The following is a 288358-nucleotide window of genomic DNA, read 5'->3' as shown; positions in this document are numbered from 1 at the left end:
GGTAGCAGAGTAAATTGAGGCAAATCTCTCGGGCTGTGGCAGTGGCAGTGGTTTTCTGCCCCGGACTACTTCGCGAACGTGAACTGCGGGAAAACTCCGACGACCTACCTGAGTGTTCCCCTCTACAGGTACAACAGCAGCGATGAATACTGGACGAGCCAAACCAATGAAATTAGAGAACAGGTAGACCGTTGGAATATGTTTTTTATCGCGAACTTATATTAAGTCATGCAAGAGATGTGTTGTTCCAGAGCAAATGTGGAAAGGCTGCACAGAGTGTTTGCGGTTTTCATCTGCGGTTCAACAAGGGAAAGGTGCAGCAGAACAAATTAGTTTGGAAGAGTGAAGGATGGGGTGGTGTGGGCCGGCGCATGTTAGTACGGCAACCATGAACGGAGCGTGATTGCTTTAAGGAAGTGGTGCGACACTAAGTTTCATTATATCATTTTTCACATGAGTACCTTTGCGAAGCGAAAAGGAAAACGCTAAAGATTTCTGAGATATAGTTTTGTCTATGGTGCAATACAGAGCCATACACAGCGGATGGCCAGGACAGGAAGTTATAAAACGCGTGAAACGCACGCAGGTGCCACCAGGGGGATAAACCTTCGTTTTTAAACTCCACGGCGGAACGCTCTCCTTGAAGACGTTTATGGAAGAACGAGGCCCTCTCGTATACCGTGAAGATCAAACTTTTTGATCTGCTAGAAGCCCGCAACCATAGAACACGTTTTCTTCCACTGCTGGGCGGTGGTTTTCTTCAGGGACGTGTTAAAGCGAACCCCGAAGAAAGGGTTACCGGTGGACCCCCAAGAGATCAGGTATCTGGCAATGAAGGTTGAAGACGGGGCTCCATATGACTTTATTATCTTGAATGCTCTCCACTGTGTATGGCGGCGTCGTATGGCAGGGTACCATTGCGATCCCGACGCCGGCCCTGCATGTATATATTTCAGAGAATGCATGTCTCTATTTATTAAAGTAAACAATATGCAAGAGCGTCTACCGGATTTGCTGTCGAGGCTCGAACCTCTGACCGCCATGAAGAAATTTTAAATTGGCAACGTCGGCCCTCTACGGGTGGATGGACATGTTTGTTGTACCTTTTTTTTTCCTTTTCCTTTTTTCCCCAGAGGCTTACATTCGTGGCATGTGTAAAATTTGTATGGGGGGTGGTATGTCGAAGGCTGGTAATAAATAAAAAAAGAAGTCATCCTATAGGAGTTAGTGCCTGCGTTGAGGCCGCGATATAACCGAAGTTCGAATCCTGGTCACGGCAATATTTTTATTTATTTTCTTTCATTTAAATGCGACTGTAAGGAATTCACCTCTCGCCGCTGGTCAGAAAGCTTACAGGAGTAACCAACCCGTTTTGCAGTGAGAACAGGCTGTGCTCATCCAATTTCTGTCCTTCGGTGTACCGTGATCGTGTAGTGGTTAGTGCCTTGCGTTGTCGCTACAATAAACCAGATTCTAGTCTTTATCACGGCAATATTTTTTATGCTCTTTCATATCAATTGCGCGTTTCAGGAACTGGCCTCTCTGCTCTCGTCACACAGGTTACAGGAGTAGCAAACCCGTCTCCCAGTGAGAACACGATGTGGTATTTGCTCCAATTCCCGTCCTTCGGTTTACCGTGATCGTGTAGTGGTTAGTAATTTGCGGTGTGGCTACAATAAACCAGGTTCGAGTCCTACATGGTTACGGCAATATTTTTTTATTTTCAATATTTAAATGCGAGTGTAACGAACCCGCCTCGGCTCTTGTCACGCGGCTTGTCACCCGGCTCTTGTAACCCGACTCGGCTCTTGTAGAGCTTACAGGGGTAACAAACCCGTTTCGCAGTGCGAACACGCTGCAGTATTTGTTCCACTTCCCGTCCATCCGTATGACGTGATCGTGTAGGGGTTAGCACCTTGGCGTTGTGGCTGTAATAACACAGTTTGCAATCCTCGTCACGGCAATATGTTTTTATTTTCTTTAATTTAAATGCAATGTAAAGAACTCGCCTCTCGGCGATCGTCAGAAAGCTTACAGGAGTAATCAACATGTTTCGTAGTGGGGACACCGCTGTGGTATTTCTTCCGATTCCCATCCTTCGGTGTGCCATGATCGTCATTCAGCTTCGGGCTCCTCAGCTAAACGGATCGCGGGATCATGGGCTCCAATGGAGCGGCATATGCGGCTGTTAGCCGCGTCAACAGGCTTTCGACGGAGGAACATAAGGATCACCAGATTATTTTGCCTCGACTACCTAGAGGACGTATTGTTTTAAATAGTTTTTTTTTCTTTTGCACGGCGACGGTCGTGTTCACCCGTTGCGTGTAAAACATTTTCGGAACGCGCTTCAAGCTGTTGGTATGCTCTCTGGCGTCGTCACCCTTGGAGCGTACCAGATTAACCATGTATGGGCGGTAACGATGAAGACAGCCGAGGCTGTGCAAAAGCTGGTGACACTCAAGGAGCTGCAGGTGAAGGGGCGTCGCTGCCTGGTTATCGACCCCAAGGAACAGCAGGTGAAGCTTCCTCTCCCCTCGCTTCTGCATGGGGTGGAAGACGACGACGTAAAGAACGCGCTGGCCTCTTTGGCAAAGTGACGGAAGTGACCGGCGAGTGCTGGTGAGTGGATGGCGTTGCCGACAAGGGCTCGACCACCCGAGCAGTGCTGCTACAGTTGAAGACCGAAATAAAAGTTCACGACCTGCCCCACCGGATCCGCGTCGCCGGCTAACTCGCGCTGGTGGCATTCCCAGAGCACCCCATGCAGTGCTGCGCTGCCGGGGCTCTGGCCGCGTTCGACGATAATTTAAGATTTCCCGTTGCTTCCGGTGCAGGCATTTCGGACACAACAACGCGGATTGTGTACGCTCTTACGCAGTAGCCGCGGGTTCGGCGGAGATCCAGCCGTCGGCATCGGACCATATGATGGACGTCACTGAGGCAGAGGAAGCGGCGAAGGAAGGTGAAAACGGCAACGTGATGGCCGAAATGAGCGGGACGACCAAGCCCACCGAAGAAGGACGGAATAATGCCCATCCCGCTAATGAACCAGCAACTACAATAGAGAGCGTTAGGGCGGCCCCGCAGGAAAATGAGAGCCGTAAGACGGCTACGGATGCTACAGAGGCAGCGGAAGGCGACCACGCGACCCCTGCTAGCGCAAGCGTCGAAGGCGTCTCGGCACAAGTCAAGAGGTCCCTGCAGCATGAGGGTATAGTCGACGGAAAAGCCGCCGGTGACTCTGAGGCACCGCCCGCTAAGACGCTTTCCTGAAGGCGCTCCACCCTCAAGCCTAAGCCGAACCTGGAGGCTGACCGCAGGCTTGCGGCGAAGCCGACCAAAGACGAACTCTTGCGACGTCCACTGGATGTCCACGGAAGCGTTTAGAGGTCAGCACCATGCTCCGGGCCTTCTTCCCTCCGGCTTACACCAGTAATGGCTACCGAACCGTCGCTTAGCCTCAGCGAGCTAAACGTTCGAGGCCAGGCCGCCAAAAGGAAACAGTCTGGTGTACTAGTGGACCACGACCTGGACGTTTTAGTCGTGCAAGAAACCAAGGTAGATGGCGAGAAGGAGACCGGGACGATGGTGCAAAGGTTGACGCATAACTACTATACGGTAGTGAGCCACACCTTAAGCCCGGGACATATGGAGCGGGAAACCGCTTTCCAGACGTCGAAATACGCCCGGAGGCGAACGCTCGTCCGCATGGTGTCCAAAAATTTGACTCCCGCCGGCTACCCGATCCGATCGGAAAGACGCCGCCCGGCGAAAATCGCCGTCGGAAGTAGCGGGAGCGCCTCGCGTGCTCACCAGGCATCGCGACGATCGATCTCCTTCCGACTTCCTGCAGCTGGTTGGTTTTGCGTGCGTTTAAATGTCGTAAAAAATCCCTTACGTGACCTGATCCTAGGATCCTAGGGACAGGATCGTCCAATGGTGGCGCCGAGCTATGGTGGCGCCGACTGACGCCGTGCCGTGTTCGTTCTCGGCGTGACACTTCTCTGGCCCACGCGAACCACGCGTTGTTCAACGTTGCTTATGGGATTGTGCTTGCGTAGCTTGTGCGTTGTTTGTAGGTTCTGTTTTACTTGGCGGAAAGCCGTTCGTAGTGGTGGTGCAGTACTGCGGCTTTGGCCTTGGTGAGCTCTCGCAGTACAGAATCTGCGTTGTTTGACCAATGGTTCCTTGAGAACCCTGCGGTGGTGACAATTGAAATGTCGAAGTGGCCTAGCGCCTCGGTAGCGAAGTTCTGCGAACAGCGATGTGGCCTCGCCGTATCCCACTTTTCTTAAAGGGATACGGACACAAAAATTGGTGGGTGGTTTTCTGCGTCAGAACAAAAGTTGAACTGTTAAAAATGACGAATACAACAAGCTGCTTAGAAAAAAAGAACGAGAAACACCTTTCTTTTGCGATTTCCTGTTGCGCCTTGCCTCCAAGCGGCCGCCGGGAGAAGCTCAAACTTGACGTCATGACACCCCCGCGTGCCCGCGCGCGCGCGGCCAAGGTCAGCCACAGCCGGCGCAGTCTTTCCGGAGTGTCGGTCCCTAGCAGCGTTTGTTTATCGCCGTCGGCTATGTTCGCACGTGGTCTGTCTGAAACATTATCCCCGTCAGCGCTCCATGCAGGTGGTGCATCTTACACGTGTGTTCGCACGGTCGTCGATCGGTATTGAAGCATTCTTCGTAGCGGAAGAAAATGCCCAGACATTACTGCGTCCACGGCTGTTATAACAGCATTATCGGTCGTGACACGCCGTCGCGCACGTCTCCCAGAGACAAGGTGCGTGAACTTTGCATACGTGCCTGTCAGCCACCACACCCAGCATGGAGACTTCTAAAAAATGGCTTCACTTGCGCGGACCACTTCGTCAACGATGCTTATGCGACCGGGCTAGCCCGGCTGTGCTCAAAAGCCTTGGCATGCCGCTCAAAAGGCTCCTGTTGAGGCAATGCAATTCAAAGAGCGGGTGCTTAGTGACGCATTCGTAACTGTTAGCTGTGTTCGCCAACTTTTGTTGTTCTTGCAACAGACCCTCTCTCTTTCTGTATGCATGTAGCCGCAGCGGTGACCGCAGGAGTGCCTGTTGAAAGAAGGGAAATTACCCTTTCATTGGCTGTGCAAGAACAGATATTATCGGCTTGTGACAGAAATTGTTTACCCTGCGGATGCATGTGTTTATCACAAAACAAAATAGTCATGTTGTGTGCACTCTCGCTGCGTCTAATATTGAACGACAGCATACGAGCGCTCTTTTAATTGATCAAATATACAAAACACAGCCAGTGAATGAACGCCAGACAACAGCATACATGTGTAGCAATCTGAAATGCGCAGCACATTTATCTACATTGCCGTTTCACACGTTGCTTTTCAAGCTCAAGCAAAAAATTACAGATTTTCATAGGTCTCTGCATAATCATGCGTCGGGTTTCATGACTTGGTTGTTCGCGCAGCATTTCCCTATTAAATGTCACAGCTAAAGACTTTCCTTTGTCTATGGCCACAGAATCTATGTAGCTAAGTGATCTGGTCGACGGGTCCCTAGCGCAGCCGCCCATCTCAACGAGTTCAACCAGTAAATGGCTTCTAATGGCGTGAATGTGAAAGTAGCCGTAAACACAGGGCTATGAAACGGCTGGAAAATTCTACACATGCCATGCCTCGTCGCGTAAAAACGAAGTGTGCAGCGATCGAAAGCCGACAGCGTAGGTAAGCACAAAGCGACGAGCTACGCTACCTACTATTTAGCCGTAATAGCTCCTTTTCTGCCTCAACGCGGGTCACGAAACTAGGCATTTTGCATCCTACGTAACATAATTTTAGGAACTGCTGCTGCTGCACTTCAAGTTTACTAGAAAAAGAAATTAACATTTTGCTGGCCCGGACTGCCTGACCGGCAGTCCGGGCCACCTGCTTTTCTTTGCCGCTTGACGCGGCAGGCTCGTAACCGTAAGCGATTATATTTCTTGCTAAGTTGGAACGGTCCTCATCTACAGACGTGTACTCATCGCTGGTAGAGGCACCAGAACCCGAATCCATGCTCGCGATTGCGGCGGCGGCGCACCTCGAATGACCGTGGCCGGCCGGCTGGCTATCCGACGGGGGTGTCGTGACGTCACGCCTTCCAACTCGCTTGGGCCGGGCGGCGTTGCGCGCGCTCACAAAAACGCTAAAAATAAAGCCATCCGCTGAAAAATGAGCGAAGTGACTACTTGTTTTCGGTGTACTCGCACACTGAGGACTCATTTTCTGTATTATCGTAAAATGTTCAGATTTTGTGTCCGTATCCCTTTAACGGACATCGATGGATGTGATGCTCGCTACAAGTCATGTAAATGCGACTGCGTCGACCTCCTACTGTTCACCGCTGAATGTGTGGTTGGTGTGCTGGTATTGAAACGAGTGGTGCAGCCGTGCAGCGCGCGGTGGTATAGGAGCAAAGTGGCTTAGGGGCTCCATCTGCCGTTCACAGACATGTACTCCCGTTTTGGTCTCATTAGCTGCTGTCGCGGGATTGTGGTGTGTCCCTTGCCTAGTATGAAGTTTACGATGCTAACACACAGTTTGTTCACGTTTTTCCGTGCTAGATGCCATTTGTATGACGACCGAGTTGAAAACGATTTATATGTCTGTGTTCTTTGTGTTTGTTGTAAATTACTTTTTTATCGTGGAGCTTCTGGCAGTCTTATTGCGCAAGCAGTACAAACGTAAATATATAAACATATTGCCGGGTGTCTGAAATTTTGAATTACCCATAATACCCTTTACAACTGATAAGTAGGCTACACGGCCTGTGTGTTACGGGCAGTTTTTCGTGCAACGCTCTTGCGTGTGGTAGACTGATGCATGGTGCTTGTTTATTTTAGTACTCGTGTAAAAACAATGTATATTTATTCACTAAATTAACTGTACTGCTTCTTCGCCACAGTACATTATAGTTACGCGGTGAAGTCCTTAAGTGTATTGCGGTGAAGCATATTAAAAGTGGGAGGGGGCTGCATTCACTCGGCATAATATGTCCCCTTAGGCGACCTGTTGTGCGCCTTGTGACAGAAAGCGGCGGGTGCGCGAGTGTTTAATTAAAGAACTCTTATTATGTACAGTGACAGTGGCCCCTTTCCAATTTTAGTATGCTTCACCGCAGTACATTCTTAGGCTTCACCGCGATACGTTGGAATATTGCGGGAAAGGTAATTTTAAAAAGTCCAATTATGCAACGTTTCTTTTGTAGCGTGCTACACCGCAATATAGAGGTGGGAATAAGCATCGTGCAGTAAAACATACTAAGAGTACAAAGTGCACAAAGGTTTACACTGCTCATTATTTTCAATTGTGATATAATATTGGAAGTGCATCTGTGCTTGTGGTAAAGCTTCACTGACAAATCTTTGTAGTAATATGTTTCACCACATCACAAATTTCTATTTCAGGGAAGCTTACTAAAGCACATTCGCCATTACGGAACGCGTTACCCACCTTCAATGCAGAAGCACAATGAGGATTCATGCCCATGCTTTTGCCTGGACTGCACGTGCTCTTTAAGAATTGATTCGTTGTTCATAAGTGCACTGGTACTTTGAACTGAAGAGCTGAAGTTGATATGGAAGCAACATTTGTATTAGGGGACAAGATGTTGCCAAGATGGTTGCAGCACAGCTTCTTTCTTTTTTTCTTCCAGGCACCTTTTCCACTAGAAGCTTCCATTGCAGTGTTCGAGCCTCTTTAAGCCAGCACATAGTGTATATAAAAATCAGACAGTAATGGGAAACAACACCTATGCACTTTGCCGTAAACTGTACACAGAACTTCATGCCTATCCACAGTAAAAAGATAAAGCACGACCAGACAACATAAAAGGTTGGGATGTGCTGCAGCAATACTGAGTGTTTAATGGTGCTTTATCTTTTCGTTTGAGTTTTCTATTTTTGTGCGTATTATTATGGATCCTCCACAGTAAGCACGCGAGTACGGAACTTGAGCTTGTTGGTTTCAGGTCTCATGGGTGTTACTAACAGAACAGTATTATAAACGAACAAGGGCTTGGAGGCATCCACTCAACTTGCTTGTCTCATGGGTCGCCCCGTAGGCTAGCCTCCAGGCCAACTAGAAAGGGAGCTTTGTTACAATCGCTTCTGAACTGTATTGCCACCAAACCAACAATGCTCTAAATGGCAACTTTTCGGCAGTAGAATGCGTGCAGCCAGCGAAGACTAAGGAGGAAGCATTCAGGATGTGCAAAGTGGGCCTTTTGAAGCTGGCATCATTGGTGAAGGGGCTTTGCCTGTGTGCCCTCTTTATGGATCCATAAACACGATTTCCTCTTTGAGAGTAATTGTTTCAGTGGTCTTTACACGGCAACACTGTTTGGTGTCTAGTAGCAGAGAAGCTTTTCTTTGCCCCCTGTCAATACTCTGTTCCCTCTCCAGTGCCCCTGTGACGTGCCTACTTTTTGGACGCAATGCATGCATGCATTTTAGCTTGTAAAGACGTCTATTACCCCTAAGCCTCAAGCAGGTCCTTATGACATCACGCAAGAAGACAGGAGAGTACGTGATGCACACTTACAAAACACTGTTGATATCAGTGAAACCAGATTAATGAAGCTGGTCTTTTTTTTTGTCCACTCCATCCTAGTCAGTTACAATGAGCAGTTCTTTGACGAACAGAAGGTATATGTAGTTAGTCATGCATGGGCTGTGCAATAAGACTTGTTGGGGTGTTATGACAGAGACCTGCTTGAGAACCTTAGCCCACTGTATATATGCAAAAGCTTTCTGATGTGTTGATTACTTCCTGTCCTTTATCACACATTGCCTGATGAAGCCAGCAACTGGGTCAACCAGATTTTCAACAGGCTTCCCATTAGTTTTCCCAGCGTCTCGGTTACCTGGGTGCTACTCATACATATATGTTTTCATCACCTTGTGCTACAGTTCAACCATGGCCACACCTGCTGAACATATAGAATGCGATCAACAAAGTGCTATACATCATTTTGCTCCAAACTCATGACATGTGTTACAAGGCCTTGAGGAACACCCTCATTTATTTACGCCCTCATCGTACTGTATTAAGCTTCACATGATAAGTGCAACGATTAACATCTGATCGTTTTCAGTGTTATTTCTGTCCAGCTTGCTGAAAGCTGCCCTGAGCGTTTCAAAAGCAAAACACCGCTGCCGGACAAGAACTGCATAAAGCAAGGGTCACTATAACCACATATGTCTCACAAAATGAAGGCCACTGAGTGTACAGCCGGTTTACTTCATATCCAACAAGCTTGGTTCTCCCTTTGCAGGTGAGTAAACTCAACTTGTTCCGACGATATGGCCTGTTACAAACTATGTGCTAGATGCTGTGTCTCCTGGAAAGCTGAAGATGTGTATGAGATCCTGAAACTCCTCAGCGGCTTCTACACTGGGCAAACAGGCTACTATAAAAACGACTGCCTTTACCAACATGATGATAACGTGAAACGGGCAGAAATTTGGCTATTCATTGGGCCCAGCTGCTGGTGCAAGCGACTCTTTCACCAGACGTGTGTTTATAAGCACAGGAGCTACACAAATGCAGATAAAAACAATGACATTTGGGAAGAGGTAGAGTTTAACTATATTCTGTACAAGCAGTGCTACCTGCAGCGATGGTACCTTATAGCCACAATTCATGGCTACACCAACATGCAAGGACACTATCCTTGAATTATTAACTTCTATTTATTATATTTATAGTGGTCATATATTGCAAGCAGATATCATACACATTGTGTGCAATATTGACACGTGTACTTATCTTTATGGGGCGACCACGTTTCGCCGCCTAACAAATGTTATCGCACAGCGCGGGACGTGCCTGCATGTATCCGAAGTTTCTGGCACGCCCAGCCGTCACCCAGCGCAGCTACCCAAGGAAGACAGACGTTTGGCGCGCTCCTGACCACCGCCCGCTGTGCTACCACTGCGGAGAAGCGGGTCACGTCTACCGACGATGCCCATACCGGGAGATGGGACAGCGAGGTTTCGCCGTCAACGCTCCAATCCCGCAGCAAGGTGAACGCCCTCGCGATATCGCTGACTACCTCGCCGCTACTCAGTGGAGCTCTCGACGAACGTCGCGTTTGCCATCACCAGGCCGCTTCGTGTCACCGCAGCGCCGACCATACACTGGCCCAGCCCGGGGCCGGTCAGCGAGCCCATATCACGAAAATTAAAGCAGCAACCGATGGAGGTGCGGTTGCTGTTCGTCCAACGTACAAAGATCCTCCGCCGCCGACGAAGACGCAGAAGAAACTACATCATGACACGCCGCCGTCCCGACGAAGTCTGGAAGCAAAGAATGCGACGACGAAAGATGACCTGACGACGTCGCATACCAGCCACAGGTCAACGCGACGCAGTCGTGATCCGACGCCAAGACCGAACTGTAATGCAAGACAAAGAACCACCGACCTCGACGTGCTTCTCGACGGCCACACAGTCACCGCCTTAGTCGACACATGGGCTGATTACTCCGCCATGAGTGCACACATCGCCGCCCATTTGAAGAAAGTTAGGACTACGTGGGAAGGCGCTCAAATTCGGACCGTTGGAGGACACCTCATAACGCCGAATGGTATATGCACGGCAAGATTTACCATTAAGTTCCGGACTTACCCTGTCACCTTCGTTATCCTCCAGCAGTCTTCACGAGACGTCATTCTCGGCATGGACTTCCTCAACCAGCACGGCGCAGTCATCGACCTGAAGTCGAAGTCAATAACACTGTCAGAAGACCATGCGATACCGCCGGAGAGCCTTCCTAGTCACCGCGCCTTGAGTGTGCTCGAAGATCAAGTGAGCATCCCGCCTCGCTCGAGCATTGTGATTTCGGTCGGCACCGGAACACCCGCTGACGTAGAAGGCGTCATCGAAGGCGACCAACGTCTACTGCTCGACCGTGAAATTTGCGTCGCAAGAGGGATCGCTCGACTGCACGGAGGAAAGACGAAGTGTTGCTGACAAACTTCAGCCAGGATTTCAAGCACACCAACAAGGGCACGACGATCGCATACATCGAGTAAATTCTGCAAAACAGCAATGCTTTTGTCCTCTCGGATCCTGCTGCATCCACCTCTACGACCGTAGTTCCAGACCCAGACTTCGACATAAATCTGTATCCCCGCGATTAAGCAACAACAGCTCAGAAGTCTACTTCGACGATACAAAGAGTGCTTTTCTGCGTCATCAAGGATTCGACGAACCCCAGTCGCAAAGCATCGCATAATAACCGAAGAGTGCACTCGACCTCTCCGCCAGAGCCCATACCGAGTTTCGACGCGAGAACGTGAAGCTATAAGGCACCAAGTCAACGAAATGCTGCGCAACGACATCATCCAGCCGTCCAAAAGCCAGTGGGCATCTCCTGTAGTCTTGGTGAAAAAATAAAGGACGGAACCCTACGTTTCTGCGTCGATTATCGTCGTCTGAACAAGATCACGAAGAAGGACGTATACCCCCTCCAACGGATAGACGACGCATTGGATCGGCTCTTCAACGCTAAATACCTCTCGTCGATGGACCTCAAGTCTGGCTATTGCCAAATAGAAGTCATCGAAAGAGATCGCGAAAAGACGGCCTTCATCACCCCGGACGGCCTCTACGAGTTCAAGGTCATGCCATTCGGACTGTATTCGGCACCTTCAACGTTCCAGCGCGTGATGGACACGGTGTTAGCAGGATTGAAGTGGCAGACCTGTCTCGTTTACTTGGATGACGTCGTCGTCTTCGCCGGAAATTTCGACGATCACCTTAGGCGGCTTGCAATAGTACTAGAGGCCATCAAGTCATCAGAGCTCACTCTGAAGCAAGAAAAGTGCCGCTTCGCTTACGATGAGCTTCTGTTCTTAGGCCACGTCATCAGCAAGTCTGGAGACCGCCCCGGCCCGCAGAAGACAGCTGTCATCGCAAAGTTCCCGCAGCCCATCGACAAGAAGGCAGTGCGTAGATTTCTTGGCATGTGTGCCTACTAAAGGCGATTTGTCAAGGAGTTTTCACACATCGCTGAGCCGCTGACACAGCTAACTAAATGTGATGTTGAGTTCGAGTGGGAAACGCCGCAGTCCAACGCATTTGAAGAACTCAAACGATGCATGCAGTCGCCGCCGGTACTTGCGCATTTCGACGAGCACGCCGATACAGAAATCCATACTGACGCCAGTAGCCTAGGCCTCGGTGCCGTTCTAGTCCAGAGGAGAAACGGAGTCGAACAGGTGATAGCTTATGCTAGCCGGTCGCTATCAAAAGCGGAAGGCAACTATTCTACGACCGAAAAGGAATGCCTCGCCATCGTTTGCGCTACAGCTAAATTTCGCCCTTATCTATATGGCAGGCCATCGAAAGTCGTCAGCGACCATCACGCGTTGTGTTGGCTAGCTAACTTAAAGGACCTTTCAGGATGGCTGGCGCAGTGGAGCCTCAAGTTGCAAGAATATGGCGTCACGGTAATATACAAGTCCGGAAGAAAATGCTCCGACTCCGACTGCTCATGACGTGCCCCCATCGATCCCCTGCCGCAATACGACGAGGACGACGACGCCTTCCTTGGGATAATAAGCGCGGAAGACTTCACTAAACAGCAACGAGCAGACCCGGAGCAAAAAGGCCTCGTTGAGAATTTGGAAGGGAACACCGACGTTGTCCCTAGGGCATTTAAACGCGGATTGTCTTCGTTCACCCTACAAAACAACCGGCTCGTGAAGAACTTCTACCAGTCCGCGCCGGCTACCTTCTTGTTGTTCCGTCGGTGCTGCGTCAAGAAGTACTGCACACCCTATATGACGATCCGACCACGGGGCACCTCGGCTTCTCCCGGACGCTATCGAGGATACAAGAAAGGTATAACTGGCCGCGCCTAACAGCCGACGTCCCCCGTTATGTCAAGACATGCCGAGACTGTCAGCGACGGAAGACACCACCCACAAGGCCAGCCGGATTACTACAACCGATCAAGCCTCCTTGCCGACCTTTTCAGCAGATCGGGATGTACTTGTTGGGGCCGTTTCCGACGTCAACATCCGGAAATAAGTGGATCGTCGTGGCGACGGACTACCTCACCGGCTTCGCTGAAACTAAAGCTCTGCCGAAAGGTAGCGCAGCCGAAGTGGCAAAATTTTTCGTCGCAAGCATCATGCAGCGACATGGCGCCCCAGAAATCCTCATCAGCGACAGAGGAACGGCCTTTACAGCGGAGCTCACCCAAGCCATTCTTCTGTATAGTCAGACAAGGCACAGGAGGACAACTGCCTACCACCGACAGAAGAATGGTCTTACGGAGCGCCTGAATACAACCCTCGCCGACATGCTAGCATTGTACGTCGACGTCGAACACAACACCTGGGATGCCATCCTGCCGTACGTAACCTTCGCTTACAACACGGCGGTGCAAGAAACAACACAGATCACGCCGTTTAAGCTGGTTTACCGCAGGAACCCGACGACGGCGCTCGACGCCATGCTGCCGCACGTCAATGAGGAGCAGAATGTTGACGTCGCTACCTATCTCCAACGCGCCGAAGAAGCCCGACAGCTCGCTCGCCTACGGATCAAGAACCAGCAGCGCACCGACATCCGACACTACAACCTCCGACAACGTTTCGCCGAGTACCAGCCCGGTGACCGTGTTTGGGTTTGGACCCTTATAGGCCGACGAGGACTCAGTGAGAAGCTACTGCGACGCTATTTCGGACCCTACAAGGTCATCCAACGTATTGGCGCACTGGACTATGAGGTCGTGCCAAACGGCATTTCGCATTCACAGCGGCGCCGCGCACGATCCGAAGTGGCCCACGTGATGCGCCTTAAACCCTTTTACGGACGCTGACGAACTTCCTTATTTTGTTGTTTTCTTTGCTACGGGTGCTTTTCTTCATTACTTTCGTTTGTATGCAGCATCGAGTCGATGCTTCTTAAGAGGGGGGTAATGACACGTGTACTTATCTTTATCGGGCGACCACGTTTCGCCGCCTAAGAAATGTTATCGCACAGCGCGGGACGCGCCTGCATATATCCGAGGTTTCTGGAAAGTTATCGATGCTTCTATCCGCTGTCTGTTGTCGCCGAACCTTTTGTTATGTGATTTCATCGCCTAACACGAATGGTGTAGAACTTTGTGCAAGGCACGCGGGTCCCAACGATTAGTCTGGAACATTCGGCGACTGCTGTATAAAAGCCAACTCGCTTGACCCGCTGATCAGATTTTTGATGATCACCGACCGTGTTCGCCGATCGCCGATATCGTTGTGCTGTATAGGCGCCCAAATCTTTAACTGGCGTGCGCGAGCGGCGACTTTTCCGTGCGTCAGCGCCGTATGACGGGGCGCGGCTGCAAAGAGTCTGAGGCGAAGTGCATACGGACAAAGCGCGCTCAGCTGGGCCCATCGTCTGCTAAGCTGTTTCCAGCCTCGCCCGGTCATACGGCGCTGACGCACGGAAAAGTCGCCGCTCGCGCACGCCAGTTAAAGATTTGGGCGCCTGTACGTGTAGCCTGTTTTGTGGGCACAGGTTCGCCCAATAAAAGTTAGTTTTGTCGTTCACAGTATTGCTACTGTGTTCTTCAACGTCACCACCACGTGACAATATCGCGAAAGGATGGCAATTATGATAGCCATTCCTAATCTGAAATGCAACAAAAGAGCAAATAAAGGCAACAAATTGTAATTCGAAATCACAGAGACAAAGAGTGCACAGGATAAGTGACAGACTTCCTTTTATTGAAGAAAAGAATACCACATGTGTCACATGCCACCAACAGCGGCTAGCAAACGTTCAAGCTTGAGTGAAAGAGGCATAACTTAACGAAATGTTACAATCACTCAAATGTAAAACGGCCTTGGACACAAAAAAAGACGATACCATATTGTGCAGAATAAAAGGGCGAGACTCCATCCAAGAATGCTCTACGACACCACATACCTGAGATGCTGTAAAAGATGTTACCATGCCCTCCCCATAAAAAAACAAAAGCAAAACACACAGAAAACACACCTTAAAAGGCAATGTGCAGAGTCTGAAACCAGGAAAACACAAGCCAAAAAAGCTTTCGCTAAGTGTTTCAATGATTAAAAGTGTCAAACTCTCTCGTCACTTTTTAATAACCCTGCACATGTGAAAAGGAAAGAAAGCCCAAAAGCAGTGCTGCAGTAAATGTCACCAAATAAATATACCTTGCTTACCACGGCTACCTCTGAGTTGTCTCACTTTGCCCAATAATTGAATATGAGCTTTTCTTGTTTAGAATGGTTTAGCAGATAGGGGAAAAATGGCCATGAGAGCACCAGGTGCATGCCTAGTCGATGCACAAAAAGTCACTGTTTTATCAATTTTCTTTTTTGTCTCTACTACTACTCACGAATATTTAAGCGCCTTAATAACACTGCTAACATCCTACTGCGAAACACAAAATTGTGCAAGTTGGACCATAAAGAAAACTGCAGTTTCACTCATATTGCGAAACAGTGATGAAATAGCTGGTGAAATATGCGCAGGAAGCTTGCTTCATGTGGGGTTGAGGTGGCCACTTGCCAATGCAAGTCAGTAATCTCCTTTAAGGAAGTAAAATAGGTATGAGTCTTGTTTATCTCCGGGAGTTGTGCCTCCCAGTGTTGAAGTGGAGAGACTCGGCTTTTCTTCCTCCTCTTTCACATTCGGAGTAGGCCACTGGTCCACCAAAACAACCCTTTAGCTTCTTGCTGCTGAATTCGTTTTGGTTTTATCAAATCTATGTTTGGGCTACCCATTGCTAGGTCACACGCTGTGCTTGAGGAAAATAAGACACGAAAAGCCCCGTCCAGTGAATCTGAGAGGCCAAGCACTAGAAGATTAATGACCCAATCACTGTCATTACATGTAAGAAAATTTAACATAGGATGAGTAGATTTTAATCAAGTGAAAGGAGGAGAGGTCAGTCTGGAGAGCGTGTCTCTAGCATGCTACTCCTCACTGGGGAAAGGGGAAGTGGCAAATACAGGACAAGGTAGGTGGCGGGTGATTATGTTAAGGTACAATGAGATACTATATACACGTTGTGCAATATGCGCATGCGCAGTGTAGACGCAATACACGTAAGAGTAATCTTGTCCACGCAAAAAGTAATCTTGTCACAAAAAGTTGTTTCGCAAACACTTTTCGCACTGACGGCACGTCTCACAGCTTCTAGAGGCGATCGCCTAAACCAATCTCACTTAAAAAGTTCAAAAGTGATCTTATGGCACGTGGGGCACAGTCAACACTCCTCCACGCGCCGAAGAGCTTTTCTTCTGAAAAGGGGCGGGAGTCCAAGCTGTCAACAGTAGATTTGAGTGTTCTTCGTTCGGCCGCATATTGAGGGCACACGCCAAGTACTTGAGCTATTGTCTCGAGAGTGTGACAGACGCTACATTCCGGGTCCCGAGCATGTCCAATCTTGTGAAGGTACCGGTGGGTGTATGCCACATCCAGCCGTAACCGATGAATGAGTGTTTCCTGGCTTCTCCGCAACCGAAGTGGAAGCCGGAATTGTAATCCAGCGTCAAGTCTATGGAGGCGCTCTTGTCGAGGTTCGGGGTTGTCCCAATGTCACGCCGTAGAAGTTTTAATGGAGGTATGGAGTGAGGCGTTAACGTCATACCGGGAAAAATTAATCTTTATAATGGTTCCGTCAGTGTGCGCCTTTTTTGCTTCTGCGTCAGCCTCTTCATTTCCAGCTATTCTACAATGGCCAGGAATCCGCTGCAGCATGATGGTATGTCCGGAATGAGACGCCTCAGCAAGCAGAGACATGATGTCGTAAACCAATGGACTATATGCGGTTCTGTCATTCATATAATTGTTGATGAGTTGTAGTGCTGGTTTTGAGTCACAAACACTGTCCACTTCTCGAGACTCTCGTGCAGTATGCAGCGAACTGCTTCTCGAGCTCCGGTCAACTCAGCTGCTGTAGACGACGTCCTGTGTCCCATCTTGAACCGTTGTGCGATCCCCATTCCTGGCACCGTGTAGGCCACCGCGGAAGAGGTCTGTGTCACAGAACCATCTGTAAAAACATGTTCGTAATATCCATGCATGTAAGCAATGTATGATAGCGCAAAATGCTTGAGCCCAGCAAGCGGCATTTTTTACTTCTTCGTTATTCCAAGGACTTAGAGTCTCACCGGTGGCTTTGCCATCGTCCAGAGTGGACCTTCGCGTATGTCATACGGTTCGAAGTCCGACGGCAATAAGCCTTGCTGTGACAACACGGCTCCTGAGTAGGCGGGCACAGGCCGTGCGCTTGTGACGTTCGTGAGTGGAAGATTCCTGTGTCTAGTCAGTAGCCTTAGATGCACTCGCAATGGCTCATGTTGCAGATAAACTCGAGCTGGGCACGAACGTGCCTCTGCAATAGTGCCCCAAGTAGACGCACGTCTTGCTAGTCCTAGGCAAATTCTCCGTGCGCGAGCCTGAGCACTTTCAAGTGTGCGTGCAGCAGTTGTACTAAGCCGAGAAAGTACAGGCGCACTGTAGCGGAAGTAACCAACAGAGCTGCAGAAAAGATGACTTAGATGGCCCCCATAATTTTCCAGACTTATGTCGAATGATCTGAGTGAAGCTGTCCAGCTTTTTTCTTAATCCAGAGAGGTGCATCAACCAAGATAAGTCACGGTGGATGATGACTCCGAGAAACTTGTAGTGGGTTACTGAAGGTATAATCTTCCCAGCAATCATAACGGGGTAACAGGCCATTGACTTCCGTGTAAATTCCATGGTTACACTTTTTTCCGGTGATAGCTGCAGTCCGCGACTGTTTAGGTATGTTGACGTTATTGACACGGCGCGCTGCAACTTCGTTTGCACTTGCAAGCGCGTTAAGCTCGTGGTCCATATACAGATGTCGTCTTCGTACACAGACTGAGACTGTGCCTGCGTGTTCTTCGACCAGTCCAATGAGAACGATATTAAATAAGGTTGGGCTCAACACACCTCCTTGAGGCACTCCGCGATAGACTGGGTGGTTCTTTGTTTCACCGTCTGGAGTTGTCATGAATATCGTTCTCTCTTAAAGATAGCTGGCTATCCACTGATGCATACGTCCCCCGACACCACATTCTTCTAGGGCATTTAAAATTGCATCATGTAGAACGTTGTCAAAAGCACCGTTAATATCTAGAAAGACAGCACCCGTTAATCGACGGCGAATTTTCTTATGTTCAACAGTTGTTACTAGGTCAATGACGCTGTCGATTGACGACCTACCCTTTCGGAAATCTGTCATTGCGACTGGATATATATTACGCTTCTCCAAAAATCGCTCCAGGCGCTTCAAAACCATGCGTTCCATGGTTTTACCTATGCAAATGGTAAGCGCCATAGGTCTGTAGGAAAGCATAGCATCGGGTGTCTTGCCTGGTTTCAATAATGCCACGATTCTGCTTGTCTTCCAGTGTGCGTGCACAGTTCACGAGAACGAAGAGAGATTGTATAAAGGCAGATGCTCGTCAGTCGCTTGAGGGCCTAGATGGCAAAAGGTAGAATAGGTAATGCCATCAGGACCAGGCGCACTTGAGTGTCTTGAAGAGGACTGCCTTCACAAGTGGGGAGTTGATGTGTCAGAACTTGAAGGCGTGGGCGCGAGCTCTATATACAGTAGGCAGACATTGAGCAGGTGTTAGCCAACCATGACACATGTTGGCTAGATCGTGCAATACAGGATCAGTATTCACCATGGCTCTACCTTCAGCAGAGTGGCTGAAATGTAGAACTGTGGACTGCCAATCTCTTGATCGTAAGTTCGAATTCTCGCAGCACACTGAGAACTTTATTTGCAATATTCTAGCAAGAAATTTGGGAATTCCAGTGACAACACCAGTAGACATAAGAACAACCAGGAGAGTTAGCCCATAGCAGCTATTGCTGTAACTTGCTGACACAAGCACAAGAGTTGAGACAGGCACACTTCTTGTCTTTGTTGTGCTAGTGCTCCACTGCTCTGTGCTACAGTTAATGATCTCAAGGAGCAAGAATGTTCAACGAGCAAGAAGCCCAGAAAAAATATTTCGCTGCACAGTTGTGTCTAGTTGCCTAATTTTGACTATGCAGCTTTATATAATCCTGTACACACTCGCCCGACGCACATGAGGGACATCCTGGAAAAAATGGGCTTTTGATATTGGTTTTTAGAAAAGTCATTTGTTTTGGCCTAACCGTATGTATACACAATGCACATACTTGCATTTGGTATACCTTATCGCCAACTGTTAAGTCACTTTCCTACCTCATCAGCGAATCACTCCTGCAAACAAGTGTGCTGGTCCGGGTTCCACCTGCATTTCCACTTGTGCAGTTGTTAAAAGTTCTTTGGCTGCTTACTGTAACTTCATATTTCAAACCTTTGGTTGCATAAGAGGCTTTGGCAACACTGGCAACCCTAATACTTGGGCAGGCTTCACGAAAGGCCACGAGTACCACCTCGTTGCAGACTAATCTGGGCATCCTTGGTTGAACAGCGACTAAGAACCCATATATCTTCCCTTAGAAGCAACTGGTATTGGCGATGCTTTGGCGCAGATAGAGGCTTTTGTCGCACATGTCAAGCTCAGGAAAGAAATCAATCTGGCACAGGTGTAAATAGTCTTGTCTTTTACAGCTGGCGGTTCAGCCTCGCAAGGCACATTCCTTCAACGAATTCGCACACTGTCAATATGACTAAGACTGATCCAAGGTTGGCTATCATGACAGGTTTCTTGCCTGGTTTCGGTAGAGGTGGCAGAGTCGCCCTGGCACTCTGGATAAAGGCCCTAGTTGCCCATGTTTGGTAAGTGTACTGCCCTTCTGGTTTTAATAGAATGTGTGGAAGTTGGGATAGTTGGTGTGATTTGTTAATTTGAGGTCTCTGGTGCCGGCTTCGCCAAGGTGGCATCATCTTAGCTGTAAGTCTTTGCATTTGCATTGTGGCTGACGTGCATTGAGCTCACCTCGACTGAGAATTCTGTGCTGAGGACAGCTAATTTGAATATGTCAAAGCCAAGTGAAGTCGCCTCGGCTAGGGTGCCTGGATTTGCGACATAGTTAAAGCAATGCCAAAACGGCTTCCTTTCACTGCCTTAGCCTGCAGCACACCACCACAACTTTCTGATGAAGAGGTGCGGTATAGAATAATGTTCAACTATATGTGCGGAGCACCTGTGCAAACAAGGATGGCTGTTTGATCCTGCTCAGTTTATGCCTTTCCTCACCATGCCCGAGGCTCTATAGCCGCTTGGAGTTAGCCTTTGTACCCTTCTATGTCAGGTGTTGTGCACCTGCTTTCCTGCAGCAGCAGGACTATGGGTTGGTCCTCTTACCAAGACAGCTGACCTAATTCGGTCGCACTAACGCTCAAGCTGCTGCTTCTGCTGCATACAGTCTGGATTACCGGCCACGTACAACGATTGAGGGAGGCTAGTAATAGAGTATTGTTGGGGTTGTGGATTTCGCAGTCTTTCAGAATGACAGTAAAAGAATCTTGAGCGAAGATTACTATGATTATTGAATGAGGATATGGAGGAGCTTGCCATGCTGGTCCATGTACACTGCCATCATCTGTTGTTGCTGCTGGTATTGCTACTGAATGTCAATAATCTGCTGTCGACTTAAGTTTAGCTAATTTGCCTTGTTCAATGAGAATATGTTCAAGATTGGCATACAGGAGTGATATGGCTTTGTCATTTCCTTATGCAGAATTCCACTCGAGGGAAAACAGCCCTCAGTGGACGGTAGCTGTTGACTGGTGCCGCCTCTTGTTTCGCGGCTCCTTGCTGTGTTTCACTTTCTTTTGGGCACTGAAGAAGCAGACTTGCAGGACTTATACCTGCTATGAGAACAGCTATGCTTCGGAGTGGCTGACTGCAGGTGCTGCCTGCTTTCCCCACCTCCTGTGGCTTTATCCTGCAGCTTGTGGTCCACTTCTTCTCATGGTGCTCATCTTCAATTGCAAGTACGAGAGAAGTTTGCTCCTTGTGCGGCTGCTCAATTGGACATAGCACGTCTCCTAAAGTCACTCTCAGCTCTTTGACTGATTCCGTCATCATTTCAGTGAGATGTCATTATGTACTGCAGTGGCCAGGTTTCTATTTTGATTATCTGGACACTGCTTGCGTATAGCACTTCATTCGTAGTGCAAAGGTCACAGAAGTGTTCTGCTTGTGTGAGCGGCTTGTTCTAGCTGCATCTAGCAGCAAGTCACTTGTTTGGTGTATTCACATTTGTGGGAGCTGGAATTCCACTGTGCAGTGATCAGCTACGCGGCCGCTGCTCCGTGTGCTTCGTCAGTTCTTTTTTGCGACAAGCTTTCCGGGGAATTTTGGGTTAGTGTGAAAACACATGTCAAGCCACAGTGGGGTAGTCTTCCGGTTCGTCTTCTGTACCCCACATTGTGCAAACGGGTGGGCGCATACATATGCCTTGCTTATAACTAGTCCGGTGGCATCTCAAGCACGGCAACATTTTGGGTTGATATTGCTACGGAACAGTGTTCACAATGACGAAAAGGCGAGCAGTGAGAAGACGACGACGACGATTAGAGGCTGTGATCCTGGCATATTCTCGAGAAAAGATGAGGAAGACGTCGATCACTAGATCAGCCTGTACGAACACGTCAGCCGCAATAACCGGTGGAACCCTACTATCATGCTCGCCAACGTAGTCGGTTACCTCGGTGGCAAACCTCGAGTTTCGCTTCGGACGCACGAAGATGAGCTCACCAGTTGGGATTCGATTAAGCAAAAGCTCCGAGACTTGTTTGGCAACCCATACGGTCACCAACTTGCCACGCAGAAGGCGTTATCCGGCCGCGTGCAGACGTCAACGGAGCCCTACGTCACGTACATTCAGGACGTCTTGGCTCAGTGCCGCAAAGTTGGCGCACACATGACAGTGTCCGACAAAGTCTCCCACATCCTCAAAGCCATTTCCGATGACGCCTTCAACTTGCTCGTTTTCAACAACGTGGCGACGGTGGATGCAGTTATAAAGGAGTGCCGCCGCCTGGAACTCGCTAAAAGCCGACGTATTGACCAGCAGTTTGCCCGTCTGCCCCAGTGACATCTTCCTGTGCCGACGCTCCTCGTCCCACCAACACCGTCGATGTTACCCGAATCATGCGGCATGAGATCGAGGCGGCCTATCCGGCTGCCTTCAACTCCAGCCCCTCCCGCGCACCAGCAGTCACGGTTTCCCTGATCCAGGCAGTTGTGCGCCAGGAATTCGCAAACATGGGTCTTTACACCATCTGCTCGGCCCATCGCCCTGATAACCACTCGGCTTCATCGATTTCACCCCGTCCGGCATATTCTTACCCACCACGTTTACGCAACCCATCTGAATGGCGCACTGCTGACGACAAGCCTATTTGTTTTCACTGCCGTCGAATCGGGCACATTTCTCGGCACTGTCGCAGTCGCTGGAGTTCCCCGACCCGGTCTACTTATACTAACTACTCTCGCCCCTCAGGTGGCCCTTCTCGTCCCTATGTCGCACGCTGTGATAATGCCGCCACTTATTCTCCTGTGCCGAACCGCCCCTATTCTCCTTCGCCCTCGCCGACACGACGACAATCTCGCTCTCTCCAGCCCCATCGCTCTTTTTCGCCGACTCCCTTCGGACGCCGCTCCCAGCCGGAAAACTAGACGATTCAGAGCCTCGAGGTGACGCTGCATTGCTGCCTACGCCGCCAAATCCTCAACTGACGTGGCCCACTCATCTGTACCTTCTTGAAGTGCAAGCCAACGGTGTTTCTGTATCTGCTCTTATAGACACTGGGGATGCATTTGTCGGTAATGAGCGCTAACCTTCGCAACCGCCTGACGAAAACAATCAAACCCACCACGACGCCTGTTGTCCGTGTCCCCGATGGCGGAACAGCCCCTGTAATTGATATGTGTGCCGCCCGCGTCTCCTTCGCCGATCGCTCCACTATCGTGCTATTTACAGTCATCGCCCACTGTCCCCACCACATCATCCTCGGCTTAGACTTCCTCTCCGCACACTTTGCTCTCATCAATTGTTCCGCCAGTACTATCCGCCTTGACCTGCCCGTTCTGGATCCCGCCGAACCACATCCCAGTCGCCTCAATCCGTCGACTTCGTTCATTTGCCACCTTCGGCGCTGACTTACGTTGACTTAGTGTCATACCCACCAGTGCCCGATGGTCACTACATCGCGGCTCCTATGCAAGACGTCCTACTTACACACGGGATCACAGTACCTCATACAGTTTTATCTATCACGGCGAATTGCGTGCGCCTGCCAGTGGTCAATTTTGGCTTGACGACACAAGTGCTGCCACGCGGGATGTCTCTGGCCCAGCTTAGCTCATTCGAGGATCACTCAGTAGCATCTATTGCAGTACACGACCATTCAGCTGATCCTCCTCTACCATCGCAGTCGGCAACTTGTACCATCGCCGACTTACAACAAATGATTGCGCCCGACATGCCGTCCGAGCAAGCTCGTGAGCTCTACCGTGTTTTGTTTTCCTACCACAATATTTTACTTTAACGACCGTCGTTTGGTCCAAACTACAGCTGTTAAACGTCGCATTAATACCGGCAATGCACCTCCTATTCATCGCCGCCCGTATCGAGTGTCACCGGCTGAGCGTCAAGTTATTCATGCAGAAGTTTGCAAAATGCTTGCCAAGAACATTATTGAACGGTCATGTAGTCCATGGGCGTCACCTGTAGTACTGGTAAAAAAGAAGGATGGCTCATGGCGCTTTTGCGTGGAGTATCGGCACCTAAACAGGGTTACCGAAAAGGACGTGTATCCGCTACCTCGGATTGATGACGCCCTTGACTGCCTCCACGGTGTTCGCTACTTCTTCTCTATTGACCTTCGCTCCGGCTACTGGCAGATTGCCGGGGACGATCTCGACCACGATAAGAATGCTTTTGTAACACCAGACGGTCTTTATCAATTCAAAGTGATGCCGTTTGGTCTATGTAACGCTCCTGCCACTTTTGAACGCATGATGGACTCCGTTCTTCATGGTTTCATATGGTCCACATGCCTATGCTACTTGCACGACGTTATAGTATTCTCCCCAACTTTCGCTACGCACCTCGAGCGCGTCTCAGCAGTCCTGGAAGTTTTTTGTCGAGCCGGTCGGCAACTCAACGCATCGAAGTGCCAATACGGTTGTCGTCAGATTACCGTCCTTGAGCATCTCGTTGACGCGAACGGAGTGCAACCGGACCCAGGAAAGATCCATGCTGTCACGCACTGCCCTGTTCCGAAGTGTGTCAAGGACGTGCGCAGCTCCATCGGCTTTTGTTCGTGCTGGCGCCGTTTCGTGAAAAATTTTGCCGCCATAGCACGACCACTAACCGAGCTTCTGAAAAAACACGCGCCTTTCCAATGGGGGGATAACGAGGCCTCTGCATTCTCGCATCTCATCGACCTCGCAACGCCTCCGGTTCTGGCCCATTTCTATCATTCTGCACCTACCGAAGTCCGTACTGATGCCAGTGGTCACGCGAGTCGCCCAGTACTGGCCCAACGCCAGCGTGGCAACGACCGTGTTGTCGTTTACGCCAGCAGGCTGCTCTCACCCTCGGAGCGCAACTATTCCATCACTGAGCGTGAGTGTCTGGCCCTAGTTTAGGCGGTTGCGAAGTTCCGCCCATATTTGTATGGCCGACCCTTTTCTGTTGTCACAGACCATCACGCGCTTTGCTGCTTATGCTCACTGAAAGATCCTGCAGGAAGACTTGGTCGCTGCGCCTTACGCCTCCAAGAATATTCGTATACTGTCACCTACAAATCTGCCCCACTACACAAGGACGCTGACTGCCTGTCTCGCTACCCCGTAAACGAGCCTGACGACGCCGATAGTAATACCGCCAACGGCATTTTCTCTGTGTTTGCATTCGCTAACATTGCCGATGAGCAGTACCGAGACCTATCGCTGCGAGCACTCATCGAGCGTCTGCGCTCTACACCTACCGATGCATCCGTACGCCGATATGTCCTGCAGGGCAGCGTTCTGTACCGCAGGAACTTCCTCCCTGACGGGTCTGATCTTGAAGTTTGAAGTTTATTACAATTTTGACAATAGAAGCTTGTCATGGCGCCGGAGCAAAAGGCGAGACTATATACACGCCTGACTAGGCCCCTGGCGCCACGAGCACAGCAGACAACAGTGCAAAAATGTGTACATATATACACATAATACACACATATATACATACTTATATATACATGTATATATATAAGAATGGCAAAATTATACATACAAGAAATCAATGCAATTCAATAAGTATAAATAAAGCAAATGAAGAAATAAAGTACGTACAGAAAGATACAGAAAGGGCAAAAGCCAAATGGGAACAAAAAAGCCTTGCAAAGCACGAAATTGCATATCAGTCGAAAAACAGAAAATCAATTACAAAAAACAGGTGTCAATTGTTGGAAAAATACCGTTTTTATTTCCTTCTGAATATTGAAATGGTTGAGGAATCTTGCGTGATATCAAATAAAGCATGCTCATCATTAAGTAAATTAGGAATCTGCCACTGTAAAAGCTGGTTGCCGTAGTTTGTTCTAGTTTTTACCTTTATAAAGTTCCTAGCTTTTAAGGTATAATTAGTTGTGGTATTAGTAGATATAGAAAAAATGTTCTCATGATTACTTATGAATTCTCAAAATGCTTTTTCGGATAACTTTTGTTTACATAGACTACTGACACTCAAAATACTGTCCTGGTGAAAGTACTGAGAGGTATGTTCGTACAACGATAGGTCATGAATAATACGAACGCACATTTTCTGCAGTCGGAATAGAGTTTACAAGTTAGCTTTAGAAGTGACGCCCAAGATAAGTAGACAATAGTGGAATCTAGAATGAATAGTGGAAAAGTATAACTGACGTTTAAGTTTTAAATGTAACAGCGTGCGATGCTTATTGAGCGTACCAAATAATTGTGCTATGCTACGTTTAACATAACTTACGTGACGCGTCCTCCGTAGATTTTCATGGAAGAGTACACCCAAGAACATGTACTGCGAAACCCTTTCAAGTGGTTGCGATTGAAATATTAAAGAAGATGCTAACGTAACTGGCTTGTTAATAGGAGTAAAAATATATTTCTTAAAATTTAGACTAAACTGATTAGCCCATAACCACACTGCAAGGGAATTTAACCAGTTGTTAATAAGAGGAATTACAATAGAGATGTTATCAGAGTAGACAAAAACGTTTGCATCGTCGGCACATAATTCAATATCGGGTGTTTCTGGTATTACCACGATATCATTGCTATAAAGCAGGAAAATCGTAGGACCTATAATAGAACCCTGCGGGGCGCCGTACCTAATGTCTGCTAAATCTGATTTTATGGTGTTGATTTCCACAAATTGGGAGCGGTGTGATAGATAGCTACGCAGTAAGTCTAAAGCAATGCATCTAATTCCATAAAAGGGCAATTTAGAAAAAAGTGTATCATGTTTAATTGAATCAAATGCTTTATTAAAGTCTAAAAATAAGCCTATTGTGTATTGTTGGTTTTCTGTATTGGCAACAATTTTATCACGTATTTCAAGTAACGCAGATGCAGTGGATTTACCCCTTTGAAAGCCATGTCGATTCGGGGATATAAGGTTACGCTTTTGCATGCGTGCTGTTATTCTAGAATTTAAGGCTTTTTCAATTATTTTAGAAAGAACTGGAGGTATGGATATCGGCCGGTAATTAGTGATGCAATCGGTTGCGCCACCTTTATGCAAGACGACGATCCTAGCAATTTTAATGTTATCCGGAAATGTGCCTGTAGAAAACACAATGTTATGTCACAAAGAACATTGCAGAATAAATCCCCGACTGATTTGATTGGTGCTACTTTAATACCGTCATAACCACAAGAAGAGCTGTTCTTTAAATTGCTAATAATGTGTGCTATTTCTGTAGGTGTAACAGGACGAAGATACATAGTATTTCGCAAACTTGTGGAAATATAGTCCTTCAAGTTGTTGCAAACGTCCGAGTCAAAGGAGCGAAAACACAAGAACTGCTGATTGAATACTTCAGCGAGGGATTTACCACTTAGCACTTTATCGCCATACGTAAGTTCCTGGGGAATGCTGTTTTTTGTGTGCCGCAATAGGTCCTTTAGAGTTCGCCAAGTTTTCTTAGGATGATAAAGAATGTCCGTAAATTTGCTAGCGTAGTAATCAACACGTGACTTTCTTATGTCGGCATTTAGCCTATTCCTGACCTTTTTATATTGCATAAAATTTCTGTGTCCTTATATTTCAGGAAGTTGCTGAAGGGCTTATCTTGTGCTTTCATTCTCTTGACTACGTCGTAGGTAACCCAGGGTTTTCTCGCTTTCTTAACCTTTCTAGCAGTTACGAAAGGAAAAGAACGTTCGTAAATTTCAATAATTTTCTCGAGAAAACTGTTGTACAAGAGTTTTGAATCAAATTTATTTTTATCTAAAATTTCATTCCAGTTTACTGATGCAATATTTTGACGGAAATTATCTGTTGGGCGCTTAGTTAACACCCGCGTAGTTTTTGTCGAGTGTTGTATGGTAAACTGTGGAAAGGTGCGCTTAGGAATGAAGCAAAACAAGGGTAAATGATCACTGATTGCACTTACAAGCACTCCCGCTTTCACGTCACTTTCATCATGATTAGTCAGACACAAATCAGTCAAGGTTTCACTGGATGCAGAGACGCGAGTAGGCAGAGCAATATTGTTTGAAAAGCCATATATTGATAACAGGTCGACAAATAATTAATTGATGTGTTACCAGATTGCAACAAATCAATGTTAAAGTCACCCAATATTACCACAGGGATTTTCAGGGACGACAGAGAATCAAGCAATGTTTCAAATCAACGGAGAAATTCAGCAAGAGACCCAGCGGGAGGCCATAAACAGCGCCAATTACGAAAGTTCTACATCTGACAAAAAGAACTTCGTAGTTGGACGACATAGCACAGTGTTCAGCCATTACTTCATAATGGACAGCGTTTTTTTATGTATAAGGCAACCGCACCCCCTTTCTTACTACACCTGCTCAAGCATTCAGGTCTGTAACCATTGATTTGGATTACATCTTGAGCGGTATTGTACCAGGTTTCCGTAAAGGCCAAAATATCAAACTCAAAACCTAAGGACATTAAGAATGTGTTTAATTGGCCCTCTTTGTTCCGTAAACTCTGCGCGTTTAAATGATAAAAGGAAAAGAACTTCGAGCGCTTACTTTCCTCAGAAGCAAAATCACGAAAAGAAACGGAATCAAGATAAGATTCAGAAAATGAAACCGCCATGGGAAAGAATAAAGCTTGTCAAACAATACCTGTAATATTAAACCATGTTCGCGAGGTCACTTTCTTGGCAAATTCGAATGACACTGCCACCGCTATTCTTTCGTGCAAAAACATGACCATTCTTTTGCCACACGAAACAGTACTTCATTTCTTTTCCCTTCGTTTGCGCTAGCCATAAAAGCCTTTTGTTCATCGCAGTTAGATTATCGAAAATTTGCAAATCTGGTGCTTTCTCCCGAAGACGTGAGCGACTTTGCACCCACTGTTCCTTCAACATGACAGATCGGAAGCGAGCTATCACCACAGGTTTTTTACCAGCACGGGGATGCAGTGATGAAGGGAATCAAGGTCAGAGTCTGATAGCTCAGGAAGCTCAAGCGTACGTGCCAGACAGTTCATCTTATCAAGAAGGTTTTCATTCTCTTCTTTTTGCATATCGTGAAACTCGATGTTTTGTCGGCGGCTGTACGGCTCCAATTCATTTAACTGAGCTTTCACTTCTAGGGCATTTGGAGAAGTTTCAGACTCTAAGTGTTCAACACGCTTCCTCAAGGCCGCAATTTCAGTACCCTGACTGCCAGTATTCTTAAGTATTAGGTCATACTTGTCAGAAAGCACTTGGATAGATGCCTCAATGCCACTGATGCCTCTGACGGCCTCGGACAAGGCGTCCACTTTGGCCACAAGTGGAAGAAGTGATAATACGTTTGCATTGAGTTGGTTCAGCTTGCATTCAAGTCTATGGCTTTCAGACAGATTGGATGAGGCACCGCCCCTTTTTTCATTTGTTTAATATGTTGCGCACTTCCAAAAATTTTTCAAGGAATCGCCTTGACTGCGAAAAGCAGACCCAGTAATTCCAGAACATTTACCAACATGGTATGAATATTTACAAATTGTACACACAAGGGGTATTTCTTCGGGCCGAATGTCTTCATTGCACACCAAACATTCACTCATAATAACAGTGGACAATGATTAACTAGAGACACAGCAGCAGCAGGGAACGCCAGAAGCTTAAGAGTGAGTTGAAAACAAAAATAACACCAACCTGCAACAGCGGCAAAACAAGTGCGCGAGAAGCGATGGTGCGTGCCGTCCACTGCCACTGCTGTGCCCGAAAAGCGAAGAATCCAGGATCCGTCTGTCCTTTTCACATTCGTCGTCCTCAGGTGTGTCACGTGGTAGCAGCTGAAATCGGGGCGGTGGTCTAAATTATCGCCACGATGACGTAACAGCTGGATTGATGGCCGCACGTTGTATTTCTGCAACAGTGGCAAAACAAGTGCGTGGGAAGCGATGCTGCGTGCAGTCCCCTGCCACTGCTGTGCCCGAAAAGTGAAGTCGTGCCAAAACATCTACGACAGACTGTGCTCTCTGAGATGCATGACGCACCCACTGCAGGATATCTTGGGGTAACACGCACGTATGACCGCGTCCGCCGCCGCTTCTATTGGCCTGGTCTTGCTCGCTCCGTGCGACGCTATGTTGCAGCCTGTGATCCCGGCCCGCGTCGAAAAACACCTCAGGTGCTACCTGCCAGTCATCTCCAGACGATCACCGTCCCTGTGGAACCGTTCTTTCATGTTGGCTTAGACCTCCTCGGTCCCTTTCCCACGTCATCCTCTGGGAACAAATGGGTAGCCGTCGCAACTGATTACACCGCCCGTTATGCCATCACGCGGGCTCTCGTTACCAGCTACGCCACTGACGTCGCGGACTTCCTCTTGCGCGACTTTGTTTTACTTCATGGCGTCCCGCGACAGCTGCTTACTGACCATGGTCGTAACTACCTCTCGAAAGTTATCGCCGACATTGTGCGTTCCTGCTCCACTAAACGCAAGCTGACCACCTCATACCATCCTCAAACCAATGGCCTGACAGAGCGGTTAAACCGTACTCTTACCGATATGTCCTCCAAGTACGTTGCCAAGGACCACCACGACTGCGACATTGCCCTTCCTTACGTCACATTTGCGTACAATTCTTCCCGGCACGACACCGCCACATTTTCTCCATTTTACCTACAGTACGGTTGCGAACCGACCGTGCCCCTTGACAAGGCACTTCCTCCTGCTGCGATCTCAACAAGCGAGTATGCGCGCGACGCCATCGCCCTCGCCGACCACGCACGCCAGCTTGCCCGTGCTCGACTGACTGCCTCGCAAACCACTCAGCAGTGTCGGTACAACGCCCACCACCGTGACGTACAGTTTTCGCCTGGTGCTCTCGTGCTCCTGTGGTCGCCCTCTCGTCACGTCGGACTTTCAGAAAAGCTCCTTTCGCGATACACAGAGCCCTACAGCGTGCGGCGCCAGGTGACGCCTGTGACATACGAAATTGCACCTCTGTGTTCAACCTCGTCCTCTGCTCTGGCATCAAGTCATGTCGAGCACATCAGTAGGCTCAAGGCCCACTACGCTGCTTCTGAGTCAGGCCTTTAGTCGCTCCGGGACGGCGCTTTTGCCACCGGGGGTAGTGCTACGGAAAAGGTTTTACAATGACGAAGAGGCGAGCAGTGAGAAGACCACGACGACGATTAGAGGCTAGCACAGGCTGTTGCCTGTTGGCTAAATGCGGCGTATTCCCTTGTAAATATAGTTGTATATAGCTTTTGGTCTGCGTCTTCCTACGTAACAATATCGTGACACAGCTGTCAGCCAGCTGCAGTGCTTCACATTACGATGACGCTTAGGCGTCAGTAAAATGAGCAGCAGTATTTGGCTTTCAAAGCAGCAAAGGCCGCGCCTTTGTCAATTGGTTGCTAGTATCGCGGTGTTTCCGAGTCCAGTGCTTCGACGAGCGATTCGGCCAATTCTACCTGTATATTATGCACAACACATCGAGACACGACTTTGATGGGCTGCTGGTACACACTGACTCAAGAGAATCATATATATCAAGTACGATCAAAGCTCTGCGCGTTGGCGGATGCAAATAGAACGTTGCCGGTTGTAAGTGGTTATGGTAACAGTGTTGGATGCTTAAGTAGGCCAGGTTGGGCGAAAACAATATTGTAGAGACTGTCAGAAAATATTGTCACGTGGTGGTGACGTTCAAGAACACAATAGCACTACTGTGAAAAGACAAAACTAACTTTTATTGGGAGAACCTGTGCCAACAAAAACAGGCTACACTTATAGCACAACGATAGCGGAGAACACGGTCGGCGATCGTCGAAAATCTGATCAGCGGGTCAAGTGCCTCGGCTTTTATACAGCAGTCGTCGAATGTTCCAGACCAATCGTTGGAACCGCCGTGCCTTCCACAAAGTTCTACACCATTCGCATCACGTGATGAAATCTGATAACACAATGTTCGGCGACAACAGACAGCTAGATAGAAGCATCGATAACTTTCCAGAAACTTCGGATACATGTAGGCGCGTCCCGCGCTGTGCGATAACATTTCTAAGGCGGCGAAACGTGGTCGCCCGATAAAGATAAGGACACGTGTCATTACCCCCCTCTGAAAAAGCATCGACTCGATGCTGCATACAAACGAAAGTAATGAAGAAAAGCACCCGTAGCACAAAAAACAACAAAATAAGGAAGTTCGTCAGCGTCCGTAAAAGGGTTTCAGACGCACAACGTGGGCCACTTCAGATCGTGCGCGGCGCCGCTGTGAATGCGAAATTCCGTCTGGCACGACCTCATGGCCCAGTGCGCCAATACGTCGAATGACCTTGTGGGTTCCGAAATAGCGGAGCAATAGTTTCTCACTCAGTCCTCGTCGGCGTATCGGGGACCAAACCCAAACACGGTCGCCGGGCTGGTACCCCGCGAAGCGTCGTCGGAGGTTGTAGTGTCGGCTGTCGGTCCTCTGTTGGTTCTTGATCCGTAGGTGGGCGAGCTGTCGGGCTTCTTCGGCGCGCTGGAGATAGCTAGCGACGTGAGCATTCTCTTCGTCAATGACGTGGGGCAGCATGGCGTCGAGCATCGTCGTCGGGTTCCTGCCGTAAACCAGCTTAAAAGGCGTGATCTCTGTTGTTTCTTGCACCGCCGTGTTGTAAGCGAAGGTTGCATACGGCAGGACCGCGTCCCACGTCTTGTGCTCGACGTCGACGTACATTGCTAGCACGTCGGCGAGGGTCTTGTTCAGGCGCTCCGTGAGACCATTCGTCTGCGGATGGTAGGCAGTTGTCCTCCTGTGGCTTGTCTGGCTGTACTGCAGAATGGCTTGGATGAGCTCTGCTGGAAAAGCCGTTTCTCTGTCGATGATGACGACTTCTGGGGCACCATGTCGCAGCACGATGTTCTCGACGAAAAATTTTGCCACTTCGGCTGCGCTGCCTTTCGGTAGAGGTTTAGTTTCAGCAAAGCAGGTGAGATAGTCCGTCGCACGACGATCCACCTATCCCCGGATGTTGACATCGGAAACGGCCCCAACAAATCCATCCCAATCTGCTGGAATGGTCGGCGAGGAGGTTCGACCGGCTGTAGTAACTCTGCTGGCCTTGTCGGTGGTGTCTTGCGTCACTGACAGTCTCGGAATGTCTTGACGTAACGGGCGACGTCGGCAGTCAGACGCGGCCAGTAATGCCTTTCCTGTATTCTCGACAGCGTCCGGGAGAATCCGAGGTGCCCAGCGATGGGATCGTCTTGTAGGGCGTGCAGTATATCCGGACGCAGCGCTGACGGCACAACAAGAAGGCAGCTGGCGCGGACTGGTGAGAAGTTCTTCTTCGCGAGCAGGTTGTTTTGTAGCGTGAACGATGATAACCCGCGCTTAAATGCCCTAGGGACAACGTAGGTGTTCCCTTCCAAATACTCGACGAGGCCTTTTTGCTCCGGGTCTGCTCGTTGCTGTTTAGTGAAGTCTTCCGCGCTTATTATCCCAAGGAATGCGTCGTCGTCCTCGTCGTCTTGCGGCAGGGGATCGATGGGGGCACGTGAAAAGCAGTCCGCGTAGGAGCGTTTTCTTCCGGACATCTATATTACAGTTACGCCATATTTTTACAGCTTGACGCTCCACCGCGCCAGCCGTCCTGAAGGGCCCTTTAAGTTAGCTAGCCAACACAACGCGTGATGGTCGCTGACGACTTTGAATGGCCTGCCATAGAGATAAGGGCGGAATTTAGCTGTAGCCCAAATGATGGCGAGGCATTCCTTTTCGGTTGGTGAATAATTGCTTTCCGCTTTTGACAGTGACCGGCTAGCATACGATATCACCCGTTCAATTCCTTCTTTCCTCTGGACTAGGACGGCACCGAGGCCTAGGCTACTGGCATCAGTGTGCTTTTCGGTATCGGCGTCCTGGTCGAAGTGTGCAAGTGCCGGCGGCCACTGCATTCGTCGCTTGAGTTCTTGAAATGCTTCGGCCTGCGGCGTTTCCCATTTGAACTCGACATCACATTTGGTTAGATGTATTAGCGACTCCGCGATGCATGAAAAGTCCTTGACAAAGCACCTATAGTAGGCACACATGCCAAGGAATCTGAGCACTGCCTTCTTGTCGGTTGGCTGTGGGAACATTGCGATGGCAGCTGTCTTCTGTGGGTCGGGGCGCACTCCAGATTTGCGGATGACGTGGCCTAGGAACAAAAGCTCATCGTAAGTGAAGCGGCACTTTTCCGGCTTCAGAGTGAGCCCTGATGACTTGATGACCTCTAACACTGTCGCAAGACGCCTAATGTGGTCGTCGAAATTTCCGGCGAAGACAACGACGTCATCCAAGTAAACAAGACACGTCTGCTACTTCAATCCTGCTAACACCGTGTCCATGACGCGCTGAAACGTTGCAGGCGCCGAGCACAGTACGAGTGACATTACCTTGAACTCGTAGAGGCCGTCTGGCGGGATGAAGGCGGTCTTTTCGCGATCTCTCTCGTCGCCTTCTATTGGCCAGTAGCCACACTTGAGGTCCATCGACAAGAAGTATTTAGCGTTGCAGAGCCGATCCAATGCGTCGTCTATCCGTGGAAGGGGGTACACATCCTTCTTCGTTATCTTTTTCAGTCGACGATAATCGACACAGAAGCGTAGGGTTCCGTCCTTTTTCTTCACCAGGACTACAGGAGAGGCCCACGGGCTTTTCGACGGCTGGATGATGTCATCGCGCAGCATTTCGTCGACTTGTTGCCTAATAGCTTCACGTTCTCGCGTCGAAGCTCGGTAAGGGCTCTGGCGGAATGGTCGAGCACACTCTTCGGTTATTATGCGACGCTTTGCAAATGGTGTTTGTCGAATCCTCGATGACGTCGAAAAGCAGTCTTTGTATCATCGGAGAAGACTTCTGATCTGTTACTGCTTGCTCATAGGAAGACTTGGATTCACGTCGAAGTCTGGTTCGGGGACGATGCTCATCGGGGTAGATGCGGCAGAATCCGAGAGGACAAAGGCATTGCTGGTTTCCACAATTTCCTCGATGTATGCGATTGTCGTGCCCTTGTTGATGTGCTTGAACTCGTGGCTGAAGTTGGTTAGCATAACTTCCACTTGCCCTCCATGGAGTCGAGCGATCCCTTTTGCGACGCAAATTTCACGGTCGAGCAGTAGATGTTGGTCGCCCTCGATGACGCCTTCTACGTCAGCGGGTGTTTCGGGGCCGACGGAAATAATGATGCTGGAGCGCGGCGGGATGCTCACTTGATCTTGGAGCACACTCAAGGCGTGGTGACTACAACAGCTCTCCGGCGGTATCGCTTAATCTTGCGACAGCGTTATCGATTTCGACTTCAGGTCGATGACTTCGCCATGTTGATTTAGGAAGTCCGTGCCGAGAATGACGTCTCGTGAAAACTGTTGGAGGATAACGAAGGTGGCCGGGTAAGTCCGGTCATGAATGGTAATTCTTGCCGTGCAGATTCCAGTTGGCGTGATGAGGTGTCCTCCAGCGGTCCGAATTTGAGCGCCTTTCCAAGCAGCCTTAACTTTCCTCAACTGTGCGACGATGGGTCAACTCATGACGGAGTAATCGCCTCCTGTGTCTACTAAGGCGGTGACTGCGTGGCCGTCGAGAAGCACGTCTAGGTCGGTGGTACTTTATCTTGCGTTACAGTTAGGTCTTGGCGTCGGATCACGGCTTGTGTCGCGCTTGCCTGTGGCTGGTATGGGACTTTGTCAGGTCGTCTTTCGTGGTCCTATTCTTTGCTTTCACACTTCATCGGGAAGGCGGCGTGTCGTTATGTCGTCGACGTAGTCTATTTGGCGTCTTCGTCGGCAGCGGAGGATCTTCGTCAGTTCCACGAACAGCAACAGCACCTCCATCGGTTGCTGCTTTTAGTTTTCCGGATATGGGCTGACAGACCGGCCCCGGGCTGGGCCAGTGTATCGTCGGCGCTGCGGCGACAGGTAGCGGCCTGGTGACGGCGAACGGGAAGGTCGTTGAGGGCTCCACTGTGTGGCGGCGAGGTAGTCGGCGATATCGCGAGGTCGTTCGCCAATCTGGGGTCGCGGCGCGTTAACGGCGAAACCTCGCAGTCCCATCTCCCGGTATGGGCATCGGCGGCACACATGGCCGGCTTCTCCGCAGTGGTAGCAGAGCGGGTGGTGGTCGGCGGCGCGCCAAACGTCAGTCTTCCTTGGAATGCCGCGTGGGTTGACAAGTTAGCTTGCTGGCGGCGGGGGTGATGGTGGACGACGGAACTGTGTCGTCACTGGGCCCGGCCGTGGGCGCCGAGGGGGAACGTGACGGCGGGCTACAGCGGCGTATGTCATCGCTTGCGGCGGAGGCTGCGGCGATTCAGTGGCTACTCCGAGTTGTTGTTGGAGCTCCTCACACGCGGCGTCGGCAATCGAAGTCACTTGAGGCTGTGATGACGGGAACAGCTTCTGTAGCTCCTCCCGCACGACCGCTCGGATAGTCTCGAGCAGGTCGTCGGTGGCCAGTGACTGAAATCCCGCGTAGCTTGTCCAGTTCAGGCGGCGGTCGAATTGCCGGTTTCGCATCTCGAGTGTCTTCTCGTTGCTGGTGGCCTCGCGAAGGAACTTGTCGACGGTCTTTGGTGGGCTTCGTACCATTCCGGCAAAAAGTTCCTCCTTCACACCACGCATGGGTAGGCTGATTTTCTTCTCCTCGGGCATTTCAGGGTCGACGTGGCTAAATAGACGGCTCATTTCTTCCTGATAGGTGGCAACGTTCTCGTTTGGTAGCTGCACTCGTGCGTCCAGCATAGCTTCGGGCTTTTCCTTGCGCACGACGTTTGTAAAGGTGCGCAGGAAGCCGCTACGGAACAGGTCCCACGTTGTCAAGGTGGACTCCCTGTTCTCAAAACACGTTCTGGCGGCGTCTTCTAAAGCGAAGTAGACATGCCGCAGCTTGTCGTCGGCCTCCCAGTTGTTTAATGTCGCAATTCATTCGTAGGTCTCCAGCCAGGATTCCGGGTCTTCAGTTGCTGCTCCATGGAAGGTCGGTGGGTCGCGAGGTTGTTGTAGGATAACGGGGGACGCTGGGGCAGCCATTGGGATTGTCTTGACCACGATCTTCTTGGTCGTCTCAGGTAGAACTCCGTGCTCTGGGGGCAATCCTTGCAGTCTGCGGCTAGAACGCTGGTCTTGGGCGATGTTGGTTCGGGCTTCGGGCTTCGGGCTTGGATCGCGGCTTTGCGGAGGCGTTCGGTACATGAACGCACAAGCACCTCCACCAGATGTCACGTGGTGGTGACGTTCAAGAACACAGTAGAAATACTGTCAAAAGACAAAACTAACTTTTATTGGGAGAACCTGTGCCCACAAAAACAGGCTGCACTTATAGCACAACGATAGCGGCGAACACGGTCGGTGATCGTCGAAAATCTAATCAGCGGGTCAAGCGCGTCGGCTTTTATGCAGCAGTCGTCAAATGTTCCAGACTAATCGTAGGGACGCGCGCGCCTTCCACAAAGTTCTACGCCATTCGCATCACGCGATGAAATCTCATAACACAAGGTTCGGCAACAACAGGCAGCCGGATAGAACCATCGATAACTTTCGAGAAACTTCGGATACATGCAGGCGCGTCCCGCGCTGTGCGATAACATTTCTTAGGCGGCGAAACGTGGTTTTCCGATAAAGATAAGTATACGTGTCAATATACTTGACATGGCCTGCCTGGCTCTGGGCAGCATAGAGAACACGTATTCTTCTAGCATTTGTTGTTCTTGTAGGCGTGGCGGACGCCCATATGCCTTTGTCTAACGCAGTTGGGTTGCATGTACACCAGCTGGCTTGAATACCATGCGGAACAATTTTCTCTTCATGCTCGGGAGGTTCATTTTCAGGTATGTTTTTGCTGCTATTTGAGACATCATGCGCCACTGTCACCCCCCTTCCACCAGAGGTTATACCGTTGACTTCCATTGACCTTGGCATAGTGCTTTCTGAACTCTAATTGTTTGATAAAATTCATGCGATATTCCACGCACGGATCACACGAAAGCCATCGTTTTCCACTCAATTCTAGACATCGTCCACGGCACTGAATGTGCGCAAAGCACATGGAAACCAAGATGGTGTACACAATTGACCTAGGATTAGAGTTACTATATTATTACACACCTGGCACTAGCACACTTGCACAGAAGTCTGCCATATTAGAACCACAACTATGAATGGAAATGGTAGGTTCCATTCCCCTGCACCACTTGAACCAGTTCATGAGGTGCTGCGCCTTGCCATTCGTTTCAGCGGTGCAGTGACGGCACCCGCTGAACCACGACATTTGTTTCAAAATGTGTAGGAAAGGTGCAGGGCTGGTTCATGATTTTGCTGCACCCCCTCCAATATCGGTGCTGAGCAGGTGCAGGCATACAGGTGCGAAGCAGCGGCGGCACAGCTCACGTAGCCCACGGGCTCAGGAACTGTTAAACTCCGCTTGCGCACGTCTGATGTATCTACGTGCACTTACGCCCCAGAAGCCGATCATCCCTGCAGTTCAGTGCCTCTTAAACTTACGCACTCCAAGTCAGACATAGCATAAAGCCTGCACCGCGTCTGCACCTTTGCTTTCGTTTCTAGTGCTTCGCTGGATCTGCGCCTCAGGAATCGAGCTGCATAATTTCTGAACTTCTCTTGAACCGCCGTGAACTGGTTCAGAGTAGTGTAGCCGAATCGAACAGACCAATAGCATGACCTATGTTTGCTGGAGCGAGAACCAGTGCAACATCAGTGACAGGTGCATGTTCAACCCACTTTATCTGGGACGTTTGAGGAGTACCTGATTATGAAATAAACACATTTGAATAATTGAACAATGGTAGATTGCTGCTGCACAATGAACAGAATAATTTTGTACGTGCCAGTGGTAGCTTTGCTTAGGATACCTTGCTGTAGGCAGTACAGTAAGGGTACCTAACAAAACACGTACGTGGCAGTCAGCAATCATTAATGAAAAAGAAAAAGCCTTTATCAAATATTGCGTACAAAAGACGGTTAAAATTTCAGAAGCATTTGTGTGTGCATCCGTACACATATAGAAGCTGTCATGCTGTGGCGATGCAGTGCACTGCACGCTGTTATCACCATATCTGTTTATCTGTGCGAGCATCTATATCAGCGCCTCAGTGGTGGCTCCTCCGCATTGCATGGGTTGGGCCACGTGACCGCACTGGGCAAATAAAGGACCGAGCGACGCCTGAAATACAGATATACACGTGCTACCTTTACAAAAAGTGACGCCCGATTTATTGCAGCCAATCAAAATGCGAGACAGGAAGCGGTGCTGTATGCGCTCGATTGTAAATCGTGTGATGTAAATATCCGGCTCGCAAACGGCGTCCGGCATCGCGGCAGGGCGCGGTGATTCTTGGTGGGCTGTGTGCAAGAGTTCATCTTTTTCGCTACAGTCTTCAACGAATGAAATGCGGCAACGCGACCGTGAGTCCTTAAATGGATTCTGTGCTGAATCTTAATGTACCGAGAATCACACATACATGGCTGCGCGATTAAGGTAAGAAGGGTTTCGATTCACGTGGAACTCGTTTGCTTTCACTTACTCGCCATCATACGTTTTGCCGCGGATAAACAGCGCCAACCATATCGTCTTTCATCCGCTGACGACTGTACGCAAATCTTGTACAGGGAGTCACTGAGCCATGATGGCCCCATTAAGGTAAAATGCCCCCAGATTCACGAGCACCTCGTGTACTTTAAGTTACTCTCTGTAGTACGTTTTGCAGCGTGATAATATGGGCTGCGGAGAAACAGCGTTCGCCATACAGTTTTTCACATGCCGACGATTGTAGGCACGTCAGCGGGTGCTCGGACCTTTGCTATATGACGTCCATGCTTTTACTCAAAATATAATAAGCGCCTGCCCGATAGCAGGCGGCACGGAAAATCGCCGCTGCGCTTAGCGGTTGGATGAACGTATGTTTGAGAGAAGGTAGTGATTAAACTAAAAGCCGGGGAAAGTGCGAGAAAACGCGTGCGATGGTGGACGTGGGTATACCCTGCGAAGGCATGAGCAGCATTCTCGAACGATCACTTTCAGAAGTTTACGGCACCTGCCACGTCGGCTGTCTACGGACAACAACGTTATTGGCAGAGAGGGAGGGAGAAGGGGCAAACCCAGGCTGACGGTAGTGGATTGTACTTTCACCATACGAATATGTTACGTACCAAAAAACCCCAGACTCAGTGGACTAAGTTACCTAGTGTATCTTTCGGTATGGGGTTTCTCCCCATTCATGGGGTAATAAAGTGATTCTGATGGGCACGCCTCCCTGCACGATCAATTTTATCACTGCACACATCTTTTTGCGCGACGGATATAGAACAAGACATAGTATCGGAAGTCCAGAGCAGCCCTGGGGTCGAGTGGACATGGAAAAGCTCAAGCGGGCAACAAAAAAAAATGGATTTGGCTTGATTCTTTGCACCTATCCCAGCATTGTGTAGGACCGGTGCTCTGTTTTCATCTTCCACTAGGTTTAGCATTATTTCGAATGCCTTCTGAGCGTACAAGAATGTCCTGCGGTTCGCTGCCATCCCACAAATACGCTGCTCTTATTTTCTGAGGTGGCCTAATCCTCTGCATTTAGCTGCTTTACTATTCGTTACAACATCAAATGATGACACTAGCTTGCTTGTGTTGCATACTTTTGTTTGCTATTTCTTATCACAGGTACTGAGGTAGGTTGTAAAGACATAAGAGCACTTTAAAGCACTATCGTCAGCTTCATTAGCTTTTTGTAATCTTTATAGGTAAACTGAGGCAAACATGTTAAAAACTTTTCACGCAGTTTTTACCTGTCTTCTTTGCCATATGTAGCACCATGCTGGGAAATTATTTTTTCACTGCGCTGCACTTTTCTGTTCGACTCTAGTCACTTGGAAAGTGGTGGCACTAGACAATTTTTCTACAACCCACAGATAGCGTTGAGATGCAAAATATGATAGACAAAATGAAGAGCACAGCCTCGGCCGGACACGACGGAATTCAACCGAAGCCGATCAAATATGTCTCAAGCGAAATAAGTGTCGCTCTAGCTTATATTCTTAATTTGTCAATCTCTTCAGGAATCTTTCCAGATGCGCTAAAAATCGCTCGCATAACACCGATCCATAAAGGTGGTGCGAAAGATCAAGTCTCAAATTACAGACCAATTTCGGTCTTAAATATATTTTCAAAATTTTCGAAAGCGTCGTGGTTGACAGGCTGTGGTCTTTCTTGACTAAACACAGTGTAATCTCAATGTACCAATATGGTTTCCAAAAGAATAAGTCAGCAGAGCAAGCCCTTCTAGATATAAAGGATAAAATAATTGAGAACATCGAAAAACAGAAGGTTACACTTGGCCTTTTTCTAGATTTGCGGAAGGCTTTCGACTCGATCGATCATAAAATATTATTCCATCAACTAGAACTCTGCGGAATACGCGGCGTCGCTAAAGATTTAATAAGAAGTTATCTAATGAATCGAAGCCAATTTGTTCAGATAAATTCTATTACCTCTGACATTTTGCCTATAAAACAGGGTGTACCTCAGGGCTCAAAACTTGGCCCACTATTGTTCTTAATTTATGTAAATGATATTGTACGAATACCCGACTCACCTGACCTGGCAATGTATGCCGATGATACCAACGTGTTGTTTACTTCAAGTGACACTTCTGAATTTTCTGTCAGTGTTAATGCGTATCTAAATCGCTTATCAGTTTGGTTGAGTGCAAATAGTCTTGAATGAAATACTGCAAAGCAACATACATTTTATTCAAGGCTCGTAACAAGAACATAACTAATGACATATACACTAATTACAATGGTACAACGATTAAACATGTCAAAGAACAAAAATTCTTAGGCGTTTGGTTTCACGAACATTTATCTTGGAGTTCGCATATAAGGATGCTATGCAATGACCTTTCTAAATCTGTCGGTATCATAAACAGGATAACCCAGCTGATTCCGCTTTGGCTCAAACAACAGTTATACAATACTCTCCTTTACGCTAAACTTTGCTACGGGGTCCTGGTTTGGGGTACAACTTCAAAAACAAACTACAACAAATTAATTCTTTAACAGAAACGAATCCTTCGTATATACGGCAATTACCATGGCCGTTTTGTAGACCTTCAAACAGCTCCATCATTTCAACGCTACTCCCTTCTACGAGCAGACAGAATATATTATAAGAAACTTCTGATGACCATACACAAAAATTATTCACCAAAATAGACAACGATGAAATACCTCGTTTTTCACTGCGACGGAATACCAGACACTTACCGAAAACAAAAACAAATTATGGTAAACAAACTTTCATATATCAGTCGACAGAAATAGTAAACAAGGTAGGAGAACTGTTAAACTTCAGGTCTTCAGAAAGCACCTACAAAAGACAGCTTGATGCATAATTACTCGCCGATGACATTGCTTTCACTAATTATTAACATTTTCATTTTATTGTATCTGTGTGTAGGCATGTATGACCTCAAAGAGTGTATAGTGATATAATTTGTGCTAATGTTTATGCGGCTTACTGGTTCTAACGAACAAATATTGTAATCATTTTTCTTACTGAAATTATGATCTCTTGTGCGAGATATATATGTACGTTATATGTGTATTCATTTGTACTAATTTTATCCGCTGTTGTAACCGTGGGGTCTGGGACCTCTGTCAGGCCTTCGTGCCTTTAGTCCCAGTCTCCACTCGCTCGGACGAGAAATAAAGTACATATGATGATGATGATGATAAAAATACCCTTGTGTTGTACTTGTGACACACAGCAGCTGTATGACATAGCACCATTATATAACACATTCCTATGAAGGCCTCAACACTTTTTATACAACACCAAAATAATAATGATGATAAAAACTAACCACAGCCATGACACAAACCTAATCAAACACACTCAAAGAATCCATTCAACAATGCTAGTCTGTGCCTTCCCATAGGGCTATCCTGGAACAGCGGCATCTCACCAATCTAGTGGCAGCAAATGTCACCTTCCGCTTCCCACCCTTGTCTAAGCTCTGCGTGACACAGGAGGCATGCTCACGTATGCTTTCGTCGCGTGGCCATGAAAGTGTACAATGAATACAGTGGAAATGCAACAGTATTTATTTTTATATTCTGTTATAAATGTGTACGGGAGTAGCACTATTATATGAACCTTCAAAACTGACGGCAGAAACAGAGTATGTCTTAGTAGATATGCTTACGGTGTGAATACTGGCGAAGTAAATTGACCATAATCACCCGGAGGATTTTGCTATGTTTAACATGCCATGCGCGCTGGTAACATGTCATGTTCCTGCTGCTTATCTGTCAGCTATAGACAAGGCCAGATGGGAAGTCCAGTGCTAGTCACGGTTGTCAGCAGTGCAAACTTCTCCAAGAAGTTTGCATTGCGCAATTTCATAAAGTATGATTGACACTTCCAAAATGATGCCACAATACAGAAAGCTTCCCCCTTCAACTGACTTCATTTCAAAATGGAAGAAAAAATTTGGCGTTAAGAAGTGTGAAATCGCCTTGGCGGTATGTGGAGGCACAACAGCACTGAAGAACGCTTTGTGTAAACGTACTATGCGTAAATTAACCGATCACAACTGAAATATTTGTATGCTGAAATATCGATCATATGGCGGCTTGGCTTGGGAAGCATGCGTCCCTGCTCGAAGTCTTCCGTCGTCGTTTTTCAGCTGCTTCTGCATCACTGACATTCACGTGTAACCTCGTGTTTCACCCATAATACAACGGATAACTTCCGAGGAAAAAATCGGCAGAACAAGAAATGCACAACAAGAAATGCAACTGCAAAGTACATAGTAATATCAAAAGCTCTTTACGATAGTTGTTCGACAATATTGTTGCTGCTTGATTGCCGACTGACAGCAAGTCTGTCCGTTAGAAAGGGAGCGTGAACGTCTTGGCATGCAGGTGACGTTTACAAGTTGATTAGATCAAAAGATAAGGTTTACCTATACGTAAACCTGCAGGTCATTTTTGTGATATAAGAACGTGGTCATCACTGTCTCTGAGTTGCCTCAAGAAATCAAATTGTTGCGTTTATGTTCAGAGACACGATGGAAAGAGAACCAAAGTTCTGTAGCTATATACATTACAATAGTTTTAGTTCATATCGTTTTGAGGATCATTAGCACGAAGCTACCGGACACAATATCCAGTATGAAGTAACAGCCGACACGCCACACTGTCAACTACTATTTTATTGACCTATGCCTGGCCGGTAATGCATATCATATTTCCTGGCGATATGTCCTAGACATTGTAGTGAAAGACAAGTACAGTGCATAACAGTAGCTTAAAAGAGGAAACATTCTTATTGGCTTTTTCTTCATCATGGCACCTTGGTTGGTAAACAGCCTCTTGAACATGTTTCAGAAGTATGTTTTCCTGGGCACTGCACACGTGGATCATGAGGATGACATCGAATAAAAATGGATTGGAGTGCCTAGTTCAGTTTATTCTAATCCTCTAAGAGAGAACTACACAGTCAGTGCATTCTATCAGTACTAAGCTGTAGCTGAGATTTGGCGGTAACAAACAAACTTAAAAACAAACAAGATCGTGCAATGCATAGTGGATTAGACTATGACAGTTTCAGCATTATGAGACAAGAATGGTACAGTACTTATTGGACGGCAAATGAGTGTAGGTAATACATTGGTTGAGACTAATGGAAGTGGAGTCGGACTGATATTCAATGGAAATTGGTCATTCAAAGCAAAGGGCACCTAATTGGCACTCTGAATTTAACGATGTCTGCCAAGAGGAGGGAAACGTGGTTGATGGAAGCAGAGGCCGTGCTAACATGGTACTATTAAGAAATCTGCTGCCATAGTATGGAGTCAATTTAGACAAGGCAGGATAGCTAGATATAACTGTTACCTTAAATATTCTTCCTACAAGCAACCCACTGTTTGTACAAAAATTACGAGTAACGTGGGTTTCCGGGTATGGAAAAGATATCACAAGTCCGTTATTTTTTATTCCTCTGAATATGTTTTTGGCTATGAAGTACCTTGCACCAACAGCTCCTTTCACAGCACGCTCATTCAGTGTTTCCAGCTTTCTTAAACAACTCTTTCTTTGCCACTTCCCCAGGGCACGGGGTTTATCGCTTTCTTGCGATGTATTTATGTGACAACTTGGGTCACTAGGTATATACACAGATAGACAACCTGCTGCTGATTATTTTAAGGCGTAGTATACAACTTCGGCAAAGGGTGTTTGCAACTGGGTATGTGCTCATTCTTGGCTAATCATCCAGAATGGATGCGCCACCGTGACACACGGTGCATGAAACCTTTATGCATTTAGATACGTATTTCTCTGTGCATACATCTGTCACTACTGGACCTACACATGCTTTATCACGTTGCCTAGCTGCAGACCAGCTCAAGATTGCCCGCCGTGAATTTAAGAGGAAGCTTTAGCTCGGGCCCAACTCTGACGCGGCCTATTCAAATACATGTAAAAAGGCAAAAACGTTTTTCTGAGATAACCCCTGGACTGATTTTAAAGAAATGTGTTGCATTTGAGAGAGCAAGTGAAATTCTAGTGACTGTTGGTCACGGAATTTCTATTTAGGCCCTGAATTTTGTTAAAAAGATTTTTAAAAATTCGAAAGTTTGAAAAAAATAGAAGCACGAAGTTTACAGATTCATAGCTCTGCATAAAAAACAGATATATCGGTTCTGTAAACGGGATGCATTAGACCCTTGAAAGCGGACAAATTCGATACATGATTTTATATCTTACTTGAATTTTTTATGTTGTTTACAAGGGTTCTGCAAAAGCTATATTTGCATATTACTAAATTTTTTTTACTTTCATGTGTAACATATCAGTTTTGTCCGCTTTAGATGTGCTATTATATGCAATTAACGGAATTGTATTATCAGTTTGCGTTGCTGAGTTACGGAGTTGTAAACTTGATAGTTTCGTTTTCTGAAAATTTTCGATCTTTGCCAATTTTTAATAAAAAATTTACAGCCTAAATCAAAAATCCGAAACAAACAGCCACTAGATTTTAGGTTTTTCCTTTAAATGCAAGAAACCTTTTCAAATTTGGTGCGGTGGTTGACGAGAAAAACGAATTCTGCTTTTACGAGTATTTAGATAGGAGGACCCGAGCTAAAGCTTCCTCTTAAGCACATGTTGGGACTGGGAATAGTGCATCCATTTTGCAGCCCTAGAGCATGTCTCTTGCGCGTGGTACCCAAGCTGGCGCTTGAACGAGACCTACCACTGTTTGATGCCACCGTCCCCAACCACTAGCGATTGCCCCACATTGAAGGCTTCAAACCAGCACTACCACGGTGCTCCTATCATCTACAAAAGATCCCCTCGGCAATATATTTCCCTTGACAAGTATCACATATCGCCTTCATCTTTGGCTCAGAGAGCTAACGGCTGCAGGCAATGATGCTCTGCTTATGTGGTGTGCTACTGCTCGAACCTCACCAACTCGGACAAGCTTTCTGTCATTTGGACTTCAACGCTGTGTTGATCTGCAGGTTTCATTGTGATAACCCTTAAAGTGCATTAAAGAGAGGGTGTATGGAGGAGGGCAACTGATTACATACTTTAACACAATTCCTTGCTATTTGTTTTGTGACTTTGCGCACACTTGCATGCATTTTCTTAACAATAAAATTCTACTTGCAGTCAATGTAGACATATGTTTATTCAAGCTGTTCCTTCCTTCCCCTAATTCAATAATAGCCAGTTTTAGGAGCTGCGAATCAAGCTGACTTCAGAAGACTGCTGATTTTTTAGGCACTTCTAGTAGCTTATTGCTTGTTAAATAATCTGTTTGGACATGACAAGCTTTGTGCTTAAAAAAATGAACTCTTTAAAGAAATCTTGGAGTAATATTAGGACAGGCAACTATACGTGAGTCATCACTGCTTTTGTCACAAAATGTGGCATTGAGCTAGGCAGATGCTGTCATGACAGCGAAGTGTTTAGGTTGTATGAGTATAGAAGAAACGAAATTGGAATTGTGAAGTTTAAAAGCGTATTGTTACAGCCTTTTTTTATACTGCTGACATTAGATAGCTTTGGATTAGTGGATGCAAGCAGCATGGCTAAACAAGCACCCTGTTTGGGTATTTCTGGCACCCATGTGGTTTGCATAACCAAGCAGCACACGAGTCGCTTGCGTCCTCTTATCCCGTACTATTATTTTCATTGTAAAGCAAACAATATCGCAGTACGTCTGATCAACCTGCAGCCTTATGCCAGAAGTTTTTAAGCACTTAAGGTGAGTCGGTTGAGTGTTTGAAGCACTTCATCACACCCTTGGCCACTAGACTTGTGCTTTCCAGTATTACTTGCTAATCAACTCTTGAGGTGATTACGCTGTTTTTCTGTGCTGTAAGATTCGTTTGACAGTCCTAATAAAATTGCGAAAGTGAAGGTGCGGGCTGTTGTATTGGCCATGTCAATCTAAAACAGTTCGGTCAGACACTCTCAAAGCATTTGGCAACTTTAATAAGCTTCACCGAACTACATATATGTATTGCGGTCGGGCCACTTAGCATGAGAAAATAAAAATACCGGCGAATAGAGAGTTCGAGAGCACCTGAGATTATAGTAAAGCGGGCGGCGCAGTATATTGAGGGTAACGGGGACATCAAAGCTGGAACTAGGGCTACCATACAACCTGTCACCGCAATACATTGTTTGCTTCATCGCATTACACTAATGTCTCGCAGTGAAGTCATTGCAGACGCACATACACATTCATTCGTCCCAACTCTATGCAGAAACCTGCGGCCCATTGCTAAATCCACGAGCACGAAAAACGGGCAGAGATACAGTTGAACATCATAGGGCACAGTATCCAGCTCCACCTCATTGTGTTTACTGCGCCCTTAGTACTAATAATCGTTAACATCTACTCTGCATTTTAGTTCGTGGAATTCTGGCAGACCAAGCGATGTCATTAAAGCTCCGTTTAGTGCACAGCACTACGCGATAAATTTCATAAAGCCTATGTTAAAAGCAAATCACATGAAGTGCTGAACACAACTGAAAACATGCACTCCCCATTTTCATGAAGGCGTGAACACTTGTCAGCAAACCCCACCGTAAGCATTATATTACTTACGTAACGTAAGTCGTGGCGAGGAACGCGTACAATATCTCCATCTACGACGCCCGTAAAGTAAAGGTGCATGCGCGATGTGATCACGCTGCCGAAACGGGCCAACACGGCGACGCTGCTGCACAGCGCCGGCTCGCAAATGGCATTGCGAACTGGGACGCTACGCCACTTGAATATTTCGGTCGTTGGCACCACTGAATTCTTCAGAAATACGGGTTTCACACCACCAGAGTTCACCGAGACCAAAAGCTCACATGCCACACCACGACTACTACATGACGTTTCGCCAACAAATACTCAACACACTGCGGAGACATCATACGACCAGCGGTCGTCGTGGGCCGCAGATTCAACGCCCCATATGCCACCACGGCACCACTTTGCGCCACCATCACGCCTTCTTAAAGTCGCCAAACAATCCTGTCCCTAAGCACCTAGGATCCGGTCAGGTGAGCGATTTTCGTACGACAGTTACACGCACGCGTTGGTTTTTGTGTATTTTTGGTTTTCCATCAGAGCGTCCGTCGTGTGGCCGCGCTGAAGCGACGGAATGCGGGCAAACGTTCGGGCTAGTTTGGCCGCGCACTTTAGGGCTCTCTGCGCGTGACATGGTCACGCAGAGGGTGGGCGATAACCCTCTTCAACGTGGCTATGGCTAAGCTGCCCCCCTTACTAGACCAGATACCCACCATCCGGCACGCTCTCTATGCCGACGACGTTACGATCTGGGCAACCCAGGGATCCGACGGGGCCATCCAGGATGCTCTCCAGGAAGCTGTACGTGTCGTGCAGAACTATGCAGCCACGGGAGGCCTTTCCTGTGCAGCTGAAAGTCCGAATTGCTCCTCGTGCACAGGCGGCGCCGCAGAACCGACAAATCCCCTAATATCTCCCTTTCTTACACGGCATCCCCATCCCTCAGGTAGCTAGACTCCGCATCTTGGGCCTCCACATTCAGTCGGATGGCAAAGCCTCACACACAACGCACCTTTTGGGTGAGCAGATAGCACAAGTCACACATATGATAAACCGCATTACTAATCGTAGAACCCTTGGCGAAAGACGTCCTCCACATAGTACAGGCTCTGATAATCAGCCGGCTCACATATCACCTCCCTTATCACAATCTCACCCTCACTCAAACTAAGAAGATGGACGCCCTTCTGCGGAAGGCAGTGAACGCGGCTCTTGGGCTGCCTCCACATGCTTCCACAAAACGGCTTCTTCAGCTTGGTATCCACAACACCGTAGGCGAACTTTTGGAGGCTCATCGCAATGGTCAGCTCCATCGTCTCAGACGCAGCCGTCAGGGCTGCGCTATACTTTCTCGCCTTGGCTACCCTGTCCCTGAGACACCCACACACGTCCCACAATATCGCCTCGCTCCTGCTCTACGCGCTAGCATACACGTAGCTCCAATTCCGCACAATATGCATCCCGAGTGACACGCCGGCCGTAGACACGCCCGAACTCAGGCCCTGGCACGCATTTTTGGAGACCGCACCACAATTACACCGGTTTTGTACACGGACGCAACCCGCTACCCAGAGGTGGGCCATGTGTTTAGCTGTAACTGACAATACAGACGCGCTTAGGGTGTGTGCCACAGTTCTAACAACGCACAGCTGCTCAGCAGAGGAAGGGGCAATAGCCTTGGCCATTGTCCATTCCTCGACCCTCTCCGCACAAGACACCCCAATCACCATAGTGACAGACTCGCAGGCTGCCTGCCGGGCCTTCGCGCAAGGACTCGTGACTGCACACACACATCCAATTCTCTCCTCTGTCCCCCCTCCCACGTTACACAGGGTGCGTATCGTCTGGACTCCTGGACACGCCTCTCTCCATGGTAATGAACGCGTTAATGCGGTAGCCCGACGTCTGACTGGCCGGGCACCATCGGAAGAGCTGTCCAACCCAGACGACGCACCGCCAGAGCCCCTACAGTACACTGAGACGCTCGAGTACTACCGACAAAGTCGCCATAACTATCCCCCTCCTCATCCTTCGCTTAATAGAGCAGATGCCGCTGTCTGGCGGCAACTGCAGACCAATTCATTTCCTTGTCTCCACATGCTACATATCTTTAATCCAACCAGGACCCTTCCTATTGTCCCCACTGTGGGGCCAAACCCACGGTGTATCACTCCATATGGGAATGCCCTAACCCTTCAGGTGTTCCTCCTATACCCAACCCTACCCTTTCCTCTTGGGAGTCTGCGCTGCTCAGCACAAGCCAGCAGGAACAGCAACGGCTGATCCAGCGGGCTCGCGAAGTCGCGCATGGCAATGGAGCCCTGGACTGAGGGCCCCACTCATCGAGGAAGTTTTCTACTCGCTTTACGAAATAAATGTTTATTCTCTCTCTCTCCCGCCACGTCTATTTGTCACAGGGCGATGTTCGTCGTGAGAGTCCGCTCCATATATCGCGGGCTTTAGGGACTTCGGCGGGGTATGTGTTGTTCGTGAGGCAGCTTCCCGTACTTGTCGTAGAGAGTTACTTCTGGTACACTTCCGGTCGGTTTGTCGTTTGTGATTTCAGCTATTGCGATGCACAATGGTGCGTGTAGTGCATTTATGCGCCTATTGCGGTGCAAGAAAGGGCAAATTTCTTTTTGAACTTGAAGCATCACTTCTCTGTGCTGAGCACAAGGTCGCGGGATCGAATCCCGGCCAGGGCGGCCGCATTTCGATGGGGGCGAAATGCGAAAACACCCGTGTACTTAGATTTAGGTGCACGTTAAAGAACCACAGGTGGTCGAAATTTCCGGAGTTCTCCACTACGGCATGCCTCATAATCAGAAAGTGGTTTTGGCACGTAAAACACCATAATTTCTTTATTTTGTTTCAGGGGATTCAATTATGCATTGAATATCGAAGGTAACTCTACGCGACGCGTAGTTTATGACAAAAGCAACGATATCATGGGTCAGATCATAGAAGAATTCGAATTAGAGGATAACGCTCAGTGTTTCGGGGATGACCGAGAAGCGAGGTACACTCACTTCCAGGGCACAAGTCATGCACGATTGGACCGTATCTCTCTATCATAAGACTTAGAAAAATGAAAGTGCTATGCAGTTACTGCCGCATCATTTTCTGGCCACTTCCTGGTAAAATGCAGGGTTGGCCGCAAAAACCAAACAAGACAGCGAAACGAATTCGTCTGGAAACTGTGGAAAATTAATGCTGATCTGCCACGGTATGAAACGTTTAACGAAACGGTAGTAAATGCTCGTAATTCTTTTGAAATAGCCGGTTCTATGAATTTTGGCGAGGAATGGGAGTATCTGAAGCAAACTACTAAAATGATATGAAGAGAAAGCCAGAGAAAATTATTTAAAACGATTGCTGGAATAATTTATGACGCTCGAATGCATGTGACCGGACGCTTATCATCAAGATATGCGCGCCGTTAAGAAGAAGCTCGAGGTGTTCGACGAAGAGCGCTATCGAGGGGCGCTCGTGCACGCGAGAGCAAAAAGACTAGCATGCGGGGAAGCGCCAACGAAAAGAGCACTGGAAATAGAAAATAGTGCTCCAGACGCAAGCAAGTTGAGGCCATCGAATATAACATGGTGGTAGTAATTGATATGAACAATATTGGGCGTGCCTTCTTTGAATATTTCCAAAAGTTTTTCGTATTCAGGTCCGTCAACATGCAAAGTTTCAAGCACTTATTTTTGCAGCGAATGCCGCAACTGTCAAGTGAAGTTAAAGAGACATTAGAACGGCCAATAACAGAACGAGAAGTTATGAAGGCTGTCGAAGACCTGAATCCTGGTAAGTCACCAGGTCCAAATGGTCTTTGTGTCGCTTGGTAAAAATCATTTAGAGAACACCTAGCTCCTATCTTACCCGCAGTTTTCAATGACACATACGAAATGAAAATATTTCTACCATCCTTTGTCCAGTCCCATACAGTACTAATACCGAAAACAGAAGACAGCGAAAACCTTAAACAAGTTTCCTCCTACAGACCTATAGCGCTTACTAATTCTGACTACAAAATATCGATAGGTCATATAGGTGCTGCCACGGCGAGTGCAGTCAGTTATTAAGGAAGTAGTCGGCCCACACCAGGCGTACGGCATTCGCGGCAGAACCATTTTTACTAACATTCATAAGATGAAGTGTGTGCTGGAGTGTTGTGGCGCCATGTGCGATGCAGTAGTGATCCTCCAGCTGGACTTGGAGAAAGCGTTTTATTGTGTTTCTAAGGAGATATTGCTCACCATCCTTGAACATAATTTTGATCACATGATTACTGAAGGGGTGACCATGGCGTACAGGAGCTGCTATACGAGACTTATAAATAATCAGACGTTGGAGGCCCCCATTAACGTGAAGCGCTCTGTCTGCCAGGGTTGTCAACTGAGTCCACTCCTGTTTCGTGTTTACTTAGAAACGCTATGTCAGGCCATCATCAAAAATGACGCCATTAAGGGGTTTCGTCTTCAAACCGCAGAGGTGAAGCTATTGGCATACGTGGACGATGTGGCTGCATGCTGTAAAGATAAGCAAAGTGTATTGCATACTGTTAGTGTCGTTAGAAGGTTTGGCACAGTCACTAATAGCTCCGTGAACTGGAAGAAATGTTTGGGGTTTTGGCATGGCGCATGGGCGTACACACCGGACCACTTTTCGAACGTAAACTGGCTCACGACGCCAGTTAAGTACATTGGCGCACCCCTTGTTGCCTACAAGGACAGTAGCGAGTACTGGAAGTAGAGGACAAAAGAGGTAAAAGAAAAAACGGACAGATGGAACGCCGGTCACTTGTCAATATTCGCAAGAGCTACAGCATGCAACAGGTTTCTCGCGACAAAGATCTCGTGTGTAATGCAGGTCCTACAGTGCTCTCGGATTAATGTGCAGAATCTGCACAGCGTGTTGGCTCTTCTGCCACCTGCCGTGGTTGATTAGTGGCTATGGTGCTGGGCTGCTAAGCACGAGGTCGCGGGATCGAATCCCGGCCACGGCAGCCGAGTTTCGATGGGGTTGAAATGCCAAAACACCCGTGTACTTAGGTTTAGGTGCACGTTAAAGAACCCCAAATGGTCCAAATTTCCGGAGTCCCCCACTATGGCGTCACTCATAGTCAGAAAGTGGATTTGCGCGTAAAATCCCACAATTTACATTTTTTTTTCGTGATAGGCATCAAGCTGGGAGCGATGCAGTCGAGATAATCTCTTCCGGCGTGTGAAGGATGGCGGTATGGTGTAGGCGCACCTCTTCTTGCGTCAATTAGTGCACAGGTTCTTCTTTTTTAGACGTACAAGTGACCCATTTCTGCGCACTGTGGACCGAATGAAGCTGTCAACAGCACTTCACGAATGTGGTGTAGGTACCGAAATAATTTCAGGATCAGTCCGCGGTTTCTTTCGGCAAATAGTCGATAGCGTTTCTTTTTTGCGTGCTCATTTTTCAAATGCATATTTGTGGAGTGCAAAATTGAAGAACTTATGTCGTGACTTGTGTGACAGTGTATTGCTTGTACCCATGTACAGAGCCGTGTACAGTGGAGGCCCAGGCCAAGACAGGCTGAAAGAGTGAAGAAGATCCCAGCTCCACCAGCCACGAAATCGTTCTTCTTTAGTTACATAAAGGTACTTTATTTACTTGTTAAAACCTTTCTGAAACAACGTAGGTTCTAGTTGCTATGGGAAACCCACTGCCTTATCTGCAAAAAAAAAACAGGAAAGCATAGATCATTTCTTCATCCACGAATGGGAAGGCGTCTTTTTCTGGGACGTCTTGCAAAGGACTTTACAAAAGCAGCTAGCGATAGATCACCGCGGAATTAGGTTTTGGCCAGTATATGACGACGAAGTTTTCCCGTACGACCTATCATGCTTACGGGCCTGGACTGTTTATGGCGCTCAAGAATGACGGGCTACCATTGCGACCCGGATGCCCACCCGGCGCGAGTGTACTTCCGTGAATAGAGGCAGCGGTATGTAGCAGTGCAGAAGTCGCAACAGCCTATCCCTGAGTGGCTGTCCAGGGTTGAACCCCTGACAGCACTCAAGGAGTTTTAATAAGACAATATCATGCCACAGTAGCGGAGGGCAAAGGATGTGTATATTTCTGTTCCTTTTCGGTTTTCGCATTCGTTTCTTTGGTGTTTTTTTGTCTTGTTGTATGTTACTCAAGGAATTCATGTTGTGATATGCCGAGGTCTGTCAATAAAGAAAAACGAAAGGTATGAGGAGAGGTTAGTACCTTGCGTTGTGGTTGCAATAAACCAGGTTCATACCCTCGTCATGGCAATATATTTTTCTTTATTTTCTTTCATTTATGTGCGGATGTAAGGAACTCGCCTGTGGGCTCTCGTCACACACCTCACAGGCGTAACCAGCCCGTTTCGCCGTAAGAACACGCTGTGGTGTTTCTTCTTACTCTCTTCCTTCTGTGTGTCCTGATCGTATGGGGGTTAGTACCTTGCGTTGTGGCTGCAGTAAACCAGGTTCGAATCCTCGTCAGGGCAATATTTTTTATTTTTTGAATATAAATGATAGTGTAAGGAAGTCACTTCTGGGCGCTCGTCACACACCTCACAGGCGTAACGAGCCATTCTACTTCCGACCACTAAGCGTGACGTACGGCGAATCATGAGCTCCAGTGGAGCGGCGACAGCGGTCTTTGTTGGCCGCGGTAACTGGTGGAACAGCGAAGATGACGCAGATTATCAGATTATTTTGCCTCCACTGCCAAAGGGACGCGTTGTGCAAAACACCATGTTTTTTTTTGCACGGCGACGTGCGAGCTATACCCTACAGAGTACAAGATTTCTGGGACGCTCTTGGCCCAACAGGATTGCTGACGGAGGTGCTGGCCTGGGGGCCTTCCAGATTAACCTCGTCTGGGCTGTCACCATGAACACCGCGGACGCCACGAAAAAGATGCAGCAAGTCAAGGAGCTGAAGTCAAAGGGGCAGCGCTGCATCGTGCTTGACCCTCAGGACCAGCAGGTGCGGCTGCGCCTTCATAGGTTAGTACATGGTGTGGCCGATGAGGATGTAAGAATGGCATTGGCGGCTTTCGGTAAAGCCGTACAGGTCACCCGAGATTGCGCTTTCAGGGTATCAACGACAAGGGGACGACTACCCGGTCCGTAATTGCTCAAGCTCAACAGTGGCGTGAAGGTGGAAGATATCCCGCACCAAATTAGGGTCGCGGATGAGCAGGCCCTAGTCGTCGTTCCTGGCAGGCCAATGCAGTGCTTGCGCTGTCAAGGCACTGGTCATGTGCGATGAGAGTGCAAGGTTTCCAGGGGCTCGAAATGTCGTCGGTTCGGACACGCCGAGGACCAGTGCGTACGTACATAGGCCTCTATGACTGGGCCAGCCGAAGGCAATGACACAGCAAGGTTGGTGGTGGATGCAGCCGAGGTCGAAGACACGGCGAAAGGTGCAGAAAGCCAGGCAACCCCATGTGCTGTATGCGGTGTGCTTGCACCTGATGAGGGCGCGGAGACACCACCGGAGAGGGAAAACGCTACTGAAGGAGTGGCAAAAGCGCCAGCAGAAGAGACCAAGGAAGAAAGCCAGAGCAGCCTAACGGAAGCCTGCGAGCAAATGGAGACAATTGAGGACCAGTCGGCGAAGAACAACCCTATGAGTAGCAATGTGGGAGCCTTGGCCAAACGGCCTCTTGAGAAGGCTGCTGACAGCAACACAGCAAACCAAGGAACTGGGGAAGACGGGCCGCCTTCGAAGACGCCAATGGGCTAGCGCAGCAGCTAATAGCCACGACCGAACACAGCTACTGTTGACAAGAAGTCCGAGAAGAAGCCACCACCACTCTCCGGTGATACTGGTCCACCGGCGGCTCCGGGGACGTCTAGCTGCGTGCTAGGCGCTAAAGGTAAACACCATGTTCCAGGCCAAATCTTTTCACTAGACCTAAATCATGGCTCCCAACCCATCGCTTAGATTGGCTACGCTAAACGTTCGAGGTCTGGCCGCCAAGCGAAAGCAGAACCAAGTGTGTAGGCTTTTTGTGGACTATGACCTCGACGTGTTAGCCGCGCACGAGACAAAAGTGGATGGTGACGAAGAGACCCGCAGCATGGTGCAGCGCTTTACGCCACGGTACTACGCGGTAGTGAGCCACGCCATTGGGGCGTCAAAGTGCTGCGTGCTGTTTCAGAAAATTATCCGGTATCACGGTGCAAGGTTTTTTTTTTTCATTTCCATCTGGCAGATTAGTTTTATGTGATTTTCTTTGCGTGGAATTGAATGGCATGCGGTAGGTATTTATGCACCAAACGCGTTGGAGGAACGGGCTTTGTTTTTTTCCAAGTTAAAAGAGCCTATGCCTTTTGAAAAGCAGATGGTGTTGTTAGGTGATTTTAATCGTGTTCTCAGTGCCCGAGATCAGTCTAATAGAGGATTAAGGAACGGTAAAAGTAGGGATGGTTTGCACGAGATAATTACTGAATGTGAATTAGCGGATGTGGCTTAATGTATGATAGGGACGCGAGATGTGCGTTCACGCACTTTCAAGGAAATAGCCATGCCCGCTTAGATCGTATTTATTTGTCGCTTCAAGCAATACCAATGTGTAATAGTCACAGTGTATATCATACTTCCTTCACTGATCATCGTCTAGTTAAATGTCACATAGGAAGGAAGAAAAAAGGCAGCTGCTTCTTTTGGGAGCTATGGAAAACGAATTCGAACTTAACTACTGACGAAAGTTTCCGTGAATATGTATCGGACTGCATCAAAAAAATTATAATGAGCGGCGAGGATGAATTGACAGATCGATGGCAAGAGTTTCAAGAGTGCACTAAAATGGGAGCCATCGATCTTTCCGTCGCAATATTGCATGTAACAAAAAGAAAGAAAAGGAACGGGAATAAACTTGGAAAAGCTGACCGAACTGGAGTGCCAAGAACCGGGAGCATACAAAAGCGATATGCGGAATATCAAGCAACTTGAACTGCATGACGGGGAACGCTATCGCGGAGCTATAGTTCGTGCTCCAGCCGAATCTCTTGGGATAGGGGGGGCGCCCACAAAAAGGACGCTCGGACTGGAAAAATAGCACACTCGACGTAATCGTATTGACGTGATCGAGGTGGTAAAGAAGTTACAGATATGACGGTACACTGTAAAATGATTTGCACCCTTAAATGTGAAAAAGGGTGTAAATGTGTCTATAACTCACACCCATAGGGTGTTCCTTGCCTAAATCACACCCTAGGGATGTTAGTTATAGACACATTTACACCCTTTTTCACTTGAAGGGTGTAAATTATTTTACAATGTATGGCACCTGAGTTCTTTGAACACTACGAAAATCTGTTTGCATTTAGGCAGGTGGACCTAGAACGCTTTAAGACGAACTTCTTGAAAAGCATGCCTCAACTGAGTGAAAAAAGAAAAGTTGCATTAGAATCGTCGATAACTGTTTTTGAAGCTTAACGCGCTATTGACAAGTTGAATCCTAGCAAATCACCCGGCCCTGGCGGGCTTTGCGCTGCGTGGTACAAATGGTTCAAAAGGGAATTGTCAGCAGTACTTGTAGCCCTTTTTAACCAAGCGTACGATGGTAAAGCGTTACCGCCATCTTTCGGTCAATCACCCACGGTGTTGATTCCGAAGACAGAGGATGTAGATAAGTTGAAAAGTGTAGCATTATATAGACCAATAGCACTAGCAAATGTCGACTACAAGATACTAATGAAAGTCTTAGCAGCTAGACTACAGTCGATCGTTAAAGACATAGTCGGCCGGAGCCAAACGTGCGAAATTAAGGGTCGCACTATAGCGACGAATGTTCACAAGATTCGCTCAGTTCTTGAATGTTGTGACTCTTTTGAAGCGTGTGTGGCCGTACTCCAGTTGGATCTGGAGAAGGCATTTGATTCCTTAGCACACTTTTTTGTTTGCAATATTGGAACACATTAATGTCGGATCCATCATTACGGATGGTGTAGATCTGGCTTATCACAACTGCTCCACCAGGCTAATTATTAGCAAGGAATTGGGGGCCCCCATCAAAGTGCATCGTTCCGTGCGTCAGGGCTGTCCCGTCAGTCCACTTTTGTTTTGTATATATATTGAAACCTTATGTTTGTCAATAATTGAAAATAATTCTATTCATGGTTTTTTGGCTACAATCTTCAGAGGTCAAACTTCTCGCATATGCCGATGACGTGGCGGTATGTTGTATTGACTATGAAGACATTGAAGAAACCATTCGAAGTGTTAAATTTTTAGTGACGTTACAGGAAGGCGAGTAAACTGGGGAAAGTGTCTGGGGTTTCGGAACGGCATGTGGCCGTGGACCCCGGACATTTTCGCCAATGTTGCATGGCATAAAACGCCTGTGAAGTACCTTGGCGCGCCCGTTGAGTCCTAAAAGAACAATAATGACTACTGACAGCAACAAGCAGAACTCTTACGCGAGAAGACGAATGCTTGGAGGGCGAATTATCTCTCCACGTTTGCGAAGGCAACCGTGTGTAACATGTTTTTTGTGGCTAAACTATGATATAGTTATACAGGTGACGCATTGTTCTAGGGTAAATGTGAAGGAACTGCATAGGGTTTTTGCGACCTTTGTGTGGGGATGTACGCGGGAAAGCTGCAGTCGCACAAAATTGTTCTGGAGTGGAAAGTGAGGGGGACTTGGACTGGCACACCTTTTTCTCAAACAATTAGTGAATAGATATTTTTTCTTTTTTCGTGAGGTCAGCGACCCATTTCAGCAAACGATGTGTCAGGCCCGATTAGGGCGACTGTTGCCTGAATATGTTATTAGCACGCAAATCCTGACGGGGACGGTACAAGGTTATTTTCGGGTAGTAGCGACTGTGCGATTTTTGAGTGTTCGTTTTTCTAACGATTATTTGTATTCTGTTAAAAAGAGGAAATTGTATAAAGACTTATGTGATATAGTGTTGCGAATCCCGTTGTACTGGGCGATATATAGTGCAGGCCAGGGTCAGAACGTACTCAAACGGGTTAAAAGAATGCAAGAAGCACCAAGTGCGAAAACGTTCTTTTTCAAGCTGCATACCGGAACTCTCCCTGTAAGAACCTTGCTAGAGGAACGTGGTTTTTATACGCCATGGGGGTTGCACTGCATCATTTGCAAAAAACCCCAAACGATCGACCATGTTTATCTTCACTGTTGGGAAGCGGTGTTCTCCTGGGATGTGTTGCAGAGATCAATCAAAAAATAATTACCACAAGACACGGATTGCATTAGGTACTTTGCGAAAGACAACGAAGAAGGAGTACCCTTCGATCTAATCGTGCTGGCAGGCCTGCACAGTATATTGCGCTAACGAATGGCTCGCTTCTACTGTGAACCGGATGGAAGACCAGCCAGGCAGTACTTTTGAGAGAGCATCGCACGGTTATTAGAAGTCGAAAAAACAAAAGAATCTCTTTTTTCCCTGGGTAGCCAGAGTAGAACCCTTAGTCACACTAAGGGAACTTTAAGTGACAACGCCAGCCACAACACGACTGATGGCATTTCGCTCAATGTATTGACAAATTCTATAGTAACCCCGTCTTGACTTTTGATGTGTTGTATGTGTACTGGTGTGGCAAAAGGGTAATAAAGAAAAACAATGTGTGCCGTGATTATTCTGCGTCCGGCTCCCGAGCTGAACGGATCGTAGGATCATGGGCTCTAATGGAACGTCATATGGGGCTGTTAGCCGCGGCAACAGGCTTCCGACGGAGGATGATAAGCAATACCAGATTAATTTGCCTCGGCTATCTACAGGACGCCTCGTTTTAAACACAGTTTTCTTGCACGGCGACGCTCGTGTTCGCCCGTTCCGTGTAGAAGATTTCCGGGACGCGCTTCAAGCTGTCGGTATGCTCTCTGGCGTCGTCGCCCTTGGAGCGTACCAGATCCAGCATGTATGGGCGGTAACGATGAAGACACCCGAGGCTGCTCAAAAGCTGGCGGCACTAAAGCAGCTGCAGGTGAAGGGGCATCGCTGCCTGGTCATCGACCCCAAGGAACAGGAGGTTAAGCTTCGTATCCACTGGCTTCTGCATGGGGTGGATGACGAAGATGTAAAAACCGCGCTGGCCTCTTTTTGCAAAGTAACCGAAGTGACCCGCGAGCGATGGCGAGTGGATGGCGCTTCCGACAAGGGTTCGACGACCCGAGCGGTGCTGCTGCAGCTGAAGGCTGGAATGAAAGTCGACCACCTGCTCCATCAAATCCGCGTCGCCGGCGAGCATGCGCTGGTGGTAGCCCCAGGCCGTCTCATGCAGTGCCTGCGCTTCCGGGGCTCTGGCAACGTTCGTCGTGAATGCAAGGTTCCCCGTTGCTCGCGGTGCAGGCTTTTTAGACACAACAACGCGGACTATGTGTGTTCATGCGCAGTAGCCGCGGGTTGGGCGGAGAGCTAGCCGTCGACGTTAGACCACGTGATGGACGTGACCGTGGCGGAGGAAGCGGCCGCCGGAGCTGAAAACGGCAAAGTGGCGGCAGAAAGCAGCGGGACGACCAAGCAGGCTGAAGCAGGACGGAATAGTATCCCTCCCCCCAAGGAACCAGCAGCTACAGTCGAGAGCGTGAGGACGGCCCCGCAAGAAAATGAGAGCCACCAGCCAGCTACGGATGCTACGCAGGCAGAGGCGGACGACAACGCGACCCCTGCTAGCGCCCGCGTCGAAGGCGTCTCGGCACCGGTCAAGAGATCCCTGCTGCAGGAGGAGAAAGTCGACGGAAAAGCCGGCGGTGACTCGGAGCCACCGCCCGCCAAGACGCATTCCGGAAGGCGCTCCACCCAGAAGCTTAAGCCGATGGATGGATGGATGGAAAAACTTTATTTTCGTCAGAACGCATGTGCGGACGATTCCGTGCTAGATGGCCATCAGCTCATGGCTGACGGCGACCTGGGTGGCCCACTCCACGGCCCTGGTCTGGACGACCGGGTCTGAGCTGGCCAACACGGCCTCCCACTGCTCGAGAGAAGGATCACGCATAATATCCGCCGGTGGCGGCGCTATGCTACAGCTCCATAATATGTGGTCATAGGTGGCCAGTTCCTGGCACCATTTGCATTCCGGCTGAACGTCCAGGTAGATTTTGTTGAACACGTGTGGGTTATAGAAAGATCTCGTCTGCAATCTTCGCCAGACGCTTTCCTGCGCCTTCACCAATTGCTTGTCCGGTGGAGGGTAAATTCTCCGCTCAAGTTTGTAATGGTTAGTAATGTCGTGAAAGGACACCAGCCCATCTCTCGTGGACCTCCCTGGAACGTCCGGCTGACCTGCTCGGCTGACGAAACCTCGAGCATTCATGTGAGCCGCCTCGTTCCCAGGGTTCCCAGAGTGGGCTGGTACCCAGACAATTTCCACCTCCGTAGTCCCTCGCCCCGTGGCCCGATCTAGTAATCCTGCCGCTGTGACAGAGATTCTGCCCCTCGCCAAATTTCGGATGGCTGTTTTAGAGTCGCTGAAAATCAGGTCAGCTTCAGTATTACCTATAGCTAGCGCTATCGCCGCCTCCTCTGCAGTTTCTGAGGAGCGGGTTTTGACTGACCCAGAGGTGACTAAGCGTCCCCGCCCGTCCACCACCGCAACTGCAAATGCGTCCTTGTTCTTATACTCGGCGACATCTACGTAGACTGACCCGTTGTACTTCCCGTACTTAGCATGTAAAGCTCTGGCTCTTGCCTTCCTACGGTTCTCGTGATGAATCGGATGCATATTTTTAGGTAAAGGTTTCATGTACAAGCCCTTGTGCATTTCTCGCTTCACCTGAATTTTCATGTCCCCAGCTGGAGGATCAACTCCAATGCCGATCCCTTCCAATATATCCCTCCCTACTTTCGTTTTGGAAAGTCTATTGAGTTGCATCGCCAAGTGTGCTTCCCGCAGTTCTTCCAAGGTGTTGTGCACCCCTAATCCCAGCAGCCTTTCGGTAGAAGTATTGTTAGGCAACCCAAGGGCCGCCTTATACGCCTGTCTAATCATAGCCTCCACCTTGCCTTTCTCCAGGTTCCGCTTAAGCCGAACCTGGAGGCTGACCGTAGGCCCACCGTGAAGCCAACCAAAGACGACCTCGTGCGACGGCCACCGGATGGCCACGGAGGCGTCAAGCGGTCAGCTAGACGTTAAGGTGAGCACCATGCTCCGGGCCTACCCCCCTCCGGGTTACATAAGTAATGGCTACCGACCCGTCGCTTAGCCTCAGCACGCTAAACTTTCGAGGTCTGGGCTCCAAAAGGAAACAGAATCAGGCCTACAGACTACTAGTGGACCACGACCTCGACGTTTTAGCAGTGCAAGAAACCAAGGTAGACGGATTGAAAGAAGTACCGTACTGCGATATGAAGAGAAGGCCAGAGAACAGGATTTAAAAACACTTCTGGAAAAATTGGCGACGTTGCAATGCATGCAACCGGGCGCTTATCAAGAAGATATGCGCGCTGTGAAGAAAAAGCTCGAAGTGTTAGACGAAGAGCGCTATCGAGGCGCGCTCGTGCGCGCAAGAGGAGGAAGAATAACATGCGGGGAAACGCCAACGAAAAGAGCACTGGGTCTAGAAAAAAGCACTCCAGACATAAGCAGATTGAGGCCACTGAATATGAAGGGGTGGTACTAACCGATAAATATAATATAGGGCATGCTTTCTTTGAACATTACCAAAGGCTTTTTGCATTCAAGCCTGGCAATATGCACGCTTTCAAGAATTTATTTTTGCAGCAATGCCACAGCTCTCGAGTGAAGCTAAAGAAACGTTAGAACGGCCAATTACAGAACATGAAGTGATGAAGGCCATCGAAGACCTGAACCCTGGCAAGTCACCAGGTCCGGACGGTCTTTGTGCCACTTGGTACAAATCGTGTCAAGGCCTCCTAGCTCCTATGTTAACCACAGTTTTCAATGAAGCATACGAACTGAAAGTATTTCCACCATCCTTTGGCCAGTCCCATACAGTGCTAATTCCGAAAACAGAAGAGACCGAAAAGCTCAAACAACATTCCTCCTACAGACCCATAGCGCTTACTAATTGTGACTACAAAATATTGATGAAGGTGCTGGCACGGCGGGTGCAGTCAGTTATTAAGCAAGTACTCGGCCCGCACCAGACGTGTGGCATTCGCGGAAGAACGATTTTTTCTAACATTCATAAGATGAAGTGTGTGCTGGAGTGTTGCGACGCCATGTGTGATGCAGTAGCGATCCTCCAGCTGGATTTGGAGAAAGCGTTTGATTGCGTTTCTCACGAGATATTGCTCACCATCCTTGAACACGTTCATTTTGGCCACATAATCACTGAGGGGGAGACCATGACGTACCGGAGCTGCTATACTAGACTTATAATTAAACAGACGTTGGGGGCCCCCAATTAACGTGAAGCTCTCCGTTCACCAGGGTTGTCCACTCAGCCCACTCCTGTTTTGTGTGTACATAGAAACGCTATGTCAGGCCATCATCTAAAATGAATACATTAAAGGATTTTGCCTCCAAACAGCAGAGGTGAAGTTATTGGCATATGCTGACGATGTGGCTGCATGTTGCAAAGATACGCAAAGTGTATTGAACGCTGTGAGTATCGTCACAGTTTGGTAACGCTACTAATAGCTTCGTGAGCTGGCAGAAATGTTTGGGGTTTTGGCATGGAGCATGGGCGTCCACACCGGACCACTTCTCGAACGTAACTTGGGTCACGACGCCAGTTAGGTACCTTGACGCACCCCTTGATGACTACAAGGAGAGTAGCGAGTACAGGAAGGAGTAGACAAAAGAGAGCTAAAAGAAAAAGCCGACCGATGGAACGCTGGTCACCTGTGAATATTTGCGAGAGCAACAGCGTGCAACATGTTTCTCGTGACAAAGGTCTGGTATGTAATGCAGATCCTACAGTGCTCTCGGATTAATGTGCAGAAACTGCAGCGCGTGTTCGCGGTATTCGTGTGGGCATCGAGCTGGGAGCGATGTAGCCGAGATAATCTCTTCCAGAGCGTAAAGGATGGTGGTGTGGGGATGGAGCACCTCTTCTTGCGTCAACTAGTAAACAGGTTCTTCTTTTTTCGAGATACAAACGAACCATTTCTACACACCGTTATCCAAATGAGGCTGTCAAGATCACTTGCCGAATTCGTTGTAGGCACCGAAATAATGCCAAAAGCAGTTTGTGGTTTCTTTAGGGAAATAATTCAGAGTGTTTCTTTTTTGCGTGTTCGTTTTTCAAGTGCATATTTGTGGAGTGTAAAACGGAAAAAAGTTATATTGTGTTATGTGATTTGTACGGGGCTGGTACCTATGTACAGAGCCCCGTACAGTGGAGGCCCCGGCCTAGACGTATTGAAAAGGGTGCAGAATATACCAGTTCAGCCAGCCACTAAATCTTTCTTCTTTAAATTACATACCGGTACTCTACCCGTTAAAATCTTTCTTGAACAACGTGGGTTCTACATACCATGGGGAACCCACTGCCTTATATGTCAAAAAACCGACAGCATAGATCATGTCTTCATCCACTGTTGGGAAGGGGTCTTGTTCTGGGACGTGTTGCAAAGGACTCTAAGAAAGGAGCTACCTATAGATCCCCGCGGAATCAGGTTTCTGCCACTATATCACAACGAAGGTTTTCCGTACAACCTGATCTTGCTTACGGTCCTCCATTTTTATGGCGCGCAAGAAGGGCGGGTTACCATAGTGACCCTGATGCCCAACCAGCGCGTCTGTACTGTGAATGCATGTAGCGGTATGTGGAAGTACCGAAGTTGCAACAGCCTGTTCCTGAGTGGCTGTCGAGGGTTGAACGCCTGACAGCACTAAAAGAATTTTAATCCGACAACGTCGTGCCGCAGTAGCGGACGGCAACGAATGTAAATATTACTGTTCTTTGTTCGGTTTCCGTATTCATTCCTTTTTTTCTTCTTTGGTTGTTGTGTATATCATTTAAGGAATTTGTGTTGTGACATGTCGAGGACTGGCAATAAAGACAAAAAAGAATGTGTGCCGTGATCATATGGGGGTTAGTACCTTGCGTTGTGGCTGCAATAAACCAGGTTCAAATCCTCGTCACGGCAATATTTTTTTTTATTTTTCTTAAATTTAAATGCGGGTGTAAAGATCTCACCGATGGGCGCTCGTCACACACCTCACAGGCGTAACCAGCCCGTTTCGCCGAGAGAACACGCAGTGGCGTTTCTTCCAATTCTCTCCCTTCTGTGTGACGTGCTCGTATGGGGGTTAGCACCTTGTGTTGTGGCTGCAAAAACCAGGTTAGAATCCTCGTCACAGCAATATTTCTTTATTTTCTTGAATATAAATGTGGGTGTAAGGAACTCGCCCCTGGGCGCTCGTCACACACCTCACAGGCGTAACCAACTTGTTTCGCCGTGAGAACACGCTGTGGTGTTTCTGTCGATTCTCTTCCTTCTGTGTGACGTGAGCGTACAGGGGTTAGTATCTTCTTTTGTGGCTGCAATAAACCAGGTTCGAATCCTCGTCACGGCAATATATTTTTTATTTTCTGGAATTTAAATGCGGGTGTAAGGAACTCGCCTCTGGGCGCTCGTCACACACCTCACAGGCGTAACCAACTCGATTCTGCATCCGGCAGCCGAGCTGTTTGAATCATAGGGTCATGGCGTCTTCCGGTGCAGCGACAGCGGCCAATTTCTGTCACGGATACAGGATTATAGAAGATGATAAGGAATATCCGTTCATTTTGCCTCAACTGCCGAAAGGACGAGTTACGATTAACAACGTATTTTTGCAAGGTGATGTGCGTGCGAGGCCATACAAGGTCGAAGATTTCAGGGACGCCCTACTGCCGACAGGCCTGCTGCCTGACGTGGTATGCATAGGGGCGTACCAGATAAACCACGTCTGGGCGGGGACCCTGAATGATACGACTGCGACGAATAGACTACCTTCACTTAAGGACCTCCAAGTGAAGGGACGACGGTGCGTCATCGTGGACCCGCAGGACCAGCAGGTGAAGCTTAGGCTTCACTGGCTGCTCTATGGTGTGGCCGACGAGGACGTCCGGACAGCGTTCTCAGCTTCCGGCAAGGTGGTGGAGGTGAGCCAGGAGCGGTTGCGAGTCGAAGGCATGGGAAACAAGACGTCGACCACCAGGACGGTGCTCCTCAAGCTAAAAAGCGGCGTCAAAGTTGAGGGCTTTCCTCATCAGGTCCGCGTCGGCGAAGAGCTGGCCTTGGTGGTCGTGCCCGGTCGACCCATGCAGTGCCTGCGCTGCCAAGGCAAGGGGCACGTCCGCCGAGACTGTAAGGTCCCGCGCTGTTCCAGGTGCAGACGTTTCGGCCACGTTTACGCTGACTGCGTCAAATCCTACGCCTCCGTGACAAGACCAGCAGCGAGTGACGTTGCTGCTGAACACGTCATGGACTTTGCCGAGACGGAGGACGCCGCCAAAGGAACCGTAGACTTGGTTTCGACAGTGACACTCCGAGGGTCATCTACTGCCGGTGCTGAAGGCACGGTGGCTGAGGCTGCCAAGAAGACGGGCAAACCGGTACAGGTCTTGCCTACAGTGAGCATTGCTACGGGAGGCGTTAACGAAGACGCACCCGATAACGACACGACGCCAATGCAGCAGGCCAAGGAAGTTAACGACGGTGAGCAGACTGTGACTCTCGGTGCCCCAGTCAAGCGCCCCCACGACGAGACCAAGGACAGGGATGGTTGTGTCACCAGCACCAGCGAGGGGCCGCCGACGGAAGCGCCTCTAGCAAGGCAGATGGGCTACAAGCCAAAGCCTAATGTGCCACCTAAAAAGAAGCCTGTGGGCACTGTGGCCTCGCCTAACGACACAAACAAGCCGGAAGGTCCCGGAGGCGGCTAGCCGAGGTCTAGACGTGAACGGCGTGTAACGACGTGCGAAACATCAAGGAAAAATTTGAACAGTTCGACAAGGAACGCTATCAAGCTGCCATCGTGCGAGCAGGAGCAGATGCACTAGCGGCAGGGGAGACGCCCACTAAAAGGGCGCTTGGCCTAGAGAAGGCGTACGGACGGCGTAACCACATCGATAGTTTTAATGAAAGGGACTGTCGTTGAAGACAGTCAGAACATTGGGCGCGTCATTTTCGAGTACTACCAGCCACTCTTTGCATATCAGGAAGCGAATGTAGAGGGTTTAAAGCGGATTTTATTAATCGCATGCCGCGAATATGTAATGATTTCAAAGAACGGTTAGAAGCCAAAATAACTGAGGGGGAAGTCGAAAAGGCAATTGAAGATTTGAACCCGGGAAAGTCGCCTGGACTTCATGGCCTCTGCGCTGCGTGGTATAAGGAGTTTAAGAAAGAATTGGCTCCATTGCTTGCAGATGTATTAAATGATGCATATAAGCAGAAATGTTTGCCCCCTTCCTTTGGAAAAACGCACACCATACTAACACCTAAGAGCGGTCAAATAGATAAACTAAAATAAGTGTCATTCTATAGGCCAATATCTCTAACAAATATTGATTACAAGATATTTATGAAGATTTTAGCTACCAGACTCCAAGGCGTCATAAAAGAAATAGTCAGAGACCATCAAATTTGTGGCAACAGAGGGCGAACTATTTTTCTAACATTCATAAGATGCGATGTGTTCTCGAGTGCTGTGACGTCACCGGAGGCGGCGTTGCAGCCCTTCAGCTCGATCTCGAGACAGCTTTCGATTGTGTCGCTCATGTTATTTTGTTTGCCATCTTGGATTACGTTAATGTCGGTTCCATCATCACTGAGGGCGTAGCCTTGGCGTACAAGAATTGCACAACCAGATTAATTGTTAATAAGTCACTGGGGGCCCCGATTAACATTATGCGTTCAGTGCGCCAAGGCTGTCCCCTCAGCCCATTTCTGTTTGCTATCTATATAGAGGCCATGTGTGCGGCAATCAAAATGACAAAATACGTGGTTTTAGATTGTCAGAGACAGAAGTGAAGCTACTGGCGTGTGCAGACGACGTTACAGTGTGTTGCATAGATAAATCAAGCGTAACCGAAGCAATATCTGTAGTAAAACATTTCTGCGAAGTTACGGGTAGCAGAGTGAATTGGTGGGGCAAATCTCTCGGACTGTGGCACGGGGACTGGCTTTCCACATCGGACTATTTCGCGAGTGTGAGCTGGGTGAAAACACCGACAAGGTATCTCGGTGTTCCCCTAGATAGTTACAATAGCAGTGATGAATATTGGAGGAACCAAACAAGTGACATGAAAGAAAAGGCAGACAAATGGAAAGGTACTAACCTGTCTGTTTTTGCAAGAGCGATAGTTTGTAACATCTTTTTAATCGCCAAGTTATAATATGTTATGCAAGCGTTGTATTGTTAGAGCAAATGTGCAAAGGCTGCAGAGTGTTTGCGGTTTTCATATGGGGATCAAATTGGGAAAGGTGCAGCAGAACAAATTTGTTCAGAAGAGTGAAAGACGGGGGTGTGGGATTGATCCATCTTTTTGTTCGACAACTGGTCAACCGAGTTTCATTTTTCCGCAATGTGCGCGATCCTTTTCTGCGCACCGTATGTCACTTCAGATTAATCGACGCATTGCCGGCACATGTTAGTACGGCAAGGATGAATGGAACACTTCGTGGCAATTTTAAGGAAGTGGTCGACAGTGTCCGTTTCCTTACTGTTCGTTTTTCAAATAATTACCTGTGTCAAGTGAAAAGGAAAACGCTGTATAAAGATGTGTGTGACATTGTTTAGCCAGTGCCGTTATACAGAGCCATATACAGTGGAAGGCAAGGACAGGACGTTCTTAAACGGGTGAAACGCATGCAGGTGCCACCAGGGGTAAAATCCCTTTTTTTAAGCTCCACACTGGAACCCTTTCCGTGAAGACGTTTATGCAAGAACGAGGCTGTCCCGTACCGTGGGGTTCTCACTGCTTGATCTGCAAGAAGCCCGAAACCATAGATCACGTGTTCTTGCACTGCTGGGCGGCAGTGTTCTTCTGGGACGTCTTGAAGCGAACCCTGAAGAAAGAATTACCTGTAAACGCCCAAGGGATCAGGTATCCGCCAATTAAGAATAAAGACGGGGCTCCGTATGACTTTATTATGTTGAATGCGCTCCACTGTATATGGCGGGCTCGTATGGCAGGGTACCACTGCGATCCCGACGCACGGCCGGTTCATATATACTTCAAAGAATGTATTTCGCGGTTTGTTGATAAATGGAAAATGCAAGAATGTGCACCGGATCGGCTATCGAGGCTCGAAGCTCTGACAGCCGTAAAGGAATTTTAATTTGACAACGCCGGTCCTATACGGACGGATGGCATAATTGTAATTCATTTTTCGTAGCTTTGCATTTATGACATGTGTAATACTTGTATATTCTGTGTTATGTCAAAGACCGGCATTAAATCAAATAAAGAAAAAAAAGCCCAGCCAACTCGTTTCGCCGTGACAACACGCTGTGGTATTTCTTTCAATTCTCTTCCTTCTGTGCGCCGTGAGCGTATGGGGATTAGTACCTTGTGTTGTGGCTGCAATAAACCAGGTTCGGATCCTCGTCACGGCAATATTCTTTATTTTCTTGAAATCAAATGTGGATGTAAGGAAATCACCTCTGGGCGCTCGTCACACACCTCACAGGCGTAACCAACTCGTTTCGCCGTGAGAACACGCTGTGGTGTTGGGATTCTACTTCCGGCTACCGTACAGTACGGTCGCAGAATGTCTTGCTCCGTTGGAGCGGTTGAAACTGCACAGCAAGGCCGTGGAATCAGGTTTACGGATACGACTACGCAGGAATATCAGCTTGTTTTGCCTCATCTGCTATCAGGTATGACGATTTCTAAGACAGTGTTTTTGCTCGGAGACTTAAAAGCAGGACCGTATCGTGTAGAACAATTTTGCGATGCGCTTGCCCGAGTACAGCTTATGCCGGAAGTGCTGGCCTTGGGGCCTATCAAATGAATCATGTGTGGCCGATAACCTTCAAGGATAAAGACGCAAAGAAAAAAAGTACTTTTACTCGAGGCATTCAGCGTCGAGGAGCACCGGTGCGTCGTTATTGACCTGTGCAAACAGGATGTGCGGATGAAGCTTCACTGGCTCCTGCACAGCACGCCCGACGACGAAGTTCGAACAGCTTTGGCGCCTTTTGGCAAAGTTATCGAAATTTCCAAATAGAAGTAACGTGTCTTAAGCTGTTACGAGAAGTTCTCTCACACACTTTTGGTGTCCTTGCGCCTGAAGTCCGGCGTGACGGTCGAAGACCTGCAACACCAGTTGCGCATAGGCGAAGACAATGCACTTGTGTTCGTAGCTGGTAGAGCGCCGCTCTACCTCCGGTGCCATGGCACCGGCCACATAGGGCGCGCGTGCCGGGTACCGCGCTGCGCTGCCTGCCGCCGCTATGGCCACGAGGGGAGTCAGTGTGTACGCAGCTATGCCGGCGTAACTGGAACAGGCGGAAGCGACGTTGTGCAAGAGCACCTTATGGACCAGGCTGACATTGAAGAAGCTTCTGTGGGAAGTGAGCATCAGGCGAGCAGGCAAGAGAACCCGCCTGTTGTGTCATCTGTAAAGGACAAAGAATTAAGAACGGAGGATGAAAAACAACAGCCGGCCACCCAAGCACACCCGAAACCACTCCCGAGATGGAAACAAATCTTGGAGGTGGCGCATCAACTTCGCAGAACGACTCAGAGAGCGAGGCACTCCGGAAAAGTGATAAAGAAAGTAAACCAGCAACAGCTGTTACCAAGAGACCTCATGAGAAGGTAGCTAGCGACGAGGATTGCTCCGACCCAACGAGCGCTGTGGGACCGCCGCCGCTGAAGTCAACGACCATTCGTAGGAGCAGCTTCAAGCCCAAGCCGACGGTCGCACCAGACCAGTTGCATGGGCCGCGAGTGCCTCCGCGCTAGCGGGGGTATTTTTTGTCTTCTTGTTCAATTGTATGTACGGGGACAATCATGTAGAGACTTTCGTCGAGTCGATTGTCTTCAAGGTAGAAGCCGGTATAATTATCAGTCTGTACGAATCCGCCTGCCGTGCACACTGACCAGTGCTGTAAGTCTCCCTCTTCTGTCATTGCGTAACGTATTAGGTATTGTGGAAAGAAAAAATTAAGACAATGTACCCAAATCTTTCTGCACTTTGTATTGCAACGTTGAATGCACGGGGATTGACAGCAAGAAGACGGCAACTGCAAGTTAGTCGCCTAATGCTTGAAAATGACAAGGATATTTTGGCTATTCAGGACACAAAAATCGAGAGTCAGGAAGCAACAGACCGGATGGTCGAAACCTTTAAAGCAAGATACAACGTTTGTGTGTGTCATGCTGCTGGCAAGTCCGGAGGGTGGGCCCTTTATTTTGCGCAATAGTATCGGAATATTAAAGGAAGCAGTCCTCACCAATGAAAATGGTCGGCTAGTCCTGTGTGATTTTTCTTTTAATGAAACTGAGTGGCGCCTTTTGTGCATCTACGCACCGAATAGAGAAAGGGAGCGCAAGGGTTTCTTTGAGTATGTTGAACTGTATTTGTCTTGTGAAAGGAAAGTTGTGCTTCTTGGTGATTTTAATTGTGTATGCTTGCCTGAGGACACAGTGAAAAATGTACCTATTCGAGTCGTAAGCGCTGATCTATTGAACACAATTACACAAGAAAAATTTATGTTTGATGTGGGGGATGTACTCCGTGGTAATTGTGTGCAGTATACGCATTTCCAAGGTGCGAGTCATGCCAGGTTAGATCGCGCATACATTTCAGCAAGCCTTATGCCATTATGCTTCCAATACATGGTAAAGCATGGAAGCTTCAGTGACCATAGCCTGGTCATGTTTGAAATAGGCACAAAACGAAAAATTTCACAGTCTAATTGGAATCTTTAGAAGCTTAATGAAAAGTTGTTACATGAAACTTTTATGAGGGCTGTGAACGAAAAAATTGAAGTTGTTAACTCTCATAAGTCTGGCAGCTTTGGTGAGTTGTGGGTACAACTTAAATTCGATGTTAATATTACCGCAATTGACAGAGTATGCGCACTGCGGCCCAAATATAAACAAGAAGAAAAATAACTGCGAAATACTCTGGACTATCTTTTAAATGCTGAAACCACAATACCTGTACTGTTCTCAAAAGAAATTAGAGAAGTTAAAAGAAACATGGAAGCCATGGAAGCTGAAAAATATAGAGGGGCCGTGATAAGAGAGCGGGCTGAACGGCTCTGGCTGGGGGAAACGCCAACCAAGCGTGCACTGGGAGACGAAAGATGCTACGGCGCAAAGAACGAAATCAAAAGAATTTGCTATCGTGATGAAGTCATTACAGATCAAAATGTGAGCCAGAAAGCATTTTTTGAACGATACACGGGTTTGTTGGGTGGTAACACACTTGTACACGAAGGCTTCTTTACAGAATTTATGCCACTAATGCCGAGGTTGGACGACGATGCGAAAAAGACACTGGAAGCTCCCATTAGTGTTAATGAAATCAAAACAGCAATAAAGTAGTTAAGTGTTGGAAAGTCTCCTGGGCCTGATGGCCTTGGCGCGTCATTCTACAAAGCTTTTAAACAGGAACTGGCTGAAATACTCTACCATGTTACTATTGAAGCGTATGACAGCAATGTAATGCCTCCATCTTTTAAAACTAGCCATTTTGTACTAATACCTAAAACAGACGACCCTTCGAAATTACTTTCAGTGGAAGCATATTGACCGATAAGTCTCGCAAATGTTGATTACAGGATATTCATGAAAGTGTTAGCTAAAGACTGCTGAGTGTAATAACAATGGTAGTTGGTAAACACCGAACATGTGGCATAAAGGGAAGGGCAAATTTTACGAATTTTCCTACAGCTAGAAGTGTACTGGAGTGCTGTGATATGGTATGCGGGCACGTTGCGATGGTACAGCTGGACCTTGAGAAAGCCTTTGATAGGGTAGCACACGAGGCGATCTTAAGGTTACTGGAATATACTAACGTTTGCAAGGTGGTCCTAGATGGGGTAAAACTGGCTTACACTGATTGTACTACCAACCTAATAATTAATAAAACTTTAAGTCATTGAATATCAGTCGTAACTGGTGTGAAGCAGGGAGATCCGATTCCAGCATTATTATTTGCAATGTTTTTAGATCCTTTTTGTCTTAAAGTGTGAAACAACCAAAATATACGAGCTTTCCGGTTCTTTACACTATAAATTAAAATCTTGTCTTACGCAGATGACATTGCAATTTTTTGTGGAGACAAAACAAGCTATATAGAAACCGTAAAAGATGCGAAAGAATTTTGTAGTTTTACTAGCAGTGCCATAAACTGCCATTCTCCGTGCCTAGGTTTCTGGCACGGAGAATGGGAAGATAGGCCAGAACACTATGAAAGCATAAAGTTCACAACTGTGCCATCCAGCTACCTTGGTGTTCCGCTTCAATATTATAAAGATGCAACGAGCCAGTGGGCAGCGCCAACTGGTAAAATGAAAGCACCGACATCCAAGTGGGGGGGGGGGGGGAAGCATGTCTATATATTCTACCGTGCGACGGTTTGTAACTTGTTTTTCGTAGCGAAAGTGTTTTATTTGTTACAAGTGTTGTGTATGTCACGGATTTGTGTGCAGAAACTGCACAGAATATTTGCTGGTTTTTTTGTGGGCATCTGGTTGGGAAAGGAGGAGTCGTATAAACTTGTTTCATGCCGTGGGGAATGGAGGTGTAGGTTTATCTCATTTGTTCTTGAAACAGGTCGTGTCGAGATTTGTGTTCTTCCGCGACCAAAAGGACGCGTTTTTGCGCAGTGTTATTCAAGAGCGATTGTGTGATGCATTGCATGATTTAATTGTTAGGTCACAGACGCTTCGTAATGTAGCTGTGAAAGGATTTATGAGTGAAGTTGTGGATAGTGTCTGTTTTCTCTGAGCGCATATTTGAGTAGATTATCTTTCAGATGTTTCCAGAAAAAGCTTTACAAGGACCTTATTTATGTCATGTGTCATACGCGAATTTATCGTTCAGAATATCATTTAGGACAAGAGCGGAATGTGCTGAAACGTGAGAAAAGGTTTCCCTGTGAAGGCTTCAACCAAAAATTTATTCTTTATGTTACATTGCGGCACACTCCCTGTCAAACCTTGGCTCCAGGAAAAAGGTATCTGTGCCCGGGAGCGTCAACTGCATCATTTGTAACAAGCCAGAGACAAGTAGCCCATTTTCTTGAATTGCTGGAATTCCATATTCTTACGTGACATCCTACAGAGAACTCTCAAAAAGATTTCCCATTAACGCCTTTCGGGATAACGTTCTGCCTTTTGAGCAAACAGAGATGGTGCCGTATGACCTAATAATATTGTTGTGCATGCACAGTCTCTGGAGGACGCGAATGGTGGTCAGAAATGCAGACCAAGTTGCACGACCAGCAAAAGAGTATTTTGTCGGAAATATTGTATATGTGCGTGACACATATAGGTCTTTATGCGAGCCCCCAGAGTGGGTATGGATCTTTGACCACCTCAGAACAACAAAATACCTTTGAGCAAGCTGTATATTGTGTAATACAGCCGGTGTTTTTATGGCCTTGCTTCATTGTGAATGTGGTTTTCCTTTGATTCAAAATTGTGAATTGAGCCATTCCATGTTCTTCGCATTGTATCGTTAACAGGCAATAAATAAATACAAAACACGCTGTGGTGTTTCTTCCAATTCTGTTCCTTCTGTGTGCCGTGATCGTATGGGGGTTAATACCTCGTGTTCTGGCTACAATCAAAGAGGTTCGATTCCTCGTCAGGGCAATATTCTTTATTTTCTTGAATTTAAATGCGGGTGTAAGGATCTCACCGCTGGAAGCTCGTCGCACTCCTCACAGGCGTCACCAACTCGTTTCGCCGTGAGAACACGCTCTGTTGTTCCTTCCAATTCTCTTCCTTCTGTGTGCCATGATCGTATGGGGGTTAGTACCTTGCACTGTGGCTGCAATAAACCAGGCTCACACTGCAAGCGAACACACTGTGTTCCCTTGTAGGCGATTTTGCTATGAACCGTGCTGCAAAGGCTACCGCAACGTAAGATTTTGTGAGCTGTGTGATGTGTTTGATCTATTCATCGCCAAACTTGGAAAAGTGCTGAAAATAACAGGTGCTACTCTACATACAACGTATTTATTTTTTGTCAAGCGTAGCATAGGCTTCTCGAAGTTGAAGTTTTTGGGTAAATTTAAGAAAAAAGTTCTGTAAACGATGAACGCATGACATTTCATTGCAATACAGATTTATACTGACATGCTAGCAATGGTACGTCGACGTCGAACACATGGCCTGGGATGCCATCCTGCCGTATGTAACCTTCTTTTACAACACGTTGGTGCAAGAAACAACACAGATCACCCCGATCAACCTGGTTAACGGCACGAACCCGACGAAGACTCTCGATGCCATGCTGCCGCACGTCACGGACGAAGAGAACCTTGACGTCGCTACCTATCTCCAGCGCGCCGAAGAAGCCCGACAGCTCACCCGCCTGCGAATCAAGAACCAGCAGCGTAGCGACAGCCGACACTACAACCTCCGACTACGCTACGTCGAGTACTAGCCCGGCGACCGCGTTTGGGTTTGGAGCCCGATACGTCGACGAGGACTCAGTGAAAAATTATTGCGACGCTATTTCTGCCCAGAAAGATCATCCGACGTATTGACAAATTGGACAGTGAGGTCGTGCCAGATGTCATTTCGCATTCACAGCGGCGCCACGCACGATCTGAAGTGGTCCACTTGGTGCGTCTTAAGCCCTTTTACGCACGCTGATGAGCTTCCTTATTTTGTTGTTTCTCTGCTACGAGTGTTCTTGTTTATTACTTTTCTTTGTTTGCAGCATCGGGTCAATGCTTTTTGAGAGAAGGCTATTGACACGTCTGCTAGTTTATCTTTTTCGGGTGACCACATGTCACCGCCTAACAAATGTTATCGCACAGCGCAGGATGCGCCCGCATGTAGCGGTAGTTTCTGGAATGTTATGGATGGTTCCATCTGATGTCTGTCACCGAGAAAGAGGATTCACGAGAAAGAAAGAGGATTCATGCATCTTTTATTAAAAATTGGAAAATGAGTGGGAACGAAGAGTAAACAGCAAAGACTGTATATTCCTATGCCAGTCGAGATGAGTTATGCAGTAAAAGTAGGGCAACCGAAATAATGAACCAGACGTAGACCCCACCTCTTGAAATTACCGAAAATTCTAACGAAAATGACACGTAGCAATCATACAACAGGATTGTAATGCAAGAACCGCCTCGCATTGGAGGAGATGTCACCATTCTCTTGAATGTTTCCATTACCGCTCAGCCAAATATTGAATGCTTTAGTTTTCAATGCCTGTATTCATCACCAAATATTGTGTCTAGATCTGTGTCAATAATATATTTGCGTTGCGGGCGCCTCAAAAAGCAACAGCAAATCCCTTCCTTGTTAGTTGATGAAGTCATGTTACATACTTGACTAGTAAAAACAGCTCCACAACAAACACTACTCCCACTAAATTGCCAATTTTTCTACCAGAAACTCACTAGGGCTTGCGCAAAAATTAGGTTGACTCTTCGCTGCAAGCCTTTTCGTTTTCGTAAGCTCCATGTTATAGCATATACATTTCGTGACTACATCTGGTTTCGCTCCCGTAACGGCCCCGCATAGATTATAAAGTACACTATCGTCGGGTTTCAAAGAATAAAGTGCCACTCAGAAAACTTTCACAGTGTATTTACAGTGTGAAAAGGTTGTCTGACACGAAAAATCAACCAAATGTAACTGGTAGATTTCCCTTGGGCCTTAATGGATTAATGCGAAGAATTATTTGCGAAGTTCGTGCGCTTCGAGTTTGTCTGTCTATCTATCAAGCATCCTACGCTGGTAGGGCTCGCGATGCCTGCCAACTTGAGTAGCCGGAAATGAGCTCGTGTGCGCGTTACTGGCGTGGTCGCGGCATGCTCGTAATTCTAGCTTCGTCATTAGACTGTCGCCTCAGATTCTCGCGTGCGCTGAGCCAGCTGGAGTGCGTAAGAAGATCCGGGCATTACGTTTGATGAACACCGCTTGGTGGTTGCCTCCGTACCGACAGCGATTCAAAAGTAAGTTTCTTACCCCGTGCACGCCCACCGGCTTTTGGGAAAAAACCTCTTGGAAGAGCGCATCTTCGTGGAGAAATGCGTCAGCCCTGACATTGCGTTCCTCGGAGGTTTACTTAAGCAGTCGAGGATGGCGTACGGCTGGGATTCTACGTACTTGGCGAAGAGGAAGGAGGACGTGTTCGCGTTGATCGAGCAGCTAGGCAAGCTCACGCTCTTTGTGACCCTCGGCGTGTCCGAGCTCCTCAGTGAGCGTCTGCTCGAAGTCACAGAAAGACAGAGTCCAAGAGCCGGTAGAGGCGCGGCGGGGTCGATGCCATATCCACTTGCCTGCAAAATGTTTCGCATAACTTCGAAACTGACAATAATTCCTCGATTCAGGAATTCCTCTTAACTTGCAGCTCATACTTGACTTGATATAAATGATGCCTATCGCGAACTTGCCGAAGGAAACTTAGCGTCTTGCGCATGTTCACATCAGGCGTCATATAAACAAAATCAAATATGGTATTGAAATTAAGTTGAATTTCTGAATGCGGGGGATAGTGCGATCTCCAAAATTCTTTCTTATTTCATCCAAATACAGGTGTAAGGAACGAGCCTCTCCGCGCTAGTCACACAGCTCATAGTAACGCAACTTGTCTCGCAATGAGAGCACGCGGTGCGATTTCTTCCGCCCCCCTATCCTTCGGTGTGCCGCGCTCGTATATTATTCAGTATACCTTCAGCTTGAAATTAACATCCTTCATTTATTCAGTTCAGGACGCACGTTGCAAATACTAAATTCAAGTCGAGCAGCAGTGAAGTTACGTTTTCTAAGCAGAAAATATAAAGACTAGCGCTACTTTCAAGATAATCGGCTTTAAGAAGAAGCTTCCGGAGCTTTTGTCTTAATAAATGGGAGGAGATAAGTAATTTGTCTCGGCATCTCCTCTAACAGTTTTGATGAGGTTTGTTGCAATAAATATTTTAAATTCTAGTGGATGTACCAAAGAGGCTTTTTTAGACCGACAATTTCTGCGTAGAATTGTTCATAGTTGAGAACATTGTAAAAAAAATGTTCTCACGTACAAAGTTTACGAACTTTGTGACTCAGTAATCAGTTACAGTATCATATATATTGTAAACACCAGATAGTATGACATCTAAAGCCTACGTGACTGATGAAACTTACATCGCTCTCAAATATACCACTGAGAAAAGGTTTATTGGCGGCTCCTCATGCGAAGGCACAGCGACCGGGAACGGCGAGCCAGCCCGAAGCACTGTCCAAAAGGACGCGAGCAATCAACAGCGCGAGCCGAGATGCGGCTATGCCGCGAGGCTCGTCTTCTTCTTCACAATCTACCCCCGGACAAAAAGAACCATCCTGGCGCCTTAAGAATAGGGAGGCAGAGGGTCGTGGTAGGGCTTGAGACGCGAGACGTGGACAATGTCACGTCCACGCCGGCGCAAGTCTTCAGGTGGGGACAGGGGCTCAATGAGAAAATTCACCGGGGATGTTTGCTCCAAGACTCGGTAAGGCCCTTCAAACTTTGGGACGAGTTTCGAGGAAAGCCCCGGCGCTTGGAAAGGGACCGACAACCACACAAGAACGCCTGGAGCGTAGGTGGTGTTCGGAAGCGTGTCGATGCGGTTTTCTTTCTGGCGCTACTGTTGCCCTGCCGTAAAGGAGCGCGCTAGCTGACGGCATTCTGCGGCTTGTCGGGCGACGTCGGACACAGGTAGACACTCGGAGGCGTCAGGACGGTATGGAAGGAGCGTGTCGATCGTATGCCTAGGCTCGCGGCCATGCAGGAGGAAGAAAGGTGAAAATCCCGTAGTGGCCTGGATCGCGGTGTTGCACGCGAACGTGATGAATGGAAGGATGCGGTCGCAGTTACCATGATCAGATGCCACGTACATAGAGAGCATATCACCAAGTGTGCGGTTAAATCGCTCTGTGAGCCCGTTAGTCTGTGGATGGTATGCCGGGCTTGTCCGATGAATAATATGGCATTCCGAAAGCAAACTTTCGACGACTTCTGAGAGGAAGGCGCGACCTCGATCGCTGAGGAGTTCTCGAGGTGCGCCGTGTCGAAGCACGAAGCGATGTAGGACGAAATAGGCTACATACCGCGCTGTAGCACTTGGTAAAGCAGCAGTTTCGGCGTAGCGTTTCAAATGGTCAACAGCAACTACGATCCACCGATTGCCGTCTGTCGTCATAGGAAGTGGGCCGTATAGGTCGATGCCGACGCGATCGAAGGGTGTGGCAGGGCACGGGAGCGGCTGCAAGGCACCAGACGGGCGTAAAGGCGGCGATTTGCGGCGTTGACAGTCAAGACAGCACCGAACAAACTTGTCTACAAAATTGTACATGCCGCGCCAGTAGTAGCGGTGGCGAATTCGTTCGTGCGTCTTGAAGACTCCGGCGTGGCCACACTGTGGATCGTTGTGGAAAGCGCCACATAGTTGAGCAAATATAACCACCAGCAGCAGCACATATAACCAGCGGCACATATAATAACCAGAAGCCACCGACGACCTTAAGGAGTGTAATTGCGTCGCTGCAGCAGCTGGTCACGAATGGCGAAATGAACTGCTTGACGTCGGAGGGTTCGGGATACAGGGATGGTCGATGATCCAGAAAGATAGTCGAAAAGAGAAGCTATCCACGGGTCACGACGTAGTCCGTTGGCAAAGGAGTCCATGTCGAAAGATGACACGGAATGTGCGGAAGTTGTTCCGCAGGCCGATTCTGGAGATAAAGGTGACCGAGACAAGGCGTCTGCGTCGGAGTGTGTGCGTCCACTGCGGTATACGACGCGAATATCGTACTCCTGGATGCGTAGTGCCCAACGGGCTAGGCGGCCAGTGGGATCTTTCAAGTTAGCGAGCCAACAAAGCGCGTGGTTATCTGTGACCAAGTCGAATGGGCGCCCGTACAGGTATGGTCGGAAATTGCCAAGTGCCCATACTAAAGCCAAGCACTCTTTTTTGGTCACGCTGTAATTGGCCTCTGGCTTCGTCAGCGTGCGACTCGCATAGGCGACTACGTATTCGGGGTAGCCGGGCTTTCGTTGCGCGAGGACGGCGCCGAGTCTGTCCCCGCTGGCATTTCTATGTGCTTCAGTTGCAGCTGACGGGTCGAAATGGCGAAGAATAGGCAGGGAGGTGAGAAGACGACGCAGCGTAGCAAAGGCGGAGTCACATGCAGGGGACCAGCAGGAGAGGGCGGCGCCACCGCGTAGAAGCTGAATCAATGGTGCCATGATCGATGCGAAATTCCGAACAAAGCGCCGGAAATATGAGCATAGGCCCACAAAGCTTCGAAGTTTTTTGATGGCCTGAGGCTTTGGAAACTCAGCGACAGGTCGGAGTTTTGCAGGATCGGGTAGAACGCCGTTCTTGGACACAACATGACCTAACATGGTAAGCTCTCGCGCGGCGAAGCGGCACTTCTTGATGTTGAGTTGAAGGCCAGCGTTCGTTAGAAAGGTCAAAACTTGTCTGAGGCGGAGTAGGTGAGTAGGGAAACCAGGCGAGAAAACCACGACGTCGTGGAGGTAACACAGACATATAGACCACTTAAGGCCACACAGCGTGTTGTCCATGAGTCGTTCAAAGGTGGTAGGGGCGTTACGAAGCCCGAAAGGCATCACCTTAAATTCATATAAGCCGTCAGACGTAAAGAATGCGGTTTTCTGGCGATCGGCCGCAGCCATCGGGACCTGCCAGTACCCTGAACACAAGGGACGAGAAGAATTCTGCACCCTGAAGACTGTCGAGGGCGTCGTCGATGCGCGGCAAAGGATAGACGTCTTTGCCCGTTACCTTATTTATCCGACGGTAGTCGACGCAAAAGCGAATACACCCGTCCTACTTGCGAACGAGAACTACAGGAGATGCCCAGGGACTGTGCGAAGGTTGAATAACATCACGGGGCAGCATATCTTCGACTTCGGTGGTAATGAAACGACGCTCTTCGGCAGGGACGCGGTACGGTCATTGATGTAACGGCTGATGTGAACCGGTGTCAATGTAGTGCTGCACTTCCGACGTGCGGCCCAGGTGAGGTTGTGAAACGTTGAATGAACTTTTAAATTTGTGCAGGAGATCAAGAAGGTCGGCGGGTTCGGCAGGTGTGAGGGTATCGGCGATGGCATTCGAGAACGCATCCCTGAACGTTTCCTCAAGCGCGGAAATCGAAGATGGTTGGCCAGAGTCGACATCAAAAGAGTCTCCGGGGATGTCAACCAAAGACGAAGAGTCGAGGAGTTCCACAAAGCCAAGGCATTCACCAGCGAGCAATGTAATAAGCGCGCAGAGGGGATTGTAAAAGTATATATTGCTGCTGCCGCCAGCCATATCAAGCGTCGCGAAGAGTAGCGGGAGAGATTTACGGCTCATGAATACGTCGGACGGTGTGAAGAGCACTGTTGCATCAGCGACGGCATCGCAAGAGACGGGTACGAGGGCGAAGGAGCCAGGTGGGATATCTGTGTCCTCGCACACGGCAAGTTTAGAAGGGCGGTCACAATCTTCGTCCAAGGGTGTGTCACAAGGGTAAAATTCAACTTCGGCGCGTGCGCAGTCGATCACGGCTTTATGACGGGATAAGAAGTCCCATCCGAGGATGACGACATGTGAGCAGGTGGCAAGAACAATATATTCGACGATGTAAACAATGCCGTGAATAAGCACACGTACAGTACAGGCTGCATGAGGAGTGACGTGCTGCGCGCTTGCCGTACGAAGCGACAGTCCAGAAGGCGGCGTGCTCACCTTGCACAAAGAACGGCACAGTTTGGCGGCTATCACAGAAACGGCTGCGCCGGTATCGACAAGAGGGAATGCAGGAATACCTTCTACACAAATTTGGACCATGTTGGTAGGAGAGGCGCGAGGACTTAGACAGTTCGAATGGGGCGCAGTTCTTGCCTCTTGAACTCCGACGTTCAGTTTTCCTGGTCAGGTGGTGCGGGTCGCCGACGCATTGGGGAGAGCGAGCGAGGGGATGGCGAGCGACGCGAAGGAAGTTCTGGGAGCTCAGCACGAGCGTACGGTTGGGGGGAAGGAGCGGCGTATTGCCGAAATGGCTGGCTGCCTTACTGGAGGGGCCGAGTGGCGTCGGGGAACACTTGAGGCCGACGGCGGCAGTATCGGGCGACGCGTCCGGGAGTGCAGCAAGAATAACACATGGGACGATTCTCGTGTGTCCTCCAAGGATTAGCTCGCGGTGCAGTCCAAGATGCAGCATGGCACGGGTTGGGACTAGGTCGCGAAAGACGCCGGTGGAGGCCTGCGTACTGCCTGCGCGTACGTAAGAGACGAGGCTACATGCAGGATTGGCTGTGCTTAGGTGAGAGGCGTGGCGACAGGCTGCACTGCCAGCGCAGAGTTGAGATTCGGTGCTGCAGGCGGCTGATGGTGTGCGGAAGGGACAACTTGAGCGATCTCTTCGAAAATAAGGGTGCGGAGTGTATTTGGAAGACGGGAGGTGGGCTCCTGAGTGAAGGGGATTAAAGAAAGTTGGCGGGCAACATCCTCACGCACGAAGTCCTGGACCCGCTGAAAGAATGAGGATGGGTCGTACATGCTGTCAAGGGTCGCCAACAAGTCGTCGCTTCCCAGAGCACGCCGAGTCGAAGCGCGTTGCTTCCTTAGCTCATCGTAACTTTGGCATAGGCTGAAGACTTCAGACAAAGTGCGCGGATTCCTGGCTAGGAGCATCTGGAATGCGCCGTCATCGATGCCTTTCAATATATGGCGAATTCGCTCAGCTTCGAGCATTGCGGCGTTGACTCGTTTACAAAGGTCCAAGACGTCTTCAATGTAGCTGGTGAACGTTTCTGCCGTCTGCTGTGCTCGGGCGCACAAGCGTTGTTCGGTTGCGAACAGCGGGTTGGCCGAACACTTCAGTGGAGGTTGTCTTGAAGGCTGACCATGTGGGTACGTCACTTTCGTGGTTGTGAAACCATAGTTGGGCAACACCAGCCAGATAAAAGATGACGTGGGTTAACTTGGCTGGATCATCCCACTTGTTGTACGCGCTCACCCGTTCATATGACGCAAACCAGTCGTCGACGTCTTCGCCGTCTGCACCGCTGAAGATCTTGGGGTCCCGTTGTCGTGGAACGCCGGTGCAGGTGACGGACTGTGACGTCGGCGCCGTTTGGGATGAGCTATCGGTCATAGCGGACGGTAGCGTTCTTGATCGCAGCTACAGGGTTTCAAGTGACGGGGTTTGAGTCGCAGCACCTCCACCAATTGAGAAGAGGTTTATTGACGGCTCCTAATGCGAAGGAACAGCGACCGGGAACGGCGAGCCAGCCCGAAGCACTGTCCAAAAGGACGCCAGCAATCAACAGCGCGAGCCGAGCTGCGCCGCGCGTTGGCGATGCGGCTATGCCGCGAGGCGCGTCTTCTTCTTCACACCACTAATGTTCGAGCACAACTTTTGCAAAATCCTCATAAAGATTTTAACAACTTTACGGAAGCTAGAATGAAATATATGAAGTTTTCTGCTTTATATGCTCTTACAAATCCACTTTGTATTCTGCGATACATGTATTTTGGTGCAGGTACGGATCTGTAAAGTTGATACCTTCAGTATTTTTCATGACCAATTTCTGAGAAATTGTCCAGAAATGCGCTAAGTCCTAGATCACAATTCTGTTTACTATAACTGTTAGAATTTTCTCAAGTGTAACATAGTTTGTTGGAGTTCATCCAGCATTTATCTCGTGAAAGCATTTCTGCGTTTCACTTGCATTTGAATGGGAAAATCGAACTTGGCCCTGAGCTGAAGCTTCTTTTCTTCGAATTGCGCTACAGACAACACTGGCGCTCCTGCTAACAGTCACAAAGGTGTGTGTCAAAAGTTCGGGCTCATCTTAAATGCCGTGTAATGGAGCCGCCTGAAAATGGAACTGTGGTGCCCTTATTTCATCCGTGCGTCTAGCACGGTGTCCGCAGCAGTCGCGCCATCGACGCCTCATCGGCTCGCGTCTCACTTTTCTTGACGAGCGTAGCTGCACCGCAGCGTTTCCCAGCTGGGATGCTGGCGCAAGTCATAGAGTTTCTCACTACATTACCTAGAGGGAAATCTGGCGCTGCTGCGCTGTGGTATGCATGGGAATGCCGGTATATTGTGACTTCGGATTGGCATCGTTCTCGTAGAGACAGGACACCTTGAAGACGCGCTTGGCAAGTACCGTACCGTCTGTCACAATGATTCATTTTCTACTAAAACAGCACGTGAAAAGCTGTTTTAGCTTCATTATTATGCGAAAACATGTTTTGTTTAACTATGAGAACTTGTTATTGTGTGTACGACTACATGTTACGTAAAAGGTATCAGCGGGCCGCTAAAGTTGGAGGACAGACGACAAGGGTCACGCTCGCTTTGAAACAGTTGGTCGTCTGTTCTTGCTTTTCTTCGCTTGGTCATGCATTGTGGGTGAGTAAAGATGTAATTTGCGTGAATGGAAACATTTTATGAAGATTTTACTTTGAGAACGCGTTATTTGCGTAGCCATATCCACGTTTTAGACGAAGCCTCTTACAACACCAGCCAACACGAGCCTCGCAGACACATATACCGTCATTCCCATGACGGCACGGTGCCTCCTTAAGAAACTCCCATAGACGGTGGCGCCAGATTACCCTCTAGGTGTTATAGTGAGAAACTCTATGGCGCAAGTGAAGCGAAGAGCGAACATCCGAGCCCTTAACAAACGTCTGCCAGCACGGACGCTATCGCGGAAAGGCCCCCGGCAGACACACGTGTGGCAGCCGCTGCCAGCGCCCTCTCCGCGACAACCTCCTCGCCCACAACTCCCGAGGGCCGCACGCCGCACCCGCCCGGCACTCGCCAGCCGCGTGCGATTGGGTCCGCCAGCCAGTTGAGTCGTGCACCGACGGAAGCACGCTCGTCAGCTTACGTCTGCTCCAACACGAAGCAGCCTCGCGGAGTCGAACAAGCGGGATCGTGGCCATGTCGCGTGCAGCGCTGCTGTTGGTGTGCGCCGCCGTCTGCTGGGCTAAGAGGGCCCCCATGGCGGGCAACTCTTTCCGCAACCCAAACGCGGCCGTCGAAGGTGAGTGCCGTCACGAACCACCTGCCACACCTCCACTTCGACTCCGGCTGGCGCGGGAGCCGCACTTTCGCAGTGCCCCACATAATCGGCCCCGCTTGAAGCTCCGCAATCTTTCTTTGTGGTCGCGTTTAGCGCTTCTCGTGCTTGTCAGTACGCAGCGAAAGCAATCTTGGCGTCGCATGTTTTCAGAATGTAGCGGTTCTTACTGGACCGTGTGAACAACCATGCATTACAAGAGCGCGCCACTTGGCGATTTCGATTTCGCTGTTTGAGACAGATTGATCCGGCTGGATTCGATGTTCCGAAGTTCACCACAGGTTCTATATTTCCGGCGTTATGGACCTGCGCTCTCTCGCTGGGAACGTATTCCGCACTCTCTGGAACTTTCCAGCAGGTTCGAGCTAAAAATAATTCGCATAGCGTTACGCATTTGCAAACATTGAAGGTGGCATTAAAAATGTTCGCCGAAAACTTTCCATAGTGATTCATGCCCCGAAAATATGTGCAGGTTACCACATAACTTTACGTCTACCAGAGCCGATACTTTTTCCCGCTCCTTCCGAGGTAATTTAACAAGTTTGTTTGATCCTGCGTCAAGTCCTGCGCAAGGACACCTTTTAGTTGCGAGACAGCGCCGATGCAAAGAGTGAAACTTCTCCAAGAAGTTTGCTTTGCGCAATTTCATAAAGTATGATTGACATTTCCAAAATGATTCCACAATACAGAAAGCTTCCCCCTTCAACTGACTTCATTTCAAAATGGAAGAAATAATTTGGCGTTAAGAAGTGTGAAATCGCCTTGGCGGTATGTGGAGGCACAACAGCACTGAAGAACGCTTTGTGCAAACGTACTATGTGTGAATTAACCGATCACAACTGAAATATTTGTATGCTGAAATATCGATCATATGGCGGCTTGGCTTGGGAAGCATGCGTCCCTGCTCGAAGTGTTCCGTCGTCGTTTTTCAGCTGCTTCTGCGTCGCTGACATTCACGTGTAACCTCGTGTTTCACCCATAATACAACGGATAACTTCCGAGGAAAAAATCGGCACAACAAGAAATGCAACTTTTCGGCACAACAAGAAATGCAACTGCAAAGTGCATAGTAATATCAAAAGCTCTTTACGATAGTTGTTCGATAATAATGTTGCCGCTTGATTGCCGACTGACAGCGAGTCTGTCCGTTAGAAAGGGAGCGTGAACGTGTTGGCATGCAGGTGACGTTTACAAGTTGATTAGATCAAAAGATAAGGTTTACCTATACGTAAACCTGCAGGTCATTTTTGTGATATAAGAACGTGGTCATCACTGTCTCTGAGTTGCCTCAAGAAATCAAATTGTTGCGTTTATGTTCAGAGACACGATGGAAAAAGAACCAAAGTTCTGTAGCTATATACACTACAATAGTTTTAGTTCATATCGTTTTGAGGATCATTATCACGAAGCTACCGGACACAATATCCAGTATGAAGTAACAGGCGACACGCCACACTGTCAACTACTATTTTATTGACCTATGCCTGGCCGGTAATGCATATCGTGTTTCCTGGCGTCATGTCCTAGACATTGTAGTGAAAGACAAGTACAGTGCATAACAGTAGCTTAAAGGAGGAAACATTCTATGGCAATCTTCAATGATGCAAGATCACAAGTGCGTCCAGATAACAAGGTGATTACAGTCCACGCTGATCACAGAGAGAATGATTCGCGATAATTTTTAATGTAGCAGTCTGTTACACAACATCTTTAGGCATCGGTAAATCACCAGGATGTTTAGCGTAGGGAAGCAATGAATGCTTGCTTTGAACATTTACTGAAGTAATGTTTCGGAAAAATGCACAGCCAGAAAATGCGGTGCTGTGTGGTAAGTCAAGTTGAATTATGTACATGTGAGCATTCGGTATCGGCAAACACCAGGGAAAGAGACAATAAAAAGAAACTCTGGGTCATTTACTACTGATGCCATTTACTTCTTCATATGAACGCTCAAGATTACTGTAGTTCCCGTTTTATCGTGGCTATAGCGTGTTGATTTTCACAAAGCAAAGCTCGCACTTCTGTAAAAAGTGCAGGTAAATCTGTGTCATTTCAAGGTGTCTACCAACCGGGAAAACCGGGAATTCTCAGGGATTTTGAGTAGTCTGGAAAAAGTCAGGGAAAAGTCAGGGAATTTGGGCTTCTATCAGGGAAAATTAGCGGCAATTTTATTGAAAGGGTCGAAAGTCGCGGTAATGCTGGCTCGAGCAACAGGCAGGAATCGTAATGAATCGACTTTGACGCCCTGTCATCGGCTGGAGGAGTTGCCAGTGTGCAGTCAACGGGCGACTTTCCGGATTCCCGGTAATTTGGACGGCTTCGCGGCACCGCCACGTACCCCATAGGGTCAACGCATCAGAACGTGTGAAATTTCGGACGCAAGAACTCTTCGCCGTCCGATTTTGCGGACGTTTTGCAGTGACCGCAGGTCCGAAACGGCAAGAATCAAAGGCACCACCGCGGCTATTTTGATTACTTCACCACCTCAAACCGGCACTCGTCGCACGCAGGTCCGCTGGCAGCCGTTGGCACCACTGCGGCAACGCTAGGCCTAGCTGCTTCGACGTTCGCTATGAAGCTTCTTGGCGTTGGGTGCCGAGTTTTTTATTAAAAGAATTAGCTGCTGTCAGCAATGGCACAGACTCCGCCTTTGGGGTCCTCGCGACTGGCTTAGAAACTTAGAAAACACGGTGCGTTGCATAGTGCCGGTTCCCGAAAGTCAACTTCGCCTCTGTACAGAAGTGTTGCATGGTGAAGCATATGCAAAAGTATTGCAGTGAAGCATAACAAGCGTGGGAAGGGGCTATTGGCACGGAAAACAGTATGTATTCCTTAATTATACACACGTGCACCCGGTATTTCCTGTCACAGTACGAGCGCCGATATGCCTAATATGTGTACCGACAGGCCTTCAGAGCGTTTTCGAACGTGCCTGTGGCGGTTTGAGCCCCTAAGGGCAGTAAATGACGCGCATTTATTATTTTTTCCAACTGGCCGATTTTTCGAACGTTTTCGCGACGCCTAGGGAGTTCTAAATATCGGCCGTGGACTGTGCAACTGACCAAGATGCTTCAAATGGTCCTTGGGGCGAACAAGTGGCAGAAGGAGGACAAGAACAGAAATGATGTACGCATTGAGGAATAAACGGGAAAGGAAGCTTGCTGCCGCCGTTTTGAAGGAGCTTGAGCTCAACAAACAAAGTTTTGGCTGATGCCGAGATGCAGGTGTCCCTCATCCAAACCAAAATAAACTCTTTAAAGCAGTGAAACACAACACTCAGGCGTCGCGCGCGGGCTGAGAGTATGTCAGGACAGTTGAGGTTGACTTACGAGCGGTTGAGAGAGAATCTCAATTGTGACAGAGTTCGGGCCTCATACCACTGAGCTTGCTATCAGTTGATAGAAATAGGTCATATTCGAATATATTTGCTTCCATGTGCACCTCCCTTTTATTCGTACTTGTGAATATCCGACTTCATTTGCAATTTTTTTCGAAGACACTTTATTTGCTGCGCATTTTACTAACCCCTGCCTTCTATTCTCTTTTTGAATAAACACTACTCCTTAGTCTTCAAATTGGATTAAGTCACTTTTTTATTTTTTTCATATGCTTACTCGAGAGTGACAGCATCAGGCGATATGGTTTCAGCCCGTCTTGACATAAAACACAATTCTGCATCACTCAGGAAAATGTGCCAAGGCACTCAGGGAAAACCTGGAAACTCAGGGAATTTGGAAATGTCAACTTGGTAGACACCCTGCCTGGCTGTTCTTTCGCAAAGGCTTGTTCTCGTGCCCACGCTTACAAAGGCATCGTATCCGTGTATGATTGTGGCACTGTACAGAAAGCATGACAGCAACTGAGAATCTCTATGCTTGCGTGAGCAACTAGCAGGAAAAACCAACAGAAGGCGAAAGAAGGATAGCTTTAGAGAAAGATTGATTTGTCATAATAGGTATTGCAAAGAGACATGCATGATGGCGAGAAAACACCTGCGGTGATTCGTTTCAAAGTGACCCGCGACGTGCCGCGACGCGACGTGTTGACAGTGGCGGATGCATTGCATGGGCAGAAAGTCGCCGATATACCAAGGACGTCAGGGCGGAGTGTTCGAGATTTTACGGCTTTTGGTAAGGTGCATGTTTGTGCTTCTTGTATTCCTATAGGAGGTTGTGGCCAAGTACTGCACCAGGGTGGCCAATCCTGCTCTGGTGAGGAAACGCGTCACCGGTTCTGGTCACCGGGATCAGGCCACACTCCAGGCCTGTTTATGCAATTTTTTTCAACACGCGGATTTTTTTTAATGCGGTGGAAAATTGCGCGGCACCGGGATTGGAACCACGGTCCTCTTGCACGCGAGGCTGATGTTTTACCTCTGCGCCATCGGGCGTAGAGGTATAATTGTATTTAGAGGTGGAGGTAACTTTGTATTTTGCAGAGGTATAAATTGTATTTAGTGCGTAGAGGTAATTTTGTATTTGCCCCTACACAGGAGCCTCTAAATCAATAAAGAAACTAAGTTATCTTCACTGTTTATTGATCTCGGTGCTCGAGTGTCTTCCTCTCGAAGGTTGTGTCCGATTCGTTTCTCCTACTTCATCCATGTCACCTCTAAATATAATTTTCGCGGAGCAACAATCAGTGGCCGTTTACATGACCTTGTAAAAATAAATGTAATACCTGTAAGGATCACTATTCCTACTAGTACTACTACAACTAATAATAATAATAATAATAATAATAATAATAATAATAATAATAATATTGTTACGTGGGAAGACGAAGAGGCGACGCTATATACTAGTATACTTACAGATCGATACACTAGACTTGGCCAAAAGGCAACAGCCCGCGCAAGCTGATAATCGTCGTCGCCGACTTCTCACCACTGGCCTATTCGTATTGTACATTGGGAATGCTGGTCCGCCGTGCCTCAGCAACTAAAGCGGGGCTCGGAAGCAGTGTAGTAGGGCTTGAGCCTAGTGACCTGCACAACATCACTGAATGCTAGAGTAGAGGGTGAGGTAGAATTGACTGGAGCAGTTTCATATGTACTTGCATCACCTGGCGCAGCACGCGGTAGGGGCCCGTGTATCGCGAAAGGAGCTTCTCTGAAAATCCGACTGGATGAGAGGGTGAACACAGGAGCACGAGCGCACCAGGTGAAAACTGTATGTCACGGTGGCGGGCTTTGTACAGACGCTGCTGAGTTGTTTTCGAGGCCGTCTGTCGAGTACGTGCAAGCTGGCGTGCATGGTCGGCCAAGGCTATGGAGTGTCGCGAATACTCGCTTGCTGGGGTCACAGCAGGAGTTAGTGCAGTATCAAGCGGCAATGTTAGTTCGCGACCATACAATAAAATGGAGAAAATCTCACGGTCTCTTGGCGAGAAAGTTGTAGTGTGGCGAAGAAGATCGACCGTCTAAAAAGCCCCGTTGCCATCGCGTGGCTCATACCCAGTTCGTTCACTGGCAGCGCCCTAGCTGCTGCTGCTGCGTTGGTCGCTGCTTCTCCAGGACCCGAATAAACCCCCTTTAGAATTGGTGGAGCTGCTGGGTACAGCAGGAATTCTGGAACTTCGCAACCGGACACTGCAGCCTGTCTTCATTATGCCGGAAGAAGGACCACCGCAACCACAGCCCGCTGCCCCGGTGACTACCGTGGTCTGCCCCGGCCCGTTGCGTCAACGCGACCCACCCATCTTCAGCGGTACCGAAGACCATGACGTAGAAGACTGGCTCGCTGACTACGACCGGGTGAGCATCCGCAACCATTGGGACGACACCAAAAAACTGAAATACGTATCGTTTTATTTGCGCGGGGTCGCCAGCGTGTGGCACCGCAACCATGAACGTGATCTCACGACGTGGACAGCCTTCAAAACTAACGTGACGGAAGTATTTGGGCGCCCCGCCGTTCGCAAGCTTCGCGCCGAGCAACGTTTGCGCAGTCGTGCGCAGCAGTGCGGGGAGACATTTACTAGTTATATAGAAGATGTCGACCTCTGCAACGGCGTCGACGTCACAATGGCTGATGCCGCGAAGATCCACCATATCTTAAAAGGCATTGAAGACGACGCCTTCCAGGTGCTGTTGGCGAAAAATCCGGCGACAGTCTCTGAACTCGTCAGTCTCTGCCAAAGCTTCGACGAACTCCGCAAACAACGCATAGCCACCCGCCAATCTCCTCCTCAGGCGACTTCAACGTCGAGCTTGGCTGTTTCCCCGAATAACACGTCGCTGCTGTTGCAGATCAAGGAGTTCGTCCGTGAAGAGGTGGCTCGTCAGCTTTCTCCGATTCCCCTTACACACGGCCAGTCGAATTCTCCGTTGGCGCCCGCTCTCCAATCTGTCACCAAGGAGCAGGTAGCCGACCACATTCCACCTTCTCTCCAGCAGGCTCCTGTTGCCGCTCGCCTGACGTACGCCGAAGTCGCTTTGAGGCCTGGGGCGCTATAACGTAAAACTATTCCAAACTTTTCTATTCCAATTCTGCTATCAGCCCTCCACGACTGGCAAAAAGCTTTTTTTCGACCACCCCCACTTCACCTGTCTATCACGCGACGTCACGAAAACCGCGATACCTCCCCATCTGATATGATGTGTAGACACTGATTATGGATGATTTGACGGAAAAAAGAAAAACAGTTATTTCTTATTCGACCCCTTTTCTCCATTAACCCTCGGCTATTAGTAAAAACTTTTCGGGCTGCACCCACCTCACCTGCCTGTCACGCGAAGTTACAAAACCGCAAGGACTCACCGCGTCAAAGTGACGTGTACGCGATAAAGATGGATTAATATGTCGAACAAAACTGAATTTTCTTCGGAATAGCCGCAGGCTGCCCCGTTCCGAAAGGAATAGAAGATGGCTGCCGCTGATCACTCAGACGCTGGCTACTCGCACCTGCCGGAGAGCATGGGTGTATTTGCGTATAATAAAACTTCTGGCGTGGCCGTGTAACGTTTTCGAGCACTTTCGGCACGTTTAACCCCTCATTCTGCCAACTCTTCTTTGCTGAGGGTCCGTTTTAGCGTCATTCTTGAGCTTCCGTTGCATGCCACCGCGATTTTCGACCAGCCACCGCAGGGTAAGTAAGGGAAAGCCGACCAATCATAGACGCCGGCACCACCCTCTTCATCCGGTTATCGACTTTCAGTGCAGTGGCTCGGCCCCATCGAATCCCTCTCCACTTGAGCGTTCTCCTCGCCTCTTGTCAGCCAATTAGATACGACAAGTCGCTCAGTGTAGGCAATGTTATTCGTTTTTCAAGCAAACAAAAGTGACCTCCTATGAACGAGGGGAGCGTTTCATTGGTCTGTTCAGACAACCCTGTGGATGACCGCCCGGTGTTTGCGTTGGTGCTTACGCAAATTTGACGTCAGGAGATTGGAATAGAAACATATTGGAATAGTTTTACGTTATAGGGCCCCTGCACCACACACCTACGGTCCCCTTCGCCCGCCTTTGCGCCCGCCTTTGCGCCCGCCTTTGCGCCCGCCTTTGCGCCCGCCCGTATCTGCTTCAGTCTGGCCGCTGGTGCAGTATGCACGACCACAAGGTCATTGGCGCACGGAAGACAATCGTCCGATTTGTGTTTATTGTGGCCGTGCTGGACACGTAGCACGTCACTGTCACCTGCTTACACCGAACGTCTCCAACAATGTGCGTCCATATCAGCTGCGTTTCCAACAACGCCGCAACTATTCTGGCACCTTTGAATCTCCTGCCGTCGAGACCGCATTCTCCTGTCGCCGTTCACCTTCTCCTCGCCGCCGCTCCCTTTCCCCCATGCACCGTCGGCGGAGCCCTCTGCGTCAGGAAAACTAAAAATCGCAGTTCAGGAGACGAGAACTGCGGTGTCTGCGAAATTTATAAGGCCTCACACTTCCCCGAAAAATGTTATTGAAGTCGCAATAGAAGGAACATTGACGCTAGCACTTGTCGACACCGGCGCTGCACTTTCAGCGATAGATGCCCGTATTTGCCGCAAGATAGGAAAAGTGACAACGCCGCTTTCTGGACTGTCCCTTCGGTCTGCGAACGCGCAGCACGTCGAGCCATCTGGCGCCTGCACCGCTCGTGTCGTCATTGAGGGGGTCCTCTATATTATAGAATTGATCGCGTTGCCATCATGTTCACACGACGTCATATTAGGTTGGGTCTTTCTCTCCACACATCATGCGATCATTGACTGTGCCCGCGCCGAAATCGAGCTGTTTCAGTTTTCGGGCGATATTATCACTGACCAGAGGCACTCTTGTCACAAAATCACCGTTTCTGAAGACACCGTTATACCTGCCTGGTCTTCCGTTCTTGTCAGTATCTCTTGTGACTCTGTAGATGACAGAACAGCACTCTTCGCTCCGTCTGGACTTTTAGTTCGCCGCCGTTCACTACCACTGCCGTTCGCCGTCCTCGAGTTCAAAACTGGCGCTTCTCTAATGTGCGTGTCAAACCCATCGGCCGAACCAATTACTTTACGCCGCCATGAAAGCCTTGGCAGAGTAGAACCCCTGGCCTCATCTTCAATATTTGACACGACGGACGACTCCGCTTATCTTGCCGCTCTCGAGGCATCGCCTCCTCAGTCACCGCCGCGTTCTTTTACGCCAGCTATTGCCGGTGACCTTACGTCGACGCAGCGCGATGAACTTCTTCACTTGCTCGAAGGCTTCTCTTCCTCCTTTGACTGCCAAGCAACATCCCTCGGCCGCACAACGGCTGTCTTGCACACTATCGACACTGGGAGCCATGCACACATTCGGCAGCGTCCCTACCGAGTATCGGCGACTGAAAGACGCGTTATCAATGACCAGGTGAACGATATGCTGAAACTCGGTGTCATCCAGCCTTCTAGCAGTCTCTGGGCATCACCAGTCGTCCTAGATAAAAAAAAAGACGGCACCATACGATTTTGCGTGGATTATCGAAGGCTTAACAAGATTACCCGGATGTATACCCGCTGCCACGTATCGACGACGCCCTTGACTGTTTGCAACGTGCGGAGTTTTTTCCTCTTTAGATCTCCGCTCTGGCTACTGGCAGGTGCCCATGGCTGACGCTGACTGTTCTAAAACTGCGTTTCTAACACCAAACGGCTTGTATGAATTCACTGTAATGCCGTTCGGTCTGTGCAACGCGCCCGCCACTTTTGAACGCATGATGGACGGCATCCTGCGCAGCCTGAAGTGGCACACTTGTCTCTGCTACCTCGACGACGTTGTAGTCATTTCCCCTGATTTTCCGACCCATCTTCGCCGTTTACATCAAGTTTTGACCTGTCTCCGGAATGCTGGGCTCCAGCTTAACTTAAAAAAGTGCCTATTTGCAGCTCGAAAATTGACTATATTAGGCCATGTTGTCTCCAAAGAAGGCATCCTTCCTGATCTTGCTAAACTTCGCGCCGTATCCGAATTACCGAAGCCCACTAACCTAAAAGCACTACGCAGCTTCATTGGCCTATGCTCCTATTTTCGACGTTTTGTTCGCAATTTCCCTACTGTGATCGCAGCACTAAACCAACTCCTACAAGGCGGCAATCAACTTTCTGCTTGGTCGGAAGCCTTCAATGATGCCTTTACGACTTTTCGTCGCCTACTCACATCTCCGCCGATCTTGCGCCATTTTGATCCAAGCGCACCTACAGAACTTCACACTGACGCCAGTGGTGTCGGCCTTGGTGCGGTGCTCTCACTGCGTCAGAACCCTAATGCCGAATACGTGGTCGCTTATGCCAGTCGTACACTCACAAAAACTGAGGCCAATTACTCCACCGCACCTCCCCAGCCGCTTCCCTGCCCAGCTCAGGCATTCGACCGTGTCGGCATTGATTTATACGGGCCTCTTCCAACTACTGGCTCCGGCAACCGATGGATTGTCGTCGCCGTAGATCATTTGACACGATATGCCGAAACCGCCGCCTTGCCTGCCGCATCAGCAAAAGACGTCGCCTGATTCATTCTGAACAACTTTGTTCTCCGCCATGGCACACCCCGGGAACTGCTGAGCGATCTGAGTCGCGTATTCCTTTCGGACGTCCTGCAGTCACTCCTATCTGAATGCCAAATTATTCACCGCACTACTACTGCTTATCATCCACAAACCAGTGGCTTAACAGAACGATTCAACAGAACTCTTGGTGACATGCTATCAATGTATGTTGCGTTTGACCACTCCACCTGGGATCTTGTACTTCCATTCGTCACATACGCCTATAACACTGCCTCTCAAACAACTACCGGATTCTCACCATTCCTTCTGCTTTACGGCCGCCATCCCTCCAGCACCATTGATACGGTTCTCCCGTACCGGCCGGACCCTGCTGAATGCTCACCTGTTTCTACGGTCGCTCAGTACGCCGAGAAATGTCGACAACTGGCCCGTTCTTTGACGTCTGCTCAACAGTGCCGCCAGAAAGAGCACCATGACCTAAGCCCACCCCCTCACCCCTTCCCTATAGACTCACTGGTGTTGCTTTCGGTACCGCCTGTTGCTGCCCCTGGCCTTTCGTCCAAGCTCCTCCCGAAGTATCACGGGCCCTACCGCGTGGTTGCGCAACCATCACCTGTTAATTACGTGGTCGAGCCCGTGTCACCATCTCGTCGATCTACGACGACGCATCTTAGATCTGCGTCGTCGGGGACGAGAGTCTGTCCAAACTGACCGGCTGAAGCCCATATTACGATCCCCTCACCTCTTCCTAGACCGCCAGGATGGCTACTCTTCAATTCCGGGGGTGATTGTGACGAAGAAGATCGGCAGGCTAAAAAGCCCCGTTGCCATCGCGTGGCTCATACCCAGTTCGTTCACTGGCTGCGCCCTAGCTGCTGCTGCCGCGTTGGTCACTGCTTCTCTAGGACTCAAATAAACCCCCTTTACAGTAGGCAATTGTGGCGTAAGGAAGGGCAATGTCTCAGTCGTGGTTGTTCTTCGAAACGTACATGGACAGCATTTCCGTGAAGGTACGGTTCAACCGTTTTGTCAGTCCATTGATTTGGGCATGGTACGATGGGGTCAGTTTGTGTTGAGTGGAGCGGGAACGCACAATGTCTGCGATATCTTTGCCCAAAGGCTTACGACCACGGTCTGTAAGCCGTTGTTGCAGGGCGCCATGAATCAAGATGATGGTATGCACGAGAAAGTCTGCAACGTCAGTGGCGAAACTGGTCGGGAGAGCCCGTGTGATGGCGTATTCTGCCGCGCAATCAGTTCCAACGGCTACCCATTTGTTGCCAGTGGATGACATAAGAAAGGGATCGAAGAGGCCTAGTCCTCTACGGAAGAACAGTTCCACACGGACGGTGATCGGCTGGGGATGACCGACAGGCAACACCTGAGGCGTTCTCCGACGCCGTGATCGCCGTGAAAGTGCAAAAGCTGTTTGCTCCGACCGGTGCGGCCGGATCGGTGCTGTCTTCAGCAGTTATTGCGTATGGGCCGCGAAAGGACTGTCGCTTGAAAGCCGACCGCGCCTCTACTCGCCATGTAAATAGTTGATGCAAGCCTTCGCTGTGATAGCATTCGCAATGCTAACGTGAAAATCCTGCGAGTTTGGTGACTCACAGCGCACAGCTATCGCTTTAAAATTGACTGTCCTTTAAATATTACACGCCTAACAAGTCGTAGCCAGTACCCCTCCCATGGCAACGAAGCTTCGTTGGATTTCGCTTTCATTCACAGAAGCAACGGCATAACCATACATTCATAGGATACACAACGCGACAAGTACCGCTTAGAAATTTTATATTATTTTCGGGACACATTGACACAAATAATAAAATTTTCATTTAAACATTAATCGCAACACAGGCCACGTCACATCGGCTCGTTAACTTGCACATAGTTTTCGCCAAATGTTTTCAAGCTATGAACGTGATGTACAGCACCAGTCACCAGAAAACCGCGGATAACAGGCTAATAAATCTACTCTCCTTGACAGCTGTTGCATTTAGACTTAAGCATACGCACTGAATAAACAAAGCGTGTGGGATAAAGAAAAATGTATACAATAGAAACGATGCGGCATGGGTCCCCCGCCTCGTCCCCCCAAGTGGCACCCCCGTCCCCCGTACTTCGGCCGGCTGCACGCCGCAGCCTGCTGGGTCATTGCTTGAAGCGTCTGATGCGTCACAGCGCGAGGCGAGGTTTTCCACCTTGCCAGAAACAAGTGTGGCTCCCGCTCATGCTAGGACTGTTATTTCGCATCTACTTAACTACTATCATTAACATCATCTAAGTTAGCACTATTATTATTGGTAGTAGTAGTAGTAGTAGCAGTAGAAGTAGAAGTAGTAGTAGTAGTAGTAGTAGTAGTAGTAGTAGTAGTAGTAGTAGTAGTAGTAGTAGTAGTAGTAGTGGTGGTGGTGGTGATGCAGCAGCACCAGCAGCTCCTTCACCGCAACGGCTTGAAACAAAGTGGCAGACTCTTCGAAGCATATACAGATGCACTATAAGAAGGAATTTGCAGCGGTACTCTGTTTCAATTATTCAACTAGAGGTTATGCGGCTCAAATGAATCCAAACGACAGCCGATTCATTCAAAGCACCAGTTGCTTTAATCCAAACAGTACGTACTTCAAGAACCTTAGAATTCCGAGGCAAGCGAAATTTTGTGTGTTCGGCTATGGCTACCACAGTAGCAATGTTATTGGCGATAATTCTTCACTTCCTTGAAGTTACGGGTTTTATAAACCCGACAGCATCATACTTGCAAAATCAATATCACTAGTCACTCCCGCTATTTGTGATTTTGCTTACCTAACTGCGTTTTATTGATACGTTTATCCTGCCTAGTGACGACGCGGAAAAGAGAGGCAATGATTGTAAAAAGTGATCCGTAATTACTTCTGACTAAGATTCCTTAGCCCAAAGCTCTCGTGGCTTGCAGGACCTGAATAAAGTTGCTTTCCTTCTTTTCTTCCTACTTCCTAATTGTCATAGTGGAATTACCCTTCAAATTACCTTTCATTTAATATCTATATAGTTAAGATTTTTTAGTAGTCGAGAACACTGAAGCGAGCATAATCACTAGTGATGACTAGTATTTCCACAGTGTCTGCTACATATTCAGAAAAAAGAACTTTAATGCAACTGATTTATGGAACTGACAATGAATAAATTAAGACTACCACTGCCCTACCACACAAAGTGATTCTGATAATTAGTGACTCAATCCTGCCATCTCGTAGTGTATGACCATGTTATGACTTTTCATTTGTATTCATGACGCTATGCTTTTTACAAAGCGCGAGCACATCGAGCGGACGGTATCACTAGTGATCACTGATGACTTGTAATATCAGTTAGCATTGGCAACCAAAATAATCGAGTAATCCATTTTAATTGATACCACTGACGGCGCGCACGAATTAAGGCTATCATTGTCATACTAAAGAAAGTGATTTGTGATCACTAATGACTAGACCAGCATACGGAGGGAGGCTTAGAGCATGTGCGAGTACGATGCAATTGCCGGATTAATTCTCACTGCTCTGCAATCGGCCTCTTAATAATCGCCCCATGCATTTTAAATTGGTCCACAAAAGTGTGCCAGCAAAAAATCCAGCCCCCGGAATTAAACTAGGCGTGACATATAGCGTGAAACCGTTGTCAGGATTAAGTGCATGCAGTTTGAGGAAAAGGAGGCATTGCTTAGCAATCGATTTTTCTTAAAATGCTTCCCTAGAGTTACACCGACCGCTTCTCCCCAGGGTCGGCTTCGCTTCAGTTGTCGATGTCCCACATTCCTGGGCTTGCTTAGCGATTTGAAATATCCGAAAAAGAAATTGTATTTCCGAATAGTTAAACCATAGCCACTGCGGGTTAAATCCGATGTCGACGCTGTTCCCCTGGTAGCCTTCAACGTTGGCCCCTTTTATCAACTTGTTCAGATTGTCAGGGTCACGCAGAGTGAACTTCGTGGTAGTTGTCACCTCGAAGAGGGCTCCTTTGTTTGTGCGTCACAGTCTATGTCGGGCCTAGGCGTCGCCTGGGCGCGCTCTGGTTGCAGGACTGCCTGGTGGGAAATGCCTAAGGAAAGCTCATCGCCGCACTGAGACGTAACAGTCACGGTGCTAGCGTCACGACGTGTGAAAGAAAAAAAAACGCGCAGAGAAGCACACGATAATTCTTTAAATAATATCAGATATAGTATAGGGGCACACTAAATTAAGGTCAGAACTCCTGCACATTGCTTAGGAACTCGTCCGCACGTCGTATGAAGCTCAACCTTGCTTCTTTTTCTTGGTGCCTTCTTAATTTCTAGAAATACTGTCGCTGTCATGATGAGTTGGTAATGATGGACTCCCCGCTGGGCAATTTTGTCGGCCTCTAACACTCGCCAACAGCTCGGTGGGGGTGCTGTTTCAGCCCTTCATGGCTTAGTACTAAATTTTACGTTGAACTCTGCAACTTGGCATGAACTTATTATAACGCTGAACAGCGCCTGGTGGCTTATACTGCGAGCTTGCGCCGTTGTTTCGGTTTCGTTTGCGCGGTGTGTACAGAGCGAAAAAGCCTCCATGCTTGAGTTTTTCTTTTTTTTTGGTGGGGAATATTAGGGCGTTCTGTTTTATTGGTTCCTGTTGTTGTAGCGGGAGTGAGGCTGAATTTATCGTTTCGCTTGCGTGAAGGTGTCAGTGACCTCGTCACGTTCATATACGTACGCCGCGAAAGGGGACCTGTTTGTGTAGACGGCGGCTCAATATCGTGCGCGCAAGGGAGGAAAGTTATGTACCAGATGCAGCCTTTATGTAACATGTTTATATATTGTTCTGTAGCGTAATGTGACCGCCGTGAGCAGTGTTTCTTTTTGTGTATATTCTCTTTATGTCACTTTGTATGCTACTGCCAAATAAGGGGGGCCGTTGCCGCCTTCTCCATGGCAGTCGTAGATACAAAGGGAACGATCCGGGTCACGGCATCAGCGAGGCTGCCGTCGGCCGAAGCAGCGGAAGAGATGGCCATAGCCCTCGCGGTACTCCACGAAGGTGCGGAGGATAACCTGATCATCAGCGACTCCAAATCAGCGATTCGGAATTACACCAAAGGTTGGGTGTCCGCGGATGTGGCACGCATGCTCAACGCCCGGGCCGGGGACTTCGGATCCGGCACGATTACAAACAAGTCCCTCAAGTGGTTCCCCGCGCACGTCGGGGAGCTTGGCAGTACCAACAACAGCCACGACAATGATGACACCAACCATGCTAACGGCCGCAGACGCAACGACACTCCACCCAACCACAACGAGCGCGCCCACCTCGTCGCGAGGCAGCTTACCCGCCGCGACGCGGTCACCCAGAGGGCAGCCGCTGCCGTTGTTGTGCGGGACCCCAGCGGAGGAGTGACGGCGACGGCGGCTGCCACCCCGTCTGGCGCGGCCGCTGTTGTTACCAATACAACACAAATCGCGGCGGACGGAGCTGGGGATCACGAGGACGCCGACTGCGCTGTCAAGGAGTTTCCGGCAACGTACCGGGAGGTGCTTGGTCACTACAGGAAAGAACGTAGAAAATATCCACAACCCCATGGGCGCCTAGACAGGTCCCAGGCGGTCGACCTGAGACGGTTGCAGACGGGCACTTTCACCAACCCCTACCACCTGCACCGCCTGTGGCCCGCGCTGCACCCGTCGCCCGGCTGCCCGTGGTGCGAGCACGAACGGGCCGATATGGCCCATGTGCTTTGGGAATGCCGACGCCACGTGGACCAAAGACAAAGAGGAAGGGGGAATACAACAGCAGAACCCTCTGAAGCGGGGCGCCTCGCTGAGAGATGGCAAGCCGCCCTCCTCAGCGAGGCACACAAAGACCAGGAGTGGGCCGTCCAGCGGGCCAGGGCCGTTGCCGAGGATCTCGAAAGATTTTCCTCGGGCGATGGAACTCTGGCAGCCTAGCCCCGGGCACCAACATCAACAACCGTTGGACAAATAAAGTTTATTCCTATCCTATCCTTGCTCTGTCAAGCTGTTGAAAGACAGCTTTTACTTCGGTCCCCCTGCATCATCATGTATGACGTGATGGTCGAAATAAACTTACTAGGAAGCGCGCCATCTTCCAAACGGAGTGGGGGGGGAGGGGAGGGTCGAGGGGATACGTTCTACTACGGCGCCTGCTGCGTATGGCGCAGCCGCGCGAGTCCCATCTTGCAAGCTATCTGCAATGCGGATGGCGTAGACGTCTCGGCACACCGAGGACCGATAGCTTCCTGCGCGCTACAGCACAAATCAGCTTGCACGTGACCCGAGCTCGCGAAGTGAAGCGTCACTGTAACTGCTTGCTTTCTTGATAACCTGCTTTTTCCAGAGACTACACTCAGGTTTAGAATGATATGAGAGATTTTAAAAAATGCCAGCTCACTCGGTAGTTTCAGAATTCATTGAAGCATTGCGGTGTCTGAATCAATGGTAGAGGGTTTGCTGTCTACAAACTTTAAGAAACCCTTTTTTTACTAACCCTAATGCCAGCAGACGTTATTGTTTCTTCTGTGCCTATCCCATGAGGCCACAGTCGAACGCACCTATCTACCATCCGGTCAACGGCAACTTGCTCTGCGAGATCGTCGCCACGTGTGTCGCAGTGTGCAGCAACGGTGCGCGAGAGCGCATGCGCGCGCCAGTTTTTTTCTTTTTTACGCCAGAGATGCGGGAATAAAATAAGCAAATGTGTGCAATTTGATAAACCGTTTCACAAAAGCTGCGTTTCTCATGAATTACAAGTTATGCCATCGGATCAGCATAGTTTCTTTTCCCTCAGATCACTTCTCCAACGAAAGGGTCGTAAGGCGACGGTGCCGAAAGATGGACATGCGTCTTGTTCGAGAACATTTCATGTTGCGTAGGCAGCACTCGCACGACCGGAGGTATATCGTAAAGAAAGCAATCTGATATACCATGCGAACGATGCATAGAACGGCCCCTGCTGAAACGAACTCGTCGTCGGACTATCTCTTCCGATATTAGCCAAGCACTTGGTTGCACACCGGTATACCGTTTTCGTTTGCCGAGATAAAGACACGCTCACTTCGGAAGAAAATAAGATAGCTGTAGGCTAAAGTGTAGCACACCTTTGTCCTGTCTGATAAGCAACCTTATTCGTCTCCACATATGGGTTCACTCTTGCCGTTCACGTGCTAGCGCAGCTTGACTTTCTTGCGCACACGCCTGCTGTAATTGGAGCGGTTTCTTCTTGTAAAATTGAAACGTTTCATTCTTGTGCAGCGAAAAATCGTGTGATTCCAAATGGAATCACTCGGCCTTGAAGGACTAAAGCGTACTTTTTTATTTGCTATTATCGCGCGTTCTTTATTTGTTTTGTCTTCGCATGGGGGGGGGGGAACAGAGGTTTGCCATTGAAGGTCGTGCTCAATGTCTCAAGAGTGCTAATACAGGCGTCAAATGCTTTGCACATGCCTCCGTACAAATGTGGTCTCAGAAATAGCACTGAAGGGCATAAAATTTCTGCATTCTACGTGCCATATTGACTGTCTGATTATTAGGCACGCCGTTGTGAGGAATCCGAAATAATTTTGACCACATGGGGTTCTTTAACGTGCACTTAAATCTAAGCCCACAAGCTTTATTGTATTTCGTCCCCCTCGAAATGCGACCATTATCGCCCGAATGGAACCCAGGACCTCGAGCTTTGCTCGACCACCTTTACTGCTGCGGAAAATGGCCGGTATAGAGAACAGATATTATGAATTGTTTCTACAGTGTAACCGCAATAAAAAGGTCTCCACGCTTTTATTTTATTTTTTCCCTCATTGCCTGTCCTGGCAATTAATGCCATATAAGTGTAATGCACAGAGAGAAAACACTCATTGCTGAAAATATGCGAGAAAGTTTAAAGATATTTTAATCTTTTGGAGGAGCTAAACGACCGTACGAAACCGGCTAAGCTGGCAGTGTTAATTATCTACGTTGTCCTAACTGCATTGTATTAGGACCTGAACATTCGTCTGTTTGAAAGATGAGTTTATTTCACGGGTATCTCCCTTTCTTCTAAGCACCGGTTATCCTTTGTTCTTTGTAATCTTCGAATATTTCCTTTTCTTTTTACATTTCTGTTGTATTTCCGTTTTTCTGTATCTTTGTGAAGGTCACAAATATTAACTGAAACTCGCTGTCGTCTGCAACGTAGACACTCGAGATACTGCCCAAGGACATTCGCAGAAAGGTCTCCCTTATCGCTGAGCACTTGAACGGGTGCCCCTTACGCTTAATATGCTCGTCGTGATAAGCGAAATAAGAATAGCGAAGCTTTGTAGTACTACATCTTCATACTTTGTATTTTCTTTTTGCCGATAAGATACAGGTGGAGAGATTGGCGCACAAGTAGGCCGCCGTCTACGTTTGGCTCCTGGATCTATGGTACATATAACATACATTGACGTTATCGCATTTGATTATTTATGCTTATTTATTTGTAGATACTGCAAGCCCAAAAAGGGATTTTATGAGGGTGATTTGATATAGTGAAAAAGTATTAGAAACGATTGGGAGGAGTAAAAAATAAAAATACCGAGTGGTCTACAGTCAATTGTCAATAAAGGTAATTTAGACTGGATTCTGGAGCATTGGCCAGGTACCTGCACCGAGATCGGTCCCTTCCATCGAAGCTTAGGCCTAGCGTATCCGCCGTGTCCGTCTACACGCTACAGCCCGTCTGGGCTCAGGAATCCAAAAGTCGAACAAGGATAAATTACTCTATATTGAAACTTTCGCATTGATGTTTTTAAATAAACCATTTACTGTGTCTGCAGTGTCAGCACAAGAAGCGTTGAGCGCCGATGTGACGCATCATAAACATATATATATGTGCTGTCGCCGAAAGCTGCCAGGGGGATATTCTGTAAGAGTCCACCTATAGTGGGCTGTTCATTTCGGCTGCAGTTGATTGGCCAAGACCTCTCGTCTCCTCCTTGCTCGTACAGCTGCAGTCAATCAGCAGAGGCCAAAAATGGACAGTCTACTAGGTGGACTCTTACACAATACCACCCCAGCAATAGTCTACGCTTTTCTGACGAAGATATGTGACTAGACAGACGTGTTGCTTTAAACGCATCATTGAACGAAGAAAACGCTACATGTCTCTTGCGCGAAGAACAAGAAACGGCTTTCAAAATCAGCAATAACAGTCCTCAAAGCGCCCCGGGTGAGCGGTTCATTTAAGACTTTTTTCGAGGCTGAAATACCGATCGGTAACGAAAATCTGTGTTCTGGCACTTGCAAGCGCACTATCGAATATGGGCAACAACATTTCCTTTGATACAAGCGGAAGTTTTAGTTCCGGGTCATAGCGCATTACTATGTCTGTGCGAGACGTTTCTCTATGAAACTGCGCCTGGATCTTGATGTGGCAGATTATCGCCACTTTATGGTGTGCTGGCGTGGCGTAGTGGTGATTCGAGTGCGGCTTGCGCGCAGGAAGGACGTGCAATGGCTCGCTCTGTGCGAAGTTTTTCGGCGGCTGCTGCTGGCCGCGGTGACAGTTTTTCTTCGGCACCGTCGGATTGTAGGATTTTGCTGCCAACACTTTCGTCAGGCGACAGTATGCAGTAGGGATTTATTTTGCACGGTGATCTGGCGAGAAGACCATATCGGCTGGAAGATTTTAGAGAGCCAATAGAAGAAGCGGGCATCATCAAGAACATCACGGGCATAGGAGCCTTCGAGATGCACAACACCTGGCTAGTCAAGTTGCGCACCAAGGCGGACAAGGATCCTCTGGTGAAAGCGGGTGAGCTTCAAGTCACGGGTGGCTTCTGCGCTGTCATTGACCCCAGCCAACAAGACGCCGCCGTGAAAGTACACTGGGTCGACATTGCTGTCCAAAATCAGAGCTTTCGGCAAGCGGTGATCAACTTTGGTGACCTCCTTGACGTTTTGAACGAGAGCTGGTCCGTCGCTGGCTTTGAACATGCGACGTCCACAACAAAGGTGGTGCGAATAAGACTTAGGGAAGGTGCTGAGCGTGATGACCTGCCCCATCATTTGAAGTTTTGAGGTGGCACCGTCCTTCTTGTGGCCCCGGGTCGATCGCCGCTATGTTGCCGCAGGCAAGGACACATACGCCGGAACTGTCAGACGCCGCGCTGAGGTGTGTGCCGGGTGTTTCGAAGAACACGTTATGCAAGAAGCTACGCTAGACTAACTCAAACGGTTCTCCGAACAGACGACGTCCAAGAGAACATAATGGACGCAGAGGAAGCCAAAGTACGTGACGTGTACCAGACGAAAGCGTGGCAGTTTGGCCGAGTTGGTGTGTCATGACTTTTAAGGCTTATAGCGCAGCTAGAAACGAGCAAAAAAGAGGCTGGGAAGGTTAACGAAAAGGAATGGAGAACAGAGTGAGCGCTAACTTCCAAATGATGGATTATTTCGTGACACACAGGGCTACTTATACACTCTGCGAACTATGTGGCATGAAGAGACAACACAAAGCTAAGCAACAAATCCGAAAGTGACCATGTGAAAAAAACATATTCAGACAGCTTGTGGCGGCAGTCTGAGATACGCCAATTCATTGCTTGATAACGATAATGAAGGTGAACTTACACATGCTTGGCCAACACCTATGATAGCTTTTGCTTCGATGATTTCTCTTGTAAGCTGATGATGACTACGGCCTAGAGAGACGCATTCTTATAAAATAGGTTCGCAACCACACGTTTTGCACTGCTGCGCAAGAAAACCCCCCCCACCCCCCAGCTGTAATACAATTCTTAGCACTGTAACCATGTTTTAGAAGGATGCGTCATTCTAGGCCGTAGTCATAATGAACTTACAAGAGAAATCATCGAGGCAAAGCCTATCATAGGTCTTGGCCATGCATGTGTAAGCTCACCTTCATTATTCACCAATAGCCATTCGCCAACAGGCAGCGGGTTCAACTCTAAGGATCCTAGATTGTACTGACGTCTGGAACAGTAGCTCCGCGTGGAGTGACGTGCTTTGCACTGGCTCTCTGTAGCCCACTATGACTGTCGAGATTGGCCTGCAGACGACAGCAGTTCGCATATGAGAGCAATATTTGCTCTCGTACTTATGTCGGTATATTAGGCTGCGAATCCGTACAAACGGCTGAACATTCATTTCGCTGATACACGGAGGCTAGCTTCTCTGAACAGGAATCTATATATAGAGTGTCCCGGCTAATGTTAGCCAAGTTGTGCAGGTGGGAAATAGTTAAAGATAGAGTACCAGATACGATCATAAAATCAACGTTGATTGGTCACCAGACCTCTCACAACCGGACACAGTAGGTTTTATATCTGTATATTCTTCTGTGTGTTCCATTATTGTCTTTCGTTGAACACCTTGGCTAATGTTATCCGGGACACACGGTATAGATGTGAACGTGCAGTGGGATATGTTTGCTGATCTTTTACGAATATTTTACATTAATTTGCAGCCAAAATGTAATAACTTCCTCTGTTTGTAACTTCATTTTCTTTGTTATATATGGAATTGTATACAAAATAGGGAGACAATCGATTTGGAATGTTGACAGATACTGCTTTTAACATGCCACTGAGAGATAAAATGTCATCACACAGGAAGAAATGTCTCATGTTCAGCAAAGGAAGCCCCTATAGAGAGTTTAAAAGAGACAACGAAGTTACGATATGGTCTGAGACACTTACGTGAACGGAGTCAGCAGAGGAGTCGCAAGTAATGCTGACTGACCACGCGGGACCTGTTTGCTGACGAGATAATACGCGCGTATTGAATCTTACGGTGAAAAGACGCAGCACGTTTTGTTACTAAATTTTATTAAGATAGCATTTGTGTGGACACTCCAGATGCATTTCTGCCGTCGCCGTGTGATTCCGTGTCATGTCCAAGGGCAATACAGTCGTCGCCGCGCGCCGTTTGCGGTATGTGCGAGTGAAAGCGCGCGAGGGTGAGCCGACGATCGTGGCATAATCTCGCGCACGCAAGCGAGGTAAGTGTGCAGGAAGCGCGCCGTCTTCCGTCACACACAAGGATCCGGGGTGAAGGTGGGGAGGGGGGTGCCTCTTACTCCGTACGGCCTAAGCCGCCCGCCCGCCGTGCCGTTGTATCTTGAAACCTACCCGCCGCGGTTGCTTAGTGGCTATGGTGTTAGGCTGCGAAGCACGAGTTCGCGGGATCGAATCCCAGCCACGGCGGCCGCATCGCGATGGTGGCGAAACGTGAAAACACGCTTGGGCACTTAGATTTAGGTGCACGTTAAGGAACCTCATGTGGCGGAAATTTCCGGGGTCCCCCACTACGGCGTGCCTCATAATCGGAAAGTGGTTTTGGCACGTAAAAACCCATAATTATTATTTTTAAACCACCTGCAACGGGGACAGAAACCAGCTGGCCGCGCGCTGTGTTTTCGCGGCTTAGCTCGCGTTGGATGCGACACGCAGCACGGAGGTCGAATCGCTCGCTGCTGCTGCCGCGCTTCCTCGCTCTAGCCTGACAGCGAGTTTCCGCAGTTATCGCGTGAGATATGTTCGTGTTTGCTTGTGCAGGCGTTCCAGCATGCTTCTCAATTTAGTGATAATGCCCATGCTTGCAAGTTTGTGCAGCCGATAAATCTACTATTTTCTTACATCGCATAGCTAGCTGTGCGCTAATTTGCTGTCGCAATCGAGGTTGAGTCTTTCAGGGGAAACTGCGATTTTTCTTAAACGTCAACTCCGAGGATTTGTTTTTACCATGTCAAGGTAATGACATGTTTAGGTTTGCGAGACCCCCCTTGTCATGCCCCTAATAGTAGAAGTGTTCCACAAATCCGAAAATATTTTTAAACAAGCAAGAAATTGCAAAAAACGAAACGAAACCTGATCGACCAGCCCAGCGAACACAATATGCGCACAATAGGGGAAAGCGCGCAATCCTTGCCGGTCTCGCCAGCGCGGAGAACGAAAGCGGTGAGCAGCAGACGCTCATTTGATTAGTGACCGCGCCGGACTGTTGGTCACTGTCTTCGGCTCAGCTTCACCAGCTATTTGGAGCAGTAAAACACGGATTGCTACAATTCCTAGGAATTCAAAAGCCTCGAATTGCCGTTCGCATTCAACCCGCCACCAGGGGAGCCAGCGCCCAGCGCAACACTTCGCGCTGCAGCAAGAAGAACAAGGGTAGGATTATCCGCTGATTTGATACGTGCTGCTTGCCATTTTATGTTCTTTACCACTTTTCAGGGAAGCGTGTCGCCTGCTCTCTAGATGTTGCGGAGCACTGTTTTCTGGAATGATATGTCCGTTTATGGAACGCATAATTTCCCGGAAGAACGCCACAGCGTGTGTAGAGCACTGACCGGTGCATTTAGTTACATCGGCATGATAAAGCAACCGCTCGGTATTCGCTTCAAATATATGTAAGCAACGCATCAGTGACGTCAGATCATGTCACAGCTTAGCAACGCACGCAGATATTGTGCACCAGGTGTAAGCTTTGTCGGATCACTCGCGGTGGTGTAATTGCAACCGGAAACTTTTGAAAACAGCGAGCTGGAGACTAGTTTATGTGTTATGCTGCCTACTTATCATTATTCGTGCTTCTTTCATGCACGCGCGATTCATGTGTTCTATAATGTAGCGTTGATTAAGACTTTGTGTGTATGCTCGTTCGTATACACAACGCATAGTTTTCTTGTCGAAACGCCAATGTCAGTACCGACACCGTTGATAGCTGAACGTCGCGGTTGTTTGAGCTGCTGTATCGAAGCTATAGGGGCCTCCGCTTATTGCCCATTTGAGATTAGATGCTAACTGTGCATCTTGGAAGCAAAATAATTAGTCAGAGTAACAATACATAAAATGCACTCACGGGCTTCGTCCCATAATTTATTTATTTTGTTTAAATTATCTGAATTTAGGGAAATCCCGGTGAGCACGACTGGCGGGCTTCGAGAACGACGATGTATTGATGTTGACAGTGCGCCGTGTTGTTGCTTCTCAATTTTTGTAAGTGTATTTACGAAAAGAAGGGGTTATTTAAAAGCCGTACGGTCAAAAGTGAACTACACAAGCAGATTTTTTAATCCAAATGGCTTAATTAGCTTCAGGCCACTCGATCAGATCTGTCCGCATGAACTCGGTGTCTATGGTTGGCTTAACCTCGGCTGAGCGCGATCGACATCAGAAACTGTACGTGCGGCTGGCGAGGGTGAAGTCCGTGCAGCCAACAGCACAACAGCACTTGCTACTACTCACTTGCCCGTCCACATATAACGTTAGTTCTCGCGACTGCAACTTCTTCTGCCGAACACGAGCACGATCGCCGGCTCCTCGACACTGTCATCTGCCATTGATTCCCAGCATGATCTGCATATGCTGGCCTTTACGTCATAACACAATGTGACCAGTAGCTGAAGAACAGGCAAGCGAGGTGGTTCGAAGGAATTAACAACATTCATTTGTAAAAAATTGGTGCAACTTTCGAACCTACTTTTTTTCAGGACGTGATGGAAGTGTGCAGAGGAACGCACCCAGCGAATTTTATTGACATTCATTGGCTTAAAAATATAGCTGGAGTTCCTTTAAGGACTCTGAATAAATTGCATAAAGCAGACAAGCATTGTACGTTGTGTATACAGAGTGTGTAGACTTCCTAAAAACAGAATGTGTTCGCTCCCGCTGAATGGTATCTGTTGTGCAGCTTTCGACGACCGCACCTTTGAATGACCATAGGCCAAGCAAGCCCAGTATCATGGTGAGATTCACATGTGTTTGTGGATCTACTGCGGGAAATTCCTTCTCTAGATGCCGTCTGTTAGCCTAGAACATGCGAGATACAAATGGCGAATGTCTTCGTCATCGTGACCGAAGCAGCGAGCCAGGTGTGACGCACATTTAGAGCGGCCAACGATGTGTTTTATATGCGTTGCACCAAGACGTAGTCGATGCAAGTGCTTGAATGCCAATTGTATGCTCAAAACCAGAGGGCATCCAATAAATCTATCTAATATGCAGTCGACCGACATCTTCAGCACCATCTAGACCCTCAGCTTCCATGACGTATCAAAACACTTCTAGACTGTCTTTGCCTCTGAACTCCGAATCGGGCATGTGACCTCTCCAACGTGTTTGCGCGATCACGACGGGGAGGATGTATTCAATTCAATTCAATTGTTCAATACTGCCTGCTACTCGCCTGCTCGCCTACTCCCTGCTCGCCTACTGCTCGCCTACTCCCGGCTCGCCTGCTCGCCTACTCGCCTGCTTGCCTGCCTGCTACTTCAATTCAATACTGCCTGCTACTTGACTTTCCCGAGAACACCTGCAATGACAGCACCTTGGTCAACAACTACGTTTAATTCACTCACATTGACCTTCTTTCACTTGCGAAGGTGTTAGCCCATGGCCAACAAAAGTGAATCACAAAGCTATGAAAGCTCTTCAAAGCTTCTTTGAAGACACCGGCATGTATGACGATTATTGGCGCTACTGTGTCGTGAACAATTGTAAATTCGCACATTTAAACATGTGTACACCTGACATTCGCGGACTTTGTTGCATATGACAACTTCTCAAGAGCAACTTTGACTATTTTGTGTGCAAGCTTATTTTTTACCCTTGTTGCGTACTCCAGAGTAGCGTACCGTACTGCTGCCGAGAAGTAGCGACGCCTGCCTATCGAAGCTCGACCGACATTACTTATTGGGTAGCGTGGCGTTGTCGGCGGGCAGCAGGCATCCGGTAGATCATGGCGACCAAGCAAGGGCGAGACGATTTGCTAGTGCGAAACTTGCACTGTTTATTCATAGGTAGTTGACAGAAAATAAGAAAAGCATAAAGTATGAAGTATCTAGTATCAAGTATGAAGTATATCAACAGTACATTTCGAAGCTCCTTAAATAGGCTCTCCACAAGTGTGGGCGGGATCTTGCTTCCGTCGATGACACGTGACAGGCACCGAGAGAGGGCCCCTCCTCCTGCAATACCGAGCACGGGAGGGAGAAGTCGATCCTCTTTTCGACGAATCCGGGGAGAAGGTCGGGTGAATAACCTCTCCGGCGCCGTGGGGTCCGGCCAAGAGAGGGTAAGGGGATGACGTAGTACCCACGGTGCCACCACCATGAGAGGGGAAGGGAATGACGTAGCACCCACGGTGCCACGACCATGAGAGGGGAAGGGGATGACGTATCGCCCTTGGCGTCCGCCCATCCCTAACAGCATCTCCGGCGGGGGAGGAAGATCCCGACGTGTAGGGGCCAGCAGCCGCTGTACGACGGATCGGCGTTTCGGTGTGAGGATTCCTCGTAGAGGTCACGAACCCTTCGTTCGTAGCAGTTAGATTCCTGGGAGTGGTCATCCGTCCTCGTGGCGCTCTTGTGACTTTTCTCCCTGGTCCGGTCCGGTGAAATTGGTCTTACAAGTAGGTCTCCGTCTCCTGCGTGGGCAAGCAACCACCCCAGAACAGTGCCGGACCCACAACCACACAGCAGCGAGCACAAGGCCACTCTCCCCCAAGACACAGCCGGCTTTTAACGAAAAAAGAAAACCCGCTACACCTTTCCCGTTTCCTACGCGCGTCCTCCCCCCCTCAACACTAAAACCAGCCATTTCTTGAAAGCGTTAGGACGCGGTTATTAAAATCAGCTAACAATCAGCTTCACTTCGGAAAACATATGAATGCACGAAACAAAAAATGCCACGGAAAGCCGGATGAGCATGAGGCTTTCGATACTCTAGGAGCAACGACTTAAACCGTCGGCATTGCCATTAAGCTCACCCTTCTTGTAGCGAATATCGAAGGTGTACTGTTGAAGAGCCAAGCTCCAGCGCAAAAGACGACCGTTTTTCGTAGACATGGACTGCAGCCACGTGAGGGGACAGTGATCAGTCTCTATGGTGAATCTTGAACCAGCAATATAGCAAGCTAGCTTCTGCACCGCCCAAACTACGCAGGCGCATTCCTTTTCTGATGCACTGTATGCTCCCTCTCGAACTGAAAGCTTTCTATTGGCGTACAGTAAAGGGTGTTCGTTCTCGTCATCTTTCTTTGGACAGAGCACCACCCCCATACCCCTGTCAATGGCATCACACTGAAGAATGAATGGCTTAGAGTAGTCGGGCGCATTCAACACTGGCTGACTCGTTAGTGCGTTCTTCAGCATACTAAAAGCCTTTTCTTTTGCGTCATCCCACTTTACCGTTTGTGGTTCTGTTTTTTTGAGAGCATCCGTTAAAGGACTCGCAATCTTGGAATACCGCGGAATATATCTTTGGTAATAACCCGCCAAGCCAAGGAATGATCTGATGTCCCGCTTGGTGCGTGGTTGCGGGAAGTTGTCTATCGCGGTCAGTTTAACCTCGGAAGGCCGGCGATGGCCTTGCCCTATTACATGACCTTTATAAGCTACCTCCGCGCGCCCTAATTGGCATTTGGGAGCCTTAACAGTTAAGTTTGCCCAGTTAAGTTTGACACAACATGGTTCGCAGCTGTTGAATATGGTCCGCCCATGATGAAGAAAAGATAGCTATGTCATCGATATAGGGAAGTGCAAAGTCCTCCATTCCTCGTAGCACCTGGTCTATAAGGCTAGAGAAGCAATATGGCGCATTCTTCAATCCAAAACTCAGGACTTTCGGACGAAAGGTTCCCATCGGGGAAATAAACGCTGCAAGCCTGCTTGCTCTCTCGGTCAACGAAACCTGCCAATACCCTCTGACTAAATCGAGCGTAGAAATGAATGTAGCACTGCTCACTTTCTCAAGCCTTTCCTCGATATGCGGTATTGGATAAGTCTGGTCCTTCGTGATTAAATTGAGCCTGCGGTAGTCGATACATGGCCGCGGCTCTTTTCCTGGGACCTCAACCAAGATAAGAGGCGAGGTATAATCACTCTCTCCTGGCTCAATTACACCTAGCTCTAACATCTTGTTTATTTCAGCGGTCATGACTTCACGTTGACGAGGCGAAACGCGATAAGCTTTCGAACGAACCGGGTCCGACGAGGTTAACTCGATATCGTGAACGATCGCAGTCGTCCTGCCCGGTGTGTCTGAAAATACGTCTTTAAATTCAAACACGAGTTCCCTCAGTTCGGCCCTCTGAATAGGATTCAACTCCGCCTGTTCTAACTTATCAATGGTCTCGTCAATGTCTTTAGTCTCCGTCACTGCTGGTAACTCTGGAAAGTCGACAGGCATTTCCTCAGGTTGGTTAAGGAACATGTTCACAATGGCTTCCCGCTGCCTGTAGGGTTTAAGTAGATTGCTATGGTACACTTGTGGTGTCCTTCATTTTCCCGGTACCATGATTACGTAGTTTGTTTCAGATAATTTCTGAATTATGTCAACCGGTCCTTCCCATTGAACTTCTAGTTTGTTTTTCAACGAGGGTTTCAGGATCATTACCTTTTCCCACTTCAAAGCGTCGCGTGCGAGCCGTCCTGTCATAGTTATGCTTAGCCTTGCTTTGTGCCTTACGCATTTCCTGCCCTGCTAATTCCTGAGAAGCGTGCAGACGGTCAAACAGTTCTAGCACGTATGCCAGAACCGAAGGATCGTCTGCCCGGCCTTTCCAAGCTTCTCGAAGAATGCGGAGAGGGGAGCGAAGGCAGCGTCCGTAAACGAGCTCTGAAGGTGAAAAACCTGTTGATTCGTGCGGTGCAGTTCAAAGCGCGAACATTGCTGCAGGCAAGCAACTCTCCCAATCGGTTCTATGCTCATAACAAAGGGCTCGCAAAAGCCGTTTCATGACTGAGTGGACTTTCTCTACCGCGTTTGACTGCGGGTTGTACACTGAGCTATGGATAATTTTAATACTGCACCTTTCCAGAAACTTCGAGGTCAGTGCGCTCGTAAGGGCGGATCCTTGATCTGACTGGATTTCTGCGGGAAACCCTACTCGCGCGAAGATAGATAAAAGCGCGTCGACGATCTCCGCCGAGCTTAGTTCTTTGAGAGGCCCGGCCTCGGCAAATATCGATGCGGGGCATAGTGCAGTAAGAATATGTCGATAGCCAAACTGCGTTGCAGGAAGTGGTCCCACTGTGTCTATTATGAGCCTGCGAAATGGCTCCGTGATAATGGCAACAAGTTTCATTGGCGCTTTAGCCTTATCTCCGGGCTTGCCTATGCGTTGACATGTGTCGCAGCTTTTTACAAATGCTTCTACTTCTCGAAAGCAGCCGGGCCAGTAAAATTCCTGCAATAAGCGGTCCTTTGTTTTACGAATGCCCAGATGCCCTGTCCAAAAGCCCCCGTGAACCAGGTGCAGGAGCTGCTCACGATAGGGATGCGGCACCACGAGTTGGTCGAATTTCACTCCCTTTCGACTGGTGTACTTTCCATAGAGGACGCCTGTCCTCTTTAGGAATTTCATGTTCTGTTTGGCTACACCTTCTTTAGCGTCAGGCCTTAGGTTACGCAGGGTGGAATCTTTTTCCTGCTCAGCAATCAATGTGGCAGGGCTTACATTCAATACCCTTTGCCTGCATTCTGCCTCGCGAGACATTTCAGGCTCTGCTGCTTTCCTGACTTCATCCTCAGCTGGTGTACCTTCCGCATCATCCCCTATAGGGCTGTTCTGTTCGGTACTGGTGGACGAATCCTCCTTCAAACCTGTTTCCTCCACTACTGGACCCTCATACACTGCCTTGGCCGCGAGCTCCCGTGCCTTGGAACGAGTTTAGGCTTGCAGTCCCTTCACTAAACCCGATTCCCCTGCGTCGTAGCAAATCCTCAGATTTGTTAGAAAACAAATGTGGATACTGAGGCGGGAGATGTGCCGAGACGGCAGCTTCAGTGTCTAGTACTCCAAAAGGTCCTTCGATACGAATCTTGGCCACAGGGAGACAAACACTGGAGGTTTCCACGGCTTGCCTTATCCAAGCACATTCTCCCGTGAACTGGCCTTCCTCAACGTACGACGGGTGCACTACGTCCATTGTGGCTGCTGAGTCGCGAAGCACCCTACACGGTTTGCCGTTTACCACGAGGTCTCGAATGTACGGTTCTAGCAATTTCAGGTTTTCCTCGTTACTAGTTAGTGACATCAACACTAACTTGGGATTTTTGGATCCCACAGAGGTATGCCACGTACTCCTCAGCGAGATTGGCCGCTCTCGTGACAGTGTCTACGCCTGGCCTATCCTGAACCCAATGCTTGATGTTTACTGGCAGCCGGCGGTAGAACTGTTGTAAGGCAACGCACTGCATTGTCTTTTCGGCGTCCCCGAGTGCACCCTCTTCTCTGAGCCATTCCTTCAGGTTTACCTCCAAGGTGTATGCAAAATCTGAATATGACTAACTTTTGATCTTCTCAACTTCCCTGAAATTTCGCCTGAATGCTTCAGCTGATAATCTATACTTTTTAAGCAGATGTGCTTTCACTTGATCGAAGTCCTCTGCTTCTTCTTTCCCCATGCGGGCGATAATATCAGCTACCTCACGTGGCAGTAACGTAAGCAAGCGTTGCGGCCACGTGTTTCTCGCGAATTTTGCCTTCTCAAACGTGCGCTCAAACTGTACCAGAAAAAGACCTATGTTCCTTCCTACTGTGTAGGGTGCCATCAAGTCTGTCATTCTGCGCTCGCTTTCACGTGCCTCTGTGCTAGGTCTTTCGCTATTTGTGCTTTCAGAAGCTCAATCTCTAGGCGCTTCATTTCGAGTGCGTCGCGTGCAACACGGTCGCGCTCTTCTTTGGCCTCTAGGCGCTTACGCTCTTCTTTTTCCTCAAGGCGCTTACGCTCTTCTTTTTCCTCAAGGCACTTACGCTCTTCCTCTCTCTCTTTAATGCTCTCTAGGCATTCCGTCAGTTCCTCGTCGTCTGCCCCGGTCGCTTCGATCGCCTCAATGCTCTCCGGCTTTCTCTTTGATTCGGCAATTTGGAGTCCCAACTCTTTGGCCAAGCTCAACAATTCCGGCTTCTTTAGTGCCTTCAAGTTCATGGCTGCCCTCAGGGCTGCTAAACTTTCACTTTATACAACCTTGACGTACTCAAACTTCCGTCAACGGATTAAAGAAAAATCACTGCTATGTACTTTTCAAAAAATACGTAAAAGCCAAGTGATATCTCAGTGAAGAAAAGCCGTGCACTCACCACATGCAGTCATGGTCCAGACACCTTCCTTCCGAACGTTATTGCCAGGACGAAGAGGCTACGATCTTGTAGTTGTCGTCCAAGTTGGGGTCTCCAGGGTTCCGTATCCCAATCGCTGCCAGCCAGTTTGTTGCGTACTCCAGGGTAGCGTACCGTACTGCTGCCGAGAAGTAGCGACGCCTGCCTATCGAAGCTCGACCGACATTACTTATTGGGTAGCGTGGCGTTGTCGGCGGGCTGCAGGCATCCGGTAGATCATGGCAACCAAGCAAGGGCGAGACGATTTGCTAGTGCGAAACTTGCACTGTTTATTCAAAGGTAGTTGAAAGAAAATAAGAAAAGCATGAAGTATGAAGTATCTAGTATCAAGTATGAAGTATATCAAAAGTACATTTCGGAGCCCCTAAATAGGCTCTCTACAAGTGTGGGCGGGATCTTGCTTCTGTCGATGACGCGTCACAGGCACCGAGAGAGGGCCCCTCCTCCTGCAATACCGAGCACGGGGGGGAGAAGTCGATACTCTTTTCGACGAATCCGGGGAGAAGGTCGGGTGAATGACCTCTCCGGCGCCGTGGGGTCCGGCCAAGAGAGGGTAAGGGGAAGACGTAGTACCCACGGTGCCACCACTATGAGAGGGGAAGGGAATGACGTAGCACCCACGGTGCCACGACCATGAGAGGGGAAGGGGCTGACGTAGCACCCACGGTGCCACGACCATGAGAGGGGAAGGGGATGACGTATCGTCCTTGGCGTCCGGCCATCCCTAACACCCTACAATGTAATTCAACCGAAAAGGGGTATATTCACCGCCAATAAACGTCGACAACTCCTCTGTTATATATATATATATATATATATATATATATATATATATATATATATATATATATATATATATATATATATATATATATATATATATATATAAATATAATGCAGTGATACTAAAAGTTAAACAGAGCAAGTACATAATTTTAACGGTTCAGAGCGGCGGACCGGTCTTCATCAGGGTTTGAAAGAAATTCTCACCTTCGCCAGAAAAGTAAGGCGTAAATGGTGATCGCAAATTAGTAGAAAGCTCTACGAAATAAATTTAGCACTTTTGTAGGCCTGATAAACCTGGAGCCATTGGTTTCGTAACTGAATTAACAAGCATGCTTTCAGTGCGCACAGGCAGACATGAACACGTCACGCTAGATGAGCGCGGACACTCGCTGTCAAAACGCTGGCGTGAGCAAGCGCGGCAGCATCAGCGAGCGAAGTGACCTTCGTGCTGTCTATTGCTTCAACGCAAACCTACCGGTGGGAACACAGCACGGACAAAGGTGTGAACTGCAGATCTGCACATCGCTTTCCAGCTACGGCGCGCGCGACCGCGCGCGGTTGCTGGCGCAGTATAAGCTGCCCCACCCCCTCCCTCCCTGCCGCGCTGCTTAACCGTATTCCTACCTTTCGCGTGCGATATTGAGCCGCGATTATCAGTTCCCCTTGGGCGCGGTCGCGAAATACGCAGTCGCTGCCGGATCATAACGCCGCCCCATGCCTCCCTCCCTTCAATCCTTCCACGGCCATTTGCTTACCACTTTCCTCCCTCGCGCGCGCCAGATTGAGCCGCGATCGACGGCTCTCCTCGCTTGCTTTCACTCGCACATACAGCATACGGCGAACGGCGATGGTTATCGATCTTGGATTTTATATGCAACATTACGGCGACGGGGACGCTGAGGGCAAAAATGCGCCTGAAGAGTCCGTATAATTGCCATGGCAATAAAAGGCATTGTCCGTTCCGGTGATTTTGGTGGTCCAGCATAGGCGCGGGAAAAGAAAAAATATTTTAAAAATATTTTTCTAGGGGTTGCAAAGCGAGTACGTCCTTGGTCTTTAAGCTTTAGGTTGAGCCTCCGTGCGTGACACCACGTTAGCTCGTGCGGATTCCTCGAAGCGACAATAAGTCATTCATGATGACCACTTCAGTGGCAGGTCGGAGGAAACAGGATTTATTAGTTTGCCTTAGTTTGCCACTCATCCGCTGAGGTGCACGTGGAGGAAACAGCAAGCGGCGACCAGCGTCTGAATTTTCGAGTATAGCGGATGTATCCGCGCTCACCTCTCACGGCGTACCCAGGAAGTACGTCAGCCGCCCCGGTCTCATTAATTTCTTTAGCCTACGTTCCAAATTTATGAGTGAAGAAAATTTATCTCTGCTCGCGTGGTAGCGCGGATGCGATGATTCCGGCCTCTGGTTTTTCCAATGATTTCGGTTGATTTCTTGCTTCTAAACCGAGTAAATTATGTGTTAATCGACGCACGAAGTTGTGAGGTCTTCACCAGTACCGGATTTTTCACGGTGGGGGACTTTTCTGACGTTTTACGAGTGTGTCAAGTTCCGACTACGCCGCGGTACAGCCAACCCTAGCGCGGTAGCTACGCCTAACCTCAGCGAGGCAGCGCGGGTAGGCCGGGGCCTAGCCGTGCGACCACGGACCAAGATGGAGCGCAGGATGGTGATCGTGGAGGGAGAAGTCATCTCTCAAGAAGAAGCAAGCAGCCCCGGCTGGATGACGGCATATGGCCGCAAGCACGCAAGGGGATGAGAGCGGCGACTACTACCCGCGAAGACAACCCAAGACGTGGCGAGTGAAAGGACAGAGGCCGCACTGCCGCCCCACCGAGCGCGTACCAGCACATCGTCGCCACCTCAAGTCTCCCTCGACTGCCGAGGGACACATATCGCATCATCGTTAAGCCGAGGGACGGCCTGAACGTGACCAAGGTTAGTCAAATACGTTTCGAGCAAGCCCAAGCCATGACGGTGGCCCTGGCTCCGGCCGAAATCGAAGAGGAGACCATTTGCCCCAAAGCTGCCCAAAATATCTATGTGGTGTGTACTCCTTACGAGAAAAATGAGTGCGCCTACGTAAAGGCACAGCAAGTCCGGCTAGGGGAAACACGTATCGGATCTCTGTGTACCCGGCTTCCCCCGACGACACGTGTGAAGGTGTAATACGGGGTGTCGACGTGGATATCGACGAGGCTCAACTCCGAGCAAGAATCGTGAACCGCCGCAACCCAGGAGCCGTCGAGGCCAAAAGAATCAAGAACACCACGGCTGTGGTAGTATTGTTCAAGGGTATGAAGGTGCCCAGTTATGTGTCTTGCGGCGCGAGAATGTTTCGCTGCACGCTATACAGGAGATACACGGAGGTTTGTTGCGGCTGCGGAGGTTTAGGACATCGTGCCGACGCTTGCCCTAATCCAAACAGCAAGTGGTGCCGCACGTGCGGACAGAAATCGCCAGCGGACGATGATCAGTGCATTCCAAAGTGTTCGCTATGCGAAGGTCCATATCCCTTTGCGGACAGAACATGCAAACACAAATTTCAAGTCCCCTATATTGTCAGAAGGAGAAGACGCCAATGCCATCGGCGCGCCGAGAATACGCAGGTGGCCCGAGGAATGCAGTCACGCGACTCCAGCGTATGTACCAGCGTCGCCAGCACCCTCGAAAGAGGTCGCTCCAGGACGCCATCTACGCGGCGGCGCGACGCCAAGCGGAGCCGCTCCCATTGCAAAGGGCGCTCGGCGTCTCGAGTCGCGAAGACGTCCAAACCCAGAAAGGTAACGCGGCCGGTATCGCCAGAGCATAGTGCACAGTGTGAAATTCAACTACTACGTCAGGAGGTCGCTAGTATCAAAGAAGAGCTATGCAATCAGATAGTTGCCCAGGCCATTCAAAGTAGGGTCGAGAGCGCGAAAGCGACGGATAATGCCGTGCAGAAGAGCACGCATGAACCCAAAGCCGAGGTCAGCAAAACCAAACGTAAGACTCCGGAAAATCAGGCAAGCATTAACCAGCTCGCGCAGCGCATAGGAGCACTTGAGAGTAAAGTAGGGGCTATAGAGAATAAAGTAGTAGCAGTTGAAAACAAGATGGTTATAAGGTCCAAGTCAAAGGTTCGTAGGCAAGCTGCAGCTAATGACTGTACTGGGACGGCCCCGAAGGGTCATCAAATCTAAACTAGCAAAATGGCGGGCACTCAAAAGGATCTAGTAATTTGGCAGTGGAACTGTGCTAGCTTTCAAAGGCGCAAGACTTCGCTGCAACAGTACATTACAGCTGAGGCCAAAAGGCCGCAAGTAATTTTGCTACAGGAGACACTGTGTGTTCCACCCACCCTCGCCGGGTACAAATCGGTGGCGGCAAAGGGGGAGTCCAAGAGAGGTAAAGCTACGCTAGTGAGCAAAAAGCTCGCATACGTTGAACATGACATTCAGTCATGTCGCAGCAGAATGGAGGCGCTTCTCGTTGAGGTTATCCCCAACAGCTGGCTTAAACAAAGCGCGTTCATCCTCAATGTTTACAGCCCACCATCCGATCAGAGACAGTCTTTCCACTCCCTGTTTATGAAGGCGGCTTCGCTCGCTAGAGAGTCACCGTTAGTAATAGCGGGAGACTTCAACGCCCCACACAACGCATGGGGGTACATCAGGCAGACGGCTAAGGGCACAAATCTAGCGCGGGCCGTCAATGACCACGCGCTAACAAACATCACCGATCCCCGTTTCCCTACGAGACTGGGCACGTCGGTGGCTAGAGACACAACCCCCGATCTCGCCCTAATCAGAAATGTAGAGCAAACAACCTGGGATAACAAGTAAGAAAACCTGGGCAGCAACCACTTCATCATTAGTGTTACCCTTCAGGTCAGAGCCCCCCAGGCCAGGGAATTTAAAGTGACGGACTGGGATGCTTTCCGTAAGCTCAGAAAGGAGGAAACGGGCGAATGTGCCAGCTTCAGCGAACTCGTAGAGACACTCAGAGCAGATGTTGAAAAGGCTACAAAAACTATTCAAACCAAGCTCGAGGTTTCCAAAATGGACCCGCACCTCGCACATTTCTTGGAAGCCTCTATATTGAGGCGATGGAAAACACAAAGGCTTAACCGGAGGTTGCGAAAGAGGGTTGCCGTACTTAACAGGGAGATTGAACAGTACTGCACCGAGTTAGCTAGGCTACAATGGGAGGAAATCTGTTCAGCTGTCGATGGGCGCATGCGCACAGGCGGAAAATGGAATCTCTTTAAACACATGCTATATTAGAATCAGAATCAGAATCGGTTTTATTGAGACCATTAGAAAGATTACAAGTTGTTAATATTCAGAAGAAGGTCACGAAGTCAAAGGCTGCAATGGGACCTCTTTTACAAAGTACACGTAATGAAACAAAAGTACAGCAGTTTCAACTAATTATTAACATAGAGAAATTACAGGTTTTATTATGAGTAGCATGATTGAAGAATTACATATGCATAAATGTCATGAAGAAAAGGCACTGTAACACAATCTCGTTGACAACTGATAAGGTAACTGTGTAGATGACGTTAAAATACAGTATAATTCGCTAACTCGAATGTATATGTAAGGCAGAGACAGAAACCTAATGGTATGGCAATGGAAAATAAAATGCAGGCACCCTGAAAGAATGCTTGTGAGTATGAACTAGGCATCAGTATTCCACAGAATGTACTCTTTTAGTTGTTTCTTAAATTCGTGAATTTTAAGTGTTCTTATATGTAATGGTAGTGTGTTCCAGAATGAGATAGATGAAAAATGGACGCTCAGCTTACCATAATTAGTATGTATTTAGTATAATTAGTATGTATAGCTTATGTACCTAGGCTATATTTAACGAGTTGCGTGACTGAAAAAATGTGATTAGTTCGTAGAAGGTATGAGGCGTTTTTGTTATATGGGCTAAATGTAATTATCCTAATAGCCTGATTCTGTAGGATTTGCAATGAGTTTAAATGGGTTACGTAAGTGTTTCCCAAACTCCCCAGCAAGTAACGCAGTATTTAATGTGGGAATGAATAAATTAAAAGTATAATGATAGTAATATTTGATGGTTAAATATGTTTCGTGCTTTCAGAAGTACCCTAATCCCGTAGGGAATGTTCAGTTTTACTTTGGTTGGGTGTTCAATAAATTTAAGATTTGTGTCTACATCTATGCCAAGATAATTACATGAAAAACTTGCAGGGTAGGACTTGCGCCCAGAAAAATAGGAGGAATGGAGTGAACTGTTCGTTGGTGCGAAGTGAACACAACAAATTTTGTTTTCGACGGGTTTATCTGTAGCTGGTTAGTATGGCACCACTCCAGCAGGCTGTGTAAATCGTAATTAAGGTTAGATACTAAGGTTGTCAGACATTTATCGGAGTTAATGATAGTAGTATCATTTGCATAAAGTATACATTTCGAAGAAGAGAGGCAGTTAGGCAGATCGTTGACGTATAATAAAAATAAAAGCGGACCCAATATGGAACCCTGGGGCACGCCAGTATTAGTGAACATGGTTTTAGAATTAACGCCTGAAATAGTACTACCTGCATTCTGTCTGTTAAGTAATTTTGTAGTAACAAGGGTGCCGGGCCGGTAATTCCGAATGATTCAAGCTTACGAAATAAGATGCGGTGGTTTATTTTCTAAAACGCTTTGTTTAAATCTACAAGTACTGACGTTGCATAATTGCCTTCATCGATAGCGAGATTTAGTTGATCGCTTAGAGCAACGAGAGCCAGTTCGGTCTAGCAAGCCGAGCTAAAGCCGCATTGGAATGGTGAGAGAATGTGAAATTTTGTAAGATAATTAGTTAAACGTTTTTCTATTAGCTTTTCGATTACCTTACTAAAGAAAGGTTATACACAGATGGGGCGATAATTGGAAATTAAAGAGCGGTCACCTTTCTTAAAAATTGGGGTGATCTTGCCTTGTTTTAGTTCTTGTGGGAAACTGCCTGATTTAAACATGAAGTTGATTATGTCTGCAAGGACATCACTTATTAAGGGTGCAATTAATTTTATATGGGAAGGGTAGAATTTATCGATGCCGGCGCCGGTTATTTTCATGTTGTTTATAATGTTCAGAACTTTTTTTGTTCAGAATTTAGTTTCCTCAAATTTCGTCTTATTGGGTGATTTTAATGCTCCCGGAATCGACTGGACGTCTCTCTCATTTTTTGATCATGGTAATGCATTAAACAGGAAATTTGTTGAATTATCGTTATCTCTTGGCTTAAAGCAGGTCGTTCACAGTCCCACCCGTGGTGACTCAGTACTGGATTTGATTTTTCTCAGCACTGATTTTGCCAAGACGGGTTACAAGTACGAAATAATTGATGGTATCTAGGATCACAACGCTGTTTTTCTATCTGTAAACCGGCCAATCCATAGCCAAAGTTTTACGCTGTCCACGTTTCGAGACTTTTCCAGAGCTGATGACGTCCGTATCACAGATGAACTATCCAATAATTTTGACGCATTTTTGGCACTTGGACTATCTAGTGACGTTGATGCGCTCGTGGCGTGCTTTGAAAGCATAGTCAAATCATGTATATATCGATTCGTTCCTTTGAAAATTAAGAAAAAAAACATTAACCTTCCTTGGATGAACCGAGAACTGCTGCACTTATCGGGACGTGCTGGTAGACTTCGCACTAAACGCTCGAATAATCTTGAGGCATGCGTTTTGTACGCTCAGGTAAAAAATTAACTTCACAAAAAAAGCACCTCGGCCAAAATTTCTTCTATCATGTTCAGTTGCCGAAACTGCTCAAGTCTAACCCCCGTAAATTCTGGTCTTTCAGATCTCCTGGATCTTCTTCTTCCACATCTTTTAAAATCAACAACAGTGTTGTTAACAATGCATTAGAGATTTCAGAAGCATTTAATACATATTTTCAGTCAGTATTCGCCTCGGATGATTCCAGTCGTTCAACATTTGCAACTAGCGATTCATATGCAATTGATGATATCAACATTAGCCTAGAAGGTGTTTTGAATCTCATACTAAACTTAGATACAAAAAAACCAGCCGGCCCTGATGGAATTCCGAATTCCTTTTTAGTACGATTCTCGCTATGGACATCTAAATATCTGTTTATTATATGTCAGAAGTCGCTTAATAGTGGCGTTGTGCCTTCTTCCTGGAAAATAGCTAAAGTACTACCTTTATATAAATCTGGTGACAGGCAGCTTTTATCTAACTATAGGCCTATTTCTTTAACTGCAACCTCATGTAAAATACTAGAACACATAATATATAAGCATATAATACTGTTCCTTGAAAATAATAACCTATTAAACAGCTTTCAGCACGGCTTCAGGCGCGGTTTTAGTACTGTAACACAACTTACGGAGTTCACTCATGACCTTTCCCATTACATCGACTTAGGTAATCAGATTGACACCATTTTCATTGACTTTAGCAAAGCTTTTGACACAGTACTACATTCTAAATTGCTTTTGAAACTCCATAATATTCTAAATAACCCTCAGTTAGTGCCTTGGATTTCCAGTTTCCTTTCTTTGCGTTCCCAATTCGTATGCTATGATTCTGCGGATTCGTCTGTAGTCGACGTCACCTCAGGAGTCCCACAGGGATCCGTACTTGGCCCTCTACTATTCTTATTGTTTATTAACGACCTTCCAGACCATGTTACTTCAAAAATACGCCTCTATGCAGATGATTGTGTTATGTACAGCCCAGTTGACTCACTTGCTGATCATCAGCGCCTTAAAGATTCCTTTGTTTCATTTTGTGACTGGTGTGCTACTTGGAAAATGAGCATAAATTTTGATAAAACTGTTGTAATGTCTTTTACTCACAGACACATGCCCGTATGTTATGATTATATATGCAACGGTGTACCACTAACACGAGTTTTTCAATACAAATATTTAGGCGTCATTTTTACACCCACTTTGTCTTGGTCTAAACATATAGATTACATTTGTAGTAAAGCGTTAAAAAAACTTGGTTACATCCGCCGGAAGTTGTCCGCTGCTCCGAGGGACACTAAATTAGTAGCATATAAAACACTGATTCGCCCAATTTTAGAATATGCTTCCTCCGTATGGAACCCATATAAACAATGTGAAATTAATTGTATTGAGTCTGTCCAGAGGAAGGCTATTCGTTTTCTTTACCATCGCTTCGACCGAGACTTTTCACCATCAGCTGCTCTTACGGAATTAAACCTCCAGTTTCTTTCTAGGCGGCGGCACATAGAATCTCTGAAGATTTTCTATTCTTATAAGAACTCTCTTTGTCACCTACCAGATCCCTCCCTTTTAATGCCAGCTTGCCCGACTTCAACTAGAGCTTATCATGCCTCTAATATCAGACCACTCCGTCCACGCACTAACACTTTCAAATACAGTTTTTTTCCTCGCATGATTGAACAGTGGAATTTGTTACCTGCCGAAGTTCGTTTGTTACCCATTTCTCAATTTTTAAATGCTATTGCTGATGTATAGTTCCTTCACATCTTTATATTTCTATGTTCTTGTTTCTGCATATCATAATCAGTTTTCCTCGCATGTACACCCACTCCTGCCATAGCCCTAACGGGCTGCAGTATGTATAAATAAATAAAAAAAATAAAAAAATAAGAACTTCCTGGGATGTAGTTGGAAATAAAAAGAAAGCATGTGGCAGGCGCTGGGGCACGGAATTGTCATGCGCAGGTGACTGTAGCTCGCTGCTAAAAAGGAAATCGGCAAACGCATCAGCTATATCCTTGACGGTCTTGTATACCATAGCCTGATAAGCAATTTCTTTTATAGCTTCGAAATTATTTGCCCTGTTTAAGAAGGAGTTAACAATTTGCCTTTTTTTTATGTTTCTACCGTATTCCAAAACTTTTCTTTCGGATCATGTTTTTTTAGCTTTCCACAATGTGGCAGAAAGCTGGTTAGAAAACTATTTGTACCGACTGGCTAAATTCTTGTTAAATGGTTGTCTTTTGTTTTTCTTATAAAGATTATCCTTTTTGCGCATTGAAGCTAAGCGCTTATCTGTTATCCATGGATATTGAGGCGACGCGTACTTCTTTTTGCATATAACTTGAACGGAATGACGATCAACACATGACTTAAGCATAGAGATAAACAGTGCAAATGCCTTTTGTGGATCATTTGTAGAAAAGATGGGGGACCAGACAAGGTTCGACACGGCGTCAATGAATGATTGTTTGTCTATTATAAACTTCGTGTACGGGATTTTTTCGGAGCCATGAGTATAGTGAAAGTTTAAAAATATAGGATAGTGAACAGTTATGTCGGTCCTTATAACACCTGCGTCTGGTGGGTATGCCAAATTCGGTAATGTATGGTCAATTAATGTACCTATGGGTTGGTTAGCACATCGTGTTGGTATCTTAATTAAACATTCATAACGAAAGCTGTTAAAACAATCAGAATAATGTAAAGCATCAGTAGACGTACTATCAGCGAGGTTAATGTTTATGTCGGCTATATTTATTACGTTTTTGTTAGCATCTGGTAGCAGTGCCATGACTTTATGGAGAGCAGTACAGAAATCTATTGCTGATGACGAGGGTACACGATGTATGCAACCAATTATTATGTGTTTGTTGCCTATGTTGAGGAAGCCATTTTTAAATTCAATCCAAACGTCTTCACAATTAGTTACATTAAATTCAACATCATTCCTTCAGTTCTAAGTAATATCTGAATAGATATACAGCGCTGCACCGCCATGGTTGCTGAGCGAGTATTCAGGAACAAAACTAGAAAAATAGAAAAGGTGTTTATCGTGGTCGCTCAACCAAGTTTCAGATACTCCGATGACTGAAAATGGGAAGGTGAATGAAGAAACAAGATCGGAGAATTCATCGAAGTGCTTGCGCAGGCTGCGCGCATTCAAGTGCAAGACAGATCGCTGATCATTTGAGAGTAGATTGCTTAACTGGTTGGCTGTTAGATAGGACGAAATCGTGAGACTTGCCTAGGTGACAGGCGTGGCGCAAAGGTGGATTAGAGTTATGTTATCACTGAAAGGTCGGATTCGGCTGCGATGCGAGAGACGCGGCTTTCAGTTGTTTTCCGGGGCCTTGATTTGACAGTTTTCTGTCCGCAGAAATCTCCAGTTCTTGGTTTTTTTCAGATCCAAGGCTTTGGAAAAGAGAGCTTTGTTTTGAATTGTTAAATGTTCATTAACGAAGACAGGGTTCTATTTTGCTGTTGCGAGGCCAATATTACTCAGGCATGCCTTCGTGACGAACTCAGCTTTCTTCGTTCTCGAGCAGAACCGAGCGATGATATTTTTATGTTCTGTTTTAGCAGGAACACGATGAACAACGTCGAGGTCAGTTGTCGTTACTGGACAACCAATTTTGTTGCCAATAGTTTGTATGACTGTCGCGCAGCCCTCTCTTTGTGTGCAAGGAATGCCCTTAATCTCGACGTTACTTAATCGAAAATATTGCTCCAGTTCGCCAACTTTCTTTGTGAAAGTGTTGTTGTTTGCTTGTAAAGCTTTGTTTTCGGCTTTTAGCTCTTTCTTTTCGGCACTCAGCTTTTCGACGGGTTTGCTTAGAAATTCCCCGCTAGCTTCCAAACTATCAGTTCTTTTCTTAAGTTGTACGACGTCTATGCCCGAATTGCTCGTCCTGAGCGGAAATTTCCCAAAATTGTCACCAAGAAGTTTTCGCTTACGTTTCCAAGCTTGGATTCCATGTCATCAATTCTTTTGGCGAGCTCCGCATTTGTAGGCATTGTTCGCCCACCAGACCCGGAAGGCCGCACGAGACGACGCAAGCTTGGCAGTACAAGTTAACACAAGTTCAGCAGCAATGTTTGGCAGCGGCTGCAGCAATATTAGAATCACAAATGACAACGATACATACGCATATGACTAACCTGCGGATGCAAAGAATGTTGGTCAGTGTGTGTTCCTGTTGCCACAACCGCTGCCAGAATAAGTGGCCGGCACTGCTGCGCCCCCTTTTATTCTCTTCTCACGGCGGGTTGGTGGCGCAAGGGCAACGCTGGCTCCGATAGCACCGAAGATGCTTGAACGGCGCAGCTGCTGTAGGCCGGAACACACGTGGAGGCACATAGCGGGACGTTGGTCACTGGGAGTGGAAGACGACACAAGCCTGCGGATGCAAAGAACGTTGGCCAGTGTGGGTTCCTGTTGCCACAACCGCTTCCAGAATCGATGACACGCAAACGAAAAGCAATCAAAGACAGACATTGTGCCGCCTCATTCACAGGCACAAACAAGAAGGAGGAAGCGAACAAACGCTCTTAGGCGAGGTAGCCAATAGATATCTCCCGCTAGGCGCAGCACACTCAGAGCGATATCCCAACATTGAATGTGACACGGTAAAGGATCTCGATGACCCTTCGCGGAGTCCGAAATCCGAGCAGTACTTCACAACTTAAACAGCAGGTCGGCCTCAGGTCCGGACGGCATCTCAGATAGTTAAGGAACCTGGATGATAGATCAATTGAGCCGCTAACGAAAGAGGTCAACAAGACTTGGGAGAATGGATGCGTCCCGGACGAGGGGAAAGCGGCATCGGTTGTGCTTATCCCGAAACCGGGCAAGCCCATAAACCTCGACAACCTAAGGCCGATATCGCTAACCTCTTGCGTAGGCAAGGTAGCGGAGCATGCGATCCTCCACAGGATATCGGATTACATAAATGCAACGAACTGTTCCCGCACAATATGGTCGGCTTCAGGCCCGGCCTTTCCACACAGGATGTAATGCTACTCCTTAGGAAGAACATTTTTATAACAGCACTAGGGATATTAGGGGCATCTTAGCCCTTGACCTGACCAAGGCCCTTGACACCGTATCTCATATATTTGCCCTGCAGGCCACGGCCAGCCTAGATCTGGGAGCAAGGTTTCAGGCATTTGTTAGATCATTCCTCATGAACAGAACAGCCACCATCAGGATTGCACAACTCAAGTCAGATGAGTTCGCATTAGGGGCCAGAGGCACTCCCCAAGGAGCAGTCATCTCCCCCTTACTATTCAACATAGTCATGAAGGGCTTATCGGAGAGGCTCAGACCACTTCCTAATATAAGCAACTCGCTATACGCGGACGATATCAAGATTTGGTGCCCGGGAGGATCACTCGCAGAAGTAGAGCACGCACTACAATGAGCCCTAGACGCAACGGAGTCCTACCTGGAAGACACAGGCCTCCAACTATCCCCAAGCAAATCTGAATTGTTACTGTACAGGCCGGCCAGGCAAGGTGTTAGGGGGCTCACCCCCCTTAACTGACTTCCCATATCCCTCTTTGCAAGAATCGGGCAGCCCATTCCTGAAGTCGAATCTATCCGAATCCAAGGATTACTGATTGACGCGCGTGGATGTAATGCCAAAACGCTCACGCGCATTACGGCCAAAACCGAGAGAATGCTGAGACTCGTTCCTAGAGCATCCAGACGAAAGGAGGGACTAGGTTAAGACAACCTCCTCAGGATCCATCACGCTTTCCTAATGAGCCACATCAACTATGTAGCCTCAGCCCGTAACTGGACCAAAACCGAAAAGAATAAGCTTAACATTCCCATGCGCAGGAGCATTAGAAAGGTACTGGGGTTACCAGTAACCACTTGCTCGGACAGGTTAAGCAAACTCGGTATGCACAACGAAATTGATGAAGTGATCGAAGTGCAGGTCACCGCTCAGGTAGTCAGGCTCTCGTCAACCAGGGCGGGGAGACGCACCCTAGACGGGGCCTGCATGGCTCCAAGAATTCTCAATGAACGGAAAAATCACCTTATCCAGGGAGGCACGGGCAACCTTTGTGGTCAGCCCATTCCCTCGGAATATGCACCCGCAATACAATGTAGGGAGGCGAAAAGCCCGAGCATGGGCAATTTTACAGAAGGCCAGCGAGAATCAAGATTCGACTGTCTTTGTCGACGCGGCTCAGTACGACAACGCGAACGTGCTAGAGCACGTTCGCGTTGGTAATAATTGATGGCAAAGGGGAATTACGCTCCTCGGCCTCGGTTAGGTTAGCTACGAGCGAAGTCGCGGAACAGGTCACCATAGCCCTGGCCATGACCGACCCCTCGCGCACCAACGTTTTCACCGACTCATGAGCTGCCATCAAAGCTTTCAAATCGGGTAACCTAGCCCAAGAGGCTGCCTCCATTCTGGAAAATAGAACAAACTATGGCACTCACTTCATCTCTTGGTTTCCCGCCCATATGGGTTCGGATGGTCATCAGAATATACCTAACCTCAATGAGTTTGCCCATGACCGTGCGCGAGATCTAACGCGCCGCGGCGGCATGGAGGCCTTATGGGGACAGGAAGATATCCAGCAGAAGGACCCGCTCCTTACTTTCCACCAGATAACGTCTTACTATCGGCTTAGTAGAAGGGCCTAACCTCTTCCTCACCCGAAGTTAGACAGGTCTCAGTCAGTTTCACTTAGAATGCTCCAGACGGGCTCATTTCCCTCGCTGGGCTTTCTCAGCCGTATCTACACAGGCGTAGATTCCAGCTGTCCGGACTGTAACGAGATTTATTGTTCCTTAGCGCCCATGCTCTGGCAATGCCCCGCGTTACCCAACTGCCCTCTATCCAGCGAAGCCGACTGGGAAGAGGCACTCCGGAGCCCATTGCTCCAGACACAACTAGAGGCAGTCCAGAGGGCCCAAGAAAGGGCTGAACATCACGGTATTCCTACCGCGACTTGGGGCGCGATAACGTAACTCTATTCCAAACAAAAAGTGTTCCAAACTCCGGACGTCAAAATGACGCGACAGTTTCTGCGTATGGGGGCGGGAACCAGCGACGTTTTTCAATCTGCCCAATCAGCAGCCTCCATCTTTGCCGTAAGCATGTTTTGCTTGTTTTTTATTTGCAAAGGGACCGTATAGCAAGTGACATTTAGATATGAACGTCTGATAAAAGAACAATTGCGTGTCGCTGAGAGTAAAAGTGTTTTGCAATCTTTTAACGCAAGAGAAGTTGAAGCGCGCTTGAAAGTAAACACAAATATTTTAATTTTTCGAGTCATAGCCACACATGTGCCAATTCCGCATCCAATCCATTTTGCTACGCACACTTAAGATGGCGGCTACGTGAAAACAGCTGATCGGTTCTGTGGGCCGCTCTTGGTGTATTTTTGTCCGTAACGCTGCCTGATTAGATGAAATCTCGGCGTACGAGGTACTTTCGCCCGAGAAGAATTCTGGAAGCTGTGAACATCATGAAGACTGTGAAAGCGTAGTGCTCGGTGAGTAAACACATCATTCTTTCTTGTGCTTAGTGAATGAGCAGTAGCATCTGAACATCTGCGGTGATCGCATGGTGTTCACTTTTGCTTTTATTCGCATAGGATACGGAAGAATCGATGAAGGTTGGAAGGCATCTCAACAGATAGCTGGTAAGTAAACATTTTCTATAAACGATCGCAACTATCTCCGAATGTAGGTCATGTTTTAAATCGAAGGTGGTCTGTAACAGAGGCTCATTTTTTTTTTCTCTGCGACACACTGCTGCGCAGTGGTACATTCCCCCGTGCGGGCGGTACAGATACTCCGCCAACAGCCGCTGGAGGATGCGGCCTGCAGGGCAGCCGCCGAGTATGCGCGGCAGGGGCAGGGGCAGCTGGCTGAGGCAGCGAACGCGGAGGCCGCCAGTTTCCATCAGCTGCTGCTGCAGCAAAATAGGCAGGTACGTACAACTTGGCCAGTTCATTTTTTAAAGAGGTGATTAGTGCGCATGGTAATGTACATTGCAACCATATTACACATCAGAGGCATCTGTAGTCATTTGGCTCATTGGTTCATGCACTTTAATGTACATTACAACCATCATATTACACATCAGAGGCATCTGTAGTCATTTGGCTCATTGGTTCATGCACGTTTATACATCTCCTTTGAGGTGTTCTTTAACACATAGCAACTTACAAAACATTTCCATGGTTGCATGTATCACCACAGCATGATCATCATTTGTTTAACAATTTAACTAGTCACGAATACTGTCTTCTGACAGGCAGAGGCAGCTTGGTAGGATTTGCTACGTTTCACATGTTTTAAAGATAACAGACCATATACGTTTGCACGGCCATTTCTCATGTCATATGTAAATGATCTCGCTGCCCTCAAGAGTAACCTTGCTGAACCTGTAGCACTTACAAACAGTGCGAATAAACGTTTACATTGCATAACCTGCAGCTGAAGCGAGTGAATTTGTTTCGCAGCATCATCAGCAGCTGGTGGAGGAGCTGAGGACGACCCGGGTGGTGCAGCAGCAGCTGGCAGCAGAGATGCGTGGTTTGAGAGAGGCCACCGGCCTCATCGCGACAACACTTCGCCAGCTCCTGGCTGCCCTGGCTCGCCTCCGCGAGCATCCTCAGCCATGAGGGACAGTCCCCCCCCCCCCCCCATATCATCCTTTAGTACTAATAGGTACAAGTGTTGCCCATCTTTCCGTTCAAATCACCGCTGCAGCATTTGGTGGTGGTGTTGCCCATACGTCCTCGAAAGCTGTTGTGCCGAGTTGTAGCCAGTCTTGTGAAATTATGTGCAGGTCATGTGCGACCATGGCAGCGAAAGCTGATAGTGCTGTGATGTCACTTGAAACACAAATGCGTGTTTTTTTTTTGTATGTAGCACTAAAGTATGATATGACTGTTTTTCCTACATTTCTGTACCTAATCATTTTTTTTCAAGGTAATTTCTTTTCATGTGTATTTTCACTTGCAGTGCAAGTTTGCCCAAGTGAGACGTTATAAATTATATGTAGAAGTTTTGCCATATTTCCGTTAGGTGTTGTTCACTTGTGTTTTGCTGTTACTGATATGTTTCAATGCGCACCGTTTTTCCAAGGAAGATATACACTATGCAATCACTTTTACAGCAACTTCGACATTGTCTCGCACCCATACAGGTGCACTTAACTACAATGCTGTGATAACTGGAAATGAATTTTCATGCCATATGTATGTCATGTTTGCAATGTCAGACATTTCGTGCCTACGCAATGCAAAGTAGCCGAATTGGAATTTTTTTAACACCAAGCGCCTGTTACTTGTGATAGTTATTGTGATATTTCAGGTGTCCTTACCTATGATAGCAGTACAATCTAGTCCCCATTGTAGTTTAGCACAGTTTGTGACATACATAATGGAGCCATCGATGTGGCCACTATTTTGACATTCGCTGCCAGGCTGCTCTTGCAGCCGTTATATGAAATACCGTTGAAGTGCCATACGTTTCCTCACTTGTCCTTCCTTAAAAGCATGTGATGGCTGTTTTATAGTGTGATCTTATTACGGCACTAGTCATTGAACTATTTCGTGCTACAAACACGCTGACTACATAATAGACAAGACATCTTTCTTGCTGTTAAGTTGCTGAATGAAGATAAATGGTTGTGTGCGAGTTCAAAAAAACATCATTATGCTCGTGTCATATTTATGCTGTTTAACATCTGCCAAGGCCCATTGGTAGTGTACTGGGTCCCATGTAGTGAACATCACACGGCTATTTTGGCGCCATGAAGTCATGCTCTGTGTGCTTGTCTGTCATTTGCTTTGATGAAAGATGGCATTGAAGATGGGTCACATGGTTTTATTTACAATGCAGATATAAATAAACAATTTTAAACAATGCAAGTGGCACTTGAAATGAATATTTACAATGTGTGTTCCTTCAATTTCAGAACTATTTACATATGTACACTCTCCCAAGGGAGAATAACGCGCTTGACATGCCAGGCGATTGTTTTCGGCATAACTTGGCCTTCTGTCAAGGAACTGTGCGGTGGCTGTGTGGCAAAATAGCGCAGGACCTACAAGGTGCGTGAGAACAGTACACATGGTGGAGCGAGAAGTGTTGTGCTTGGCAGCAGCCCAAATAGGAAGCGAGGAGACGAAGACCAGCCTCCCATGCACAGTGCAGATGGCGGTGACAGTGTCGGTGATGACAGAAGCAACAGCAGCAGCAGCAAATCATTTGGCAAACCCCAGCTGCCCAGAGAAGTGGCTACAACATTCTGCTGATGAACACAAAGTGTTCTATCCACAGGTACTAAATGAAAGGCTCTCATGTAGTGTCACAGTGGAATGATGCAATCATCTCCGGTAGTAACAGCTCACTGGCAGAGGACACGTGAAAGCGCTGGTTATGATTGAGCAGATTTGTTAAAAAAAACAGCAAGCTATCCACTAATTGCACACATTTCTTCACATTGGTTCCTGCTCTCTATTAGGTGTGTAGACAGCAGTAATAAACACCTGCCTGCAGTGTCAGGCACGTGTTTATTGCTGCTGTCGGTGCTGCTGTCGACGCAGCCGCCTTCGCACCCTTTTCAGGTAGTGCTGGTGCTGCTGCCGTGTCGCGCCAAATAAGCTAATAACACTATCCCGGGCAGCACAGCCTCTCAGGTACATCATGCGTGATGCCCTCACTCGGGGAACTCTCTGTGGGGAGGGGTTGCCACTTTCATCGTCACTGCTGCTGTTGCTGCTGTCATCACCATCATCATCCAACAACACGTCACCTTCATGAAGACACAAGTTGTGCAACACTGCACATGCTGCAACGATGTTGGCAGCGCGGTCTGGCTCGTAGTGGAGGGCGCGGTACCGCTGAAGGCAGCGGAAGCGGCTCTTCAGAAGCCCAATGCACCGCTCCACTACGGACCGCATGGCAGCATGTGCAGTGTTGTACCTGCCTTCTGCAGTGTGTATGGGAGGGTGGCCTGTGACTGGGGTCAGGAGCCATGGTTCCAGGGGGTAGCCGCTGTCACCTGCAGGATCATAAAACATGGTGGGAAATATGCACAAAGTTTAGTAGGCGAAGCATGGGTCATGTAAAATGCACCTACTACAGAAAGACTGTAATAAAGGAATATACAGGCTGAGCACCTGACGCATCTGTGATCACAGATAACAATAGCTGGGACATAGTAGCATCCCTATTTGCAGCAAGGCAGCTCTTTGTGTAGTCTTTATTCACAAATGACTGTCAGTGTAAAAAAGAATGTGACAACGCGTGCACTGTACACTCACATTAAAAATTAGCTTAAAGTACAACGCAGGTGTGTTGTCACTTTGTTTCGTGCAGATACCATTGGAAAATTTCTACATCTCGCCTATACTTAATAACCTGACTATGACATAAGGGGTTCGGGCTTCAATATTCTCCTACGGCGCGAGCACGCTTTGCTGCATGCTGCCAGAATTGCAACTGTACAAAATTTTCCCGCTGCTCACCGAGGAGGTGTTCGCCGGCCTTGGCAATATGCCCCTCCAGGAACCGACGACGCAACCACGTAGTTCTCCAGACGTGGGCGTCGTGGTCTGACCCCGGTCGCAGAGGGTCGACGGCGAGGATCCGCATGCCTGCGTCGCAGATCTGACGAGAGCGCGCACAGCAGATAAGCGACGCGTTGCTATGACGGGCAAATTAGACAAAAATTAAGATACTTACGAACATTGTGTTGAGGGCGTAGTAGCCTTTGCGGCACATGAATGCCGCCTTCTGCTCGCCCTTCGGTGCGATGATGGCTATAAGGCTGCCGTCCACGCATCCGATGACGCCGGGAATAGAGCCGCGTCGAAGGAACGCTTCCTTCACGGCCGCCTTCTCCTCCGACGTCCTCGGGAAATGGACCCACTCGTTGCGGGCCCCGGCGTGGACGATTGCCTCCGCCACGCGTCGCACACACTTGCTGACCGCAGGCTGGGTCACGCCGATCGTCTCCTCGCTCCCTACCGAGGCTTGAAAGCTGCCCGTTGCGAAGAATCGCAACGCGCACAACACTTGCCGCTCCACCGACAGCGCTGAAGTTCTCACGCCTCCGAGTTCCTCCGCCACTTCGTCGCACAGCCACCGCACAGTTTCTTTCTTTATTTCATTTCATTTCATTTATTATCACCTTGAAGGCCCGAAGGCATTACACAAGGGGGGGGGGGGCAATACAAACACGTGTAAGAGTGGTTTCTTGCAAAACACCGAAAAAAAGAAAAATAACACATCGCTGATTTTGTACGACTTTAAACAATCAAAGAAAAAATTCGAATTGAAAGAAGTAACACGGCAATACATTAGCAATAAAAGAAACAAAAGAAAAAGAGTAGGTGGAAGGGTTGACAAGGGTAGACTATTCCGATAGGTTTATGATGGGTTCATGAACGATGTACACTGGGAACAGAAAGTTATTCAAAGCGATTTGTTAGGTATTCACGAAATTTTTTGCGGTCAGTACAGGTAACGAAGTTGTCAGGGAGCGCATTCCAATAAACGATTGCATCAGGAAAGAAGGAAGTGGTCATGGCAGATGAGCGGCTGGGTAAACGTGCTATGGCAGAGCTGTGACTTATGCGAGAGGAAGTTCGTAATGGTGGTTTAAGAAGGTGGTGCCTTGAGCGTGGATTGTAAAAAAAAGAGTGCAGCAAGCAAAGACGTGATATGATGCGGCGAGACTTCAGTGTTGGCAGACCTATCGTTTGTTTCAAAGAAGTGACACTAGTGTACCGTGAATAATGTGAAGTGATGAAGCGGGCGGCTCGGTTTTGAACGGATTCCAATGATGCGGCTAGGTAATCTTGAGATGGATGCCAGACAGCAGAAGCAAATTCAAGTTGTGGACGGACAAATGTCAAGTATGCCAACTTCTTTACCTCTGGGGATGCCTTCTTTAGATTTCTTTGTAGATACCCGAGTGAGCGCGCAGCTTTGCGACGTATTGTTTCGATATGTGTTATCCAAGAGAGTGATGACGTCAAAATAAGACCCAGGTACTTGTAAGATGAAGTGGCGCTGATGTTGACAGAGCTAATGCGATAAGTGGACTGAAAAGGACTGCGTTTTCGGGTAAAAGACATAGATTTGCATTTCGATAAGTTGAGAGGCATGTGCCATTTTTCGCACCATGACGAGATGGCATCGAGGTCACGCTGCAGGCAAAGAACATCGTCAGAGGAGTTAACAGTGTTGTAAACTACGCAGTCGTCTGCGAAAAGTCGTAGTTTACAATGTATGCTAGTAGGCAAGTCGTTTACATAGATTAGAAATAATAAAGGGGACAGACAGGCGCCCTGAGGGACGCCCGAAGTCACATCGGTAAGAGGTGAGCGGTGATTGTTTGTGGAAGTGTATTGTGTGCGCCCGGATAGGAATTGTTCAATCCATTTCAGTAAGCTATTACAGATTCCAAGTCCAGATAGTTTTTGCAGTAGGAGCTCGTGAGGCACCTTGTCAAAAGCTTTTGAGTAATCTAAGAAAACGGCGTCGATCTGGAGGTTCCTGTCCATGATAAGCAGAATGTCGTGGGTGAATTCGGCGAGTTGGGAATCACACGATAAGTGTTTTCGGAAACCATGCTGAAATGGGTAGAAAAAATTTTTGCTTTCAAGGAATTTCATTAGGTTTGAGGCTATAATGTGTTCAAGTAATTTTGAGGAAATGCTTGTAAGGGAGATTGGGCGGTAATTGGTAAGGTTTGAGCGGTCACCTGATTTAAAGATGGGCAAGATATTAGCTTTCTTCCAGTCACCTGGACCGGCGAAAGTGCCGCCGAAACTGATCGTCTGGCATGTCAAACGCATCCTCGGGCTCTCTCCTCCCGCGCCCGGACTGACGAGCCGCCGCCGCCGCCGCCAACGCAATCACGAAGGCCGCCATTTTTTTCTATTCCAAACGGAACGGGGCACTCACCGGTTATTCCACGAATTTGCCGGGTTTGTTCGGCATAATTTAGCATAATGAGCGCGTAAACGTCACTTTGACGTGGCAGTTTTTGTGCATTCCTGACGTCGCTTGACAGGCAGGAAAAATGGGCGCGGCCTCAAAAAATTCGACCAATGAGCGAGCGCTGTCGGCCATTTTGGAATAGAAACAGAACGGAATAGTTTTACGTTATACCGACCTTGGACGCAGCCAGCGGCTTCCGCGGGTCCCCGATAGGGGCCCCTGCTGAAGCTCCTCAGGATCAAATAAAGTTCACTGTCTGTCTGTCTGTCTGTCTGTCTGTCTGTCTGTCTGTCTGTCTGTCTGTCTGTCTGTCTGTCTGTCTGTCTGTCTGTCTGTCTGTCTGTCTGTCTGTCTGTCTGTCTGTCTGTCTGTCTGTCTGTCTGTCTGTCTGTCTGTCTGTCTGTCTGTCTGTCTGTCTGTCTGTCTGTCTGTCTGTCTGTCTGTCTGTCTGTCTGTCTGTCTGTCTGTCTGTCTGTCTGTCTGTCTGTCTGTCTGTCTGTCTGTCTGTCTGTCTGTCTGTCTGTCTGTCTGTCTGTCTGTCTGTCTGTCTGTCTGTCTGTCTGTCTGTCTGTCTGTCTGTCTGTCTGTCTGTCTGTCTGTCTGTCTGTCTGTCTGTCTGTCTGTCTGTCTGTCTGTCTGTCTGTCTGTCTGTCTGTCTGTCTGTCTGTCTGTCTGTCTGTCTGTCTGTCTGTCTGTCTGTCTGTCTGTCTGTCTGTCTGTCTGTCTGTCTGTCTGTCTGTCTGTCTGTCTGTCTGTCTGTCTGTCTGTCTGTCTGTCTGTCTGTCTGTCTGTCTGTCTGTCTGTCTGTCTGTCTGTCTGTCTGTCTGTCTGTCTGTCTGTCTGTCTGTCTGTCTGTCTGTCTGTCTGTCTGTCTGTCTGTCTGTCTGTCTGTCTGTCTGTCTGTCTGTCTGTCTGTCTGTCTGTCTGTCTGTCTGTCTGTCTGTCTGTCTGTCTGTCTGTCTGTCTGTCTGTCTGTCTGTCTGTCTGTCTGTCTGTCTGTCTGTCTGTCTGTCTGTCTGTCTGTCTGTCTGTCTGTCTCTGTCTGTCTGTCTGTCTGTCTGTCTGTCTGTCTGTCTGTCTGTCTGTCTGTCTGTCTGTCTGTCTGTCTGTCTGTCTGTCTGTCTGTCTGTCTGTCTGTCTGTCTGTCTGTCTGTCTGTTCGCGTGCTGTTGGGCACGAGACTGCAAGAGTGCGACGCTCACGCGTTCAAAGCCGTCTGGAAGTCTAACGTGACTAAGGATGGTAGATTCGGGAGACTTATCACATGCGCGCTGTGGTTGCTGACGTGCAAGTGAAAAGGGGTCTCGTTTTTTCCTATATATTCCTGCCTACACACCTCGCATTGAATCTTGCGCATGACGTTACTGGAATCACAGCCAAGATTTTCGTTAATTTTGTATACGAAGACAGAGTTTGGTGCCTGAGCTATGTATGTGGTCATGTGACGACATGCCTGGCAACGAGATTTTCCACACGTTCGACAACCCTTGGGCGCTTTGGGTTTCCGTGTCCTCGTCCTCATCAACAAATCTCCAAAATTTTTGTTTGTTCTATATACTACATGAGGCGGCCCCCGCTCGATACTAGCGAATCGGCTCGTCTGTTTTATGATGGTAAAGTGGTGATCGAGAATGGCAGTGACCCGCGCAGCACCAGTGGTGTATGTGAGGACTAAGTCTGGACCTGATTAGGTACTGGTCCTGTTCATCACTTCTGCCACTGTATGTGCTCCATCTAAGCATTTATGTATGTATACATGGCGAGGGTTCACTTCGTCAAGCGTTCTCTCCTTTTACGGCAGCCATGCGGACGTACCCCATTTCTTTTAATCGTTTGAGCAGGCATCCTTAGCAGGTATCCTTAGTAAAAACTACGATAGACGCAAAGCAACGTGCACTGCGGTTTGAGGGTTTTCCCGGTTCGCCTATTTTCCAACACGTTTTATCAAGGCCGTGTTTCGATTTAGATGAAGGTAATTTGTTGTCTTCTTTTTTGTGTACCTGCAAAATGAGTATATATATTTTGCGTGATAGGCTGATGTTCTAGGCTTACGTTACGTGATAGGCTTCTGGGACCGTCATCCTGGGTTTATGCTTGACTACCCTCGAAGAAGCACGCGTTGTCTCAGGTACGTTGACGTAATATAACGTAACCATTACTATCGCTTTCCCTTCACCACCTTCCTCACTGAGGTGATGCTATACGCCTGAGTAGGGGCCCTCCGCAATTATTTTGACCACCTGGGGTTCCTTAGCATGCGCGCAAATCTAAGTGCGCCAACCTTTACGCATACCGTGCCAAAACGCGGCCGCCGCGACCGGGACCGAACCCGCGACGTCCAGCTCAGCAGCGCATCATCGCCATAGCCGCCGGGGTACCGCGGCGGATTATAGCAGTTTCGTGTATTGGCGTTATCTCGTATTGTTCGCTTCGCATCACATTTATTACTAGGAGAAAGTCGTCCTCTTCATTCTTACTTCAACAGCTTGATACTATAGGAAGCATATGCGCTTTCTTCCACGTCAATTGCTATAATAAGTATGCCTGTTCGATTTCCTTCGGGGCGATGTCTGTCTCCGCTGCTTAAAAATAGGAGCGTCTGTCCTGTGAACTCAACGTGCGGAAAACGCCGGCGAGGCCTCGCAGCTGGTGAAGCTTTGTGAGCGAACGTGGCAGACATGCAGACGCTCTGCGCACACAGCTGTGCACGTGCAGCCACTTCGCGCAGACGATGTTTTTCGACCTGAATTCTCATGACAATGCACATTTCCAAAAAAAAGTAAAGGTAGAATGGCTACGACTCCTTATGCTAGAAGAAGTGCCTGTCTGACCTTTAATTTCAGTGTGAGCATTTTTCTTTGAATTGCGTGGTGTGCACTACCGCGCATTATTGGTAAATAAATACGTGCTGTCCTTCTTCATGGGGCAGCTGCGCACGTGGCCTGTGGAATATATTCACAATTAGTCAATTATTGAGATATTTATTATCCTAATTGTTATTTTATTGTCAATTGTTGTTAAGAAGCCTCGCAAATGGGGCTTACAAAGTGCCTGAGACCCCGACGTGGTTCCACAGGTATAAGTTTGCTGATGAAATAATTCGCCCTTTTGATAGGTAATACATCATTATTATGTTATTATGTTCATAGTCTGTGGGCTGGTCTTTCTGTAGTGCGGCACATCTAGGCGTTTGCTCTCTTGAGGCTCTTTGGTACTGTGCTTGTGACAGTGAGCGTTTGTATTCTTCTGAAACTCAATGTGACCAGAGAGCGGTAACACAATGAGGCAGGCGCTGACTGCTTCAGACTCGTTGGAGTGAAGGGTGGAGACGGGGTAGCGACGATTACTTTCGCAAATGGCGTCAAATATAGGGCGAGCAGTTGCCAAGAATAGTCGCCGCCACGGGTCGCAGAAATTGTTATCTTAGAGCGTACGTAGCCGGGTAAACAGGAGACATTGCTGTTTGCTTACTATGGTGATAAAGAATAGAGATGAATCATGTACCTACGGGCACGAGGCGTTCTCTTTCCTTCTCTTTTTTTGCAGTCTTCGAACGCTGCCGTTCATCAGCGAGTCTTCCAGAAAAAAGCACGGCGTGTTTACATCGCTTTGTACTCTATCCGTATTCTAATCGAACGCATTGAGGCAACTGACAAGCGCGCCTTTTTTCCGGTCACGCGGAATTGTGTACATATACTGATACTGCCTCGCACAACGTGCCTCATGTCGAGCTCTTAGCGTTATTCTTACAGCCGGCATAAGAAAAGTACGATTGCTTGTGCTTCCTCTTTATCGCTCGTCCCTTTTTCTATTTGTTCTGTTGGCTCCAGGAACATCAACTGCTACTGAAATTACGCGTTCATACGTAACGTCACGGCTAGGCATGACGTGGAGAGAGAGAGAGAGAATAAACTTTATTCAAGAACCCCGGTCCAGGTTCGCCCGCTTTGTTCTAGTTGTGTGCCAAGCCGAGCGTCGTGATGAGCTCGATCATGGCACGTACGTAGTCGGAGGAAGAGTCCGCCAGCCACTCCTCAAGTGTCGTAGGTCTACGGGTGGGTGAGAGTTTGGCAAGGCTAGCCTGAATAGCGAGACGGCTCCCCGGACAATCCCACAGAATGTGAGCATTATCCGGGAAGCCGCCACATGCCTTGCAAGCAGGTTTACCAGGCAAACCTTGTATGCAGTGTTGGAAGTGTGGGGACAAGAGAGAGTGCGTCTGTGCACGCCTCCATAGTACCGTATCTCTTCGATTCATGTGTGTGTCCGCTTGTGGATACTTCATGAAATTGTTTAGTAAATCGTCAAGTTTTTCGCGCCTTTCCGCCCGGGCCAAGGCATATTGCTCATTCAGACTCAATGGGTCCGGCCACCACAGAGAAGGGCCCGGGAGATTTGCGCGGGATGTGGCATGTGCCACTTCGTTCCCTCTGATCCCTGTGTGACTCTGAATCCACTGAATCTGCACTCTAATGTTAGGGTGTGCTTTGAGGTGCGTTGTTAACCCTGAGTGTAGTGCCGCGGAAACGTTTCTGGCTGCGAGTGCCCTGCATGCAGCCTGGCTATCTGTTCGAATGAGCAGATTTCGTTCGTGTGGATTTGGCATGGTCGCGGCTTCCACGACAGCTGTAAGTTCCGCTTGATGTTGTGATGTAATATTGCAGTGTAGGCCCCATGATAAAGGTGTAGAGTCGGTTGCCACCCCTGTGCAGAAGCCTCGATTATTTGGAGAGGCATCCGTGTATAGGATCCAGTCTTCGGTGTCGTCCTGGAGGTGTAGTGCTCGAGTTTGTCGTCTTTCTGGTTGTGTGTCTGCCCCCATATTTTGATGTATTGGGTCGACGGTAATACGGTCTAGCGTATCCCACGGGGGATATTGTTGTTCCCTGTCTGGGCATTGTGGGACATCGTAGCCTAGATCACGCATAATTGCCCCTCCCTGTCTAGATAGCTTTAGGCGACTAAATTGAGGCTCTTGGTGGAGTTGTTTCAGCTCATCCAGTTTAGGCAGAACTGCCGTCTCATCGACTCGGTTGGATCGCGAATATGCAGGGGTGCCTAGAATAACTCTCGTTACCTGCCAGAGCATGGTTTCAAGTCTGCCTTCTTGTGTTTTGGTGACTTGTAAGTATGGATATTGGTACATTATTCGAGGTATAGCCAGGGCCATGGTGAGTCTTCTGAGTTGGTGCTATTTGATACCTCTCACCCTTTGTGTTGTTCTTCTAAGTAGCCTCTTGACTTCATGGAGCTGCCGAATTGTTTGCCGCACCCAATGGTCCGCCTTACCATTGTCCTGCAGCCAAAAGCCCAGGACCTTGATATGCGTTTTTCTCCGGACCATATCTTGGTTCACTTGTAGTGTTATTAGATTTCGTTCCTCTTCTGCCTGCGGTTCTCTTTGGTTGGTTACTACTATGTGCTCGCACTTGGCACTGGATAAGGCGAGGCCCCTTTCTTGAATGTATAGCGCCGTGACAATAATACCTATTTGCAGTGTCTCTTGAATTTCAGCTAGAGATCCTCTGCTGGCCCAGAGTGTAATATCGTCCGCATAAGTTGTAAAGTGAAGGTCTTCTACACGCCTCAAGAGAGTTGGCAGCTTGCTTAAAGCTAGCGAAAATTGTGTGGGTGAAAGTATCGAACCTTGGGGTACACCTCTTCTCAGGTACCTTTTTTCTGGCTCTTTTTCGCTTACCTTCACGGTAACCGTGCGGTTTGTAAGAAACCCTTTTACGTAGTTGTAAAGCTTTTGACCTAGTTGCATGGTTTGCAGTCCTTCGAGTATCGCTTGGCGGGTAACGTTATCAAATGCTCCTTTGAAATCCAACCCCACTACGGCTCTGAGTTGGCTGCTGCTCTGTGCTCTGTATATTTCTTGTATGGCCAGCATCGCATCCTGTGTGCACATGTGCTTTCGAAAACCAATGACTCGATGATTGACAGAAGTGGAACATTCCTGCTGCCATAGGAGTCGTGTTAGGGCCATTCGTTCCATAATCTTTCCCGGACATGATGTTAAAGAAATGGGTCGCAGGTGGCCAATGGCGCTTGCGGTCTTATTGGGCTTTGGTAATGGAATCACAGTAGCCATTTTCCAGGTCTCCGGTATGTCACCGCTTTCCCAAGCTTGGTTTATGATAGCCAGGAGCTGTTCCAGTTGTGTGGCATGACGTGGAGACGCAAAGGTCCGTCTAAACGCACAAAACGAGTTTGGCTTTGTTTGGCTCTCAGAGTTTGGAACAATGTCTTCCGCAAACCAACGCGACCGGTCCATTAGAGGTTCTCTTCGTGCCCATTGCGCATGTGGGGTTTCCTGGCTCAGTGGTCTTGCTGTGGTAATCTCATCGAGGAGTTTTTGACATCGGGCCGTGCATACGCAAAAACCCAGAAGTATGAAAGAACAAAAACGGAGTTTCTGTTCTGCGGCACACTAAGCCAGTTGGGCTCACTGTTTCTAAAACTACATATTCTGAAAATTCGTTTGCGGAACGGTAACGCAATTTCCCTTGACGCCGCTATTACGCTAATGTAGAACTAAACCTGTCTAGTGTGTCATAATGCGAGGGGACATGTCGGAGCTACCGCGTGACGAATCCACGATACCCGGCTCTTAAGCAGCACAGACACGTTAATTTATCGTCAAACCGGCAGGGTGCCATGTACTATCAGGACGGCAGTTCCGTTATGGCTCATACGAAACTCTGCGAAGAGATGCGCTGTCTGGTCTATGACAAATCACCAGGAACAAAGTGCTGTGCACAGCCTAGTAATGACTGGGCTGTGCAGAGTTATCATTGGGCTTATCGCATTTCATATCGCACGCTTCAGGTCGCGTTGTGTGCACATGACGCTATACCGATCCCAACGAAGAGATGCTCGAGCTTAACCCCCTTATTGAATATGACGATCCTTCAACAAAACCTCGCAATAAATATGTGGCGTCAGTTCCGTTTTTGTGAGCGGACATTGTTCGTTGCACGCGGACGCTGTTAACCAAACGCATCAACTGAAACAGCAGCTGCGCGCGCATACTGCTCCGCAGCAGCTCTCATTGCCGCCTCACAGTTGAAGGCAGTAATAAACTACCCGGCAGCTGTCAGACGGAAAAGTACCAGTTGAGAGTCATATTTCTCTCTGTTCTATTTGTTACCAAAGGGCCTCACATGACGGGTAAGTGGTGAAATAAGAAATAGTCGCTCAAGCATATATAAAACCTAATTTCAATGCCACTTGCAAACATCAAGTAAATTCGCAGTGTTAACTTTATTTTTACTCAGTTCTTTGGTAGAAAAACACGTTATGTCCGGTTCGTTCAAGTTATACTTCCCGGAATCATCTTTCTTACTTCCTACCTGTCTCGTCTTCCTAAATACATCAGTACAAACACTCTACCACTGTATTTTGTGCTTGTTTTTTTTTTTGGCTACACATGCATTCTGAATTCTAATTGACGTTAGTTTTTTATGCACGACATTCTTCTTGCGCGATTATTGTGTACAGGGCCAGTGTAGGTTTTTCTTGTGCTGGAGTGGAAAATAATACTTTAGGTAACCTATCTGAAAATTTCGGTTGTACGTTACTCGTTTTAAACTCCATTGTCTAAGCGCTGCATCGCATCCTTCACCGCGGAAACAAGCTGTCAAAACGCTGGAGTGAGTAAGCGCGGCGGCAGCAGCGAGCCAATGGACCTTCGTGCATCTCTCGCTTCAACGAGAACGAGTCGACGAAAGCACAGCGCGTACGAAGCTACCGGCTCTACGCGCACTCTGGAAAACAACGCAGATCTCTTTGAAGATGAGTGCCGCACTTTGGCCACGTCGCAGATCGCTTTCAAGACGCGATCAAAACGGCACCCGCCCGACTTCCCGCCCTAAGCAGGCGCCGTAAGCAGCAGCCGCCGGGGAAGAACGCCGCTGATCCGTCGCCGCACCCCCGTTCCTCGCGCGCGACAGGAGAGGACGCGCCTTCTGCCCGGCCTTCCTCGCTGGTGCACGCGAGATTGAGCCGCGTTCACCCTCGCGCGCTTCACTCGCACGTGCAGCATGCGGCGCGCGGCGACGATCTTATCGCCCTTAGACTTTATGCGGAACCTCGGGGCTACGCCGACGGCAGAAATGGGCCTGAAGTGTTCATATAGCTGCTATCACAACAAGAAGAAATTATTGGGTTTTACTGGCTAAAGCCACGATCTGATTATGAGCCACGACGTAGTGGGGGACTGCGGCTTAATTTTGACAACCTGGGGTTCTTTAATTTGCACCTAAATCCAAGTACACGGATGTTTTGGCATTTCGCCCCTGTGCAAATGCGGCCGCCGTGGTGGCTATTTGATCCTGCGACTTCGTACTTATGCAGCGCAACAGCAAAAACATTAAGGAAATATGGAGGGTATCAAGTACAAATGCTCTAGCGGAAGTGTACCGTGGCACAAAGCAGCTCTTGTGAACAAGACATCGCGCTTAGGAGCCGTGTTAAAGCACTTCCTAAGAGGGTTTGTTAGTAATATTTCTTATTATAAGGACATATTACCTGAAGTTGTAGCCAGTTTTTAAACTAGGCTGTACGGTTTTGCCTACAACTACGGGTAGCTAGCATATTGCTAAATGTATTCCGGGTGTTTTACATCACTTGAATGAAACCTAAAATTGATACGCACCTGATACGAATGAAGCCCAAGGCATATTTACGTTCTTATATTTTTTTTTACTGGTTGCGTTGAAAACGTTAAAAAAAAAATGAAAACAGAAACGGGAGTAAAAGGTATCGTCGGGCAAAATAACTTCCTTGTGTGTTACTTAGGATTCCCTGCATGTTTTTAAATATAACTTTTGCCATAGAACAAACACCTACAAATTACCTAATTACATTTCGGAAGGTGTATTGAGCAAGTCGGGACGTTTACAAACATTACTTCATTGGTATCATTCACCTAGTGAATGATACGAATGATACCACTGACTGGTACATCAGTCGCATGGTACACTAACCATTGGCCAAGTTACCACTCATCTATCGCTCGGATCATGTTGCGCGAAACACTTGATGTGTGTGTGTTCTCGAAATATTGCTGCCTGCCCGCTTCTTGCGCTGTGCTCTAAAGGCAGAACGCCGGACAATTACTTCAAACTCCACAGTCGTTAGGCAACTCAATACCTCCAGCCTTGCGCTTCAGCAACAATTTAGCTATTTCGACGCGCCACAGATCGTTGAAAAGCAGAGGGTGCCTATGCATGCTGTAGTACATTTTACGAGTGATCTTGGCAGCACGCGTTCGCCAATATGGGGGGCCGCGTGCACCGAAAAAAAAGAAGGCAGTCTAGGGAGGACGAGTCAACTGCGAGGGAAAGCGAAAAAGAAAACTACGCGGCCTGACCAGCCTAACATGACGAGACACCACCAGACAACAGAGCGTGGAAAGCTGCCCGTGCACTGTTTACGCTGGGAACTTAAATGTTGTAAAATATGTTCGGGTAATTTGTTGCGATAGGCTGTCCTTTTACTGGCCTAGCGTTGCTTGAATAGACTTCTTGGAACAGCAAGACGAGAACATTTGTTCGGCATTCGCAGTGCACCAGGAAGAAACGGCACACTATCGGATGGCCAGTGAAGCGTTCAGTGAGCCCATTCGACTGACATTTCGGTTGCTGCGTACCACGCGAGCAATAAACCTTGCGTGCCGCATTGTGACGGTATTTTTCCATGAGCAGAGAACCAGTGAGGACCTACAATGATAGCATGCAAAAATACCGGTCGACATTCGTTTCACGCTTTCTATTCCCAACGATTTCAGCCTTAGAGTACTGTCGGTCAGCCCCGTTCCTGTTTTCCCGCTGAGTACTCTGTAGGTACACGGCAATGCACCCAGTGGGCTAAATTGTATGCATCTTCGGCAATTCCCTTGAGTAGGTGTTCATCCTTGCCCTCGTCCGACGTACTTGCGTTCGCAATTCCGCAAAGCTTGAAGATTTCCTCAACGTAGGTTGGGCACGTCTCTCCCGGTAACTACACTCGTCGTGAGTGTGTCTACTCAGCGCTTTTCTTTTTCGAACACGAATCGCCAAAACATTTCTTTATCTCTTCGGCGAAGCTGTCCGAATTTGTGAGCGAGCCCTCGTTATTGATGATCCACATAGGGATAGTTCCGGCAGGGAAAAAGACAAAGTTAAGGGCTGCGCAGACGCGCTCCATTCATTCTAGCGGCTCACCATCTGGTAGTGTCTCAACCAGTCTTCGACGACATCATTCGCTTTGTCTGAGAATGTGCGTACTTCTCGTGTCAGCTTGCCTTAAACGAATGCTCTCTTCCGCGGTTCGAGCGCTAACGTCACCTCCGTCGGAATAACTCATGTCAGCGTCTCCCGGCGGTAGCCCGGCCAACCGTTTGCTGCTTCGAAGGGGTAGTATAGCTCGGTCGGCTAGTGTGAACAACCCAGCACCTCAACCGAAATTGTTACGGATGGGTTGGGTTTATTTACAAGATGATGGATTTTTAGCGTAGAGCAAGGCCAATAGACAGCGACCAGCCCCTCGCGCACACCTCTACTTTCTGTTCCTTCGGCTGTGTCGTGCAGCTTGACAATAATCTATGAATGCTACCTTTGGACCAATTGCTTAAAGTGAAAGCTCTGCATGGTTGTTATTGTGTTTGTGACAAAGACTTAACAGGCATGCGTGATTGCGCATCCCAGCCACACTGGCGTGATATTGCACACCGAAGAGGCTGAAAGCGAAGGATAAGCAATTTGGAAACATCAGACTCTAAACGGAATAGCTTTCCATGCTGATGATACGCGGCCGCTCTTCTGCAATCGGCTTAACGCCTTTGCGTCCTAGAATGTTACGGCTTCAGATTACAGGTCAAAGTTTTAGAGCGCAGCTCTTAATTGCCAGTTCCTGCGTCAAGCGTTGGCGGCAGCGACGGCGTAACCGAGTGAACGAGCACAACCGCCAAATATGAAAGACTGAACGCTGAGCGGCAGATCAAACACGCGAACTGCCAACGGCGGAGACAAATGAGAGCGGCCCCGTCAGGGACGTACGCGGGAAACTAGGTTCATGCGAACCTGCCCGACCGCTCGATGCGTACTCGTATCTGGTCTCAGCCGGAGCGCTCGTTTCGTACAATCGCCTGCTCGCTTCAGCTCTCGCTTGTTTGGTTTGCTTGGTTTTGTCTCGTTCGCGTTTGTTTCGAAGGTCACGGTTCGCGATTGTTTTCCAATATGGTTGTGTGCGCGACGCGAATTATGAAGTATTTTCTGGAAGCCAAACAGCACCAGCGATTACACTGGAACCTGCGACAAATCATATATAAGAGCCAACGCGTTTGACCCGCAGATATGATTTTCGACAATTAACGACACTGCTACATGACTCTTCCAAATTCTCTGCCTCAATATATCCCGAAATGCGAACACATAGAACTACGCTCAAATTTGGCATTAGGGAGTATCGTAATCGTCGGTGAAAATTTGACTGTCGTTGTGGCAGACGGCTTGAGCGTGTGGTATGTCGATACCGTCGCAGCGCTGTTAACCTTGAGCGATTAGATTGTCTTATCTGACCGGCTGCACGGTATGCCAGGGGGCTCGTGCAGGCGCATGAACGCGTGTGCCGTGGCATAATTGTCAGGGTGACCCTTGGCATGCAGGCATCATAGGTACGCCCACTCGTGACGCCAGACGTGCCATACAGTCGTTGGATCACGTGGCTGCTCACGTTAAACATTTTATCTCAGCTGGTGAGAGTGGACGAAGTGAGCGTATTTTGTGCCGACATAAAGCCTCCTGTAGAGCGTCGTAAAATTTGAGAGGAGATAGCGCTTTATTGTAGCCTCGTGTTCAATGATAGAGACCACCGCGGAAATGCTTTCTTCAGAGCGAAAGTGTCAGTTGCGTTAAGCAAGCAGAGATTAGCGGACACGAATGCTTTGACGACCCTAGCGGAAACCTCATCCTTAGGTCTGCAAGTGGAACTGATGAGTCTGCAATAGCTGCAGTTTTCGTTCAAGATAGGAGCCACGTAAGCCGCGTGTACTCATCGCGGTTGCGCAGAAAGCGTGTATATACGTAATTTTCTCTATACAACGAGCATGGAGCCTTGCTCCGCGGCACTAAATGCTGGGCACATATATTAGATCGCTTAGGGATAATCTTCAGGTGCCGAAAATTGCAGTCTTCCTCGCATCAAGCTAATACAGCACTTCGACGTCTCCTGAAATGACCATGCTCTGCGACTGTCTTATATTACAGTGCTATGAACGCTTAGGCCCGCGCATGCTGTGTTTCCACATTCAAGCATTACCTGTTTTTTGCGACTACCTGCGAATGAAAATGTTGGCCTGAAATCTCGGCTAAAATTGATAGAGATTGTAATAATTTTTTCGAATCTGGATGAGATGTTGGGCATGCAAAGGCTAATCTGTAGGCAAAGTTATGAGGGCGCTGGGAATCAGGTGCGTATTACAAAATTACCAAAGACCCGCCGTGGTGGCGTAGTGAACTTGCATTGCGATGCTTAGCCCGAGTGCGTGGGATCAAATCTCGGTGATGGTAGGCGCAATTCAATGGGGCGTGAAAGGCAAGAACGTCCACTTACCGTGCATTGGGTGCACGTTAGAGAACCCCAGATTGTCAAGATTAATGCCTCGTAATCATGTCGCGGTTTTGGCCCGTGGAACCCCACAGTTGTTTTTAATTACCAAATTTGTGTTACCTGCGCTTTGGAGCTCTGAAGAATAATCCACATTCAAAACTGTACCGTGTGAATCTAGATTCAAGAGTCGTGACAAAAGTTGCTGCAAAGAAACCGAGTCTCGAGGAAGACATTCTGTAGACATTTTGACTTCCTAGGTATGATTTGCTGGCACCATATATAGTTATCAAAGCTTTGCTCCACTGAGGCATGAGAGTTATCGCACTAACTACAATGTGGGTGCGTTCGTCTTGCCATGAGACATAAGAAGCGAGACGTGCATGCTACATCTAAGCGTAAACGATCAAGAAGCGTGTCGACCATGCGGTTTACTGTTTGGTTAAGTGAAAACCTCAAGAATAGGTCAACTCTCTGTAGGAGTGAAGACTTTGCGTGGGCATCGAACCACATATCATAGAAAAGTTTGTGCTGTGGAGTGCGAAGAGCATTCCTGACGTCTAATGCAAAAAAAATCACAAATGTCAGGGTGTGCTGCACTAACCACCTCGTTTCCCAAGATAGCGAGGTGGCTCGGTAGCTACTGAAAACAGGCCTAATGACCAGCAATAGAAGCAATGGTCAAGCTATTCATAATTTTATGTATTATTTAATCATCAACACAACAATATTTTTATCACACATAGGGCTCCCTTAGAGTCGGAATATGCCATCCAATGTCGACTGCTGTCACTTTCGACAATAAACCTTGCAGCTAGTGTTATTTCAAAATGTTCTGCTACTGTAGCCGATGTCTCGCCTGATAGTCTTTAACTTCTGTCTAATCGATACACACGAATAAGTAATGCTGCACTCTAGATGTCATTTGATGTAGATACTCCTGTGAATGCGATTGTGTAACTCTCCTGAAACCAGTGCAATTGATAAAGCGTGAAATCCTCTGCTTCTAGCTAATGCGTCGACGATCTGTTTTTTTTTTTAATTCTTGGGATGTTCATCGTCACAGAAGTCGTGATGAGCTGCCAAGGAGGATGGCTGATATCTTGACGGAGAAACTTCTTTTGTAGTGGAAGTGCCTCTTCATGAGGTCTTAAAGTGTCAGCAGTTCGCCCACTCCTTTATAGAAGTTGGTCACGAAGCTGGTGAGCACAATGTTTTCGATAAGCGAATGAAGCTTGCGTAGATTTCTTGAATGCGAAGAATTTGAATGGGCGATTTATTTGCTTCTGCTATCGCAAGACTACTGACGGTTGAACGCAGTAAAGCGAGGAAAATCCAAAAACAACGGCTATCATTGATTTGACTGCAATAAACCTTGCACGAATGCTAATGAATATGCGATGGCTTGCGTGCGAGAGCTATATGAGGCGCTAAAACGGATTGTATTGTGCGACGCAATTTCGTCCCGGGGATGAATCGCAAGTTATTCAATGTGCGATTTACACGCTTCTCAATGCTGAATATAAGAGCACCCCACGTTAGCGTTCGGTCCAGGGTGACTCCAAGAAAGCAATGTGTCCGCATGATAGGAAGTACATTCTCGTTAACTGAAAGGCTCAGCTTGTCGTGACGCCTCATTGTAAATGGTTATACTGCAGACTTTTCGGCGAAAACATCTGTACTACGCTTTGTTAGAAAGCGCACTGCGATATCTATTCCTTCCAGAAGCTGTTTTTGAACGTCAGAACAGTCGTAGCCCGACGACCACAGTGAGATTTCGTCTCATACGTTGATATATGCACTGACGTTGGCAGCAGGGTGGGTAATTTATGCATGACTACGTTCAAAAGTACTTGGCACGCTTCTTTTAGGCACCCCCCTTTCATCTAACTTGGTGTCCTGCTGCCATTCCTGGCCATCATGAGAACACCCCTGACTCAGAAAATATGAAATCCAACGAAACAGCTGTCCTCTTATTCCAACCGAAACTGTATAACCTGTACAATGCATGTACGTGGTTAACTTTGTTAAAAAGAGGACAGTTTGATGTCGAGGAAAGTTGACATTGTTATCCTGCCTTAAGTCTGTTCGTGCTCCACGTGAGTGACGAGGTCTAAAACAGTGCAAAATGTGGCCAATTGATGTTAGCGCTAAGTTTACGATGCATAAATACATATACATTGGCGCTTGATTCGGGTTTTCTCTATTCGGGTTGGGCGTGGAAGAGGATGCTTTTAAGCGTAGCAAAGAGTGACTGAAAATTTGCTAATCAAATTTCTTGGAGCCTGGTTGTTGCTTTCGTTTCTTTGCCGATCGTAGTATGGTGTCGGTGCCAGTACGATTACCGGAGCCGTGTGTTCTCGACTTTCGTGCATGTGTTCCAGATCTTGCAACGTCGCGTTCACTTATCCTTTAGTTAAAATTGTTGGAGTGAGTGTTGCTCGTTAAATAAATGGTTTCTCAATACGCTGCCTATTTCTACCACTTAGCGTAGTCTTTATTAATATTTCATTCTTTGCGGCAGGTTACGTCTAGCTTCTCCTGCCCCCCCCCCCTTTTTTTGACACTGATACGCCCCGTATACTGTGAACTGCATTTTCAATGCGTCTTGTGGGCTAGACTAGCTGTCAAAATTAACTTCTGCGTTTCGCTGATTTGTCTGCTAGGTCTTCGGAAAGAGCAAGAGGCTGTACGACAGGAGGCACTTGTTGGTCCTTCGTCTCTAAGTCTGTGTCTCGGCGCTTGCTTATCCGAGGGGTCCCAGACATCGCCGCTATCTTCGGCAGCGTCGTCGAGGTTTACATGACCTCCCGGCCTTCGCTCTAGTGTTAAGCGTATCACGGCTTGGTGCTTTATGCTTTCCTAAACATTCATGGGCAACGGACAGACTCCGAAGCACGCACGTTGAACTTGGATCTTGTTTCATTATTTCTTTTTTCTTTTCTTTTTGCCATCCCAACATGTTTTAAGCCTAAGTGAGGACAAAACGATTTTTAATGCCCGAGTGGTCCGAAGGCGTTGCACTGATATTTTGTCGATAACACAGCTTAGCCTCAAATGGGACTGTCGTTTTGACGGAGAAGCTGCACGAATTTCATCACTGTATCTCGTCATGCGGGCTAAGCCTCGGGAGATAAGTCGGTAAATTTTCAGCTGGCCACTTAATGGTTATCTCATCGTAACACATGTACGCTTAATTGTCAAACATACACATCAGTTCATCCGCGCTATACTGCGGGGGCCTTTATTGCAATAGAAATTGCATGGACACTGCAAGCGAACTGCCGCTGTCTTCCTTGGCGTCGCCACCGCCGTGAGGCCCCTTATAAAGTCCAAGTTCGACGCGATCATGGCCGCGCACTGTATGCTGCCGATACGAGGGAAACCACACGAGGATGAGCCGGGAAGCAAGGTGGCTTGGCGCGGCGGCGTCTTGCGCGCGCGAGAAAGTAGGTCACATGCGCGATGTACTTTCGCGTGGGCGGAACGAAAGGAACGGGGAGATGTGCGCGCGCTAGGAGGGGGCTGGAAAGGGTTGCGTGCGTCTCCGCTTCTACTCCGGCCGCGCGCGTCCTATCTTGGATTTATTCTGTGGTGCGTTCGCAGGCTAGCCTCCCCCCCTCTTCGAGATAGCTGATGGCTTCCCTCGCGCACATTTCGTTTTAAAGCGACAGGCAGCACGAATGACAATTCGCTCACCTCTGCTGCCACTGTTCACCACACCAGCGTTGTGACAGCGAGCGCGCGTGGTCACCGAGGAAGATGTGTTCACGTTTGCCTGTGCGGGCGTCGCGCTTGTTAATTTAGTTAGTAGGTAAATGTTTACAGCAATTCTTACGGCTGATCAAATTATAAACGTTCTTGTGTATGGCTAATAGTAATTAATAATTTGCTATCGCAATCAATGTCTCACCTTTCAGGCGAAACTGCGACTTTCTTTACACTGAACATAACCCGGAACCATCGTAGGGCAGTCAATATGAAAAAAAAAAAGTAATTGTCGGGATTTGCGTGCCCGAACCACGATATGATTATGAGGCACGCCGTATTTAGGGGCTAATGGATAATTTTCACTACCTAGGGTTCTTTAACGTGCGCCTAAATTTAAGCCCACGGGTTCTTTTTTTTTGCATTTCACTCCCATAAAAATGGGGCCACCTTGGCCTGAATTTGATCCCGTGACCTCGTATATAGCAGCGCAATTCGAAAGCCACTAAGCAAGCATGGCGGATAGGTCAGTCACTCAGAAGTTGCCTGTAAAGGATGTTTTAGCTCGGTAATAGCTCCAGCTTTCTGTTCCAATAAACCGGATCCCTTAGATGCTGCTTGAATGTAACTTGCTGGAATATCTATTTGGGACCCCGAATATATCACAAAAGTTTTCGAAAACGAGTCAGTTCATAAAGTGCACAGAATTATTAACTTTACAATTTACGAACTCTGTGCAAAGCATAGATATCACAATTCTGTAATCCCTTTCTGTCACAAAGCGCGAATACAACAACGTAATTTATTTTAGCTTGCAGAGAATTGTTCTATTGATTAAAAGTGTTCTGCAGAGCCCCTGTCTATAAATTATTTGTGTAACTCCATCAGCCGACAGTTATGAACTTTGTAGTATTTTGATCTGAATAGATTCAATATTATATCACAATGATGTATTTCTTTTTGGAAGCGCGGTAGCTGACACGCACAGAGAGACGTAAGAAACGAAACATGACTGGACAGCGTTTCGCTCACAACTTAAATTTCTGTTAGCATGCGTCCATCTATACAGCTTATTCCACATAACTTAAGCAAAAGTTTTAAATAAGACCGGCATTCCGGACGATAGTTGAACCGAATGCATAATGTTGGCACTGGCGTAGAGTTACTCAGGCTATATTTCTTATTTTTCCCTAACTAACGGTTAGCTATATTTAATTAATCAACATTTTATGTATTGGCTGCAGACCCCAAGTGTGATACGCAAAGTTGTTGAGCACCTTGAGAAACCTCTCACTAAATTATTTGCAACGCGGTATATCTCACGTGGTCCTTTTTTCTGCGTTCCAAAGAAAGCCCGCGAAATAAGAAAAAAACATACCACGTGACAGGTTGATTGCGGACTGTTATTGTGTTGCTCTCAAGCGTGCGATGCATGAACAAGGTCGGCTGCAGTGAAACTGGCCCTTGACAGGGCGTTATGCCTGGTGAAGGTATCCGCTGGTTTCCTGCACATCTGGGGGTATTGGACGGAGCTCGGAGAAACCTCAATGAGGTGGCAAATGAAGCAGCACGAGGACTTTCTAGCCGTGCACTTCAAGACCGAGCAACTTACACTTCACCCGGGGAACACAGGGATCGATTATTAACATATAACGAAATTACGAAGCATTATTATTTAAGCAGAAGGGAATACCCATTGCCACACGGTAAGCTTTGCAGAGCCCAAGCGGTCACATTACGTTTGCTACAGACAAGAACATACCCAAGTCCAGATTTTATTAACAGGATCTATCCTAAAAGGGACACTCAAACCAACTGTAATAAGTGCAATGGCATCATTACTCTTGACCACATGCTTTGGCAGTGCCCCGCGGTCTTCACAGACTGTGACAAGGAAGAAGAATGGTGGCGGCAAATGCTACACAGCGAATCACTCTCTGACCAATTACGGGCAGTCCAGAAGGCCCGCGATGTGGCTGAAGGGCTCGGCCTGACAGTCCCAACGTGGGAGCGGCCCGCGACAACCTATGGTTGACCTTCGGGACCAAATAAAGTTCTTCATACCATACCATACGAATAAGAACAGACGAAAGCAGCATTTTGATTCTGCTTGAAAGAAGGAACAGGCGAAGCGCGTGGGAAAGATTTAAGGCGATGACGGCTGCTACAATTTTGCCTTTGTACACAAATTACCTTGTAGTAGCTTCGAATTGAACGATGATGCTACAACTTTAAACCATAGGGCTCGAATAACAGCGGATAAATCACACGGGGACAAAACTAACTAATGGGGAAAAAAACCTCGGCTATATTCAGGGAAGATTACGCATGTCTTCTTCAGACGGTGACTCTTTTCGCACTGTCCCCGTCTGCTCTCCTTCTTACGCTTACTGTCTACCAGACGTTCTTTTTCGATCTTGCACCCCGCATGTGTGCATCGCTTCGTGGTCACAGTACTGGGTGGCCACGTCTGGCTTCACACTTGGGCACCGTGACTGGCGCATCAGTCCCTTAGAAAGTGCGCCCGCAGGCTGTTCCAGTTTACCGGGCGTAGATCCTGCCTTATGTGCCTCGCTTTTACCAATCCCAGTGAACTGCAATATATCCAGTGCTCCTCAGGCGCCCGTATCCCTGCGTGTTCTCCACAGCAACGCTATTTGACTGTGACCAACATTGAGCGGCAGATATTGCTTACTCCAATGAGGAAAGAGCGGATATGGTTTTTGCTCTAGGTGCGTCAAGTGGACATAGAAGGCGCGCAGTTGAGCTATTTCAACGCTGACATCCAGGTACGCGACCGAGCTCAATGGTTATTGTGCGCGCATATGAAACGCTGAGACAGACTGGTACTTTTACGAAGAAACGACATAAATCTTCAATCCTGGGCCGGGACGTGGAGACAGATATTCTGTCAAAGTTTTCTTCAGGCACATATGCAAGTGTTCGTAGTGTGGATGCTGAAGCTGGAGCGTCAGTCTTCAGTGTGGGGAGTACTTGAGAAGAGACAACTTCATCCGTACCCCTTGCAGCTGCACCAAATTTTGGAGCCCCGCGATTTCCAAAATCGAAAGGACTTTGCAAATTGGTTTACAATCAAGACGGAAGAGGACCCAGGCTTGTGAACAAAATAGTATGAACCGATGAACCTACCTTCTCACGTAATGCCCAAGTGAACATCCACAACGCTCACTAGTAGGGTGACAAAAACCCTCACTGGATTTTGAAGACACATCACCAATATCATTGGTCGGTTAATGTGTGCTGTGTAATTTACGGTGGCACTATCATTCGCCCCGTATTTTTTGATAACACGCTTACAGGCGATAGATGCGTCGACAACATCCGTGCTGGGGCGCTTGAGAAATTTCTTTGCGAAATTCCGTGAGCAAAGCCTGCAAATGGCTGCATGAAGTATTTCCGCAGCACTGGATTGGACGGCATGGGCCCATTGCTCGGCCCATGCCGGGCCTCCAGATTTAACTGCTCTCGATTTCTTTCTCTGGGGCTACGTCATATATCAGGTATACCGGACACCAACCACAACATCAGGGGAAAAATAAGACAAGTCCGCAATTTCCATCCCTGGTACCATGATCAAGAACGCCTCGGAAAATGTTTCTATGTAATGTCTTATCTGCATTGACGCAGATGTTGATCTCTTCGAAGAGGCATTATAATCAACGGGCGCTTTTTGTATTGAAGGTCACTGGAAAATCATTCCGGCCCTAACGCCGCCTCCCCGCTCATCCTCATTACACTCCGTCGGCAGCCCTTTTGCCCATTACGAGCATCAAAAAATAAAGTTATGTTCTTGTTCTCTTTCGTCTCCTGACCCGCTTTATCGCTTCGGCGCCGCTCGGCCAGCAGCACGCATTTGCGCCGCCATGCGATAAAAGCCGCATGCCCAGATACGTACAGCACACATAACCCCCTGTCGCGGGCCAGTCTCGCTGCAGCCGACCTTGTTCATCCATCGCGCGCTTGACAGCAGCACAATAACAGTGCACAAATCACCCCGTCACGTGCTATTTTTTTTCAGACTTCGCGGGCTTTCTTTGGAACGTGGAAGAAAGGACCACGTGAGATATATCATGTTGGAAACAACTTGAGAGGTTACTCAAGGTGCTTTACAAGTTTGCGTATCACACTTGGGGTCTGCAGCTAATACTTAAAACGTTGATTATGCATTAAACCTTATGCATCAAAACTAATACGTTAGTTAAGGGTAAAATAAAGAATAGCCTGAGTAAAGGTAGGCCGGTGCCAACATTATGCATTAGATTCAACTCGCATCCGGAGTGCCTTTCATTTTTGAAACTTTGGCTCACTTTATGTGGGACAACCTATATATATAACGCACTGAGAAGATGGACCAAATAGCCCATTTCGCGATTATGCCGAATTTTATAGAATTCTGTCATCTTTATTGACGCGATAAGGAACGCAAGCAAAATCATAGTTTTTCTAAATGAAGGATGAAATGAGAAACGTGCTAGAAATACACTGAATATATTACCGTTTTATTTAATGCTAGAAATCACATGACAGTGGCTCCAGTTCACTCCGAACCTCATAAAACAAAGTTATGCAGATGCAACCCACATGTTGTAACCTGAGAAGCAAAGCCGTCGTGATGCGTTTAAATAAATAAATAAATAAATAAATGCTACACAACCGACTATATAAGAATAATAATAACCTTTATTTTTTTCCATCAACGTGATGGGGGAGGTAAGGGAAGAAAAAGCTGAAACAGACAGCTTGACTAGGTCCCCCCCCCCCCCCCAAAGCAAGAAAGAAAACATTCCATAAAGGCAGACAGTTCAGCTATCGACAAGAAATAAAAACACTTTTGATTGTACAAAAATAATACCTATAACTACAAGCGTCTTTGTGGCGTATAAATATGCACATTCCCAAACATGGGAACATGTAACTGTAGTAATGACATTACGTTTTTAGGACACTGCTAGAAGACATATGTAAACATCATACACACAACAACGGCTTATTAACATCTGCATAATGGTATATCACGAACATTCATCACTAGATTTCACAATGAAGAAAGAAAGAGTTCAGGAAGCACGTCAGAAGACAAACAAATTTGATATACATACCAATTATACAAACGAGAACAATGTTCAGGGAAGTACAACTGAGGCAGAAAAGAACAATTTTAATTGCTGTATGTTCTAGTTGTATAGCGTGTCTGACAAAAATTTATAATTCTGGCAGTTTTCTTTTCATCATTTGCTGTCCATAGGTAGTTCTACACGTCTCTACGTTCCAAAGTTCCCTACTACGTGTATTGTATAAAGGAGCTTTCTTTGACAGAGAAGCTAAAGCTGAGAGAAAGTTTGTTTTCTTGCACACCCTATTTATATGTTAAACACACACGGTATGGATACATGTGAGTAATTTTCATAATTTCCAACTTTTCAAACAAAGGCAGAGATGGATGATCTCGAGGAACACCGAGAACATGTCGCAATATTCTTTCTTGCATTGTGTGAGGCTTGGACTGAACGCAGGAAGACTCGCATAGTAGGGTAACGGTTTAATGTGGGTTAAGGTTACATTTAACACACCGACTGATCACTCCAGCGGCAATGGCTTGACTGACTCGCCCATCGCGGGCAAACAGCAAAAACAAGCGAGGCTCCCGGAAACGGAAGCAGGACAAGGTAGGTGACGATGTCGCTGCGGCTACTTGTTGCGCCGGTCACGTTGCGCCATCTGTAGCAGCCCACACCAACTGGGCCAAGCACCGTCACGTCACTCACAATTGTAAGAATTTTACGTAAATTTGTAACAGCCGTAGTGCCCCAAACTAAATGTGCATAATCAATGTGAGAGTGAAATAATGTATTGTAAAGAATAACCTTGACCTCTCTATTAATGTACGTAGCTCCTACGACACTTGAAATCTTAGAAACAACTTGTTCCACGTGGTTTTCCCACGTTAAGTTCTCGTTGAACACAAGGCCAAGAGTTTTGAATGCGCGGAGTATTTCTATTTTGGAATCGCCTAACAAAACATCTGTATTTATAAAAACGCTCTTATTCCTCGGACGGAAAAGTATGGCTTTCGTCTTGGCCGTGTTTATTTTCTAACGCATTAGCACTTGACCACTCATTCAAACGCTATAGTGAGCTATTTGCTTCAGAAATTAAGTCATTCGGACATGCAGCTGAGAAAAGCATAGTCGTGTCATCGGCATAAATGATATGTTTAACGTTCGGATTAATACATATAATGTTATTCAAATAGATATTAAATAAAAGTGGTCCAAGGATACTTCCCTGAGGTACTCCTGATGTTATTGTTTTTTAACCGGAAGAGAAACCATTGAGGTAGACATACTGTTGTCGATTTTCTAAATAAGATGCTAAAAGTGCAGTGCATTACCACGGATCCCCTATATATCTTACTTTTTGAGTAAGATCGAATGTTTAAGAAAATCAAACGCTTTTGTGAAGTCTACAAAAACACCCAAGGCTACTTGTTTTTTCAAAGGCGTTTAAAATAAATTTTTTGTGCTCCAGCAAAGCCTGTTCCGTCGACCTGTGTTTACGGAAGCCAAATTGTGACTGGGAAAGTATACCGTATTTATAGCAGAAATTCATTATTTTGGCGTAAATTACTTTTTCCAGCCCTTTAGAAAAAACAGGGAGTATGGACACGGGTCTGTAGTTTCTGATGTCAGTCTTATCGCCTTTTTTTTTATAGAGCACAGTCACCCTAGCAACCTGCAACTGTTTTGGAAACACTCCCTGTAAAAAACACAGATTAAATATGTGCGTTATGCACGGTGAAAGTAGTTCTCTTACATGTTTGACAGGTGCAACTTTTATACCGTCTGCGTCGCTGCATTTATTGTTATTTAGTCCTCGGAACGCCGAAATAACATCAGGCTCTGTTATAGGACTAAAAAAAAGGGGATTCCTGGTTTTTAGTTCTGATATAATCGAGTGCTCCTTCAGTCGGACGTTCTACATTAATATGAACAAAGTATTTGTTAAATTCATCCCCTAAACGAGCGCATGTGATCTCTTCATTGTTACGCTCAATCTTTGTAACAAAGCTAAAGTTATTGTGGCGATTTACAACTGTATTTAGTTTTTCCCATATTTCGTTTGTCTTTCCTGCAGAACTCTGAAAGAAATTGCAAATGTAGTCATTTCTGGCAGCTCTGATCTCCTTCGTTAATTTATTGCCGAATACTTTAAACGTCTTTATTATATCTGGATTGCGTGTAGCCATGAATTTTGCATACAATTTATCTCTAATGTCAATCTGTCTGAGAAGTTCTTTTGTAATCCATGGCTTACGTATCCTCTTTGGCTTTGAAAAGACTTTTTTGGGAAAACATTTATTGTAGACATCTAAGGACAGACTCAGAAAGATATTAAATGCACTTTCCACATCTGTTTCGTTCAGCACAATACGCCAATCTACACCAGAAATTTGTAATTTGAAAATGTCCATATTCGTTAACGAAAAGTCCTGAAAGTATTGCTGTGTGGGTTTCGTTTTACGCATATGTTAGTCTAAACACATATATATACCGAAGTGATCCCTTATATGTGTGTACATAATTCCGGCCTTCATATTAGATGCATGCAAGTTGGTTACAAACATATCAAGCAACGAAGATGTGGGCGTAATTCTGGTAGGCTTAATAATTCCTTTCATACATCCATAGGCTCTAATTGCTCAAATTCCCGTTTAGCGTGCAGATCTCCAAGCATATTAATGTTAAAATCTCCGCCGATGATTACAGATTGTTTACTTTTGCAAATGAAAATAAGCTAAGAATCTAGAAATACCAAAAAGTTTTGCACATTTCCGCTCGGAGGCCGGTATACTAGGCTTAAAGGTTGTTTGTCGACCGTCAAACATAAAATTTTATAGTCTTCATGCACGCAAGAAAAATTCGGCACTTGGTCACAGACAAGATGTTCCTTCACCATCACTGCCACACCTCCTCCACGAGAGGTAGTTCGGTTCACCAAATAGGTGTTGTAGGAGGGTAAGCATAATGCATTAGCTTCTTCTGTGTACCAGGTCTCCGTAAGCATAATGATGTCAAAAGCAAAATCAAGGTTGCTGAACAAAATTTCGAACTGAGCGCATTTTTTCTTAGCTGACTGCATTGAGGTGAAACAGCTTAAGTGAACTGGCATATTCCAGACCACAAACATCTTTAAATTCGGATGGTGTAATGTAATCTTTGTATGAAGCCATAATAGGGAAAAGAAAAAAAAGAAACTTAAGTCTATTTAATCTTGGCTAAGTCCTCCTTGCATTTTACATGATCTACTGTTGTTCCATCTTTCTGGCGGACAAAAACTTTGCCGTTCCGATGCCAGGCGTATTTGAAATCGTGCCCTTTGGCCCATTGCCTGGTTACCTCAAGCAATACCCTGCTGTGTTTGGTCAAATTTTCCTGAATGTAGCAGCTCATTTTTGACTGGTTGAGTTCTGTTTTCTTTCGTAAAAACTGAGCCTTCAAATCCTGTCTTGTAAAATGTGCTATGATACCTGGTATCTTATCTTTAGGTGCTGGAAGTCTGTCGCTTTGCACAATGTTGTATTTAGTTATTTCTGGAATGTGAAGCTCCGCTGCCACTTCATTGATTTTTGACAATAAGTCTTCGTTTTCACTGACGGGTATGCCACGGAACTCGAGATTTAGTTTTCTGCTTTGCCATTCAAGGTTGTTTAGATATTGAGTTATCTGTCGTTTTTCAGTTGCGCGGTCTTGAAATTCATTTGATTCGACTCGTTTTTTTTTTAGCTGCGATATTTCTTTGTCATGATTGCGCATGTGTACCATAACTTCGTCATATTTGTCTGACATCACTTCCACTGCGTGCTCAATTTTTTCTGCTGTGTCCTTTAGTCTCATGAGGCTTTCTAGTTTTGCATGAATACCTTGAAGCACAATCGCTATGTCTGCATCTTGTTCTTTTATTGTTTTGTTGCTTTGGCTACCTCTCGGCTGAGCTATCTTACATGTTTGGCAAAGCCAACCCTTCCGCCATGCTTCGCTTTTTGATTTGTAAGTTGTTTCAGCTACCCCTGAGCAGTTACCGAAATGGTACATGAAGGAACATTCTCCGCAAACCAGCCCCTTTTCACAACTTACCTTACAACCCGGACATGCATCGTCGTCTGAAAGTGGCATGTTTGCAAGGAAAACACACCCACATAAAAAGAAAAGCAGGAATACTACAATGGCAGCAGCAGTGGCGACAAGAACAAGACGCAACTAAGTACAACCTACAGAAAACTGGTTCCAACTAACCTGCAATTTGCAGAACAGAGGTTTAGCGCTTGTCGACACGCCGCTACTACTGCCAAGAATGGTAGGACATCGCCTCCGGTGCTCTTCTTATACTCGGTAGCGTCCAATGCTGGGCGTCGCTTCTGTCGGTGCTGGCTTAACACGTGTCCCGGTTGAACATGACGATAGTGCAGCAGATAGCAGGCTTTTCCCAGTCCGATGATGCCGTCATTGGAAATCGGCGGTTTGCTCTGGTGTTCCGTAGTGTTTCAACGATGATCCGTAGATGCCTGAAATTTGCAGAACAGAGGTTTAGCGTTCGTCGACACGCCGCTACTGCTGCCAAGAATGGTAGGACATCGCCTCCGGTGCTCTTCTTATACTCGGTAGCGTCCAATGCTGGGCGTCGCTTCTGTCGGTGCTGGCTTAACACGTGTCCCGGTTGAACATGACGATAGTGCAGCAGATAGCAGGCTTTTCCCAGTCCGATGATGCCGTCATTGGAAATCGGCAGTTTGCTCTGGTGTTCCGTAGTGCTTCAACGATGCTCCGTAGATGCCTGCAATTTGCAGTACAGAGGTTTAGCGCTTGTCGACACGCCGCTACTGCTGCCAAGAATGCCAAGAATTATGCACAGAGTTTTGCATTATAGCGATTACCTGCCTGCCGGTGAAGACGCCAAGACGCAGAGACCCCTAGCACGTGACCCACGTGACAGCGCAGTATACTGTCTCGGGATTGGCCAATTTTCGCGTGACATAGTGCCCAGGGTCGGCGCAACGACTACAGTGGGCCGATCCGGGATATAGAGCAACAGGAAACTCCACTTTACATGACGAAGGAGCGACAACGAAGAAGCGCCAAACCATAGGAAGTTAGCTATAAATGTTTGCTTTATTAAAGGAATTGGGCTCTTTATGACATGTGTTTGTTGCAATGAGAATATATAGGTATCATTGGCTTTATCATAAATTCCGTCAAGAACAAGCCCATCAACCAGAACAGTTGTATGGGCTGTAAAGATCGTATTGCTGTCCTACGTGTGAACTATTCAGCAAGACGACAGCAATATCAATTCAAATGGGTCCTGACGTTTCAGTCGAAATGCGCTGCAGAAGCAATCGTCACCGACATCAGCAGAGGCGCTTATGGGAACAGCGATTGAAGCGCGACTAGGTGAGGAGAGAACAAGCATGGTTAAAGAATGTCCATTTTTAATTAAAAGACAACACAACTTGAATTTAGTCATAGAAAATAACATTTCTAACTAATTATATATAGGTGTGGTAGGGAAAGAAAATAATTCTGTCACTTTATAGTTAAAAATGAATACCTCTACTTAAGCGCCCGCTAATAAAGGGCGTTGACACCGGTGTCACTTTCAATCCATTGCCGCTCTTGTGTTAAGCAGAAGGGCGTGATCGTAACGGTGGTGGTGGTGGTGGTGGTGAAGCAGGCGGGGTTAGCCTGGCATACATGCCGGCAATTGTTCCGCCTGATCCTCCTTCGAGTTGAGATCAGGGGTGTGTCACCAGGCGTCGATGAGCCCCGTGTCTCGCAGGAAGGCTATCAGCAGTCGTTGCGCTCTCTTCCTGAATGCCGCGGGCCCTCCGGGGAAAACAACGTCTTCAAAGGTCCTGTGCGTGAGACCGCTTTTTTGTAGGTTGTCGACCATCGCTTTTCTTTCTGTGTCAAACTGCGAGCATAGCCAAATGAAATGTTCGATGTCGCCAATGTCACCACAGAAAACACAGAGTGGGCAAGCGCGAAGCCCAGTCTTGAATAAGCAAGCTGGGGTGTACGCGGAGTCGGTTCTGATGCGGTATAAAAGCGTCGCTTGTTCGCGTGTAAATCCATGAGTCACACAGGATTCGTGTGGATTCTTGTGCATCTCTCTAAACTGAAGGCGGATTGCACCCTTAGGGCTTCGAGAAGCTTTTGGAGCTTTCACTTTTGGGACACATGTCAGCGCTAGGCGTGCAAGGGCGTCAGCTTCCTCGTTTCCATCAATTCCTGCGTGTGATGGAATCCACTGAAACCTTATGTGAAATCCTTTGCTCGTTAGGCCGTCGATCAGTGCCAGAGACTGCCTTGTAAATTTCTCTAGAGGTAGGCCCCGATGTAATCTCTGTAATGCTGACTTGCAATCCGTCAGCACCACGACATCTCATGCAGAAAAGGCCCGTAGTTTCCGCAAAGCCGCGGCGATTGCGGCGCTTTCTACTATTGTAGAGGAAACTATGCGATCCAGTCGGCCAGACCATGACACATCAAGGGATAGTATGCAGAATGCCGCTGCACAGCTATCTGTTCGTGCGCACACCGAACCGTCTGTGTACACTTGTAGATGGCTTCGAAACACAGTGCTCAAGTGGTCCAGCACAATAAACTTTGCTTCGGCAGTTGAAATGGTGCGTTTCGTCGGTAGGGTGGGGTACAGTGAGGCTGCAGGTAACGTCCGGAAAAGACCATGGCGGGTCAAGGCGACTTCGTTTCATCATCATCATCATCAGCCTGGTTACGCCCACTGCAGGGCAAAGGTCTCTCCCATACTTCTCCAACAACCCCGGTCATGTACTAATTGTGGCCATGCCGTCCCTGCATACTTCTTAATCTCAACCGCCACCTAACTTTCTGCCGCCCCCTGCTACGCTTCCCTTCCCTTGGGATCCAGTCCGTAACCCTTAATGACCATCGGTTATCTTCCCTCCTCATTACATGTCCTGCCCATGCCCATTTCTTTTTCTTGATTTCAACTAAGATGTCATTAACTCGCGTTTGTTCCCTCACCCAATCTGCTCTTTTCTTATCCTTTAACGTTACACATATCATTCTTCTTTCCATAGCTCGTTGTGTCGTCCTCAATTTGAGTAGAACCCTTTTCGTAAGCCTCCAGGTTTCTGCCCCGTAGGTGAGTACTGGTAAGACACAGCTATTATATACTTTTCTCTTTAGGGATAACGGCAACCTGCTGTTCATGATTTGGGAATGCCTGCCAAACGCACTCCAGCCCATTCTTATTCTTCTGATTATTTCCGTCTCATGATCCGGATCCGCCGTCACTACCTGCCCTAAGTAGATGTATTCCCTTACGACTTCCAGTGCCTCGCTGCCTATTGTAAATTGCTGTTCTCTCCTGAGACTGTTAAGCATTACTTTAGTTTTCTGCATATTAATTTTTAGACCCACTCTTCTGCTTTGCCTCTCCAGGTCAGTGAGCATGCATTGCAATTGGTCCCCTGAGTTACTAAGCAAGGCAATATCATCAGCGAATCGCAAGTTACTAAGGTATTCTCCATTAACTTTTATCCCCAATTCTTCCCAATCCAGGTCTCTGAATACCTCCTGTAAACACGCTGTGAATAGCATTGGAGATATCGTGTCTCCCTGCCTGACGCCTTTCTTTATTGGGATTTTGTTGCTTGCTTTATGGAGGACTACGGTGGATGTGGAGCCACTATAGATATCTTCCAGTATTTTTACATATGGCTCATCTACACCCTGATTCCGTAATGCCTCCATGACTGCTGAGGTTTAGACTGAATCAAACGCTTTCTCGTAATCAATGAAAGCTATATATAACGGTTGCTTATATTCTGCACATTTCTCTATCACTTGATTGATAGTGTGAATATGGTCTATTGTTGAGTAGCCTTAACGGAATCCTGCCTGGTCCTTTGGTTGACAGAAGTCTAAGGTGTTCCTGATTCTATTTGCAATTACCTTAGTAAATACTTTGTAGGCAACAGACAGTAAGCTGATCGGTCTATAATTTTTCAAGTCTTTGGCGTCCCCTTTCTTATGGATTAGGATTATGTTAGCGTTCTTCCAAGATTCCGGTACGCTCGAGGTCATGAGGCATTGCGTATACAGGGTGGCCAGTTTCTCTAGAACAATCTGTCCACCATCCTTCAACAAATCTGCTGTTACCTGATCCTCCCCAGCTGCCTTCCCCCTTTGCATATCTCCTAAGGCTTTCTTTACTTCTTCCGGTGTTACCTTCGGGATTTCGAATTCCTCTAGACTATTTTCTCTTCCATTATCGTCGTGGGTGCCACTGGTACTGTATAAATCTCTATAGAACTCCTCAGCCACTTGAACTATCTCATCCATATTAGTAATGATATTGCCGGCTTTGTCTCTTAACGCATACATCTGATTCTTGCCAATTCCTAGTTTCTTCTTCACTGTTTTTAGGCTTCCTCCGTTCCTGAGAGCATGTTCAATTCTATCCATATTATACTTCCTTATGTCAGCTGTCTTACGCTTGTTGATTAACTTCGAAAGTTCTGCTAGTTCTATTCTAGCTGTAGGGTTAGATGCTTTCATACATTGGCGTTTCTTGATCAGATCTATTCCTAGTGCCTATGCCATATTCCCCCACTGCCTTGTCTCCAGCCTGCTTCTTGCCTACCTTGGCATTAAAGTCGCCCATTAGTATAGTGTATTTAGTTTTGACTCTACCCACCACAGATTCCACGTTTTCATAGAAGCTTTCGACTTCCTGGTCATCATGACTGGATGTAGGGGCGTAGACCTGTACAATCTTCATTTTGTACCTCTTATTAAGTTTCACAACAAGACCTGCCACCCTATCGTTAATGCTATAGAATTCCTGTATGTTACCAGCTATATTCTTATTAACCAGAAATCCGACTCCTAGTTCTCTTCTATCCGCTAAGCCCCGGTAGCACAGGACGTGCCCACTCTTTAGCACTGTATATGCTTCTTTTGGCCTCCTAACTTCACTGAGCCCTATTATATCCCATTCACTGCCCTCTTATTCCTGCAATAGCACTGCTAGACTCGCCTCACTAGATAACGTTCTAGCGTTAAACGTTGCCAGGTTCATATTCCAATGGCGGCCTGTCCGAAGCCAGTGATTTTTAGCACCCTCTGCTGCGTCGCAGGTCTGACCGCCGCCGTGGTCAGTTCCTTCGCAGCTGCTGGGGACTGAGGGCCGGGGTTTGATTGTTGTGTTCATAGGAGGTTGTGGCCAAGTACTGCACCAGGGTGACCAATCCTGCTCTGGTGAGGGAGTGCGGTACCGGTTCTGGTCACCGGGATCAGGCCACACTCCAGGCCTGTTTGTGCAATTTTATCAACACGCGGATTGTTTTTTTTAATCCGGTGGAAAATTGCCGGCACCGGGATTTGAACCACGGACCTCTTGCAGGCGAGGCGGGTGTTCTACCTCTACGCCACCGCTGCACCTTCGCTGCACCTGCGACTTCGTTTAGGCCAGTCCAATCCTAAAAATCAGAAGGTGTTCAGCGCCGCATGGAAATGTGAGCGAGTTCTTGCTTTTAGCCGCCGTAGAAGCGCCATGCCTGCGCGTGACTCACCCAGCCTTAATAGCTGCGTCAGCAAGGCCTGAGATGCCAAGAGGCGGAGTGGAAGAGACTCTGCCTCATTAGTGACTTTCTTGTTTGAAGCAGCCGTTGGAACTCCCATCGCCAAGCGAAATCCCTTTCTGTGCACTGCCTCCAAGCGCTCCAATTGACTCGATGACGGTGATATCAGAGGGAGCTGATAGAGAATACGGCTTGTTATCAGTGCAGCGTTCAAATTAAGCATGGATATAGGATTGTTTCGCCAACGTACACCTGCCAATCGACGAAGTGCGTTGATTCTTCGCACTGATGCAGCTACAACACTTTCGACCGCACCACGCCATAGTAGCTTTTTGTCGATGGTGACGCCCAGGAATCGAACATGAGTTGCACGAAGAATTGAATGCCCTCTGATATTCAGCGTCAGGCGTGTTGACTTGCGTCTCACTCCCGGGGAAAGCATGAAGGCTGATTTTTCTGCTGATAAAGATAGGCCAAGCGTCGATAAGTGGCGATCGATAGTAGAGATTGCGGCCTGGGCTATCCAGGCCAAACGTTTGTGTTGGTACCTCGAGATCCAAATGCAGATGTCATCTGCGTAGATGGACATTTTAACTGCCGCCCGACCTACTTTCAGGGCATCTGGAAGGCTGGCCATGGCAACGTTAAAAAGCAAGGGGGATAGGACACTTCCTTGTGGGACGCCGAGGGAAATTCGTCGCTTGTAACTCGTTATACTTCCGAGCTTAACTTGGACACATCGGTCACTGAGAAAGTCATGGACGAAACGAAGAGCATTTCCCGAGACGCCCATGGCTCGGAGTCCGTTGATGATGCCTGTATGAAGCACACAGTCGTATGCCTTGGCAACGTCCATAAAGATGACGAGTGTGTAAAGGCCGTCTACGCGATGGTGCTCGATGTGGCTTAGTAGATCCAAGACACTGTCCTGGGCACTCAACCGTGAACGAAATCCGCTCATACATGATGGCAGTCTATTTCCTTGCTCAAGATACCATGTTAACCTCGTACATATTAGTCTTTCCACCAACTTTGATACGCATGATGTTAGCGATACTTGCCAATATGAGGTGAGGTTTGCAGGATCCTTTCCGGACTTGAGCACTGGCACCACCCATGCTGTCTTCCACGCTTCTGGGATCTCTCCTGTGCTCCAGACGTGCTACGTCGAGTACCAGCCCGGCGACCGTGTTGGGGTTTCGACACCGATATGCCGACGAGGACGAGGTGAGGAATTATTGCGACGCTATTTCGGACCCTACAAGATCATCTGACGTATTGGCGCACTGGACTATGAGGTCGTGCCCGACGGCATTTCCATTCACAGCGGCGCCACGCACCATCTGAGGTGGTCCACTTGGTGCGTCTTAAGCCCTTTTACGCACGCTTATGAACTTCCGTATTTTGTTGTTTCTCTGCTACGGGTGTTCTTGTTTATTACTTTTGTTTGTTTGCAGCATCGGGTCGATGCCTTATAAAAGGGGGCTATTGACATGTGTACTTGTTTATCTTTATCGGGCGACCACATTTCACCGCCTAAGAAATGTTATCGCACAGCGCAGGATGCGCCCGCATGTAGCGGTAGTTTCTGGAATGTCAAATTAAATTATAGGGTTTAACGTGCCAAAACCACCTTCTGATTATGAGGCACGCCGTAGTGGAAGACTGGAAATTTCGACCACCTGGAATTCTATAACGTGCAGCTAAATCTATGCCCACGGGTGTTTTCGTATTTCGTCCCCATCCAAATGCGGAAAGAAGGGTGCCATCAGCACTCGGTGGTCTCCCTCCCAAGTACTGACCGAGCCCAATGCTGCTTAGCTTCGGGGATCGGACGAGAACCGGCGTATTCAGCATGGTATGGCTGATGGCATCTGGAATGTTATCGATGGTTCCATCCGATGCGTGTCACCGAACCTTGTGTAATCTGATTCCATGTATGCGCGAGGCGAATAGTGTAGAACATTGTGGAAGACACGCGGGTCCTAGCGATTATTCTGGAGCATTCGACGAATGATGTATAAAATCCGAAGCGCTTGACCCGCTGATCAGATTATCGACGATCGCGAGTGTGTTCGCCGCTATCTTTGTTCTTTCAGTGTAGCCTGTATTTGAGGGCACAAGTTCGCCGAACAAAACGCTAGTTTCGGTAATCGCAGTTTTGCTGCCTTCTTGACCGTCACTAGAACTTGGCAATATGTTTAGAATTACATCAACATTGCTATTATTCTTCCTGGTTCCTTGCTTGCTGCCGACAAAGATGACGATGATCTTTCCATCTCACTCAATAAAATAGCGAGCAGTGTTAGAGTAAATTTAGATAAATAGAAATCATCTAGACATCACATATGAGTAATATGTCAAAAGAAAGAGGATTCATGCATCCTTTATTAAAAATTGGAAAATGAGTGGGAAGGAACAGTAAACAGCAAAGACAACGTATATTCCTATGCCAGTCGAGATGAGTTAGGCAGTAAAAGTAGGGGAACCGAAATACTGAACCAGACGTAGACCCCGCCTCTTGAAATAACCGAAAATTCTAACGAAAATGACACCTACCCATCATACAACAGGATTGTAACGCAAGAACCGCCTGTCACTGCAGGAGATGTCATCATTCTCTTGAATGTTTCAGTTACCACTCAGCCAAATACTGAATGCTGTAGTTTTGAATGCCTGTATTCATCACGAATTATTGTGTATATTTTTGCGTCAATAATATACTTGCGTTGCGGGCGCCTCAGAAAGCAAAAGCAAAGCCCTTCCTTGTTAGTTGATGAAGTCATGTTACATACTTAACAAGTAAAAACAGCTCCATAACAAACACTATTTCCCACTAAATTGCTAATTTTGCTACCAGAAGCTCATGCGGGCTTGCGCAAAAATTAGGTTGAGTCTTCGCTGCAAACGTTTTTGTTTTCGGAAGCTCCATGTTATAGCATATACATTTCGTGACTACATCTGGTTTAGCTCCCGTAAAGGCACCGCATAGATTATAAAGTACACTATCGTCGCGTTTCAAAGAATAAAGTGCCACTCACAAAACTTTCACAGTGTATTTACAGTGTGAAAAGGTTGTCTGGCACGAAAAATCAACCAAATGTAACTGCTAGATTTTTCTTGGGCCTTAATGGGTTACTGCGAAGAATTATTTGCGAAGTTCGTTCGCTTCGAGTTTGTCTGTCTATCTATCAAGCATCCTACGCTGGTAGGGCTCGCGATGCCTGCCAACTTGAGTAGCCGGAAATGAGCTCGTGTGCGCGTTACTGGCGTGGTCGCGGCATGCTCGTCATTCTAGCTTCGTCATCAGACTGTCGCCTCAGATTCTCGCGTGCGCTGAGCCAGCTGGAGTGCGTAAGAAGATCCGGGCATTACGTTTGATGAACACCGCGTGGTCGTTGCCTCCGTACCGACAGCGATTCAAAAGTAAGTTTCTCACCCCGTGCACGCCCACCGGCTTTTGGGAAAAAACCTCTTGGAAGAGCGCATCTTCGTCGAGAAATGCGTCAACTCTGACATTGCGTTCCTCGGAGGTTTACTTGAGCAGTCGAGGATGGCGTACGGCTGGGATTCTACGTACTTGGCGAAGAGGAAGGAGGACATCTTCGCGTTGATCGAGCAGCTAGGCAAGCTCACGTTCTTTGTGACGCTCGGGGTGTCCGAGCTCCTCAGTGAGCGTCTCCTCGAAGTCACAGAGAGAGTCCAAGAGCCGGTAGAGGCGCGGCGGGGTCGATGCCATATCCACTTGTCTGCAAAATGTTTCGCAGAACTTCGACACTGACACTAATTCCCCGATTCAGGAATTCCTCTTAACTTGAAGCTCATGCTTGACCTGATATAAATGATGCCTATCGCGAACATGCCGAAGGAAACTTAGCGTCTTGCGCATGTTCACATCAGGCGTCATATAAACGAATTGTGGCCCTGAAAAAAGTTGAACACTGTTTTAAATCGCAGTAACTCGTCCCCAAAAACAAATAAAATTAACATCGGTGAAGTCGAGATATACGGTCGCGCCCTGGCAAATTTATTTAGTAACTATTTTGTACAGTGTGGTGATTATTTTCCAGTGTTGAATTTTCAAGATTCATGCCCCCTAGTAACCAATCTACATTCTTTCTTGAGGCCGTTAGCGAAGAACAAGTTCGGTCTGTTTTTATGTCTCTTCAAAACAGCTCTATTTGTGACGTTGAAGGTATGCAAATTCGACCTCTTAAACATATTATGGATCTTATCGCACCGATTCTCACCTATATGTTTAACCGTTGTTTCTCAAGTGCCGTTTTCCCACAAAGAATGGAGGAGGCTAAGGTTACGGTATTGTTCAAGAAAGGTGATCAAAATGACATCAAGAATTATCGCCCTAACTCAGTGTTGCCAATATTTTTAAAGGGCTTAGAAAAAAATTATTCATGAGCACCTTTAGTTTTTTTTTTTCAGAAATATGACCTTTTAACTCCAGCTCAATTTGGGTTTAGAAAGCATAGGTCTACGGAACTAGCCTTGATAGAACAAGAAGAGTTTATTTTATCACAGTTTTCAAGTAAGGTGGTTGTACTGGGCCTGTACATTTATTTCACGAAAGCATTTGACTGCATTATTCATTCCATTTTACTCAAAAAACTTGAATTGTATGGAGTGCGTGGCCATTGCTGGAATCTCATAAAATGTGACCTTTACTATCGGCGGCAGTATGTTCAAATAGGTGAGCACTGTTCCGACCAAAAACCGATTGCAAGAGGAGTGCCTCAAGGCAGCATTCTGGGACCTTTTCTTTTTAATATCTATATAAATGATCTGGTAAATACATGCGGTGAAGCCAAATATATATTGTACGCCGACGATGCCAGCATATTTTTTTCCGCTACAGATTGTGAGCAAATCAGCTGCATAGCAAATTCCGCTCTTGTAAACTTCTGGAATGGTCTGTAGCAAATCAGTTAGTGGTTAACACCAACAAAACTAAGGCTGTGCTATTTAGACCGAAATCAAAACAGGTAAATATGAACGTAGATCTTATCTACGGCACCAGAAAAATAGAAATATTAAGTAGTATTAAAATTCTTGGGGTCGCGTTTTCCCAAAATATGCTATGGGATATTCATGTAGATTCTGTATGCATGTAGGTTGTAGATTCTGTTTGTTCAAGTGTCGTTTGTATTTTATCCAGATGTAGGTCGATATTACCTTTCAGCATAAAAAAGCTAATATATTATTCTCTTTTTTACTCTCACCTCTCTTACTGCTTTTTAGTATGGGGATCTACCACAGTAACTAACTTAACAAAGGTGTACATCCTACAAAAAAAGATAATTAGACTTCTTTTTGATGTCCCCTACAATTCTCATACACATACCGTGTTCATTAAAGCAGATATAATGCCCGTCTGGAAATTGTTTAGCTATAGTCTAATTGTTGCCTTTAAGTGCGAATTAAAAGAAAATCGAAATTTCTTTCGTAACCTAGCCAAGCTAGAAATAAAGCCTACATCCTATACTATACGTCAGTCTGAATACTGGAAGGTGGTCACTCACCGTGCTAACTATACTATGGGTACACTATCGTATATTTTGCCTAAACTTCTTAATAATCTGAATAAATGTGGAATTGATTTAGGTCGCACTACAGTTCGCGAACTGCGCCACGTGATATGCCATGTCCTTGAAGAATTTTAATATTTGATTTCTTTGTGATATGTTAAATCGAATCAATTTTGCGCTTGTCTTTTGTTAGATTCCTGTATGTTTCATGTATGCTCCTGTACTGCCTTGTAGAGGGGACCGTGGGCTCTAGTCAAGCTGTTCAGCAGCTTTTACCCACGGCCCCTCCATCGTTCTGATGGAAATAAAGCTTATTATTATTATTATTATTATTATTATTATTATAAATCAAGTTGAATTTCTGAATGCGGGGGTTAGTGCGATCTCCAAAATTCTTTCTTATTTCATTTAAATACAGGTGTAAGGAACGAGCCTCTCCGCGCTAGTCACACAGCTCATAGTAACGCACTTGTCTCGCAATGAGAGCACGCGGTGCGATTTCTTCCGCCCCCCTATCCTTCGGTGTGCCGCGCTCGTATATTATTTAGTATACCTTCAGCTAGGAATTAATTCAGCTTGGAATCCTTCATTTATTCAGTTCAGGACACACGTTGCAAATACTAAATTCAAGTCGAGAAGCAGTGAAGTTACATTTTCTAAGCAGAAAATATAAAGACTAGCGCTACTTTCAAGATAATCGGCTTTAAGAAGAAGTTTAAGGCTATTAGCGCAGCTCAGGACGAGCAAAAAAGGAAAGAGGTAGGGGTAATCAAAGGGAGCGGAAAACAGGGTGAGCGCTGTTAATAGGTCTACGTATACCCCTACCTCTTTCCTTTTTTGCTTGTCCTGAGCTGCGCTAATAGCCTTAAACAGTTATGAAATACCAGCTCGCCCAAACTGCCACGCTTAAGAAGAAGCTTCCGGAGCTTTTGTCTTAATAAATGGGAGGAGATAAGTAAGTTGTCTCGGCATCTCCTGTAACAGTTTTGATGAGGTTTGTTGCAATAAATATCAACAAAATCAGTTACGGTATTATATATATTGTAAACACCAGATAGTATGACATATAAAGCCTACGTGACTGATGAAACTCACATCGCTCTCAAATATACCACTAATGTACGAGCAAAACTTTTTAAAGATCCTGATAAAGATTTTAACAACTTTACGGAAGCTGGAATAAAAAAATTGGAGGACGCTTAAGCTTCGCCTTCAAGAGTGGAACGCGACAACGTTCCCGTCGACCCGCCAAGGGGTGTAAGACAATGGGCTACGGGGCAGCCATCACTTACGAGGCGCCCCGCATCGGACGCGGCGAGCGTCGAGCAACGCAGCGTTCGGCGCAGCAACGAAACGTGCGCCTGAGCAAGCGGAACGAACCAAAGAACTCGGTGTCTCGGAGGGGGAAATGATGCACGCCAGCCAAACGTCGTGATCGGCACGGGCCGAGAGATAGACAGATAGTGATCTAAAGAAAGGAAGGACGCTTGATCCTGCAACCCGTGAGGGAGCAAGGCGAAGCGTCGTCAGGGGAGAGAGAGTCCCGGCCGCGACTCGCCTCGCACCGGTCCTCGCACAGCCCCAATGCGCGCGTGGCGCGCCATCTGTCGGGGCAGCGCCGTACATGAAGAGGAGGGGGTCTTCTGTGTTTGCCGCAAGATGGCTCTGCGTGTGCGGAAAGCGCAGAAGAAATGTAGCGGAAACGCACTTCGCTACTCGTGTAATTGCGACTTCTGTAAGTTACGTGTTCATAATTACCGATATACACCGCAGCATAACTTTCCACGGCTCGTTTCCAAGGCAACACCGCATTCACTAGAGGCGCGTTTGTACCGCTTTGAAGTATCGAACTCGTGGCTGAGTGGTAGCGTGTCCGTCTCACACTGCGAAGACCCTGGTTCGATTCCCACCCAGCTGATCTTGGAAGTTGCTTTTTATTGATGAAGCACCTGCCGTGATTTATCGCTCACGGCCAACGCCGCGGACGCCGACACCGACGACACCGGCTTTTCTGCGACACCAGCTCCTTAACGCTGTCGCGTTGATACATCAAGTTCTTCTGCTTTATATGCTCCTACAAGTGCACTTTGTATTCTGCGACACATGCTTATTTGGTGCATGTACGGATATGTAAAGTTGACGCCTTCAGTATTTTTCATGACCAATTTCTGCAAAACTTTCTCAAGTGTAACATAGTTTGTTGAAGTTCGTCCAGCATTTATCTCGTGAAAGCATTTCTGCGGTTCACATGCATATGGATGGGAAAATCGAAGTCGGCCCTGAGCTGAAGCTTCCTTTTCTTCGAATTGCGCTGCGGGCAACACTGGCACTCCTGCTAACAGTCACAAAACTGTGTGTCAACAGTTCGGGCTCATCTTAGATACCGTGTAATGGAGCCCCCTCAAAACGGAACTGTGGTGCCCTTATTTCATCCGGGCGTCTAGCTCGGAGTCCGCATCCGTCGCGCCATCGACGCTTCTTCGGCTCGGGTCTCACTTTTGCTGACGAGCGCGGCTGCACCGCAGCGTTCCTCAGCTGGGTGGCTGGCGCAAGTGAAGAGCGAACATTCGAGCCCTAAAACAAACGCTTGCCGGCGCGGCCGCTATCGCGGAAAGGCCCACGGCAGATACACGTGTCGCAACCGCTGCCAGCGCCCTCTCCGCGAGAACCTCCTCGCCCGCAACTCCCGAGGGCCGCACGCCGCACTCGGCCGGCACTCGCGAGCCGCGTGCGCTTCTGACCGGCAGGCGGTTGAGTCGCGCGTCGACGGAAGCACGAAGCAGCCTCGGGCGAGTCGAACAGGCAGGACCATGTCGCGCGCAGCGCTGCTGTTGGTGTACGCCGCCGTCTGCTGGGCGCACGAGGTCACCACGACGGACCACTCTTTCCGCAACCCAAACGCGGCTGTCGAAGGTGAGTGCCGTCACGAGGCACCTGCCGCGCCTCCACTTCGATTCCGGCTGGCGCGGCAGCCGCGCTTTCGCAGTGCCACACATAATCGGCCCCGCTCGAAGCTCCGCAATCTTTCTTTAGGGTCGCGTTTATCACTTCTAGTGCTTGTCACTAGAGAGCGAAACCAATCTTGGGCGGCTATTTTGTAGCGATGTCTTATGCCTTATTCTATGCTAGTCTTATCATCCACCACACACGGCCGCCTGATCCCGTTGATAATGTGGGCAGACCGTCGCTGTGCCACTGGCCAAGCGCGAAAAGTCTGAAAACGCATAGAATCGGAAAAGGCATCGCTACAAAATACCGGCCTTGGCGTCGCGTGTTTTGAGAATGTAGCGGCTCTTACAGGACCGTATGGACAACCATGCATTACATATTCGAAACAGAACAGCGCGGTTTTCACGAGGACAAGCAGGGAGAAACGACACGGACGAGCGTTGTGACAGCGCTCGTACGTCTTGTTTCTCCCTGCTTGTCCCTTGAAAACCGCGCTGTTCTGTTTCCAATATGTCTTACCTACTCGCCCAAACGTCTCTTAACATGCATTACAAGAGCGCGCCACTTGGCGATTCCGGGTTCGCTGTTTGATAGACTGATCCGGCTGGATTCGATATTCCGAAGTTCACCACAGGTTCTATATTTCTGGCGTTATGGACCAGCGTTAGATTGCTGGAAACGTATTCGGCACTCTCTGGAACTTCCCAGCAGGATCGAGAAAAAAATATTTCGCATAGCATAACGCATTTGCAAACATTGAACGCGGTATTAAACGTTTTCGCCGAGAACATTACGTAGTGATTCATGCCACGAAAATATGAGCAGGTTCCCACATAACAATACGTCTACCAGAGCCGATATTTTTTACCGCTTCTTCAGAGGTAATTTAACACGGTTGTTTGATCCTGCGTCAAGCCCTGCGCAAGGACACTTCTTAGTTGCGAGACAGCGCCGATGCAAAGAGTGGAACTTCTCCAAGAAGTTTCCGTTGCGCACTTTCATACAGTATGATTGACACTTCCAATATGATGCTGCAATACAAAAAGCTTCCCCCTTGAGCTGACTTCATTTCAAAATGGAAGAAAACATTTGGCGTTAAGAAGTGTGAAATCTCCGTGGCGGTATGTTGAGCCACAACAGCACTGAAGAACGCTTTGTGTAAACGTATTATGTGTGAATTAACCGATCACAACTGAAATATTTGTATGCTGAAATATCGATCATATGGCGGCTTGGGAAGCATTCGTCCCTGCTCGAAGTGTTCCGTCGTCGTTTTTCAGCTGCTTCTGCGTCACTGACATTCACGTGTAATCTCGTGTTTCACCCATAATACAACGGATAACTTCCGAGGAAAAAATAACGGCAGCTACTTTTCGGCACAACAAGAAATGCAACTGCAAAGTACATAGTAATATCAAAAGCTCTTTACGATAGTTGTTCGATAATATTGTTGCTGCTTGATTGCCCACTGACAGCAAGTCTGCCCGTTAGAAAGGGAGCGTGAGCGTGTTGGCATGGAGTTGACGTTTACAAGTTGATTAGATCAAAAGATAAGGTTTATCTATAGGTAAACCTCCAGGTCATTTTTGTGATACAAGAACGTGGTCATCACTGTCTCTGAGTTGCCTCAGGAAATCAAATTGTTGCGTTTATGTTCAGAGACACGATAGAAAGAGAACCAAAGTTCTCTAGCTACATACATCACAATAATTTTAGTTCATATCGTTTTGCGGATCATTAGCACGAAGCGACCGGACACAACATCCAGTATGAAGTAACAGGCGACACGCCACACTGTCAACTACTTTTTATGCGTTGCATATTGCAATCACTCAGTTCAGCCCTTGGGCGCGGCCGGGCAGCCACCATTGACCTTTAGCGCAACCACGTGACGTGACGTCACGACAGCCGGAGGCAAAGCTGGGCCCCAACTCGCGCGGTCGCGCGCGGCCGCAGCCACCGCCTGACTCCCGCTCCTCCCGCTAGGGGCGCTGCGCCGGCAAGTGACGTCACGGAGGAAAAGCTGGGCCCCAACTGGCGCGGTCGCGAGCGGCCGCAGCCACCACCTGACGCGCAATATGCAACGCATTCTTGGCTTAACCAAGCTTAGCTTGGCCATCTTTTTTATTGACCTATGCCTGGCCGGTAATGCATTTCATATTTCCTGGCGTCATGCACTAGACATTGTAGTGAAAGACAAGTACAGTGCACAACAGTAGCTTAAAAGAGAAAACATTCTATGACAATCTTCAATGATGCAAGATCACAAGTGCGTCCAGATAACCAGGCGATTACAGTCCACGCTGATCATCGAGAGAAAGATTCGCGATAATTTTTAATGTAGCAGTCTTTACACAATATTTTTAGGCATCGGTAAATCACCCGGATGTTTAGCGTAGAGAAGCAATGAATTCTTGGTTTGTACATTTATTGGAGTAATGTTTCGGAAAAATGCACAGCCAGCTAATGCGGCGCTGTGGGGTAAGTCTAGCTGAATTATGTACATGTGAGCATTCGGTATCGGCAAACATCAGGGAAAGGGACAATAAAAAGAAACTCGGGTTCATTTACTACTGATGCCATTTACTTCTTCATATGAGCGCTTAAGTTTACTGTTCGCGTTTTATCGTGGCTATAGTGTGTTGATTTTCACAAAGCAAAGCTCGTACTTCTATAGAAAGTGCAGGTAAATCTGTGTCCTGGCTGTTCTTTCGCAAAGGCTTGTTCTCGTGCCCACGCTTACAAAGGCATCGTATCCGTGTATGATTGTGACACTGTACAGAAAGCATGACAGCAACTGAGAATCTCTATGCTTGCGTGAGTAACTAGCAGAAAAAACCAACAGAAGGCGAAAGAAGGATAGCTTTAGAGAAAGATTGATTTGTCGTAATAGGTATTGCAAAGAGACATGCATGACGGCCAGGAAACACTTGCGGCGATTCGTTTCAAAGTGACGCGTCGATCCCGCGACGTGCGGCCAGCGTACACGAGCGGGTTGATGTAGTGGTACTAATAACACGGTCCACAGTTGGGTCTCGGCAGGCCGCTGTGTTGAAGTAGCGTGTAACTGTGTGTAGTCGCCCGCACAGCAGGACACAATAATATTTTATCACCGAAAACCCTCTACAAAGCAAACAGGCCCTCTACCACTATGGCGCGTAAATGAGACCATAAGGCCCCACTCTCAGTAACACAAGTTAAACACGTAAGCTTTTTAATGCCTGAATAAATGTCAGTTGTTTATTTGGTTGACATTTCTGTAAACTAAATATCTTCAACACGGACCACACGTTTCACGCACTATACTATGGCTGCGTCCGCGATACAGCCTAAACGAGTGTTTTAGGTTTAAGCTAGTCTTGTGGGCATGTCATAAGATCCTGTACGCACTATTTAACGAACTATTCTTCTGGTGCCATTTGCATTTTTCTGGGGGGGGAGGGGTCGCAGCTAATACTCTCAAACCTGAGAAGTAGCAACCTCACAATAGCTCTCCGCGATCTTTGCCAATGTTAAGATACTTCAGAACAAAATTTATAGAGGCCAGACTTATGGGGCAGATGGTGCACTGTACTCTCCGCCAATATGCGACGTGAGCAATGAGCGCAAAACGCTCAAGGGTATACTGACATAACAGGAAGGTCAAATCGCGTCATAACGTTAGGTCGCATCGCGTTTGGACTGAGAAGACTGTGAACGAAAAGGGCCAGAGCAATGCATTGTACTTGTGCCAGCAGTTGAGCTCCTTTTATTCGTGCTCGTCAGAAACATCTAACCAATAGCCATTCTCGATGTCGGACGTAATGTCTGTGCATGTATCGTTATGAGACGCCATTTTAGGGAAGGCAAACAGGAACGTTTATGCAACCTGGCATGAAGGTTGTCCTGTTATCAAATTCATCTCGAGGATTTAATAGTACACAACGCTTGAAAGAGGGGGCTTTTCTTTGGTGACAGTGGCGGATCCATTGTATAGGCAGAAAGTCGCCGATATACCAAGGACATCTGGGCGCAGTGTTCGAGATTTTATTGCTTTTGGTAAGGTGCATGTTTGTGCTTTATAAGTATTGTACAAACATTCTTTTGCCAATACACACACGCAGAATATAGTTCTGTACGTGTGTTGCTTACACTGTTTAATACATTTGGCGAAATAAAATACGTATTTGCAATCTTTATGTTGATAGGTCCCCAATATTAAGGCCTATGTCAAGCATGTCATACAGGACTGGCTACAACCAAAAGTGTTGGAATAATGAGATGTTTGTATGGAATGAAATACAAATATTCGAGAAAAATTATCAATGAACATCGAAACAAATATCGAAAATTGCCACGTTTCTAAAGCAACAAGATAAGGTGAAGTTAAAGCGGAGTTCGTTTGGTAAAAAAAAAAGTCACTCTTATATACTATCCCTTATGCGTGTACTGTTTACAGTTAGCTGGGCAACTGGACAGCTTGCAAATGATCAACTCTTCCGAATTATCTATGGTGGTATGTCTAATAATGTAATAAAATAAAGGGATAGAAATCATCCACGATAGCTGTCTAGGTATGCCATTAGCCAAAACACCTCCGGAATGAGGCATCTTATGCAGACGGCATCCATTCTCGCGCTTCCGTTCGGACACGCTGCGCCTTCTGGCCCTTGAAATCCGCGCATACAGAGTAGCACATTCCCACGTGAACGGCCCACCTTTTAGACTGCATTGCCTTCGGGGTCGGCGCACATTGTTAGACTCTGCTATCTCCGGGATCGACCTACATTTTTGGTAGTATAGGTGGATAGCTAGATAGCCGGACAGAGAATTGGTCTGGCAGTGCCAACAGAGAATTGTATAACAAAGGAACAGCATGCATCATGATGCACGTACAGTGCTGTGCTCTCGCCATAGTGAAGAAGCTCCTTGCTAGAACACCGGTCATAGTTTTATAATGATGAAAACACGGGAATACTAGCCTAATAATGTATGGAAAGGAATTCGTGCAAAGTCGAACGCCTTTATACCAATGTGCTTTGGTATCTCCGATATCATTCGTTATACAGGATACTTCGTTGTAAAGGCCGCACCGCTCGCAACAGAACATAATGTAATGTAATGTAATGTATAACTGTGACTTCGTTATACCGGTAATTTTGGTGTGTAGGCGCTCGTTTGTATGTGCTAAGCGAGTTCAATGACTGGAAAGCATTGAGCACAAGGCATCTGCGCTGTGCTCTCGCTCATGAACTGAATGTCTCCATGCAACAACCGCAGCTGTATGCGTCATCAGAATCATCGGAACAGCCCTCACGTTCATTGCTTTGTCTTCGCCGAGGTTCTAATTGGTGTCTGTATGTCTTATATATGCAGAAAGAAACTGATATTCAACTTCGAATAGAGAACTCTCCCATCGAATACAAATTGAATCTCGCCAGAAGAGAATCGGATGCAATATCAAGAAATTTTCAAATAGTTTTTGAATGATGAACGTCCGTCTTCTCCATTCATATAAAGCGATTCTCACATGCTACAGTGTATTCACAGCATTAGCAACATTCTGTCATTAGATGGCGATTGATGAGGCGTTTATTAAAAGCAGAAGTGGAGAACTAGGAAGCAACTCGGCGAAACTCAGCCCTTCATTCGCATAATCAGAAGTAACTGATGAGTGCGAGTTACCGTTGTTTATGCGGGAAAGTGTCCCTCCCTGAGCGTTGTAGCCTGTTCCACTACAAAATTCCTGTTTTTGTCTTGTAAGACAGCAGGGACGAAATTTAATCGAACTTTTGCTACAATTTTATACTTCATCGAGTACAGCAACCCCAGCAATTCTGGACATCGCCTTTAGTTTACCGCTTTTACACCGCATGACGTATGGACCTCCACAATTCAGAATTCGCGCGATAACGCACGCAGTGTACCGAACGAAACAGAATATAGGTGATAAAATCAAGGAAGCTTTCCGCAGCGAGCGCTGATTGAGAATCGTTGGTCTGATAACTACGGCGTGTAAAAGACGAATGTCAGGCTGGTCGACTGTGAGTCAGCAGTTTTGTCGCAATTGGTAGGCGTCCGAGAGGTTCGGTCGCGCTTCGGAAAGGTGGGTGCAGAGTCTTAAGAAAGCGACCTTCCTTCCCCTCCCCCCTCCCTTAATTCCATGCCTCGTGCAAATTTGACTGGTCGGATTGTCGTGCGGCGTCCCCGGCGGTTGCATAAAAAAAAAAAGCTAGAACGCCCTTTTGTCCCTGCAGTGCTCGTAATCTGAAAAGCTGTTTTTCAAAGAATAATGCAAGCTTGCTAAATGGTGGTGAGCGCATGTTTCAGGATATGGCAGACGCTGGCTTGACGTCCTTAATTTCAGTTTGCCTCGGTTTAGGAGTCCGTTTACGCTTTTGAGTGTAGGCACCTGGTCGCGTCATGATTGGCTGCCAATTTCCTTTTTTTTTTCTTTCTTTTTGAATATGTAACTTGTACAATCCGAGTAGCTTTTCTTAGGGTTATGTAAGCGAAGAGAGTAAAGGCAGAAATCCTTCTTTTAACTGTTCAGTGTTGAAATAGTTGCTTCACTAAATGGCTTCTCGTAAGGCGCATTAGTTTGAGCAACCTGGAATAGTTCAGTTATTTTCGCAAACTCGCAATAAAAGAAGACGTCCAGTTTCCTCTGTCTTTATATAGACGGAACACTATACCGCGCCCTCGAGTCTTCGCTAAGCATTTGTGAAACTGTAATGAAACGGAAATTAGGCTGGTGTACTGAGCCAACCTAAAACTTGCCATATCAACCGCGTGTACTGAATGGGTATACGGTGGGCTGCTTTGTATGAGGTCGTGGATTGAAACCCACCAATTACGATTGTCCTTTAAAAAATCTGCAGGCAAGTGTACCTTCAGGTTGCAATGAACGTTAACAACCCTAGATCAAAATTATTCATGCTTCGACTACAGCATCCCCCGTTTCCCTCTGTGCATATTCGGTTCGTTAAAATAAGTCAATAACTATTTTTCTCCGGGCAATATAGAAGTGAAGCAATATTTTCTCGCGCTTTGTGTGTGTGCTTTAGCCGTCTCACACCCTGCGATATCCACAGCATGATTAGTTACTTAACACGGCTGTAGGTGATGTCGTTTACCATGACGCTCCTCGGCAGCATGAATGAACAAGCATGAATGGAAACTTTTAGAGTTATCATTTTTAGTAAAGAATGCGTGGGGAACCATTGAAATACAAGCTGCATGCGTTGTCAGTTACACAAGAAAAAGGTTGAACTGGTGTCGCTAACTTAACCTGGGCTTAGGGCATGAGAGGCTATAGGCTACGCGAAATCCAACTAAATAGTTATTCAGTCAGCTAAGACACGCCTTTCATCCATCTGTTTCTAGCCCCGTTTTCCGAAACCGAAGAGACGCCTCTGTTAACGTAGAAAATAATATAAAGTTGCAAGAGAGCCTAGCGCAGCTCAGCTAAACTTTCGGATATATAAGCAAGATGATTTTCTTTCTCACCGCATTGTGTTTTGCTTTGTTTTTCTAAAGTTATCCTACACATTCTTTTCGTTTGCAATGAGCTACACATTCGCAATAGTAATGAACTTCTAAAAACACTAAACAGGGCCACACACCTGAACGCTTTCCACTGCGATTTTCAGTAGGCCTACGTATCTGTGGCATTTTTCGCAATGTTGTAGAAGTGTCTGTGCAGGACCTACGACCGAGACAAGAGCTCCTTGTGGTTTCGGAAACCCGATGCGTAGGAATAAATTCAGCCATCTAGAAGCCACATGGGACAGCGAATTTATAAAACGCATTTAATAATCTTAGCGTAAGCAGTAAGCGTTCGTTTGCGGGCTCGTTGAGCGTTATGCCTATGTGGCTTCTGCAACCTGCGCTGCCGCCCTTCTATTACGTGTTCGCCGCAACACAGGAGCCTCTAAATCAATAAAAAACTAAGTTCGCTGTTTATTGATTTCGGTGCTCGAGTGTCTTCCTCTCGGAGGTTGTGTCCGATTCGTTTCTGCTACTTCATCCGTGTCACTTCTAAATACAGTTTTCGCTGAGCAACAATAATCTTTTCCATGACCGTGTAAAAATGTAAGTAATACCTCTAATGATCACTATTCGTACTATCATGACTACAACTAATAATAATAATAATAATAATAATAATATTGTTACGTGGGAACATGCAGAGGCGACGCGAGGGGGCTGGAAAGGGTAGGGTTGCGTGCGTCTCCGCTTCTACTCCGGCCGCGCGCGTCCTATCTTGGATTTATTCTGTGGTGTGTTCGAAGGCTAGCCCCCCCCCCCCCCCCTCTTCGAGATAGCTGATGGCTTCTCTCGCGCACATTTCGTTTTAAAGCGACAGGCAGCACGAATTCGCTCACCTCTGCTGCCACTGTTCACCACACCAGCGTTGTGACAGCGAGCGCGCGTGGTCACCGAGGAAGATGTGTTCACGTTTGCCTGTGCGCGCGTCGCGCTTGCTAATTTAGTTAGTAGGTAAATGTTTACAGCAATTTTTACGGCTGATAAAATTATAAACGTTCTTGTGTATGGCTAATAGTAATTAATAATTTCCTATCGCAATCAATGTCTCACCTTTCAGGCGAAACTGCGACTTTTTTATACTGAAGATAACCCGGCACCATCGTAGGGCAGTCAATATGAAAAAAAAGTAATTGTGGGGATTTACGTGCCCGAACCACGATATGACTATGAGGCACGCCGTATTTCGCCTTTGTGCACAAGTGACCTTGTAGTTGTTTCGAATTGCGCGATGATGATACAACTTTAACCCTGGGGTGTTGACAGCGGTATCAAGGGTGTTGACACCGGTATCAGTTTCAATCCAATGCAGCTCTTATGCAGAAAGGCGAGCTCGTAACGCTCACCTGCTACAATACGCCCACTTTACATGCTGTGTTATTTTGTTCGTCAACGTTTATCTGAGTTCTGGTTACGTTGTGCTTCCGAGCTGTGTTTCATCGTTGGTGGCGTCTTCGGTCAAAAGTACCGAGTTACAACTGCCAAATAATGTTTCACTTAGCTGCCTTCGTGCAATTGCGCTGACCGACGGGCTTGGCGTCCGAAGATGCGAACAGCACACATCAACAAAGCCTTTCTTCGCCCCTAAAAAAATATCCTCCCTTTATGGGTTTGATTGTGCGACAGCCGTAAGCTCACGTTTCGCTGCATCGCTTTAGGCGACGAAAGCTCAAAACGGCCATTGCGTTGAACTGCGGGACATCCGAGAACCCTGCACTAATAGCAGGCCACCAGATGAAATTTCACACGTTTGCCAACTAAAGTCACGTCACTGCCTTTTTTTTTATGGATATGGTGTGACTTAATTTTTTGTTCCAGCGTAAGTCTTCCCTTGCCACACAGACGGCGCTTTAACTGAACCGCCAACATGGCTAGTTGCTCAAAAGCAATTGTAGAGAGGGTGAAAGACGATAAAAGAGTAGCGGTAGGGACCAGCCCAGGGCGGGCAATGGGTTCTGTCACGGAGCGAGTAAAAGAAAAGCTCGCGGAAAATGCCCATGTGCGCAACCTTGTCATAGTAGAAGGCGGGCTAAATGACGTCCTGAACAGGAAAGGGACAGGACTAGCCCAGCGCTTGGCGAAGGGGGTGCACGACTTGCGCGAACTATCCCCTCAGGTGCAGATCGTCGTGCGCACGGTGCCGGAGGTGCCTGTACGTGAAAGTCACGTACAAAGGGCCGTAATGACTGCTAATGAGGCAATATGGAAAATGAGCTGAGAGAAAGGCTTCGAGGTGGTCGAAGTAAACAGGGAAGTGAGAAGGTGTGGTGGTTTTAAACGAGACGGGATCCACTTCAATTACAGGCTGGCACAAGAAGTGGGCTGGCGAATTGGTGGTCGCGCTGTTCCTTTCTTAGGGAGCCCGCGGGCGCTCAGGAGGCCACAGTAATGAAGAAGGTCCCCTAGGGGAACCTCAGAAGAGTATCGCCGTCGATAGCAAGAAAAGGAAGAAAGCAAGAAAGAGAGCTCGCCATGCAATAGGCTACATAAACATGCTGGGCGTTCCAAGAAAGGAACAGTGGGCTCAGATTGAGGAGCAGTTAAATAGAGAACAACTAGGGGTGTATGCGGTTACAGAAACGCACATTATAGACTCAGAAGAGCCGCCAGTTATTGAGAATTATTTTTGGGAAGGGTACAACAGAACTAAGTCGGAAAGAAAGGGAGTGGGTGTCGGAATGCTCATCCATCAGGGAGCCAATGGAAAAGAGTAAATTCAAAATGTCAAGAGCATCTTTGGTTATCAGGTACAATGAGTGGGGAAAAAACTTGGCTAAGCGTTACGTATTTCTGGACCGGAAATAATTGCACAGAGAACAATAAAGAGTTAGTGGAATGCATAAGCGCTGATATTAAGGGTTTCGGAAATGGTGCTGAAATTGTCCTATTAGGTGACATGAATGCCCACATACAGGATTTAGATGGCTATACCGACAATAACGGGAAGTCAATGCTAGACCTTTGCGGGCAACATAACCTCGTGATCGTGAATACAGGGCCTAAGTGTGAAGGACAGATCACGGGGGCAGTGGGAAACCGGCAATCGACCATTGATTAGTGTTTGATGACAGAAGGAATTCGTAATAAGTTGAGAGAAATGGTCATTGATGAGGAAGAGTATAGCAGCATAGGGAGTCAACATAAATGCGTCATTTTAAAAATGGGATATGTAGTTGGGAAAGAGAGCAAGGAGCGCAAAATGGCCAGTCCAAATTTGAAGACTGAACAAATAGCAAATATAGTCACTTGAGTCGAGGAAGAATTTGGCAAATGGCCAAGTAAAGAGTGGGAATATGGTGAGCTTCTAGGCGTAATAACGACAGGAATACGGAGAGAGAAACAACATGATCGTTGGAAAGGAACAAAGAAACCGAAATTCTAGTGGAACAGGGAGATACGAGAAGCGATCGCAGAACGACAGAAAGCATCTCGAGAGCACAGGCAGGCGGCAAAGAAGGCGCATTTGCCGCAGGATGAAGTAACGAGTAAATGGGAAATATACCGAGAGGAAAAGTTTATGGTTCAAATATTGGTGCAAGCAAAATTAAAAGGTGAAAGTGAACGTTGGTTGTCAAAAATGCATGGAAAAAGAAGGCTACACCTAGAATATTTGTGAACCACATAAAATTATTGGGCAGGAAGTCAACAACAATACAACAACATATCCTAGACGAAGATGAAAACAGACTGGAAGGAGAAGCGGCAACAAATTACATCCGAAAAATAACAGCCCAATCTTTCCAAGGCAATCACGAGGTTGTATTCGAAGAAAAAGCATGAAAGAGACACAAGTGGAAAAGGAGCTCGTGCTGCCAAATTTCAACTGGAAGAAAGCGGAAGAGAAAATTCCTAAGCGCACAGCCACAGGGCTAGACAAGGTTCCCGTTAGGCTGATTGATGAACTAGGCCCAAAAAGTAAGGAAGCTCTGGTGAAACCAGTGGAACAAACATTAAGAGATAGACGAATTCCAGACGGTTGGCGACGAAGTACAATGAATTTAATTTATAAAGGCAAGGGGGAGAAAGATAGAATTTACTTGTATAGACCGTTGACCGTTACATCGGTAATATACAGGCTAGCAATGCAGGCAATTAAATTAAAGCTTCAAGCTTGGGCAGAGAATAATTGCATTTTGGGAGAACTTCAGAATGGCTTCAGAATAGGTAGGCGTTTAGATGATAACTTTTCTTACTCAGTGTATTGCAATATCAAAAGTTGAAAGCAGACCGTTGTATGTGGCCTTTTTAGACATTACAGGAGCCTATGACAACGTGACCGCAACATTTTGTGGGCTATTCTGAAAGGGGAAGGCTTAAGTGACGATTGTCTACAGCTTTTGAGAGAGATTTACCTAAAAACACCGTTTGCATTGAATGGGAAGTAATGAGAAGCGAGGAGAAAGTTCATATCAACAAGGGACTGAGGCAGGGGTGCCCTTTATCCTCGTTGCTGTTTATGATGTACATGGTGAGGATGGAGAGAGCGATAGAAGAAAGTAATATCGGGTTTAATCTCTCATACAAACAGGTGGGTGCAGTAGCAGAGCAGCAGCTCCCAGGTTTATTTTATGCGGCTGACATTGTGTTTAGCTAGTGATTAGCAACGTCTGCCTAATATCTGTGCAGAGGAAGGCAACAATTCAGGTTTGAAATTTAGTGTTAGAAAATCAGGTGTTATGGTATTCAATGAAAACAGTGAACAGACAGTGTAGATACAGGGCCAGGAAATACCTCGGGTAACAGAATATAAATACCTTGGTAAATGGATAAACGAGGGCAATAGATATATGGAAACACAGGAAAAAACAATAACAGTGAAGAGGAAGAGAAATGCAGCCATAATGGGAAGCACGGAGCGCTATGGGGATACAATAAGTACGGGGTCCTCCGAGGTATGTGGATAGGTGTAATGGTTCCAGGACTTACTTACGGAAATGCAGTTGTTTGCTTTAAATCAGGGGTGCAATCAGGACTCGACGGGAACCAAAGGTCAGTGGGTCACCTCGCATTGGGCGCTCACGGAAGGACTACAAATGAAGCTGTGCAAGGTGATATTGGCTGGACTAGTTTTGAAGTTAGGGAAGCTCGCAGTAAAATTGAGTATGAAGAACGCCTGAGGAATATGGAAGAAAGTAAATGGGCCGGGAGAGTGTTCAGGTATGTGTACAGGAGAAACAATGATTCACAATGGAGGAAAAGAACTAGGAAGCTTGCCAGCAAGTGTGTGGCCTGTAGGGTGGGCAACACAGCAACAAAGACGGTCAAGCGGAAAGTCGGAGAGGCTGAAATAATCTCATGGGTGGCGGCAATGGAAAGGAAACCTGCCATGAGTAACTACTTAAGAGGAAAAAACGAAATCAGGAAAGAAACCATTTATGATAACTCAGAGGGAACCTCATGACTTTTCGAAGCGAGATCGGGATGCCTTAGAACATGCACCTATAAAGCGAGATATAAGAAGGAAGAAGAAAAATGTACTTGCAGCGGTAAAGCGAGGGAGACTATGGAGCATGTTTTATTACAATGTGAAGACGTCTACCAAGCCGTCGATTTAGGCACCACTGGCCTCCTTGAAGCCCTTGGGTTCAGCGGGAGCAGTGAAAAAGTAAACATGTCCGGCAATAGGCATTAGTAAGAGGCCATAGGAGGATTGGTGGACGAAAAGTAGGGAAACGACAAAAAACGGAGACATACAAAAGCACAGTTAACAATAGGGGATCAGAAAATTTGGGGGTGGGAGTTCATAGTGTTTAGTTTTTTATTGTTTAACTTAGGTAGGACATTAGGCAGTATAATAGCAAGAGCTTGGTGGCGCAACCCACCGCCCCTTTCCAAAGGGGACGGTCATAACTTCCATCCATCCAACGAAACGCCATGTTCTGAGCGTATAAGATGCTATGTAGGCTTCGCTACCAGGTGTATTTACCTTGACTATACTGCAGCACGCAGCCACAGTCAGGGAAGTCCGGGATGGTCCGCAAAGAAACCGTCGCTTCATTAAACCATAACTACGCAGGATTCTGAAAAAAACAAAAACGACGAAGTGTCTTTAGTGCGAAGTTTTATGCTAAAACATACTTTGACCAAATTTGACGGAAAGGTTAACCTGTCTTTTTTCGTTTTTTTTATGCTTACGTGCCTACTAGAAGATTAGATAAAGCGGTTGTGATTCGTGACTCAAGGTAATAAAATAGCACAGCATCCCAGACAGCGTTGCCGGTATACCAGCACTTGAGCTTGAGGACGTGCGTTGCATGGAGTTCAAAGTAACAAAGTCGTGCAGGCTGTACCGGGGAATCACAGAATATTCCAAGGTACAAAACTATACTTTTGTGCAGGAATGGTTCATATTATCGATGGCTATATGCGGTGCGTGTGAAATTTAGCCCGTGCGAAACGTTGAGTAATGTCGCGACACTATTCAAGGTGTGCACAGGCTGAAGTGTACAACTTCTGGGCAGAGAAGTGCCCTCCACCGTTCGCCGGTGCACGCGAGCACCTGTAGAACCTGCTACGCAGGGACACTAAACCAAATATCTAGTTAATGGGACGATCGCTGACGGTATTTCAGTGATTGCCGAACTAGATCACCGGGTCTCTAGGAATGCCTTGATATAGCGCTCATACCAGCGACGTGCCTCGTATAAGGGTCAGCTGTGGAGTTGCGTAACCTTAGTGTTCTACATACATTCGTTGCGGAATTGTGATAAGTCTGTGTTGCGTGAATGATCCATGCGAATTGGAAGCTGTCAGATTGTGCCCGTCTCGTTCGGCGTAATTAATATTTGCACAAAAAGACAAACTTCAGAATTAAGGTTCGCTAAACGCACATATCGGCGTGCGCCATGGTGTCACACACACCGGTCTACCTGTACGCGAGGCTAGCCATTCATTTGTTCAGAGAAAATTAGTTTTGAACGCTAGGCGTTGTCGCCGGTTGCAGAACGCTTCCAGATAGCGCGATGCATAAAGAAAGTCGAAATTGACCTAGAGTATCATAAATAGGCTGGTATAATATCAATAAAAACGAGGGAAACAGGATGGACCTGGTACGTTTAGTAAATGAACGTCACGGCGCCGTTTCCATGGAATCTGTTTCCCGGAGAGCTAAAATGCTGTGTTTGCTGTTTTAAACAAAAATGAATAAGTTTTGGAAAAGGAGAGCGAAGCAACCCTTATGTCTTGCAATTGAATATATCAAAACGTGTCGCTGATCTAAGTCAATGGTCTAATTGTAAGAAAATCGATGCGTTATCCTAAATTATTTTACAAGTATTTTTCAATCAATCATCTCGACATATTAGAAGTAGGTAAACAGACTAGGCAACACGCTGCGTTTTAAAGAGACTATGATCTGCTGACTACACCTCAAGTGTAAAAAGTGTTCGTTGAAGAAAATTTGTCTTTCCGCAATGCACGTTTGTTATTGTTTGCACAGAGTTCCCGCTTACCTCAAAACCACGTTACCTTCGAGCTCACAACCGCAAAAAGCAAGCTCTTTCTTTTATAAGGGCGTTGCAAAAATTCTTTTCCGGAGTGCTATAGTGATTCCAAATGGACTCTACAGCCTTTGGTCAATGGTGCTCCTTGCAGTGACTGATGGAAAGCCTAATCCACGGGCTAGCCCGTGCTTTGTCCACAGTAGAGGGCATAAGATGTACCATCTGCGCATATTGCTACACGACACTCACCACAAACGCCGACCTTACTCTGTGTCCACTAAAGATTGTCTGGTGTTCGCCTTTTTCTCTAGGTGATTCGCTGTTAAAAAGCTTTCTCTGAACAGGCGCCTGTCCAGTCTTCTTAGTTTATTTGCGTTTAAGGAATTATTTTTGACAGTAAAGAAGGACAGGATAAATGTTCTTTCTTGCATAGGAACAGCTGAGCTTTATAAAACAGGCACAGCGTATTTTGTAGCGAAAGTTGTTTGCATTTGCTACTTCCGATCGACGCCATTAAATAATTGTACGTATGTTTGGGATATCTGCTGTTATGTTTAATTTCCCAGCAGTACTTGCTGTTGGGCTAACTGGCCCATGTCAAATAGCGAGAGGGTCCTCTCTTTATGTCCTCCTATCTCTGTGATCTTATTTGTGGTGCTAAATTTATTACTATTGGAATTTATCATGTTCGCTAATTTCATATACCGATTATTGCTCCGAAGCAGCGCTGTCTAGCGACTTCTCCGCAGAGCTGCGAGAAGATGTTAATCTTGAAATATTGCGGACAACGAACACAGACCGCGGAATCTCAATGTGAGCTCCTTCGTATTGGGCCATCCTTGCAATATCGGCACACTCCCATTGGTAGATAATCTTTTGTGGCGAGGTCCGTACTGAAACGCAATATCCATATCCAACATCTTCTTTCAACGTCTCGAGTTATTTCGAACATTATACTCTGACCTTGCATTCTAGGCAGCTACAGGCGCTCATTCGCTCTCCATATGCATGATCCATTTTCTTGCTTGTTTCCTCGTAGATGAAGTTGACACCTTCAAAAGAGCGTGCGTGAAGTTTCAATATCATTCAAAAATGTCCACGCGAGAGTTTGTGGTGATTTTAGCGAATTCGCGGGACGAAAATGCAGAAGTTAAGAATCCACCAACACAGCAGCTGTGACTATACACAATGCACCAGCTTGTGAACACATTAATCAGCATCAGGCGGCAATGTACATTACAATTTGAAAAGCATAAACCGGGTCAGGATTTACGTTTTACAAAGCGTCTTTTATTGCGATAGCAATTATATGGACACCGCAAGCGCATTTTTACCGTTGGCGTCGCCGGAGTCGTGAGGCTCCGCATAAAGCAGATCAAGTTCTCGCCTCGCGCCGCATGATGTATGTGCGAGTGAAAGCGTGCGAGGGGTCGGTCGCGGTTCAATCGCGCGCATGCAAGGGTGGAATGCCAGAAGCTGGCAAGTTTGCCTTTCTGTATAGATGCAAAATGCGCCATCCGTCGTTGCTTACACGCACCGCAAAGACACGCGAACAGACAGCACGGCCGGCGAGCGCGGTGCTTATACAAAAACGCGAGGTCGCCCGCCATCACTCGCGTTTGTTTGCCTGCCTGCCTCGTTACTCGCGTAAAACACGGGGCAGCACGGCGTCACACTGGCCGCCTTGGCAACACCGTACTAAAGCCACATACGCATGCAGCGTGCACCTTGGAGCGGGAAGCGAACGCGCAAGGCTACAGCTCGAACAAGGTGGCGATGAGCAGGCACCCGGCTCTTATTGTCGCGCATGCGCTGTGGAAGCGTATCTCGACCCAGCGGCTAACGTTAGACGGCGCTGCCTTGCTCCGCAGAGCTCCGGCGCCTACTAGACAAGGCTGCGTGGTGGTGCAACCCACCGCCCCGTTCGAAAGGGTACGCTCATTACATCCATTCATCCATCCATCCATGCTAACCTCTGTACATAGGGACGAAATAGCGTTTCGACCAGCGGGTGCTTTGGATTCCTAAACGTATTTGAAACGACAGAGTTTAATCCCCTGCATCAAAACGTCCGTAGGCTACTGTTCATGCTGTACGTTCCATTTAGTTTGATATAACATGAACCTATAGCTCAGAGTCTTGGGCGACTTTTTGGTATTGACGTGCGAGTTATCGTGTCTGGGTCAACATGAAGAGAAACAGCGGAAATAAAGATAAAGAGAGCTGGGACAATGTTTAAACAGACTTTTCAGCATAGGTAACCTAATTTTTAATGAGCGTGGCAGACTGCTGCACGGAGCTTATTCGCCGACTGCATGTCCCACAAGTGTCACATTTAGCATTTGTTTTAGCAGTATTCGTTCGTGCTCTGCAAGTGTCTACTTCCGACACGTTCACATATACTTTGATCCGCGTGTGTTATTTCAGTTTCACGCTCATTATATGTTGAAACAGCATCATAATCTCCATGCTGTTTCACAAAGATCAAATTAGGGCAGAAACTGCCCTTGAGGGAATTGTTACGTAGTGCGCAACAATCTCTGCAATGGTTACCTATGAAACATATACTCTACCGTTGAAACCAAGACCGATGTATTTTAAGAGATAAGCAACTACACAGAATACACGGGCACTATGACGGCATTCCCAGTAAGGTCGTTTTTGCCGCTCTTACCTCCAATCATGTTTATGGCAAATTAATGTTCTTGTGGTGGTGCTTTTCTCTCATAATTTGGCCGCTGAGACGCTCCTCTGCGTTCGGCCGTGTCCTCTTCAGAAGCTTCTCCCTGTTGCTGATGCATTTCTCTGGTTGCTTGCGTTTGTCGCGCGTACCTTGGCAGCGCAAGCTCTCGCCTGCATTCTTACTGCGCATCGGCAAGGTCAATGCAAAACGTGTCAAGCATCTCAACGCGCTAGCCTGCCCGCGAGAAAATCATAAGGTCGTTCTATGCCGCTTGTCAATGTATGCCTCTGTGGCTTAATGCCTTCAATACCGGGCTTCTGCACTGGACATCGTGTGTTCGAATCTTGCCGCCGGACAAGTTTAATGGTGTTCATTTAATTATCTATTAAACAGTACTTTGTCTAAAATGACGAGTTCAGAAAGTCGCGAATCCGCTTGAAGGCAGAAGGACGAAGCACAGGCAAATATATGTACCAATTCTCTATGCCAACCACCAATTCCATACTGGTTGAAAAAAACATAGCGTTAGAGGCTTATCCACCTACAAGTGGGTGACCGTAAGCATAAGTGTTTGTATTCGCAGAAGTGTTTGTATTCGCACAAACTCACCTATTCAAGCCTGGTTGGTGCTACGGGTCTTAAGGGGCAAGATATTACTCCTGGCACCTAGCCAAAACGTCTACGCATTTGAAAGAAAATTATTACGATGTCATGCAACTGTGACAATCAGCGAACGCGAAGTTTCGATGGCCAGGAAGGGGAAAGTAAGCGGAACGACAGTGCATTTTTACCGCAAATTTCACTTCCCATATCTCGTAAATGGTGTGGTCCACACAATTTTCAAGTGCATATGACTCGCAGTCTCACCTGCTAGAATTTGTAAATTGCAACATGTGCCATAAGGTAACTAGTAAAAAACCTAGTTAATGAACTTTTTGATAATTAGTCGGTTATGCATTTCGATTTTCTGTGCAAGTATAGTACACCTTTTCAAGTAGACCGGCTCATGTACTAAAGGTGTGCTCTCTGCCACAGGAAATATTTGGAAATGTTTATAGTGTTCACTGAAAAACCCTGTATATATCGGTCATGTCAAGGTCACATAAACGGCCAGACGGAAACTTACATATAGACAGCAAAGGATCGAGAAGATGCGAAGAAAGCTATCGCTCTAAATATTCGGATCCAGCACGCATGCTGCAACCTATGTGAAGGGAAGCCTTCGAGAATGCGATGCGTACATTTCTTTGTTTTCATCCTATGCAACCATTGATTTCCATAAAGGTCTATGTTATTTCACCGCATAGTACCAAAGTTTAATCTCATACAAGCTTTACGTTCATGCACTACACTATTCAGCATCTCTGCTTAAATGTAGGCACTAGTTCATTTGCACGCACGCTATCAGCTCAGCGATGTCACAAGCATGAAGACTGCGTTTGATGTTGGTGACCCCGCAGGGGCGTGTGCGTCAGCAGGCGTTTGGTGTGTTGCGACACCACGTACCCGAACACACGAGGGTTGGGCCCTCCCGCGTCTAACCGTGCGCGGCTTAGCCGTGTCCGGGGAAAAGGGCATCCTGGGGGTTGAGCCAATGCCGGGTGTTTTGACCTTTACGGCACCTCGGTGGCGGCAACACACACCTTTGGCCTCGGCTTCACGTAGACGGCACCCCCGGACTGACGCACGCGGGGGAAATCGGTAGTTGCCTTTTCCTGTCTCTCTCTCCCTCTAATCTTCGTCTTTCTCTCACTTTCCACATTTCCTGTCTCCTTCTAATTTCTTTATTACTTCAGAGCTTCCTGGCAGCAAGGGTTAACCTTGTGTGAGTAGCCAACCTTGGTTATGTCATATTTGGTTATAGTGGCGACGTACAGCTGGCGTTTGCAGGCTCTGTTCTTCAGGCCCTGCAGCGTACCCTTGTTGGACTGCATGGTGGGTGGCTAGCGTTGCTGCCGAAAACTACACGTCTACACATGGCTACTTCCTTCCCTCCACTACCTGATCGCCCTCAGAAAAGAGGGCGCACCGAAGATGTTTTCCAATTTTTCGGACGCGAAGTCCACACCTTCCCCCGTTTCCCCCGTTTTCATGTAGCACACTCTGAAAACCCAGGCAAGCTAGTTCGAACCGTCTCACCATTGTTTCGAAGTCGTTAACTGAAATTTTTGGTCCAGGGTATAAGACGTCGAAGATGGCAAGCGGTGATCTCCTCTTGGAGCTCCGCGATCAGAAGCAGTATGAGAAACTGCCAAAACTAGTGTCATTTGGGGAAACCCAAGTAATCGTAACCCCCCACCGTACTATGAATACCACCCGTGGCGTAGTCTCAGATGATGATCTTTTGGGGTTAACTGAAGCGGAACTCTTGGAGGGCTTCAGTGAACAGAATGTGATCAATGTTAAAAGAATTAAGATGAGGCGAGATGGCAAAGAAATCCGAACGAAGCACTTGATAATTACCTTCGGTTCAAGTATCCTGCCCGAGTCAATCGAGGCAGGGTATATTAAGCTCCGCGTTAGGCCATATGTGCCAAACCCCCTGAGATGTTTCAAATGCCAACGTTTCGGCCACAGCTCGCAGAGCTGCCGAGGCCGCCAAACCTGTGCGAAATGCAGTGCCCACGAACACACCTCTGAAGCTTGTGATAACTCTTTCCATTGTGTAAACTGTGAAGGCGAGCACGCCGCGTACTCGCGGTCGTGCCCATCCTGGAAAAAAGAAAAGGAAATTGTAACAGTTAAAGTAAAGGAAAACATATCGTTCAAAGAGGCACGCAGGCGGGTAGTATACCTGCCAAAGAAAAGCTTTGCCGAAGTGGCGCGTCAGGGGGCAGCGTCCCAACGGCCTCCGGCGGCTGTCCGACCCACAAGCAGTGAGTCTGCAGTCACGCCATCTGCCCCCACGGTGGTTACAGCTAGCGCTACTCCTCCAACCGAGCAGAAGGGACCATCGACCCCAAACGTCGGCATAGCCGAGGCTGCCCCAACCTCCCCGGCCCCTTCCAGCGCTGGCAACAGCCGGCGCAGCAAAAACCTTCAGGGGGCCCCATCGACCTCCGGGCTGGTGGGCGCAGGGGTCTTGTCCTCCAAGGCGGGACTCTCTCTGAAAACTTCTCGTTCGCAAGGGCACGTGTCCGGAGCCTCACTAGAGGCAATGGACACTACACCTGTCCTCAAGGCGCACCAAACGCCTAAGGAGCGGCGAGGCTCCAGAAAGGGCAAACGCTCCAGAAAGGGCAAAACCCCGGTTACAGGGCCTCGAAAGAGCTCTGTAATTTAAGGCTTCACTTCCGTTTCCGTACACACAGTACCAACTTACATTTAAAATGGATACACAAATTATTCAGTGGAATGTCAGAGGTCTTCTTAGGAATCTCGATGATGTGCAAGAACTCATCCACAAACACAATCCAGAAGTGCTGTGTTTACAGGAAACAAACTCATCACTATTTGTTCGCTTTACATACCCCCACATTACAAATTAAGCGAACTTGAATTTCAGCCCTTCATAGATGAATTGCTAGAACATTATGTTGTTCTTGGCGATTTCAATGCACACAGCAGCTTGTGGGGAGACTCTCGTATCGATTCGCGAAGTCGTCTCGTTGAACAGTTCTTTTTTTATTCTGGAGCGTGCCTTCTCAATAAGAAAGAAGCCACTCTCTTGCAAACAGAACCTTTTCGTCAATAGATCTTAGCATAGTTTCCGCGTCTATACTGCCCGAGATCGAATGGGAAGTTACGAGCAATCCTTACGGGAGCGATCACTTCCCCGTACTGCTAAGAACATCTAAAGAAAATGAATTTCCTCCACAAGCTCCTAGGAGGAAGATAGATACAGCCGACTGGGAGAAATTTCGAGCTCTCACTAGCATCTCATGGGCTGATATGTCTTTTTCGAAATTGATGCTGCTCTGGAGTATTTTACAGCGTTCATAATAGATGCCGCATCTCAATGCATATCTGAAGCAAGTGGCTTGGCATGCAGACGGCGTGTCCCGTGGTGAAACGACGAATGTAGGATCGCTCGTAAGAAACAGAACAAAGTGTGGGGGCTGTTACGCGCTTCCCCCACTGCAGAGAATCTTATCAACATTAAGAAAGTAAAGTCCCAAGGCAGGAGAATTCGCAGGCAGGCCAGAAGAGAAAGTTGGCAGAACTTTTGTCGAGTATTAACTCGTTTACAGATGAGGCCAAACTCCGGAACAGGGTTAATAGGATAAGAGGGCGACAAACATACTGCCTCCCTTTGGTAAACACACAAGGCGATACACTGCAAGATCAGGCAGACTCACTTGCGGAGCACTTTCAGAGCGTATAAAGTTCAAACCATTGATCGCAGTCTTTTCTCAAATATAAACAAAGAGAAGAACGTAAGCCATAAACAAGAAAAAGTCGAGAGAACGAGCCTTACAACCGTCCTTTTAGTATTGCCGAATTGAGAGCTGCCTTGAGCGCATGCAAGAGCTCCGCACCAGGATGTGATAGAATCATGTATGAAATGCTCAAAAACTTACACAATGATACACAAGTTACACTACTCACGCTTTTCAACACCATCTGCGATGCAGGGTACCTTCCAACCGCATGGAAGGAAGCCATCGTGGTTCCTGTTTTGACACAAGGCAAAGACCCTTCCTCAGTGGCAAGTTACCGCCCGATAGCCCTCACAAGTTGCATTTGTAAGGTGTTTGAAAAAATGATAAATCGGCGGCTCATTCATTTCCTTGAACAGAGAAAAATGCTTGATCCTTATCACTGCGGCTTCCGAGAAGGGCGCTCCACAACCGATCATCTCGTACGTGTTGAAGGGAATATCCGGGACGCATTTATACATAAACAGTTCTTCCTATCGATATTTCTCGATATGGAAAAGGCGTATGACACAACGTGGCGTTACGGAATCTTAATAGACCTGTCAGAAATTGGCATCCACGGTAATATGCTTAACCTAATAGAAAGCTATCTGTCCAATCGTACCTTCCGGGTAAAAGTCGGCAATGCACTCTCACGTCCTCTTACGCAAAAAACGGGTGTACCCCAAGGAGGCGTGCTCAGCTGCACGCTCTTTATCGTGAAGATGAACACGCTTCTTGCTGCATTACCACCGGCCATCTTTTAATCTGTCTACGTGGACGACATTCAAATAGCTTTCAAATCTTGCAACCTCGCAGTCTGCGAGAGACAGGTACAGCATGGCCTGAACAAAATGTCAATGTGGGCACACAGGAATAGATTTAAGATCAATCCTAACAAAAGCTCTTGTGTTCTTTTTACAAGAAAGAGAGGACTTATCCTAGATCCTTGCATAGAACTGCGTGGAACAGATACCTGTAAACAAAGAACACAAATTTCTAGGTGTTATACTTGACTACAGACTCACTTTCGTCCCCCACATTAAACATCTTAAAGAAAAATGTCTAAAAACAATGAACATAATGAAACTTCTATCCCAGACTACATGGGGTAGTGACAGGAAGTGTTTAATGAATCTCTGTAAAAGCCTCATTCGATCACGACTAGACTATGGTGCCGTGATTTATCACTCTGCCGCCCGAGCGCACTAAAGATGCTAAAAATCCGACTGGCCATTTGCGCTTTCAGAACGAGTCCCATACAAAGTTTATATGTAGAATCAAATGAATGGTCACTTCATCTGCAAAGAACATACATCAGCCAAACATATTTTCTGAAAGTCCACTCTAATCCTCAACATCCGTGTTTTAATACCGTTAACGAGATGACATATGCTACACTCTTTCGTAATCGTCCCTCCGTAAGATAGCCTTTCTCGCTGCGTGTGAGGGAGCTTAGTCATGAAATGCATGTCCCACTCCTCGAGCTTCACCTAATGCGTCCAGCCAAGCAGCTACCTCCTTGGGAGTGGCAGCTGATACAATGCGATATATCTTTCATGCAAGTTACAAAGCACGTTTCAGAAATTGAAATCCAAATGCATTTCCGGGAACTCCAGCACAAACACTCCTGCACGGAGTTCTACACAGACGCATCCAAGACACACGACGGGGTGTCCTATGCAGCCGTCGGTCCATCTTTCTCGGAATCCGACGCACTGCATCCGGAAACTAGAATCTTTACGGCTGAGGCCTACGGACTGCTGTCGACCGTAAAGCATATAAATAAATCAAAAATCCAGAAATCAGTTATATATACGGACTCCCTCAGTGTTGTGAAGGCCTTGATGTCTTCCTGTAACCACAAAAATCCAGTAATTAATAAACTCTACTCCGTACTGTGTAAAGCATATATATCCAACCAACATGTGATTGTATTCTGGGTGCCTGGACATAGGGGCATCGAGGGAAACGTTCTAGCGGACCAGATGGCCACATCAATTTCATTGCATGCACTACTGCTTCGGTCCCTGTCACACACCTGAAGCCTTTCTTAAGAAGAAAAGTGCGAAACCACTGGCAACGTATGTGGGACGCAGAAGTAGATAACAAACTGCACGTGATAAAGCCACAGTTAGGTTCTTGGCCGTCCGTAACGAAATCACGGCGAACAGATGTCCTATTCTGTCGCCTCAGAATAGGACACACATTTGGCACGCATAACTTTTTACTCACTGGAAATGATCCTCCAACCTGCGGTAGATGCGGGGAGAGGCTGACTGTCCTCCACGTCCTCTTGGAGTGTCGGGCAGCCGAATATGAGAGGAGACATTTTTCCCTAGCATACCGGCAGCACATCCCCCTACATCCCGTAATGCTACTCGGCCCAGAACCTTTACTTGACACCAACGCAGTCCTAAGTTTTCTGAAAGATGTTGTATTGCATGTTGTTAGCCCCACATGTTCGTAGCGGGTCCTCTATTCAGAGGATGCCGCTGTGATAGCTCTTTCGTATAGCACATGCCTCTAGGCCCTTGTGTTTCATGGGCTCTGGCGAGGTAGCAGTGCTCCAAGTAATTTTACTATCTTATATATTTTCTATTTTGCATCATTCTTCCGCGATGGATTTTAATGTTCATAGTATTCGTCATTAGTCATCGCCATAATTTTACAGGACGTAGATTTTACGCTCTTTACAGTGATTATTTTAGGCCCCTTTATAGCCAAGTCACATCTTCCCAGAACTCATCATTCCACAGCAAAATCACTAACACTGTCTTGGTGCTCTTTGGCCATATCTGGCCCTTGCGCCACTAAACCACACACATTCATTCATTCATTCATTCATTCATTCATTCATTCATTCATTCATTCATTCATTCATTCATTCATTCATTCATTTTGGTGAAGATGACGTCTAAAGAAGGAGATATTTGGGCAGGCAAAGAAAACTTTGCTCTAAAACACGTGTGCTATACGACGACTGCGTTGTCATTTCCCGTTTTTGAAGGCCTCCGCATCGTGCGGCGTTTCTGCATTTTCATTTCGGGAAATAAAGGTAAAATGCTTATAAAAGCATGCCTACCAGCACTCCGGAAACATTTCGTAATGTTTGCCCAATTTCGGCTCGCTCTACAATTTCACTAATTTTCCCTCATGTTTCATAAAAAAATGCATTGTTTTAGAAAAAATATTCAAGACTTTCATGAATGGCGTGACGCAATATTAAAAAAAAACATTACAAAATGAAATGTGGTATTACGCCGCGTTCTTGAGGTAGTGGAAGACGCCGCATACTAGTGGGGTACTTGCGAGCCTATTGAGTATAGTTCTTGAAGCAGTCAAAATCGGCAACAGCAATGTTACTGACAGTCACTGTGATCTAAACCCAATGTGCTGCTTGTCAGTCTCTGCTCTTCCCAAGTTTCCCGCTGCTTGGGGTGTTGTGTCTGAAGTTTAATCAGTATTAAAGCGCGTACTTTATGGTGGCAGAAAGAGGGAATGTGCTCGGGACAGAGTCCTTTAAAATGCGTGCCATATTACGTGATATTATACGAAGTTTAAATCTCGCAGGTTGGCAGGTATGACAGTTTAATTTGTATGCTAAGAGTAAACTTATGCCTTTACTTACGTTGTTTCGACTGCTATTGCACCGCAATAAGTGCGTAAAAAATTCGTTCAGCTGTCCTGCGATTCCGGGCGTTTTTTTTTTTTTTTCTATTGTGAGCGCGTTTGCCCTGACATTCGCGATCCTTGAAGATTGAATTGGAAATTGCCTTTTTTACTTTATTAAAGCAGTACAATGCCAGCAAGCTTCACAAGAAAGGAGGAGCGGGCTTGTGAATCCGGTCTCACAGACTTTGCGTGCGTTCTACTATGTGCTCTTCAACAATATTCAATAAATTACAAAAAAAAAACATATTAACTATTACTCGGTAGCACTGAAAAAACTTCGAAGTGATGTTGCCGTGCACTTAACTGCGAGAGCTGCTTAAAAAATGCCGAAATTATAGGCGTGTACTAAGATACAATGAACACGAAAAAGCAAGTTTTCGTGCGCCATAATCGCAGAACACAGTTGTGGACCTGCTGTTTTCATGAAGGAGCTTGACTTGGATTTCTCGGTAGGAATGGTACGTGCCCACAATGCACCATTTGCAAAGTATCAAAAAGGGTTTGTAATGAGCAGTAAGTGTCGTCTAGGCAGCAATAAGAAAAGGCCGGGAGAGAAGAATCTGAGAAAATAGGAAAGTGACAGAGGGAAAAATTTCGCGGGATCGAATCCCGGCCACGGCGGCCGCATTTCGATGGTGGCGAAATGCGAAAACACTCGTGTACTTAGATTTAGGTGCACGTTAAAGCACCCCAGGTAGTCGAAATTTCCGGAGTCCTCCACTACGGCGTGCCTCATAATCAGAAAGTGGTTTTGGCACGTAAAACCCCATAATTATTACAGAGGAAAAAATTAATTTAGCAAAGCCTTGAAGCGATCAACTCGCTGTCAGGGTAAGCATTCTCATGAAGGCGTTTAAATGGCGAGGCAGCGAGGTAAAAGAAAAAGGACATAGTCTTCTTTCTCCAATGACTAGTGGACACTTCAAGGTACATTTAGTCAACAGAAATACACTTTCACTTTGTGTTGCAAATATTAAAATGGAATTCTCAAGCCTACCAACGGTGCAATTACCCCTTCTCGCTGGTCAGCAATTCACCGATATGACACCGTAACGCATCATAGGCTGCCCGTCACGTCAATAGGCTATGTGAGCTGCCTCTTAATGAACGAAAGAAGTGCTGCAACTGGGAAGTCTTCTTTTTCTTTTTCCTAGTATCCCCTATGGGTTTCCTTTGTCGCTTGTGCTTCCTCCACGTCGCGGGCTTTCGCAGAGCTTGCCAACTGACTCTACATTCTACTCAGGTCAAGTTACTTCGCTGTTACGAGCATCGAAAGACTATTTGTATGCCTGTAATTACTTTCTAGCTCCGTGCACGATATCCGCTTCCTACTACTCAATGATATTGCTCTGTAGCTGAGTGAAGAGTGAAAAATAAGTGATGTATGCCGAGGAACAAGTAGCCCCACCGTTTAATCATTTTGTTTTGTGTACAGGCATACGACGGCTTCGAAAAGGTCTCCCAAATAATCAAAGATGAATACAACATTGTACCTTTCAAAAATTGTAGATTTTACCACAGCTGGAGAATCTCAAATTCTCAATAAATTACAAATACTATTTGAATTGAAGACATTACAGAGGATAAAAAATAGGCATGTTCGTTTATTTATTTATTTTTTATCCATTTATATAGAAATGCCTCACAAGCCCCTAGAGTGGTATTGAGTGGGCGGAGCATGTGGTACAGTTCACTTACACTTCAAGACGACTGCTCTACAAAACATCGGCAAGAAAACAATCATGCAATCGAAAAAAGTGGCATCACAAACCATGGAAATAAAAAGAAAGGAAAACCGCAAAACAAGCAACAGCGATAGACATCAGGGGATAAAAATGCAGGAAGAAAATAAAATTAAAGGTAAATTCAGACAGAAACCGTCTCAGTATGACTGTGGACGACAGTGCAATCATCAGTGAAGGAACGTAGGAATGCATCGTGTTTCCACCACTGAAACGCACCCTCGTGTGTTCAACGCAGCCAGGACTTTCGCACTTCCGTTTATCGGCATTTTCTTTGAAACGGGGCCGTGACAAATAGTCGCCTAGCCTGCTTGAGTTCTTCAGGTACGCTATACATGGTTTTCATTTTAGCATTTTGGTACATCTCCATAGTTATTTTTCTCATTCTCAAAACTTGTCTCTCTCTACCTTGTACCACTACCTATATCTTTAACGGATCTGATCGTAGCAGTCTATTCCTTTCTTTTTTTTTCGACGGATACCGTAAACATCTTTTGTTTATCTCGAACGCCGACCGGCTGATGTTTCCGTCCACTTTAAATCGAAAAGCTTCGTGGGTTGTTTACGTCCCCTACAGGTCACACTTGGTCATGGCGCTTCGCATCCCATTAGGATGTGCATAGTGGCCTCCGGATGCTTTGCTGCAGTCGACACAAGCCTCATCACGTTTCAAATCGTTGCTCTGGTATGTTTTTTGTCCTTTGGCAACTATCTCGATGCTCAAATAGGAAGGAACTGCCCTTTGCATTGTCCTACATTTTCTCTTTCATTTTTTCTTCGAGTCGTAATTCTCCATGGTATTTTTTGATTTCACTCTTTGCTCCCTTCAGGACAAGATGTGCCATCTGACGGCAGTGTCACCAAATCCGCGCGTGACGCATGTCTGAATATGGTGATGATGATGATGATGATGATGATGATGATGATTTCTCTTTATTGGCGCAAGGGCCATCAGTGGCCAAAGAGTATTCAAACAACAGTCTCTGAGCATATATATATATATATATATATATATATATATATATATATATATATATATATATATATATATATATATATATAATAGACTCGGTGTCAATTCCGCCTAGCAACGCATATACTTAAAGTAATTTTTGTCATTGAAAAGTCGCACATATTCAGTGACATAAACCCCGACGCCAAAGTCGTGACAGACATCTTTTGGAGAGTGGTACGTAACCAGTGCATTGGAGGGGCAGCAGACGAAAGAGTAATGTTTTTGTGCATGGAAATAGAGACATCTTGCGTAGCCGAGGACGCACGCCATGCCTTGACAAACCACAGAATGGATAGGGGTAAAGGGCTCGCAAGAAAATCAATTATACTTAAACGTTTGCATAGTTTTTCTTGATACTGTATAGATATTTAGCAGATAGCAGAACCAAAAGGATGTATACACTGATATATACTTCTTACATAACCCCTAAAAACAGACACGCTCATTCACAAGATAACTTTTGTGAATGATCATAGTATTGGATATGAAACATCACTGAAAAAAAGAAGAAACCAACGAAATATTTGTCGCACAAACAGTTTCTCGAGACGAAGTCTGCCATTTTCCTTAAAAATGCGCATTGAGCTCTTGCCTCGGAAAACTTGGCTACATAAAAGAACTATAGTTTTCTATATTCTGTAAACTGTCACTTTTGTGATGCGCTAACCTGAAATTAAGAAACATTGCTTTGTAGCTTGTAAAGATGTAATATTGTTCTTAGAGTGTGTTTCAATATACTCTTCAGCAAGTCCTTATTTTGAATCAATATACCATTCGATAATTGATTGCACCCCATGATGATTACATGCGATTTGATCTGTCTTTCCCGTTTAGACTGCATAGTTAATAGAACACACGCATCTTGGGCCGAAATGCTGAGCCCATTGTTCATTCTACGTTGAAGTTTGCTTAAATTATTGGTCAGTTGAAGGACATATAGGACGTAAGAGAATTTTAAGTGGACTGGTATCACATTTTGATCAGTTGCCTACGAAAATTAAAGATTACTTCTTGGGTTTCGCGTGCCGCGATGCGATCACCAATTACCTTTGACCAAGTTGATGCTGTCATTGTCATTCTTCTAAGTGCAAAATTCTTTGGTTTTTCTGTGTTAAAAGATCTGCACATTGTACTTTATAGGTGTTTTTGAGGCCATAAATGTGTTATGTGTTAGCTCATGCGCATACAGCTCTCGCATGCAGTGTTACACATAATGGACTACCATGTAACAAAAAAGACATTTGTGAAGCAACTCTCTGAATCATATGGCTGTTGTGCTCGAGGAGCCGGTGTGACGCGAGTTTAATGCTGCCCAGAACCATATGAATCTTCGAGCATTTCTTTTTTGTTGAAGCTTGACCTTGACCTTTTTGTCGGGGCTTGACCTTTCTATTATACGGGGTATATCGTGCTCCTGATTCTCAATTAACATTTCTCGAAAGCTTATATGACCACTTGTTAACGAAGCGTGAAAACAATGTGATTATTACGCGCGATTTCAATCTACCAGGCCTGGATTGTAGCAGTTTAGCTTACGGGAGCTTAGCCTCTGGTGATGTAATTATGGACACCATGTTAGCTGTAAACCTTAACCAAATTGTGCGTGATTGTACCCGTAAAAATGCTGTCTTAGATGTGTTCTTTGTCAGTGAATTGATCTCTAATGGTGAACTCAGGGTTTAGCCTGGTATTTCTGATCACCGTTTGCTTTTTTTTTTCTTGTCGTACTAATTGTGTTGATAGTACTCGTAATTTGTCTGTTGCCTACGTGCATGATTTTAACCGCGCCTACGACGCTTCTATTATTGATTATTTGGATGATGTACTGCTGCGTACTAATGAGGGTGATGTACACAGCTTATGGGAGCGCCTCAAGGAAGGCATATTATCTTCTATCACACATTTTGTGCCTCAACGGAGAGTGAGAAATAAGCGTCGGAACCCTTGGGTGAGTCGTGACATTATTCATTTGAAGCGGAGACTTCAGCGTCTTAGGCGACATTATTCTACGCCTCAGTATTTGCAGAACTTACACATGAATTAGCACAGAAACTGTTCATCTCGAAATCCCATTATTTTAAGGTTACTCTTCCTTCATTAATAAAAACAGATCCCTGCAAGTTTTGGAATTACGTTGGTCATCAAAAAGAGGTCGTAAGAGAAATTAAAAGTGATGATAGGAACCTCGTCACCAATGAGAAGGAAATAGCTCAGGTTTTTAATGGATACTTTCAAACTGTTTTGGAAGAAGACGTGTCTTTCAGGCAGAACGCCGAGTCTTCCAGCTCTACTCATTTTGTGAATTTCTTGGACTCTGCCTTGAACTACTGTTTCCTCCTTAACTGCGATGGAGGTGCAGTCTCACGCGCGTCCGCCGGACTCGGCAGTGCCCGCGACGGCTGCCTCCAGGAAGCGCAACGGCACCGAGAGCGACACTGACAGCGACGACACGATGCAGTACTATGTCAGCGGTGAAGATTCTTGTGACGACACCTTCGAGCTGGTGCGGAGTCGTAAAGCAAAGTGAAGATTTCTCAGCGCATCATCAAATTCGAGTGAGTCCACCGTGAGATCTTCGCGCAATACCGAGGAGCTCACCATCCTGTTCGCGCCAGTTCTCGCCACTGACAACCTGAGAAGCCTCAACAGGCAAGCCGTGTCTTCACATCTAGAGGCGCTAGTTCCGAATGAAATCAAATACATCAGAGTGAACACCCGTAAGAACGTCCTAGCGATTGACGTAGAACACGCAGCTGCGTTGGATTCTTTGCGCAATGTCACGGAACTTGACGGGATGAAAGTCCGCCCTCATATTCCGCTGGGCAAACAAGTCAGTACTGGCGTAATTTACGATGTTCACGAGACTATTGTCGCCTCCGATCTTTCGATCTTAATCAAGCCGGCTACCGAAAACACCATCATCACAAACGCGTTTCGCCTCGGCACGTCACGGTGTGTTAAGATCATATTTAAGGGCGAATCCCTACCATCGCATGTAAAAGTGGGCCACTTTCGACACGCAGTTCGCCCGTTTATACCAAAACCGCAGCAGTGTTGGAAATGCATGAAGTTTGGACATGTGAGTAGTGTGTGCAAGAACACTACCGTCCGTTCTCGCTGCACTGGGCCCCACACCACTAACACGTGCGAGGCCAATGTGCTGAAGTGCACAAACTGTAGCGGCCCTCACGATGCATCCTCGAAGGAATGCCCTTTGATACGAAAGGAAATGGCAATATTGAAAAAAATGGTTAGAGACCATTCGTCTCACCGAGAAGCAGCAGCATCTATTAAGCGACGACGATCACGTCGCCGACGTCGATCAAGAACCTCCAAAGCCTCTGCAGAACGCCAGCCGCGTACATTACCACCCGCTCTTCCGCTCCGGCCAAACGCAGTCAGCTCAAAGACACAGGTGCATCGAACAGCACGGTTGCCGACGCTTGGCCTGCACTCCCGCGGCTACATGCCCCTACTGAGCGAAATCATAGCTCTACAGCAAGGGATACCTCATCGGTTCCTGATAAATTGTCAGACCAGGATCAACAAGTTGTTGTCATGATAAGCTCTCTGATGAGTGCTATTCGTGTTCTTCTGGACAACCTACAGACACCAACAGCTTGAAGTGCGTTGCAGGGGCTGGATGCCATCAATCCGGTTCTTCAGAGCCTTCAGAAGTCCAGTGCTTGAGGGCTTCTACAGCAGAACCATAGCTCATCGACATCAACAGCGATCGTTCCGGGATGATGTCAGAAGTGCCTCCATATTCCAATGGAATGCGAGAGGCCTGAAGTCACGTATTTCGGAGTTGCGGCAGTTCGTGTTTGACAACCACTTTCCTATACTGGTTATCTGTGAACCGAACTTATCAGCCTCCATAAGACTATCAGGATATGAACCTTTTGTTTCAACCACGTGTGTCCGTAGCAGTAAGTTTGTGGTTTACATGCGCAAAGACCTTACGTATTTTTCCCAACCCGTAGCTCCACATGACGGTAACCAATACGTCTGTGTTACTGTGAAAAAGAAGAGGCTGTCTTTTACTCTTATTGGCGTCTACCTATCCCCAACCAGTCAGTTTGATAGCAAAAGACTAGAAGGTATTATGACTGCTACTCCCGGTCCTTGGATAATAACGGGATTTCAACGCTCACCACCATATATGGGGAAGCTCCAGGATAAACTCGAGGGGCAGGTCACTAATATCATTTGCATCAGGACACAACTTATGTTTTCTAAACGACGGAAGCCCGACATTTCTGCGAGGAACAACGTACAGCAGCTGCCTTGACTTGTCTTTTGTGTCACGTTGCCTGACTTCGAGCGTGCAGTGGTTCACCGATATTGAAACCCCTGGAAGTGATCACATTCCGACCTATGTGAGAATCGATGGACTAGACGCCGCATTACCGGTTGTATCTCGCCACATCGACTGGTCAGTCTTTCAAGCTCGGGTAGAAGACACATGCAGGAAACGTATCGCACGCAAATTAGAAGAAATAATTGCTGACGCAATGCAAGATTGCACGCGTTGTTTCACACATTCATCAAAGCGTACAGAGAATGACATTGAGTTGGAAAGGCTTCGTGCACTTCGTCGCCGAGCTGAAAGGAGGTACAGGCGCACGAAGTCAATTCTTGACCTCAGAGAAGCTCGGCGCATGCAAAAGAAGATAAAGCGGCGAATGGATAAGCTTTTTATCGGATTTCTACGCTATAGTTCTCCCGTGCTTGCTAAAACAAGCAAGTCAAATCTTCGAGAACTTCAGAGCGTGCAAGCACAGGCACTACCTGTTTGCCTAGGCCTTCCGCGGAGCGCCTCAACAGCAGGAACCATTATAATGGCTCAAGACCATCCGATCACGACTTACATCAGCACCGACTCGCTTAGGGCCCATGTTCGTCATATTTCACGGATTCAATCAAGCTTTCTTGCCTGTCTGCCAGAACGACGACCACAGGCATCCTTCTCGAACAAGGTCAGCAAGCATCGTGCCTCCCTACCATCGGGGTTCACACCATCAGCACGTTCAACCTCAGCTTTGTGGTGTTTAAAACAACCTCAAGTGCGTCTTACGGTTCCAGGGATGAGAAAGAAGAACCACCTGCCTACCTTGGCCTTGAAGCAAGCAGCTCTGGATTGTTTGCACACTTTCTACTTTGACCGAGTCCACATATATACGGATGGCTCTTCCACCCAGACCAGCTCTACCGGGGCAGTGGTTATACCATCACGATCACTAAGCATCCGATACAAGATTTCTCACTTGACAACATCGACCTGTTCGGAGCTTGTTGCCCTCCAAGGTGCCGTTGATTATATTAACAACCAACCGGCTAATTGGTGGGCAATATTCTGTGATTCAAAGGCGGCGTTACAATGTCTTCTGTCATCTCTTCGTCGCGGGTCCTGTGAACAACTCGTATCGGAGATACGAGTAATGCACCATCTCATCACATGATTGCGAAAGGGCACGACGTCGTGTTTCAGTGGCTGCCTGGCCATTGCGGTATCTCCGGCAACGACCTCGCTGACGAAGCTGCTAAGAAAGCACACGATGGAGCAACCCTTGTTTCTATACCTTTATCGCGTACTGACGCAGCCCAACACTTAGGCAAGCTAGCGCACCGTATGACATTGGAGAAGTGGCACACACCTGATTTCACTCAACACCGATTGCATTCCCTCGATCCATCTATGCAACTGCGGCTGTTACTAGGGCTTCCGCGTAATGAGGAAACAATACTGTGCCGCTTACGCTTGGGCGTTGCATTCACGAATGCATGCACGTTTTTAATTGGAATGGCTGATAGCGCCGAGTGCAATGCCTGCGGTGTCGAAGAAACTATAGACCATCTACTGTGCTACTGCCCATCATTTGAAACTGAAAGACAAGATCTCTGCACAGCTCTCAGCCAGTTAGATAGAAAACCGTTCACCTTGAACAAGATCTTGGGACCATAGCCTCGCATATCGCAGCTACAAAAGGCCACAAAAGCGCTGCTGCGATTTTTGAAAGATACAGGATTGAGTCAGCGTCTGTGATCCGGACTGAGTGACTGAACGATATCCCCGGTGGACTTTCTCTTCTTTCTTTAATCTTTCCGTCCCCGTTTCCCTTTCCCCAGTGTAGGGTAGCCAACCGGGCTCAGTCCTGGTTAACCTCCCTACCTTTCATTTATCATTTGCTCTCTCTCTTCAAACTGTTTTAGGGGGCCTTTCAGATATGGTTTTTGATGCATCGAAACGATCCATTGATCCTGGGTTTTTGTCTTTGTTTCGTAAAATAAATATTCGGAGAAGCCATGGTCTCGGCGGCATTCCAAGTGCTTTTTTGAAGCGTTATACGGACTAGATCTCGCAGCACCTTGCTAAAGTTTTCACTTTATCTCCACAAACCAGTGAGTTGCGTAAGGATTGGTGGAAGGCTCGTGTTGTACCGATCCATAAAAAAGGGGATAAGTTACTTGTGACTAATTACCGACCGGTATCAATTATTTCTACGTCCTGCAAACTCCTAGAGCACATCGTGGCCCGCTTTATAAATGACTTTTTAAAGGAAAAGGACATCCTATCACCTTTTCAGCATTGATTCAGGAAGGGCATGTCAACCACTACTGAACTAATTACGACGGTTCATTACTTTCTCAGCGTACTGGATAACTCTGGACAGATCGATGTTCTTTTTCTGGATATGGCGAAGGCTTTTGACAAGGTACCGCATTCAAAACTTCATTATAAATTGCAGTTGATTTGTCTTCCGCTGTACCTTGTAGAATGTGTCAGAGCATGCCAAAGTGGTAGAATGCAATCTGTTGATGTGAATAGCGCCCTTTCTGAATCGCTAGCTGTTACTTCCGGTGTTCCTCAATGCAGTGTGTTAGGATCTTTGCTGTATTTAATATATATAATTGATTTAGTATATGTAATTCCACGGTCAGTGTCAGTAAGATTGTTTGCAGATGACTGCGTTGTATAAAAGAAATAGCATCAATAGAAGACCATCAATTGCTCCAACAATCTTTGCTTAAAATATGCCACTGGTGTGAAGAAAGGAATATGGATTTAAACATTGATAAGGGTGTGCTTCTCCGAGTTACGCGAAAAAGAAATGCTAGCTATTACCAATATTGCCTCCACAAGTCACATTAGCGAGGTCTCACAAACTAAATATCTAGGAATAACTCTAAACAAACGATTAACCTGGGGCACTCATATATGGGGGCATGGGGCGCTCTGTTTCTTGAGACGAAAATTAAAACATACTCCTAGCCATATTAAGCTCTTGGCTTATAAAACTTTCATCAGCTCCAAACTTGAATACTTCTCCGTAATTTGGGACCCTCACAATAAGACACCTATCAATTATAGCTCGTTCAGAGAAAGGCAGTACGTTCCATTTTTCATAAATACAGAAGGTCAGACTCTCCAACACAGCTTATGAAGGACAATAATATCCCGTTGCTTAGTAGACGTAGAAAACAATCGCCTTTCTTTCCTTCATAAAATTTTGGCAGGAAAGCTTAGCATTGCTCCCCCCTCATTCCTCAGGCGCTCCACTACCCGAATGACCCGGAATTATAGCGAACACTCATTACAGCCTATATTTGCTAAAACAAACTCATTTAAGCAGTTTCTTCCCTCAAACAATAGCTGATTGGAACGCGCTTCCTGAATCGGTTTGTGGCTCTCCTGACGTGGAACAGGTCCTTCAAACTTTGTTTCTTGATTAGAGAGAAAACAATTGTCTTATGAGAAATTTCAATGTTCGTTGCTTTCGTTTCTGCTCTGTCATCATTTTTTATTCTGTTGTATGTCACATGCAATGTAATTTTTTTTTTGCATGTACGTGCTGGTATGATTTGTTTTCATGCCCCTCCTGCTTGGGCCAATATGGCCTGCAGTATTGTGAAATAAGATAAAATAAAGAGCGGCACATATCCAGGTACACAAGTTTGCGTGAAAGGGGGTTAATACACATAAACACACCGGAGACTGGTTGAGGTTTCTAAATAATGCTAGATAAGAAAGAGAGAGAGAGATAAGGAAGGCAGGGATGTTAACCAATCAACAGCCTCGTTGGCTACTCAGCGCATGAGGAAAATAAGGGGAAGAGAGAGAGAAGGGAGAGAGAGGCTATAGGAGACATGCACAGACAGTCATTGAGTCAAAGCCGCTCGTGCAAACAAGCGTTCTCAGAACGCACAAAAGTGCCTTTACTACCTTCTGAGCTGATGATAGGTGGGGACGGTGCTCTAGTACTGTCTGTTTATTTATTTATTTATTTATTTATTGGTACCTCAAATACCCCATTTGGGGTTTTACATGAGGGGTGGGCATATTTACATAATATTTTCAATAAATGCCTTGAACGATGAATGACTGGAGTGGTGCACCGCTTCAGAAGGTAGATGATTCCAGTCTTTCGCTGTTTGAATGAAGAAAGAGTTAAGATGAGCGGAGGTGCGAGCTGGAGGGGGATAAACAGCCTTTGAATGGCCATGACGGGATGAAGTGCGATGCGCAGGCGTGATGTCGGTCTGATGAAGTAGTGAGTGATAAAATTTGTAGAAGAGGCACATTCTTGCTGTTTTGCGGCGCTGCTCGAGGGTTGGAAGTTTCAGAGATGATTTAAGTTTAGTAACGCTAGTGTGGTAAGAGTAGTCAGAATGAATGAACCTTGCTGCACGATTCTGTATGGATTCTAGTGCTGTTGCCAGGTTAGATTGGTGTGGGTCCCATACTGAGCATGCGTATTCTAGTTTGGGTCGAACGATTGTTAAGTATGCGAGTAGTTTTACTGAGTGCGGGACAAGACGTAGATTACGGCGCAGGTAGCTTAGTACACGATTCGCATCATTGCTAATGTTGCAAATGTGTGAGGACCAACTGAGGTTATTGGACAAGTTAACGCCTAGGTATTTATATGAAGTCACAGCACATATTTCCGAACCGGCGATAGTGTAATTAGCTGACATAAATGATTGGCGACGATGGAAAGTAAGTAGTGATGTTTTTTTGACGTTGAGGGACATTAGCCAATTGTTACACCAAGTTTCAATGACGTTAAGGTCGGACTGGAGGGCGCGAGAATCAGCGTCGTTAGTAATAGGACGATAGATTACACAGTCATCAGCAAATAAACGAATTTTGGAAGAACAGCCTATAGGTAAGTCGTTAATGTATATTAAGAAGAGTAGTGGTCCCAGGACTGTGCCTTGTGGCACGCCAGAGATAACGGGTGATAAGGTAGACGAGCATTGGTTAGCGTAAACGAACTGTTGACGGTTAGTGAGAAAGTTGCGTATCCATTGGAGAACACGAGGGTTAAGATTAAGACATGATAGTTTTAGCACGTGCACGTGCGTTCACTCAGAGGACGATCATCTAGTTTCCTCAATGTGTTAGACAAAGACTGTATTTGTGCTTGAAATTGAGGATAGTGGCACAATAACTGGTCAATGTTCTCCTCATCTCCGCAAACATCACATGCAGGACTAGCAACCATTCCAATTAGGACTGAGTAAGCTTTCGTGAAGGCAACTTTCAGTCACAACCGACACAGAAGAGACGCTTCGCGTCGGTGCAGTCCGGCCGGAGGTCTGAGTTGCAGCGAAGGGTTTAGTCTGCGCAGGCTGGTGCGCCTTGTATGAGTGGTATTCCATTCTGCTAAGGAGAGTGTGCGTGCTAGAATGCGAAGTTGTGTCGCAGCGTCGGTCTTTGAGAGAGGAATGGGGACGCAGCCGTCTCGTTTGTTTAACGTCCGAGCTAATTGCAATGCAAAAAACGACATGAACGCATCAGGTACTTAGCGCACGAAAACAACCATAGCGTTTCGATCCGCCCGTCGCCAATATCTTTGTGCAGCTGACAAGAATCACTGGTACCAGGAGGGAGCCAAGGGCATCGGCGAGCGGCTGGCGCGTCAGCCCAACGTAGGCCGTGCCCGCAACGTCGTGCTCTTCCTGGGCGACGGCATGGGCATCCCGACGGTGACCGCGGCGCGCATCTACAAGGGCCAGCGGCTGCACAAGCAGAGTGGCGAGGAGCAGCAGCTCTCGTGGGACCAGTTCCCGCACGTGTCCCTCTCGAAGACCTACGGCCTGGACGTGCAGACCTCGGACTCCGCGAACACCGCCACCGCCTACCTCTGCGGCGTCAAGGCCAATGTTGAAACACTCGGCGTGGACTCGCGCGTCAAGGTGCGGATACATTTTCCGGAGACGAATCTGCAGCATAGCGACTGTAGCATGCAATGTTGGCTGGCTACGAAAAAAACGAAAACAAAACAAAGTTTATTCTGACGCAATCCGAGCGCACGAAGTGCAAACACGTAGACGAAGACTTCTTCAACATTTTATGTTAGCACGTGCGTAAACGTTACATGAATGGTCGTCTGTCAGTCATGGCACGTTCATCCAAGCTCACGAATAATCTGTGAGTTTGTTTTTCCTTCCCAACGTTGATATGCCTTTAAGTTGGCCTCAAGAACATGTCTGTTTTTTTAGAGATGTGCTCGGAGAAATTTCGTCCAAGAGCGAAAAAGAAAGAATTACGAGGAACTGCGAATAATGAACGTCCTAAGGACCGTCGGCTTTTCGCGTGCTGCAGTTTGAAAGGTTTCAGCCTGACTTAGTTTCCTTGGCGGGCCAGTGTTTAAAGGCTGCCTTTGGTAAAAGACGCGCAAAGCCCATTGATGGGTTATTCAAGCTATAGTTTCAGTATCCGCTAATCTGACATCAGAAACGCTAAGCTACATTGAAAGATATGGCGTGTAAACATTCATCGTAGGTGTGTTAAGCTTCGTTCCCCCTTTTTCAGTGTCTTTTCCTATGTATATTGTTGCTCATTGAGCCCGAAGCGTTTGCACACACGGCTGCCCAAATATAAAGGTGTCTCCTTCTAGAAGTTGCATCACCTAATTCCACTCGTCGCGACTTTTCTTTTTTTTTCGCGGAAGTGCGTAAGCACAAGTTAGCGCAAACTAACAATGCCGGCTGCTCACTGACACGTGACAAAATCGAGCCCTGCGTGCTCGCTGGCGCGCGTCCTCCGCAGAGCGGCGTCTGCCACAACGACACCAGCACGCACCTGCCGAGCATCATGCAGTGGGCGCAGGAGGCCGGCATGTGGACGGGCATCGTGACCACGTCCAAGGTGACGCACGCCACGCCCGCCGGAAGCTACGCGCACTCGGGCCACCGCGACTGGGAAGCCGCAGTGGCCGAAGGATGCGACGCCGAGGACATTGCCTACCAGCTCGTTCATCGCAACCCCGGCGCCGGCTTCAAGGTAGGAGCGTGCTTTCACGCGTCGCCAGACTCGTCGCGGTAGTGGATGCACCATTCCCAGAGCTACTGTAACGATGCAGTAGAACGGCTTGGTTGGTAGAGATTCATTCGGAACCAAAAAAAAAAAAGAACGCAGCCGGAAAAAACGCAATAGAACAGGTGGATGCAGCTCCATGTCCGCCTCTTAGTATCTTCGATTTTTGTGTGCTGTTTTATTATTTTTCGTGCTACTACGTGAACACGCGAGAAGTATGTTTTTTTTATGGACGTTAGAATACACCCTAACGAGGAACAAAAAGTGATCTGAAGCTGTAAAATAATTAGAGAATTATCAATTTTTTCTTTTCGCGACAAAAAAACTTAAGAAATATTCCAGAAAATTAACGATAAGCTCCATTTGTTTAGTAATTACACCGCCGCAAGACGACGCCAGCGACGTAAAAGTGTCGTCTGGACATTTTGGGTATTTTAGATGAATACTTCAAAAACCCTGCAACGCGAAGGGCTTGATTGAATTCTCACATAGCTAAACTCCTTGGTAGAAACGCACTTATTAAGCGCCTTACAGGCGCCGTTAAAATTCGTGAAATCGCTGGGGGATGTTGCGAGAATTGTCAACTTCGCTTGCGTTAAGATTGACTCATTCACAGTCACACAAGTTTACCGTTCCATGAATCCAGCCTGTTATATTTTTAGGTAATTCCATCCTCCATATATCTGTCTCTTTAGAAGTGCCCTTTTTTTGTATTTTTCTTTATTTCTGCACGAATAGGACGGCACTTCCTGTATTTCTCTAGAGCAAGGGTCCGAATCAATATAGACAGTCTTGATAACAATCCACAGCAGTCACAGCAGAAAGTAAAGGAGATAAAGTCATGTAGTTGCGGCTACGCCAGGGCCTGAAACACGTATCTTAATTTAAAGAAAAATAATGTTTTAGAACATTGATGCATAGTAACGTTAGGCTTCCCGAATCACCTTAGCATGTGAGACATGTCGATGTGTTGTTCCGATGAGTTTGTAGCTCACGTTAAGTGATACAGTGCTTACGAGGCTTTATCAGAAACAACACTTACAAAGCAGTATATTGAGTTTCAAGGCGTTATTTCGTCCACTTTTCATGCTTCTATATGCTCAGTTTGCGTAAAGGTAATGTCGTTATTTCATAACTATTAGTGATTTGCGCTGTGTTGAAAACGTGTTGCATGGTTTCCCTTTCTTTTTCTATTTCGCAATTTTCATGAATTTCTGTAAAACTAGTAACGAGCTTTAAATATCAGGTTCCTCCACTCACTAGGTTCGAGCTTTCTCTCTTATGTGGAATAAGCCTAATTGAGATTGTACAGTGGATGCGGAAATGAGCAATAACACCGTTCCCATTTCTTTAGATTGGAGCTGCAGAGCTACAGCTTGCTCGTAAAGACAGGGACAGCGCAAACACACAAAGTGCGTGAAGGGAGGTGGACAGGCTCAAGCACGTGTGTCTATCGGCCTTCTCCTATCCTGTTTGTTTGCTCTGCTACCGCATTCAGGAGAGAACCCCAAGCACCCGCCGTGGTGGCCTAGTGGCCTCGGCCTTGCGCTGCTAAGTCCGAAAGCGCGGGATCAAGTACCGGCCACGGCGGCCGCGTTTCCATGGGGGCGAAAAAAAAGAAATACTACCCGTGTACCGGCATTGGGTACTTGCTAAAGAAACCCAGGAGGTCACAATTAATCCGTAGTCCGCCACTACTACGTGCCTCGAAATCATATCGTCGCTCTGGCACGTAAAACCAAACAATTAGCCGCAAACAACATAGCCCTATTCGCTGCATTCTAACAGTACGACGAGGGTCTATGCGGACTGCACGTTCACCTAGATGAAACATAGCAAAGCATGTTATGGCGCAATTGACGAGGAACAGTCTACAGTGAGAACACAACCGGAAAGAGCGTCACTCGCGCTTATTCAGATCAGGCACGATCACCCAAAGCGCAGGTGCCAGCGTGACGCGAACACTCTTGGCCGTCGCAGTCGGACCGCGGAGATAAAGTTGCGAATGTGCAGGTACGAATTTGTTCTGTGCTGCGCAAAACAACACGCGTATCGTTGATCATTGTAACAATTAACAAATAACAGAAAACGAAGCGGACGTGCACATTCGTCCGTACAACTTGAAAGATGGTTTAGCTGCGGCAGCAAACGGCTCAAGTTCGAAACGGGCCAACTGTAAAGGGGGCAATAACAGTTGTGCCGCCACGTGGACCGCCGAGGCCCACGCGAACATTAAATAGGCGTGTCACGAGTGTGGGTACCATTCCTGAGTTTTCGCCAAGTCCATGCAACCTTGCCTCTTGTGTAGCCGCTTTCAACAGAGTGTTTCAGCATGACACGGTGTGCGCGAGCACGCAAAAAAACCATCCTATAGCTTTGTGCGTTCTTCGTATCACGCGATGGCTTGTCACAGAACGTGCAGTCGCCTGCGGCACAATAACGTCCTGCTCAACGCATCATTCGAAAACAGCTGTCATTGGGCAAAGTAAAATAAAAAATATACATAACAGAGAGCATATTGTCACGCGTTCGCGCCGACGTCACATTGGTTAGAGGAAGTATATGGTGGGCCCCGGCATAAAACGTTTTCGCGTTAAAAGCCTTTGCCTAACACTACAAGGAAACGCCATCGTAGAGGCAGTTCCACCACAGAAAGAAAACTCACGCGCACACACACAGTGTAGTACTCCGGATTAATTTAGCTATGCGGGCTTCCAATGTGCACCTAAATCTAAGTCACCAGCGTTCTTGCTCGCCTCCTCCATCGCAATGCGATAGTAGTGACAGGGAATCGATCCCGCGATTTCGTGCTCAGCAACCTATCGCCACTCAGCTGCTGCGGCGGGAAGCAAACGATCGTGAGACACGGAACACCGATCGCCTGACAGGTCTTCATCGATGAGTGACCCTTTGCGAAAGGTGCCCTTCATAAGACCCACATTTTCAGGCATTTCCAAGCGCACTACGCAACGGCAGCGGAACTTTTTCAACGAACGGCATGACTATGCCATTTCCAACCTACTCGTTCGCAAGCTTACACATCAAACAAGACGCGTCTGGATGCCGCAGCTGCTGCTAGGTTCAGAAGGTGTGTGGGGCACGAACCGGATTTCCCTCGAATGCACATCCGAGTCACTGGAGCGACCCTATAAGTCAGCACGCACGCACGTTCCACAATCGGAAAAGCTTAACCACTGCTATTTGCATTTATGCATCGCCTGCTGTTGTATGCGCACTCGTTCTGCGGATAGTTGCGTCGGGATGACTTCCGGCTTTTGCTAAACGTCTGTAGTGGGCTAGTACTGGGCGTGACGTCGAAGGTTGGCTGCACTCACTGAGGTGTTAGTGAATTGCTCCTAAAGACAGCGCCAACGCAGACACACAAATTTTGTGAATGTAGGCAGATAAACGCAAGCACCTTTGTCTATTTGCCTTCTCCTCTCCTGTTTGTTTACACCTGCAACCGTAGGAGATATCAAGATGCGACAGCGCGGTGTGCCGTGCAGTTGTTGCTCTTGCTTTCGATAACACTTGCAATGCTTGGAAATTAGTTGTCCCTTTATTTGCGTAGCCCAGGCAAGGACCACGCTTGCTCGTCTAGTCACCATCCCGCACGCGCACTGCCCTCCGGTTTCTCCGCTCGCGCCATTATCTCGGCACGGCAGCTGCCGCCATCGTTATAGGCCGCGCGATAGCCTGTTAAGTCAGTGGTTCCGGGTTCTATTTTTTACTTCGGCAGCCGTTGTCAGACTGAACGCCGCTCGCAACAGCCGCGTCACACCAGGGAGGAGCTTTGCGCCGATTCTAACTCTTTTGCACGTGGAAACCTGCGAACGACAATTAATATTTGGAGTCGGATATCTAGGAGCCTAGAAACGCTAGAATTCTTGAAACTGATGCTGTGTAGAAACACGACTGCCTCTAATTTTCAATACAAACATACCCAGTTACTGTTGTCAAGAAAATGTCTATTATTCAATTTTATTTAACTGAATGGGCTGCTGACAGCGGTATATATTACCTCACTTTGTGTCCCCCTAGTCGCATAACGTATTCGCACAGGTGGTCGCCGGGCGCCTTCCAGTGCCTAATTTTAAGAAAACCAGAATGCTTAATCTTGAACACATGGTATATTTGACCTCTGTTAAAATGTCTCTAACCTTTGTGCATTACCTGACAGCGTATGTTCTTGCAAAGGCCGAAGATAGCGTATTATGCGAAGACATTACTCCGTTCTCAGATAGCATATTTGTGAAAAAAGAACGCCCTGCGGGGAAAGCATTATTATCAGCGGTCGCAAAGACAAACGTAGAGAGGGAGTTGCAAAACTTATCAAGGAGCAATATTTTCGGAGTGCTCAGCACTAGGCCTGTTTTACTATTTTTCTGCTCAGCGGTAAAGCAGATAACATAGAGATGAATATGAAATGATTGTGCTTGTGCGCTTCATAGAAGAATGGCAGTTGCAGATGGTCTTCGTGTTTCTTCCAGCGCATAATTTTAAGAAAACCAGAAAGCTTAATTTTGAGCACCCTAGTATGTCGACTTCGTATCTGATGCTGTCGTAGCGAAAGAAGCCAACTGTGCCATTCTCCTACACTTTCGAAAGCGTGGCAGGGAAAGACAATTGTATAGTTAGCGCTGTTGTGTTTATCTTCTCTTCGTTGTTTGTGTTTTCTCGCCTATTCTTGGAAAAGGATTCATGACGACCCACTCGTTCGCTACATAGCGAAGCTCTTCGGCCTAGTTTAGGCGCATTGAGGCGCACTTATATGATCGCGCTAGACGCAGCACAAAATTGCAGCCAGTTCGGACTGAGCTTAAGCTATAAATCAGTCGAAGCAACGCTTGCACGAACAGTTTTCGATAATGAGACAAAACCCACTAATTCTAGTGGGCCAGTTGATTTCCCATGCTCATGTGCTCCATGGGACCTGCGGGTAAGAGGTTGCTCCGTATCCGCCGCCTTGGCCGTGTGAGGCGCTAGGTAAAACACACCAAGGTAAAATGCACGCAAATATCCACGAAAGTGGACGACTGGAAGGCGTCACGCTAGATTTCTTTTTTTGACATAATGGAATGACGTGTTGCGCGCAAATACGGCGCCGGCTACTGTTTGGCTCTATAACGCGTGGTGAAAAACAAGATAGTGTTGCGCTGTCACATACAAGCCGAAGTAACATGTCGACATTCGAAATAAACTGCCGATCAAGCCATCACATGATACAGCAATGTTTTGAAGAAGCACTCAGGCAAGAAATGGGAACAGCGATAATATCACGTGTACAAATAAAGTACGCTCTTAAACACGAGACTATTTGTAATGAGTATTAAACGAAACCCAGTACACTTAAACAGAATAAATTCAACACAATATCCAGACGCAAGCTGCAAGCTCTGCAAACACGAACACGCAGACATGGCTAAGCGCTCTGACTAGCTCAGAACTACACGACCAAGTATGGGCTATCCAGCGGGCCCGGGCAGCGGTGGAAAGGCTATGCCGCAGCACACAATGCCCGAGTGGCCTGAGTCCGGGCTGGCAACCTCGCAGCTCCTTTTTCCATTAAATTTTTTTCCGTCCGTCCGCGTGACAATGTGGCTTTAAGTATTGAAGTACCGCGCGCTTAATGAGCAACACATAGGCTCGGTCTCCACGTGGGGCGTGGTAGTTTTTTCGTCTACTTTCTTTTCCCTTTACCTTACTGCTTCTCCATTCCAACTGAACAAAGCGACTAACTTCCTGAGTGTTTACTGTCCGTGACTGCATCGTGTCTAAGAAGGAGTTCGAGCCCGTCGGACCTCTCTAGTGTGCTCGGTCCTCCACTGGTCATTAATTACCTGTGGTATCGGAAACACCATTCGTTACGATTACTTAAGGCTGATCACTGTATTGGGGAACTTCAGGCTCCAGCTATTTGGCATACTTCCATCAAAAACGTAGTCACGACGGGTTGTACAGGCACATCGCCGTGGTGCTTGACAAGGAAACGCGTGACAAATGCTCAGTCGCCGTGAAGCGTCGTCCCTAGCACTGGCCACTCGAGCGGTAAAAATAGAACGAGAACTGTCGCCCTGTACGCAGAGATCAGACAATGGCGCTGTTTTACGAGCGCCGGTTGTGTGCACGCGATGAGAACTCTGGCGAGAGTGATGCGTCCGCAGTGAAAAAGGCGGCGCTCGTCACCGCTGCCACGTGTGCACCACGCTTTTGCACTGCGCGGATTTGCGTTTATGTAAGCGCAATATATTGAAATCTGTACATTTAATTGGGACGGCAGTCAGGAATTAACAGGGCAATGACACACACCTGTTGAGCCTAGGCGTATTAGCGGTGCAGTGTCATCATGGGGTCTTCGAGCCGTGGCTTTTCGAGTGTGCTTTGCGGGGAATGCGTACGATCTCGCGGAGCTGCTTTATTCGTCGATCCCGTGTACTTCGCACACCTTTTTTTTTCGGTGCGTTCACGGGTGCTGATTACCGACCCGACTATTCCGCAGGAGACCAGATTAGAGAACAGGCAAATTTTGTTCGCAGCCTAGGAGTGGACGCAATTAAAGCAGCGTGTAAAAGGTGTAGGCGCACCGTCGAAAAGTACAATGTGCGAATTCGTCTCGGACAACACGCCCAGACCGTGATGTCTGTTTTTCTTTAAATGCGTATTCAAAAATTTGCAGCCACCTGTGCAGCCAGACACAACAAAGCGCTGTCACTGCGACGGTAACTTCCCAGGAGTTTTTTTTTTTTTTTACATTGATGGGTGGCATTCATTGCGTTGACGCGTAAGCAGTTCAGCACTGTGGAACAGTCTTAGACAAAGTAACATAAACAACGTAAGTTACACACTGGCGAAGAAATATGGCACACGATGCAAGGCTCTAGATGAAATCTCAAGGGTTTTTCATAGCGTCTTTTGCGAAGTTTATCACAATTTGGTCACTCCTGCCTACCACTGTTATTTTCATATAACCCACATATCGCGGGATTTTCAACACAGTCGCCATTCGATGTCTTGGTGGGACAAGCAGCACATTTAACACTGCATTCCTTACGTCGGCGAGGCCTTAAATGGTCTCTCAGAGCAATCTTTCTTGGAACGTTGCGGCACAATAACACTTCGACAGTTATGCAGTTAATACACATGCAATTTTATTAGAAGCTCTTTAGAGATTTTTCTTTTCGTTGTATTTTTCATTATTTTAGTATTTGAGACGACTGTTCAAATGGTGCTAAATGACCGTACTCGTTGGTTCTCGCGTAACAATATCTTACAAGATTTTCCGACGAAGAAGCTTCCCGCGTTTATTTTTTATTGCTTCCGCTTTATGGTGCGGCCCAGAAACGTGAAATAACTGACAATGACAATACTAACTGCAAGACGTTAGCGACTTCTCTTCTCAGAAAATTTGCATAATGTTGCAAGTGGTATAACACGAAATTATGGATACTATTGCGTATTGCTTAAGGAACTTTATGTTTATAAAACTACACTTCTACGTTGTTCTCTCTCTAAGAGAGAGAGAGAGAGGCTAGAATGAATCTTGGAGAGGCTTGCCTGGTGACACGTCTAGCATGCTTTGCGTTGCTTAAGGATGAGAGACAGCACACTGTGTGTGTAGCCGCGGTTATGGATTATGTCGTCCCTTTCGCCCTAAGACGCACTCGTTTTGAGGCCTACGGCCCCGTCCCACGCTAGGTACAATGCCCTATCGCTTTTTGATGTAGGCGCTATGCAAAAGAGTTAATTTATGCTTCTTCGAATAACGCTATGACGGTCTTCTATCATCACGGCTTGAAAACTCAGCAGGAACACCATCTTCCGTGAGATTTTTTAGGCGAATCAGCTAGGTTTAACGCCATCACCGTACACGTTGTTTATTCACTTTCCGAACGGCGAGTATCGCAAGAAGCGGCGTCACGTTATTGTGTGCGCATTGACGCCACTTCCCGAGTGGTGCACGCGTGGCGTATCGCCTTCCACATCGCGTGCGTGGCGCTTGCGGCGAACTGACCGTGACACTGACGTAAGGCAGTCCGCGCGGCCGGAGTGTGCCAAAGGAAAGCGGTTCTCGCACTCCTCTCTTTCTCTCTCCACACTTCCCCGTTTTTCCTTGTGTCGAGGTCGCCCGCAACACCGTCGCGCCTCTCTGCCCTCCGCGTGAAAGGTGAGTGGATGTGGGCCAGAGAAAACGAAGCGAAGGCAACGAAAAGAGATGTTTTTGGAGAAAGAAGGATGCGCAATGAGGGACCTCCCTGGTGCGACTCTCTCTGCGAAGCGGCGCGTGCTGGTCGACATGCAGCTTTCAAACAGGCACGTCAGCTCCGCTGTTTTGAAGAGCCAGCGTGTGCGCTGGCGGAATTGAGTGTGTGCCCTTCAACGTGGCCGTCGAAGCACGCACTGTCGTAAACATGAGCTCTGGGAGCGTGCGTGGGAGGCATGGCCTCGTCTGCTGCTCGGCTAGGAGCTATTCTCTGGTCGTATGAGCGGCACCCAATGTTTGCTTACTACGAAGGGAGTTAACGTAGCGCGCGTCAGCATCCGCGTCAGAACAACCTGATTTACGGATGATAATTTCTGCGTTCTGAATTAGTATGCGAAATTAGAACTCGGGTCTCCTTCTTTTATCAGCGGTGTTTAAAAACGAGTATTTGCATGTAAGCTGCAAGAGCATAAAATGCAACAGGTATTAAACGAAATGACCTAATCCTAATTATACACGTTAGCAACAAACTTTCCTTTCATCAAAGTTTTTTGTTTTGACAACGAAAACTAAGTATCGAGTGCTAATAAATTACAATAATGTATTGGTTCTGAGCCACATAGTCTGGTTTATTAATCCGAAAACTAAGGAAATCAGCATAGGTGGATGAGTCAGGCAGACGCGGAGAGTTCAGACTTTTCTAACTTTCTGCAAGAACATGACAAAGTTAACCAACGTGACAAAAAATTAACTTTCATGAGGACCACCATCTCGACGAAACGCTTTTGGCCCAAGCCAAGTGTATCAAAAATACAACGGTGGCAAAAATGAATATTGTGCTTTTTGAGAGTTTCGGTCTTGTCTATCGCGTGACATCTTCTTTCTTCTTGCAATAAAGGAAAAATAGGCGTTGTTGCTTTCGTGTCACGAGGTGACGAACCACCAGGCGATACTGTTGCACACGGTAGCCGGTCGAGTGTTGAAAGTGCAGCGAAAGGTCGGGAATAAAACGCGCGCGTTTTGATCGTCTACCGACATTGGAAGGATTCGCGTGGCAGGACTATGAATCATTTATTAGTAGTAAAAGCGGGTGTTCCACACGTCAGCTTGTGACGTTTTTGTCCCCCACCATAGAAGCATGACATCCGTTCCAAGCCGCCTGTTGCCCTCATGTCGTGCCATCGTATTAGTCACCCGGTGTTTAAAGCGCACGTGCCGGGTAAGCTGCGATCGTAAATGTTGGCTAGAGTGAGGGCAATATTCCAAGCACTGCGCGGTCGCGACTGCTGAATTCACTCCTTTGGCACGACGACATAACTAAACACTTTTGAAGGGCGCTACGCGTATTGAACGCCAACAGCGAATTGTAGGCATCACATCCGTGTGCGCTAGGCATCACATCCCTTTAACTGGTGTCTCATGAACACTCTATAGAAAGCTCCATACGAACATTGCACTCACATCATCTTTAAACTTCCTTTTTTAGTACCTTGAGCATTTTATACGCATTGAACGCGCAACACTGCTTTTTCATATCGCTTTTGGTGTTGTACGCTCCTGTGACGCTACGACAGCTTGGCCCCGATTCAACCACCTCAGAAATTCCCGAGCCCAGCGTCGTGGGTCACTTGGAGAATTCGATAAGTAAACTACGGACCCATCAATATTGCAAGTGGAATTACCGAGGGGAGACGTAACATCTACTTGAGAGCACTCCCCTTTGGGAGTGATGTAACTCGGAAGTTCGCGATGAGGATCATTACTAAAAAAATATCACTTTCGAGATCGCTGCTGATGTATACGGAGTGCTTTCTGAAATCGCGCGGTCAGCTGTATAGTACTTAGGTGTAACAGGGGCTGAAGCAGAAATAGGGTTTGTACAGCTGTGAGAGATCAGAGGACGCACGGTTCTCCGCGAATTGGTGTCGCTGTAATTTATGTCAGTGCTAAAATCATCTATGAGAACGATAACAGGAAATCCGTTGAAGCCTACAAAAAAGTTAGGTACACTTTTTTTACCGTGAATGTTTGAACGACGCTGCGTCGCATCTCTAAACGCGTCTAAGTTCCTGCAGTTATGTCACGTGGGATTTGACATATTCTATCCAGAGAGACTAACGTTACTGAGTGGCAGTATTACTTCGTAGTACTGGTGTTCAAGAAGCTATCTTTTTAATTGTCATACTAAACATAAATACTAGCTTTATATAGCATATAGAATATGAAATATATACTTTCTTGCTTGTTAAGTATAATAAAGAAAGAAGCGGATCGGAAAAAGGTGCAAGAAATCTGACTTTTGCTGTTGCTGCACGTATAGGTACTTATAAGTTTGTTCATTTGGACAGCTCCGCCGTTTCATGTTGGCTTACAACGAGCCCATCAAGCAATTAGCCCACATCATCAGTCAGCATTTTTCTACAGCCGGCAAGCTCCAAGAAATTGTAGTAGCTCCGTATGTTCGGACATAACCATGTACAAAATAATTTGATAAACCCTCGAATGAAACACATTCCTATTCTGCATTGAACTGTTCTATTCCTATTGAAAATTTGGAATATTTGCGCGTCCCACCCCTAAGTTCAAGCCATGCTTTGCGGATTCTGTCGTCGACGTGCAGTACAGCTAACACTGCATTTCTTCTGCACCACCGCCCGGAACAACCAAAAAGATGCGCCCCCCATTCACTGATCCGCGTTTGTGAGGCCTGCTAACAAGAAAGAGGATAAACAATTTATATTTGCTTCCCTGAATAATATGCTGTAAATTACAAAATTGCTTTACACAAGTTTAAGCCCAACAGGATCGTGTGTGCTCAACTGTACTTGCATTTATTATTATAAAAATAAATGTAAGGCTACAACTTTTACGATGTAGGCCGTCTTTATTGAGTACGGCAATATTAAGGGAAAGCAATAGGACGCTCAGTCATTTTCTGTCATCATCCGCCTGGTTACGCCCACTGCAGGGCAAAGGCCTCTCCCATACTTCTCAAACTACCCCGGTCATGTAATAATTGCGGCGATGTTGTCCCTGCAAACTTCTTAATCTCATCCGCCCACCTAACATTCTGCCGCCCCCTGTTACGCTTCCCTTCCCACGGAATCCAGTCCGTAACCCTTAATGATCATCGGTTATCTTCCCTCCTCATTACATGTCCTTCCCATGCCCATTTCTTTTTCTTCGTTTCAACTAAGATGTCATTAACTCGCGTTTGTTCCCTCACCCAATCCTCTCTTTTCTTATCCCTTAACGTTACACCTATCATTGTTCTTTCCATAGCTCGTTGCGTCGCCTTCGGTTTAAGTAGAACCCTTTTCGTAAGCCTTCAGGTTTCTGCCCCGTACGTGAGTAATGGTAAGACACAGCTGCTGTACACTTTTCTCTTCAGGGATAATGGCAACCTGCTGTTCATGACCTCAGAATGCCTGCTAAATGCACCCCAGCCCATTCTCATTCTTCTGATTATTTCAGTCTCATGATCCCCATTCGCGGTCACTGCCTGCCCTAAGTAGATGTATTCCCTTACCACTTCCAGTGCCTCGCTACCTATCGTAAACTGCTGTTCTCTTCAGAGTCTGTTAACATTACTTTAGTTTTCTGCAGATTAATTTTTAGACCCAGCCTTCTGCTTTGTCTCTCCATGTCAGCGACGAACATGGCGGTCGCATTTCGATGGGGGCGAAATGCGAAAACACCTGTGTACTTATATTTAGGTACATGTTAAGGAACTGCAGGTGGTCGAAATTTCCAGAGTCCCCCACTATGGCGTGCCTCATAAGAAAGTGGTTTTGGTACGTAAAACCCCATAATTTAATTTCTCTTTCTCCAGGTCAGTGAGCATGCATGGCAATTGGTCCCCTGAGTTACCAAGCAAGGCAATATCATCAGCAAATCGGAAGTTTCTAAGGTATTCTACATTAACTCTTACCCCCAATTCTTCCCAATCCAGGTCTCTGAATACCTCCTGTAAACACACTGTGAATAGCATTGGAAAGATCGTATCTCCCTGCCTCACGCCTTTCTTTATTGGGATTTTGTTGCTTTCTTTATGGAGGACTACGGTGGCTGTGGAGCCGCTTCAGATGTCTTTCAGTATTTTTACATACGGCTCGTCTACACCCCGATTCTGCAATGCGTGCGTGACTGCTGAGGTTTCGACTGAATCAAACGCTTTCTCGTAATCAATGGAAGCTATATATAAGGGTTGGTTATATTCCGCACATTTCTTCATCACCTGATTGATAGAGAAATTTTCTATACTCTCTGATAAAACTGTCTGCTGTTTACTGCACGAACCAGCTTCATTTGCGTGCTGTGGGATCTTGTCGCAAAACACACACAAAAAAGCAGACCTTAATAAAATGGGAATCGCTGCTGAAGTAATGGTTTAAATAGCTAAAAAATCCGCTGTGGTTGCTTAGTGGCTATGGTGGTGGGTTGCCAAGCACGAGGTCGCGGGATTGAATCCTGGTCGCGATGGCCGCATTTCGATGGGGGCGAAATGCGAAAACTGTGTACTTAGATTTAGGTGCAGGTTAACGAACCCCAGGTGGTCAAAATTTCCGGAGTCCCTCAATATGGCGTGTCTTCGTGGTACCGTAACTCGCGGCTACGAACGTTCTGAGCACTGTACGCGATTTAAGTTCGACTAAACATACTCACGTCCATACTCCGTTCAAAAGAAACAGCGTGTTAGCAGTGTGGGCCAAATTCGCCACATGTGAAATCGGTCGTTCTTTCGAATGTAAGCAAGCGTACATGCACTAAATTTAGCGGTGCATTCTATCGGTGACCTAAACTCTGCAGCGCTTGTTATGCAGTGCACTTGTGTAATTTCAAATGCGCCACTATGTCTCCGAGCCTGACATCCAGAAACTGGCTTCAAAACAGGAAGCTGACTATGGTCCTGTTCACTGAGCGTATCCAGCTTTTCTGGGCACGATGGTTTAGTTCGCGTGAGTTCCACCACGTGGCGTACTGACCTGAAACTTTTCAAACTTCCCGCCCAGACGATGACAACAAAACAAAAATAAAATACTTAAGAGCTATCTCTGTGCATTGAACTTCGCCACAATGCTTGTCCCGCCGGCATTATCAGTGTTCTTGATAAAGCGCAGCCGCTCTTCGGTTGGAAATGACTTATCTTTCCAAGAGCGTTTAGTCCCGACGAGCGATAATTGATTCTGCGCTTTTGATACGGTTCTTTCTTTTTCTTCTTTCCTTTTGATGCTACGGAGTAAACAAACTAGGGTAAGCGTCAGAATTCCTCCGTGGCAGCCTTTCTTCAGTCGGCACACATTCCTAACGACCGAACATCGCTCAGCGTCTACGAGAGACGCCATCATGGATGGCTTTTGCTTTTGACCTATCGATTTCGTTAAGGTGCCACAATCATTTCCATAGCGACATTGCTATCCGCGCAGGGGCGTCTTCGGCAGCAGGCGTTTGGTGTATTGTGACACCACGTACCCAAGCACACGAGAGTTAGACCCGCCCGCGTGTAGCCGTGTGCGGCTTTGCTGTGTCTCGAGAAAGGGGGATCCTGGAGGTTTAGCTGATGCTGGGTGTTTGGACCTTTAAGGCCCCGGCGGAGGCAACGCACCCCTTTGGCCTCGGCTTCTCATAGACGGCACTGACCCACCTGGAGGAAATCGGCAGTCGCCTTTTCCTGTCCCCCTCTTCAATCTTTTGCTTTCTCTCTTGCTGTTTCTTCTTTCCTGTCATCTTATCACTTCTTCTCACTTCCGTATTCTAGGCAGCAAGGGTTAACCTGGCGTAGTTATCTAACCTAGCGTATTTTATATGAGTTTATAGCGGCGATGCATGGCTGGCGTATGCAGGTATTCTCCCGACCTTGCAGCCTCCCCTTGTTGGGCTCTGTGGTGGGTGGTCGCCATCGCCGCCGAATTTTCAAACGTTGTATGGTAAACGCTTTTCCACCACTGCCTGATCGCTCCATGAGGAGGGGGCGCACGGATGAACCATTCAGCTTTCCTTTTTTTTTTTTTGCAACCGAAAGAGTCCTTTCCGAAATACCACGTTGTTTAGTCAACACGAAACTAAGACAGTTCGAATAATATCACCGTTTCTTGTAGCAAAATATTTCACTGAACCAATAGGCGCATGTTATAAAGTAACAAAGGTTGGAAGCGGCGATCTTCTCGAAGCTAGCGTCAAGCGACAATGGGACAGGCTCTCGAGACTTGTAGCGTTTGGGGACATTCCCGTCTCAGTTGGCCCACAGAGGACGATGAATACAGTACGCGGGGTCATATCGGAAGATGACCTTCTCGAACTTAGTGAAAGTGAATTACTAGAAAGATGGCAAGAACAGAACGTTGTCAAGGTGCAAAAGATTAAAATAAGACGAGATGACAAAGAAATACCAACTAGGCATATAATTACAACTTTTAGAACCAGCATTCTTCCTGAATCAGTCGAGAACGGTTACTGCAAGTTACGTGTCAGACCATACATTCCAAAGCCGCGTCGATGTTTTAAGTGTCAGCGTTTTGGGCACGGGCCACAAACCTGCAGAGGGCGTGCTACTTGTGCCAAGTGCAGCTCCATTGAACACTCTTCTGATGTTTGCAGTTCGGCAACCCACTGTGCCAACTGTGAAGGAGACCACCCTGCTTACTCGCGATCCTGCCCGTCGTGAAAAAAACGAAAAACAAATAATAGAACTCAAGGTGAAACTAAATCTGACTTTCCCAGAGGCACGCAAGCGTTTCTATTCCAACAATCAGTCCAGTCCTTCCTACACCGGTGTGGCGCACCGGGGGGCTGCACCACATCATGCGGCGGCCGCCCAAGTCACACACAGAGTGACGGCGGTCACGCCATCAGCCCCCCTGACTGGAACAGCCAGCGCTGTTCCGGCCCCCGCAAAGGAGGGCCAGCAGACCTTCGGGCCTGTTGGACCCAGGGCCACTGCCCGTGCAGATCGGCCCAACATTCCCACGAAAATGCCCGCTGCGTGGGCAGTATCCACCGCCTCAGACGAAGTGACGGATACGAGCACAACTTCGGCGTCTCAGGCGCCCAAGGAATGGCGTAGCTCCCTCGAGCGCGCCAGGAAGAAATCAAAGTCCCGTACCACGGGGCCTGGAAAGGTCTCGTGAGCTAATCTGATCTACATCTCTTAGACACACAGCACAAAACACATACATTTTGGATACACAGACAATACAATGGAGTGTCAGGTGTTTACTCCACAACCTAGACGACATTAAGGAACTCCTAAATAAGTGCAATCCAAAGGTGATGTGTGTCCAAGAAACGCATCTTAATCCTTCACGCACGAACTTTCTCCGGCAGTATGCCATTTACCGAAAAGACCACAACGACGCCCTTGCCTCGTCTGGTGGTGTGGCAACAATTGTAGATAAGGGTGTTGCTTGCCGGCAATTACAGCTTAAAACGCCCCTAGAGGCAGTTGCAGTCCGTGCGATACTGTTTAATCAACTGGTAACAATTTCCTCACTATACATCCCCCCGAACTAGCATCTTTCAAAAACAGAATTTCAAACCTTTATTAATAAACTGCCGGAACCTTACATCGTCGTAGGAGATGTTAATGCACACAACGCCCCTTTGAAGGTTGTCGTTGTGATGCCAGGGAACACTTAGTAGAAAGCTTCCTCTTCACTACAGGTGCATGTTTACTTAATAATAAAGAGCCTACATTATATAGCGTGGCAAACAAAACATTTTCATCGATTGATTTAAGCATTGCATCTGGTACGCTCGTACCGTATCTAGAGCAGAACATGCCTAAAATACATATGGGAGCGACCATTTTCCTATTATCATAAAATCAACAAAATGTGATAAATGCTCTCCATGCGTCCCCCCACCGGAATGTCGAGACAGCCGACTGGAACCGTTATAAAGAACTCACCCGCATGACCTGGGAAGACATGTCTACACTTCCTACTGGTGATGCAGTGGCATATCTGACAGCTTTTATTCTTCATGCGACGTCGCTATGTGTTCCTGAATCAGATGGATCGCCTTCCAAACGACGTGTTCCCTGGTGGAATGCGGAATGTAAGGAAGCTCTTAGAAACCAAAATAAGGCTTGGAGTCACCTTCGCGGATCTCCAACTGCCGACTATCTGATCAAGTTCAAGAAAATAAAGTCACTAGGTAGAAGAACACGCCACCGTGCTAAACGGGAAAGTTTGGAAAAGTACATCAGTAGCATCAATTCATTTACAGATGAACGGAAAGCCTGGAATAGGGTGAACAAAATAAAAGGCCGCGAAACCCATCCTCTACCACACACAAGTGTGGTAGAGGATGTCTCCTTGTGTATCCTTGTGTGTAAACACACAAGGAGACACTGTTGAGGACCAAGCTGATTTTTTAGGGGCACATTTTCAGTACATTGTCAGTTCATCCTATTGCTTTGATACATTCCTAAGATATCAGCGACAAGCGGAACGACAGCCTCTGCATCACAAAGGAAATAAAAATGAACCTTACAATTGACCATTAAACACGGTCGAATTTCGGGCTGCACTGATCTGTTGCAATAAATCGGCTCCTGGAGACGATCGAATGGCTTATGCGATGATCGAATACCTACATGCCGAAACACGCAAGACACTAATATCACTTTCTAATGCCATATTCTCTGCCAGTTACATTCCATCTGCCTGGAAGCAAGCAGTCTTAATTCATATTCTCAAAGAGGGCAAGGATCCGACTTCGGCCAGCAGCTACAGGCCTATAGCCCTGACAAGCTACCTATGAAAACTCTTTGAGAAAATGGTAAACAGACGCCTAATTCATTACCTTTAAAGCAACAATATACTAGACCCCTTGCAGTGTGGTTTTAGGGAGGGTAGATCTACGACAGATCACCTTGTCTGCATGGAGGCGAATATACGAGATGCCTTCGTGCACAAGCAGCTTTTATTGGCGGTATTTTTAGATATGGAGAAGGCATACGACACAACTTGGCGTTATGGAATTCTTCGTGATCTGGCTGGTATAGGTGTCAGAGGCAATCTCTTGAACCTTCTTGAACCTAATTCAAAGCTACCTCTCTAATCGTACGTTCCGTGTGATGGTTGGTAAAGTGCTATCTTGTCCATTTACACAGGAAAGAGGTGTGCCACACGGTGGTGTGCTGCGGTGCACCCTATTCATCGTAAAAATAAATTCCCTCTGTAGGGTCATACCACGAATAATATTTTATTCAGTGTATGTGGATGACGTACCGATATGATTTAAATAATGCAATATTTCTATCTGTGAGTGACTTGTACAGCTTGGCCTAAACAAAATATCTAAGGGGATGGATTTAAGTTAAACCCCCCAAAAAGTACCTGCGTTCTATTCTCTAAAAATAGAGGTATATTTCCTGACCCTTGCTGTACATCTTAGTGGACAGCCGCTATCTGTCAGCCACGAGCATAAATTTTTAGGAATCATCTTAGACTCGAGACTAACATTTGTCTCTCACCTTAGGTATCTGAGAGCGAGATGTCTGAAGACAATGAATTTACTGAAGCTCTTGTCCCGCACATCTTGGTGAAGTGACAGGAGATTACTTTTGAGCCTCTGCAAAAGCCTTATAGGTCCCGCCTCGACTATAGAGCTATAGTATACAGATCTGCTGCGCCTAGTGCTTTGAAATGCTAGATCTCATTCACCACTTCAGTATATGCCTGGCTAGAGGCGCTTTTAGGACAAGTCCCATAGAAAGCCTGTATTTGGATTGTAATGAATGGTCATTACATCTACAAATGATATATAACTTTTTCCTATGCTCTCAAGGTTAAATCAGACATACAGCATCAATGTCACTCATCTATTCGTGACGTGTCTACTGCCCGGCTATTTCGTAGCAGCCATTAGGGCTCCGTTGAACCTTCGTTTGACAGCACTGGCAGAAGAAACAGGCGTTGTAGTGCCTGAGAATGTCCTAATGGCACCCACTCGGCTGCTGCCACCGTGAGAATGGCAGGCCACTGAATGCGTCATCTCTTTCGTAGAAATATCTAAGAGGGCTCCGGAAGTACATATGCAATTCCATTTTCGCGAACTTCAGGAGAAGTACTCCTGTACAGAATACTACACAGATGCTTCCAAGTCCTCTAATGCAGTTTCCTACGCAGCTCTGGGACCTTCATTATCAGTATCCGGGGCACAAAATCCATACAAAAGTATCTTAATAAGCGAAGCTTTCTGTGTTGTTTGCTTTGATTCATGATAGTTAGCGGTAATGCTGACTGCAAATGTATAATTTCTTCAAAGTATAGTGCAATGCGAGAGCATTGAGTTGATGGCAAACGCCACCTTGCGTGCACTGCTGATATTTGTCAGCGTAGTACACAACATACAGCGAACCGTGTTGGCTTCAGGTGTTCTTGTGCGCCATTGTTTATAACTTATGAGAGGGTTGAGCATTGACATTATTTCACATGGCACATCGCATCGTGGAAGACTTGTTTGCAGAATTATGCGGCTCTACCTGCAAAAGCACAATCGGATTATGAGGCACGTTGTAGTGGCGTACTCCGGATTAACTTTCATACACTGATGTTCTTTAACGTGCTCCAAAATAAAAGTGCATGACCGTTTTCGTATTTCGGTCCCGTCAAAATCCGGCTCCCGCCACGGAGGTCGAACCCGCGACCTCGAGCAATGCCACAGCCATCAAGCTACCGAGGCGGGCACATAAGTGCTGATATGACGTGCGACCACTTCAATAGTGCTTCACTAGGGGATTAATTACGGCATTGCGTCTGCTCGCCGTGCGTCAGTTGTGCACTTGACAAATTTGCATGACGTTTATATTTGAGAAATAGAAGAAACGTACAGTACAGTGCCTTCAGTTTCCCTGCAACCGCTGTCGTGTCTACAGTAGTAGAGTTTCGTTATCTTCTCTCATCGCCTTTTCCCTGTCCCATCCTTCCCCTCCTGTATGAGAACTGCGTGCGAAGAATGGCAAGGCGAGAATACACTCGTTTCTCTAATACCTCGCTTCTACTCATTTTCTGCCTCTTCTCCCTGCCCCATCTCTACCATACTATCTACCGCTCTCCAGGGCTCGCATGTTGGATATAGGTAAGCGCTGCAGTTTCTGCAATGCTTTTGCGGGGGGGTCACGGATAATTACAGCTATCAAGAGGTTACATAATATGACGACACCCAGGGAGCTCCAGAGAGCACTGTCCACATGTGACGTGATGGAAAAGTCCAAACGAGTTTGTTGCGCCGTCTTTCCTATCTTCCACGCTCCTTCCACGTATATGCACGCTCTGAACCTCCCTCCAACACGGCGTGCAAGACAGCAACAGCACCAGTGGAAAAGTTGGAGGAAAAAGACAAGAAAGCTTCACTTAAAAGAAGTCTGTATTTGTTGGCGTACAGTGGCGTGTTGTCGTGGCGTCATCGCGTCCTTTGCGGGATTTCTAAGCTGCGAGAGCCAAATGTCCGAATTGTCCACGATACTTTCTGCCTTCAGGAACAACGTTATCCTGTTGCCAAGACGCTAATGGTCTATCCAGTTTACAACAGACCTGCAACAGACCTCCACAGCTATAGTGTGCAGGTACTTCAAGAGTATAACTTGTTTTGGAATTATAATCGCTAATAATGTTGTATTCTTGCTAACATTGTCATATGTAAACTACACAGAATGCTCAGGCACCCTCTTATGAAACTCTTTTAATTTTCGCCGGATTACGCCCGCCATTGCGATGCAAATAAATGTAACCGGAAGTCATCTTCTCAGAAATAAACGCTACATGAAACGCTGACGCCATGCTGAACAATTGAATTAGCGCCGTAGTGCTCGATCTTTTGATGCCCCTATTAGCAAGCTTATCGTGTTTTTTTTGCGTTTCTATTATTTTGTTTTTTTGGGGGGGTTGTGATCGGGGTACCGTAGAAACGTCCCTCGGACGTCTCTGATGTGCTCGTTTTTATTCTCAAACGCCCACCGTAAGCTTTCATCGCCGCAACTCCATGATCTCCTGGTGGCAGGCCACAATGGAGTGTCGCGCAAGTATGGCCGGGCTCATTAACTTAGGTTGGCATATACTATTTTGTGCATCATACTTCACCACATTCATTTTTCAAACTATGTCAGAGCTCGAAAAGGACATCGAACTCACTTGTCCCCTTTCCTCTGTATTTCCGCAAAGTGTATCCATCGCTCTGTTTACCAAATACGCCCAACGGTAGGTTACCACTGAAGCCTTTCTGGCGACCTTAGCAACTGAAGTCGGAGGCTTTCTTCAACACGGCGTTGACATGCAGTATGGCTATCGACAAGTAATTTTTTCGGCCTACGCTCACCGCTTTCTCTCCAGTTTCAACTCTTACGTTACGTGCTCGTGCTAGACACAACACAAAGACGCAACGACCTCAGTGATGTATCAATTACACGCTAGTTCACATGCTGTCCACGTACATTTCCGCTGATCACCGGGATAGGAGCGTGACCCTGTCTTTGGTGACATCATCGATATACAGCCTCGTTCCACAAAACCGCTCCTTATTTATAACTCTTTTTGTCGACAGGAACATACTGTATTTCCTTTGAATATACTTTCGGCTTAGGGTGTGACCTTGCGAGCCCGCTTATTCTGTTACGCTGACCGTTGTCCTCAGGCGGCCGCCTCATTCTGAGCTTGGTCGTCACCAGAGAGAGCAGGAGGCTGTCTCCACAAACAAGCCACCGGGATTCGAGTTCATGTATTTCCAGCATTCTGCATTTGGGAGCTACCGTTGCGCTTCCCATCCCCTCAGCACGTTCGGTTTATCTGCCTTCCCACTTGTCGTTTTCATCACAGACGCAGGCAGAACGGACGCAGAAATGAAAAAAAAAGTAAATATTGTTTGAGTTGCTAGGTGACACTTAGCCTTGACTTTGGCTGGCTATTTTCATTGGAGTGTATGTAGGCTTGCGGCCGCGTGAAGGTCGTCGCCTTAGCTTTATTGGAAATTTGCTTTCACTAAAGGGGGGGGGGGGGGACTCTTTCGGTTAAAACTGAAACGATGGACAAAAATGTGACCTACCTTTGTATTTTTTTCTTGTTTTCTGGGTTTAAATCAACGCCGCTCGTTCCTAACTTTAAAGCAGCAACAGCTCCATCATCAGAGACTTGAACGCTCATTTAGAGATATAGTGATTTTTTTTTTCAAGAAATCCGTTACCATATTTTGAGGTCATCTCGCTGCCAATACGGGCCGGCACCACGTATCGACAAAAGGGCATCGCACTGCCGATGCAGGCGGCAGGTTACTAAATGATAAAAATAGAAAACATGACTGTTTTTCAGTTCTCGACAATATTATACACATAACACAAGGCTCCCGCCGCCATGACACATTTTTTTCCTCAACAGCGACACACAACGGCGGACTGATATACTTACTAAAGGGGCTTAATTTTATCTTTCATCGCGGAACAGCAAGTGCGGGGAGCGCCACGCGTATACCGCGGCAACTTACTGTAGCCGCGCTCTTTTTCCTCTAGCAAAATATCCGCCGGCAGCTTCACGATCTCCCGTAGGCGGTGGCTGGGACTGGCAATCCAGAAGTTGAAGTATATAACCTTCTTGCATAGAAATGACAGCATGGTTCATAATAGATTGTTGGCTTGGATATGTTTGGCACGAGGCTCAAGACGGCACGCTTTCCTCTAATGACTTAGTGGTTATGGACTTAGTGGTCGTCTCAGTGGTCGCGGGATCGAATGCCGGCCACGGCGGCCGCATTTCGATGGGGGCGAAATGCGAAAACCCCCGTGTACTTAGATTTAGGTGCACGCTAAAGAACTCCAGATAGTCCAAATTTCCGGAGTCCCCCACTACGGCGTGCCTCATAATCAGAAATTGGTTTTGGCACGTATAACCCCGTAATTATTTTTTTTCTTCTAACGCGTTATGTTTGCGTTCGCGCCTTTGTCTTGAAGGACGCGCGCAGTAACATGCTGCAAATGTGCTTGCGTTGAGCATATGTAAGGCGAGAAACGCTGTTGTAAACTGTCTGCTCTCTAACTTGTGCAGTAAACCAATGCTTATGGTTTACCCGCAAGAGTCACGAGTATGGCCACCGATGGTGTATACGAGAAGGAGGAAATGATTCTGGCTCCTCTTGCTGCGAAAAGTCACAGTTCGTCATGTTTTCGCAGAATATTCGCCCCTTCACGACGCTGCTTAGAGCTGAGTGAATTTTTGACTGGAATAGTTTACTGCTAATAAGCTAGTGCGTCAGTGAACAACGGATAGCTTGCGATACGGTATCAGTACGTTCTTCTTGATGCAGATAGATTAACGGACTCCATGGTAGCGTCAATCGTTTCGTCGGTGATAGGGAAGCGAACGACTGAAGCACAGGTTGCAAATAACGGAGGCACAACTGTATCCCTGTACACACAAATCACTTTTGTGATTCAGGGGCTTTCATAAATGCAGCCGAAAAGCTCGTACATACACTACTTTCTCCCCTTCTGCAGTCGGCAGTGGCACCACATAGTTTAAAAAAAAACAGGGCCCAGGATTACGTTATGCGGGAAACGAAGCAGAACAGGAAACTCTGCGTTAAATATTTGACCGCCAAGGTGACGTCCATATTGCACACCTAGAGATCATGCAAAAACTCCCCACTCATTCCTCGAAACGTATCGGTATGGTCTCAGCGAAACATCACTTTTCGTCGTAGGAGGCTTTTAAATACAAGACTCATCGCTGAAGCAGTCTCTCCCGTGTCCGCTCAGGCCATTGTTGAATCTCCGTCAGTTAGTACAGGTACCATATTTTAAAACATTCATATGGGTGGAGGTATTTCTGTCGACATCGAAGATTGTCCTGCGACCTCACCTCTAACGGCCGCGCTGACTAGTTTTCCGGAGGTGGCGACGGGTAGCGACGCCGCGGAGACAGTGACCGGCTAGTGACAGGTGCTAGTGAGGAACACTTCCTGGGTATGTGCGTGAAGGCGAGTATGTTTCAGCAAGTACATTGTGGTACCGCCTAGACATCGTCGAGCGGTCGAACCTCGGTGGTTGGCGGCGATTGCAGTCCCTGGAAGTGTGACCTAAATAGCCGCAGCTTTAACGCACGGGTAAACGACGATCGATGAACTGCTCCTCGAAGCGCTCAGCAGTGGGGGGTCGTGTAGTAAGGTAATTTGGCCGACCGTGCCGCATAGGAGGAGCGTTCGCACTACGTGCAAACCTGCCGGGGCAAAGGCGTTCTCCATGCCGTTCATCGGGCGGCATGGAGGGCGAACGCTCCTCCATGCCACGAAACACACGGTGTTCCAAGCGCCGTCTGTTGCGGGGAATATTCAGAAGGTGTTTGGATGACGCTGCACGCAAGCACTTCGGTTCGCAACAGTTCTTCGCGCACGATCTGCCGTATAGTAGACGAAAGGTCGGCGGACGGGCTCTGATAGCGCTGGCAACGGTTGTCACATTTGCCAGTCGTCCAAATTTTGGCGCATTGGGTTTGTCTTCAGCGTCTCAAATGTACGGCATTGACGTACGACATCTGAGACGGAATCAACGTTTTCCCTGCGTACATGGAAATTGTGGATATCTTCTGCAATTCGTTTGGGATGTCCGACTTGGACTTCCTCAGACATCTATGAATTGAATATTTTGCACGATTTGAGGATCTCCTCTATCTCATCTGCAAGTTTCTCCAGGAGCTTGAGCTCTTTGAACTAGTGTACGCTCCGCGCGCTTCTGTTTGGCATAGGAGTCGCCGAAATACTTAATTTCCTCAATGAAGCGCTCCCATCTTGTTTCGGAGTCTTCCTGATTTTAACCACCTAAACTCTTTGTCTCACTCAGGAACAGTACGACATATTCAAGCTGAGTGACAGAGTCCCAACGGTTTCAGCGGCTCACCCTGGCGTAGTGCATCAGCCACTCGTCGACATCTGCGCCCGCTTTTCCTGCGAACAAGCGTGGTTCCATGTTTTTCTGTACAGGTACAACCGGCATTGATCCATGAGCCGGTATTCCTGGCGCCGGTTTTTGTCCACCTCTGACCTGAGACAAGGTGGTAGTTTCGGTGAAGTTCTATAAGTTGTGACTGCGTGGTACCTTGTGTCCTACCCCGTGTCTCCAAAACTTTGTTACGCTCACGAAAGGCGTTTATTAAGAGGTCCAGCAGAGTTAGTCGCGACTGCGTTGAGCAGCTGATAGCCTATCGAGATTCAGCTAGCGAGCCACACGTCATCTCCTCCTTTTCGCCTGTCTTGGATGCCCCACATCCTGTGCAGGCGTTAACCAGGCACAGACGTGAGAGTGTCACAATATATGTGATTTTGACGATCTTTGCGACAGTCAAGGGGACGATGTCGGAATCACGACTCCTTGATCTAGAAAGGTTTTGCTTCCTCGCGAATTCAGTGTATTGGCTGGGGCAAGATGTTTTTCAACGGCTTGAAACAAACGCGTGGTAATTAGATTGGCCCATGGTTCCCAGTGCTATTCTTGCCCCCCGGTTGGTGCACTAGAAGCACTCTAGTGTGGGAGTGGGGGAGGCTATTGTATAGCAACCGCTTTTTGCTGGGATACTGAGGTTTCAAATACAACTTTTCTGCGGAGGGGACTACCCATTGCCCATGTCAGCAGATAAGGCGTTTACATGCCATTTGATAAGGTTAGCGGATCTTTTAAAGCGAAGCTTTCGATGCCTCACCGATTCGTCCCTGAGCGCCGACAACACACTGTAGGAAAGCCAACTTCCACATTTGCGTAGAACACTACAGTTTACGTTCGCCGCACCGCACCAGCGTGGTCTGGCCGGCTTGTGAATGCTTGATAACGGCGCGAATCGACGAGTTCAGCAAGAGCAGCGCATGGGCACAAAGTTCACCGGTAGCGCAAGTTGCGTCTGCTAGGCATAACACTTCCCCTGTCGGGAATAACTGAGTTTTCCTGCTTATCGAAGACAGCAAGTGCGCATGAACACGGGCTCTTATTACGATTTGAAAAAAAAAACAAAGCCCCTTTCTTAAAGAAAGGAGGTGGAACGCCACGCTACTCAGACGACCTGTATATACTTGCTTCGTGTTACGCCGTCACGCAATGAATTTCCGGCCATGGCTAGGTCGCGGGTGCAGCGCATGGCAGGAGAAAAGGCTGCCGTACGCGAACGTAAGCGCGAGCGCGATGCTGCCCGTAAGTCCGATGCCGTGTAGCGGCAGCGGCATGTAGAAACCATGTGGGAGACGCTTGGGCATTCGAGGTGCCTGCTGGTCCTGTGATCGTCAGCGTGTGCATCAGAACGAACACGGCTCCTTGTGACACGGAAACGTTCCTGGCAGAAACGATGAAGACCTTAAATCGACGTAGTACGCCGATTCTCGTGGGCGGTGACTATAACATCCATGTGGCGAAAGAACACGGCAAATGGATCGAGAGTTGCGTGCTAGATCGCTACTCGTTGAAAGTGAACACGCTGCACAGACCCACGAAGCAACACCATTCCTGCATTGATCTCACCTTTGCAAGCAGGCTGTGTCACGTTACGATGGTATAGCCTCTCACTGCCCAACACAGCGATCACAAGGCAATACTGTGCAAGTGTAGAGTCGCCCGTGAAAGTGTGAGTCGGTACATGTAATCAACGGCTACATGATCTAAAATAAAGGTATGAAATTTAACGAAATGTGTCTCGTTAAACTTCAATTTTCAAAAAATACAATCCTAAACAAGCAATCAAATCGAATATGCATAACCACGGGTCGCTCAGGATTTCTTAGGTTCGTTGCGTGGTCGTTGGCTTTGCACTTTGATTCAGTTTGCATGGGAGGATAGCTTCGCATTCAACCATCTTTGTTTAAGAATTTTTGTTGTCTAAGATTAGTCATAGTAGTGCCCACTACCCTTTGTCTCCGCGTTAGGCCTTGTCTTATATTGATCAAACCGTTGATTAAACCTTTGTGAGGTGCTTGTAACACGTTTAGCCTGCGCTCGCTAGGTCTACCGATACTGATGTACTGCTACGTAGAAATCAATGAGCAATCAAAGAATTAAATTAGGAGCCAATAAATTACGCTTTTCCATCGATGGGTCGCAAGTGGTGTTGGCAGCGTGCAGATGTTCCGCATCACCTGGGCTGGGGTTACATACATGGCTCTGGGTAACCTCGTTCAATAGCCCGCTGTTACGGTTTCGTTCAGGGAGCAAGCCTAATTTCAAGAGTGAGAGACGCCTTCTACTGCAATAAGGAAGGAAGAGTGACAAGCACGGCACCAATCATCCATTTAAAGACAAAAATTCACGCAGAAGCTCCCCTGGGAGTTGTCTAGGTATGCATAACCAACCTGCCACTTGCTCATCTCCACTCCATGCAGTCCTGTCATTATCAATGTTATGACACTTGACCCGACAAGTATAAAGCTTTTCAGCCGTAATTAGTCATTATCAACCTTATCGGCCTAGATCCGGCCATTATCAGCCCTCATCGATTGTAATAAACCTAATCATCTCGATCGGACCCTTATCCATTATCGGTCGGTATCTATCTTAGTGCAATCAATCTGATGCTTATCAACCCTTACCTGCCCTTATAAACCTTGCCAGACATGATCTGACCCTTATTTATTATCGGCCCTCACCAACCTCATCGGACTTGATCCGACCCTGATCATCCGTTATCGGTGCTTATTAACATTGTCAGAATCGATCCGATCATTACAAGCCCTTATCGCTCTTTAGCACCTTATCTATCCACGTCGAACCACTATCAACCGTGATGAGACTCTGTAACCCCTCCTCACTCCGTACCGTGCTTATCAAGTCATTGACTGCTTGTCTGTCTGTGCTGCGCAACGTAAAGCCCATGAGCCCCCATAGATCGGTGGCATTTTGGCCGGTGAAGGAAGGCCAGAACGAAGACGCATCCCGCCACCACCGAAACGCAATGGGGATGTAGCGTGTTTGGCATCAATTTTCGCAAAATCTGTATTTTTCTGATGTATACAATCTACCATGTCGGTTGTACATGTTGTTCTAGAGATGGCTTTTATTCCGCCACCACCAAATAATTCAACAAAGCCTTCATGGAAACAATGTTTGTACATCAATTTTTTATAGGGATTTCTCTTATGTCACGGCAGGCTTCCTCTTTGGGTAGGCATAGAAATGCGTATACGCATTTTATAACAACAATTACAAGCGCACAAAGCATTGGGCACACTAGAAGAAATAGATAAGCGTCTCTACAAAGCGTTCGTATTGCCCACGGTATAAAATATATACTCTATGTAGTACGAGGGCGAATCACAAAGTCTTTGCCCCTATTTTTTTCTTTTTTAGCCGAAGTACGGCTGTAAATACGAAGTCAACATATCCGTTCCCAGCGGTCGACCTTTCTTGGATCGGCCCGGCCTTATCTGCCGGTAACGCCGCGGCACGGCGCTGCTATCAGTTGTTGAAGACAACGGTTGGGCTTCACACGTCCACGGCGTAAGAGCAACGAAGTGTGATTCGTTTTCTATGGAGCAAAGGACAAATGCCCATCGAAATCCACAGGGAATTACAGCGCACTTACGGGGGATAGTGTCTCGCTTTGAGTAGTGTGAAGTGATGGTGTCGTCAGTCTGTCGTGAAGCCAAGACAGCCGTCCGACGGTGGTTCCGCAGTCAGCCGGACGAATTCTACCACATGGGCAATTCAAATGTAGTGCTGCGATGAGACAAAGGTCTGAACCAGTGTGGGGGCTACGTGGAAAAAATAGTGTAAGATACGTAGAATAGTACGTATATTTGTAACTACCTGCATGTACCTTATTTTGGCTAATAAAAAGTAGTGGCAAATACTTTCTGATTAGCCCTCGTATATATCTTACACTTTGGTGCCTCCAACGCTAACTCGCAGTTTGGCGTTCCACGAAGCTGACGTCACTGCGCCACTCCATGATTTGCACGAGATAAGACGGCAGGCGAGCTCCGGTAGACGTTTGTTCGTCGGCTGGGTGACGACAGTGGAATACGTGTATTTTAAAGGTCATCTCGTGCGTCGGCTCTCCACTGGCTCCCTCCTACAGTTCTTGGCGTCCCGAGCGTTGACGTCCCACCCAAGCTAACGCGTCTTCCTTGCTCCGCTTCTCAGCCCCGTCTGCCCCTGCTGACGTGTGCTGCTGTTTTTCTTCTCCACTGCACGTGCGGCACCGGCCACCTCGTGGTTCCACGCTCGAGCGCGTGTACTGCCACGTGCAAGGCTCGCTCCCGCAAATACGGTGTTCGACGGGATCCAGTTCTAGGCGTCTAATTGGCGTTAACGCACCGTGGTAGAGTGCATCTCATCACACCCATCATTCTCTTCTGGATGTGTGCAATAATCCATGGCGAGATGGAGTGGTTCCTCCTCCACGGATTTCAAGCCGCTTCGTCCGGTTGCTCAAAACACTCAAATCACTCTTTGACGCGGCATCTTATCGTCTCATTGCACTGGTCAGTTGTCTACGAAAGGTGATGGAGAGATGGTGCTGGTCCGTCTGGAGTGACATCAACATTACGCCGTATGTCTTAACGCTATGACAGGCTTCCGACGCGGACATTCTTTAGACAGCGTTACTGACCTCGTCTTGTCCATCAAACATAAAAAAGCCTAAGGAGATTGTCAGAGGCGCTCTTCCCGGGCGATAAAGGCGCTCTAACAACGTAACATATCCAGCCATCATATGCACCTTGGGCGACGTCGGCCCAGGTGGTCTTGTTATTGGTGAACATTCCGCTACTTGAAGGGCAGGTAACTAACTATTTGTGCAAACATAGGATGCTGCGACATCACAGGATATGAAGTAGTGTGGAGTACCAGAAGGCGGTGTCTTGGAGCCCCAAGCTAGTTCAGCTCGCGCTCATCAATCTGGTAGATTTCTTTCCGCAATCCGTTTATATTTCTATCTAGGACACCATATATATACATTTGGGCATCATGAGTGGCGCATCCCCAAGTGCGCTCACAACTCCAAAAAGTAGCCACATTATCTTCGAACACGGGTCTGCAGTTGTCTACGGAGAAGTCCCCTATGGCCGCTTTCACGCGCAAAGCAGTGAGACCGTATGCCGTCGGACAAATGAACAGCCACCCACTTCGATGAAGACGCACCGCACTTAAGCCAGCAAAGACACCAAAAGACGACATAGGGGAAATTACTTGTACTTACCAATTGAATTAAATAAATGATAAATTGATGGAAATGAAAGTGGATGAAAAACAACTGCCCGCATTATTTTTTAATTCAATTATTAAGTGCAAGTCATTTCCCCTCTGTTTTTCTTGGTGTCCTTGTTTTTTGGCTGAAACGCTATCACGACTTGTCCTTGAGCCCACAAGTCTCCAACCAGAAATGGAAAAGCTAGTCATAGCCACTAATGTCCTCTCTTTTCTCGCCGGAAAGTCTGGGGTGCGTCTGTGATAGCGATGCTGTAACTCTCGAACACACTGTTCCTGGGTCTTCTACGCTATAGCTTGCCTGTATTGGATGGGACTGGTAGGACCAACTTCCATGCCCTTCAGTCTGTACAAGGCACGCCGGAGCTCTGCGAATATGTATTGGCCTTCCCATGTGTGCATCCACGGCGACACCAGTAGCCATCGCGCATGACTACCCCATCAATACGTACATTCAAGTCGACGCTTTAAAGATGCACATCAGGCCCTTCACCCGGCCCCCCACCGCATGATCTCGCCTCCATTTCTGCCTCTAGACCGCTTTCAGTTTTTAGCAGAATCATTGCTGCCAAATGCATAAATCGTCGAATTTCAAGCCTGCAGCACGACGATCCCTAGGTCTGTAGCAGATGTCATCCGTCGCCCTAAAAAAAAGCATATTTTTATTCCTGCATGAGAAGCACAGTGAACACCTCCACGTTCCCATAGAGGGTTCCGTTTCCTTCAAAAGATCAGCTGGAGCTGCGGTAATTGCTGTGAGGTCTCTCATCGTCCAATTCAAGACGTCTCAATTACATCATCGATGGCTACACAACTCACAGCTAGCCGTACTGCAAGGCAGCTCTCCAATGTCAGCTGTGCCCGTTCAATCACGGACTAGCGAGGAGCTATTCGGACATTCTTCCTACCTAGGCATCCATGTAGGTATCCATGTATCCATCTAGGTATCCATGTCAGGGATCGCCCCTCTAAAGCTTGCGACGCTGAATTCAGACGCTGTGAAGTGCTGAAGAAACACAATGACCAGCTGGTTCGGCAGATGATTGAGGCAGCCGAGATTACCAGACTTCGGGACCAATGCGTTAGCACGCCGTCCGTGCTACTGGCAAAAAAAATGAACTTGAGGTTTTGAAAGTACAACCACTTTCTTGAGTGAAAAAAAGAAAAGAGTGCATGTTTCACATGATGTGGGATCACGTGACTGCGACACGTGTGGGCAATTGTATAATAAGCCGTGTTTCTTTAAAATGAACGTTGTTGAAAGTCAGCGCTGGTGGTGTCGTCTTCTCGTCTCGTGTCTCGTCTACGTTTTGCGCTGTTAACACCAGGATGGAAAACCAACAAGCTCAAACTGCTATTCTATCGGACATTTTGCTACATTACAATCACGCAAGGGGCACAACATCGCTTATCCTTCATTGAATACCTGGTCACAGCGGAATCTCTGGTAACGACAGTGATGATGACGCTCCCCGATCAGCCCACGGCAATGTACATTGTACACCAGTGCAATTGTCGAGAGCAGACCCAGCCTCTAGGTTTCAGTCTATCACGTGCAAGCTCACACTGACACTGTGGAACGCAAGTGGATTTACCAGCGCAAGTCTTCACAGATTGGATCGACGTTTGCAATTCTGTTTTTCCGCAGGGAAACCACGAGCAAAAGCAACACTTCCGTTGTGCCTGTGTCTCGGTGTGGCATTGACGTATGCATATTCCTTTCGCAATGCAGGAACCGACAGCTCCGCTTGCGACACCTGCAGTTGGGAGGAGGCCATAAATCACCTCCTCTGTGATTGTCCCCGTTACAGTGTGGAAAAAAAGTGGTCGCGACGGCACTCGAAAAGCTGGACAATCGCCTCTTAACGGAGGAAAAAGTCATAGGACAGCGGCCTAGACAGATTTCGGCACTCAAGACCTTAAATGCATTGCTCATATTCCTAAAAAGTTGTGAACTGTGCAACTGACTTTGAAAGTTGTGCGTTTCATCGCGTTATTGTGTATCTTCTCTCTTTATTTTTGTTTCCTTCTGTCACCTTTATTCCTTGTACCCATTTCCCCAGCAAAGTGAATCCAGTCGGTGCTTAGACTGAATAACATTCCTGCCTTTCTCTGCCTATTTTTTCTCCTCCCTCTTTCTGGCTTATGTGTCGCACAAATACAGCGATCTACTCTTTTCTAAGGCACAAGCTGAGACTTCTACGAAGCAAATATCTTCTCCGTAAGACGTTCGGTTGTCGAATCGCAGGAATGTGGTTGTCTCCGCGTAAACTTCGTCTTTCATAGATATTTTGTGCCATTTCTTGTCTTGTGCGACACCGATTTGCAGCTGGGAAGATGACGAGAGGAGGCTGAAATAGGGTGCACAACGAATTGCTGTCTTTATGTTGTCTACATTGCAGTTCTCTCCGCTGACTGGAACGAGTGTCACTCTTTGGTGAATAAGAGCAATGCGCGACGAGTTCAGTGATTAGTCAGGTGTAATGCTATTCAAAGCAGTGGTGTAGTTATGAATTCTTTTCGGGGGGGGCGGGGGTTCTTGACTGGTTTGAGTCCCTGAATCAAAGATGGGAATGAAAAAAAGCGAATGCAAGTAGAAAAGCCGACAGCGCGAAGAATAATTAAATGAGTACCTTTGTAGAGAAGATGCAGACAAGATGCGCACAAAAAGAAACACATGACTCGAGGTCATCAAGGATGGTGAGCTGAAGCCGACAGATGAATAAACAGCGGCATAATTTGGTGAATTGATGGCCCGCCTAATGTCTATTCTTCAATGGTTCAGGGTATTACGTGCATATGACATTATTCAGCCTGCATCGGGCTCTTTCTGTCTCTCTCACGCTGTGCAGTGAAATATGACACGCCAACACGCACAAGATTCCCGCAGTATTCTTTTTATGAAACCGCATCGACTGCCCTAAAATCCGCAGAGATCGTTTTCTTGAGATTCCCTGCAACATTCTTGGTGAGCTTTCCGCGCTATTATCTTTCCCTTATCAGGTGATCCTTGGTGGTGGAAGGAAGATGTTCCGCGCCACCCAGGACGAGGAAGGCAAAGATGGCGTGCGCAAGGATGGCAAAGACCTGATCAAAGAATGGCAGGAGGCAAGGTCCAAGATGGGCAACGCCAGCTACGTGTGGAACCGGCAGCAGCTGCTCTCTGTCATGCCTGGAAAGACTGATTTCCTGCTCGGTGAGTACTGAGAACATACGTGACTCAGGCTTTTCTTAATTTTTTTTTTGCTATCTAAGCAGTTAAAGCATAAGATAACCTCATTCGAGAACCATAGTTATTAAAGCGGCTGTAAATAGGAATACAAGTTTAGGCTATATCAGTAAATCCTATTTAAGCGATACTAAAACAGACATTACCGCCCCAGGGCCATGTTTAAATAGGATATACTGCGTATAAGATTTGCGTATTACGGCGTATAGGAATAGGATTTGCGTCTTTAATAGGATTAAAGACGCAAATCCGAAATATAGGTGGTGAAGCTCCCCTTAAGAGGAAGCTTTAGCTCAGAGACGATTGCGACTTCCCTATTCAAATAGATGTAAAAAACAGAAATGCTCTTGAAGCAACCACGGGACCAATTTTGATTGCATTTGTTGCACTTGAGAAAGAAAATTAAATTCTAGCAATTATAGCAGAAGCTTGGTTTAAGACCCACAATCTTTGATAAAAAGTGCCGAAAGTTCGAACGGTACAGGAGGGCGAAGTTTATTAGTACTATTAACTCGGGCACTAAAAACAAATATCGCTCTCCTAGCCAAGCGGGAAATGTGATATAAGAATATGCAGTTGAGGTGAAATTTATAAAAGGTTGAGAAGGGTGTTTCAAAGGACCCAGTCAGTCCATTGAAAAGTTTAGAAGGGTGTATGATCAGGTGCAGTTTACATAATCGTGATATCGCTTTTTATTTCGTTTCTGAGTTTAGAGAATTGTGAACTGCATACTAGAGTACTTCTTTATAATTTTTCAGAAATAAAAACAAATATCCCCTAAATTGAAAATTCACTTCTTACAGGTATAATTTCCTTGCCCTTTTGAATGCCACACAATGTTAAAGATTAAGTGCAGTGGTTACTGAGAAGAACAATTTCTCTGTTCCCATGTTCTCAGCTAGAACTCGCCGAGCTAAAGTTTTCCTTTAAGTTCTGGCCCGAGGGCGCGCTGTCTCTCAATGAATTTTGACAGTGTTCGCGCCTGATTAACACTTTATCGGCATCGGAGAAGGAATGCGTTTACATCAAAACAGTCTGCATGCTCGAATTAGTTCGAAATTTGTGACAGCGCACTGATCTGCAGCCGGTCAAGTTTCCGAGCAACAAAAAAAAAGTTTGGACATAATTTTTTCGCCTACTAACCAACCTCTTTTTTCTTCGATTGAATGCAATTGTTCCTAGAATTAGCGTTCTTCTTTGGCGTATCTTAAATGTGTACTTCATAAACTCGTTGTAAGCCGCGCGACTCCGCGGCATTTGTGTCGAGGTGATCGAGCGACCTTATTATTTAACAGGGGGCAATGCAAGGACGGCTATGGACAAGTTGTCTAGCCATTGCTAAAGCGCCTAGTGCAGTAGGCGCAGAAGTCGCTGTTAAGCAGGTGCAGCGCACACAGCTTTTCTTGTCACTCCAAACCGTAACTATGCCAGAACAGAAACAGATCAGTTCCACGCAGCGACGTACCTAAAGACACTATACTGAGGATTCGGAGAGCAAGGATGCATTAATGCTGTTCTAAGGGGGAAAAAAAAGTAACAGCTCTGCGCGGCACAGTGACATCGTAAGCTGGAGCAGCGGCTCCATAGCCTCTCCACTTTCGACAGCACGCGCCGCGGGGTCTTCTCGGCGAAGCCTCTTCGCGTCGTTTTCACGAGAACGAACCCAACTGCCCGCTGCCCGTCAAGCTGCGACTTGTGCTGCTGCCTGCACAGCTGAGCCCGACGTTCTCTCGTTGCAGCCGCGCGCGTAGCATTACGATTCGGTTCTTCAGAAGCCTTTCGTACCTTTCGAGGAGGCGACATAACGCGTACCAAGTGGGGCACGTGTCACATTCCTTTACATGCACGATGCGAAGGAACTGCTACATGTCTTGGCAGCTGGTGGAATACAACGCTACTGCAAGCAAATATCGCGTGTATCGACGCCACGCGGCGCGCGCCTCACATCGCGGGGCAATTGGCAGGACACGACGCTGTTGCTGATGGTGATGCTTTATTGGCATCACCTACGAAACGGGCGGTAACAGTCATCTAACCTGCTTATTTATTCAGGTATCTTATACATATTTTCTATACAAGAATACTTGCATATACCCCTATTGATTTTTTTCTCGAAGCTTCTCTATCCGCGTTGCATCGCGAGCTATGTAACTGTTACATGGCGTGCCACCTGGCACAATAACATGCAACTGAAAGACGAAGTCCACATGTACCGACGCTATGTGTCGAGCATCTCACACCGAGTGACTCCTCACGTGGTAGGACGGAGGTATAGGACTTCTTTCCGCGGGAGATAACGAGCTCAGGGGTAGAGTAGCTGACTCCCGCGCAGGGGGCCCTGGTTCAATGCCGACGGCAACTGCGTATTTTTATCATTCCTGGCGATAGCTGCGACCGACACCGGTGGCGGCAGACATCACCAACTGAAACGGCTATTGCAATGAGCCCATAAGGCCTTACACTAAAAAAAAAATATCAGCAACGTAACAACCGAATCGGATCGGCCATAGATTCATATTAGAAAGTTCGGCCATGTGTTTTCCATGCCGCTCATTATGTCCCTTAGCAGCACGTACGCCTGGTGGACTAATACTACCCACTAGCCTCTCAAAACACCGCTCATCACTATGAGTACTACACAGTCCACGATTTGAATCCCATCCTCTGGCAGTGCATCTACTGCCGGTCTTTAGGTGTCGGACAAAATTGTTGCATTGCGCATGGCTCTCAAGTTCACCACAATTATCTAAGTAGGGCTTTTGCAACACCCTTGCAAACATTGTTAATAATTCATATAAAATACAAATAAATGTATCACATTTGTGCGCTTTTGATGTTCTGACAAACGCAGTTGACAGTATTGCGATATTTGTTATTGGTACACCGTTACGGATTTGTAAACTTCGTGCTGGTTTTTATTTATTTTTTTGTCTGATGGATTTCCGGCAATTTTTGTGAAATCAATCCGTCCCAAAATAAATCAATATTGTACTTGAAACATTCACTAGAATTCAGCTTTCCTTCTGAAATGCAACACATTTCATTGCTAGCGGTCAAGGGTGTGTCTCAGAAAAGCATTTCTGTATATTAAATGTATTTGTATAGGCGCCATTGCAGTTGGGCCCGAGCTAAACTTCTCTCTTAAGTATATTGATGTTCACGCTTAAGTTGCTGCACGTGCTCCTGCTGACGATAGTGGGATGACGTCCGTGGAATGACATGACGGCATGATGACGCCAGCATAAGGACGATAAAATGACGACTTTAACAGCGTTATATAAGCTAAGAATCCCTGGATCCGGACAGGCCGCCATTAGAATCTGAACCTGGCAACGTTTAACGTTAGAACATTGTTGAGTGAGGCGAGTCTAGCAGTGCTGTTAGAGGAATTAGAGAGGGCAGTAAATGGGATATAATAGGGCTGAGTGAAGTTAGGAGGCCAAAACAAGCATGTACAGTGCTAAAAAGCGGGCAAGTCCTGTGCTACCGGTGCTTAGCGGAGAGACGAGAACCAGGAGTCGGATTCCTGATTAATAAGAATATAGCTGGTAACATACGGGAATTCTATGGCATTAAAAAAACGGTGGCAGGACTTGATGTGAAACTTAATAAGAGGTACAAAATGAAGGTCGTACAGGTCTACGCCCCTACATCCAGTCATGATGACCAGGAAGTCGAAAGCTTCTATGAAGACGTGGAATCTGTGGTGGGTAGAGTCAAAACTAAATACACTATACTAATGGGCGACTTTAATGCCAAGGTAGGCAAGAAGCAGGCTGGAGACAAGGCAGTGGGGGAATATGGCATAGGCTCTAGGAATAGCACGGGAGAGTTATTAGTAGAGTTTGCGGAACAGAATAATATGCGGATAATGAATACCTTCTTCCGCAAGCGGGATAGCCGAAAGTGGACGTGGACGAGCCAGAACGGCGAGACTAGAAATGAAATAGACTTCATACTCTGCGCTAACCCTGGCATCATACAATATGTGGACGTGCTCAGCAAGGTGTGATGCAGTGACCATAGGATGGTAAGAACTCAAATTAGCCTAGACCTGAGGAGGGAACGGAAGAAACTGGTACTTAAGAAGCCGATCAATGAGTTAGCGGTAAGAGGGAAAATAGAGGAATTCCAGATCACGCTACAGAACAGGTATTCGGCTTTAACTCAGGAAGAGGACCTTTGCGTTGACGCAATGAACGACAATCTTGTGGGCATCATTAAGTAGTTTGCAATAGAAGTCGGTGGTAACTCCGTGAGACAGGATACCAATAAGCTATCGCAGGAGACGAAAGATCTGATCAAGAAACGCCAATGTATGAAAGCCTCTAACCCTACAGCTGGAATAGAACTGGCAGAACTTTCCAAGTTAATCAACAAGCGTAAGACAGCTGACATAAGGAAGTATAATATGGATAGAATCGAACATGCTCTCAGGAACGGAGGAAGCCTAAAAGCAGTGAAGAAGGAACTAGGAATTGGCAAGACTTAGATGTATGCGTTAAGGGAGAAACCCGGCAAAATTATTACTAATATGGATGAAATAGTTCAAGTGGCTGAGGAGTTCTATAGAGATTTATACAGTACCAGTCGCACCCACGACGATAATGGAAGAGAGAATAGTATAGAAGAATTCGAAATCCCACAAGTAACGCCGGAAGAAGTAAAGAAAGCCTTGGGAGAAATGCAAATGGGAAAGGATGCTGGGGAGCATCAGCTAACAGCAGATTTGTTGAAAGATGGTGGGCAGATTGTTCTTGAGAAACTGGCCACCCTGTATACACAATGCCTCATGACCTCGAGCGTACCGGAATATTGGAAGAACGCTAACATAATCCTAATCCATAAGAAAGGGGACGCTAATGACTTGAAAAATTATAGACCGATAAGCTTACTGTTAGTTGCCTACAAACTATTTACTAAGGTAATCGGAAATAGAATCAGGAACACTTTAGACTTCTGTCAACCAAAGCACCAGTGATGATTTCGGAAAGGCTACTCAACAACAGACCATATTCACACTATCAATCAGGTGATAGAGAAATGTGCGGAATATAACCAAACCTTATATATAGCTTTCATTGATTACGAGAAGGCGTTTGATTCTGTCGAAACCTCATTGAGACCTGGATTGGGAAGAATTGGGGATAAGAGTTAATGGAGAATACCTTAGTAACTTGTGATTCGGTGATGATATTGACTTGCTTAGTAACTCCGGGGACCAATTGCAATGCATGCTCACTGACCTGGAGAGTCAAAGCAGAAGAGTGGGTCTAAAATTAATCTGCAGAAAACTAAAGTAATATTTAACAGCCTCGGAAGAGATCAGCAATTTACAATAGGTAGCGAGGCACTGCAAGTGGTAAGAGAATACATCTATTTCGGGCAGGTAGTGACCGCGGATCCGGATCATGAGACGGAAATAATCAGAAGAATAAGAATGGGCTGGGGTGCTTATGGTAGGCATCCTCAAATCATGAACAGCAGGTTGCCATTATCCCTCAAGAGAAAAGTGTATACTAGCTGTGTCTTACCAGTACTCTCCTACGGGCAGAAACCTGGAGGCTTACGAAAAGGGTTCTACTTAAATTGAGGACGACGCAACGAGCTATGGGAAGAAGAATGATGGGTGTAACGTTAAGGGATAAGAAAAGAGCAGATTGGGTGAGGGAAGAAACGCGAGTTAATGACATCTTACTTGAAATCAAGAAAAAGAAATGGGCATGGGCAGGACATGTAATGAGGGAAGATAACCGATGGCCATTAATGGTTACGGACTGGATTCCAAGGGAAGGGAAGCGTAACAGGGGGCGGCAGAAAGTTAGGTGGGCGGATGAGATTAAGAGGTTTTCAGGGACGACATGGCCACATTTAGTACATGACCGGGTTAGTTGAAGTATGGGAGAGGCCTGTGCCCTGCAGTGGGCGTAACCATGCTGCTGCTGATGATGATAGAAGCCGGTTTTTTATACGAGCATTAGGAGAGCACACACACACACACACACACACACACACACACACACATATATATATATATATATATATATATATATATTTATGGCTAGCACAACATATTTCACTGACGCTGCGCCTGGTGATCAGCCGAAACGTCAGTGAAATATGCTGTGCTAGTTCAACGTACGTCGTACTCTTTTTCTTCACACACACACACACACAAACACACCGATATATACATATATAATCTGCACCGTAGAAGCGACCTGTCCCAAAAATTCGTGCAGTGAGCTTCAAAAATAATTTCACGAGCTTTGCGATAACTAAATGTAACCTCAAGATACTTCGCATGAGACAGATACATTGGTTCCACCTCTTAATTTTTATGCTCCTGGAAGCATCTTAGAACGTCCCTTTTTTTGTTTAGCGCTTCAGCAGAGATGTCGCTTCCCTCAGATTGTCGTCACAACGTCAAAATGCGAGCTCAGGGACTCAGTCTGCATTTGGTGAACACCCCTCCCTCCCTCCTTCCCTCCCCCCTCCCCCCGAATAAGAAAACACACAGTCGGCTAAATACGGCGACTGCGGAGCGTGTTCCAGCATAGAGTGCTATGACTGTAGAGTGCACAAGGGCACTATCGTGGTGCAGAATCCAGCGCCCATCTTTGGACAAATTCGGTCGCTGGCTGCGAGCAAGATTTTCATGGCCTTTCAAGATGCTCGAGGTGCTCCACGTAGGAAGCTACACTAACAATTTAACATTACATTAACTTGGACAGTAGCAGATTAACAATCTGACCATCACGAACAAGGCTGTGATGCATAGTTTCATGACAGTCAATCAAGAAAAGGCAATAAACCTGATTTTAATTTTAGCTTTGTTCCGCGCATTAGGCATTGGTTCATATTTTTCCACTTCTTGCTTTGGGACTTCATCTTCTGACGTCATATTCCTTAATCTAGCTTTCGTCACCGGTGACAATCCTATACAAGATATTGTCACTGCAGTGGGGAGTATTTCCGATCAATGGAACATTCTTTTAGTCGCAACTTGTTCTGACGAATTAACAGATTCGCCACCATGTTGGCACAAACCTTCCTCATTTCAAAAGTTTCATTCGAAATATGATGAAAGGACGTTTTCTCACCAGCCGAAGTCCTGCTATTATCAAAGAGTTATTCGCTGGTAATTGAGTATAATGAAATGCACATGATCAATGTTTTCACGTTCGCACGAGGTGGAGGGGTGGCCTGGTCTTGCAACGTTCTTTGTTTTGTCACCGCCATCCCGAAAACGCTGAACACACTTGAATACTACGCTTCACTTTAGTGCATCCTTTAGATAAGCGTTTTCGAAAATTTGATAAATATCGGCACCATTGTTTCCAAATTTCACAAGAAAATTTATACAGATTCTTTGTTCCATCTGTCCATGAATCTGCATTTTGACATACTAAATATATCTTGCACAAAAAGTAGGCGCATAAAATTCTGCCTTGTTATTCAGCAGTCTAGCTCGTACTAGAAGTCAACCGGGTCCTTTTAGTGGCGAGAGAGTGACGGCGTTGCACCGTCTCCCATTTCAAGCATGAAGTGATTTTAGCTCCTGTTGACGGCGACCTTCAAGTAACCTTGAACCAAAAGCCAGAGCCATTATGCGGGCAAAGCAAGGCCGTATCGGCTACTAGTCAAAACTTAAGAAAATGCGGTCTCCGGCCCCCAACCCTTTGTACAGAACCGCTCTGCATGCGCTAGTTACTGGCCAAACAAGTTACAAAAACTAGGGCGGTTGCTTGAAATAGATGGTAATTCATGGGAAATTGACGTACTGCGCGAAGGATAATGGCTGCCAGAGACGACAAACACTGCGCTGTGTTGTTGTCTCTCGCAGTCCTTGTCCTTCGCGCTGTACGTCGTTTTTTACCATAAGTTACAGAATATTGCTTCGAAGTTCTTACTGTGCTTCTTCACAATATCACTCAATATGTAACTTCTAGTACGACGAAGTCTTTTCCAATAGCGACGTTCAAAAGGTACACTTGATGGTCATCTTTTGGTGCTGAGACGGGGTTCCGTGGTGAAGGCCAGCAGTCCGTGAATTCTGCGGCCTGAGGAAGCCGGCAGCGTCCGGCGCGCCGCGTATAGCTGTTTGGTCGAGACGACACTTGCAATGACATTCAAAGCAAGTTCATGTGCTGGGGTGTGGCGTCGTTTGGTAGGTTGTGCGGTTGGGAAGAAGCACTATAGCAATATTATGATTGTGGCTAGTATCATCTCCAACCAATATACTTTGCCGGTAGCTATGTCATGCTTACATCTACTCTCGTTTACAGGAGAGCCATTACTTTTTTTCTGACTCACTGCATAAACTTTTGGGACAGACTTTGTTTACATCCACAAGTACATCCAGCCCAGCGCAATGCGTTGGGCAGATAACTGGCGGACCATTAGAAAATGGGTGCCAAGGGAAGGGTAGCGCAGTGGAGGACGGCAGAAAATTAGGTGGAGTGATGAAATTAGGAAATTTGCAGACGCAAGTTGGAATCAGCTAGCGCAAGACTGGGGTAATTTGAGATCGAAGGGAGAGGACTTCGTCCTGCCAGTGGACATAAAATAGGCTGGTGACGATGATTTCTCCTATTGCTGTTGACTTGTGGAGCTCGTTGTGGTTTCCACTGTGAAAACGTTCAGGGTGCGTCCAAGACAAACTTGACGTCTGCCTTTCTTCGGGCAGGGATCTTCGACAACGACCACGTGCCCTACGTGATCGAGCGCAGCAACCCGGATACCACAAAGCCCACCCTACCGGAGATGACCAGAGTCGCTGTGGAGATCCTTAAGAAAGCGCCCAAGGGATTTGTGCTGCTCGTCGAAGGTAAGCAAACGATATGTGCAGGCCACATTCCAAGGTCTTCCCTTCGCCATTCCGGGAGTGGTCTCGTTAATTGTCTGCACGCTGCACATAAGTAAATCTACGGCGCCACGCTTTCGGGGAACTTTTCCTTCCTAATACTAGTTCTCTAGTTCTCTAGAAGCTCTTGATTTGGACAATCGCGACGGTGACATCCACCTTCATACTTGGATCTTTAGTTGTGTTTAAAAGACACGGTGCAGCTAACATAGCGTGTGGGTTGTCTTTCTTATTTCAGTCCTTGTCTTTCTTACGCTACTTAGGATCTCAGTACGATAGACCAGATAGCACGAATTACTGCCATTTACCATATATCCCATTGCGTTCCCACACTAAGGAGTACCTAGATTGTGGGCAGACATGTCGGATTCTTGAATTGAACCGATGAAATGTATTAATATGTGCTCCCTCCGACCTTGTAGAAAAGAAATAAAGCTGGAGGTAACGACAACTACAGCAAAGGTGTTTTTTTATTGAACAAACAGCGTCTTTTTCAGGCGAACCAAAAACAGGTTACCTCTTTCTGTGCTGCAAATCACTCTAATAACGAGCGACACTTCAAAACAAGAAAAATAAATGCCTGGTATAGTAGGTATGGAACGAGATCTTTCTTCCTTCCCGTATTACCCGAACAGGAGCGCGAATCGACATGGCGCACCACAAAAGCAAGGGTGGTTCAGCCCTGGAAGAAGCCTTGGAGTTCGACCAGGCCGTTCAGGAGACGCGCAACACGCTCAAAACGGACGAGTCTCTTCTGGTGGTGACTGCGGACCACTCGCATACTTTCACCATGGGTGGATACCCGAAGAGAGGCACCAACATCCTAGGTGAGTGCATGCCGGGCGCGGTTTTTGAGCCCCTGAGCAGCTCCCACAAAAGGGTCGCGTACGAAAACTCCTTCGGGGATTTTCTTTGCCCCGAATTCAGCACAACGTTTTCTCAGTCAATCACGTTTGCCATAACTTAGAACTCTGGAGTGATTGAAGCAGTTCATAGAAAAGCGAGAAAAAGGATCGAACATTTCAATTTTGAATTTCTATAATTTGACTGATCGATTTATTCATTTATTAATTCATTCATTCAATCATGGATTCTAGGTATCTCGAGTCCCAAATTAAAAGGAGGACTGTGAGAGACACAGTAGTGGAATCCTCCAGATTAATTTGGATCACCTGGGTTTCCTTATCGTGGACCTCAATCAGGGCACACGAGCGTTGTGCATTTCGCCTCCATCATGATGTGGCGGTCATTGCAGGAAATTAGAATCGAACCCGCTCCCTCGTACCCCTCAGGTGAACGCCATAGCCGCTCAGCCACCGCATTGGGTTTCCCAGAGTGAATAACAATCACGAAATTTCAGAGTGACTGACAAATGAAGATTAACGTTTTCGTAGACAAACTGGTAACTAATTGCTAGGGCATAAGGGCACTAGCGCTGCGAGAAACGCAGCAAGAAAGTGATGTAACCATTTCCTGTAGCACCTCTTCTTATTTGGAAGCTTGAAACAATCAGAGCGGATGTATGGGTGATTGAGATTGTGCACAGCCAGGTAAATGAAAGCTGCACTCGCTCTACGTGCTATAACCAAATATGCTGGCTACATCAGATGGAGAGCTGTGCCATTGCTAACCTTAATAAATATCTGCTGCCTCTCAGACGGTAGCTGGGGAACACAAAAAAAAGACGTATAAAGTGCTCAGGATTGAAAGCTTGCTATAGGTTGCAGGCATAAACGGTGATGCCAACAGTGCTACGTCTCGGCACACCGCGCACCACGAATCGCGTACGTCTTCCCAGCTTGATGAAACAACGGACAAAAACCACGTGTACACTCGGAAAGCATCTGCTACACTTGCAACTAACACTAACGTGGCTGACTTATCCGGTGCGAGAAAACAGGAGTGGCAGCGGAACCTTCCGCACTCGCCGCTTGCAGTGTACCAAGGAGACTCGGGCAATGTTGGAAGGATCTCGCATGACACGCCCGGTGGCGCTAATAGTGCTTGCGATTGCCGTGCCCCGCACGCTAAAGAAAGGTTTCCCCTTCTCCCCAAACATCCTGGCGCTTGCACGGTACGCGATGTTTGCCGCGTGTGTGACCGTCATGGGGCACGAGGCCTCCCCCATCCCTGCTTACATAAATATTCCCCTACGGCGGGGAAATCGTGCGAAGGAAGGCGTTGACGAAGCGTCCTGGCAGATGCGATGGAAAACTGCAGCAAGAACTAGTGCTTTCTACGCCGGTATGCAGCGCAGTCCTCTGGGTGCCGTCAAGATGCGGTAGCTGTCGCAGTGTCTGACGATGACGGGGATGCGCGCGCCTTGCGATGAAGGCCCGCGCCGCAAGGTCCACTCTGAAACAGCTGGCTAGGACGTACAGCGAAGGGGCGGTCGCGTCAGCAAGAGCAACTTTGCACCGACGAATTGTCGTGGAAGTATGATGGTGGATCTTCCGTGTTGCGGCTTCCGCGTGCTGCTGTCGGACTGGGAACGGGGCTCTCCGCTGCAGTTTGAAACTGCGACAGCAGGTAGGGACGCAGGCAACGACAGCAATAGGAAGTACGGTTGGCTCAACTTTTGCGAAATTGCTGGAATGCACTTCGTGACGCCGCGGCAGCCTCTATTGTGTTAGCAGTAAAGGTCGGCACGGCGTTTGCCGCTTGGTGCGATGCCGAACAACACGTCTACCGCATACATTGTAAACGGAAAGAACTCTCAGGTGGGAGTACCATGCTTGTCCTCTAGGGAGGAGTTTACTATGCTGCGTATGATCAGAGTAGAATTTTTATTTCGTGCGAGCGGAATTTTTCCGTGGAACCGTGGGAGTTCTTTTTATTTTTAACTTGGCACTGCACGAAGTTTTTTCGAGGTGCAACGGGAGTGTAAAAAGAGGTATCACGTTCCTTTGCGTGATGCTTTTTATATGCAGAGGCTACTGTTCAAATTTCGAGATACAGGCACAACACCGCGTCTAATTCAACGAAGTAAGTCAATGAAAGCACAAAAATCATGACATACCTAAACGTTTCAGAAACGCTCAATGCAGAACCTTGAAAGACATCCAACGTACACGCGACACACAAGAAGCAACGCTGCCAGTATTTATAACCACGATACTCTGTGCCTCGAAACTGCCTAGCGAAGAGCTGTGCTGCTTTCAGAATTACGACTCACATGCTCGCTTATACGAGACCTGCCTGTCTGAAATCAACAGAAGACCTTAATCAACACAAAACTGTTAATTGAAAATAGTGGGGAAAGAAGTTAATGGCGTAATTTTTCAAAATTAGCATGCGATTCCGTGAGTGCTGAAGCGACTTCGCACGCTTTCGGCGTTCGCCGCCAGAAGGTAGTGCGTTAGTTACCGTAAGCAATAAAAATGCAAGCGCGTGTGCTTCCTGGAAAAATCAACTTTGTGCGAGATAGCGGTAGCGTAGCAAAAATTTATTACCTGTGAGCATGGACTCGCAGCAGCTGACGTAACACCGAAAAGTGCGCAGTCATATATTTTCTAGACCGCAATATACTTGCTCAGCGTCCACGCATTCTCTCTGTTGTGAAAAGGAGCTACATAGCTGATCTGTCGAGTTAATCTGGAGCCAGCAGGCAGGCTTCTAAATCAGTGTCTACGATAGAGCATAATGTTAATTCAGTATGGGAAGCAACGACGTGACCAAAACCAACATGCACTGTAAGGTCGCTCTGATTGTTCGGGTTCTTAAGTGTCACGAATCGGCCACGTGCTTTGTGCATAGAGAGGGGGTTCACTTGCCCCCGTGTCAGCCGGGCGACAGTTGCTGTGTTATGTGGGGTCACAGGCACCGCGCGGTGTTGAGTGACGCGTCGCGGCAGGTGCCAGGTGGGCGAGTGCAGATTCCGGGAAGTCGGCATTGTGCGCACGGTGTTGGCAGTCCGCCGACGGTCACACGAGTCCACACAGACCAGCCTTGAAAGGGACCGCTGTACAAGGTATTGTGAGTGTGGCTCCCGAGTGCCTGACTAATTGGAGGCGCCGCCGAGGTTAAGAAGGGCTTAGCAACTCTGACCCCGTTCCGCAGCAGTGAGCATGGACCTAATCTTCTACGCGTCCGGAACGCAATCGCCAGCCTTGTTGTTGGGTGCGACTGCCTGTGTGGTGTCGAAGGCCAGCTTACAGTGCACGCTGCAGGAATGCGGGGCACACGTAAAGAGTGCGTTCGGACGACGGCGTCTTGGAAACACGCACTCGAAGAACTTTGTCTTGTAGACAATAACTCTGAAGTACAAGGAGGGCCATCAGTCTCCCACGCGGACAAACTTTGAGTACGGCCGCACTACGTGGTATCGATGCCCCTGCTTCCGAGACATTTGCGGCCTAGACGCCGTTGGGATTTGAAACGGTCTAGCGATAACTTGTTCGGGCCTGGCGTGTTTTGCTGACCCCGTCACTAACTACGGAGAAATGAGAGGGCATCGGAGTTTTAGGGAAGAAGGAAAATAGCTTTGTTTTCCAATATGTTTATTTTGAAGAGTAAGCCCATCCCTGTGGGTTGTGGCTTAACAAACTTTTGAATCTGATTGGCAACTCAACCTGTGGGACGGGCCAACGGCCCTACCGCCTTTTTTTTTCTTTGTGTAATTGGGCTATAAAAATCGGGACGACATGCTGTCCCTCAGACTTGGCTGAAATCAGGATTACTGATAGATCAGTGAGGCTCCGTACCATGTACGTTAGACTTGGCTGAAATCAGGATTGCTGATAGATCAGTGAGGCTCCGTGCTATGTACGTTAAAACGAGTCTGGGCTCTAACAGTCATTGAGACAGTCGAAGAGTGAGACTTTGTTTCTCAATTGTTCAACTTTGTAATGTATTTGTTTTACCTGCCATGTATATAGAAAAGTTTGCGTATAAATATTTCTTGTACATCTGATCTGCATCGCTTCCTGTCTGCGTTTGATCAACAACTACCGATCATCGTCCGAGAAGCTTCAAGTTCCAACGGTGAAGCGAGGACGGAGAACGAACGAAACTTTACTGGCGCAGCACGACAGGATCGGCAAGCCCCACAACGAGCAGCGAGCCAGGCGCAAGGCATCAGAGGGCCACCAGCGAATTCCGCAAGGCTTGCAATTCATCTGGACAAGGACGTCAGGCGGCGCCCCCAGCAGCAACGGGTGAGCGGGATTCCTTGCGTTTTGTCTAGGTTGGCATGGCTGTTGTTCAGTGAGGTTAATGGTGTTCACGCGCAGAACAGCAAATGTGATTGAGGCTAACGTAAACATTGATACTGCATCTGAACAAACAGAGGGTCAGAGACGGCAGGAGCTGCAACGCGTCGGAGAGACCGAGTCTGAGACGTCGGATACTGAAATGGATAGTGAGGCGCAAGGCGCTGCGCAGGCTCCGAGCACGATGGATCCAGAAGCCATGGCGGTGAGACGCCTGGAGCTGGAGCTGGAAAAGGTGCGCCTACAGCTAGAGTGCGAGCGCATTGCTCTACGGAGAGTGGAGCTTGAGCAGTCGGGCAGGCCGCCTTCGGTGTCGGAAGGAAGCGATCGGCGCGGTACCATCACGGATGGAATAGCACAATGTGCTAAAGTGCTTAAGGCATACCGGTTGCCGTGTGACGCTGACGTTCCGATATGGTTTGATGAGGTCGAAAAGTTGTTTGCATCTTTTCAAGTACCAGCACATAGCCGTGTACATTTGATCATGCCTGCGCTGGCCGAGCGGGTTCGTTATCTGTTGCGTGGCCTCAATGACGAGGAATGTACAGATTATGAGACTGTAAAGAAGGCGGTATTAGATGAACTTAAGCTCACGCCAGCTAAATACTTGGAGAGGTTTGAAAAGGCATCTAAACGAAAGGAGGAAACTTGGGCTCAGTTCGCGTCTCGCGGGAGAACTTATTTGGCCTATTACCTTCAATCTCGATATGCAAACACCAAAGAAGCTATGACGGAGCTTATGGTCGCTGACCGTATGAAAGCCAGTCTAAGCTCAGAAGCCCTTGAATATGTTCTTTTGCGGGAGGGTGAAGATTGGTTTAAGCCAGTGGAGGTGGCGAAAGTGCTCGAGACTTTCGAGCAAGCTAAAGGGAAAGGACGAGCAACTAAGCCAGCCGCAACAGCCTCACTGCTGCAGCACTCAAAACTAGCTAGCCCGCAGAGGACAAACTTAAAATGCCACGTGTGTCATGTACAGGGTCACCTAGCCAGAGACTGCCCAAAAGCTTCAAATAAAGAACAGCAGGGGAAGGCGCCGACTGTGCAAAAACAAAGGGTACAGAAGGTTGCTGTTGTAAGTGAAGAACCTCCACCAGAGCAAGAAAGGGTGCTAAGCGCTAGAGTGCAAGTCGTAGCTCAAAATTCTAGTTCAGGGAGGTCAAAGCTGGACCTTATCCCTATCATGTGCGGGAATATAGCAACAGAAGCTGTGTTGGACACAGGTAGTGAGATAACGGTCGTCCGTAAAAGTATGTTGCCGGTCGTTTTACAGGAGCCATCGGGAACAGTAAGGCTCGAGTCGGCATTCGGAAAGACCATTCGAGCTAACCTAGCTACGCTGCCCGTAGGCATGCATCGCCCGGGGGCTGTGATACAACCGCAGAGGATCGATCTGGTGTGCGCAGTTACAGACGAACTTGCAAAGGGGGTTGACTGCCTGCTGTCAAAGGAAGATTGGGAACTACTACAGGCGCAGGAAAAAGAGGAGTTTGCACGAGAAAATATTCCGCGAGTAGCCAGTTCCGTTGGGGTCCGATCAGTCGAAATGGTCGATAACACTGAGCCGGACTGCGGTCTAAGTTTCGAAGAAACGACAGATGAAATCCCTAAATTGCAAGAGAATAGTCTCATACAAGAAGTCACTGGGGTGCACAGTCAGCGGGAGGAATTTCGAGCTGCTCAGCTTGCCGATGAAAGCCAGAAAAAGGCCTGGTATGATGCGAGAAACGGCAAAGCTGGCATGCTCGTGTCAGACGGACTTTTGTACCATTGGGATTCCTTAGCGGGAGTCAGACAGCTGGTCCTACCAGAAGAAAGACGCAATGAGGTAGTGCCGCTCCGATCCCTGACAGCGAGGGCCACATGCGAGGCTTTACGGAAAATTTTCAGTTTTACTGGAGTGCCGGAAACGATCTATTCAGACCAAGGTACTAACTTTAAATCTCAACTGACACAGTTAATGTTAGAAAAACTGGGCTGTTCACCCAGGTTCTCCACTGCCGAACACCCTGAGGGCAACGGAGTGGTTGAGAGATGGAACAGAGTCCTCAAAAATATGTTGTATCATGTAATGGAACGGGACCGAAGAAAGTGGGATAAGCTGATGCCATTTGTTCTGTGGGCGTATCGCGAGGTGCCGCATGATACCACCGGGGTGGCGCCGTTCAGGCCATTGTACGGTAGAAACCCAAATGGGTCCCTATCAATGTTGCAGCAAACTTGGACGGGTGAAATTGCGGTCCCCTCGACTCTGAGAGAGAACTACGCCGATGCGGGGAGCCCGCTTACAGCTTTGACAAGGCGAGGGGTTCCTAATTCAATTCCATGGTTGGAAGATGCGCAGTGCGCGTTCGAAAGTCAAAAGTTAACTCTCTGTCTGGCTGTCGCCATGAACACTCCTGAGCCTCATCAGCCGTACTGGCTATTCACTGATGCGTCGGCGACGGCGGCCGGTGCCTGTTTAGCTCAAATGTCAGCGGACGGAAAAGAAAAGCCGATCGCTTTTGCTAGCCATCGCTTTCACCCGACACAGGCGCGCTGGTCGACTATAGAGAGAGAAGCCTTTGCTATTATTTGGGCACTTAAGAAATTTGACTACTGGCTTTTCGGAGCAGTGGTGAATGTTGTCTCTGATCATAACCCATTGCCATATTTGACAACCAGCACCCCGCAAGGGGCCAAGTTAGCGAGATGGGCGCTTTCACTACAGCGCTACAATGTAACGGTGCGTCACCGGAAAGGAACATGTAACGCCAATGCTGATGCATTGTCAAGGCTCTCGAATCGTTCATGGGAGCCAATCGAGTAAACAGCAGAAAAGAAAGGATAGACAGAAACAGCCATGCCAGCTAGGACAGGCGTGAATGTTCCCGTTCACCCGAAGGAAGTGTGCGTGGGACAGTTCAGCCTTGATGGAACTTTCTGTGGTTGTTGTCGTCCATGTGTGTGAGGGTTATAAGACTGTGGACATACTATGTATATAACCTGCATATGTTACTTTGATGCTGTTGTGCCGTGCAGTGCGTCGGAGTGTTCCTGTACATACATGAGTGTTTCTTTTGCATGCTCACTGTCATGAATGTGTTGAGCTTTCGCCCTTTTCTTTTATGGCTGTGAGAAAATTGATTTTCTTTTTTCGTGGTCCTTTTAGTTCATTTTCCTGTTCCTTACGGGCTCCGCAGCACCCGTGTTGGGCAGCGTATGTCAATTTTCTTTGACGGAACCTTCAGAGCCTAAATTTTACGATACAGCGCCCTTTGGCTCTTGTTGTATAGCTGGGCACATTGTGAGCCCAGTATACTCTTTAGGAGGCACGTGTAAGGTCGCTCTGATTGTTCGGGTTCTTAAGTGTCACGAATCGGCCACGTGCTTTGTGCATAGAGAGGGGGTTCACTTGCCCCCGTGTCAGCCGGGCGACAGTTGCTGTGTTATGTGGGGTCACAGGCACCGCGCGGTGTTGAGTGACGCGTCGCGGCAGGTGCCAGGTGGGCGAGTGCAGATTCCGGGAAGTCGGCATTGTGCGCACGGTGTTGGCAGTCCGCCGACGGTCACACGAGTCCACACAGACCAGCCTTGAAAGGGACCGCTGTACAAGGTATTGTGAGTGTGGCTCCCGAGTGCCTGACTAATTGGAGGCGCCGCCGAGGTTAAGAAGGGCTTAGCAACTCTGACCCCGTTCCGCAGCAGTGAGCATGGACCTAATCTTCTACGCGTCCGGAACGCAATCGCCAGCCTTGTTGTTGGGTGCGACTGCCTGTGTGGTGTCGAAGGCCAGCTTACAGTGCACGCTGCAGGAATGCGGGGCACACGTAAAGAGTGCGTTCGGACGACGGCGTCTTGGAAACACGCACTCGAAGAACTTTGTCTTGTAGACAATAACTCTGAAGTACAAGGAGGGCCATCAGTCTCCCACGCGGACAAACTTTGAGTACGGCCGCACTACGTGGTATCGATGCCCCTGCTTCCGAGACATTTGCGGCCTAGACGCCGTTGGGATTTGAAACGGTCTAGCGATAACTTGTTCGGGCCTGGCGTGTTTTGCTGACCCCGTCACTAACTACGGAGAAATGAGAGGGCATCGGAGTTTTAGGGAAGAAGGAAAATAGCTTTGTTTTCCAATATGTTTATTTTGAAGAGTAAGCCCATCCCTGTGGGTTGTGGCTTAACAAACTTTTGAATCTGATTGGCAACTCAACCTGTGGGACGGGCCAACGGCCCTACCGCCTTTTTTTTTCTTTGTGTAATTGGGCTATAAAAATCGGGACGACATGCTGTCCCTCAGACTTGGCTGAAATCAGGATTACTGATAGATCAGTGAGGCTCCGTACCATGTACGTTAGACTTGGCTGAAATCAGGATTGCTGATAGATCAGTGAGGCTCCGTGCTATGTACGTTAAAACGAGTCTGGGCTCTAACAGTCATTGAGACAGTCGAAGAGTGAGACTTTGTTTCTCAATTGTTCAACTTTGTAATGTATTTGTTTTACCTGCCATGTATATAGAAAAGTTTGCGTATAAATATTTCTTGTACATCTGATCTGCATCGCTTCCTGTCTGCGTTTGATCAACAACTACCGATCATCGTCCGAGAAGCTTCAAGTTCCAACGGTGAAGCGAGGACGGAGAACGAACGAAACTTTACTTGCACCATAACAATGCAATTGACATCGCTCAGTAAGGATCATTATTTAGAGTACGCATACTTATGTCCAACCGTTTTTATTGGGCTAGGATGTCCGTACACAGATACAAAGAAACAGTTGCTGCTTGCACTCCTATTTCTCACACTGGCAACATAGCAACGCAACGAACTGAAGTATGCCATTCTTGTGCAATTAGCACGGACGTCGTCGCGCGTGAAGTGGCTGCTGTTGCCATCGCTACGCGGTCCTTTCAAACATTACACCGGACGTTGTCAGCATGTGCCCAGAAGGACATAAAAGTCGCATTGCGCGTATTAAAAAATACAAGGCATGGTCACGCACCACGAAAACATAGTGAGAAACCTATGCCTACATCACGAGTCAATGAGCAGTTTCGAGGTATACCTAAACCTTTTTCCGCACTTGAAAACGTGGCTCTTGCGTTCATCGTTGTTAGCAGAGTGATCACAGCTTACTTGAAGTTGAGACACAGTGAGCTTCATGCACGCCTATAACACTTTCTGGAAGGAAATACGGGGAACAAATTGACAAAAAGCTGTCGCGGAACGCCTCTTCACAGATGTCAACGAGCCGTCAGCCGTGAGCAGGGCCGACTCCGCCGAACGCAGCCGGTCGCTGGCGCTGCGCACAGCCTTATGGGAAGCGCCACGTGAATAACCTGTTTCGGCGGGAGTTTTTTAAAACTGCCTGTGCGGACTTCTCACCAGACTTCGAAGCGGAGTAAATTCGCGTCATGTCGCCTTAAATCTCCCGAAGCTTGCCAACGGAGTGAAACGAGGGAAGACCGATGTGTTGCTCCCGTACATCGGAGTAAATATTCGAGAAAAAGTAGATTTTAGGGCACACCACCTATTAAAAACACCTAGGTGGGTTTCCTTTCGTTTACGGTGTATGTTTATGTGACAACGAAAAATGACTAAGTTGGTTTGAACAAAATAGGCTTACCGATGCTAAATAAGAAGGCGTGGTCGTCTTCTAACATGCGACCGGTAGCTATTTAGCATATTGCAATTAGCACATGAATTTATGTTTAACCCAAGTTAGATTTGTATTAAGGACTCGAAGTATTAGGGCTGCTATGTGAATGTATACTATGCGCTGAGCTAACGGCATTGTTCTACAGATTTGTTTCAGTTTTCTATGGTTATAAGATAAGGCTAACGCAAGCGAGCTCTGAACAGTGGAGAATTCGGTTAAGGCACACATCTTTTGAACAGTGGTATTTATTTATTTATTTATTTACCTATTTATTTGTTTATTTATTTATAACGAATAGGAAAGTCGGCAACTGTCCCAATACCTCAACCTTGTGGAGAAACAGTGGTCTTGCGGGCGCGGCACTGTGAGCGCGCAGACAAATGTACAGTGCACATTTGTTTGAAGCATGAAATCACGTATGTCAAATTATGAGATTTAATGTCCCAAAGCACCACTCGCGCATAGAGGGACACCATAGTGTGGTAGTTCGGATTCAGTTTCACTGCTAGGTGTTTTTTAACTCTTTGTTTTTCTACGTGCAGGAGCACTTTTTTTTTTTTTTTTTTTTTTTGCCTTACGCTCTTATTCGAACGCGACCGCTGCAAACTGGAATCGAACCGCCGCTGAGAATACGCGGTGGGCCCTGAGGCAAGAAATAGCTCGTATAGACTTACTCTGTATGCTACCCTTAGTAACTTTACGCTCCAAGTTCCCTAGATAAGTTCTTAGGCTGTAGTTGCTGGAAGCACCATCTCGCTTACACTGAACCAATGTACGGTGAAAAGTGGGCATCACTAAAGTCAGTTTGTGCTGAAGCATGTGACGTAATGGTAGCATGCTTGAAAAACTGCAAATTAGCGCTGCATGTGTCGTATGACTACAAAAATTTGCTAATCCTCTCAGCTTGATTTCGTATGTTGCCGATGTAGTATTTACGTGGAATGTGTGTTTCGTCAAATTGAGCGCAATATTGTAAGAAGCAATGTATAAATATATAATGAAGTAGTTGTGTGTGGCTGGAAATAGAAGCCTGTTAAAATTAGTACCGTTGATCTAAAAGCAATCTTCTTCGACATCATGTCAGCAGGTGTGTTAAACTTATAGCGGCAGTTAATCTGACAACGACAAACACTGGCTAAAGAAATGAGAAAAAGCATGAGTTCGGAAAACAGGTTGCGGTGCCAGGTGGATGACGCATTTATGTGTGTGATAAGCGTACACTCGGTTTTAGACTTGCCGATGTGAACTTCTTTACCTTGTTTCACCGAACATAGTTTGGTAAGGTCAAAAATTAGTTGACTTACTAATGTTTTAATCGATTGAGTTGAATAAGTGACCTACTATTGACAGAAGAAACTGTAGAAAGTGCCGTTTTCCGTTTTCTTACGATATATATATATATATATATATATATATATATATATATATATATATATATATATATATATATATATATATATATATATATATATATATATATATATATATATATATTGCGTCCTTAACACGCCGTGGAAAAGTCCCTTATTGTCGGGACATTTTTTGTATCCCCTCTTGATATCTTCCTTTGTTACTGTAGAAGCAAGGTACACATAGTCGCCGACATGCAGCATTTCATTCAATTCCCTCAGTCAGTCGCTGCGCCATGTTGGTAGCTTGCCTATCTTCGCATTTGCTATATTTTGTGGCTTCGCTCTTTAGTAACGAAGTCCTAAAGAAACTCTGTACTAGCCTAACCACTGCTCCTTTATATATTGCGTTCTGCAGGTATTGCTGGATATTCAGACGTCGACCAGCTGCCGTTCACTGTCCTCACCTATGGAAACGGCCCCGGTTTCGCTCTTCCCAAAGAAAACTTCACAAACGAAGAAGTTGGTAAGCAGCTCTTCTCACGCACCCTTTCCGACCATTCTTTGTTGTTTCTTTCTGTTCATTCGACGCTCCTGAATTTCTCTCCGATTCGCACACACATTCACTTGTGCAACACATTTATTGAGCTGTGCGCACTTAAGCATATGTGCGGATGTACATCGGCTGCCAATTAACTGCTTTATTCAAAGAAAAACTTTTGAATATATCAGCATTGTTACTTTCGTCTTCTTTACTCTCTAACATCTCTACCATAAGCCGGTTCAGAAATCGCCGTATGTGGTCGTATTTGCAAAGTTTTCTGTTGGTATGTGTTCATTGCCCTTGGCCGGCCACCTTCGCTAATAATAGGTCCAACATCAGGACGGGTTGCAATCGTTCTTGGAAACAATTCTAGCGCGAGACATTTTTTGTGAATACGGGCCCAGATCTTCGTGCTTTCATCTTGCGTGAGTATATTCAGCATGTAGTGTCATCGACTGTGTCGTACAGCTTGACCTGTTGATGTCAACTCTTACAAGTTCACTTTATCTTACTCAAAGCTGGTTAAAACGGAAAGATGAAACAAGGAGCGCGATGGACATGCAGGGTCATAATGTGCGCGAATTTGATATCTGCACTTCGAAGCTGTGTCACCGAGACGTGCAGTGGTATGGGAAACGAAAAATAGCTGTCGTATTAAGGCAAACAAAGGGACACCTAGACACGCAACTAAGGTGTTGTGGCACATTACTTTCTCTTGTAAAATTACGCTGCGTTGCTTTTTCACTAGTAAATGAAGAGGCCGACATCGCGCCTTATTTTTCTTCCGAATATTGACAATTTTTGTAGGCGAAAATCATGGGCAGCAGCAAAAAGAGAAAAAAAAGACATAAAGCTTACTGCCGGAAATGTTACGCTGCCGGCCTAAGCAACTGCTGCGACAAGCAAAAAATGCACATACGTCTTTGTATTTTATTGTCGTAGAGAAAAATTATGCTGGGCAAACAGCTTATTTCAGAAATTAGTGTGAACATTCACCGAAAAAACCTAGAGTACTCGCACTTATTTTCATTTATTTTGCAAACAAATTACTTTAAAATTCTTGTGGGGAGATTGCCTGAGGCAATTATGTTTGGAACTTTTGAAGAGTTTGTCTCTTGTGGGTCTGTATATCGTGAGAAGGCCTCTTTTAGCTACAGAATTTCAAAAAGTTACCCAACTGGCTCCTCTTCAGGATGACATGCTTTCGTGACACGCGAAGGAATAGCTAATTTCTCACTTGAGTGCATATGTAGAAAATGTTCAAGTGTACGGACACGACGGAGAGAAAGTAGGTCAAGACCGCTTAAGCAGGAGTTGGTGTAGTTTAAATTGCTACACTATACGTATAATTAAGGAAATAAGATGTTACAAGAGAGGCACGGGAAGTAAATCAGGTCCACAAGCCAGCATCGTTTTCGCAACCTATCTTAAAAGCCTGTTCTACATGGAGGAATCAAAGCAACGCAGCATTTAGTGCAGCTGTTATTTGTGGCAAAAGTCTTAAAGTTTTCTCCGCGTTGTACCGTAGGCAGCTATAAACCAGGTACGTGATTGTCTCATCATGACCACAGGTGTATTAGATATGATTACCACGGAAACAAGACTAAAGATAGCTGAATAAGGCCTACTTATCGCTCACGCATGCCTCTCATAAAGACAGCGCGAAGTACGAGACATTGTATAAGCCCTGAGAGTTTGTTTGCGAACGCGTAACTGCTGTGTAAGTCAGGCGTCGTTGAACGTGTGCTTTTCTTCCCGAAAACGTACGTGGGAGACGTGCCCAATGTGCGACTACGACTCATGAAGCAAACACTAGAACTTACATCTGTACACTAGAGCGCAACCTTAGCGTATCGGCCACTGTCGCACTGGTCGATCAAGCGACTTTGTCGGTGCGGTCATGCACACAGACGACGCATTCTCGTGGCGGCCATTGTTAGACTAACTTAAGTCTGGTCGACTGCGCACTGGAGAGTTTCTGTTTCCCCTTAGCATGCCGCTGAACTTTACTGAATCGAAAATGCAAGTGGAGTGGACACCCAGCAGTTTGGAAAATGGTCCACACAGCAGAAACGCCTCACGGGGCCCTCCCACCTTGCAGATAAGCTGGGCCGCAGATCAGTACGATTAATCTGCGTTAGAATTTTGTACGATTTCGGGGGATACCTCGGAGTCTAAACCCGTCCATCTCTCAGGCAGCCCCAGAGCATGTAAAGATGCGCCTCTCTCGAACTCGTCGACAAGGTGTTTCTAATTTCAATTGAGTAGATGTCCTCAGAATGACTAGCGTACGTGCATGGCTCGTGGAGTTAACAGAACGATCCGTGTTAGACACGCACCACTAAGGTTCTGACCACACAACGGAGTCGCAACGTCTCCGATCCTCATCCAAATTACGAGTCCCTCATTATATCCCAATAGCATGAACACAGCAGTTTCTCTGAATTGCTACAGCAACGGGATACTGGCGAAGAGAGCCCACTACACAGGCGCGCGGAACGTTAAGAGTGCTTACCACAAAAAATGTACCTATAGTAAGCACAGGAAATGAAAGCGAATGCCTAAGAGTGAATATTTTGTCACGAGTGGTCGAGAAAGGGGGCAATGCTGTTGACGTTCTCTCTCCCCCGTGGTGCAGCGAAGCCCGACTACGTGCAGCGGTCGGCCTTCCCGCTCAAGGAGGAGACCCACGGCGGCGAGGACGTGGCGGTGTACGCCACGGGGCCCTGGGCGCACCTCTACACCGGCGTTCACGACCAGTCGTACATCCCGCACGTGATGGCGCACGCTGCCTGCATTGGCCGCTTTACGGGCGACAAGTGTGCCACGCCCGACGAGACCACGGGTGCCGGCGCCGCCGCGATCCCGGCGGCTCAGCTGGTCGCCGTGATTGCCTCGGCACTCACCGCCCTCCTGCTGCGGTGACCCGACTGCTGTCTCCGCCCTGACGACGTGCATGTTTTTTGGCTACCTCTGGCAGTCACACATTTGGAGCGTATGCTGCCAGAACGAGGGAACAAAACGAGGTTGGTCGGCCGCGCATTATCCCGTGCACGTTATGGCCGGCATTGTGCGACTGAATTGTTGGATTCTTGACTTATTATTGCGGAAAGTTTAAACAATGCTACTTAAATGTTAATGTTACGGTAAAGCTGAGAACAGCGAGATGGCATCGACGATGTATTTGGCGTTCGTAAGGCATTTTTGCGGACGCTTACTACGTGCGGCTAAAAGGAAGGGAAAGAAAGGTGTCCGTAATACGCGATATTCTAGTATTTCGAACGTGTAAGCCTGCGTCGGCGGTGCTAACGATGAACTTATAAAGAAAGGCCGTAATTTTTTCTTTTTTTGCTTGAAACGCCTCAGGACTTCAATAAAGTTCTTGACTGACTGACTTAGGCGGAGTGATGTCCTCAGTCTCACCCGGTCTAACTTTACACAAAAGCAAAGGCTCGAACATTTTGCAGAGATTTTTTCTACTGGGAACAATTTCCTTATTTTCCAGCGCCTTCGCGTCCTGCCGGTCAGTATCAAGAATTCGTAGCGCAAGCTTTCACATATGTTTCATTCCTGCCATTAGCGTGCTCAATCTACCCGCGTTTAGAAAACACGAACTACGAACTTTACACGTTGCGAAATCGGGCGAGTTGGTAATCTATTCTTAGTCGCGAAAGCGCGTTACTTACGGGACTTAGACGAAGAACCATGTAAAGCAAACGCGGCACTGTTTGTCTTGCAGGTTTCTTCGTCTAAGTTACTACCAGCTATGAGCTCCTGTGTATGATCCTTGGAATAAAGATGCGGTTCAAATGCACATGTCGCGTGTTACACGCAGCCAATGGCCGCTTTGGTCGCAGTACAGTTACAATACGACGAAAAATAAAACATGCAGCATGAGAAAATTTTTTCAGGACACGCGGCATGTAGAGGTATCATCGTTTTTACTGGCACTATGCGGTTCACTTCGATTACTATGAATAAGTAAAGCACCAAAAACTGTATTCTCTTCGAGCTGCTTACTTAAGCGATACAGCATGAATATGAATTGAAAATAAAGTGGGACCCACACTTCTAGAAGCGCCTAGCAAAGTGGCCATGCGCTAAGGCCCTTGAGGCATAGAGCGTTAGGCAACCGCGAACAAATCCTTTCAGCATCGGCTTGCACGTTCTAGTCTTCAATGTGCATTCATGGCGATCGTGAGAAAGCTTATTATTCTTACGAACGTCTCGATATGAATGAAGTGGATCCTAGCATCTCGCTTGGGATAGCGTGGAGGATTGTGCTGTCAATGGGAATTTCCGGAAAATATTGCCCTGCTTTCTGAGCATTGTTGGAGTGGCCTGTTATCATTGTGAACGTTTTTGTGTAATGGTCTGATCGGCTGTTGTTGTTGCTGAATGGCGGTGGAAGTGTGCGAGCTGTGAGGAACATTATGAGGAATATGTATTGCCTTCCGTTTGTCGTCAGTTATGTTCACTGTATTGTGTGCGAATGAGAATGAAGCATGTATTTCTTTAAAGATAGCATTACTCATAGAGCTGGGCAGTGTGTGTTTGGCACATGTTTACTGTTTTTTACATGGCGACAGTAAGGGAGGCTGGCATTCAGCTTGGATTCTCGTGTGCAGCTCACCGATATGTTTGTTTACTGGAGGACTTACGAGCACATGTTCAACCTGCATGCACTTTTCTGGTGTGCTTCAACACGGATATTTGAATGCTTGCATACCGCATAGTAGTGCCTACTCCAGATCCAAATAACATTTCAGCGTGCCTTCTTTTCTGCAGGGATGTCTTTGCACATATACCAACTGCATACAATACAGAGAACCAGTTCTTGCATTACATGAGGCTGCCCCGTTTACAAATGTCATGCAGTCAATTATTCTTTTAATTTTTTAGCTCAAGCAGATTCCTAGTCGGAAAAACTTTTTTTAGATTCGTATATGTTGGAGACTACAATAGGACCAAGATAGTTAAAAGCAGCCAAAACACTTATAATCTGGCTTTTGGCTCAGTACTTAAGTACACTTAATGTGCCTTGGCAAATGAAGCAGTCGATTCTCTAGGTATTTGCAGAAGTTGCTGCGAAATCATAGTCTAGTAGCTTGAGCGTACAGAAACATTCTTTGTAATTATCTTTTATTATTCTAGCTTGCATAGAATAATCTTTATTACACATAATTTTGTCATTTTCTTTCTTAGTTCAGAAAGTCATTGTTAAATGCCGTGCTGCTGGTACTTGCTTGTTGCAATACTCTACTATCTCACAGGTATGGTAAACCAGAAGTGGTGTGTATTTTACCCCTGACTTTCAGCTAGTAGCATCAGAATAATTATTCTTAAGCTATGCATATAAAAACTACCTCACTGTTGAATCGCCTCAGCTTGTATGCACGATTATACAGACCAGTGATTGCACAGAAAACTCGTATAGAAGCACAGAAAGGCAGGATACACAACTACATATGAACTCTGTTTTCTTTGGTGTTCTACCTGCTGTTCTGAACATGTGGTGCGTGCTTAAGCTGGTAACCTCTACAATGAAACTGCAGCACCTGATCCCGTAGTGTATGCACTTCAACGTTAGTTTCGTAAAAGTGATTTCTGTCTGATAGCTTGGCATTTCTTTAATTAAGCACTCGTTATTACAATACATGCCCGTCACACATTTGATTTCAAATGCCGATGAACTATGAGCTCCTTTTATACTCTAAAGACGTGATGTCTAGTTCGCTGGTCATGACACCTTTATATCATAACAACCCTTACTTAGTTCTCTGTATAAATGGTGGGTTTTCTTACACTATGCCATTAAGTAAGGATCAGCAGACGCTGCAGTGCTCAGTGAACAGAATATCTGTATTCTTATTAGTGCCCACTGAGCATAGGCTCTTCATTAGATTGGGATATGTACTAGAAGAACTCAGATCCAGAATACAGATTGTGTTTTGGGCATTATATTGCAGTTAGGTAAAAGTAACATGGTTATATTAGATAGTTTATTGAAATTTACTGTTCGAATCGAGTGGTGCAAAGCTGATTGAGTGAGGGGTGTTGTGCGGCGTTTCTTTCTTATTCTGTCATGCGACTTTTTAATTTCTATGACTACTGGTTTGGTGACACACTGTTGCTTGGGGCATGTATGTATTCTGTATTTTGGTACGTGCTGTTCTAAGTGACTGCACCGCAGTATGATACAACATAATTTTAATTGAACTAGATAATATTGATGCATTTTGATGTCATCGTATGTTTTCTATACTTTATTTTTTAGCTTAAAGAGTTCGCGTTGTTTTAGGTGCAGCCGAGTAAGGCAATTAGTTCGCAATGAGCGCTGCTTTGCCGACTTCTCTTGCATCCCACCGAGCTGTTTGCAATGTGCCATGTCTGTCGACTTTATATAAAGCCATGCAAAAGAAACACTGTGATAAACTATGTGTACAAGCAACGTTGTTACGTGTGGAATAAAAGAGCGTTTCTATACAATGCGTGCTGTGTTTTACTCCACATTTCACTCGACCTGTATTTGAACTTGAAGCTATAAGTGCAAGGCCGCACCAACGTTATTTTGCCCGTTTGGTGGTCGGAGGTTCGACTTTAACCAACAGTAAGAATGCAAAAGGCGCGACCTGGTTGCCCAACTTTTCCGCTGTTGAGACACACCTGCATTTTTTTTCTTATTTGAGTTTACTATACTTCCTTACTGACATGTAGTTTTCAGGGATTATTAAAGTGTCAAATGATGCGATGATGTTGCAGTAGATCATATATACAAGTACATACTATGCTATACAAGCTGCGCGATGTAACAAGGACAAAAAATAGATGAAGAGAATGTAAATGCAGCCAATGTCTGCCCTACTCTAATCGCTTGGTGATCGGAAACACATATATAGGACCAGAAGCAATAAAGCATAAAAACCAAGAATACTTTACAAATGTACGTTTACAAAATTTGTAAACGTACATTCTACAAAAGTTGAGAGCAAAACAACGAAGTAGAGTGGCAGAGAGCATGAAAAAAAACTGACAATGGTAAAAATGAACAAAAAAAAGCCATCACTTCGCTTCAAGCTACACAGATGTTATTTAGGTAAGGTATGATTGGCCAAATAGTGCAAGGAAGACAAACGCTAAGACAACAAGACAAGGGACTTTTATGCAGCAGAATGCTAGGCCGCAAGTGTCACTGAAGAGCCACTGTATCGTAATCTGTCATGTAACGCTTCTATCAGTTCTCTGACTTCTTTATTACAATGATCAGAGAGGATCGGTCACTGTGAGTAATCCTGCGGCGACAACCACATGTGCGACAGGTGTGACTCTGCACCAGCTTAGTCACGTTTCTGTCAATCTAGATAATCACGCTACCTATATAATATATAAGAAGCGACAATAACACGCCTACATGATGCATGTATGTATAAACTATGCCAGTATATGAGGTGATCATTTTTAACCTTCCAAGATTAAGTGTAGCTCAAGGCCAACAGTTATGCGCTCAGCCCCAAGCGATTTTCAAGTAATCCTGAAAAGTTAAAACTATCACCCTGCATATTGCTGCGTTATCAGTGGCATGACTGCCCCATCCAGCAGCTGTACCTTTTTCGGAAAAGTTGCGGATATGAGATCTCTCTGTAGACACTTGTGTTGCTGATCAGCTGCACATAAAGGTTAATTCAATATGATAAATAAAGCATTACAAACCTTATTTCATTTATAGTGCTCATGAAAAAATTACCACTTTACCCCGCAGGTGCCAATTATGTTAACACGAGGAAAAATGTGTCCTTTTGCACAAACTAAAAACAAAGCACTATTTTTTTCTGAACAAACTACCGTAGAAGCTGCGACCGCTAAGTGTCATGGGAACAGCTATTTAGTCCGAGTAATGTGTGGCAATAAGTAATTCATTGAGCAAGGCTCAACAACGGAATTAAGCAGCATGGACGACAAAACAAACGTGATACTTATTGAGCAACTGCTAACAGAACCTCCTGGCTGAGACATGCAATATTGCCACACACTTCTTTGAAGCATAGAGTGAAGTTTAGCCGCGAAAACCTCGGGCATGTAGGATGCTTAACCAGTCTATGTGAAATATCTATAAGAGCAATTTGACGGCATCCTGAGAAATGACACGCGAGGAATGAGAGCATATGTGTTTGCGTATGCTGCCTGGAGCAATGCCAGTCGTAGCCAATGGCTTGGAAACGTTCTTGTGTTTGTGAACGTGAATCAGCGTTTCAATGTCCTCGAAACACTAGCAATGGAGCGCTGGAAGGGTCAAATTTGTTCGTGCGTTTAATGCCTGCGTCATTCCGTTTTTAAATAATACTGCAACAAGTAAAACGCGGAACGTGTGCCCTTAGAGGAGGAAATTCGAGTACGAAAATGGGCAAAAGAGCCAAAGAAATCTATTCGGGCAACCATCTAGTAAAAAATTGAGGGCTGGCCTGGAATCACAGAAAATCGACCATAGATTAGGTATCGGCGCTTGAATGAAAAGCCTCATTCAGGGCTACCAGCTGTTGTAATGTTGGATGTGAAATTTTAACCTATATTTCGATACATGTTGCAGGAATAACCACCGCGGCAGGCTGAACTTGTAGGTCGGACTCAGCCATCGGTGTGACCATGCTGGCGGAAACGGCTCGCCTCGCGTAAACGTGGAGGAACATTTGTGATTGCGTGCGCTGCATGCGATATCGCTATTCGGGTGTTTTCGTTTCGACTGTCTTACGTAAACAAAATGGAAGCGGGATATCAATATTTTTAGAAAACTCAAACATGCGACTTCTGTCACTTGTTTTATTTATTGATATGTAGAATTTCCCTCTACATCGCTGAATTCCTCGCACCAATCTGTCTCGGTTCATTTGCAAGAGGCGACTGCGGATTTCTCTACGCGCCTGTGGCGGCGACTGAAATGCGAGGAGCACAGCGGTTCCTGCAGGCAGGCACAGGCAACGTGTGAAATTCGACGAGGAAGAGGAAACTGCTGCCGGGCGCGACAGCTCAGCCTGGATTCCAATGACAGATCGAGAGCGGCCGACGGGAGATGCGAGGGGAAATATGAATGTGGCACACCGCATTCTCTACGAGGCGGCCGAAGAAAACAATTGACGTTCCCTCCGCATTCTCACGCGAGACCAAGCGGAGAGAACGTACCCACTTCCTGCCTGCCTCTGCGCGTGCTCTCTTTTGCGTTCTCTGCAGTAGAATTCGTCTAATGCACGAAACTAGGACACCTACAAGTCATAATGGCACAGCTAGTTTAGTCACATGATCGGATGTTATCGTAGTGCGACGGAACTGATGACCATTCGCACCCATATAGACTGTCATGGCACAGGAATGGCCGACTGGCACGAATTTCTTCTTGTTGTTCGACTATTGCAGAGCATAATATTGACACGTGTACTTGTTTATCTTTATCGAGCAACCACGTTTCGCCGCCTAACAAATGTTATCGCACAGCGTAGGACGCGCCTGCATGTATCGGATGTTTCTGGAATGTTATCGATGGCTCCATCCGATGTCTGTCACCAAATCTTGTGTAATCTGATTGAATGTATGCGCGACGCGAATAGTGCAGAACTTTGTAGAAGACACGCTGGTCCCAGTGATTACTCTGGAACATTCGACGACTGATGTATAAAAGCCGACGCACTTGACCCTCTGATCAGATTTTCGACGATCGCCGACTGTGTTTGCCGTTTTCGTTGACCATTGAGTGTAGCATCGTTTTCTAGTGACACGTTCGCCCTATAAAGTCAGTTTCGTTATTCACAGTTTTTTTGCTTTGTCCTCAACCGTCACTACTACGTGACATCTGGGGGAAGTGCTGGTTCGTTCATGTACCGGACGCCCCCGACAAGCCGTGATCCAAGCCCGGAACGCAAAGATAAAACCTACGACGCCCCGGATCATCGAGCAAGTCGCCGACTGCAACAGCTACCCCTGGAACACGGACGACCAAGAAGATCGAGGCCAAGACAACGCTAGTGGCTGCCCCAGCGTCCCCTGTTATCATGCAACAACCTCGGTACCCACCGACCATCCATGGAGCAGCGATTAAAGTCCCGGAATCCTGGCTGGCGACCTCCGAAGGAATCGCGACTTTCAACAACTGGGACTCCAACAACAAGCTGCGGTGTGTATCCTTCGCCTTAGAAAACGTCGCCAGAACGTGGTTTGAGAACCGGTAGTCCAGCTTGACAACATGGGAGACTTGTTCCTTAGCGGCTTTCTGCGCACCTTTACGAGCGTCGTGCGCAAGGAAAGGGCCGATGATATGCTGGACACCCGAGTTCAGCTACCTAACGAGAACGTTTGCGTCTTCACGGATTAAATTAGCAGTCTATTCCGCCACGTCAACCCAGGTATGCCCGACGAGAAGAAAGTCTGCCTACTCATGTGTGGTGTGAAGGAATAACTTTTCGGCGCAATGATACGAACCCCGCCTGATACCGTGGAAGAGTTTCTTCGCGAAGCCACCAGCATCGAGAAGACGCTCGAAATGCGGAACCGGAAATTCAGCCGCCGCACGAACACTACAAACTACGCCGAATTCAATCACTGGCCACCGACGATCTGCGCGAGACTATCACAGCGGTCGTACGGGAAGAGCTGCAGAAGTTGTACCCGAGGTCGCAACCTCAAGTGACCTCAATCACCGAAATCGTCAACGAAAGGGTTCAGCGATCCCTTGGATTTCCTGAGGTGCAACCACAATCACTGCAGCCCCAGCCAGAAGCGACGACCTACGCCGCCGTCGCCCGCCGTCAAGGCCCCCCTTCGCGACTGCGCCCGGGCACTTTAACGCCACAATTCCGTCGTGCACCGCCGCCGCCGCCAGCACGCCCACCTGTTGCCCAACGCAGCTACTCGAGGAAGACAGACAGTTGGCGCGCTCCTGACCACCGCCAGCTCTGTTACCACTGCGCAGAAGCGGGTCACGTCTACGGCCGATGCACATACCTGGGGATGGGACTGTCAGGGTTCGCCGTTAACGCGCCACGACCACAGCTTGGCGAAGCACCTCGCAATATCGCCCACTACCTCGCCGCCACTCAGTGGAGCCCTCGACCACCGTCCCGTTCGCCGTCACCACGTCTGTCGCCGCAGCGCCCGTCATACACTGACCTAGCTTTAGGCCAACCTGCGAGGCCATATCCGGAAAACTAAAGGCAGCAACCGATGAAGGTGCGGTTGCTGTTCGTCGAACTGACGAAGACCCTCCGCCGCCGACGAAGACGCCGAAAAGACTACCTCGACGACATAACCAAGACACGCCGCCGTCCCGATGAAGTCTGGAAGCAAAGAATACGCCAACTAAAGACAGCCTGACGACGCCGCGTACCAGCCACAGGTGAACGCGATGCAGCCGTGATCCGACGCGAACTGTAACGCAAAACAAAGAACCACCAACCTCGACGTGTTTCTCGACGGCCACGCAGTCACCGCCTTAGTAGACACAGGAGCCAATTACTCCATCATCAGTGGACCCATCGCCGCCCAATTGAAGAAAATTAAGAGTGACACAGCCACCGTAGTCCTCCATAAAGAAAGCAACAAAATCCCAATAAAGAAAGGCGTCCGGCAGGGAGATACCATCTCTCCCTTGCTATTCACAGCGTGTTCACAGGAGGTATTCAGAGACCTGGATTGGGAAGAATTGGGGATAAAAGTTAATGGAGAATACCTTAGTAACTTGCGATTCGGTGATGATATTGCCTTGCTTAGAAACTCAGGCGACCAATTGCAATGCATGCTCACTGACCTGGAGAGGCAAATCAGAAGAGTGGGTCTAAAAATTAATCTGCAGAAAACTAAAGTAATGTTTAACAATCTCGGAAGAGAACAGCAATTTACAATAAGTAGCGAGGCACTGGAAGTGGTAAGGGAATACATCTACTTAGGGCAGGTAGTGACGGCGGATACGGATCATGAGTCGGAAATAATCGGAAAAATAAGAATGGGCTGGGGTGCGTTTGGCAGGCATTCTCAGATCATGAACAGCAGGTTGCCATTATCCCTCAAGAGAGAAGTGTATAATAGCTGTGTCTTACCAGTACTCACGTACGGGGCAGAAACCTGGAAAAAGGGTTCTACTTAAATTGAGGACGACGCAACGAGCTATGGAAAGAAGAATGATGGGTGTAACGTTAAGGGACAAGAAAAGAGCAGATTGGGTGAGGGAACAAACTCGAGTTAATGACATCTTAGTTGAAATCAAGAAAAAGAAATGGGGGGGGGCATGGGCAGGACATGTAATGAGGAGGGAAGATAACCGATGGCCATTAAGGGTTACGGACTGGATCCCCAGGGAAGGGAAGCGTAGCAGGGGGTGACAGTAGGTTAGGTGGGCGGATGAGATTAAGCAGTTTGCAAGAACGACATGGCCACAATTAGTGCATGACCGGGGTTGTTGGAGAAGTATAGGAGAGGCGTTTGCCCTGCAGTGGGCGTAACCAGGCTAATGATGGTGATGATGGATGGAAGAGTGCATGGGAAAGCCCTCAAATTCGGACCACTGGAGGACACCTCATCACGCGGACTGGAATCTGCACGGCAAGAATTACCGTTCATGACCGGACTTACCCTGCCACCTTCGTTATCCTCCAACAGTGTTCACGAGACGTCATTCTCGGCATGGACTTCCTGAACCAACATGGTACAGTCATCGACCTGAAGTCGAAGTCATTAACGCTGTCGGAAGATCGAGCGATACCGCCGGAGAGCTCTCGTAGTCGCCTTGAGCGTGCTCGAAATTAAAGTCAGCAGCCGGCCCCGCTCCAGCATTGTCATTTCCGTCGGCACCAAAACACCTGTCCACGTAGAAGACGTAATCGAGGGTGCCAAACGTGTACTGCTAGACCGTGAAATTTGCGTCGCAAGAGTGATCGCTCGACGGTACGGAGAAAAACGAAAGTGTTGCTGAGCAACTTCATCCAGGAGTTCAAGCACATCAGCAAGGGCACGACGATCGCATACACCGAGGAAATTTTGGAAACCAGCAATGCGTTTGTCCTCTCGGATTCTGCCGCATCTACGCCTACGACCATAGTTCCCGAACCAGAGTTGGACATAAATCAAAGTGTCCCCATGATTAAGCAGCAACAGCTCAGAAGTCTGTTCCGACGATACAAGGACGGCTTTTCGATGTCATTGTGGATTCGACAAAGACCAGTCGCAATGCATCGCATAAACACTGAAGAGTGCACTCGACCACGGCGCGAGAGCCCTTACCGAGTTTCGATGCGAGAACGTGAAAGTATAAAAGAACAAAGTCGACGAAATGCTGCGCGACATCATTCAGCCGTCGAAAAGCCCGTGGGCATCCCCTGTTGTCTTGGTGAAGAAAAAGGAAAGAACCTTACGTTCTGCGTCGATTATCGTTGACAGAACAAGAGAGAGAGAATGGGAGGGAGCAAATGATAAATGAAAGGTAGGGAGGTTAACCAGGACTGAGCCCGGTTTGCTACCCTACACTGGAGAAAGAGAAAAGGGGCCGGAAAGATTAAAACAAGAAGAGAAAGTCCACCGGGGGTAACGTTAGGTCACTCAGTCCAGGTCAAAGACGTTAACTCAATCCTGTAGCTTGCAAATATCGCAGCAGCTGTTTTGGGCCCTTTTGTAGCTGCGATATGCGAGGTCATGGTCCCAAGATCTTGTTCAACGTGAATGGTTTTCTATCTAACTGGTTGAGAGCTGTGCAGGGTTCATGTCTCATTTTCAAAATACACAGTAGATATTCTATAGCTTCCTCGACACCGCAGGCATTGCACTCGGCGCTATCAGCCATTCCAATCAAAAACGTATATGCATTGGTGAATGCGACGCCCAAGCGTAAACGGCACAGCATTGTTTCCTCATTACGCGGAAACCATGGTAGGCGCCGCAGTTGCATAGATGGATCGAGGGACGGCATTCGATTTGGGTGAATTCAGGTGTGTGCCACTTCTCCAATGTCATACGGTGGGCTAGCTTGCATAAGTGTTTGGCTGCGTCAGTCCGAGAGAAAGATACAGAAACAAGGGTTGCTCCTTCGTGTCCTTTCCTAGCAGCTTCGTCAGCGAGGTCGTTGCCGGATATACCGCAATGGGCAGGCAGCCACTGAAACACGGCGTCGTGTCCTTTCGCGATCATGTGATCGTGCATTTCTCGTATCTCCGACACGAGTTGTTCACCGGACCCACGACGAAGAGATGACAGAAGACATTGTAAGGCCGCCTTCAAATCGCAGAATATTGCCCACCGATTAGCCGGTTGGTTGTTAATATAATCAACGGCACCTTGGAGGGCAACAAGCTCCGAACCGGTAGATGTTGTCAAGTGAGAAATCTTGTATCGGATGCTTAGTGATCGTGATGGAATAACCACTGCGCCGGTGGAACTGGTCTGAGTGGAAGAGCCATCTGTATACATGTGGACTCAGTCAAATTAGAAAGTAGGCAAACAATCTAGAGCTGCTTGCTTCAAGGCCAAGGTAGGCAGATCAGTATTCTTTCTTATCCCTGAAACGGTAAGAAGCATTTGAGCTTGTTTTAAACACCACAAAACTGAGGTTGACCGTGCTGAGGGTGTGAAGCCTGATGGTATGGAGGCACAATGGATGTTGACCTCATTGGAGAAGGACGCCTGTGGTCGTCGTTCTGGCAAGCAGGCAAGAGAGCTTGATTGCATCCGTGAAACATGATGAACATGGGCCCTGAATGTGTCCGTGCTTATGTAAGTCGTGATCGGATGGTCTTGAGCCGTTATAATGGTTCCTGCTGTTGAGGCGCTCGGCGGAAGGCCTAGGCAAACACGTAATGCCGGTGCTTGCACGCTCTGAAGTTCTCGAAGATTTGACTTGCATGTTTTAGCAAGCACGGGAGAGCCATAGCGTTGGAATCCGATAAAAAGTGCTCGATATAACTGTAGCATGGAGCCCACTGACGATCCCCAACTTTTGCTGAAGATGAACTTGAGGACGTGATCAATAGATCTAAGCTTCTTCAAGTGGGCAACCTGCGGGCTCCAAGAGAGGTCCTGGTAAAAAATGACACCCAAGAACCGATTATTTCTCTTGTAGGAGATAGGCTGGCCATAGATGCATACTGGATAACGAGACATCGCTTTTCGCGTAAAAGCGACTAACGCACTTTTTTCTGTTGCGATGGTAAGGCCTTGTGTGTCAGATGCCGGTGTTGCTGCTTTTTGTAGCCTTGCGCGAATCTGCAGGCGAGTAACCGATGATGTTCAGAGGCAGATGTCGTCGGCGTAGGTTTAAACACTCACTGTTTCCGGTAGGGATTCGGCTAGCCCAAGAAGCGCTAGGTTGAAAAGAATAGGGCTTTGAACACCGCATTGGGGAACGCCTCGGCATGTGTAGTGATCGATAGTCGGACCATCTTCCGTACGTACGAACAAGGACCTGTCTGTCAAGTAGTTTCTGATCCATCGATGTACTCGCCCTCCTACTTCAATTGTCAAAAGTGCGACTAGAATAGTTTGATGGAAACGTTGTCGTAAGCGTCTTTCAGGTCAAGAAAGAGTGCTGCTGATACTCGCTTCCAAGATTTTTGCTGTTCTACAGATGATACAAGATCGATGACACTGTCAATCGATGAACGGCCTCGTCGAAATCTCGCCATAGAGTTAGGGTAAATTTTGTGGGGTTCGAGGTACCATTCTAGACGCATGAGGATCATATCTTCCATGAGCTTCTCGACGCAACTGTAACTGCAATAGGCCGACAATATGCCAGTTCGAGCGGTGACTTTCCTGTTTTAGCAGCGGTACCAGGCGGCTGCGGTTCCATTCCTGCGGGACGACACCATCTCGACATGAACTATTAAAATAAGCTGACGAATTCTCTTCGTGCTTCTTGACATAGGTGGCGCAAAGAAGTATATATTATGCCATCGGGCCCTGGTGAAGACGAACACCTACAGAGCGCCATAACAGCTTCTAACTCTTCCTTAGAGAATAGAGCATCCATACTTGTAGCTCGTGGACACAGTATGTCGCCTAAAGTCATGTCAGATACTAAAAGTTTGCAGAACAAGATCACAAAGAAGAATGTATCACAAAGAAGGATATATACCCCCTACCACGTATAGACGACGCACTAGATCGACTCTGCAACGTTAAATACTACTCGTCGATGGATCTCAAGTGTGGCTACTGGCAAATAGAAGTCGACGAGAGAGATCGCGAAAAGACCGCCTTCATCACGCCAGACGGCCTCTACGAATTCAAGCTCATGTCATTCGGACTGTGCTCGGCGCCTGCAACGTTCTAGCGCGCCACGGACAAAGCGTTAGCAAGATTGACGTGCCAGGCCTGTCTTGTTCACTTGGATCACGTCATCGTCTTCGCCGGTAACTTCGACGATCAACTTAGGTGGCTTGCAACAGTACTAGAGGCCATCAAGTCATCAGGGCTCACTCCGAAGCCAGAAAAGTGTCGCTTCACTTACGATGAGCTTCTGTTCCAGGGCCACGTCATCAACAAGTCTGGAGTCCGCCCTAACCCGCAGAAGAGTGCTGCCATCGCAAAGTTCCCACAGCCCATCGACAAGAGGGTAGTGCGTCGGTAACTTCGACAATCAACTTAGGTGGCTTGCAACAGTACTAGAGGCCATCAAGTCATCAGGGCTCAATCCGAAGCCAGAAAAGTGTCGCTTCACTTACGATGAGCTTCTATTCCTAGGCCACGTCATCAACAAGTCTGGAGTCCGCCCTAACCCGCAGAAGAGCGCTGCCATCGCAAAGTTCTCACAGCCCATCGACAAGAGGGTAGTACGTCAGTTATTTGGCATGTGTGCCTACTACACGCTCTTTGTCAATGACTTTTCGCGCAGCGCTGAGCCGCTGATACATCTAACTGAATGTGATGTCGATTTCAAGTAGGAAACACCGCAGGCCGACGCATCTCAAGAACTCAAACGACGCATGAAGTCGCACCCAGTACTTGCGCATTTCGGCGAGGATGCCGCTACCGAAATCCACATTGACGCCAGTAGCCTAGGCCTCGGTGGCGTCCTAGTCCAGAGAAAAGACGGACTTGAACGCATGATAGCTTACGCTAGCCGGTCTTTGTCAAAAGCGGAAGGTAATTATTCTACTACCGAAAATGAATGCCTCACCATCGTTTGGGCTACAGCAAAATTTTGCCCTTGCCTATATGGCAGGCCATTCAAAGTCGTAAGCGACCATCACGCCTTGTGCTCGCTAACGAATTTAAACAATCCTTCAGGATGGTTTGCGCGGTGGAACCTAAGACCGTACGAATATGATATCACTGTAACCTACAAGTCCGGACGAAAACACTCTGATGCCGATTGCCTATCACGCGCCCCCATTGACTAGCCGCCACAAGATGACGAGGATGACGACGCCTT

General features: G+C 47.2%; 1 protein-coding gene, 1 long non-coding RNA gene and 1 pseudogene across 3 annotated transcripts; 2 read left to right on the top strand and 1 right to left on the bottom strand.

Moving 5' to 3' along the window:
* Window positions 1-84709: 84709 nt before the first annotated feature.
* On the top strand, window positions 84710-277451 carry LOC142573178 (alkaline phosphatase-like). 2 transcript variants are annotated; one of them, XM_075682750.1, is made up of 8 exons: window positions 84710-84932; window positions 215300-215634; window positions 216491-216724; window positions 249127-249319; window positions 258042-258182; window positions 258854-259045; window positions 270835-270942; window positions 273599-277451. In XM_075682750.1, exons 1-8 carry the CDS (start codon window positions 84830-84832, stop codon window positions 273883-273885), a joined length of 1593 nt encoding a protein of 530 aa, XP_075538865.1. In that variant the 5' UTR covers window positions 84710-84829; the 3' UTR covers window positions 273886-277451. The 2 variants fall into 2 exon arrangements, with proteins under 2 accessions (XP_075538865.1, XP_075538864.1); XM_075682749.1 differs by lacking the exon at window positions 84710-84932 and adding an exon at window positions 176741-176953.
* On the top strand, window positions 130798-131486 carry LOC142571233 (uncharacterized). Its single transcript, XR_012825806.1, has 3 exons — window positions 130798-131080; window positions 131183-131230; window positions 131351-131486. It is a non-coding gene; the product is annotated as an uncharacterized LOC142571233 (long non-coding RNA).
* Window positions 170264-170372, bottom strand: LOC142573489 (5S ribosomal RNA; annotated as a pseudogene).
* Window positions 277452-288358: the final 10907 nt, after the last annotated feature.

This window comes from Dermacentor variabilis, chromosome 2 (genome assembly GCF_050947875.1).
Source record: "Dermacentor variabilis isolate Ectoservices chromosome 2, ASM5094787v1, whole genome shotgun sequence".
NCBI lineage: Eukaryota > Metazoa > Arthropoda > Arachnida > Ixodida > Ixodidae > Dermacentor > Dermacentor variabilis.
This window is presented reverse-complemented; position numbering and strand designations above follow the sequence as displayed.

Coding starts and splice junctions, on each gene's coding strand:
- LOC142573178 (XM_075682750.1), top strand. CDS start 84,830: ATGTCGCGTGCAGCGCTGCTGTTGGTGTGCGCCGCCGTCTGCTGGGCT. Junction 216,725..249,126: donor ACCCCGGCGCCGGCTTCAAG/GTAGGAGCGTGC, acceptor TTCCCTTATCAG/GTGATCCTTGGTGGTGGAAG. Junction 270,943..273,598: donor CTTCACAAACGAAGAAGTTG/GTAAGCAGCTCT, acceptor CCCGTGGTGCAG/CGAAGCCCGACTACGTGCAG.